Genomic DNA, 281,300 nt, shown 5'->3' on the forward strand with positions numbered 1-281,300 from the left:
CAAAGCTGTCGTTTGATGCAATTACTACACTACATACTTAGCAATATTTCATGCAATTATTAGTTGGTGCTTAAGCTGAGAGGCTGTTCCAGTTTAAGAGAAATGTGAATTCAATATTACAAGATAATTCAGTATTAGGGACGCCTGAAGCCCTCAAAAGACATCAATCATGCACCGTAAATGCTCATGGGATGAACTTGGTGCATTCCTGGAAGAGCCACATATTGGGCTTGGGCCAGCCTATGAGAAAGGGCGCCGGCCCAACAAGTGAAAAAGGGGGAGGGAGACTCCCGATTGTAGCCTTTTTCCCTCCCCTGTTTCAAACTCTCCTTCCCTCTCCCGAATCCACCGGAAGGAAAGATTTAGGGTGATCAAATCCTACTATATTTGGGCCAATCCTCTTCCAAGACCACCTCCCTCTCTTCCTAGGGCACCAACCGAGAGATCCTTTCAAAAGAAAAAAAAAAAAAAAGGGGAGAGAGAGATTTGGAGTTCTAGGCGATCCGTGAGAGGCTTGGGTTATTCGCCGTCGGGCTTGCCGGAGAAGCTCACCGGAGACGAGGTAAGGTCCTTCTCCTTCTTCTCCTTTGTCTAAGGGCCATTGTTCCTTTGGGAATACGACCGGTAAGCCGCCGGATTGATGGAGAGGCCGAGCCTCTGTTCGACCTTCTCCTCTTCCATTCTGGCAAGCCGTCGCCGGCCGTGGCGCACCGCCGGCACCGCCGAGGCCGTCAGTCATGGGGTGGTGCCGACCATGGGCCGCCGTCGTCAAAGTTTTCCCTCCAATCGGGAGGAAGGAAGGAAGAAAGAGAGAGAGAGAGAGAGAGAGCAACCCGCTTCCATCTTCCTTGTTCTTCTCCCTCTCCAGTTGATCCTTTTTTTTTTTTCATTTTATTGCTATGTTTTCTCTCTAGTTTAATATAGGAAAATCATGGACTGTTGGTTAGTCCTAGGATGCTAGATACTGGTGGACTCTTAAAAGGATCCATAGAGAGTTTTGAGTTTATATATATATATATCTTGGATAATTTTTAATGATGACTTGGTTCTGTAGGGAAACAATCTGTTGGACGAGAGGACGCTGAGCAGGGTTCTGCGCATCCTGGTTCATAGATCGCCGTGAAGACGGATGTTTAGTCTGTCTGAGTTTTTCAACAGGGTAAGAATCCTTGTATGCCAATCCTACATGATATAAAAATTTTGCACCTATCTATGTATGATGTTTTATGATTCAGATAAGTAAGAAGTAAAAATGATGTTATATTAAATTGTATTTTGATCGTATTCGCTTGAGGTTGGTATCATGATAGATGCATGCATGCGCATAACCTACACTTGCATAATTGGATTTATGGATGTGGTGCTATAGACTAACCTTGATATTATTGGTTGCCCATCATAGGCTGGAAACATGGCCGGGTTAGTCTAAAGCTGGAAATTAATAAAATGGATTGATGTGTGGATGTGAAATTGATTAAATGAACATTGACTTTGGGCCGTCTTATTATTATTGGTTTGCCCGTCACAGGCTCTAAGTGTGACAATGTTGGTTTGCCCGTCACAGGCTCTAAGTGTGACAATATTGGTTTGCCTGTCATAGGCTCTAAGTGTGACATTATTGGTTTGCCCTGTCACGGGCTAGAAACGTGACCGGAATGTGGCCCAAAGTCGGAAAGATAATTGATCCGGATCAAGTTAATATAGAATGGAAAGAAAAAGTATTGAACATAGTAATGAAGATTTATGAGCTATCATATGCTATATCATTCTTGTGTGGCTGGACTTTCACTGATGTTTGACGTACATACTTATATTGATTATTTGAGCCTTTTGATAACCGGTTTATGATTTTATGAAATGTGCATCGATTTGTCGTGGTTTTCAAATTCATATTACTATTGTGTTGGTATGGATGTGCAGGGGTTCTTACTGGGCTGTAAAGCTCACCTCCTTCTTCTTTCTCTTTTCAGAGTTGCAGGACGCATACATGGATGGGTTGGGTGCAGAGCGCGAGTTTCAGAGTTATTAGCTAGCTAGTTAGTTTATCTTTCTTTGATGATGATGAGCATTTGAAGATTTTGTAATTGAACCAATTTGATTATCTGGACATGTTGGATTTATCTATTTAAATAAATTAATTAATTGTGGATTTATTAGATTTTTGTTCATCTTAGGCCTTGCATGATCTTTAGGGCATTGCTCTAAGGCTCATGCGGCCGGTCACGTACCGGACCCGGGTACTGGGTTCGGGGCGTGACAAAGTGGTATCAGAGCGGACCTGGCCCATAACCTATGTGGACTAGGAGACACTGCAACACGAATCCATTGGGGCTGACCACGGGCCAATCGTGGTGTTTGTGATTAGATTTGAATAGATTTGAACCCTTATCCTGACGAGGACGTCAAGGCTTGAACAGGGGGAGTATATGAGGATTCGTGCGGACGTATGTTTAGTCCCACATCAATTATTCGCTGAATAGATCTTGGGTACTTATATAGAATCAAGAAACCCAAATAATACCTTCTGGCTAGCCATTTTGAATGAGGTCTTGGGTTGTTACAATTTCATCCTCACAACCTGCATAATTTCATAAAAGTTCTGCTCAAAACATATGTCATAAAACTATCTTTCTGTGGTTTGACAGCTCTCCCTTTCGATGCCCAGCAATTCTCTTTATCTGTCCTGAAAAATTAATGCGAGATGCACCGACATAATTTCATAAGCCTTCCTATCATCTACTGTGATAAAAAAAAAATCGATGGATACACCATGACAAATGTATCAGGCCCCTTGTTTCCTAAAGTATTGATCTTCTGAATCCAAAGTTCTCTCCTATCTAAATGACAGAGTAGGGTCTTTCCTGTTATCCTGAACTTTTGCTGCTTTCGTCTCAAGGGCAGGACAGTTCCCTGACAGCAATTAGTTTGGATGTTTGTCGTCTTGAGCTCAATGCCCTCTTTGGACACATATCAAGTTCAAAATTCCCAGATCTCCAAAAGATACCAAAATTTCCATCTTACAATTTAATTTGGGCCTATCTGAACATCACAAAACAAGCAATAATTATCAATAGACATTCTGATTATGCTGTCAATTTATTTTGTTGGTGATTGAAAAATAGAATACAGGAATGCAAAATATATCACAGGACAATTCAGAAAATAACCTTCGCTATTCCTCAAACAAAGACTCTGGCCTTGCTAAATATTCATGCTCCAATTCTCGCCGGATCATCAACCATATCATTTACCTTCTAATATATTCAGATCCTGTCTACAAACAAATTTAACATAGGGGGGAAATGCTCCCTCCATACATTTTACTAGTCTTGGGCACCCACTGGCCACTGGAATGTGTTTAGGAAATCATGTCGCATCGATTTCAAAATCTGCTAGAGTTGAGTTACCCCTGCAGTCTTCACAATCATAAATGCTGCGACTTCCGCTGCTGTGTGCGCAAGAATCTAACACAAAGTCTCAGTAATTTTTAAGTAACAGCAAATACAACATACATATTAGAGTCAAAAAATTAATGCACTAGACTCCCTTCTCATCATTCATATGCTAGAAGACACCTGCATGGATGCATACCTAATTAATTAATTAAGTACGCATGCATGCATTGTATACTGGGGGAAGATATGACATCATTTTACATGCTTACAGAGGCAGAGGCAACTGTAATGCCAAAATTATAGGGTGCAGTTAATATACTGGTCTAACAGAGGACTCAAATAGCTCTTGCATGCAGTTTGCAAGGATAATAAAGGCCATGCTCTGTCGATGTATTATCCACAGAGCAAATTCACTGCAATGGTTCTAACTTAAATTGCCTTTGGCTTCCCAGAGTCCATCTTGAGATGCAATGCCTAATTTTAATCTCACAAATATCATGGCTAGCACATAGAATTAGACGAACCTCATCATATCTGAGTTGCCAAATAAGTTATTAAACAAATAATGAAAAAACATGATTTCCACAAAACAAAGATTCATTACTGCATTTCTGTGATTCACAATGCAAGAGAGTTTGCCAATAAAGCATACAACATCGCTACCATGTTAAAGTAATATCCAAGTCTCTAAGAACAGGCAACTAAGCTACATACTTCCCTGCCTCACCTGTCCAACCCTTCACAAACCACTCAGTGATCCCCTTCTCTTTGAAATTCAAAATTGTAGGATAACATTGATATGTATGAAAAGGTTCATCATGAGGATAGCAATCTGTTATTCCATATCTCACACGCGAGTTTCTATATTGTCATAAAATATAAGAAAAGCCCAATCTATAGATTCCACTTCAAAGTTTTTCTTCAGAAACAAATGGTTCAGACCACTTGACGCATAGGAAAAGAACAGCTATGTAACTCTTATATAAGAAAATCATATATGAGAACCCTAACACAGTCTTCTATATGAAAATTACATTAATAACATATATATAAAAGGGGGAAAAGAGTTACTCCTTTTAGAAACATATCCTTTGGGGGAAACATTGAGTCCATATCTTTGGAGGAAAGAAACAGGAAACTGTTTAAGAAAGGGGACATCGTTCTTCATCCCCATGAAAATTATCCTGGGTTTTAGTTTCATTCACACCAGAAACAAGCTCTGCTTCAAATGACATTGAGGGTAGCCTCTCATAGACGCTGGACCCTAGAGGGAGAAGTATTTTCTGCGATCTCAGAGTTTGACTAAGTTTCTCATAATTCCATTTCTGCTGAATAAACACGACAATTGCAAGCACAGCAGCAGTCACTGGAATTGCCACATCCCCAAACCTGGAATAGAAATCTAAGCTCGGGTTCACAAATTCATATTCCTCTGCGAAGTAGGGATTGAAAACTGGAGCTCTGATGTAATCATAAACATGTGGAAGTAGCCGAACCGCTGTTATTCCAATGTAGTAGGCTTTCCTCAAAGGTTTGCAATTAATCTGCCACAAAATGTTGCCAATCATCTGAGGAAGCAGGAAAAAATCTTGAACAAGACCTAGATACTCCTCCAGCTGAATCCCCCATTCACGCAGTTTATGGCTATTCCCTCTTGAATCAATGTATGTGTCTTGGTGAATCGGTCTCCTAGAGGCATTAATATAGTGCACAACAAGAATTACCAGAAAACCAACCACATGTACGCCAGAGGTAAAGAGAAGAACCCGTTTATCATTTGGGACTCTTCGTGGCTCAAGTGGAGTGCGACTCAGTAATCTGATTCGGGATTTCCATACCTTCTGACCAAGCCTTAGGGTGAGAAGAAATGCAGCCAGCACAAGGATCTTGACTAGATAGTCCATAATTTGGAACCACTGATTCTTCTCAAACTCGTAGGATGGGGACTCATATTCAGCTGCCAGTCTGGCAAACAGTGCCTCAGCTCCTGTGATGAGTGGAATGCTATAGCCAAGAGCCTGAACACCCAGCATGACAAGAGAAATGAAGGGACTAGAACTCGCATTATCTCTGATGTAAAACAGCTGGCTAAGTATGCAAATGATTGCTACTGACAATGTAAGGATTCGAAGAATCCCCTCCACACCTCTCCGGGAGAGTATGTCTTGACGTTGTTCCCGGTACAAGATTGGAAGTGTCTGGAGATTGATCTGGTTGAAATGGAGTGGGTCATCATCATTCCTTTGACTAGCAATGGAGATCTTTGCTGTCGGATTTATGAGCCACCGTGCAGTCGTTGGTGGATACTCCACTTTTACTTCAATCAAACAATCTAGTCCATCTTCAAGATCCATGCTCTCGAACAAGATTTTCCATGAAGCCCGGACATCTCTGCAGCCTATCAGATACATCTTTCCATCTACTGGGTTATAAAGGCCCTCCAAGTATAGCATAGAAACATTGGCATATGGCTTTCCAGAGAGAGTGAGTTCCGCCGCCACGTTCAAAAGTAGCTCCTTCTCAGTGGATACAGCTTTTGGAGTGGCTGGAGTCCAACCTTTTGCAACTGTTATATTTTGATATGCCCAAGAGCGCCCAAACAATGATCCAAGCGAGAGTATCTCCATTTGAAGAAAAGGCCTCTGTGTACGAATTTTGGGTAGCGGATCCGGCAGCACATATGTATGGAGTGTCAGATCATCTGCGAGATTGGAAAGATTGACCAGATCATCAGTATCATCCCCCTTCCTTGGATAGCTAAGGAGCGATTTCTTGATAAGAGTACCAAAATCAAAAGGTTCGCTTCTCTCGAGAAAAGCACCAGCTAACTTGATCTTTGAATACTTGTAAGTACCGCCGCCATAAGGGTAGTTGCTGAGCTTAGTCCATAGTTGCATAGGATGTACAGGCTTTTCAAATGACAATGGGTAGTGCAAGATGTGAGCACCATCATTGATACTGGAAATTCTTCCAAAAATGATACTCCGCTGGTCGATGGAGAAAGAGGTTGGAATATATAAACAAATGCGAGAGTGGCATCCTCCATTACCGAACTTAAGACATCCAACCATGCAGAGCTGTCCAACTGATGAGTTCCAAATCCCCTCGGCTGAAAGAGTCATGTTATTAAGGCCTGTCCTCTGTGCCACCGCCATGCTGTACCGATTCTCCCATGGAGGAATAGCTCTGAACACCGCTGATACCTTCGCCAAGCTCACATTATCGCGACCAGTTCTCGGGTCGCACCTGATATCTTGCATCATAATACCGACATTGGCGAAACCCCCATCCGTGGCCTTGATCTCCCTTTCTGATGCAAAAGGGCCCAACTTGCTGCAGTATTCATCCGTGGAATTACAGTTCCAGTTGGGTACAACATCGAGAACCTCTCCGGTGATGAACTGATCAAGAACTCCACAGAAGCCAGTTCCTTTATAGACCTCGAAGCGGCCACCCACCACATCGTCTTGATAAGGGTAAGGGCTGCAGGCCTTCGACACGAGCTCCTCTGACCCGAACTGATAGTTTGAATAAGCACCCAACTGGGAAGATAACTGGACCTTATCAAAGTACCTGTGGCTAGACCGTGGATTTAGGCTCCGCAATTCCCCACGCACGGCTCTACTAGTCAGTGTGAAGGCCTTAGGATAGTGAAGCACCAGCAAGATCCGCTCGTCTTGCAAAAGGGGCCACTGGAAATTGTTCGAACCGATATCCTTCACCCATTCCCATGGGTCGGTGGAATCGGGCTGACGAGACGGAAGCATAGCATTCCCCAACAAGCACAAGACCCTCTCTCCACCATTCTTGTTGCCGGATTCAGCGTAGATCCCTTCAAAAAGAATCCTGAGCTCGGAGCTCCCTGGCCAAATCAGGAATTCTGGATACAAACGCTGGCGCATCTCCGGGGCGGTGCCATTCCTCGATATGCCAATACCCAGAACTCCACTGACATTCACCATGGTAAGGTGAGAGCGATGGGCGAGATCGACATGGGTCAGGATGAAGGTTGCCAGGCGAAGGGGATCGGGCAAGCTGGAATGGCCGTCCGAAGCATCGCTTCCATCGAACGGCATCAGAGGGGCGTCGCCGGAGTCCTGCCCCCAGTCTCCCCGGACGAAGGACATCTCCGCCTCGATGGCGTGGACCCTGTTCGCATCCAATTCCCGCCTGGAAGCCGATCTGAGGACCGACCGGCATTCTCTCTCCACCTCGGGGAAGCGGCCATAGTTGTGGCTAGCAGAAGGGTCTTCTTCAGGTCGGTAAAGTGGGTTTGAGGAGGCGATGGTCAACGACATCAACATGCCAAGAATCCAAAGATTTTGGATCCAAATTGTGGTTTCCATAGCCAGATAAAACTAATAATAACGGTAATAATAACCACTCCTAAACACACACTCTATTCCAGAAAAAAAAAAAAAAAAAAAGAGGCAAAACTAAGCTCTCTATCCCTGAAATTGCAAGAAAGCTGCGACCCCGATAATAGGAAATCCAGCCACGCACGGTTAGAGGTTGAGGACAAAAATTAGATCAAAAGGACAACAATGTCTGTCTGCGCTTTGTGTGTGTATGCGTCTGTGGGTGTTTTAAGAGTATCTATAGAGGACTTGGAGGGGCGAAGGCCGAAGAGGGCTTACCTGGGCGTGAAGGTTTGTATTCGTCCGAGACATGAGCTGCTGTGAGAACTGAGATCCGTTTCCACTCCTCCTCTTTTGTGGCGTTTAGTAAGTCTTTGAGGTGAGAGAATATGAGAAGAAAATTGCGGAGAAATGGGAACCTACGGATGCTTCTGGGTTGACTTCGTGGGGGGAGGACGGGAGGAGAAAGAGGAAAGTGGAGAGGAAAGCAGCTGAGAAAGCCATTGAATTTTTGGAAAATTACCAAGGTGCCGCTCCTGCTCAAGAAACTTGGGCGTTCGGGTTGGAAGGTGGAGGGGCAATTTCGGTATTGAAAGAAACTTCCGTTCCATTTGCTACGTGCGGGCTGTGGGAGTCGGTGGAACTGGCTTCCTGACGCCGGGTTTCGCGCGGTCGGGGCGAGGATGGCACGTGCGCACACGTGAATCAGGGGAGGGAATCTTTTATCGGTGTGGGCTCCGGCTTTCTGAGAGGGAGACGGTGTCCAGTCTTATTGTCCTCGGCCCAGCCGGCAGCCACATGGATGGGTCCAAAATTCCTGGCCCAAGATATTAGCATGGGCCAGGCCAGGGATAGAGGCCGAAATCCAACTTTGGGTTGGAATTGGGCAGGTAGGTCCAAGAGCTCCAATTAATAGAAAAGGGAAAGTACTGTTGGCTATTAACTGATCAGTGATCACTCGACCTCAAATGCTTCAGCTATTAGGAACTGTTGGACTCCAAAAACTTACAGCTGTTGTAAAATGAATCAAGCTCGACATGTACCAGGGACAAAAAGATGATGTGTTTGGGTAAAGTAGATTCAAAATTTTAGATGACCTGGCTGAAAGATGATACATTTCAATGGAGGTTGTGAGATTGACACATAGGATCAATGCGAGCATTAGAAGTATTGGGTAATTATGAATAAACTCAATTAGTGAGTGATTGCAAAACTTTCCGGCAATCCCAATGTTTAGGTACAGGTAGTTTATGCTTTCCAATGAAAGCATAAAGCAACCCAAAATAACAGAAGTTGAAGCAACAATGTAGGGGGTCATGGTGAGGTCAAATATGGTTGAGAATTGAAACATTTGAGTCATGGTGAGGTTTCCATCCGACACCATGTTCACTATTGGGTTCTAAATCTGTAGGTAATGCCATAATTGAACCTAATCCAGTTAAAATCAAACCAAGTTGCGCAGGAAATCTTATTGGCGCAGCACACGACGCATCACTGAAGCTGAACGAAAAGGAGGGATTAAAAAAAAGGCTGAGAAGCTAGCAAAATCTATATATATGTATAGAAATAAAATATTTTAAATACATAGATAGGAGAATCCAATTCACAGCTCGTCGTTTTCCCAAGTTCCAAACAGAACAACGACAATCCCATCATTTTTATGAAATCTAACTCGCAAAAGGATGGCGAGCTCAGTACGACAAACAGCCCCTACTGTACGTCTCACGCGTTTTCTAGTTCCCGCAAACGGAAAACAAGCGCCTCCGAAACCCTAAACCTCGACTGCCCCGGAAGAGGAAAACAAATTAAGGCCGACGTACGGAGTCCTAGATCTTGAGGGCGACCTCGCCGCCGCGGCCGCCGCCCTCCTCTGCCTTCACAGCCAGCGGCACCAACGCCTTCTCCTCTGCCTTCCCGTCCGTCGCCGGCTCCACGTCCTCCTCTTCCTCCTCTTCCTCTTCCTCCTCCTCCTCCTCCCGCTCCTCCCCTTCCTCTTCCTCCTCGATGCTCTCCGACCGCTCGCCGCCGCTCCTCATCTCCGACTCTGGAGATCCCAGCCTGTTCTTGTAGGCAGAGGCCGAGGTGGCAGCTGCGGTGCTCCTGTGGAGAGCGGGGTGGAGGTGGTGGTGGTGGTGCGGCGGTGGCGGTGCCGGGTACAGCTCCTGGGGTATGGGCTGCTGGCAGTAGTGGGCCGGGGCCGCGTGGGCCCCGTAGATGGCCTGGCCGGCCGCGGCGGCCGACGTAGCGTACTCGGGTGGGACCCAGATGCTGCCGAGCACCACCAGCTGTGGCGCCGCCGCCACCGATGCCTGCGGTGCTGGGATCGGTCTCCGCGTGTGTAGTCGATATTTCTGACCAAAAAACAGAATTAAAGGAATTAAAAATTGAAATATAAGTCAAAGTTAAGTCAAAGAACATGAAAGCGGTCCGATCAATAAGGTTTGATGGGTCGTGGTCACCAATGGTGAGCTCAAGAATACGCAGGACCCTTTTTTTTTTTTTCTCTTTTGCCCTTTAAACTCGATCTCTTTACATTCACATACCACACACAAAGAATGGGGGGAGAGGGAGGGAGAGAGAGAGAGACCTGCAGATGGCTTTTAACCTCATCGTTGGTCAGTCCATCAACCTTCATCAGCTCTCTTATCTGCTTGGGGGTGGCAACTGTTTCAAGTGTTCAAAAACAACGACTAGATTTAAGAGACTATTGTGAAAGTCTAAGAAAATAGAGAAACATAACTGAAGTTTTTATTTTTCTCATATGAAGACAAATATGTACAGGAAATCAGGAATGAAAACAACAACAATGCTGTCTTTACCCTAAAAGAGCAAAAATAAAAATAAAAATGTAATAGCAATACTAGTCTAACGGAATTAGAAGTAGTAAGCTAATAGAATATAATTGTTCTAAACAACAATTAAACTACTGTGTGTTATTAACAAATAGTTTACTACCTTGAGATCCTCCTAATATTTGAAGAGCATTGACGAAGCGGCGGTGCAAGTCCGGCGACCAGCATCTCCTGGCCTTCCGATGAGTTTGGGGCGCCGGCTGCCCCTCAGTGGGATTGCTTCCTCCTTTCCCTTGTTCTGCTGCTCCACCTTTACCACCATTATCTCTCCTCGCGCCAATACTTCCACCATCCATCTCCACACATGACTGCTTCTCCTCGACTGCTTTCTCCGAGGAAGCGAGTGCCAGCTCTGGGAGGCCCCGCGAAGCTGAACCCATGCCTTTGTTCTTCTCTTTAGAGAAAGGCAGGAAAGCGCCGCCGTTCCTTTGCTTGGTATCCAGTGCCAGCTTGGGGCTCACGTCGAATGCATGCTCGGTCTCTTTTAGCGGGGGTGCAGCCATTGGCTGGTTCCTGGTTGCATCGTTGGCCGCGCTCCAGAGCTGCGCGGAGACCATCCAGCTTGCCTTCTCCGAAGGTGCATTCGGTGCCTTCTCGGAGCCATCGATGCTCGCGTGCTTCAGGGGAATGAACTCTTCGAGCACCGGTCTCGGCGCTTGGTTCGTTTGGTATGTTTCTAACTGCTGCCTGTAAGTTTCCACGGCTGGAGACAAGAAAAATTTAGAAAAGATAGAAGCGTTGATTAGTCTCAGGCACTGAAAAGTATGAAGGAATTCTATGGAAATCAAACCACGCGTTCTATAAGAAAGCAGTTGCATTCGCGCTATTCTGGTCGACATGCGTTTAATTTACATCTATACACATGAAGTTAACGTACGTTGTAGGCTCATAGGAATTAAGCACGAGATTTGTCTTTTTCTGCTTCGTGCTTAGAGATCTTGGCATGATGATTATGTTCTTAAGAAAGCCAATAATTATGTTCGAGGTGCTCCGATATATATAGTCGACGATGAAGACAGATAGAGATCTACTGAACAATACGCTCTTTCTAGTTGAATGGCTTAACTAAGTGGATATCTTCTCCAAGAAAAAAAGAAGAAGAAAGAGAGAGAAAAAAAGGCCGTAAGTTATGCCATATCAAGAGATCATTATAGATGATCACCATTGTTGAGAAGTTGCATGCAAAGAGGCAGCTCACGCTTGAATGCTTCGATCTTAAGCCGTTCCTCTTCGAGGCGAGCTAGGAACTCTTGGATCTTTTGGGTCTGGTCTGGTTGTTCTCCAAGAGGCTTTTGGATCATTGGATAGCTATTTGGTTTGTAATCCAGGCTAAGGTCAGATGGCGAGCCCATTTCAAACGGTACCTGCTAGCGTTCTCCTTCAACCAGTTCTCACATGAGAAAATAAGAGACGGGGGAGAGGATGTTGTGAGCACAACGGGGATCGAGGGGGGATCACCTTCTTTTTAGGGGGAGAGTTTGGAGGGGGGAGAGAATAAAGTGGGGTTTGAAGGGAGGAAAAGGAAAAGCAGGAGATAAAGCAAAGAGGCATGGTAACTTCTTGCAAAGAACAAAGGCAAAAGCTTGCAGGGGTTCATGAGAAGGGAATCAAGGTGGCCAGGCGGTCATGTGCTTAGGCCCTGGTTTTGGTACCTTTGGACTCCTTGTACCAATTCAAATCAACAGACCTAAAAAGATTCTTCTTCCTCTCCACAATTTCCATCTCTTTTTTGTCCCTTTGACATGTCCCATTCAAAAAACACATACACCTTTCATCAGAAAAACAAAACACCACATACACCCATGTAACCCTCTTTTTTTTTTATTTTTTGAGAAGAGAAGAAAAAAAATTATAAGGTTACATAGGTGTATGTGGTGTTCTTTCTAGCTAGGACATTTTGTGTCGGTTATTGCTTGTACGTAGTGCATTGTATGTTTCCCATTTTACTTTCTTTGCAGCCACCCACTTCAATTCATCCCTATTCCTCCATGACACTTTATATACCAGATATCCCTATGTAAGAAACACACAAGATCCTTCTCCCTGAAAGGAGTATAGTAGTAGAAAAGACTAGATATACTAATAAAAATATGCCCACAGATGTCAAAGTAATATTTTTGTGAGGACCATGATTCTTATATGATTAATCAAAGCAAATGATAAAGCTCTAAAAGCATATACCACACATAATTCAAACAAGATATGCATTGATTCTCTCTCTCTCCCCCCCTCTCTCCCACCCACACACGCACAAAGAGTCCATTTGAAAGGAAAGGGAGGGCCTTTCCTTGTTTTCAAAAGGTACACGCTGCAAGTCTTCACACACACAATTGCACCCTTGCATTCATGAGGATGGCAAGATGGGATATCTAGTGCGACCCTAAAGAATATTATTGTATTAGAGCTACACCCTAAGCAAGGAATATCTTAATAGTGAGCAACACACACACAACTCCATGCCTTTAATTCGCCCAACCCTTAATCCCCTAGCCCAAAAGAATATAAAAAGAGGAAAGAGGAGAGATGGGAATCTCCCCTGCTGCTACTACTGCTAGCTTTCGAGGAAGTGGGCTGGAAGGTAAGAAGATTCCTCTAACATAAGAGGGAAGTGTTTTAGAAAGAGAAAGAGAGGGAGGGGAGGGGAATAGGCTGCATCGAATTCGCTGTGCAATAATGAGGGTTGGTCGCTTTCCAAATCAGTCTTGAGGTACAAGGCTCCAACCCACGCCTTTTGTGTGGATTCTCTCCCTCTTTCTCCCTCTAGCCCCTCTCCCTCTCAGCTTTTGAGAGGATTCGCCTCGTGACACGTGTCGGTTTTATTCGCCCATATCGTCCTGTTGAATATCCCTTTTGTCTGGTGCGAGGAGGGGAATATTCTCGTTGGGCCATGGCGGAGGAGATCGTGTCGCCTTCCATTTGTTTAATTACTTTCTTTTTCATGCATTGGAGATGGGCTGAGTTATCTACCGAACCAGGGATAATTCGGTGCCTTTGAAAAAGGGAAAAAAAAAGAACGGCAGCGGCTTTGCGAGGAATCAGAGAGATGCTAGATTGCTAATTAAGGTTACCGGAAATGGGACCACCTTATTGCATGTGGTTTTAGCCATTAGTTTGATCTAGATCCAGTGTTGACAAGTGATGGAGAGAATATTATATTGGCAATCCCGATCTCTGAGTTAATCCGACTATCTTGACCTCAGTCTTGGCCAAGGCAAATGACTTCGGTATGGGCCAATGTGCTATTCTGGTAGGTCTGGTACAACAGTTAACACACGATCTGCATGAAGCAGTTACTATGCGATTAATGCACGATTAGTTATTATCATGCATGCAGTTATGGTATGCTATTGCCCGATAAATCAAGTAGCGGACCCTACACACATCCTATATATAAGGATGATAAGAGAATCCTCAAGTAAGCAATCTTACACTTCTATATACTATTATCTCTCTTCCACTGTTGATCTAGATCTCTAATTTAAGCATCGAAAGATCTTTCGTTAGAAGCCTTCCGAAGTTGACGATATTGGTTAAGATGCGTGCAATGCAAGCACAAGGTAAGTTTAAGAAAAATCAAAGGATATTGAAGTATTTGAGAATGGAGCTGTCAAAAGAAAGCTTAAACAAACATTATTTTAGAATATAATTTCCTCAGTTCATGGCTCCAAATTGTTTGGATTTTTTTTTGGAGAAAATAAAAGTTTCTTGTTGTTAACATGAGAATTGTTTATGGTGTTGCTCGCCATAAACGAGGCACGACTAAATTGTTAATTTAGAATTGGACTGAATCAGATTCATCTTAAGTGATGAACCTCATTAACGAGAGATTCCAACGGCCAGCAAGTTTATAGTTGAGTCCAGAGGGAAGCTGACTACATTAGCTAACTTTCTAGATTCCATTACACCTGGATCTCTCATATTTGGCAACTAGCTAATGCGCCAATAAACTTGGCTCACTTCAAACTTGGCAGTGTTGGTCCAAGCTAGAGAACCTGGGGTCAAGGTTCATGGGATAACCTAAACAATCAGGCTCAGAAAACTGAAGAAAAAGGAAAGGGATGAAAAAAAAGAGAGAAAAAGTTGGGTGGAAGTCAAGTTGTCGTACCTTGGGCACATTGATGTGTCACATTTCTTGCGATCTAGGAGCTAGCAATTGCATGAAATGATGAAAAAGTTGAGTGATTTGATTCTAGATTGGCCTTTTGCTTCTAGAATAGGGGATGGCTAATGCTAATGGAGTGAAATTTTTAAACCGAAGGAAAGACAATGGTTTATATTCTGGATTACCTGTCCTTCCATCATTAAGCTCCACACATGGCACATCAACACGACACACCTTAGTGATGAACTTAAGGGGGTTTTCTTGACAGCTACATGCAAAAATGTCAAAAAGATGGAATTTAACCGGCTTCGGTGGATCGTGGAATTCAAAGCTAAAACAGGATGATGAGATATAGTTTCATATTTAGTATAGATGGTGATAAAGTTACAACCACCACACCCTTTAAGACTTGAATGGATTCCTAAGCATGGCAAAGAGCCTTGGATGATCTACTAATCTTTAATGATAATGACACAATAAACCCGGCAAATTTTGGGATTTCTCTTCTGCTTTTTTTTTTTGTTGGAGAAAAAAAATCTAGGTTTGTCAATGACCATATCCTGACAAATTGTGGCTTCGATTAACTTTTTGACATGTAATTCTCCACTTTAAGATATTCCTCGCAACTTTTTAACTTGAAGATCGTTGCTAATGACCATTTAGCTGGGAAATCTGTTGCTGCTAAATTCTAAGCCGAGGTTGATTGTCGCTCGGTATGCTATGAGGTCGGTGAGAATCGAAGAGAAGTATGGTCGAGCGAGACCGAGGTGAATAGGAACTAATCGCAACCGAGCCCAATCTACAAAAATCCACTTGCCGAAAAAATTTTGGCAGAGGATCCTCCGATGTTTAAGTAAGAATGATAGAACAACAGTGTGCAATGAAGAAAATTTATAGAGAGGAGTCTCTAAATAAACTTGCCTGAGAATTGTTGGACTCCTTTTTTATATAAGGTAGAACACATATCCGTTATCCGGTTTGGCGCACGTTAACGATGTAATAACCGTTCTGCGCGAGCAGCATGCGGCGACAATCACGCCGATCATGTATTAACTACAGTGTCGTCATAACTGCGAGTCTTTATTGCTTCAAGCAAAATGGCACCTCGGTTTACTCCGAAGTTATTCACCTCAATTATGGCTGAAGCCAACAAGGTCGGTTCAAGCCAAGGTTAAGACCTCTAATACTTTCCTCATCAAAACCTGTGTACCTAAGTACCAAGTTTATGACTACCTTTTCTTAAGATTCGAGCGTGCGGCTTTGCATTTGTAAGCCGGGAAGGTGGAGAAGTAATTGCCAATCTTAATCAAATGGGTCCGGAAGCTATGCCAATCACTCTTGTGATCAATAGCAGATGGCAACACTATCACCTAGAAGTTCCAGATTCTTGTTCTCATTCCATGTTCACCCTAAGAATGAACTCATGGAGTTTTCCCTGTCCACCTTCCCACCACCCCCACCCCAGAAAACAAAAGACAGAAAAAGGAAGTGGCATCACCATTCTGGATGAGGTTTGTGGCAATTTAGAAGGTATCTGGCTCATTAATTTCCTTGCAAACTTAAAGGACAAGGAGTTTAATTCGATGCTGAACAGAGCCTAAAGCAATCATTTGATGAGTGACGAAGCTGTAATTGCTGGACCCTGCACCTGGTGTCCACCTGTTTGTTTACGGCGAGCAGCAATTTAGAAGGTATCCTTCCCCTCTGTTTGTGGGTAACAAGCTTGTTTTGCACTGCCGATAGGCCCCGGAGAAAATTTCAAGCAGTCATTTACAAGACTCAAAAGCTGGGGATCCATTATATGGATAAGTTTAGCTGTCATTTTAGATGGGATCTATGCCCATTTCCTTTCCAAGTTTTGGGACAAGGAAGGGTTCTTCAAGCAAGCGTGCATGGATAGGATGGAAGGAATCACTTTTCTTCTGACCTTTCGTAGATTGTTGACAAATTTAGTAGATGGTCGACAGACGAGAGTATTGATAAAACCCCATTCTCCTAACCCAGTGTATACTGTACCATCCCTATTCAGAAGAAAGGAGTATATCTACATGCTTTGTTCCAGCTGCCTACCTGTGATAAGAAGCTGCACTTCTAGGCTGGATACCTCTCGTTAGGGTATAAAGCAGGCATAAGGTCTGGAATAAGGTTTATGCAAGACAAGCAATCTTTAAAAGCTTAGTATACATAGAGAATAGTTATGCCGATTAAAGATTCTCATGACATTTTGAAGGAAAAAAAATGTACAAGAAGCATAACTATTCCAAGAAAACCCCATCATAAGCTATTCCTATCATAAATGTTTTAATTTATGCTGGTCTAGTTTTAAGCAATGGACAAAATCACCTTCAGTGCAACATTTTATCCTAGCTCATTCTTTCTTGACAGCCTCTTCACTCTCCATTGTAGTTGTAATGCATCCTCTTTTTTTTCCTAAATTATAGTATAGGTGCTCTTTACATCTAGTTGGACTAGTGTCACTTGTTAGAAAACGTAGAAGATAATTACTGCTTCTAGTTGGATTGTAAGTATTGAGTACTTTTTCTTACGACGAAGGTGAAATTGATTGAGCCTCCTAATCAGTTCTTATATTTAAAAAAAAAATGACAAATGACAACAACAAGCATGTCATTTACCGATTTTATTGTCAAAGGGCAATTCACTGGATATATTAGGAATTGCAGTAGGATAAATGTTATTTCTAAAGAGTTATCATTTCTAGTTGGATTACGAACATTAGATAAGTTTGCATACTTCTAAAAGCGTTCTATATTGATTGCTTGGAGTGATGGACGATAGGATAGACATGTTATTTAGCCATCTTATTCTGAAAAACAAACTTATTCTAAAAATTACAACCAGGCAGCACTTTTAATTATGCCAAACAGAAGTAACAAGTTGTAAAAAATGAATAGAAGCAAGTTGTAAAAAAATTATGCCAAAGATATATATCTCACTATTCCCATTTTTCTTATTCCGGAGTCAAATGCAGTCTTAAGTCTTTAACCTCTTTTATACAATAAACAAAAAATATTCCTACATCCATATTCTACGAGGGCCATTTATGCACCTCTTGGCATAAAACTAACTAATAAATCATATGCTGCACAAGAACCCTTAAATTTTAGTTTATTTATTTATAGGACATTTGCATGGAGCCGCATCAACTTCAGAATTGAATTGAGTACATGGAAAATCAAAGATGGCTTCGTGGCAACCCAAGACCTCCCAAAGACCACACAGCAGTTGACAGCCACAAGGCATGATGGGCCTAGCAACAGGCTTGATCATTTCCTTGCTGTTGTGCAACCACTCGATCAAAGCCATCACCTCCTCCTAGCCAATATTTCTCACTGCATTTTTTTTTTTAATAAAGAGGGAGACAAATCCACCCGGCCTTTATTAGAAAAGTGGAGTTTACAAAAACTATTTATAAAGAATTTACAAGAAAGAAAAACTATAAAAGAGCAAACCAACCTTGCCCGCCAACCCTAAAATCTCTATTTCCAATCTGATGCCGTAGGAAAACCAATCTTGCCCTGGGCCCAACTTGATTCCGCAATTTCTAGCAAAGTCCTATAATTTTTAGCATAGAGTTAGATCTCGAGGTCACGGGGATAGAAAGTGAAGAGACCCAAGAAAAGGAACCACGGAAAGATATTGTTGATCTCTTGAAGCATCACGAAAAGATGAAAGTTGCCGAGAAACTCAATCTTGGAACTGCAGAAGAACCCAAGGAAATCAAGGTTGGAAGCTTGTAATTATCAGGATTGTGAATTCAATCCTTCATGCAGGGGTTGCCCAATTCTTGAACTTAAATTTAATTAATCGACCTTAAAACAAGTTAATGCCTAGGAACCCCAAACTCAAATCGACCCATCCCAAATGTTTTTGAAGGGGCCCATGTCATCCGAAGCCATGCCCGATTTATAATAGGTCCGGCCCGACGGCAAATGACGTGAACTGGCCCCAGGTAGTGACCTTTGGGCCGTCCACTAAGCTGGGTTGGGTCCAATCTGGACTATTATGAGGCGGATCGAGTCTGTCTAGTAGTGTCTGTGTTGTGGCGATAGATGTGCACCTCATGTCTTTTGTTCTTTGATTCTTTGTTGTTTTTTTTTTGATACATCGGCGGCTCATACATGATGGGTGTGAATGCGGTCAATAAAATCAAAAAACAAAATACTATGTAAAGGCATTGGCACAGCTCTGTGGTCCGTTCATATGAAACCTCTAGAGTTGTGAGCCGCGCAGGAAGCAACCCAGTCTGCAGCACTGTTCGCCTTTCGAAATACGTATGTGGCCTAATGAAAGTCGTATTTCCTTGGTAATCTGCGAATATCGTGGAGCAGCGGTCGATCCTCGATTGAGCACCCCAATTCTAGATCCACTCAATTATTGTGGATGAATCTCTCTTGAGAAAAGACGACCCCACTATCTGCCTCACGTAAGAGACACCCTGTGCCTTTTGTAAGTGACGCGTGCACGTTATAACACCATCCTTTGCCATCTCTCCATGGAAGCTTGTAGTAGAAGTCGGGAGACGGACCTGCCCAGGCTCCAAGGCTCTTGTACTGACCACAGTTCGCTTGCACCGGAAGGTGTCCTCACCAGCCATCTTCACAACACTCGAGCCACCTACTCCACTGCTCAAGTCTATAGAACAACCAGCTCTCCACTGCTCAAGTCTATAGAACAACCAGCTCTTCATTTAGTAATAGAGTAGAGCAGGCTGCGAGAAGCGTTCCTGTCGTGACCCGAAATGAAGGGGAGTTGGTCACAAAATGTTTCATACTTCTTGCTTTAGTGTCGTGACCAAGATGCCTCTAATGCTAGCTGCAATTTTCCACCACCGTCCCTAGTTCCTATCTAGGCCGAGACCTCGAAGTTCTAGAAAAAAAATATAGGCTAATGCGGGCTCTCATTAACAAGAAATTATATTCTACACCTCATGCATCATGTAGCCAGCCATGCACTGTTTATGATTGGCATGATGTACAGTCACCAACTCACCCCTTCCTCTTCGCTTGTTGGTATCATATGGGTGAGATAGTAATTGTCACTCTTTTCTGCCAATTCTCGCTGAAATGCATGTGTAACGTGTGAAGAACCTCGCCGTCTTATTCCAATTTTTTGTTCTGCTCACAAATTAAACATGATTGGCGATGCAAGGAGGAAGGGGTATATTTTTAAAAGGCGAACAATAGTAAATGCCTATGAGATTTAATTTGTGGAGCATAGCTATGATCAGGACAATCTTGAGACAGATTTCATAAATTTAGAATGGGCCTATAGAGAATAGTACGGCACCTTCATAAGTGCAGGAATATCTGCAATATTTTTTTTGGCAAATAAAGCTCCAGTTTGTGCCACAAAATTCAATAAAAGAGTTGATGACTAGTTTTTAAGGGGGAAGAAGAAGGAGGAAGAGAAAATACCAACACTCAGTAGATAAGAAAAAAATAGGATATGTTGCTACAAGAATTTAGGTTGTGACCGGTCTCTGCCTGAAGTATGCCGAGGTTAGCTAGAATAGAGGTACGCTGAGGTCAGTTGGAATCGAGAAGGAAAGCAGAATTGACATGTAAAGAATTCTACTTGCCAGAAGGTTTCCAACAGAGAACCCTCCGATGATTAAGTCGGACATTAAGAGCAATAGTGGGATAGAGAGAGAATAAATGAAGAAAAGCGTAGTATTGCTTACTTAAGGGTCCCCTTGTCAGCCCTATATATAGGATGAGAGTAGTGCCCATTATCTAATTTATCGGGTAGTGCCATAACCATACGGTAACGAATAATCGTGCATTAACCGCATGGCAATAACTATCCATGATTCGCAGATAGCGATGATCATATTAATCATATCCTTACTACTACTGTAACTATTATCAAGATCATGATCGGAGCCCATTCAATGCCTCTTAGCGTTACTTCTTAAGAAGATCGGCCTGTTGGCCAATACCAGCAGGCCAACATGGTTGGTAATTCAATGCATCTCTCGTACCAGCACCAACTTCACACGCTACTGTATCCAAAAGGATCTGCAAGGAGAAAGTGAGTTCACATAAAACTCATCAACTACAGTTCACATTATGGACACATTAAGAAAAGAAAAGGACAGAAATTTTATGATCACAGTGCATTGGTCAGATTCCTACAGCATGCACAACATAACAGTTTGGAATGGCACTAAAATATTCACCATATCCTGGGGAAAATAGCAAGTGAAGAATACGTGCTAGGTGAACTCCATTTAGGTCTACATTTCACGAGTTGTACTGCGATCACTATGCAGACAATGTTCAAGCGACATGATTTGAAATCTCAAGTGAAGGATCCAAACGAACCATTGCCAGAAGCCTCAATAGTATACTTGCTATGCATTCAAACTCAGCTTGCATCCAAAATCCCTGCATAGGAGAAAGCCGGCCAGCAAGCCTCTCCTGCCCATTGATTTGCTTTCTGTGGACAGGTAAGCACAGGATCGAATACGTACGTAACTTGCTACCGCACACGAGTCTCTCGAGCCGTGCCATATGTTTTCAGACACAAGTCTTTCTCCTCCTTGAGACATGCTAGTGACCTCATACGATATAAAACCAATGCTGTGGTCGTCATTGATCAAGAAGGAAATCCAAAAAAAACTCGAGTTTTTGGTGCAATCGCTCGGGAATTGAGATGGTTGAATTTGATTAAAATTTGTTAAGCATACCAATGATCGTGTCAGGACCTTCAAAGATCCTGTGCCATGAAGGCGTCACCAGGCGCAGCAGAAATTTTTGAATATCGGGATTGGCGATACTTCCTCGGAGGACTTTTTGAAGTACCTATTGGAAAGAATAGAAGAGCTCCAAAAGGAGCACTTCAACTGGGGTCAGCATAGAAACATCTTCTATTCGAAAAAATTCAATTCTCATGAGATCTTCTGGTAAGTCCATGGATCCAAAAATGGAATATAAAGCCAAGCTTGTAGCAGACGAGCAAGCAAAGCAGAGGCCAGCTATTCTTCCCCTGTAGCTTTTGCACGACACCATCAAACATATGAGTATCCAAGAGAGGAAAGAGATGAAGTGCAACCTGGCTTGGGTTGGACGGTCTGAAAAAAGCCTCCCAGGGGAGACGAACATTCTCCCGTTGCCCGTTGGTGGAGAATATGGGGATGGAGGGGTGGCCGGGGATCAGGGATCACATGGAGGGCCGAGTTAGAGCTGAGCGTGACCTGACGCCAGGCCATATGTGGGACTCGGGGCGTGTTTTAGTATTGCAGAGCCTATGTTCTTCTCGGCTTTTGGCAAGGGAAAGTAAAGGAAAAAAACAAAAAAAAGTAGAGGCCGACGTGAGATGGGTGCAATGAAGCCCAGCCTCCGATAAAAGAAACCGTACCGGCCGATTCGTTTTAATCAGTGGTTCTACCGCCAGTCATTTGGAGTACTTGTATCCTCTTTCTGTCCCGGGACGGGAGTGCTTTATTCTTTAGTGCACGAATGCCAAAAAAAATACGTATATATACATGCATATATAATATATTATATATATTATATATATTATATATATTATATATGCCCCTCTCTTTCTTCTAATTTTTTTTAAGCTGATGTAGCTGAATGGCCAGCATTTCTATTTCGTTCGTTTTTTTTTTTTAAGTGTGCCATGGGGATGTCCCCTCAAAACACATGGCGTCCAAATTTAGTCAATGCTTGCTCTTTATCTTATCCATGCAGTGCATCACGCTTGAATTTAATGGTTGTTTCATGCAGAAAACCTGAAGTATCTATTATTAATCGGGACACCTTGAACCTTTAGAATGTGTACATGGAAATGGATATCTTTTGAGCATGCAAGAGATTAAATGATCCCGACGCATACATTAGCTAGGAGAGCCATGCAATTAGCAAGGATATTTTGAAGTGTGCTAGAAACTGAGCTAAAAGAGGCAAAAGAAACCAGTCAAAACCCAAGTTCTTTTCGGACTTAAAAGAGTATGGTCCGGGGACTTGAGTATTTATCTCCGGACCCATGAAGCTGATGGGAGTCAGCATCCCCAATTATAGGGGAAGGGAAGCGATTCTAATAAAGAATGGGTGGGGTCACTTAATTGGAAAATAATAAACCTTAGTTGCTTCGTACTAGCTCCAATGTCAAGCAGTTGAGCTCACTTGCAGAGCTCTTTTGAGACATGGTGGCCGGTGACGTGGACACTGTCACTGTGGCAAGCATTATCTGGTTGAGTGGGGACTGCGTCCGTATCTGGTTGAGTTCGAATGATGTTTTCCATAGAAGAGAAAGGAAATTCAATGGCTATTTGAAGCAATAAGGTGGTGTAATTCAAGGATATGCGTCAGTTGCTCATCCCACTTCCATGGGTATGGTTGAGCATCATGCATGCGATGCAAGACAAGAATCTCATACATTTGTGACACAGGGAGTTGGCATCTTGGTTGCAAACATTGTATAACTCATGAGTATATCATCAGTATTTTAAACCCGAATATTAATAAATATTATAGATTTTCTTAGCTAATCTTTCTAGTCATTTCTTTAATATTTTATTTTTTATTTTTCATGATTTTATCTATTCTCGATAAATTTAAATCAACCAATTTATCAAAAAAAAATATTTTGCATATTATGCGTAATATTGTGACGTCTTTTTTTTAATTTTTTTTGTGGTATATCAGCTGCTCGTACTAATTTCGTATGAGCATAGCCAACTGAGTCCGTGAGAATAAGACTAAATAGCAGAGGAGGAATAGAAGCAAGTAGATGCAGCTTATGTTCTCGAACTATGATGTTGGTAGCACGGCTGCATCGAGACCAGATACCTTAAATGCTGTGATTGATGCATCACTAGGTTTGCAAAGAGGAGACCATAGTGCAGCATTACTAGGAAATCACACAACACGACCATGGTGCAGAATGGTTTTCTTAGCCTTGAGTGTTATAATGCTGTCGATTGAATCTTAAAAGCATGTGCTGTATGGCACAAGTAAAGAGGATAATGTACGCGGTGCTCCATATATGCACTCAGTGATCACAACCCATCATTCACACGAATTTCCGACCGTTTTTTAAAATTTGAACTGTACCACCGCCCATCCGTCCGTCCATCCATCCATCCGATCGATCCGTTCATCAAGCTCAGATATACGGTGTACCTGTACCCCAAAAGAGAGCCACGCCTTGGCATCGGGCATCAGCACGCGAAGCATGAGAGAAGGTGGCCCTCGAGAACCGTGCGCTGCTCACCCCTCAACGCCTCGCATCCCCGGGTCGGGGGGTGCATCTCTCGCGCGAAAGAAGGATCCGGCTTCCTTCGCGCGAATCCACCGTGGGATCATCCACCGGTCGCTTTGAGATTTATGCAGACGGATGATTAAAGCGCTTCGAGATTTGTGTGGCGGGTGATCCAACGGTGGATTCGCGCGAAAGAGAGGCTAGTCCTTCTTTCTCCACAAATCCACGCTCCTTTCATTTTCACAGACGAGTCTTGGGTCCATATTGATTTTTTTTCTTCTTCTTTATATTTGCTTCTCCGCTTGCGCGTGCTTTGGTTTGGAGTTGGAGGCCTCTCACCCTCCCCGAGTCCACAGACATTCTCTGTTCTCCTGCTCCCTCGATCTCCCCGCCCACCACCTCTCTTCTTTATCCTCCCTTTCTTTAGAAAGAAAGAGAGAAGGAAAGAAAAGAGCTGCTGCGAGAGCATTAGAGAGAGAGAGAGAGAGAGAGAGAGAGCGCACTGAAAGCGTTGCTTTAACCGTGGATGGGATCCCTTTTTTTTAAAAAAAAAAGAACATAAGGGAGAGAGCTATGGAGAGGAAGACATAGGCAGTGGTTATTGATGTCTAAGAGCATGCACGCTCTTTCCTCGAAAGAACCCTATCTTCGAATGTAGAAGTGGCTAGGGTTCTTGTTCTTGCTGGTTCTCGCTGGGGATCACCGCCGATCGGATCGTTCTGCCGCTTCTCTCTCTTCGCGGCTATCGACACGACATCAGGTACGTACGCTTCTCTTCTCTCTTCGATTCGTTTTTTCGTTTAGTTTTTTTAATTGAAAAAAAATTTCTACATGCTTGCGTGATTTGGAGCGGCTTTTTCGCTTGCTTCCCCGAAATTGTGCGGCTTAGGGTTCTTGGGGCAGGATCCGACCAGTTTCCTAGCCGTCTTTTCTCTCGTTTTCGAATTTCCGTTTCTTTTTTAGCCATTTGTTCCTGTTCTGTTTGAATATAGATGGACCGTGATGCATGGAAAGAAGAAAACCGAAACCGCCGACTTCATTCATCTTTTTTTTTTCTTTCTTTTCTTTCCGTCGAGACCATCTTCCCAATGCCATATCCTTGGATCTTTTAGCGTTGCGATCTTATAGAATCTCTGGTTTAAATGTGAATATATCAGATTTTTTTCACCTCGTCTTTGAACTGATCTCCTCTCTTCTATTATCTTTGTCGTCGTCGGAGAGAGATCTTTTCCTTGATCACGTATTCTGCGAGCTGTTGCCCTATAAATATCATATCGTAAAAGGGGGAATTCGCAGAGGAAGAATATCCGCTATTCCCTTGTTTTCTCTTTTCTGCCGCTAGCGGCAACGGCAGAAAAGCTGTAATTTAAGGGCAATCAAACCACATTACGCGACTCAGGACCAGCTTAGCCACTAGCAAGCAAGCATTAATGGCCGAGACTCTCTCTCCTTTCTTTTCTTGAATCTTTCGAGAAAGGTGGAGGGAAAATAGGCTTTTTCTCCAACGCTTGGAAGGCAGGGCCTGCAACCAAAGCGTGAAGCAAAAGGTTTCTTCAGAGCCCTCATAACTGTCGAGATCTTAGCGCGACCTTTCTCTCTCCTATTCATTTAAAAATCAAAGGATCCAAATCATAAGAAAAATTCACGCTACCTTCCACCTCCACGACCGCAAGCCATCTGATGATTGCCCTTCCTGTCTCGTAGCTCTCGTCGTTTTCCCACCCCCTCCTCCTCTCTCGACGCGAAGCCTTCCCCTCATTGCCTGCCAGCCTTTCGACACCACCGGTACAATCACCCAACCGCCTCATCCGTGCGAGCTTTAGGATTCGTGAAACGCGGCGTTCCGGCCGAGCGCCAATTGTCAAGATTCGCGCAACCGGCTCGGCTCTCGATCTGATCTTGAATGCCTGCCCGCCTGCCCGCCCGCCGAATTGGGCTGGAGATGCGCGTCATGGATCGCTTAGTCTCACCGTAGGTGAACCGAGACTGGCGCGGGACGTTGACGCCGCTGATGAGTGATGACCGGGAGCGGGGATGATGAATTGAGGTCATGCAGGCAGTGGGCCTCACGTGACAGGCCGTTGGAACGCGTGCTTGCGGAGGCGTGCATGCTTGCGTGTAAGGCGTGCCGTGGGTGGGTCATCGATCGTCCTCCTCCACGGACGGGTGTGGTTCTGAGGGTTTTATTTCCTGCTCTCGCTTTCTCTCGCCCCACCCCCCACCGTCGTTTTCTTTTCTCTACCATCGTCTTTAGGGAAAATAAGTTCGTAGGGTATGGGTTGGGGGATCTCTTTTGCGCCTTTTAGTGGCTCCATCCCTCCCCACGATCTGACGTTCGACAGCTGTTCGTTTTAGAACTTTATTATTATTGTTGTTAGGAGGAGCCTGGCCTTTAATGGCCGCGCCCAGGCGCGCACGCCGGCTGGCCTCCCCGGCCGGGGTCAGAGCCTATTTACAACCTTTCTTTATTGCGCCGTATCACGTTCTCCGCATCAACACCACATCATGTATATTCTCTTTTTTTCTTAGAAAACAATTCATGAGCATTAGTTTAGACCTGCCACAGTGCTTTTCACTGTCTCTACTTAGCTAGAGTGGACTGGGATTCTAAGGTTGAAGTACTAACTCGGATCTATGTTTATCTCATCCTAACTTCGAGGGAGGAGTTGTTTGTCAACCTATTATTAGGCAGTAGCAGCTTCTTTGATCCACGTCAAGAAGTGCACTAGTGCAAAATAAAATAAAATATTAGGGGCTCCCTGCAGGTTACGCCGGCAAGATAATCAAAAGAGATGCTGGGAACAATAGACATCTTATGGCTAGAGTGGCTCGTAGGGAAGGCTTAGGGATGTGGGTTCTTTTTTGGGGGAAAGGATATGATTGAGAAAAAAGGCCTCTCGAGTTTCCTTCTCTGTTTTCTTTTTTATTTTTCTAGAGATTTTGTTTTTAGACCGCTATATATGCCTTTGCCCTCGCGCTATCGATAGCCGAAATTATTCAAAACAAATCATACAATAAACATCAGTATATTTTTATTTACGTTTGGAGTAAAGTTTGGAGCAGGGTTTCAGATAATGGTGTTATAACCGTTATAATGCTTTTTTTTTTGTTTTTCGGTAGCAGGAGAGAAACAATAATGACCGTTATAATTAACATGTCATTTGCGATTATAATGAGCTATTATATAATTAATAATGGCTGTTGCTTTCGATTGTGCCTTTCTTCACGTAAAATATTATCATTTCAAGATTTAATTTTTTAAATCAAAATTGGTTCCAAAAATGAGTGTACTGTCCAAAAGATAATATTTTTTATTCGAAAAAAGTGAAGGGAAAGAGAGCAATTCATTTTTTCCATCATTGCCTGTTATTTTTCTTATAAAACCATGTTAAAAACCATTATAATCTATAATATTTTTATTTGATTATTGAAAAATTGAAAGTCCTAAGTTTTGAGGCAGATATAACCACTATATTGGTCTCTGAAATAGTATAACATGTTCTAGAAAATCGAGGTTGAGGGAAAGAAAAAGGACCTTTTGTCATCCAAGGATTCTGTTAACAGATGTCTCCAGGCCATTTGTTAAGAACAATATCCTAATTATTTTGAATGATGTGTTAAAATTTAATTGGATACAAACAACTTATATTTTCTAATATAAATTGCATGCAGTTCTGAACCAAACAATTTTACAGTATGTGCTTCAAAAAATAAAACTTAAGCACTCTTGTAGTGACAGAAAATAAATAAGTACAGTACATGGGTAGATTGGTGATTGACATGTGGAGATTTTGAAAAATTTTAAAGAAAAATTTGGAAAAAAAATTAATAAAGAGAAAAATACCATATTTAACTGTTGCTAATTAATCAATGAAATATGCCATCACCGATTAAGAGAGGAATCACCTTAATGGATGCCATTTATTGACATTTCTCTTTTACCAATCAAGTTTGTTTTGCACTATGTTGGGCAACATGAGTATGGATATACCTTTTAGCCTTTAGGTGGTGCAAGCTGTCGTCTGCACAATCTGCATCTGATCTCATAATATTTTGCAAAAATTGGCATGATTTTTGCTTTCTCTGCAAGATCTTTTTATAATACCATTAGAATTTAGTAGGATGTGTTGCTAAATTCTAACGCATAGCTCTCTCGTGTTTTATCGATAAATGGTTCATGTTTTCCACAAGGTTTCTTTTTGTTTAGCAGAATCCTATAATCAATACGACAATGAGAAAGTTCAAGTACTAATTCCGACATTATCCAAAACGACAATAGATTCTCCTCCAACAAATTGGTTGTGTCATACTTGGTATTTTTCAAGCCAATCCTACATCATTTTGAATTCTTTAATATCATCTTAAATCATTCATTCCATTTAATACAAACCAACACTACAATAGTGCATTCCGCAGAGGATCTGAACTTTCCTATAAGTCCTTATCTCTAGTCTGAAAATCCTGTCGAGACATTCTTTACCTTCACATTAGACCCTGCGTCTGATAGACTGGTTTGGGCTCATACCCTTGGTTGGGTTCGCACACAAGGGAAGGAATTGTGTGGTACGTGACTTGGTGAGTCATCATAGCTTGAGCAGGTAAAACCATATGATTATTAAAATGACCGCACCGGTTAACTGATTTACTGTCCGCATTCACCATGTGGAGCTCACGTTTATCCTTCCGAAAGTGCTCGACACCATCCAACCCCTCTGCCTGCTCGCATCCAAGCCCGTCGTCTGCTGCGCTACAGGAGTCAAACAGGTGGTGGGCAGACGAAATTTAATTTGCGCCTGTACCGGCTCCTGCCAGGCTACAGTATGTATGTATATGTATGTACCGATTCGAGTGGGCAGCGGCCAGCGCACCTCGTGTCCTGCTCACGGGCGGCGTCGCAGTCGCGGCAGCGCACCCCTTCAGGCGCTCGCACTCCCACTATTAATACAACAACGTCTTCCCACCCAACCCAGTCATCTTCTCTCTCTGTATCTCTCTCTCTCTCCCTCTCTGTAGAGGCGGCAGCAGCAGCAGCAGCGGCAGGAGGAGAGTAATAGCCTTCGTCGTGTAGCCTAGTGCTGCTTCTGCTGGTGCTGAATGCTCCTCTTTGTCCCTTGGCTTTTAGGAAAGAGAGTCCTTGTCCTTGTTATCCGCCGCTGCCCCGCTAGCACTGTTGCCAACATCCGGCCCACCTCTCGCCACTCTCGCATAACGACACTTCCACGGTATTATCCCCCTTCTCTCCCATCCCTATCAGATCTCACATAGCATTTCTTAATTCTCGCCTGTCGGAACATGCCACCAGGACCGGACCACTCGTTCCCAGAGTGGCTCCTCAATATTTCTATAACCCTCTTTAGCTCATCTTCAGCATGCATCCGTCTCGGGATGGTTTTCGCTTAATTCCACTTGCTTACTAGATTATTCCTTTTTGATGTTTTTTAAATGCCTGGTGTTTATCTGGGGGTTAGAAAACAAACGAGGAAAAGGAGCAGAAAGGATGAGGGCTTTGGACTTTAACAAACGGAGGAGAACGAGACCAAAGAAGGTAATCATGGCCGTCTGTTTTCTTCTGTAGCTCGTGGCAGCCGTTACCAGCGGCGTATCTGCTCGCTTCATACTCTCTTACTCTCAGAATCTCAAGAATCTCCTCTGCTTTCTACTACTAGTACCGCTCGCAGCTCCTTTGAACGGAGAAAAAGACGACCGCAGAAGAACCCTCAACCCACTCTTATCTTTCGGTTTGCCTATGCTAGACTCCTACTCCTTCCTTTCTTCCTTCTGGCCGTTGATAAGGCTCTTTAAATAACCGTCTGGGAAGTCAAAAAAAGAAAAGAACCGAAGGGTATAGGTCTTCCATACCTCTGGAGTAGGTATCATCAATGGGGACATTACGGTTTCTGTTGCTTTAATTTATAGTTACATCCCCGTTGTTCTGCTTATCGCCTGCAAGGGCCGTTGATGTACCGCCTTCTTTAAACCCTTTGCTAATCCTGTCTTCCTCCTCTTCGTGCTGTGCCACCCGGACCCAGGATAAATGCCTACAAGGTGGTGATGGTTCTGGGAGTGGTAGGTAAACAGGCAGCCTCGCCGCCATGCTCGCAGTGGTAGAGAGAGACAGCAGCTTCCGCGCCTTGCCTTCGCCTTCGCCTTCCCCTTCCCCTTCGCCCTCCTGCGAGATGCCCCTCCGCCACCTGGCCAAGGACCCCGCCAGGGGGGAGAAGCACGTCGTCTCCAAGAAGCCCTTCCAGAACTCCATCAACCACCACCAGCAGCAGCAGCAGCTCGAAAGCCACACCTCGTTGCCGGTCGCTACCAAGAAAAGCGCCGGGAGGCGGCGGGGAAGAGGGAGAGCCAAGGTCGCGGCGGAGAGTCCCCTGGCGAAGCCGGAGATGGAGACTGGCGTTAATGCCGGACCGCCTGTTTCCAGCAGAGGCATCGGGTTCCACCGCCGGCCTGGGTTCTGCCAGGTGGGCACCAAGTGCATTGTTAAGGCCAACCACTTCCTCGCAGAGCTGCCGGACAAGGACCTTATCCAGTATGATGTAAGCTGATCTCTCTCTCTCTCAAAATGAAGTACGCGCCATCTAGACTCCACTATGGTCTTCTGATAATTCTTCTCCGAGCATCTCTTTGCAGGTTACGATCGCGCCGGAGGTGGCCTCCCGAAGTATGAACAGAGCTATCATGGCAGAGTTGGTCAGACTCTATAGAGAGACGGAGTTGGGGATGCGGCTTCCGGCTTACGATGGCAGGAAGAGCCTTTACACGGCCGGATTTCTGCCCTTTAATTCCAAGGAGTTTACTGTGAAGATCGCGGAGGAGGATGATGGAATAGGAGTTACGAGGTCGGGGTGGCTTCATGCTCATCATCTCTTTTCACGTTTTTGCTTGCATTTTATTTCATACTGGAAGCTGTTACTGACATTGTTTTTTAACCTGAAGGGAAAAAGAATATAAGGTGGCGATCAGGTTTGTAGCTCGAGCGGACCTTCACCATCTGCGTCAGTTCATAGCTGGAAAGCAGGCTGATGCTCCTCAGGAAGCTCTTCAGGTTCTTGATATTGTCCTAAGGGAATTATCGAGTCAAAGGTGCCCCATCTTTTCCCTTATCTAGTTACTACTTACTGCCTGTTTACTTCTCCGTGAAGACTCTTTGAATCCTTAGTAATTGCTCGGGATGCATTCTTTTATGAACTGGTTACTAGGTACATATCTATTGGGAGATCCTTCTATTCTCCTGATATCAGAAAACCACATAGGCTCGGTGATGGATTACAGTCATGGTGTGGCTTCTACCAGAGTATCAGGCCAACTCAGATGGGCCTCTCTCTGAATATTGGTAGGAGTCTGTCTCTTCTTTGCCCTTCCATTCGCTGCAACGTGGAGCTTTATGGCATTGCACCTTATATATTTCATGAGTGCTTGTGGCTGAGTTTATGCTTTCATATCTCACCTCCAGATATGTCCTCCACTGCTTTTATCGAGCCACTCCCTGTGATTGAGTTTGTCGCTCAGATCTTGGGCAAAGATGTGCTATCACGACCATTGTCAGACGCTGATCGTATCAAGGTATACTGCACTCGGTACTAGAACTACATTAATTCTTGCTTTTATTTTATTTTTTAAACACATTTGGCACTTTCACTGTATCAATGCAATTTGTGGCTTTCTCTTGGCACACATAGACAAGTTTCTCAAAACACGGAACAGGTTGCACACTGTCTAAGAAATTTTTGACAAAAGAACAATTAGATGCAATCTGCTGATGTATGAATTTCAAGATCCTGGATGTGGAATGTGATATTTTTTTATTGATTTTCCATTTAAACTCCAATACTTCATGCTCAATCAAATATTCATGTATGACCACTGTTGTCATTCAGATCAAAAAGGCGCTTAGAGGTGTGAAAGTTGAAGTCACTCACAGAGGAAATGTGCGGCGGAAATATCGAATTTCAGGGCTGACATCACAACCGACTCGCGAGTTAATGTATGATATGATACCTGCCTACTCTTGTTTATGCCTTTTCCACATTATAAGATACCTGCCTATTCTTGTCTATTCCTTTCCCACATTCCTTTGCCAGCTATTACATTCTAAGGTGGCTATATACAATGACTGTGGATCACATAGTATGATGGTTGAGGCAAATGGTGCAAGGAGATGGAATACCCAAGTATATAACATAAACAACTAACCTTTAGATACTGCACGTCATCATGGGGCGCGATGCACAAGAGCATATAAATGTGACTTTGAAAGACAACATTATATTTCCCTTCATCTGTATACCCATAATCACAGCACAACATCCTCAGAATACGCAGCCTCACAGTTTTATGCAAACTGTCTATTGTAAACGAAATAGATAATATGCTCCCATAATCCTTTTATGTTGGTTCAGAGTTTGATATCAGTGACGCTGCAATGAATAGAACTTGTGCTTAGAAATGAATTCTTCCATTGACCTATCTTATTCTGAATCTTTTATTTTCAACAGTTTTCCTGTTGATGATCAAATGAACATGAAATCTGTTGTTGAATACTTCAAAGAGATGTACGGATTTACGATTCAGTACTCGCATCTTCCTTGTCTTCAAGTAGGAAATCAGAAGAAAGCAAATTATCTGCCAATGGAAGTGAGTTTGATGCCTTACAACATCTTATATTGACCTAGCTATTTCAGGTTTAATTGGACATCTACTTTTCAGGCTTGCAAGATAGTTGAGGGTCAGAGATACACAAAGAGGTTGAATGAAAAGCAGATTACTTCCCTGCTGAAGGTTACTTGCCAGAGGCCCAGAGAGCAGGAATTGGATATCTTGCAGGTCAAAAGTCTAAACTGCCTCATCAATGGATTGAGACCTATGTACTAATACAAGTTTGGCGTGAACTGTTGGGTATTGAGTATTGACAGTAGCTTGTTTATAGCACAAATTGAGGGGATTGGCCCATCTCATAGTTTCTCATGATATTATTATGGACCAATGCCTATATTTTGTTTGGCAATGCTTGCCCCGTAGACTGACCCAAAATACTTATGTTTGACTAATATGATGCGCAGACTTCCTAGTAACTGCTTTACTTGTGTAGGGACACTTGGAGCGTTACACACATATATGGGCATATTTTTTATGTACACATAGGAAGGATGGAGGAGGTTTAGACACATTGTCCAAATTACCAAAATACAACCTAAATTCTCATACACATGAAAGGGAAGGATGTTATTGTAAATATATTGGGCATCATGAACTTATGTGATCAAATTTTTTGGATGTATTCGAACCATTTTTTGTACGTTTCTGTGTACTAATAATTACTTTATCCAAAATGGCCATATGAAGTGCTTGTGTCCGTAATTATTTTGGATGCCATTAATGCCCATGTGTGGTGCTTGTGTCGGTAATTATTTGATCTGAAATGATAGTACACAAACTTATGACCCTCAACATTCATGTCTCTAGGTCTGAAGTTGAATTTGGTTGAAATTCTGATACAGAAATTAAAATGTATTGATCTTAGATTTGTGTGGTTTTGGAGTTTTGAACAAAGCAAGCTGAAAAACCAAATTAATTATCTATATATAGATGTGGCCAAATCGATTATGAGGGTTTTTTTTAAGCTAATTTTTACTTAAATATATAGCCTAAACTGGGTTCATAGTTCTTAACTGGGATTACATTAATACGAGACAAATAGGCTATCCTCGTTTAAGATCTTAATGAGCTTACTTAATACAAATATGCAGCTATAGTTATGTATTTATAAATCTAGCATAGATATTGATTCCTACCTACCAATGCAATAGCTCTAAGCATACAGGATTTATTTTATAAATATTTCCAACTTGTAATATGTATATGTTTTGGACTCTTGGATGTCATTAGACCATTTTAAGAATGACATTTGTAAGTCGTTAAATTGTTGGATGGAAGATGGTGTTGCTAGTCATGAAATTTGTTTCTTATTTGCAACAAGAATAGAATGACATATGGGTTACTAAGTAATTTTTATGTAAATATTGGATTTGGTTGTTTTTTTATCGAGCAAGTTCTTGGAGATTTTATGCTATGTGCCCTTGTGGCAACCTAGGTAGTCACAGGTATTGTACCTAGGACTATCTATGCTATTGCATTTATTTCGTCAAAGAACCCTGTTCGTGCTATATTAAACCACTTTGATCTTTTATTTGTGTTAATGTGACTTTATGTGTTTCTGCCATCTTGTAAACTTCCATCTTTGCTCTCAGAATGTTGGGCTCACTGTCAGCAGCTTTTGCAAGATTTTTTGGTCCTCTGGTTGATGGGCCTACTCTATCACCACCCTATCTTAATGAGGCTTTAACATTGAGGCTTTAACTTGCTACAGCTTGTCTGTTATTATCTGATGGCCTTACTGAAATCTTTGTTTTCTTATTTTGACTATCACTGTATTATATTTTCGTTGATTAGGCTCACAGAATTTCATTATATATCCCCCATTTTCAGACAGTTCATCAGAATGGGTATGAACAAGATCCCTATGCAAAGGAATTTGGTATCAACATCAGTGACAGACTCACCTCAGTGGAAGCTCGAGTTCTTCCTGCTCCATGGGTAATGCGTAGTTCTTGTTGGTAGTGGATTTGTAAGTTACAATAAAATGGTTTCACCAGATGTACAGACAACTCTCTTATGCTGATGAATATTTGTTTATCTAATGTGTTTTGTAAAGCTAAAATATCACGACACTGGCAAAGAGAAGGAATGTTTGCCACAGATTGGCCAATGGAATATGATGAACAAGGTGCAGATCATTGAAAAATTGTACCACAAATTTTCAGATTTTACCAACTGAACTATTGATGCACTGTAGAGTGCATGTGTTCAGCCTTACATTTATTAAAACACATCTCCACAATGCAGAAAGTGATAAATGGAGGCACAGTAAACCACTGGGCCTGTATTAACTTTTCACGAGGTGTTCAAGAAAGCACTGCTCGTGGATTTTGTCAGGAGCTAGCACAGATGTGCCAAATATCTGGCATGGTAAACTCTTGCAACCCGGTAGCCTTGATCTTAAGCAAGTTTTAATTGCTTCATTTTTCCTTTTGAGGATGATCTTCTCTCACCCGTCCATATCTCTGGGAACAAGCATTGTAGATCTTTGTAATTCATGACTATGCCTAAATCTGTAGATCCAACACTGCAGGAATTCAACCATGAGCCAGTAATTCCGATCTATTCTGCAAGGCCAGAGCAAGTGGAGAAGGCTCTTAAACATGTATATAATGCAGCAATGAACAAACTCAAGGGGAAAGAACTAGAGCTTCTTTTAGCCATCCTTCCTGACAATAATGGTTCTTTATATGGTCTGTTTGCATTTCTCACATTCCATCACTACGCTGCTACTATTCTTTCTATGTATTTTTTGTCTACTAATGTGTCCATGCACATTTTGCAAAAGTAGTCTTTTTACCATGATCCTTCACATTGTGCGAAAGTGGTCTTTTATCATGATCCTTATATGTATACAGGAGATCTGAAGCGAATATGTGAAACTGATTTGGGATTAATATCCCAGTGCTGCCTGACAAAGCATGTTTTTAAAGTTAGCAAGCAATACCTGGCAAATGTGTCACTTAAAATTAATGTGAAGGTAATTTTGAACTCTTTGTTCAGTTTCCTGATAAAGAACTAGCAAGGGATACTTATCCATTTTAACCCATGTGGTTCATGCAGATGGGAGGAAGAAATACTGTACTTCTAGATGCTATAAGTTGGAGAATTCCCTTGGTCAGTGATACACCAACGATAATATTTGGAGCAGATGTAACACATCCTGAAACTGGAGAGGACTCCAGTCCATCAATTGCTGCTGTAATGATAAATCACTTCTTCAGTTCTTTAGAATTTGCATTTATAAGAGCGCTGACGGTGATACCCCTTGGTATATTTTCTCTATCGACATGTGTTTACAGGTTGTTGCTTCCCAAGACTGGCCTGAAGTTACAAAATATGCTGGACTTGTGTGTGCTCAAGCTCATCGGCAAGAACTCATTCAGGACCTGTACAAGACATGGCATGATCCTCAGCGGGGCACAGTTACAGGAGGCATGATCAGGTTTGTGTTTCTTTTCCTTACTGGTGAGTAGTCAGGTATCTCCCTGGAAGCATTGTGTGGCTGTTGATAGGTTGGATGACCGTAATTTGTTGAATGCTGAGTCTGTGGTTATTAAAGTTTTGCAACTAATATTTGCACCTTGCTATTAACCACTGAAGCATTTATGGTAAATTTTTCCAATGGAATCACCTTTATATAACTTGCATGAAAAAATCTTTACTGAAAAATCATGTTTTTTGTATTTAAATTTTTTATGCATCTTTCTAATGCTTGCAGGTACAGGAAGAAAGTCAGAAGATACAATTATATGTTCTGTATAGAATTTGTGTGTCTGATTCCGATTTGCCAAAATTATCAACTTCATATAACTAAACTGCTTTCTTTAACACTTGTCAAGCTTTGTCAAGATACTTGGTGGAAGTTCTGGATTTGTTCATCTTTTCAATTCTGGTGTAAAATGGAACTCATTATATTTTATTCGTATCACTGTTGCAGAGAGCTTCTGATTTCCTTCAGGAAGGCCACAGGACAAAAAGCCGCTAAGGATAATCTTTTATAGGTAATAGGTCTGATTAGCCATTTCCTTATTTCTGATGCTTGTCATTATACCCCCCTTTAAGTGAGGGATCATATAGTTTTGCTTCATTTTACCACATTATGGGTTTGGTTTTACTCATCACTTTTCCATTCAAGCTTCTTGCAGGGATGGTGTCAGTGAAGGGCAGTTCTATCAAGTCTTACTATATGAATTAGATGCTATTCGTAAGGTTAGCATGCACCTAACTTTGGTCCTAATTTTTTTTAGCCATTTATCTGACTAAATGCACTAATTACCTCGCATCTATAGGCATGTGCGTCCTTAGAACCAAATTACCAGCCACCTGTTACCTTTGTGGTGGTCCAAAAGCGCCACCACACAAGATTATTTGCAAACAATCACAAGGACAGAAGTAGCACAGACAGGAGTGGGAACATCCTACCTGGTATCAATGGTGTTCCAATTCTTAAGTTTTATGTGTTATTTCTCCAAGTAGGAATTGCGCATTTCTTTGTCAATTCTTGGGTCCAGCAGTACTCCTTAGCTGTTGTTGAGACCACATTGTTTTTCTATAAAATTCTAGATGATCATTTATCTTGCTAAATTAATAATAGTGTTGCTTATGCACTGAAAATTTTTGATGTGGCAGGTACAGTAGTTGATTCTAAGATTTGTCATCCTAATGAGTTTGACTTCTACCTTTGCAGTCATGCTGGCATACAGGTATACTCATGGTGTTCTTTGTCACCCTCCATACTTATAAATTAGTGTTTTCATGGATGTGCTATGTACATGAAAGCATGGTGAGTTCTAGAGCTAATTGTTGGATGTGAACAAGCAATTATTGGTTTACTTGAGCAAAGAAAAATGTCTGGGTGCACAAAAAGCCTCTTTCTCTTCTAGGACCTTTTTTGATGTGTCTAATAACATATTTGGAATATTGAATTCATAAAAGAACCGCATGTCTAGTTAAATACATGAAGTGGCACACCCTTCAAGAAGATCTGTTTAAACCCTATCAGTAGTGTTGTCCAGGGAAACAAATATACTAAAACTTGGAGAGTGGAGTAGAAATCAAATATCTCATGTGGAAAATATCCAGATGTCTGCAGCAGTAGCTTGTCTTTCTGCGAGGTTCCTATGCTTTGAGAAGAGTTGATTTTGTTTATAAAAATACCGTTTTTCAATATATTAAAAAAAACATTTCTACATTTTAGTTTCTCAGTTATATGAAGTAGGCTAGTGACGGTAAAGGAAAAGAATTAACACTTTGATCTATATTAATAAATTATATTGGGCTTTGTAAAATGATAAGATTAGAAGGCCTGATATGATCTCATGCAATAATCATTCATGATTGGGCTTTCTAATATTTATTACTACATTAGATTATGATTGTTCACCACAACTAAGTTGATTGGTGCAGGGGACTAGTAGGCCAGCGCATTACCATGTTCTATGGGACGAGAACAACTTCACAGCTGATGAAATGCAGACGCTGACAAATAATCTATGCTACACGTGAGGCCCCTTTAAATGAATTTTCATTCCATGCGTGTAAGTGGGACAGTTAACTTATTTTTATTTAAATTGATGTATAACTGCAGGTATGCTCGGTGCACTCGATCTGTTTCTGTTGGTATGATTTCTATGCCACTGGAAGCTGTTTAACAATGCATTTTTCTTGGTGCCTGATAGAAATGTTTTCTTCTGTACAGTTTTACTGATCTATGTTTCCCTTTTTTTCCCCCTTATAAATATACGAGCAGTACCACCAGCATATTATGCTCATCTGGCTGCATTCCGAGCCCGGTTCTACATGGAACCAGAGATATCTGAGAGCTCTGCATCCCGGAGCACACGCACAGCAAATGGGTCCTCTGTGAGGCCCCTCCCTGCCTTGAAAGAGAAGGTGAAGAGGGTGATGTTCTACTGTTGAGAGGGAAGGCAAGAATAAGTTGCATCCTGTACATTAGTGCTGTATTTATATTGTAGAGTGGGCAATGTATTACAGTTTTTCAAAATCATGCAGTTCCTGAGCTGAGCGATGGAGCTTGTCAAGGGACTGCCATCTTGATGTTGGTATACCACTTTAGGTCCGGAATGTATCCCATTTTCCATGTCTCATATGGCAGGCTGAGGCTATGGTTCCATCTCTTGGGTGATGATGACTACTGTTTGGATTACTTCCTTGGTTTGCTATATCTATGTTGCCCTTACTACTATGTACGCATGGCATGATATATTTCATTCTCTTGAGTGCGTATAAATAGCCTAGGTCCATTGTGATCTCAATGAAGAAGGTTCCATGAGATGGGAAGGCCCTTCAATGGACTTCAAACCTCTGACCATGTCGTTTGCTGGGAACAATTAAAGGGATACCGAGCCTGTTCCCTTGAGAATTTATTGAAATCTAGGCTTAGAAGCAGCAAGGTGATTTGGCCGCAAATATGTTGGGTCAGATCTTGGGAAGTGCTACTCGAATGGTAGAACTGTACGAGATTGACCTGAAATTCGAAAATGATCAGAAAGCTTATGATTTTTCTTTTTAAAATAATTGGTATTCATATAACCAGTATCAATCTGCCTAATATTTATATAATAAAGTGTTACCACTTTGTTCATTAAACAAGGTGCATGAGTGAATGAGACCTCAGGCATGACCCGTAACGTGTAGGTTCATGCAACCAATCAATTTTCTTTTGCCTGGAATTTAAGGCCTATTATATCCTCTTAGAAGGGATAAAAAAAATAGGAACAAAGAAGGGATAAAGTTGCACAATTAGATATACTCAAGATCATTCTAGAATCCTAGATAATATACAAGCAAACTCAAGTTGAAGACTTAGTCCTCAAAGTACCAAACAGATCCAACGGTGTTTTCGTGGAAAAATCCAATATAACATACTGAGTTCCATACGTTTAATTAAAATTAGCACCACTTTGTATTGAGTAGAGGTGCAACAAATATCTCGAACTGCTGCCAATCATATATTGTTAAGGACCCAAGATTTTGTAGGGCGGAGTGTTGATTGAAAGCCCCTTCCAACAACATTTCCTTTATGATCATTTTCTCGCACTGTTTCAGTACATGTCTACCAACATCATCTGTGTCCTCTTCTAGCTTCTTATTTTTTCTTGTTCGCCTCAAAGAACACCTATGATCCACATGCTTCCATGACTCATCGTATCACATCAAGAATACCACACTGTTTGTCTTGTCAATACCATGATTAAATAAGTATTAGATGAATGAATTAATGCTACTATGATACAATAGCGTTTGTGTAATTGACAGTACTATAGATATCTCGCAACAATATAGCAAGACTTTGTGGGGTTTTTTCATGTTGTTGAAGTCCTGATCCGAATACAAGTTTTCACATCTTGGCACTATTATGAGATTCAATGATTGGGAGGCGCTAGAAAGACCAAATCTTTCAGTGATCGAGGCGGAGGCCAGAGCGGCATGGGAGGACGTCTCCTACGCGAGGCGTGTGTTGGGGACGGATCGCATTATCCTTGAGAGGCAGTGACGCCGTTAGGTTGCGATTGATTCATGATATCCACCGACTTTTAGGCAAGTGTTCCTTCCATCGGGCCACTCACGTCTACAAGAAGGCTAACAGTGCGGCCCACTGGATGACATATTTCGCAGCTCATCACTTCGGAAGTTCACTTGGGACAACCTATCCTTGGTTCCATCATTTTTATATTTTTTTATCTTTTTTGATCTTATGGGCTGCATCCACAACCGTTGTGTGTGAGCCGCTGTGGTACCAAAAAAAAAATTTATCTTTCTTCGCATGAATCCACCATTAGATCATCCACCTGCACAGCTCTCAAAGCGAGGGTGGTTGATCCAACGGTGGACTCGGGAGAAGGAAGGTGAATCCTTCTTTCGCCGGAAGATAGAACCCGAATCCGTAGTTTAACACCCACAAAAACCCTCGGCATTCAAAAGATTCCAACGGCAATGCGCCGGCATCCGGTGATTTCGCGAGCATGGTCGACTTAGGTGGTCGCTTAAACGGGTCTCCTTTGTCGCCGCGCATGTTACGTGGCAACTCAATTTGAAAACCAACGGCTCTCTTCCACCCAGTCGACCGTTGCCCCACACACAGGAACAAGACGCGCCTCCCCTCCCGTTCTCCTTTCCACCTAATCTTTGCCAGACGCTCTTACATGCCTTTGTATTGAGCTCTCTTCGGTGGACGTCAGATCGCATCACAGAAGCGATGGCCGCCATGGAAGACCCAAAAGCCTGCGCCGGGCTTTGTAGAAGCCCCACTGTGCTCAATGCCTGCATCCAGGGACCCCCCCTTTGCTTTTCCTTCCCTATGTCTCGCAGCCTCAGCAGGTAGGACCCTTTCACGCCTTTTTCTTCTCTGCTCTGGGTTTTTATTGGATTGAGTGGAGGATTTGTTGATTCTTGGCTCTTTTCGGGTGTTTCTAGGATCCCATGATGCATGTTCTTCTTCTTCTCCTTCTAATCTTTGGGTGCATTTCTTTGTCACCGTTCTGGTATTCATGTTTTTATCATTATCTGGATTCTTGCTGTATTTGCGCGATTCAGCTGGATCAATCTTTCAGTTCATGGGTTGATAAAATACGTAAACTGGGATCAAAGGGAAAAATGTGCGTACAAAAAAGCCAGAATACCTGGGGATTGTATGGAGGCATGATTGTCTGTCTGGTTCCTTTTCTTGGGTCCGTTTTCTTCCCCCAAAAGTACCTTTCAGCTTAAAAAAAAAAAAAAAAAAAGCATAACATGTATTGCACATATTTTTTTTTCAAAAAAATAGATGCCCGATCAAAAATAAGCAACTCTAAAATGTGCCCTTTTTTTTATGATCAACCAGACATATAAAAATAACTTTTCCAAATATTATATATCCAAACATCAGCTTTCCAAAAAAAAATTTCACCAATTCTTCTCGTGAACCAAATGAATTCTAAGAGTGTTGTAGGTGCCTTATAATGTCGAACACTTGCTTGTGTGTTAGAGGCCGCTAGTTTGGATGATCCTCCACATCCACCTCCATGGATATGTGACTTTGGATGCCACATAGGATAGCCTAATAGTTCAAAACAATTGTTGCGCGAAATTATCCCCTATGTGGTGCACCAAGATGAGCATTTGAATCAAGTTGATAGAAACAAGCAGGTGTGATTGGTGTGTTGCACCACCACTTGGTGCAAGATATACTTTCTCCAGAAGCTGCTAATGTGGCAACATTGCTAGTTGTAACATTGACGATTTAGAGACTTCTGTCTTTCTTCTTGGTAAACAAAAGCATAAACCTTATTTATATTTGATAGTGGCTTCATAGTGAGAACTTGAATCCACAAGAAACTGATACACGCATTAATATTGAACATGTTTTTTCTAATCTTTCTTATTTGTCCTTTATTTTTTGATCGAAAATTAAATGGTTATTAGCCATGCCCGGCAATGCGCAATTTCTGCTCCTTTCAAAAACTATATGCCATTTGGGGACCACTAGGAGGGCTAGGGTTCGATCAACTGATGTACATGCGGCGATGGGTGGTGAGAGCTCGAGGCGACATGACAGTGGCTTAATTTGGAGGATGTGGATCCACCCCCAAATTGCTCTATTCATCTTTAAGGTGGCCTGGAGATACCTACCGACTAGGAGTGTGTTGGTGAAGAGAAGGATGGGGATCTCCCCGTCATGTGTGGACTGCCCAAAGGTGGAGGAGACGGTCGGCCATGTCCTGTTACAGTGCCCATGGGCCGTTCAAATTTGGAGGCAGACATCTTTTCTCCTGCCGAGGTCCATTGAGTCTGCAGAGGTTTTACTTCGACACATGAGGTCTGCCATGCGGGCTCTGAGTTCTGCTGCCTGGGGTGTTGTTGGTGCTTATCTAGCTTATCACATTTGGTTGGATAGGAACGACAGAGTCTTCAAGGACAGGAGGGTCTTCCTGAAGGTTATGGTGGATAGAGCTATCCGTTAGGCCGCTAAAGTCACTGGGGCTACTATGACTGTTTCATTTGGGCTGGCTAGGAACATTTGGGTCTTCCCCTCTGCTGCTATAGTGCCTAGGTATGTCTTCACATCCTGGAAGCCCCCACCCCTTAGCCACCTAAAGGTGAACTTTGATAGTAGCTTGCCAGCTGGCGAAGGCTACACCGGTGTTGCCTTTGTGATTAGAGATTATGAGTCTAGGCTGATTGCGGCGGAAGGGCAGCACACCTTCGAGACATCAGTTCTGGAGGCGGAACTCAGGGTTGCCCATTAGGGAGTCTCTTATGTGAGGCGAGTACTAGAGGCTCAGAGCATCATCTTAGAGGGGGACTCAACGGAGGTGATTGAGCGGATTCTAGGAGGAGCAGAGGGTGTCCAACCACCAGTTTCTAGATGACATCCGAAGGCCACTGAAGCAGTGTGATGCTTTCCACGTTATGCATGTGTTCCGGAAGGTAAATAGAGCTACTGATTGGATCGCCTCCTTTACTGCTCACCATTCTAGACAGATTCTCTGAACCCATTTTGTATCTGTCCCTCCACTTCTTTGGAATAGATGGCAATGCTCACACGAGACTAGTGTGACCTGCCAATGTACCAAAAAAAAAAATTATCTGCCATTATTTATCTGTTTCAACCTCAAGGCTAACCAAGAAGAGATGCATTTTTCTGCTCAAGAATGACGAGTCCATGAGGCAGCTGAAGCAAATCCGCCGCCAAATCCCCATCTCATCCCTCATGGTCTTTTGCACCGACCCTGTGTCTCGAGACACTAAACTATGCATGGAAGTTGTTTGAAAATTGGAAGGGAGAAAGAACCGTGCGCTAATCGTTAAAACTGGGTTCGAGTTTGATCCTTCTGTGAGGAACTCACTGGGGGAGCATGCATGCTGAATGGGTAGCATTGGAATTTCACAGTAGTTGTTCGATGAAATGTCAAAAAGGGACACCGTTTCTTGGAATGTTCTAATTGCAGGTTATCTAAAATGTGGGGAGCTTGAGGATGCCATCTCTGATTACTAGAAGATGGATCAAGAGGACGTGAAGCCTGATGAAGCTACTTTGGTTAGGTCACACTTTCTACTTGTGTTTCAAAAAAAAAAAAAAAAAAAAAAGAGTTGTGAAAGAGAATTTATCATTATATGAATGAAGAATTTAGATTCAGCATTCATCTTGGCTATGCTTTGTAAATGTGGCTGTGTACATATGGCTCGTACATTCTTCGATGGCAAAAAAATTGATCTTTTGGACAAGCATTATCTCACTAAATGTGATTCTGGGCCGATTGGATGAAGCAAGATAGCTGTTGGACCAAAGTCCTGCAAGAGATGTAATTCTTTGGACTGCAGTGACTAATGGATAGGTGCAATATAATTTACCTTGGAGGAGCTATGGGGGAGACGCAGCTCAAAAGAATCAAACCTGATAAGTATTCGGTCGTGCTTCTTCTTACAGTTTGTACTAGTTGGGGAGCAATGGAACAAGGGAAATGGATTCATGATACATTGAGGACAATACAATAAAAATTGATGCTGAAACAAAGGGAAATGTATTCTTGTCTAGGGCAAACTCATTTTCAATGACGTCGAATCAAAAACAAGAACAGACAATAATTGACCAAAATTACTTTATGTAAGTATTTGTCCTTGAAATATAAGTCAAATAACAATAATAACAAAAAGATATTGTTTGGACATAAGGCTTTCAAATTTCACCACATAAGATGGTACGTGATCATGCACATGTGCAGCCCCCAGAAACAAGATGGTTTCTTTACAGCCTTGTTTGCTGCAGCTTTCTGCAGATTGAATCAGCGGCTTCAACATGTCTTCTCTTCCCCCACTTGTCGAAGTGATGCAAAAGATTTGCAAGAAAACAATATCATGCATTATAGAGGTGATGCCCCATTCGAAGAATTGACCGCTAAAAATGTCGAGCTCTTATAATGGTCTGTTTCATCGTTCAATCTGGCTGCATCTGAGCAGTCTTCTGCTACCTTTGACATGCACTTGAAGACAGGTTTCAAATGCCACATGAGATAGCATTTCCTGTTCATCAGAATTATGGAATATCTCCATTGAGCTGATCGGCTGGGCTGCATCGACGTCCAAGGCACCGTCCCTTTGTTAGCATCGACATTTGCACTTCTGCTATCTTTGAGTAGATGCTAAGGTCATGCCCAAGGGATATGTGCAAACAAGAATTCAGCATTATAAGATATCCCCAGCTGTGAACAAATGTTGAGCTCCATCCACTTCAATCCAACTTTTGGCAACCTCTTTTGATATGTTCCGATCCTTCATTTTCCTCCTAATCCCTTTTGCTTCATTCCATTGCCCAGATTCTGCATAGAGGTTTGACATAAGAACATGAGCTCCATCATGCAAAGGATCCAACTCGAGTATCTTCTCATATGCAATTTTGCCCAATTCCACATTTCCATGGATTCTACAAGCGCCTAACAGAGCTCCCCACACATTTGCATCAGCTTCATATCCCAAGCTTACGATAAAATCTGCAGCTTCTTTTAAGAGCCCTGCCCGTCCAAAGAGGTCGACCATGCATCCTATGTGCACCATCTCCGGCTCAACCTCATAATCCGGCATGCTATAATAAATTCTCTGCCCTTCATCAATCAATCCAGCATGCACGCATGCAGATAAAACACTGAGAAACGTGATGGAGTTGGGCTTTACAAAGTTTCCGCCAATGGTTTGCATCTGTTTGAAGACCTGGACAGCCTCCTTACCACGGCCGTGCGTGGCCAGACCTGAAATCATTGCAGTCCAAGCAAACACGTCCCTCTCCTGCATACCCTCAAAAACTTCTACAGCATGTACCAGACAACCGCATTTTGAGTACATGTCCACCAGGGCAGTGCCCAAAGTTGTATCAACTTGCACTTGGTTAATCTTCAAATAGAGGTGTGCTGCTTTTCCTTCTTCCAGTGCACCCAGATGTGAGCATGCAGTCAGTACGCCGAGCATGGTGATCTTATCTGGTTTGATACGGCCTTCCATCAGAAGATCTTTGTATACTCTGATTGCTTCCTCCGGCTGGTTATTTCTGACATATCCAAGAATCACTGTGCTCCAAGAGAAATTGTCCTTCATGGGCATCTGTTCAAAGAGCGAATGAGCTACTGTCATGGACCCACATCGAGCATAGCCGGCGATCATGGAATTCCAAGAGATAATGTCTCGTTCCGGCATTTCATCAAATACTCTTCTCCCAAGATCAACATTTCCAATTCTTGAATACATATCGATGAGAGCATTGCAGATGGCAACATTCAGGTCGAGACCCATCTCCCGTATGCGACCATGAATCTCGAGTGCTAACTCGAGCCGCTCGCAAGCAGACACTATGCTAAGAAATGTCGCTTCGTTGGCCCTTATATTCCTCTCCTTCATTTTTGATAGCAGCTGCAGACCCTCTTCCAGGTGCCCATTCTCCGCGCACCCGGAAATCATAATATTCCAAGAAATCAAGTCCTTCTCAGGCATACCATAAAACAGCAAGCGAGCAACATCTATCTGCCCGCACTTCGCATACATATTCATCAGAGAATTACTCAATATCAGGCTCAATTCGAGACCCTTTTCTTGTATGTAACCGTGTATATCCTTCCCCAACTGCAAATCTCGAAGCTTTAAGCATGCTGAAAGAACGATAGCCAACGTAACCTGATCGGCATCAATATTTCTCCAATCCTTGGAGCGAAAGAGAGCCACCGCCTCCTCCGGGCGATCATTATCAGCAAACCCCGCAATCATGGCAGCCCAAGAGACCTCACTCCGCTCGGCCTCCGGCATCCTCTCGAACACAAGCATGGCGAGCTCCAGGCACCCAATCTCCGCGTACATGTGAATCAAGGAGTTGGAAACGAAAGGATCGCCCCAAAGTCCAAATTTGATGGCATGGGCGTGGATCTGCTGCCCTTCCGAGAAGGCCGAGAGGTGGGTGCAGGATTTGAGTAAGAAAGGGAAGGTGTAGCTATCCGGAAGGACTAGGCCGGATTGGAGCATGTCGACGTAGAAACGGAGGGAGAGCTCGGGGCGGTTGCTCCGAGCGAAGGCCCGGATGATGGCGTTCCAAGAGAAGAGGTTGGGGGTGGGAGTCTGGCGGAAGAGGGCGAGGGCGTAGCGGAGGTCGCCGTGGAGGGAGAGCGCGCAGAAGGCAAGGAGGCGGCTGGCGGCGAAGGGGTCGCGGGCGAGGCCGGTGGTGATCATGTGGGCGTGCAGTTGGCGAAGCTCGCGCATGGAGGAGCAGCGCTCCAGGCGGGCGAGGATCGGGTGAGCGAGAGCGAGGGTGAAGTTGGGTTTGGCGTTGGGGTCTCTCTCGGAAGCTGAGAGGTGTTGAGGGAGGAGAGCGACGGAGCCTGGTAAGAGGGTGGCCATGCCGTTGGAAAACTTTCAGGCTCCGGTTTGGTTGCCGGTTTTTTGGCATGAAAAAGTAAATTTTATATCAGATTGTCGTAGCACGAATAAAAGTGATGGTAAAATGAGTTGTGGATTCTATATCCTCCTTAAAATAAATACCATCATGTTTATGTGGATAGAATCTCATGAGAGAAATGCTGGACATATTGACTTGAGAGAAATGCTGGACATATTGACTTCAGACTAGACCAACCTTCTTTAGCTTGGTATTAAACCGAGGAGTCACTCTGCACGCGCTAATAAAGATTAGCAGTTATGGCAACACCATTATTAATACATCATCATATAATTATGACCGCATGTTACTCATATGAAATAGTTTTCACATTATAAATGTGCAGCTAACTGTTATCTTGCAATTACTGCACGTCGCGCAAAATTAGGTAACGGATCGACATATTACACTATATAAAGAGGTGACCCGGAGGTTCTCAAGTAAGCTCATTTAGAGACTCGACTCTGCAAAAAATTCTTTCTTATACAATGTTGCCTCACCATTCTGACTCAGGCTTCGTAGGATCTCCATTGGAAACTTTTTGGTAAGTATATTTTTTGCAGGTCATCTTCAGATGAGACCAATTCTTCCACAGCTCGATTGTCTTATTCACTTCGATTCACGCCGACCTCAGACCAAGCCAAGTAGCGCTCTGAACTCAGCTCAGAATTCTACAGCAACAGAATCTACTATCTAGTGACATACTTATGAAAGATGATACAGACACGATGCTTCGGACTTACCAAAGATGTGCAAAAAAATTAATAGTGCAGCTGATTAGATTGCTTTTATATTCCTACCCCTAGAATACTATCGTGTCGGACTCCATGTCTGTAACTTCTACGATACTCCGGATATCATTTATGCTGATGGCTGTCCTCGTATTTATTACTCAGCTGTTCTAATATAGAAAAGGAACTCTCTTATCATCATAAGTTATTGGCGCTGTTCTATACGTGAGCCCCATGGCATCTGTCATGTTGTGTTGCAAGGCCAAAATCTTTCGAGTGGCCAAACCACCCTTCAATATTTCCGCTGTTGGTCCGTCAAGGCCCTTCAGCTAGAGTCCCCAACTTTAGCAGCAATGTCCTCTCCCCTTTCCCTCCCTACTTCCCCTGTTCCAAGCCAAGCTCCCGTTATAGACCCCAAGACCCCTGCATCCACCAACAAGAATACCCCATTCAGCCCCCAGCCTCTCCAGCTCCTGCTCGAAAGAAGCACCAGCTTCGCCGAACTCAAACAAATACATGCCCAAATGATCCGTACCGGCCTCGCCTTCGAGCCCCTCCCCGCAAGCCATCTCGTCTCCATCTGCGCCACCAAAGACTTCGGATCGCTCAACCATGCCCGCCTCGCCTTCTCCCAGATCCCCAACCCCACCACCTTCACCTCCAATTCCATAATTCGGGCCTACACCAACAACCACCTCCATTACGAGGCCCTCTGCTTCTACATCGAACTGCTTCGAGCGAATCTCCCTCCTGATAAGTTTACATTTCCTTCGCTGTTCAAGTCCTGCCGGGATCTGAACGGGGGGAAGCAACTCCATTGCCATGCCGTCAAGTTTGGCTGCGGCTCGGACGCCTACGTCCAGAACACTCTGATAAGCATGTACTCTGCTTGTGAGTGCCTGAGCTGTGCGTGCCGGGTGTTCGACAAAATGGAGGCGAAGACCGTGGTTTCTTGGGCCACCATGATCGCGGCTTATACCGAGTGGGACCGGCCGGCGGAAGCATTGAATCTTTACAGCCGGATGGAGTCCGAGAATGTGGAACCCAACGAGATCGCTCTGGTGAACGTTCTGACGGCCTGCGCGAGGGCCAGGGACTTGAAGACCGGGAGACGGGTCCATAGATACGTGGAGGCGAACCGCATCAGGTTTGATTTGGTCCTCTGGGCCGCTCTCCTGGACGTGTATTGCAAGTGCGGCTGCGTTTCGATTGCTCGCCAACTCTTCGACGGGATGCCCGGGAGGAACTTGTTTTGTTGGAATATCATGATCAAAGGCCATGTCGAGAATAGCGACTACAAGGAAGCACTGCATCTGTTCCGGGAGATGCAGCTCGGTGGTATCAAAGCCGATAAAGTGACCATGGCGAGCTTGGTGCTTGCATGCTCTCAACTGGGGGCCCTCGAGCTCGGAAAATGGTTCCATGCGCACATCAATCGGGAGAACATCGAGGTGGACGTCGTTCTGGGTACTGCACTCGTTGACATGTATGCCAAATGCGGGTGCATGGAGACGGCGATGAGGGTGTTCCATGAGATGCCTCGAAGAGATGTCATGACTTGGACAGCCCTTATTGGAGGCCTTGCGATGTGTGGGCACGGGGAGAGAGTCTTGGAGGTTTTCTATGAGATGCAGAGGAGTGGGGTGAAGCCCGATGCTGTTACTTTTGTTGGTGTCTTGACTGCTTGCAGCCATGCCGGCCTTGTCGATGAGGGCTGCTCGCTTTTCGATTCCATGTCGAGTGTTTACAGCATCGAGCCCAGCGTCGAACACTATGGATGTATGGTCGACTTGCTCGGCAGAGCCGGCCACATTGACAGGGCTGAGGAGTTGATAAGAAGCATGCCCATGGCACCGGATTATTTTGTGTTAGGAGGCCTCCTGGGGGCTTGCAGAATACACGGCAACCTCGAGGCTGCCGAGAGAGCTGCACGGCAGCTTTTGGAGCTCGACCCCAGGCATGGCGGCACGTATGTGCTCCTATCGAACATATATGGTTCATTGGAGAAGTGGAATGAAGTTGATAGAATAAGAGACCTCATGTTGGAGAGGAAAGTGAAGAAGCCTCCAGGGTGCAGTATGATAGAGGTGGATGGAGAGGTTCATGAGTTTGCCATGGGGGACGAATCGCATCCTCAATCTGAGGAGATATATGCGATGGTAGAGGAAATGATGTGCAGAGTGAAAGAATGTGGTTATGTGCCGAACAAATCGGAAGTGCTATTTGACATGGACGAAGAAGAGAAGGAGAGTGCTCTGTGCCGGCACAGCGAGAAGCTAGCTATTGCTTTTGGGCTCATCGGGACGAGCCCGGGGACGCCAATTCGCATTATGAAGAACCTTCGTGTTTGCAGTGACTGCCATGCTGCAACAAAGCTCATCTCCAAGATTTATGGAAGGGAGATCATTGTGCGGGATAGATGCCGTTTCCATCATTTCAATGATGGAGTCTGTTCGTGTAAGGACTTCTGGTGATTGTAAGTAATATATATGTACCACATCCAATGGAAGAAGGACTGGTTTTTGTTTTCAGAATGTTGTTGATCAGCTTACCCGCACCGCATATGGATCACTATTCAAGCAAATGATGACAACAATTATCTTCAAATATCTCCTACTGATCATACTTGTACAACCATCAACAGCTTATTTGGATAGGCAACCAGCCTATCATCCACGCCAATGAGAAGTCGCGAAGAGAAGCAGAAAGATGCTGCCATCTTTTTATTGCAAATTACATGGCTTCATTCTTGATTTGCCATTTAATTACCAGAATTACTTGTGTAAAATTATGCGCTTCCCCGGATTCGATTCTCCATTCAACTGAATCAATTTTTTTTTTCTTCTCAGCATGGTTCTCATCGGAGCCTGATTTCTTCATCGGCTTAAATGTCAAGATCTCTATCTCTACTGATCCAATTCCAAAACGAGTTTGATCTGGTGTTATGGCATATTATTGAAGGGTAACATTGCATTCTCGCTTACTTTGGGCTGTAGACATATCATTCGAACACGATGCAAGATATTAGACTATAAAGGTTACAATAGCAGAAGATTAATCACAAGATCACTCGGTTGCAATTCTTCTTCAAGACATGGAGTTGCGCCACTTGGGTGGTGTGCCCTTTTCTTGAGCCAGCCTTCCCTTCTTGGCATCCATCGGTGTCCGGCGCTCCGCCCCGACCTCATAGTCCTCAACCTTCTCCACCACATCAGCGCTTCTGAACAGCAAAGAACTCCACCTGAAGAACCCCTTCTTCCTCTTCTCCAAACTAAGCCTGTCTACTTGAGCCTGCAACGCATGGCACTGGACCTGGAGCCTGGCCACGTCCTCCCTGAGTTTACGCACCTCATGCTGCTGGGCCAAGACCTCTCTTTTGGAGGGGACACGAAGTGGAGGTTCGAGGGCCGGATTCGGGCTCCGTAACCCAGCAAACGACCAACTCCCCTCGGAGATCCGGTTGAGCTTCGAGTGCTCCGAGAAGAGGACTTGGATCACGGATCGGACGGGGAGGCGCTCGTTCTGGGCTGCATGGACGGAGGCCTCCGAAGACAGCTTCCGAGCGTCGATGAGCCTGCATAGGGCCTTCCTCTCTTGCTTGCCTGCGTTCGGATGGGCCTGGAAAAGGAAGACACGACATGGTTAACAACAACCAAATGATTCCCTTCTTCCCTCCTGGCATACAGGAAACAGAATAATAAAGTCCTTAATGGACACTTGTCTTCCAGAATATTTATTTCAAATTTCAACGGCAGTGGAATCTTGGAAACATCCAAATCTTACAGACATGCCGGGCCTTAATTTCTAGACAAGGCAAGACCGACCTTAGCTGGGAAACTTTGGCGAGCTGCAACTGTTAGGGCACATGGAAGATCCACCTACCATTTTCTGTACCTAACTCTGCCAACTGGAGTCATTCCGTATCATTTGAGAAGATAAAGCCATTTCATATATATTGAACGCCAGACAACCAGTCACATGCATGACATTGGTGTCATGGAGGTTAATTAATAGGTTACGCAAAGAATCTTATCTATGGAGTGAGAAAGAGCAAAGAACGCCATTTGTTTCCATTTTTCCGAATATGTTAGTCGAAATTCATTTCCGTCTTCTGGCTGTGGCTGTGGGCACCGAGTCCCGTGTCCATTTCCGTCTTCTTGCTGTGGGCACATGGTCACACGTGAGTGTGCATGCAGAGCCTCAAAATTCGTGCACCCCCCTCTCCCTGTCCTCTCTTCTCTCTCCCCCTCGACGGTAGCAGACAAATCGACAGGACACTAGTTACACGACGACGGATTGAGGCGAGACCGACAGTATTTTTGTCTACGTCCGTTATAGGCGCGGGAGAATCTAGAACCGGGTGTCATATGCTAATGACGTCCGCGATACCCTACTCCAATAATTGACGTACTAGGTACACGGATATCTAATTTGCACAGGCTGTCCGTTCCATAAACCTGGCGTGGACTAATAATGGTGAGAAAAGAAGATCTATTTGCAGAGAAAGGGCGGAAAGTCTTTCAACACGAGCAGTCCTCAATCACATTATTCCAGGGGAAAAAAAAGGAAATGAATAGGAACAGGGATGCTGGATTCCATTGAAAAGGCGATTTCCGGCATCCTATTTTCCGAGAATCGCATGTTCAGAGTGTCCTTCTCATACCCAGCTTTTTGTTGGCCCATGTTGTGTCGATCTAGTGGCTAAACCTATGGGAACAACGAAACAGGCCGAGAATGGCTCGTTATCGTGACTTCTTGGCTTAAACCTTGTAGTGCCTAAACAGCGTGGCAATACATGGACGCCATTTTTCTGGCCTCCTATTGCAATATTCACTTCTTAATTACCATGCTGTTTTGATGCTCGGGCTATTATATGAATGATTAATATAAAGCCTTCTACATTTTCTTGAAACCAGTTCTCATCCATTGATTCAGAACCATTGGAGAATAGCTTCTACTCTATATTCTTTTGCTAGATATCTCCAGGTAGCCAAAGGATAGAATTGACATTGGAGTATGCTTTAGAAACAAGAAAAGAAAAGATGTATACGAGTATGCACGGAAGGAGACATCTGACAAAAGGTTCGAACCAGGAATACATGGTGGCAGCTTGGGAACATGAATAAAGTGAAGAATAGCATTTGGTCGCAAAGACACCGTACCGTTGCACGAACCAACCTCTAAAGATCGTACTAAAGTGAAAAAGGCCAACTAATATGCCCTTACAACAACATAATTTTTTTTTTGCTAATGTAAGTGATTTTTGGTCTTTTCGACAATTTATCACAGGAGCCCTCTACCAAGGCTATCCAACAAATTATCCCAAACAAGGAGAGGAAGCCAAGAGGAACCTAATAATAAAGTGCTCAGACTTGATCTGTTATATAAAATGGGTATTTGAACTCATACCAAGCTCGATACTACATGTTGAGGCTTGGTTTGTTTGTTCACGAAAGAGTTTATTGAACGAACAAGGTGAGTTTCTTTTGGTTTTTCCTGCGAGTTCGCCTTAAGTATTGAGCTTATGTTTAAACAATATTTAAGACAGGTTTGCTTCAAAGTTAAATGAACTCAAACGAGTCCACTGGGCCGAGCTTGGGCACTTAATCTACATCTCAAATTAGTCTGCAGAGCTATGGATAAGTGTGAGATGAGTGGAGTGAGAAGATGTCAACCTTTTGTCCCCTGTTTCCAGTCCTGCCTCTGGGAATTTGGGAGATTAGTGGGTAGGTGCTCCTAGCGTGCTGCTTGATTAAAATGCTCATCCAAATCTTTCTTTGTTAATCGCGGTCTCGGTCCCTTTGCCTCTATACTATATATGTAGTCTACTTGGCATTGATTACTGAACGAGAAGAACATGGTCAGCAGGTCAGGGCCTGAGACAATGTGCAGCCCGTGACGCTTGAGCGAATGAGTGAATCCACGTACCTTGATATACGTGTCGATGGCCCGGTACAGGCCGTCGTCGGTGGCCCGCGCGTAGCCCGGCACCGCCCGAGCCAGCTCCTCGAACTCCGCCACCGTCAGCCCGGCGTCCAGCGCCGCCTCCGCCAGGTACGCATCCGCCAGCTTCGCCACCTTGGCCAGCCCCGCCGCGCCGCTCCTCGCCACAACCGCAGGGCCCTCCTCCGCCCCGAGGAACCGCTTAACCAGCCTCAGCATCAGCCCCACGTCCAGCAGCGTCCCGCACGTGTGGGTGAATGCCGGTATCATCACTTCCCGCAGCGTCGCCTGGTCCAGCTGACGCCCCGCACGCGCCTCCAGCTCGCTGATACAGCCGGCCTCAGCCCCGGCCATGCTCGCCGTCCTCAAGAGCCTCAGCAAGAAGTCGCAGGGAACGGCGTCCCTCTCCGGGGGGAGGACAGAGACGAGAGTCTCCACGAGGAAGCGCTTCTGGAGCCAGGCGGCGGTGGGGCTCTCGGTTGCCGGGGAGGGATCCGCGGCGCGGCCGGTGGCCAGCTCGGGGAGCCACCGGGAGGCGTAGCGGGAGATGATGGAGCCGAGGAGGTCGGGGCGGAGGCCCTTGGCCTTGATGCCGGCGAGGGTTCGGGCCAGCTGGTCCGCGTCGAAGGTGCCGACGTCGTCAAGCCAGGGCTCGGCCGGGGAGAGGTCGGAGGCCGGCAATGGGAGTCTGCCCTTGTGGTGGAAGGAGGAGTTGGGGCTGCGGCTGCGGGACGGAGGAGACCTCATGGTTTCCCCGTTCGGGTTGAGGAGGGTGCTGGTTTTCCTTGGTGCGCCGCCCGAGGATGGGATGGGATGGGATGCAGCAGAGGAGGCGGAGGAGAGAGGACTCGTTAACGCTGCTCTAATGTCAGCATCATTCACGAGCGGGTATGTAAAGGCAATCATGTCCACAAGCGTGGGGTGACGCAAATCAGCAAATGGCAATCATGTCCTTTCCAAAACTTTTCTTCCGTAAACTTGCAAAAAAAGTGAAGCTGTTACTTTTATTGACATGGTACTCCTTATTTTTTAGTTTCGAGTTAGGTAGGCCCAAAGATTATGTGGCATAAATTTTGAAGCAAAAAAAAATAAAGAATAATAAGTTGCTAAAACCAAACTATTCGTACCTTTTATAATTGAACACAAAGATTATGCATGCTAATCAATACGATTCTTCGTACCCGAATCTGACGCTGAATCACGGTCCTACGCATGGCACATGGTAAAACTAATTTTAAACGGATTAGAATTTCTGCGTTAATTCAGATAAGGAAGGCTAAAGCCAGCTCTCCTTTTGATCTGGGATTTTCAGAGTCAAAACCCTAGTGGGACTCCGATTCCTCCACTATAAATACATAGCCAGAGGGCCCAAGTACACATTATCTTCACCTCAGATATCCTATTCTATTATTCTACTCTTTAGACCTTCTTCTATTCAGAGGACTCCGGTTGATCAACTCCAATAATCTTTGACCTCTTTAATTTGCTCCTTTTCGTACGTAGATCGGAGCCCTTCTTTTCAAAGCTGACCAACCGATGAGACTGCTCACTAGGTTTATATAGCTCCCAGCAACCTCAAACACCTTCTCAACCTATTCGGCCTACTTCCGAAGTTGCCAGCATCGAGCAGTTCATTCTGCTCATCCAACAAGTGCAAGCCCTTACAATTATGGTACAAAACCTGCAACAACAAGTGACCAACTCTTTAGTTGGTAAGCTAGACCACCCAAATCATCCGATCCACAACAACAATTGCCGTCGTCCTAAGAACTCTAGGTAAGGCCGATGACACAGCCACACCAGTATCCATCTCAAGTTAGGATCCGGTCCTGGTTAGTCCTCCCCACATCGACCTGAAGGAACTTGAGGAGATAAATAACAAAATCAATGTGCTAAGAAGAAGGAATGCTGAATTATGGGACAACTTGGATGTTGCCAGCGAGCCTCCTTTCACTAAAAAAATTTAGGAGTGCAAATATGTTAAGTCGGATAGGATCATTAGTGACCCCGATCCGACTCGGTTTCTTGTTGGGTCCTAATGTTGGACCTAGACCCAATCCAATGGAAAATCGGATGGCGTCAGGTCGAGTTGGGTCTACGGCTAAAATTTTTGATCCAACGGATCATTTGGATTGGATTGGGTTTATGTATTACCTGATCCTAACTTGAAAAATTTAGGTCCGAATTAGGTTGGGGTTTTGGCGGCGATCGCCCGACCTTCACCAGCCTTAGAGGCAATAATAACCAAATGATACATTAAAGAACTACACTTTTCCATGCAACTGAAATATTACAAAAATTAGGACTCACCACATCAATGAAGTGAGCAGCTTATTTTTTTCCCAACTCCGGGAGAAATGCCCAGATTTATTTCATATAAAGGTCAAATATTCATTAAGATGTAAAGGGTGTAATGAAGCTCGATCCAGCCCCTCCATGCTGTGCCAGGGAATAAATTCTGCATTTCTGCTGGAGAATCGAAGCAATCAGAGGTCAGGTCTTTCCTAAAATACTACACCACTAGCTATGTAGCACAGCTAATATCCGAGGGAACAGGGTAGATTGGATAGAGGAAAATGAGAGCGTTTCAGCGTTTCTGTAACCGTGGAGAAGATAAAATGAACAAAACGATGAACCAAGAGCGGACAGGAGATGGAAAGCAAGTTGTTTGGAGGTTAAGGCAGGGGACAGAGGAAGAAGAAGCAAGCTCAATTAATGTATTGTTCCTTCCATGCATTCTCCAGTGTAATCGAAGAGAGCCAACTGAATGGGCCCTTAATTTTCTACTACTAGTAAAATATAATCGAAGATTCACTGCTCTACTAATTAGGATTTACATTGTGACGCCCGCGACACATGCCGGCCTCGCCATGAACCTGTCGAGGCCAGTGGCCCGGAAATAACAAGTGCGACGTGACTTCGTACCCCGGAGTAGCTGAGATAAAAGATTCGCGTCGTAAAGAGAACGCCGTCGTATCTGTTTGTACTTTGTACTGCTTGGGGGAAAACTTCCATCGGCGTGCGTTTGGCTGGTGCAACCGGGACAACAGAGACAGGCTTGGCCTGAATCAGCTTTTAACTTCATGAGCTGGACCCGGACCCAACCCATTTACTCAAACTTATTTATGGCCAAGCAAGCTATAAACCAGGTCACAAATTACCAAGACCAGCCATATCCATCCCTTCAAACAGAGTATTGGATAGGCTTTAGTTGGACCAGCGACGGTTTTGATGGCAATCGATGAGCACTCACGCAAGGAAGGCCCGGAATGGTTGCAATGCCATGCATAAACTTGTCAAACAGTGGCATGGTGTGACCTAGATAATAATTGTATTGAGATATTGGCTACCTCTGGGGGCTGCTGTGACTTATGTAACACTGGCTTGCAAGAATTAACTAAGTGTAAATAAGTTTATTTAGATCTCATCCAAAGTTTAAGAGTTAAAGAAAAAAAAACTAAGGTGTCATTTGGCATCACATTTATTTATTTTTTAACTTTATAAAATAAAAAGATAAAAAATATCTTTCTTTTTTTAAAATTTTACAAATATAGCCATGTTTGATATAATTAATTAATTTTTGAAGATATAAAGAATGATGGTGGCAGTGCCACTAAAGTGGCGGTTATGACGACGATGGCTACGATGGTGGCACAGATGACAATGATGGTATGGTAGTAGTAACAGTGCAACAATCATAGTAGCGACGAAGTGCCTGAATCCATTGTATTGGTTGCCTTTTGTAAAAGCAATGGTGAAGTGGCTTTCCCTGTGTGCTCATGCATAAAATGTCATGCGGATAGAACAAATTCTTCGACGCAGTAATAAATAATGTCATCCTTACAGCATTTCTCCATCCATACTTTAAAGAAAAATAACAACAGAAGTCATTACGTATACTTACATACTCCTTTCATCAATTCGACAGTTCTAATTTTTTTGATTGGAGGAAGTTCTATATTTACCATCAGCCTAATATACTTCACCAGAGAATCCAAAGCTAATCCACCTGCTATCATATCATCATGAACCGGTCCTACGCTCAGAAGAGTCACGGCCTTGGATCAGAGTCATTATTTTTGTTGTATCCCCCAAACTTTAAATGTAAGCTCCACAGAGGGCACTTTTCCTCTGCATCCACAAGGCTTGACATGAAATCATAGAGGGTGGGAGGAAACAAAAAGCCCGTACATTCCAGGACCGCAGGGACATCTGTGCCATCTAAATGATCTGGCTTCAAGGACCACAAGGACCACACGGAGAAGCTCGTATAAGAGGTAAACATAAGAATTGTCACAATTCATCACTCGTTCGGGGAGGACAATGGTAGGCCAAGAAGAACAGATTCCTCATGGCCCCAGGAAATGTAACAATAAGCTGCCAGTTTTGGAGAATAAAAGAGGATGTGATGTGTCTCCCAGACACAAAATCAGAATAAACTTTTGCACCCCCTGGGAAAGGAGGTTTATTACAATCAAACTGCCAGTTGTAAAGAGTAAGGAACCTACTGCACTGTACAGCACTAGAATGCACTCTAGTAACCCACAGACGAAGAAATCTCATCTTCTGAATCTTCTTTGATTCTAAAGGAATGCTAATCAATCACTCAAGCTATAGTCCTTTTGAAAAAGATGAGTCTCTGGACCCGTGTTGCAACAATGTTATGTGAGAATTGTTTAATGCTGTAAAATGAAAATTATCTATTCTTTTGTTTTGTTTCCACTTGCAGGACTTATTGGCTTGTTAAGAACGGATGGTTAATAATCTCAGAACAATTTTCACTCAAAAACTCTCATATTGAAGCCGCAATATCTGATGAAACGATAGAGGGACAATATATGGTTGCTAGGCAGACTGAAAGGAAGCCAGAGAAGTTAGGGATGCCTCTTCATTAAACATTAGATAGCTAAAAATAAGCTCAAGGGTACAGCAACAAAAAAGACCATTGCATCTCTACTGAAAGAGAGAGAAAAAAAAGGCTACATATACTTTGATAAGCTAACCTCGGAAACAAGGAAGCGGTAGCAGTACAGCAACAGCATACAGTATACCTGTTTCTGTCATGTTATTTCTATCTAGAGAGTAATACATTGATCTGCTACTAAGTGTTTCTTACCAACACTAACATCTTCCTGTTTATGTTGCCTGATTAAGTTTAATGATCATGTGGGGTGGGGTTTTCTGATGAACTCTTGGATTCAGGTGCTAACATCTCTTTCAAAGCTGACTCGTTTGTTGAGTTTTCACTCGCTGAGGATCCAAGAAGAGAACCATTTTCTTTTGTTGCTACCTCCTCTTCAACCAGGCCCTCATTGTTCTCTTGGGATGGTTTGACCACTGGCTCTTTTACCTTCTCTTTCAGCAATTTCTCCTTCGCAAGCTCTTGTTTGGCCAAAGGAGAAAATTGGGAATCCAAAGACCTCGCAGCACCTATCCATGAAAGAACAATCACCAGCAGTATTCCTCCAAGGTAGGGTGTTGAGTTTGCTAGGGACCCAAATGTTAAAATCATGAACTGTTGGATCAAGGCTCCTCCTGATTTTCCCAAGGGGTTGCAGACAACATCAATGGCTGCCTTACTTTTAACCTATACTCAGGTAAAATGAACAACATGAGCAGCAGAAATAATAATAAAAAATGGTATTCTTCGACAATTATGAAAAATTATTGTTGTTTAGCTTACTGCTTGCAAGAGTAAATGGCTACAGACAAAGCAATTCAACCTCCTCTAATTTCCAAAACAAAATATCATAAAAAATAAATTTTAAATGAAATATAACTTCAGATTCCTGGAAAACTAAGTAAAATGCAACGACATGTTAATCATTGAGATTTCTTTTAATTTTTTTTATTAAAACACTTTAAGTGAGAACAAAAAAGTTCGACCATAAGACCATATTCCTTAATAAAATGCAGAAGACATCTTTTCCAAGCAAAATGAAGTCAAACCAAATTGTTAGTCTACGATCAAATTATCATGTTGTAACTTAGCTGCAACTATGGCAAATAACCAACACTCAACCTCTCATTTTTTGTTCTGAAAAAAGGAAAAACTGAGATTAGAAAGATTTTAACCAGGTCCCATCATGGTTGCAATTATGCCTACCTATGCATTAAAAACGCCCATGAAACCGCAGGAGCACACAAGTATTCAGTTTCAGAAAGGGACATGCAAGCACTTGGCACATCATCAAATGTGCTAAGCTAATGAAGTGCATGGATGGTCAAGATAAAATGAAGCAACAACTTATCGGCTTCACTGCTCAGCCACAAAGATGGCCAGTTTATTAACAGTTTTTGTTTCCAGATTCCTTGCACGTACATTTAGATATAACTGGGGGAATCATAAATACACTCCCCTTCCTTGACAGGCACACTCCTTCATATCACACTCCCTTCATTTCCTCTTTCGAGATGATAATTTAGACATACAGATGAAGTCCATTACAAAAGAGGATTGCATTCATAATGCGAAATAAACAGACGCTAAGATGAGCAGATACTAGGAATATAGCTTTAGTTTTTTTTTGAAGTGGGGTCATTAGATAGCAGATACTAGGAATATAGCTTTAGTTTTTAAAAGTGGGATCATTAGATGAGAAGATACTAGGAAATAGATTTTGTTTTTTAAAAGTGGGATCATGGGACCCACAAACAGTTCATTACAGAATACGATATGGATCAGTTTGTGTTTAACTTTTTCCAATAAAATAACAAGCCTTGAATCATTCAACACCAAAAATGCATAAACACAGAATGCCTGCACACATGCGGATGCCCATAGAGAGGTGGCAGTGCATCTGAGCTTCATGAATGCATAGGCATGAATGTAGATGCTCATACACACAGATAAACAAAGGGACGGAAAATAAACCTTCATGTCTTCATCCAAAGGAATATAAGCCATTTCCTTGCAAGGATCAAATAAGCTGTACTTTGAACTCTTACTGAAAATGTTCTGCAATGCACCCACATAAACAGCTGCAAGCAGAGGAGTCATTCCAAGTTTTCCCAGCAAGGGAGCCAATGGTTCTCCAAATAAAATCAGTGAGAAGAACCCAACTCCTGTGAAAAGTAATACAGTGGGTGTGACCATGGCTGCTACTCCCCACCCGAACTTTCTGAGTATCACTCGGCCCAGCAGCATCATTGTGAAAGTTGCAATACCCGTAGCAGTTGAGAAATCACCCATGAAAGATGAGTATTCATTTGGGCTTGGAAACTACGAAAGAAATAAAGACCCATTAGGAATAAAGTTAAAAGGATTAGATTCATATTCACTGTAAGGCAGATAGAGAGGAGATAACAACTAAAAAAAAACAAAAAAAACAAAAAATACCTGTGCCTTGAGCTTTGATTTCCATGTAACTTCAACAAGGTTAATGCTTATACCATAAGCAACCACCAAGGTGGCAAGATCTCTCACATATCTAGAAGATAGCAAAAGTTTCAAGCTCTCTTTCATGCTTAATTTGGGCTTTTCCTGCATAGGTGTTTGAGTAGTTAGTCTTGGAAAGGAAGGTCTAAACAGGAAACAGCACAGGAGTAGCGGTTAAGGTCAACCTTCTTTTTGCGTTGAGATCTTGGAAGAGAGGGGTCATTCAGAACAAAGGTATTTACTCCCCAATAGAGTGCACAAATTACAAGACCCAGAAGCACCACAATGCTCATCATTCCTTTCAGAGATATTGCCCAACCATCAACTCCTGGGCCCAAATACTTACGCAGGTTAGAAAAATACTTTACCGTCCGCCCTGAGAAAATTAGGGCAACATTAGCTCCAAGGCCAAATAGTGGGTAGAATTCTTTGGCTTCCTCAACAGTGGTAATCTGCGAAATCAAGAATTAATATTATGCCCTACCATGACTTGCAAAAATAAATAATTTTCACTCTTCCTTTCAAAAAGAAAAGCTATATTCCAGCATATGTCAAAAAGAGGCCTGAAAATAAAAGTAAAGATCTGTCACTAGTGAGAAACGGCAGCACGCACCCACAATATCTTATACTCAATTTATGGGTCTGGCCCGAGTTAACAGAAGGAAAAACATCTATCAGCAAAATCAGTAATAAAACTTCTCATCTAGGAACGAAGTGCTGTTATCTGGACTCAAATAGTGCAGCCGATAATGTTAACAATGGTTAACATGTCTTCATTATAGGAGAGAGTTCAAAATCATTGTCATTATCACAGTAATTGTGGTGCAGAGAAGAGTTTCCATCAGCAACCAGAGTGCTCGTTTTAAATAACATACACCATGGTACAAGAATGATGGTACCAGCATTCTGACCCCTGATGTGAAATAGCTTGGGTCAAGAACCTGTAGGCGACCTCAAAACAGATTTCATCAATTTCTTTTGGCAGTTTGGCTTCCAGAAGCTGAATTTCATGTTGATTCCAATAAAGCTTATCTTGATCCTATTTCTGTCATAATTGAGAATCATCACTTCTTCTATACCTAACAGCTTGGGAAAAAGATGCAAAATCCTGCAACTATATCTGAAAATAAATATGAGTAACCCTTAACAAAAGAATGTCCCCCCCCCCCCCCCCCCAAAAAAAAAAAAACACTGCCTTTTCCAGGTACATTCCTACATCAGCCACATCTGTTGCACAAGAATCACTCATGAGTTTAATATGTATATGTACAGCAAGTACTCCTCTCTAAAAAATGTCTATAACATGTTTTTAGCAATACCTAATAACTGTCCAAGTAAGACAGGAAAATTTTTCAACAACAACAAAAGGAGAAAAAGGAACTAATATGAGTACTGAACTAGCATGAAGTATGTCAATTTGTCCATGATGTTAAAATAAATAACCTGGGGATTCGTAACATTTTTAGCATCACTAATGCACGGCGTACAGAGCAAAAGGAGTTCCAATTGGATCCCTAACCATCCTATTTTCCTCATGGACAGGAATGTGTACTTTTCTACATGTTCATAAAATGGAGTATTAAAAAATGCCATATGAAATGAAGTCAAAAGGTGGCTGGATGTCAAGATTGATTGCAGGCTATCAAAATTATTACAATATCACTCAAGATGTAGTCAGAATTCTAGACTAATTATAGACTGTGCTTAGAACCTAAGTAAAATAGCCTGCAAATTGACATTCAAGTACAGAGAATCAAACAACATCCAGTGATTTCAGCAATGTTGGAGCACAGATATCATTTCATAACAAAGGCTTCCTTTCATAATTCCAAATCATCAAGGGCTCGTTTGGTTCGCGGGAAAAGAAGGGGAGAAAGTGTGGTCAACGGGGAAGGTAATGAGATGCCTCTTGTTTGATTGAAGTTTTTAAAGGAGAAAGATGGAAAAGTTGTATTTTCATGGGAATATGATTTCCACGTTTCATGTAAAAGCAACTTTCCCATAAGGCGGGAATCACTTTATTTTTATTTTTTTCCAAAAAGGCCCTTCAGCATTAAAGAAGCATTAAAGAGGCATTAAAGACCTAATTTTTATTAAGGGCATAATAGGAATTATACATAACCTTCCTAGGAAAGTGGATGGCCAACCAAACATAAGCACTTTGAAAATTTGTCACTTTCCCATAGTCAACCAAACATGCCAAAAGTACTTTCCTATGCATCCTCTTCATAGGAATTTGTTTCTCAGAAATCATATTCCTAGGAAGGCAAATGTTTCCCGCGAACCAAATGAGCCCCAAAGGATATTGAAAAAGAAAAACAATAGAATCAAAATGATAGTGAGCAGCAACCAAGTAAAAATAGCAACACAAACCACAGAAAACCATCCAATAAACAAAAAGTGAATACGCATCAAACAGTATGAACTCAAAAACTCATCCAATATGCCATAGAAAACCATTAGGAAATCGAATACATCCAAACAAAACATAATAGAACGTCTTCAGATGGACGACTTCAGATAGCATAAATCCGGGCTTATTAAGCGCAAAAAAAAAAACTAAAAATAAACAGATGGACATCCAAAGGTTAATTAGAGAATAGAAATCCTAACAGAAACCATTCTGATGAACACGCATAGCAACTTTGTCAAGAACGGCAAAGATCACCTGATTTGCAAAACCCCAGAAGAGAACCGAGATCACCACACTCCCCCAGAGCTCGGCCATGACATAGAACAAACAGAAGCTCCAAATCCTCAAGATCGCGACTGGGCCAAGGAAGCTCGGACCGAGGGCGGCCAGGAGCTTGTCGGCAAGCCCCGTGGGGTGGATGGCGTCGCGAAGGGGATACATCACGAAGGCAAAAGCCCCGAAGAAAGCGATAAAAGGGAAGATCACCGTGTAGAAAAGAGCCTCCTTGGAAAGCACATTCGAGAGCTTGGTGTACAACAGCATGAACCCCACCGCCATTGGCAAGTTCACCCACGTCTTCAAGAATGGAATGATCTCGGCGCTGCTTCCTTTGGTCGTCACCACCAACACATCCTTTGTATCCCTGAGGATCGTATAATTGAAAAGGATACAGAAGAACATGAGCCCCAGCGGGATAATCTTCTTCAAGGTTTTAACCTCGATGCCCAAGAACTTGGGCTTCGGCTTCTCCTCGACGAAACCGCCTCCATCCGCCGTAATCGCGGAAGCTCCGGCGCCGCAGACCGGAAAGCTCTCGCCTTTCCTCCAAGAACCGCGAGAAAGATTGTAAAGGAGCGATCTTTGGGCGTCTAGGGGGGTTCTCGGCTGGGAGAACGACGGATTCCGCTCTCTCCAACGGAGTCCATCGGAACTCGGAGCCGAGGTATGGGCTCGGATGGACGCCGAGGGGAAGCAGGTCCTGGGGTTGGAGATGGTGCGGAAGGCTCGGGTTTGGGGGTTGGAAGGGAGGGAGAGAAGACCGGTGGCCGGGATGACAGCCTCCATGTCTCCCGAATAGCCTCCTCCCGAGAAATTCCGAGGGAAGGGGTGGGAATGTAGAAGATCCTTTTTCTCTTTATGTTTGGATTTTTTCGGAGCGGGGTGTATTTGGCTTGTGATACCGCGCGGTGTTGGTTTTGTTTTGGCTTGCATGGGCATTGATGCAGTTCCCAGGTGTAACGCGACTGGGAAAACAAATATCAGATCTTCCCTTCCCTTGAGAAAAACAAATACCTAATTTCAGCTTTTTAAATAAATTACAAAAATCTTCTTCAGATTAAAAATAAATTATTATATTTTTTATAAAATTTATTTTTATTCAATATTTTAACTGATATTTTAACAAAATATTAGCCAAATAGCTAACTTTAAATAAAGCCAAAATACCACTTCAGAAAAAAATTTAAAAATAAGTAAAATAAATTTAAGAACATATCCATCATTTTCTCCATTCAAAAGTAATTTTAATTTTTTATATTAAATATATAATTTTACTAATATCGTTAATTTAACTAGATGTACGATTTTACAACTATTGAATATAAATATAATAAATATAGATATTTTGTAGATTTTTATAATTTATTTTTTTTGTTTTTATTTAGAATTTTCGTGTCATTGACATTTTGAGTAGTGGGTATTCTAATTATGAATTTATTTATTGTGTATAATCAAATATTCAATGGCACCCTCACCCTGTAGCTATAATTAAACTTGAGCTTCCATCTTTTTCTTCTTTTTTTTTTCACTGACCACATCACTAAAGTAATCCTTCTAGAGGAAGTACATTGCTTGATCGTAAATATTCTAAATTGAGTTTTTTCTATCGGAACAATCTTTCCAAAAAAAAAAAAAGAAAAGAAATATGAAGCATGACTTATTCAAGGGAACATGATGTTTAGAGACATCAGCATGGTTTTTCTGCTGATCTTAGTAGTTTAGCGACTGCATGATTGGAGTTGTACCTTTCAAGGAATGGGATGGGTCAGCCCTTGCCCTCCTTTTAGAAAACGAAAATGTGATAGATATATTTTGTACCCCTATTATTTTTTTTATTTTTTATTTTTGAAAGTAGGAGAGTTAATCTTCATCTCAAACCTACTCCATTTCTCAAGGGACGGTATTAATCAGAATCGAAAGTCCGCATTTTTTTTTTTTTTGTCAAGGCAGATGATTCATACAGCCCTAATAAAGATACATTCAAAAAATATCGAAGAATAACAGATTCTGGAACGTACTATACAGCTCCCTCTCTCCGATCCATAGAGTATTTTTTGAAATGGTTGGCTACGTACGAGATCACCCAATCAACAACCACATTGATCTTTCTGTATACATGCAGAGTCTGAAAAACTACTTTGCAGCGAACTATAGTCCGAAGGTGGCACTCGTCCACACCGCCCGTGCTTCACTGAATTCTGCCAATGACCGTGGTCAAATTATCTTTGAGTAGTACAGCTCTAAACTGTAGCGCCTATTGAGAGTTGAGACCAGCCTAAGTTGCCCTCAGCTCAGCTCAGAATGTCCGCTCCGTGCTTGATGCAGGTGAACCTAAAAAGGCACCATGGGGCGTTTAACAGGGGATTGGTCTTTTTTATTTGTTTTCTTTGTCGCGGATGGTCACGGAATCACCGTGGGCCATGGGCCCTGGAGAAGCATAAAATACTCCACATTTGCCTACGCTTCCGACGGACGGAGAAGAGGGAGACACGTAATCTGAAGAAGATTACATTCAGACGAGCGGTCGGTGTTCCGCCCTCGCCGCGACGCGACAAGAAGGAATTATTGCTGAGCCAGATCAATCACCGAGCTGGCAAACATGCACAAAAATAGATTGAAAAAAAAACGCAATATATACCCGTTCACGGTCCGCGGTTAGACTGAGCCATCAGCTTAGTGATGGATCTAATCATACTAAAAATTTCACTCCCGAGAGAGTTCCAAATCAGATTGTTGAGACAACTAGGACCACTATAGCTCAAAAAATCTTAGTCTACATTGTACGCACTAACATGGCCGATCATTATGATAAGCACTCATGAAGAGAATATTGGACATCTTGACCACAGCTTAAACCAACTTCTTTAACTTTCGACTATAACCGAGGTGAATGACTTTGGGGTAGACTAAGGTGCTATCTTGTTCAAAGTAATAAAGACTAACAATTATGTCAGAGCTGCAATTAATGTACGATCGCCGCATACTACTCGTGTGGACTGGTTAATGTGCAGCTAACCGTCGTGCCAAATTAGGTAACATATATTTATCTTAAACCCCATATAAAAAAATAACCCAATATCCTCAAGTAAGCTCATACAGAGACTCTTCTTAATATATTTTCTTTCTCCACGGTTGCTCTAGTGTTCTAACTTAAACATCGAAGGATTCTCCGTCGGAAACCTTCCTATAAATAAATTTCTTGCAGGTTGGCTCCGATTACAACTAGTTCTCTTTGGTCTCGCCCGACCATAGTTCTCCTCGGTTCTTACCAACCTTAATGCGTATCGTGCAAAAACCGACCACAGCCCAGAATCTAGTGGTAACAAGCACATCCTGAATGTGGTATATAGAAAATAGATGAGATGATTGGTGCAACGCAAAATCATATAGAGCATATAATTTCTCCCATAGCTCCCAAACAAACAATTGTTGCGACTACGAGCAGGAGAATTATTGTCCATGCATCATGTGGCTGTGCAGCCAGTAACGATTATTGATTTCCATGGGCACCATTTATCATCTCAATACACCATCATGGAAACCGACGGTTGTGAATGGCTGCGTGCACAGTCATGCGGTGCACCCAGTGTGGACAATAATTTCTTCGGGCACAAATGAGCTGGGCTGAGTTGGCCTCTCACGGTCCATCATCGCTAATGACGATGACCAGTTGCAGCGTGCTATGCTTCAGACAAAACCAAACTCGACCATCACTGTCTAGAGGCCCAGCAGACCCACCAAACTCGTCCATCAACGCTCTATTAGTTAAAGCAATCACTGCTTGTTAAGAATTATTGCAATATAATTTGGATACAGAACCAATATTAATTATAATAATCATTTCTTACCATCATAGAAAAAAATAATTAAAAAATATTATTATAGTTATTAAAATCATGCACAATCTCGCCTATTATAATATATACGATATTGGATAACACAGCTGCCACATATTGCATATATTGCATACACAATTTTGGTATACTAGCTCTGATCAATTTTTAAAAAATTATGACATCTAATTGTCATATTGAAATTTAGTATTCGTACCAAATTATATAATTTTGTTATTGCATTATACTATATTTGGTTCCTGAAGTTTTATTATTATACCTATTGTATCCAAAGGCTCAACTTATATAAAAAGCAAATAAGAAGAGACCTGCTTGTAGTCTGATAGCTAGAAATGAGTATAGGTCTCACCCAAAGTCCAACGAAATTTGCACCAAATTGGAAGAGATGAGCAAGGAGTTGAAATGTTTCTGGACGTAGAAGGGGAGAAAGGGAATGCTATTTACTGGCATGCCGAGAAGTTGGCATGCAGAGCACTTGGACTGATTAGTCCACAGCCAGATGTTATAGAATTGTGAAAATATTGATAACGGGTTTTGATTGTCACAGTGCAATAAAGTTTGCGTCCCAAGTATACAGAAGAGAAGCTATCGTAGAGAAATCGTCCACGCTTCCACCATTTCAAGGGTGGATTGTGTTCTTGCAGCAATTATTGGTGTTCAATTTTGCATCATGAGTAAACAAAGCAGCTCTAGGTTTTTTTTTTTTTTTTTTTTTTTTTTTTTTTTTTTTTTTTTTTTTTTTTTTTTTTGCTAATGCGGGTGGATCAGACCTGACGGGACCGGATACACCCAATAAAGTCAAAAAATAGAATACCTCGGAGTGCCAAGGGCAACTCCCCATGGCCAATCCATAAGGTGCCTCCGGAGTGACAAGCTACATACGCAGCTACCCAATCCGCAGCACCATTACCTTCACGGTAAATATGCTTGGCCTGAAAGGCCCATCCATCCCTTGCCATAACCCAAATGTCACGGAGCAAGAGATGGTCACAACCGCCACGCCTTGGACCCCCTGGATCCAACTGACAACGGTGGCTGAGTCACCCTCCAGGATAATGGACCTAGCCCGTAAGACCCACCGGGCATGGCGAAGGCCTGCCCAAGCTGCTGTCAGCTCCGCACTCGGAACTGAAGTGTCAAATAACTGACTGCCACCGGCAGCCACAACCCTGGCACACGGGTCCCGGATAACAAAACCCGCGCCTCCCCACATACCACCATCCAAAACAGACCCATCAAAGTTGATCTTGAGGAAACTCGGGGGTGGGGGCTCCCAGGTGAAAAACACCGTACGAGAGACTGCCGAAGCAGAGTGGGAACCCCAGGTGTCCCGAGCTATCAAGGTCCCTCCAACAGGGATAGTGTAACACAGCTCTGCCGCCTGAACGCGGGCACTCTCGACAACAAATCGCGGCGACATACGTCGTTCGCTGAAGGTGCGAGCATTCCTGGCCAACCAGATCTGGTAGGCAATGCAGGTAGCTCGGACAACCTCCTGACGAAGCACCAGGGACTCCGATCCCTGACGCATGGCCTGTAAGAACAGGTCCCTACATCGCCATACCACCGGTGGGACCCCTGCCAGCCGCCAAGTGCCCCTAGCCCATGTGCACCGAAACAGGGCATGGTCCACCGTCTCGGCCACACCACAAGCCCCACACACCAATGGGATCCTCACACCTCGACCTGCGAGTACAGCTCTCGTAGGGAGACAGTCCCAGGCCACCTTCCAGAGGAACAACGCAACCCTCGGGTGGAGCCCCAATCGCCAGATCCAGACAAAATCCGGGCCAGGCTCGTAATCCTGCCGAAGGATATGGGAGAGATCGCCTATCCTGACCCTGGATCTGGTCGAGGAACCCCACACACGTACATCTGGTCCGCCACTCCGTGGTAACGGTAGTGAGCGGACCCGCTCCGCCAAATGCTGCCCGAACAAATGGGCCAACTGAATCTCATCCCAGCCAGCCACCCCGGGGGTCATGAGATTACAAACCTGTAGACCCTCCCCAGCCTCGACACTAACCATAGTCGGCCAAAGCCGCAGCGGGAGGCCGTCGACCCATGGGTCTCCAGCTACATCGATGCTACGTCCGTCACCTATCAGCCATCGGGTGTGACTCGACACCAGGGCAGCTCTAGGGTTTTCAAACTTGGCATCCTCCTATGGAAATTAGAGCATCAAACGTCTCGTTCCATCAATCTGTGGTCAGCTTCATGGGTTTTGCTACTTTGTTGAGGTCCAACACCAGGTTCCTTGATGGAAATCCAAACATGGAATCCTCTTCTCGTTCCTACTCTTCTTCTAGTTCTATGCTAAGTTCTTTGGGACTTCTGTTCAATCTTTCAGTCTAGCTGCACTTGTCTAAATCATCTAAACCTGTTAAACTTATAAGAGTTAAAACCATCCTCTAATTTCACTCATTGTTGAATCTATATTTAACCTCACCATACATCACCTCAATGCCATTGATTAGAAGCATGCACGCTCATGATCCTTGTCATTTTAATTATGTACTACTATATGTCCAGTTACTCTTGCCCCATCGAATGCAATGCTCAGTATTACTGCATGCCATGCACTCCAAAATTCAGGGCCAATATAGAGCATCAAATGAGCTTAATTATTAGTACTAGACAAACACTGCATCTCATTAAAAATAGAAGCTTTTGATTATGAGAGTTCGACAAATAATGCATATCACTATGCATCGGCAGTCCTATCATTGCGAGTGCTTGTCCCAGCCACCACCTGATAAACAGAAATCTCCATCGATGACAGGAGGAGGATACAGATCATATCCGACACATGCTGTCAACTGTTCGGTAATTTGGATCATCAGAAACAAACTATACAAGCAACAGAAGGATTCTTGTAGGCAGATTGATATCTAAAGTTTGCCCTAGAAAACATGGTCTGGTATAAGAAGAACACTTCCAAGCTGAATTATAGGTAGAACATGCAAACACCCAGAGACAAACTAATGACATCCTCACCCTTCACATCAATAAAATGAATGAATCAATTAGGGTGGAAAATGCAGATAATAGTTTGCCAAAGGGAAAGAGTAAATATGTATTTCTTTTTTCGGCAGAAATCCTCGACCTAATGCCAAGACTTCTTGAAGCTTTTGGCGTGAAGGGCTGCAGTCCTCTGAATCCATGGTGGTGGATCAGCAGCACCAGAAAAAAACGGAATATCTTCATCAGCAAATCTGCAAGAACACCGACCCTAAATCCGACGAATAGTCTCCCCGGGGGAAGACCAAAAGAAGGATTGATGTTGCAAGCAGTGATTGCTTTGAAGCTCATCCTTTTTTTTTTTTCTGAGGAAAACTTTGGAACTCATCCATGAAGGTGTATTTTATAACAGTGTTGATAAAGCTTGATGCTGATGTTAATGCTAGTTCCCCAGACTGAGTAGTTTCCCCACCTTCCACATCTCAGAGATTAAAGCCCTCGCTCTAACACGATCAGGGCAGCCAAGTGTCCAAACATTCCCCATTTGATTTTCCCCTCAATCATGCAAGCAACAAAGCCTTTGAAGCCTCTCTGCCAGAATGGAGAAAAATATCCTCCCCACTGGAATTAATGGACTCTGATAATTCCTTAAGTTTATCACCATAACATAATGTATTAATACAGTCTAGGAGCTCATGGCAGTGCTTTTGGCTCCAATTTCATTAATAATGAATATTTATCTTTGAAGCTCCCAGCAATCCCAGCCTTCCCTTCAAAATTGATGTCTAACCTTTGTAACCTTATCCAGTTACAGTTGAGAACCAGACATTGGTGGAAAGTACCACCTATGGCGTGTCAAATACAAAGACAACAGCCCATTTGCTCATAAAAATTGAGAAAAAAAAAGGTATTAATCTAAGAAAAGGATAGAAACTAAAAATTTAATTTTATCCATACTCAATTTGAGTGTTTCCTCATCTGATGGCATGTGCTCTTTGAGCTGCAACCGACTCCAAATACACTTCTTTTACAACAGCAAAAACATAACCATCAAACCTACTTTCTAGTGCTAGCAGAAAATGCATTTTGACAAGATTTTTAATCCTTAAGATTCCACCGGTGCCTGTCAGATAAAGATATTCTAAATTTCTAAAAGAGCATCATGACATGTGTATTAACTTTGGGTAGATCCATAGATGAGATCCAAAAGTTGGCTGTTTGTGTAGCTGGTCAATATATCAAAGCAGCTCTTCAATCTCTTACAAAGCTAGTGCTTTATTGACCCAAATAATTAACAAGTAGCATCTTCTCACACTCCACAGTCGTAATTATTTCCCCAAGTCATCATAGAACTCAGAGGCAAAAGCCTTTCAACTTGTAGTCTAAAGAATTAACAAGTAGCATCTTCTCAAACTCCACACTCATAATTATTTCCCCAAGTCATCATAGAACTCAAAGGCAAAAGCCTTTCAACTTGTAGTCTAAATAATTAACAAGTAGCATCTTCTCAAACTCCACAGTCGTAATTATTTCCCCAAGTCATCATAGAACTCAAAGGCAAAAGCCTTTCAACTTGTAGTCTAAATAATTAACAAATAGCATCTTCTCAAACTCCACAGTCGTAATTATTTCCCCAAGTCATCATAGAACTCAAAGGCAAAAGCCTTTCAACTTGTAGTCTAAAGAAAGCCCTCCATTTCCCACATCAAAACTCCTATGCTGATATTTCAAACAGCCATTGACAAATAAGTCAAAAATGAAAACTCATTTGAAGTGTAGAAACACCTTAAAAAATTCAGAATGATAAAAGATACACCAACAAACATTCCTCCAAACTATCTTAAGAAAGTTTATGGAATACTATAAGGGATCTAGTGGCAAAACACGGCGTGCTAAAGCTCATTAGTTGTGCTCTAACAAGCACATTAGAAAGCTCATTAGTTGCGTGTACCTTGTATCTATATATTGCTTATACATGCTGTGCCTACTAAAAATATGAATGGCAACCTCTTTCTGCAGAAGGTACCCGGTTTGCACGAAACAAACTTCTGATGTGTCGACACATCTACAATATGAACAAATAGTGATAATATCATACTGGTTCGCACATATATGAAATAAAGCATGTCATATACACATATCAAGATTCTTTTTCTTGTTTAGAAAAAAGGCGAATAGACTGTATTAAGAAATTGCAAAACCAGAGAAGTTTCACAATAAAAGCAACACTAGCTTAGATTGTCTGATCCAACAGCAATATCAAAAGGTTGTGCCCAATGATGTATAACCTTTCTACATCATAAATTTGCCTCTCCGGCAGCAAGAATAAATATTTACTTGGAATTCATACTTTGGAATCCTTACCAGATACAACTAAGCTTTGGTTCTCATCCTCAGAACCACTGCCCTCAACCCCACTATTTATCTGCCTAGAAGCAGTAGAGTCATGCTGTGATGAAGGGCTTCTTCCCCTGCTGGTAACTGATTGTTGATAAAGAACTCCCCCCACAAGGGTAAAAAGCAGGCAAATCAAACCAACTGGACTTGCATGTTTATCCCAGATCAACACATTAATAGCAACTGTGAGAAACTTATTGACAACACCAGTCACCGTAAATGCTGTAGCTGAGATCGCCTTCCTTGCCGCAAACCCAAAGAAACTGATGAGCAATCCAAAAACACAAGACACGGACACAGCAACGGATGCAGTAAAACCAAACAAAGTCTCAGAACTTGACCCGACAGCTCTGAAAACATCAGCATATTCCCCTGTCAGAAACCAAAACACCGGAGCCATCATCAAGGACAGGAGATTATTGTAGAGCACAAAACCCCAGGTGTTCAGCCCCATATTCGTCACCATGTGCTTAATGTAAACCATCTCAGTGGTGATCGTCACCAGATAAGCAACAGCCCAAGAGTACGCGGTGAGGGTGAATGCTGAATCGGTCATCACATACCCAACCGCACCCCCCAATATAATTACAAGAGATAAGAATGTGAGCTTTGTAGGGCATGGCTGCTTTCTAAAGAAAGTGTCGGCAATGGCGACCAGGAGGGGAGTCAGGGATCGAAACATGATGAAAGTATCGACATTGGCATGGCGGAGGAGATTGGTGTTGGTGAATATGGCAAGGTAGAAGATGGTGGCCGCAGGAAAGAATTTCTTGGCAGTCTCAAAGGTGAAGGGGTCGTGGTAAAGAAGCCCTAATTTTCCGAGAACCCAAACACCAAGAGAAGAGGTCAAGTACTGCAATGCAGTTAAAAGGCCAGGGTAATTGAACTTTGTGATGGCAAACTTGTTTATGATGGACAGCAAGCTAGAACAGAGAGCATATCCTACAACAAGGCTACTGGTCGCATAGTATTGCGCTTCCAATCTGATGGCCGCCATGATCGTGGACTCTGCGACGGCAAGAATTAGAAACTGTTTGAGTTGAAATCTTGAGTTTCCGTCCACATACCTGCAATAAAAGCAGAAAAAACAGAAACTTATAAACCCTAATAGACACTTCGACCGAATCCAGATCAACCCTACCCGATCCACACGAGAAAAAGATTTTAAACAACGACCTTTTCCCTCCAAAATTCACAAGAAAGTATGGAGCGATCACAAAAATCGAAACTCGAAATCCAATTTTTGCTCATTGTAATATTCGAAGTGCGGCAGATTCGAAAGATTAGGATCTCCGACCTCGGATTCAAGATTTCAAACTGATGGATTCGATAAAACTGCCGATCCCAACGAAAGTGAGCAGAATCCAGGACAATTTCGCCGGCTCGGAGACTCTCCTCCCGATCCGCTAGATTTGGCGGGAATGCGAGCTCGAACAGCTGGAAATCACCAAAATTTCTCGATTCTAGATCTGAAGAAAAAGGAATGGAAACCTACCGCGGCTGCAGAGTAAGGGAAAGCGCATCAAGATCCGAGGGTCGAGCGCAAGGAATCCGAGCCGCTCTTGCCTTCGGGAGCTCCGCAAGCGGTCAATGGCGAGCTTCAAAACCTTAACCCTCGCTCGTTCGATGTTGTCGGCCCCTGGGCGGTCGACCCTCCCATATCGAAAAATCCCGCTCCGATCGCAAAACCCCTCGAGGGACTTTCACCGTTAAATAACGATCGGGCGGTTGTCATGCCTTTCTGGTTGGATAGTGATCAGATGGTAAAGAGTCGGTGGCCCAAGGCCAGGAAACATTTATTGGACGGTGCATGATGCCGGGACAGTGATCCAACGGAGCCCAGGCGCAATAATAAACACCAGCGCTCCACCGACACGGGAGTCATTTATTGCATATTTCCACCCTGCACGTCCGGTCACAGGGAAAAGCACCACCTTTTCATAATGGAGCCACATGTGTGTGGCTCCCACTTTCTGGAGTCTGGATGGCTGGTGCTTGATATAAGATCACAATTGCAAGAACATTTGATTCAATTTGCAGCGCATCTGATCCTCGAAATGTTGGCTAATGACACGTTTTAATTGATCTGTACCTCGTGTGAAGTATGTCTCTTTTTGATGGGTTCGTGGTCTTCATCTCCGTCCATGCGTGTCGCCTCCGACAATCGACGATCCAGATGTAACACAGCAGCGACCCACATCAATCTTCCATCCATTTTTGTTATAAACTTCTCTCCCTCTCTTCCTCTGTTGGAAAACTATTATTTTTGCCTAAAAACTACTATAACTTTATTTTATAATAGTATTATAAAAAATAATCTACTAAAAAAATTAAAAAAAGTTTGGCTGAATCGAGACATGCCATATTCACTGCTCTAAAAATATGATTCGCTCCCTACGTGCAGATTTGCAGCGATCTCGTCGTTAGAGTACAATAATCTGGTTTAGTCGAATACTTCTCTAACGAGCACGATCGTTGAAAAAGCTAGCTCGATCCTCTTCTAACGAGCATGATCGTTGGAGAGGCTTGATCCAATTGAAAATATCACATTTCGACCGAAAAAATATGATGTTTTTAAAGATGCGTAATATTTTGGAAATGCCGTACCTTTTCAAAAGCTAACATTTACTTCCAAAAATTAGAGATAAAAAAAATAATTATTTTTAGTTAAAACTTCAATATTTTTCTCATATAAATATATTTCCTTGATTACCCTCGTTGAGCTACTTGGACCTTAGAGGGCACCCTTTGAGAGCTTTCATATTAGCAGGGAATATGACTAGAAAGTTCTGACATTGCTTACAGTCCAAGTGATAGGCACGCAATCCGTTTGCCTTTTTCTTTATCACTAAATTATTATTTTTTTCCTTTTCTCTATATTTGAATGATAAAAATGCATTTTGGGTGATTTCAATATTCAAGAATTAGTTTCAATCGCTCTCTATTTCATAGTTGATAATAATAAATAGACTAAATTACAAAACCTTCCTAAAGTTTATATTTATTACACTTTCATCTAATAATTTGTAAAACTTACATTTGCTCCAAGCTAAATTAACGTCGTTAATAAATTCATTTATTTTATATAAAAAATCAAAACAGCTTCTGAGTGAGGATGAAGATACATGCAATTTCTTGTATCCCTATGTGGTGGTTATGTGGCATAAGGTTATTTTGATCATTTTTTTAAAAAAAAATTGATGTAGTGTTTGGATCCCATTAAAAGTTAACAGTTTGACTAATATTTTTTAAAGTTATGGATTAAAGTTTAGAATGAAGATAAACCTCAAGAGGGTAAACATAAATATTTTATACTATCAAGTGTAAATATAAGTTATCTCTGATTTCTGAGATATTTTTATAATTTTAATAAATATACAACAAGCAATTTGTTCAAAAAGTATTAGATATAAAATTTTGATAGAAACAAGATTTGATACACGGGTTCGTAATTATCATAGTTGTCCACCTTGAGCAAAGCATGGCTTTGCCATTGGCTCGAGAACATGTGCAATAAGCCTAACAGTGAGCTATGAAATTGATCTGATAGTGTCTTGGAGTTATTTAAAAATACACAATTCTACATGATTGCTTATCTCATAGCATGATCGGATAGTCATTTGCACATGATCGCAATGGTCTTATGCTTTAAAGATCTATCGCTGTCTCGTGTTATATATCACATTTTGTTGGATATGAAGTTAACTTGGATCTTATTAGAAAATTTTATGACCTTAAATATCCTGATATGCCCATGCATATAAGAGACGTTTGTTTACAATGAATCCTTAAAGGAGGAGTTATGCACAAAAATATAGAACTTAGCCATATAAGAGACGTTTTTTATTTAATATGAGAACTTAGCCTAATGAGAAAGAAATTACAGCTGAGCTTTGTGAAAACTTGGTGACTGGGGATTTTGGTAAACAGTTAATTTTTTTTCTCTTTTCCCATATTTTTATTTGAGAAGGCTAGAGGAGAACTGCTATACATAGGCCTGGCTTATTCAAATCTACTTTTCAAACAAAGCACATGAATTGCATGAATTCTATTGGCCGTACTGGCTCAACCCATAAATTATATAAAATTTTTAGCCTCTTTCTGTAGAAAAATTTAAACAAGCTCTTGCCAATATTGAATCCACGATCTGCTGCTGCACAATTTCGCATTCAAACTGCCCCAATAGAAACGCAAAATTATTGACATGCACTCCTTTTCTTTAACAAGAAAAGGGTAATCTTATCATGTCGCGCCGTGTGATAACCCCGGCTTATTCTCTCCGTCCCGTTCACGGAAAACCCCTCCCCTCCCCCGCGGCACACGAAGGAACCCTAACCTCGTCCTTCCATTCGATCGACGGGAACACCAATTTCTTCTTTGATCTTTTCTTGATCAAGATCCGATCCCCGCCTGAAGGAGTTACTTTGCTTGCAATTCTTTTTCTTTAAATTTAAAGAAAGGGAAGGAACGGATCGGTAGGCGATGGCGGGGTCAAGCTCATGGTCTCGGGCTTTGATGCAGATATCGCCCTACACGTTCGCGTCCATCGGAATCGCGATCTCCATCGGCGTTTCGGTCCTCGGGGCCGCTTGGTGATCATCCGAGTCCTGTTCATCTTTCTTCTTCCTGCTTCTTTCTTCCGCTCTGTTTTATCTTTCTTTTATAATTATTTTTCTGCCTTTTAATTCCTTCAGGGGAATTTATATAACGGGGAGCAGCTTGATTGGCGCGGCGATCAAAGCTCCAAGAATCACCTCAAAGAATCTCATTAGGTATGCTGTTCCCCTTCAATAACCTAAGAATTTTCTCATAGAGGAGAAATAGTTATTGGATGCAATGTTCTTGTGGAATTTGTCGTGCTTTCCATTCAGCACAAAATTACTTCAATATCTAGCCGATACTTCTCGTCAATTTTTTTTTTAAAATAAATAGAAATGGAAACATTTTTTGTTAGATATCTATGCAATCGAATTTGGTTGTTGGTGCAAGTTTTGGACAGGAAATGGTTTGTCCGAAACTAACTTGGAATATGGATTGCCTTAGAACCACTGTTTTCAGGAGCTTGTTTAGGGTATGAAAGCATTTTTTTTTTGTTAATATGTGATCTAATGAAGTCCTCTTCTCTTAGGCTTGTTATGTTATTCAGGTTTTGTTGAAAACCAATTTCGAAGATGGAAACAATTTCACTCTGTGGCTAATCCTGCTTATGGAGTATATTATTTGAAGATATAAGAACTTAGATCATCATAATCATTTAGATGAGTGCATCTGGCAGCGTTTCCCTAGCAACTGGAATCCTTTTTTAAGACAGAATACAGAAAAAAACAATTAGCACAGATGGACCAAAATGTTGGGTTCAAGAAGTACTCTTCTCTCCTTCACATGTTAGGCATCTACGAAATAGCTCTCAAGAAGAGTCATGTCGGAAGGCATTAACCTTGAAGAACCATCATTGTTCTTATGCATGGTTAACATGCTTAGGTAGGAAGCTATTGACTTGTGGTGTCTAATATACTTGCTGGAATATTTGTTTTTGCATTTTACACTACCAACTTAAGTAATAACACATAATTAAAAATCACTGATTTCTTTTGCTGGAAAGCAAAGGAGAACATTCCCTTTGGTATCAGCCTGAACAGGTGATGAAATGATGGGTAACAACCGACAGAGCTTGATCATGAACAAAAAACCATAACATAAACTTGCATACTGATGACATCCTTCGCTGCCTTATGACTGTAAAGGGTTTGAAGATTGCTGTATGCAAAAAAAAAAAAAAAAAATATAGGGATGGTTTTAGCAAGCAAAGAAGAATAGAATTAAAGTGCATTGCGACTAGGATTCCTGAGGTAGTAACCCCTGCATATGGGTTTTAACATGCCAGCCAAAATAAAATACCTAAAAAAATCAGTAAAAAATGATGAGGATAAGAGCATTTAAACTCATGAAATGTTGGTGATGGGATATCTGGATCGAAGCCATGGTCTATGGCTAGCATGATAAACCTCGCATACTGGTCAAAATCCATGGTAAAAAGTTGCCCAAAATCCATAGGAAGAAGGCCAAATATATAGGGACACTATGTCAAATAAGGGAATTCACAAGCTATTGGTTTGGATTCTTTTAGGATGTTGGACGATATTTGTCACTGTTAGACGACCTTTATCCGTGCATGGTGTGTGAGAAATGTTTATAATCAGTCTTTTGCTTGACTGGCTGTGTTATTAGGAAAAGGTGGTAACAAGCATTCACATGCCAAGTTGATCAATATGATGACTGTTGCAATGACATATGCCAAAACTAGGAAAGTAGACTTTGAATATGAATATTCATTCGGAGGCATTGGAATAATCCTAAGAGGGAACAAGACCATGGAATATCTATGGAGATAATTGGTTCATGTGCATGAGGCAAAATTAATTGTACTTTGATATTTAGGTAACTTCCATGGTGGAAGACAGGAGATGGGTATGCCCTTAGCAAACAAAGAAGGCTTGGAGCCAGGGTTAACAGATTTGAGTATAGGAGATGACCTTAACAGAGCTAGATGAAACTATAAAGAAGAATTCCAAGGTGCTTTGTGATACCAGGCATGCTCTCTAGTTTTGATATTGGGAAGCCTGATATAGAACAGAGAGAACTTACTGGGGGCTAACTGTCTCATGATTCTATGGTCAAGACAAGGTCTACTTTAATTGATAAAAATACATTAACATACATTATAGTTCGTCATATCCGAAATCATACTCTCTCATGCAGATGATTTTAGATATAAACATGGTACATTTTAAGCTCAAACATGGATCTTGAATTATAGGTAGCGTTAAATGGTTCTCTAATACTAAATCTATGGTATTTAGGTCAATATCTTGATGACTAAAAGGACAATGCAACAAGGAGTACCCTTTTATATCTAGAGTATTATGTTAACTTCAGTATCTAGGCATATGGTACACCGCTTTATATTTGTGAGTCAAGTAACATGCTAAGACAACTCAAGTTTACAATTTCCAACTTGCCAACTGCCATTAGTCTCTAGTAATTGTATTTTACATAAACATTTCCTTAGGGATTTGATATCGTAATTGATGGGCTCGATCTAGTTAATAAACTGCAAGCAAGAAATTACTGCCAAACTAGTGCATTAGGATATTCCTTTTTATGTTGGACAATCTATCATTATGAGGAATTGCTAAAAAGATTATATGTTTAGGTTATTTAAACCATATAATAAGTGAACTTGACTGATATTTAGGAACCATTTATTCATTTAAACATTTTATTGCAATTCTTTATATGTATCATTATACGTTATCAACTTACCACAACCAGGAAGACTTTTCTTGTGAACCTGATGCATGTTTATGTTCTTGGAAAGGTGACTATTTTATTACATAAAATGAATATTGAATGAACCATCGACCATATGTTACTTATTTCACTAAATTGTCCTATTTTAAAGAAAAGAACTAATATAATATAAGACAACTCAGTACTAGATAACAGTGCCAATACTAAAATCACTGTCCTATATGAAATCTAGACCTTCATCATCATGGGTATGGATGGAAGATGATAAAGTGATCCTTGCATTTGACCTTGACCTTCCATGCCATCTTATTATTCATCAACTGTCCCATATGCTCATTTTTTATAAAAAATGCCAGAACTGCTATCACAATAAGTGCGCCTTGTTTCAGCTTTTGGGAGGTTGAGCTTTAAACTGTATTGCTAAAATCAGAGTACGGCAAATATATTTGAAAGATAAAACTCCGCCTATATGAAGATACTATGTGGAGAGGGCCAGAAAGGTAGGAAAACAATCTTTGTTCCACGAAGAATCATGAACCTGAAGTTTCAATAATTATATATTCATGACATCACCAAACCAAAGACTTCCCTCCAAATTGGCGTGACGTCAAAAAGATTCTCCAGCTGCTTCCTCTGTGCATATTGTATATTTTTTATGTCCTTTAATTCTGAAGTTCTCTTTTAAGCATTGGATCATGGATAATCCTAATAAAGAACTCCAATTAAGGGACTGTTCAGATACCTGTTGGTGGTGCAGGGGCTCCAACAGCCTGTTTGGTTGTGCTGCGGTTGGAGTTGTGGGTGGAGGCAAAGGGAGGAGGGCTGGGGTGGGAAAGCAGCAATGATGGTGAGGAAGTAGGCAGGAGGCAGGGGAGAAGGGGTTAGTGACAAGTAAGGGGTGGCAATAGGGCGAAGACTGTGGGAGGGGGGCCGCTGCAAGAAGCGGAGGGGAGGAAAAGAGGGCAGTGACGACAACATCACAATGATCTAGAGGGGGGACGGGAGAGGGCAGCGTCATTGCCGATCTTTCGGTCATGGAGTATGCCAATGATGCTGCTCTCCTCCATGGAGGGGGACTAGGGGACAGCGGTGGAGGCCTCCTCCTTGCCCTAGGGCTTCTTCTCCTCCACCATAGATGTTGGAGGTGCTTCTTTCATTGGCTTCTTGGGGCCTTCCACCACCTCAGAAGCAGGTGGTGGGGGTGCTTCAAAGAGAGAGATAAAGAGAGAAGTTGCACTTGGAGGAGGGTTGATCATGGGGAAGAGCCCTCTTCTTTGGCGATGGTTCAATGAGGAGATCAAGGTCGAGGGTTTCAATTCGAGGGTGTGGCTATCGTTCAGACCCATCGCTGTTGCATCGAATTGCTCAAAGATCAAGGAGTTGGGATGTTAGGTGAGGAAAGGAATGTGAGCATGAGACCTGCAGCTCGTCCCTTGATCGAGTTCGGCGCGGGATCAGTTGCAGCATTTTAGCCTTGAGCTGCATGGATCCTGCAGCCTCCGCTCCAGTTATGGGCTGCCAAACAGGTCCGGTGGTTTGCCCCTGCTGGAGCTGCAGTGCGGATTGAAATACATGCAAGTGAAACTGCAGGGAACATGCAGCTGTGTCCCTCCAAGGAGCCCCTAAAAGTGTTTGAGTTTTGGAGTAACACTCAAGCGGCAAAATATGCGCAACGGAATTTTACTTGTGAAACTGCATTTATATTGGTGCCATTAGTGATCTTCTGCTTGGAAGTGGAGGTTGCTCCAGCCATTCAGATTCGTGCATCTGTCTAGGAAGTATGATCGTTTAGGATATTCCTTGATAAAGTTCTGTCTCGTTCTAATAGACATGCATGCACAGATGAACCCACACACATGAACAGATCCACACACTTACATGCGTAGATGTAAATACAATGATGTATATAAGATATATGTATTAGCTACATATGTATGTACGTATAAGGCTGCTGGAAGCACTAGTTGCATTTTCCTTTGGGTACATTGTCATACTCGTGAATTTCTATGCTGCATGTTATGCATGCACATGCCCACATGAAAGGAGTAGGCACAAAAATATGCTGGCAAAAAAAAAAACTATGCGGACATGCCTTGAGAACTCTGACATATACATTAAGAGAGGTTACTATGTGGAAGTTTTTATGCCTGCAAGCTCAAATATAACTTAATTTTGAATTATATTTATAGCATTGCTATTAAATTGTGGGCATACAGCATCCAAGCCATATCTATGAATACAATATCCTTTTCTCCTTTGTTCTGAAATTGGGGTCTTCATATTCTGCTTTATTCAGTAAATTAGCTGTACTTGCAGAATGCATCTTGGAAAATCTGAACAAAACTATCTATTTCTCAATATCACCTGGAGGATGCATAAGTCATGGCTCTTTGTAACCATATAAACAAAATAGTTACTTTTGTTTGCTGAGCAAAATGTTTTTACTAGCTTATAAGACACTGGAAAGGTTTTCTTTTTTCTTGACAAATGAGATTGAACACAATTTTCAAATTTTCTTAGACAATTATAAAAAATTATTGGTGTGAATGCTGCCCTCAATTTTATGACTTCCTAGTGCCAAAAGACAGTGCATTGCGCCGGGGTGGGGTGGGGGGGTTGGTGATGTAATCAGCGGTGGTGTGGGGGTCCCGCCTGGGGGAGGAGAGGTGGGTTTGGGAATCTCACTTCTGTGAATCCCTTGTGTGCTGAGAACAGCCCCCTTAAATTTGTGCCTATACGTGCTGCCAGCTACCCCTCCTTCCAATTTTGTGCCAAAATCTTACTTTAATAAGCACAGGCCCTCTAGAATATTTTCCCAATAAGTATGGGTCTTCTCCAGACAATTTTGGTTAAGATAAATAAGATAATAGATTTTCAGAGGCTGATCCCAACCCTTTCCAACCTATAGCGTTCTCACCACCTTAACTGCATGCCCCCACCCTGTGCATGCATGCACACACCAAACAAAAGAATGTCAAGGCAGGACTGTATCTGAATCATTTTTTAAAAAAAAATATACAGAAAGAATTGGGATAATTGTTAACAGGCCTGTTTGGAAAGGAGAAAATCTAGATGATCATGTGTTAATGTGAATCATTATCTTCAGTTTTGTTTTAGGTTCCCCACATGACCATGTTTCTCTTTATTTCTTTCTCTACGAAATAAAATAAAAAATTTATGGTATTGCACCATTCATTTGACTCTCCTTAGCTTTTCTCCTCACTTTTAAGAAAATAAACTCTTTTCAAATTCTTTAGTCTCTCATTACAAGGATTCAATTGTAAGAAGGTAACCCTTTTATTTATCCCTCTATGGCTATCAAAATGCCACATTATATAAAATTGTTTGTTCTTGTTTAGATGATGTCGTGGGGTTACAAGATATTTTATTTTATTTTCTTCATCCAAGTTGTATTATTTTATAACTGTAACATGTTTCATTATGATCTCATGCACTGGTGGTGTTTACATTATTTCTCTACCTGGATGAATCGCGTATGGTATTTTAATCATTTGACTTTTGGAAGACGAGCCAAAATTTACATGCTTTAGAACCTTTGACAACAAAACATGTATGATTGGTGTATAACAAGACTCCATTAACATGACAAAGTAATCAGTATTCTTTCACTATCTATCATTTCTAATATCAATATCTCGTATATAATAAGTTATCAGCATTCAATTATCCTACACTTCAAAAGACATATAATTTATTTCTTATTATGTGAAGTACGGAACATTGAATACAGCTTGTAGGGTAAGTATATATTGTCTTTCCTATTGAATAATAAAATCTGGCTCCACCCTTATGGATGATCATACTTCTGTTTTATTTTTCACCGAAAGATTGATAAGACCCCATGAAAGACCTAGATTCAGCTGCTAGATTGTACAAAGAATTCTTTTTTGCATACTTTTTCTTTTTCGCAATCTTTGATACGCACTGTGGTTTACGTAAATTTGAAATAATAAACCCTTGTTCAACAATTGACTGCCTTTTGAATAGCTTGTGCTGTTTGAAATTGTCGATTCCCAATTCTTTATCCTTCTGATACGAAACAATGTCTGAATCCAGTTTGTATTGTGATTCTGTTTACTCTTCAAACCCTTGTCAAGGGGCTTGAAAATCTTCTGCAGCCACCCTGGATTCATGCCATATTTTTCAAAACCAGCCATACCACGGTAAGAGACTCCCTGTACCAAAGGCATATCAAAGTGGTACCGAGACTCTAATTGTACCACATATGAGATATATTGATAAACCATGAGTAGATATAGGGAGACAACCTGTACAATCCCTGTACCATGGAGCTTTAGACCTTGGTGAAAACTAGAAGCACAACCTTAAGATACTTTCTTGATACCTACCAGTCTATTTGTTTCCTTTGGAATCTGTAATATTTGACAGAATCCTGAGGAATTGTAGCATCTCAAATTAACATGGAAACTCTAGTCTCTAATTTGATATGCTCAAAAGCTTCTGTCTCTTTCTTCGCATGATTATTAAAAAGAATTAACAAAGATAAAGCAACTTAGAATATTTATCTAATCAAGCAATAACATGTCAAGCAATAAAATGTCTGAAGTTGCAAAACCACCGAAACAATTATTTTATTTGAAAATTATAGTGATCTTGTTCCAGAAAATACGAACTCTCAGAAGTAACAGCTTGAGACAATTGCTTTGAAATTTCATTTTCTGAAAATGGGCACCTCAAAAGCTGCCATATCTGTTTGACGTTTGTCATGTGCTTACAGAAGAAATCTGTCAGGTACCCTGTTTCTTAGGATGCTGTTTGAACCTTTTGCTAGTTTTAAGGAAATCAGAGTCAGCTGTTAAGGTGGCAGCAGGGTTAGAGGTGGGGGACAGGTTCGTATTGCAGTAGGGGGCAAATGAAGTTGGTGGTGGAGAGGCCTGCTCCTAGAGGGCAGGAGAAGTGAACGAGGGAGAAACAGTAGGTTCAGGGAGGTGGGAAGAGGACCAGGGAGGGGGAGGAAACCTGCCAATTTGTATAGATTACAGGAGTCAGACTCGAACATCTTTCTTCATTGAAACGTGGCTTGGGATAATATTTAAATGTTTCTTTTATGTTTTATATCTAATCTGGATGTATGTAGGACATTGTTTTCAACTTGTTTCCACTCTTTGTGAGAAGTAAGATATGCTAGGTAATAATGTGCAGGAAATCATGTGTATTGCAGGTCTGAGCTATTCTGGTAGAATGAATGTTTGCATCTAAAAACAACCACATACCACTTTAGACTAGGTCTCAGTCTAGAGGCTGATTTCAACAAGAAAATTTCTACATTCACCATACAAGAGCGTGCAACTCATCAATAAAAACACTGATTTGCAAGCACTCAGCTAGGATTCTCCCAGCTGAACCACTTATCTCAAGTCCTGTCAGATGCGATTATTATTTTCATGTATATGCTGCATTGTGCTTAAAGCTTGCATGCTTTATGTATGGGGTGCCTTTGATGACATTATTCTGATTGTAATTTTATGTTATCGGTTTTTTTAATTTTTAATTGAAAAAACCACACATTTCTTCAGCGTTATCTTCTGTGAGGCTGTTGCTATATATGGCGTAATTGTTGCAATCATTCTACAAACAAAGTTGGAAAGTGTACCAGAATCACAGGTATATGCTGCAGAGTCTCTAAGAGCTGGATATGCAATTTTTGCCTCTGGAATCATTGTGGGTTTTGCAAATCTCTTCTGTGGGTATGTTCTCATCCTTCACCTCTGTAATTTCTAGAGGCTGTCTTTACTGATGGAGGGAGAATGCAGAGAATTGCATCACAGTTCATGGAGTTAACTGAAAATTGTTTTCTGTGAACAGGCTTTGTGTGGGAATAATTGGAAGCAGCTGTGCGCTGTCTGATGCTCAGAACTCCACGCTCTTTGTAAAGATACTGGTGATTGAAATCTTTGGTAGTGCACTTGGATTATTTGGTGTGATCGTTGGCATAATTATGTCATCTCAAGCATCGTGGCCAGCAAAGACAGCATGAGCTGTTTGTCTTCAGAACCAAACAGGGCCGGTTGCTTGTTACTCAGCGAGGTGGAAGTTTGTGCAGTGTATCGTAACTCTTGACCAGTATGGCTTTGATATAAATATAGTGCCTGTGGAAGATTTCATGTAACCGTTCCATAGAGTAACTTCAGATTATTATATTTGCTTTCTTTTTGATGATTTTAAGATCCTGCCTCTTTGCAAGGGCATCTGTTGTTGCAGAGAAAATTTTTGTATGTCAAATAAATAGGTTTCTTATTACTTGATTCCTGCTGGCACTCACTCAAAGGTGGGGAGCTCCTTCATTATTTCGTCATCGATGTTTTGGTATTTAATCAGCATAGCAGTCTTATGTTTTGGGTCTCTTTTCTGTTCAAGTTACTTTTCCTTTTATCTCCCCTTTTGTTGCAGTGCCAGTGCCCTAATCTAAACAATAAGTACTCTTTCAAAAGCCGGAGCAGCACTGGATTAGATCCTGGTATGATGGTTTACGTGGAAAAGGAAGGGTGACTGACTGACAGGGTAGCTAAACAAGGAAGTGCATTGCTGATGGAAATGGCATTGCCATGTTAAACTGATGTAAGCCAGTCCCAAAACGGATCAACTGTTGCTGCTGATATTTGATACTTGTTTATAACTAGTTATATTGGAAAGTTTTCCTCCACCTACTTATAATTATTTTGCACACTGTCAAACCCCATATTTTGCACATAGGTCATACGATATCATGTTCACAGCAATCCTAATTGCACGATGCCCTTATTACTTGGTGCATTCTTGTTAGAGAATGTTTTGGTTCAATTTTGTTTCTTTTTTAAATAATAAAAACCACTTCATAACATTTTTCACATTTTTTTTTAATTTTACTTTTTTTTACTGTTTTAGCATTTCGATGTAAGAATATATTGTAGTATTAGAAGGAAAATGATCCCATGTTTTCTACCCCTCCTCGTTCTCTCTCTCTCTGCCTTTCTCTTTCCTCCTCGCTCCCTCTCCTTACCCTCACCCGCTGTTCTCCTCTATCTCCGTCCTTTCCTCCCTTCTCTCCGCCCCAATGTGTTCTTAGACCTTTTTGACCACCCTCCTGTGTGGGTGTCAGTCCCAATCTACCTACTTCGTTTTTGGCAGGACCCAGTCTACCTCCTTCGATCTCCCCTTCTTGGCGTATGTGATGATAATGGTAGATTCTAACATGGCTGTTTGTTTATGCTTTATAGCGGGGTGTGTTAATGGTGGTTCCCTCGTTAGCAGTGTTGCCTCCGCCCTGTCTCTCTTTGACCCCACGACTTGTGGTGATGGAGAAATTTCTGATAGTGAAACCTTGGAAACCTTAGACTTGTCGATTAGAGACCTTTCTTGGTTGCCACATTGTCGATTAGGGGAAAAAGGTATGCGACCAAGAAGCTTAAGCATTGCAAGTGTTGATAAATTTGATTTGTTTTGGAGTTTATTTTGGGTGCCTGCAGAATTGCTCGTTGATAATTGACATAATAGTTGAAAATGGAACACCAAAGGGCTTGGGATTAAAAAGAGGAAGTTGAGATGATGCAGATGATCTTAATAGAAGGCTTACAAATAGCATAGAAACATAATAAAAGAAAACATGCTAATTATTATGAAAGTCAAGAACAAAAATATCTCAAGTTAGCCCGCACATTAGTATAATAATAGAGTGATACCAATAACGCCACATGTCTCATTTAATCCTAAAAAACAGTATAGTTTGCAAAAGATGTTTTAGACAATATCTCGAAGAATTTAGCTTCAGCGGATCCCATCAAAGATGGAGTAATGGCTCAAAATTGGTCTGCTTGGTTTCTATTATTACTTTCCTGGCCTTTTACTTGTGAGGTACATTTGGATAGATTTATTTATAATTCTTTTTTCAGAAATACATGAAAAAAACATAAAAAACCTACATGCATGTTCAACTTCACTTAATCATAGGCTAACATAATTTATATTGAAAAGAAACTCCTACACAAGGCATCGCCCCCCTCCTCTCTCGAAATAATGCAACAACATTGAAAGACATACAAGATAAGCTGTTTTAAGTAAAAAATACGTAGAGGGTAAAACACTTGAGGCTTATAGGCACGTTATAATAAACAAATAAAACTCAAAATAAATCATTTTCTTCAAGAACTTAAAAAATCAGTATGTAGATAAATATAAGAACATAGTTGATTTATTTTTTAAAAAATTGTTGAACGTGCTACCCTAGTAAGCTATTAAAATTTTGAAAAAAATATAGATACATTTCTCCAAATTTTGGCCTTTTATGCTTAGACATTAAAAATTTTAAAAGTTTCAATTACCTACCAAAATTTATTTTTATTGCAATTTTGTCCAATCATCTATTTGGATCCTAACATTGTTAATAAAGTGAAAAAAAAAAACCCTTAATCCACATAGATCGGATCATGACTTTCACGTGATCTCAAAATACTCCATCCTCTATCATTCATCTGTTTTGCATAGATCTCAAAGCACCACATCCTTTGTTATTTATCTGCTTGTGTGGGTCTCAAAGCGCTTCATCCTCTATTATTTATCTGTGTGCACAATTTTAAAACATTTCATCCTTTGTCATATATTCACCTGCATAGATTTTAAAGTGCTTCATCTTCAATCATCCATCTATCGCATAAGTCTCAACATACTCTATCCTTTATGATCCATCCATCTGCACATATCTCAAAGTGTTCCATTTTCTATCATCATCCATTTGTATAATCTCAAAATGCTCCATTCTCTGTCATCCATTTGCTCACATAGATCGCAAAGCATTTCCATCTTATGCCATCCATCCGTCTGCATAAATCTCAAAGCGCTACATTCCGTCATCCAATTATAGGTATAGATCACAAAACACTCCGTCCTTTATTGTTCATCTGCTTGCATAGATCTTAAAGTGCTCCATCGATATGACTCTCCTTCACCTTCCTTTCAATTTGTATCAAAAGAAAAGTCTTCTGCTGAGTTAGTGGGATAGATAGTTTGGAAAATTTATAATAGTTTAGTTATTAAGTAACCCTCGCGTGATAACATTATGCAATGAACATAAATGGATAGGCCATATGGCAAAATATTTAGAGTTTTGGTGGCTAATTAAATTTTTTTAAATTTTGAAATCTAGATATAAATTGCCTAACTTAACTTTAGAGGAATGTCTTTATAATTTTTGCTAAAATTTTTGGTAGCTGCATCAAAAGACAGAAATCCTCATTAAAAAAAAAATCTCTTAAGGGTTTAAATGGTATAGAAGAAACTAGTCCACATGTAGGCGAACTTGGTCCTGGACCAAGGTTAGCAGGTTGGAGGCGTTACATTGCACGACCGGTGACCCCTCAAGCCTCAGCTTAGTCTCGAGGAGTCGACACCCTACGAAGCTTCCTGCGGCGTTCGGTGTGTGAACTCCGGTCACATTTCTTCTCCCCTCGCCGCCGGCTTCGCCTCTCCTCTCTCCCTCGGAAACCCTAACACTAGCGCAAATTATCCGGTAGGTTGTTCTTCCCAATCTCGCCCGAATATTAGGGTTTTTCTGTTTGCCTCTTTTCTGTATCCGAAACCCTAATCCCCAAATTTCAATCCTCTCGTACCTTAACTCTCACGGAAGAATAGATCAACTTTTGGTTTGAAGATGATTTTTCGCTTGTTGTCCTTAAAGATTGCATCTTGAAGTGGGGAAGGAGGGCTTTTTCTTAAAGTTTGTATCTTGAAGTAGGGAAGCTTTGGGAACCCGGACTGCGAGGTGGGCTGGCTTCTTTGTGATCCTGACCCTTCTATATCTCGTGCTCGAAATTTAGAAATTCTTCCGGGATATAAAGATTGGTAGGAAAAATTGCGTCGTTTGTTGTGTCTAATGTGTTCGGCGATTGGCTGTTTTGGTTTTCTCCGAATAATCTCTTTTATTTGTTCTCCAAAACTGATGTTTTAGATCTATGGAGTACTCTTCGAGCGAAGATGATGAGCTGGTGGAAGATTGCATGGATCTTGAAGAAGATATTGGGGCATCAGATGTTGATCAGCGCACCGGTGAAGTTACTGACTCGCTTCATTTTGGAGACCAGCTCTGCAATTCTGTGGTAACGGTCGAGCATTCAGTCGGAAATGTGCTACTCACAACCGATGGAGAAGTCAAAAACGAGGAACCTTACATGGGAATGGTGTTTGATTCTGACTTGTCCGCGAGGGCTTTCTATAATGCTTATGCTCTCCGCATTGGGTTTGGCATTCGGGTTGCCAGGTCTCGGAGTGAGAAGCGGAAGGGTGTTGAGGTGTTGGTCATGAAGAGATTTGTCTGCCTGAAGGAGGGTCACCACAAGAAGAAGGTCACTGAGTACGCCAGCAAGAAAAAAAGGAAGCGCTTGTCGATTAGGGATGGATGCCCAGCAATGATGGAGGTGGTTCGAAGAGGACCCGACAAATGGGTGGTCACCAAGTTGGTATTGGAGCATACACATGTTGTAGTTAGTCCAGATAAGGTCCGCGAGATCCAGCTTAATCACCTTTCTGGAAAGGACCGGGAGCATGAGAACTACTTGAGAGAGGTGAGGCAGAAAATCTTTGGAGAAGGTGATGCTCAAGGCCTCCTCGAATATTTTAAGAGGATGCAGGCTGAGAATTCTGGGTTCTTCTATGCTGTGCAGGTTGACTACAGGAATTGTATGACCAATGTCTTTTGGGCTGATGCCAAAGCTAGAATGGCTTATACTTATTTTGGGGATGCCATCACTTTTGACACGACATATAAGAAGAATGAGAACATGATGCCATTTGCTGCATTCATGGGTGTGAATCATCATGGACAGCCCGTGGTTTTTGGATGTGCCTTGGTTGTAGACAAGACAGAGTCCTCATTTGCTTGGTTGTTTGAAACATGGCTTACAGCAATGTTTGGACGTCGCCCTTTATCATTTACTACTGACCAGGGCAAGGCTATGGAAGTAGCTGTTGCGAAGGTGTTTCCCAATACGCGCCATCGTTTATGCAGGTGGCATATCTTATCTAGGTGCAAGAAGAAGCTGTCTGATGTATGTACTAGTTATCCTTCTTTTTATGTTGAATTAAAGAAATGCGTCAATGAGTCTGACACTGTTGACGTCTTTGAAGTGTACTGGAGGTCGATTCTTGATAAGTATGGTTTGAGGGAGAACGTGTGGTTGCAATTACTGTATAATGTTCGCCATAAATGGATTCCGGCATACCTAAAGGGCTCTTTCTATGCAGAATTGTCTACAACTCAAAAATTAGAAAGCTTGAACAGGTTTTATAGAAACAACTTTGATAAGAAGCTCTCTTTGCATGCATTTATTGCAAAATTTGATCAAGCAATGGATTGTCGATTTGAAAAGGAAGCCCAAGAAGATCTAGCTGTACTCCATGACCAAAGGATTTTGAAGACAGATGCACCTTTGGAGAAACAAGCAGCCAATATATACACAAGAGCAGTATTTGAGAAGTTTCAAGTGGAATTGATCGAAGCCTTAGACCACTATTCAGTGAAAATTCAGGATGGGGCTATCAGCAAGTTCTCTGTCGAAAGAGATGGAGATGCTCGTAACAGGCACATTGTTTTTCTGAATGCATCAGAAAAGAAAGCATGTTGTAGTTGCTCCAAATTTGAATTTGCAGGAATACTATGTAGACATGTTTTGGCAGTGTTCTTGGTAACCGGTGTGATTCTGCTTCCAGAACATTATATTTTGAAAAGATGGACGAGGAAGGCAAAGAGTGGTCTGATATTGGAGGATGACCGTGGTGTTGAATTTCAAAATTACTGTCAGAGTTCTCCAATTTTACGATACAATGATCTTGTTCATGATGCCATGAAGTGTGCAGAGAAGGGAGCAACTTCTGCAGAGAATTACAAGATTGTAAAGGATATTCTACAAAAAGCTTTTGCAGAAATTGTTGCTCTTGAAGAAAATGTGGCTAAAGCTGGGCCACATCATGCAGAAAACATGTAAGAAGATTAAAATTGGCAACATGATGAATTAACTGCCACTGCTTTCAAAGCATAGAGGTAATTTTGAAAAGCAGATGTACTAGCTTTTACTAGTTTCATATTATCATTTTGAAAGTAGATGGTACTGATTTATTTTGTTTAATGCAGGCTGAAGCATGCTTGGAAAGTGGACACCAGGGGTCTAGAGATAATGACATCACTGAGCAAATTTCAAGTCTAGAGTTTTCAACTTTGCTTGGCCGTGTGCCTAGCCAGGTCCATGTAGATATTCATATTGTCAAGATTGCACCTTCATATTCCATGTGCGGATTTCATTCCTAGATGTTGATATATTAGGAAAATTTTTACATTAATGGTCATAGATAGATCTGGTTCTGGTTGCTTTTCTACTTTTTGGAATTTAACCTCCTGTTGTTTTATATAGTACTTTCATGTTTAATTTGGTATGAAAAGCTTACTTGATCTGTAGATTTTGGTCAGTCAACTCATTGCTCTCACCCTATATCTGGCTTATAGGTTGTGGATGTTGCTTGTTATGTTGTTTATTATGTTAGCTGGATTTTTATACATTTCTACGTGTTATATGCTCAAGGATATGATGTTTGAGCATCAAGATGCGCACTTGTAATAAATCAATTTCTGCAAGTGTCTTCATTCAGTGCCATATGTTGTTCTGTCTGCTTGCACGTGCACACACGCACACACACACACATGGGTAGGGAGGGAAGGGGAAGCTAAGGGTGCAATCGAGTGCATTTTGCCCGAGATATACGGAAATCAGTGCCGAATCCTTTAAAATGAAAATTGATATCACTGAACATAATCTATGGTACATAAAATAACTAGAAACAAAAAAATCATACAGTTTCAAGTTCTTTTACCCATGCATCAAATTGTTGAAAAATGAACAATTTTAACAGTTGGATGCTATGTCTTCATTTGATCTATAGTCTAGAAGCATCCAAATCAGCTGAAATTTGACCTATATATATTTTAAAGTATTTAGATTGAGATTAATGGTTGAGATTTGTAAATTATTTAATGTATAATATGTTTTAGCTCACTAGGGTATTGCTACTGTTTTTTTTGTACTTAATGCATATGTAAGAGATTTCTAAAATAAATGTTTTTTAGTCTCTAGTCACTTTATACACCATAGATCATGATCAACTGTGTCCATTTTCAATTTATGATGTGCATCATCGCTTTTCAGTAGGAAGTATACATATACATATACATATACAGATACAGATACACATACACATACATTCATATATACACATACGCATACATACATATATACATATATATATATATATATGTATATATATATACATATATATATATATATGTATATATATATACATATATATATATATGTATATATATGTATATATATAAAGGTGTTATACACTGTAATCTTGATCCAGATAACATGCACTGGAAGGGGCATAGATATGCAGAATCATGGTTCCTTCTATATGCAAAATCAGCAATTCTTAGCCTTGCGGCAGCAGCAGTCAGTCACGGTCGGTTCTGTCCATAAATGTGAGGCCATTGAAATTGTCACACTCATCAAATTCCATTTCATCTCAGTACTCAAGGGCAATTGTGACACGTTTGTCATAGATGGTGAAACCCATAATGGACTCAGTCCAGTTAAATGCTGTGGAGATGCCAGATGTTAGAAGTTACACATGTTCAGGACTGAACAGAGCAGCCAAACTAATTAGCTCATAAGCAAAGCATACTACATTGATGTTTTAGATGCTACCTCCCTCATTTTATTCAATATTATAGCACAGTGAAGTTTTTTGGCTCCCTGGAGCTGTTAAAATAATGGAAAACTCAGAATTTAGGTGCCGTTATTTGCTGAATCTAGCAATTCTTTGCCATGGTGCCACCAGGTGTCCCAGTTGTGCCAAGAAAGTATAGCAGATTAGATTGGATGGGCATCCAATTAACTGCTCTTGAATGAATCACTATTAGCAAGTGCAAGTCAGGCTGCTTGCGAATGAACCGAGCAGGTCGGGCTTGGCTCTCTAAGAACTTATTTGAACTCGGTTCGACTAGGAAACAAGCTGGGCTTGAACACATTTTAGAGCTTGGTTCATAAACAAGCTGAGACTGAGGAACAATTAATTCTGTTCATTTATAGTGAGGAAGCTCGGCAGCCTCGGCTCGGCTCAGCTAAAGCTTGACTCATATCTTAGCCGAGGCAAGCTCGAGCAGCTTGGTTAGAAAGTGAGCTGCGCCCAAGCATTCTGGTACTTGGCTCGGCTTGGCTTGCTTGCATCCCTAGTCAGTGTGATGTTGGTCCGGCTACATCCTCAGGCTGTTGAGATGAATGCTTTGTAGGAGTCAATTATATTGTCTGCTACTATCCATCCTGAATAGGTTTATAGGCCAGATTTCTGTTTGGAGGGGGAGGCAGTTAGTGATAGGCATCTGTTTGAATTCAAATGTAAACTGAATATTGTGGTAGCTGCCGCTGACTCTGCTTTTATTTGGTTTGCAGGAGTAGAGATAGAGAATGGGCATAAACTTCCCCGTCCAGCTCATTCATGCTCGTTGATTCATTTAGACACAAGAATACTTTTCCATACTAGGGAAAGAGCATGTATAATAATAATAAAAAAAGGTGGATACACTTATTCATATATATTATAATAACATTCATATTTTATGGTAATATATTAAACATCAATTAACTATTATAATATGCATTTTATTATTCTAGATTTTTGTTTTATAATATATTATATTATAATTCCTATTAATAAAATAAGTCAGTACTATTATGAAAATTCTAACACAATTTTTTGTTCTAATATTATCACACGTTTGTAGCAAATAATTGGTCTAATATAATAGTAATAGTTTTTATTATTTTATAATTATGCAACATAGAAATGTATTATATGGTTACTCTAATATCATGTTATAGTTTTTATTATGCAATGTAGATTTTCTTATTTGCCATATATAATCTCTATTATTTTGTTCATATGAGTATTTATAATATTTTATAATAAAAAGTCTCATTTATTATAAAATAATATAATGTTGTATTATGAATGATACCATTAGAATGCCTTAAATTGTTACTAAACTACTCCTAGTCCATTCTATAATTATTATAATATTGAAATACATTATATTTTATGTAGCTATGAAATATAATAATTAAATGTAAAATGCTAATAATTATTTAGTGATGTGTTAATATCATGTTAATTATATAAATTATTCCTTTAAAAATCTAGTTATGTTAATATATTTAATACTATGCCAATATTATATTATATAATTATTATATTATTAGCATTAGTAATTATATTTATTATATTATGTTATTATAAATTTGACATGTTATGGTATTGGAGAAATTATTTGTAACAAATTCAAATAGTGGATCAGAATCATTCATTCCTGATTATTTCAGGAAACAGATATCCTGGAATTAGAAAGCCATTCTGATTTTCATTCTTGACAACCAAACATGGGGTAGGAGCATAAATAGAGGTATCTTTATTCATTGCAGACCTTTCCATGCTGTATAGTACGGAACCATGTTTAGACTATGCACTCATCCAATTCCTTAATTTTTATAAATTGCCAAAATTTTATGCTTGAAGACATGCAGTTAGTTTGTGTGAGTAGTGATTCTATTTTGATAAATGACAGCAAGTTATTGAGGCTAGAAAGATGGTGAACTAAACAATTGGAGCTGCACTTTTAACATAACGAAGTAAATTTTGCTTTGGCATTAACTTGCTGGGACACCAGGGCAGCATCCTACAGGTTTAACAAAAAACTCAGAGATCATCGCAGGCAAATCCACAGTTCAATAACGAGCATATAACATTGAGTTTTTCTGCCACACCTGAACAATTGAAAGGCAAGGCAGGATGTATCCGACTTCAACTGACCCCAGGCTATGAGCTTTATGGAACTGAAAGAACTACTGCATGTTTGTAGGAAAACCGTTCAGGTGCTGTTCGCCGCAAAAGATTAAATTAATATCTTACAAAAGCAATAGCCGGATCAGCTGTGTGAGATGAGGAATCACTTTTTATTCAATTGTGACAATGTTGTGCTCTTCAAAATCAGCCCATGTATACATATATTTATATATATGAGGCAACAAAATTTGATGCATCAAAGATGAGCACTCTCTCTCTATATATATATGAAACTATAAAGGAGTCGTCAAGATCAGCTGCTAATTTATTCTGGTTTTGTTTTTTTCCCTTTTGTTATTATGTAAAAATAATGGCTTGAGAGTATAGGAAAAATAATGCTGCTCCTGCGGATGTATGAAAGGATGCAGCCTTGCAACTTAAAATATACTGAACACACCTTCAACAAAAAGGTTTATGATTATGGAAGTACCAATATCTTGCTGAGAAAGTGGGGCTCTGGTTTTCCAAAAAGACTCGTCCGTAGGACCGTAAAGCTGGATCAATCGACCTTATTTGCACGGGCCACACTGCTTGCACCATTCATTTATAAACAAAGGCAGAAGAATTTATGATTATAAGCTACCAAACATGTAACGTCCTCATTAGACGAAATAGTTGCGTCAATCCGGTTAAGGTAATCCAAATTCTGGCATGATTACTAGAACCTGATCTCAAAGCCAGATGTTTGTGTCAGCTGTAATGGCCTGCTCCAATAAGACGTGGCTTGAGGTGTGAGTACCGCCAAAAAGCTCCCAGAATCAAACAATAGTTTGCATCAAGATTCTTACTATCAAAGACAATTTGCAGCATTAGGACATCAGAACTCACCTCTTCAATAAGTGTGATGGCTGAAAATGTCAAAATGACAAAACATGCTTCATGGAGCACCTAGAAATAAGATCTGAATTTATTTTTCCAACTCCAGGTTCCCTGGTGAAACACAAGCAGAAAGTGTGATTAAAAGTGGCTCCATCATGCTTCACACTCTTGATTCATCTTGTAGTAAATAGACATAGCATACTCAAACATCTCACATTTAACATAAGCAGCTATCACAACAATCAAGGAAAGCATGTCCCTATTTGGTATTCCATTAAATGACTGCGAAATCTTTATACTACCCAAGCCTGAATACATGCCCGTCATCAAGTTCTTCACATAAGGATCAAACTGAATCACCATTTCAAGGATGAATGTGTGGTTCTTTCTCCCCTGTAAGACCATGCGAAGGCTGCCTAGTGCTTTTGAAACATAGACTACGTACAATCAATGGGTGACAAACACCCCTGGATACCAAGGCACATTTGTCAAACAAGATGAAAATAAATTGCAATGCTAAACCTTTCATAATGCAAAAAATATGGTCCAATTTGGCTATTCCTACTATGTTATCTTCAGCAACAATATCTTCCACCATAATTTTCACATTTGGGATTTCTTTTATTAAATTGCCACTCCCAAAAGGAAAACATATAGTTCTTGCTATTGTTTGTAAGTATTAGATTTTCGATATTATTAGACTAATCTTGCCATTTTGAGTAGGCGTGGACAAGCCTCGGGAACAAAGTTCACCAGATTCAAAACTCAATTGAGTATAAATCTCCGGGAAGCCATAGTTTCTAATCTTAGAAGAATTTGGTTGATTAAAGACAATGTTGATGCTGGAGTCAAGATTTAGCTTTCATCCAAATCTATTTTTTTAAAAAAATATTTTATCATTTTACAATTTATATCCTTTCATTAAGAGAGGAACCCAATCCGATTTGAACTGAAATTTACTAGACTAAAAAGATAAAAGTTTGCATCCTCTTCTTGATCTTTTTTCCTTTTTTTCTGAAGAACCTACGCCTGGATTGTCCGTGATTACCGTATACCATGTTTCATCATCGCACCAAAAATGAACATTCTGATGGACCTTCTAAGTGCCCCATCCTGTCCTCAGGAAAAAAGAAAGGGAGGGAGAAAAAGAAAAGAAAAGAAAAGAAAAATAAGAAACCTTAGATATACGCATAGATGCCCTCTGTAGACTGTCTGTAGACTGGAAGCGAAAATGAGCGAAAGGGACTGACCTTCTCGACGGAAGGGAGACAGCGAGGAGAAGACGGCGAAGGCGAGGGCTCGGGGAGGACGACGGCGAGGGCGGCGTGGGCACAATGGAGGCGAGGGCTTCTCCCGCCCGACCGCCCTCTTCGTCCTCTGGGATCGGACGTGACCAAAAAAATTAGAAACAATGAAATGGAGACGTCCGAGCTCCGTCCGTCTCCGTTCCGTTATCCCGCTGCACGGATCTGAAAGCGAAATGGATGATCCGACGGTAGACGGTGCGAAACAACACCGACCCTTCCTTCGCGCGAAGGATACACCCGGGACGCCTTTTATCGCGCGTCCGAGGGGAGGAGGGAGGAATCCAGACAGCGGGAGCGATGGAGCCGAAGAAGATGAAGAGGGCTCCGAAAGCCGTGGTGGTGGGAGGGAGCATCGCGGGGCTATCGTGTGCCCACGCCCTGATCTCCGCCGGGTGGCAAGTGACGGTGATCGAGAAGTCCGGAGCAGCGCCGTCCGGCAGCCCCACGGGGGCCGGCCTCGGGCTCGATCCCCAGTCCCTGGAAATCGTCGGCCGTTGGATCTCCAACCCGGATCTTCTTCGCCATATTACCTTATCCCTCTCCATCGACCTGGTATTACGTGGTTCCCCAACTACGTTCCACTTTAGTTTTTTTTCTTCTTTTTTTTAAAGAAAAAATATTCGAAGCTAACATTTCCATAAGATTTACTCGATTTTCTTTTTCTACATTTCTATGGCACTATATATAAAGAAAATTTACAAGAATAATTTCATTATGGTCATTTTAACTAATAACTTTAAAATGTTATTGTAAGATTTTTGCTAGTTTCCATAAATTCTTCATTGTAGACAATATTGCATTTTACTCATATATCTGCATTTGTAGTAGAGTAATTATAGCATGCTTCTTATTGTTGTCGAATTTAATTCCCAAATTAGGTTTAAAGAATCATATCCTATATATGCATCTAATACATTGTATAGGGTATCCTTTTTGGACATTATATTATGTATCCAATACATTGTATGTAGTAGCCTATTGATATTATATATGCATCCAACATATTGTATGGAGTAGCCTTTTGACATACTAGTAAAATGTTTTCGAGAAAAGAATTTCTTTCACCAAGTGAAAGGTTCTTCAATCCAGTTAGCTTCTGTTTGAGTGTTAATCTTGAAAGTGTGTCCAAGGTAATGGGGTAGCTCTTTCGCGTGCCATGTACGTTTGATGTCATATATATGTATAGAAAATCTGTGGTTGTGTGATGCTATAAGGTATTATTTTTGTAATTACAAAGAAAGAAGTGGAGTTTTCTTGTAATTAGCTGTGTAGCTTAATCTAACTTTAAGTATCGTATGTGAGAGGGAAATCGAAATTGAGTGTTAGAGAGATAGCTGGAGCAATCAATGGAGCTTCCAAAGAATAAGGGAGCACTGAAAGCTGTGGTGGTGGGAGGGAGCATAGCAGGTCTATCATGTGCCCATGCCTTAGTTACTGCAGGGTGGCAAGTTACAGTTATTGAGAAGTCCCGAGTCGCACCATCTGGAAGTCCCACAGGTGCTGGGCTAGCGCTCGATCCTCAATCTCGAGAGCTCCTTGGCCATTGGATCTCCGACCCAAGTTTCCTTGATGATGCTACTTTCCCCCTTCCAATTGACGTGGTACGCTCCCCTTGATAATATTGCTCCTCTTCTCTTCTTTCTCGCAATCATTAGGAAATTTTGGTTCTCTAGGGTCGTGGTTGTGAATAAGATTATCTTGACCATCTATTCGTTAAGATGGAGATGATTGATCTGATGATTCTCGTTGAGTCCGTTTCTCAGCTACAATGGTAAACTAATCTGCATAAGTTACATCAATTTGCGAAAAACCAGTGTTTTCAATCCGGGGGCATCTAGCCATCCAGTTCAATTACAATAAGAGAGAACTGGAACTAGATGGAACAGGACTCCGAAACCCATTCATGCCAGGAAAGAAGAAAGAGGAAGAGGAAAGAAAGAAAATGAGAAGAAAAGGAATAAAGAAAGAAAGGAAAGGAGAAGGAATAAACAAAGAAAGGAAAGAAGAGAAAGGAAAAAAAAAAGGAAAGGAAGGAAGGAAGTGAGAAAAAAAAGAAATGAAAGAAAGAAGAAAGAAAAAAAATAAAAAGAAAAAAAAAATCAAGAAAGAGAAAAAGAGAAAGAAAGGAAGGAAGGAGTGAGTAAAAGCAAGAGGAAAAAAGAAAAAAAGAAACGAAGGAAAAAAAGTAAAAAAGTCAAGAGAAACAAATAAAGAAAAAAAAAAGAAGGAAAGAAGAGGAGGGAGATGAGGGGACCTACTAGAAAATAGTGGCACCCTGTTCCACAGGATTTAAATCCTTGTATCAAATTACTGCTGTAGGAGGATCATCAAATTGTTTCGTCCATACAGTACAATTTTTATTCTCTAGCACTACTATGGCGATGATTTTAACATTCTTCTCATTGAGGGGAAAAATAAAATTATATCTTCATCACTTGTGGTCTTAACACTCTTTACTTCTATATGCAGAACCGAGCAACAGATAGTGAGAAGAAGATAAGCTGGATGCTGACAAGAGACGAGAATTTCAACTTCAGAGCGGCCCACTGGGCCGATCTCCACTCAATTTTACACAAGGCTTTGCCAGCCGGAATAATTCTCTGGGGTCATCAGCTCTTCTCTTTTCAAATTTCTCCTGACAAGTCTTCTGTTAAAGCTAAAGCTAGAGTAATCCAAACAAATGATGTTGTGGAAATTGTTGGGGATTTGCTTGTCGCAGCTGATGGGTGCCTGTCAAGTATCCGCCAGCATTTCCTTCCAGATTTCAAGCTGAGGTTTGTGAATCAAAAGATGTTATTGTATTTCTAGCATGACTACAAGTCCATTTCTGCTGAACAATTTATTTGCAGGTATTAGACTTAATTGGCAAAGAGTGTGAAATGTGTGTGGTAGAGGGAACAGCAATAAATCCAAGCTCGTGTTTGTTCATCATCAATATGACTGACCTCAAATCTTGTGGGCATGGGGTTGCTGTTTGTTTCTTTTTTTCATTTATTTTGTGCAGGGCTTCTTTTGAAGTCAGCATCTTTGCTTTCTTGGGGGAACAGCAATCGAGTGCGCCTATGATGCTGACAAAAACACCACTAAGGACTAATAAGATGTGGAGGCTGCAAAGCACTTAGCCAAGTTCAAATGAGAATATGGTCCATCTGTTCTGTTATAACAGCAATAATATTGGATGCCTAACTCTTAGTCCACATCTACAATCAGAAAATAAAAATTTATTAAATGCTTCTGCAATTGAATTACTTCAATATGGAGGGGCCTCGGCTTACCATATGCTGTCTGCTTATCTAGTTACAATGGCTATGCAATTCAGAATCATTTATGATGTTTTTTTTTTCCCTCTAATTAATGCAGGTATTCAGGCTACTGTGCATGGAGAGGAGTGTTAGATTTCTCAGGAAAAGAGAGTTCAGATACCATAGCTGGAATTCACAGGGTTTATCCAGAACTTGGGAATTGCTTGTACTTTGATTTGGCTCGTGGAACACATTGTGTTCTCTATGAGCTGAAAAACAAGAGGCTGAATTGGCTTTGGTACATCAATGGACCTGAACCAGAACTAAAGGTGAGAAAACTGGAAGTTTGTGTGGTGGTAGGGATTACATGTTTATGTGTTCTGATTAATCTAACTATGGAGATACACTCTATAGGCAAACTCACTGACTACGAAAGTAAGCGACGAGATGACTAAAAAGATGCATGTAGAGGCGGAGAAGGTCTGGCTACCTGAATTGGCTAAGGTCATGAAAGAAACAAAGGAACCTTTCATCAATGTAATATATGATAGTGAGCCTCTTCCGCAGCTCTTTTGGGACAATGTAGTATTAGTTGGAGACGCAGCTCACCCGACAACTCCTCATGGCTTGAGAAGCACCAACATGTCAATCCTAGATGCTGAAATTTTGGGCCAGTGCCTTGAGAAGTGGGGATTGGAGAATCTAGGTTTAGCTCTGAAGGAATACCAGATGATCCGGCTTCCAGTGATCTCGATGCAAGTGCTCCATGCACGGAAGTTAGGACGTGTGAAACAAGGTCTAGTTCTTGATGATCAGAAGACTTTTGATCCGACGATGGCCGCTCCAGAGGAATGCCTGCAACTTCAGCAGAGAAGCATGCCTTACTTTGAAAGTGCTCCTCTATTACCACTCCCAGCTAGTTCTATGCTTCTATTGAATACAACGCTGTAAGTTACTGCGAAAGAAAAGAGTTTTTATTTGTTGAGCTTGAGCAGTGATGCTTCATAAATTCTGAAAATGGAGGAGTGGTAATGGATTAAATCAGGTCTTTTTTTTTTTTTTAGAAGAGAAATTAGGTCGAGTTGGGAAGAGAGAGGTATCAGAGAAAACTGTCAATCCAAATCCCATCTATTTGTTAAATAGAGCAGAGAATGAAACTTGAGTCCAACAAATATAGTAAATACCTTTCATAACTTGTCTAGTGTAAGTTGTTTAAGACTTTAAATCAGGTCAACTCAAGTCAAGTTTGCAGTTACCTACTAATCTAACTAGACACGAATACCTAAACCATAAATAAGTTAATCTGATTTGATTACTAAATGAGTTATAAGCAAATTATACAGGTCAGACATCTATATTTAAAGCTGACCTGACCTATCTAATAAATGGGTGTGGTCAAGCCGACCTGTTAACAACTTGGTCCTATTTAGGTATTGTCAATGCTGTTAGATCACAGTATCGTTGGGCCAGCCAAACTAGTGGCTCCAAAAGTTCAAATTTCTTTCTTGAATCACAAGAAATTGATCCGTGAACCAGAAACATTGTCCAGATAGCAAGGAGATACTTATTTTGAGGAAAAGATTAAGAAAACAATGGGCGCCAACCGGACAAACCTCTTTGTTTCTTACATTCAAGACTGGTTTGGTTTATGAGAAGAGAAATAGAGTAATATTATATTTGGTTAGAGTTTTCGAAAAAGAACGATGAAAAAAGTAGGTTTTCTATGAAAATAAAATTTTATATTTTATAGAAAAGAAAAACTTATATAATATATGAGAAAGTCCAATTCCATGAGAATTGGTTCCAATTGCCGGACTGAAAACCCCAAATTTGAATTCCCTATTGGTTTCGCCGTGCTTGACCTGGATTTCAGGGGCTAGATCAGGCTGAAATCCAGCTCGGGCCGGTTTGCTTGCCAAATCCAACATGGATAAAATGATGACAAACAAGCCCGTGCTTCTATTTTTTTAGTTTTATTTTTTTAAAAAAAAGAAAAGAAAAAAAAATATATGATGTAGACATGCAAAGAACAATGAAACCAGGCCACCATCAAAGAAGATGAACCGATCAGCATAGACCAATCCATTTATACACTTGTTTCTGTTTTTCTTCGAATTAGAAATGATGGTGAGAAATGCTCAGTTCAAAGATCAAGAACTTGGGACACATGTACCAAGGTTCGAACCCAAAATCTCCTCCGATACAACTAGGCATTGGAATCCTAGTGGACTACCAGTCTGATTACAGCTACTGTGTCAGCAAGAGGGGAAACTTTGGGGCTGTTTTAAATCTCAAGATCATCATCTTGTGTCTTAGAGACTGTATTGGCTTTCCTATCTCCCCGTGCATCTCTGGTTTTTCCTGCTAGATAGATCCCTTATTGGATTTTTTTGATGGTAGGCTGTTAAAGTTATCATAATTCTATATATATAGGAATACTCATCCATAGCGATAACATTAAGGAATCATGTCTATCGTATTGGACAAGTATAACTTAGAATCAGCGAATGATACACCGACATCTCCATTTTCTGTGAAGGGATAGATGGAAAAGCGAGAACAAAATCTGATCAAAAAGAACACTCGTTGCTGAATGCTGGTCGAGAATTAAGGATACTCGTCGCCGGATACTGATTGGAAAGAAAGCTTGTTGTTGATCGAAGCCACTCAATCTTGAAGAGAAGAATACTCTTAAGAGACAGAAGACTTCCGGAAGTGAAAGAATACTATGCTATGAATTTAATTCGGTGTAACTGTAGATTTTACAAAATATTAGATATAAGTATAAACGTAAACTTTTGGAGGGTTTTGTAAGATTATTGTGGTCATTTAATAAAAAAAATAAATGGCACTCAAATGCTATTAAAAGTTAATGGTTTGACTAATATTTTGTTAAATTATTGGTTGGAAGTATTGGATAAAAATAAACATCAAGGATATAAGCGCAGTTTTTTCTACTATTAAATATAAATATAATTTATTTCTAATATTAGAAAAATTTTTGTAATTTATTCTATATACTATTATAAAAGTTTCCTCCCTTTTCCACCCTTCCCTCTCCCAACCGGCTCACCACCCTCAAGCTCGCAAGCACCAACCGTCCGAAGCTCCTCTCCGAGGTCTCTGACGGCCTCATCGCCTCGAGCTCACAGGCACCGACCACCCAAGCGGCCAAGCCTCCTCTCTGAGGTCTTTATCTGCACGGGCTTCGGTGGCACCACTGGGATCGAGGAGGTCAGGGAAGGTGGAGTAGTTCACTAGTCGGGCAATTAAGTTTGGGACAAAAATTAAAAAAATAAAAAAACAAAAGCTTCCACTAATATTTTTCTTTAATTCTCTTAATAGTTAAGGCAGCAGGAGCTAGAATGCACAGATGTGGCCAGTTTTGATTGACTTAGTCTACGACTGAGGTAGCAGACTAAGTCTATCCAATAATTTGTCCAGCCATGCTCAAAAACAACAGGTGGGAAATCCTTTCGAGCTTTGCTTCATCTCCACTTAATTTTCATATGTATCCAGATGGCCACTAAGCTTAAATATGCTCGAACCTAAATGTCACTCACAACCTTCCCTTCACTTTGAAGCCTAAGGCGACCTGCACAAGTTTATATCTATCTTGAGTCCTTTAATATTAAGCATATGGACTTGTTAATTCCATTCAAGCTTAATAAGGTGACAACTGCGAAGCAATCTACAGTATGGTCCAGAAATATAATAGTGCTCCTTGTATTATCCATATTAAAATCGAAAAAAAAGTCTATATCCTGGAGATCTAAGTATTGTTACTGTGGCTGAAAAATAGGTCTGAGGGTGACCGCAAACCGAGGAGGAGGAGCTTTTGTTACAGTGCGGTAACGGACGACTGTCTTCGGCGGACCTGCAAAAAGCCTTGAGCCGAGGTATCTGGAAAGGTTCTCCGATGCTTAAATCAGAGAGGGATCTGGAGATATTTTAATGGAGAGATGTTTTCTAATGAGGGAAGAAGATGCCCCTCTCCCCAGAGTCCCCTCCTTTTTATAGGAGGGGGTGTAGCGGTTACACGCAATCGGATGTAATTGCGTAAATCTTGGGTTAAATGAATTACCTTAGATGGCATGAGATTTCAGGCTAGCTGGCAATCAGTTGAGATTGCGAGGATTCAAATATTGACAACCGTTGTAGCGGAGACTGTGAGATTTGATCCCGGATATGGAGAATTTGGTGATTCTTTCTTTAGGCGGATCGGCTTGACTATTGGTGAAGTCGGGGTCGATCTCAACTTCTGACTAGGTCTTTCTTGACCTCAAGGTCAATCGGACTTTACTCTGCTGAGGTCATGCCTGTCGAGGTCGTGCCTGCCGAAGTCATGCCTGCCGAGGTCATACTTATCGAGATTATGCCTGCCGTCGGATTTAGGTATTTTAATCGTATATGTGGGGCGGTCCACTTTTCTCCCCATCTGTTACAATGATTGCTCATCCGGTCATCATGACTTGTTAAAATCACAACTTTTCCCAAAAGCTTAAACTAATAGGAATGAGATAAATTTATTTATATATTTTATATTTTCTTACACTTCTTCTTACATATAATAGAATAAAATAGATTTATTTATCTAATTTATATTTTCTTGCATGACTCAACTAACCACCATTCAGTGTTAGGTGGGTGACAATTAAGATTTTCAGCATCATTTGGTTGAGTGCCGCTATCAATCATCAATTCATTCATCTGTTTTTTTAATCAAAAAAAAGTCATTCGTTTGTGTATTATCACTACATCGTTTTGATATGATGATGAGAGGTTGGTGCGATGCTATATCTTTCTGGTAACCACATACTACGCCGAGCTGGGGCGTGGGATCACGTGATCGATATGTTCTCATCTCTTCTTGGCAGGCAGGCAAAGTGCGTTAATTTCTGACCTTTGGGCGATGCCAAAATTGATGTCTCGGGCCATGATGAAAGCTACTGCTTGGCCAAAATATTGGATGACCAGTTGGATTAGGAACCGAATGACGTGGACCAGATCAGGAAGTCCCTTGTGTGAGCTGGGTGCTGGCCTGGGTCCTTCAATTTTGTGGCGAGTCATGCTTTTGGGACAAAATCACAAAATAGGAAAAAAAGTACTGATATTTGTACCGCAGTTCCACATTGCACCACACTAATGTATACCGTATATTGCACCACTGATGTACCAATCACGAGCTAACATATGGCACGCAGAAAATTCTATTCCAGTTGGACTCGAATTGTTAGGCTCATCTAAAAAAATTGACGACTTTGCTCTTCGTCTGGTTCTGAGCTCTAGACTCAACTCTATGGGACAAAAAACTCTTCTTTTATAAAAAAAAAGCCCAAGGTACCAAGTATGCATAGTATAATAATTCTATACTGCAAATTTTACTATATTCAAGGTCGCCTTCTTCTTCTCAATTGCTCCTCTGTCTTGTCGCCGGTTTAGGCATCGAAGAACTTCAAGTCGCATCGAAGAAGCTTCGTCTGGTGCAAGCAAAGCGACAAATTACAGTGCCGTTTTCTTCTCTAGTAGACGAAGCGGACACCTCGATGCGACTGAGAGATAGCCCTACACTGGTAGGGTCATCGTGTCTTCGAGTAATCTTTAGTTTTTACTCAAAATATCGTCATCCTTTCTTTATATAAAGACGACCGCCACCCGGTCCGCCTCACCAAACCCTCACCCAACTCCGCACACCACAAGCCGGGGTCGGTAAAAACCGAGCTCGTATATATGGACCACCAGATGGCCTTTTCCCCCACATTCCGCAAGCATCGCGATGGGGTCGGAGGCGACGGTGCCGCGCTTCTTCTGGGGCGATAGCCCCGGCGAGGAGGAGTACTACGCATCGCAGGGGGTGCGCAACGCCCAGTCCTACTTCGCCACCCCGCACGGCCGCCTCTACACCCAGTCCTTCCACCCTATTGACCGCGCCACCGGCGAGCTCCTCCCCGTGAAGGCGCTCGTCTTCATGACCCACGGCTACGGCTCCGACGCCGGCTGGCTCTTCCAGAAGATCGCCATCGCCTACGCCACCTGGGGCTACAAAGTCTACTGCGCCGACCTCCTCGGCCACGGCCGCTCCGACGGCATCCGCTGCTACCTCGGCGACATGGAGTCCGTCGCCACGGCTTCCCTCGCCTTCTGCCTCTCCGTCCGCCGTGAGCATCCGTCCCTGCCGGCCTTCCTCTTCGGCGAGTCCATGGGCGCCGCCGCCACCCTCCTTATGTACCTCCGCACCCCGGAACCGGGCGTCTGGACGGGGCTCATCTTCTCCGCGCCGCTCTTCGTCATCCCGGACGACATGAAGCCCTCCCGCGTCCGCCTCTTCCTCTACGGCCTCCTCTTCGGCCTGGCCGAGACGTGGCAGGCGATGCCGGACAACAAGATGGTGGGAAAGGCCATCAAGGACCCGGAGCGCCTCCGGATCATCGCTTCCAACCCGCGGCGCTACACAGGACGGCCCCGGGTGGGCACCATGCGCGAGCTCGCCCGAATCTGCGACTACTTCCAGGCCAACTTCGACAAGGTGACCGCCCCCTTCCTCACCGTCCACGGCACCGACGACGGCGTCACCTCCCCCGCCGGGTCCCGGTTGCTGTACGACAAGGCCTCGAGCGAGGACAAGACCCTCATCCTGTACGAGGGGATGTACCACTCCCTCATCCAAGGGGAGCCCGAGGAGAACAGCCAGCGCGTCCTCGCCGACATGCGCGCCTGGATCCACGAGCGCGTCCGCCGCTACGCCATCGCCGACGGCGACAATAGCAATAAAGTTCAGCTACTCTACAGGTCAACTCATTAGAGCATCCAACTCTCCACGGTTGGATCTGGTGCTCCAACGAGACTTTGTCCCAATTAATTAATTAATTAATCGACTCTTTGGATAAAAGTTGCAGTACTTGCTATTCAATTTAATAATACAATATATGTGTTGCCGATGGTTTCACCTGTTCTTTTATAAATGGAGGCATTGATGGATCCATCGTTCTCACGAATTATGTTATATACTTATATTTTAGATCCGAGCAGTTGGTTGGTTGGTGAGTGTGCACTATTACATGGAAGTTTTCCTTGGCCCGGGGTTGACCGCCCACTGCCAACTCTCGACGTAGTATTCTTCCGCATATTAGTTACTTTCTGTTCTTTTAAGTAACAGCAAGCATCGTAACATTGACGGTCTCCACCAACTCGTCTTAGGAGTTAGGATTCCTTTCCTATGCTTTCCTTCTTTCGGTTGACTTTTTTTTTTTTTTTTTGCTGGCGGATCTTGGATCCCTTTCCTATGCTTTTCTATTTTCGGTTGACATATATTTTTTTTGGCGAGTCTTAGATTCCTTTCCCATGCTTTTTTATGCTCTTTTTTTCGTTGACATTTTTCTTTTTTTCTGGCGAGTCTTGGATTTCTTTCCTATGGTTTTTTTTTTTGGTTGACATTTTTTATTTTTCTGACGAATCTTGGATTCTTTTCTTATGTTTTTTTTTTCAGTTGACATTTTTATTTTTTCTAGTGAGTCACCTGGGCTGGTGCCTGGTAGGAAAGTGTCACCACATCTGGCATTATATAATTATTTATGATCAACCACCACTCTTTGATCACTCATTTGATTTGCAAAAAAAAAAAAAAAAATTCAACAAAAAATAAAAGAATGCTTCTAATTTCATTAGAATTTTTAAAATAGAAAAGTAAAAAAAAAGTAGCATTTCTATGAAAATAAAATCCTCATATTTTATAGGAAAGAAAAATTATAGAGGACATGAAAAATCTATTTTCTCACCGGTTATGAATTGTTTGTTTTTCTAAAAATTCTTTTAAGTTATCAAAATTCCTGCATAAATTTTTTTTATATCAAAAGTATACTACATATTTCATACAATTTTTCTAAAAAAATGTAAATACTCAACCAAACATAACCTATTTTTCACAATCAACCAAATATGTTAAAATTATTATTTCAGACATTATATTTTTAAAAATTATTTTCTTAATTTTTTTTCGGAACTTAATGAGTCATGGATGACATCACGCCCACGTCTCATGAGATGTTGAGCCACCAACTCCGCAAACCGTCCGCTGTCTGCTCCCAACAGCACACAGCGAACCAATCATCTCTTACATGGCAAGCCCGGCCCCAACTCCTGGTCGGAAGCCGAAGGGACAAACCGTTCGGTAAAACGAACAGTATCCTAGGCCAACCCAACCGATTGGGTCCACTGCCACAAAGTGATGTTAGATTCTAACTGTTAACACGTCACAAAATGTTCTGCTTCCGATCACACCCTTTATATTAAGAAACAGTTATACCAATGATTATACTACATGTACTTACAAACTAATTAAATAAATAATTACGCTACTCTCTCAGGATGAAGGCATTTAATCTTGCAACCACAACGTAATCCATGTACTCTGCAATAATCAGTGTCCTGCAGAACTGTACCGCATCTGATGATGATTGAGATTCTTCTCAGTGAAGGCCCCAATATCAAAAGAAGAACAAATCTATAACCGGATAGATGACCAGGCGAGCATACCATTTTTGTTGGAGGGACAAGTTGGTGGATTCAATTACCTCCAACTTTAAGACCCTGAACCATCTGAAATGCTACCTAGACTCACAAAAGGATAAATCTAAGTTGGTTCTTCATTCTTGTTTCGAACTTTATTTTTTTGCTGCAATTTCATATTTTATACATCTCTTCTGACCGCAATTCTTTTGGTAACCGCATGGATATGTGCCGCTTATCCTTAGTTACTAATAATAACTTCAAAATTTGATTTTTTTTCTTCAAATTATTTATGTAGGCCAAAAAAACCAACCTAATAGGGCAAGACGAATTATTGGATCCTATACCCACATCTGGGATTCCAATCCTGATCGAAATAAGAGCTGCGGGGCTTCTAACTTTCTTAGTGCAAGCAAACAGGATGGCAGCTAAGCTTCCTTGCCTTTTCGGTTTACATATAATTTTTTAATCTTGAGTATTTTAAATAATATATTAAAACTAATTCTTTCAAATAATAGTCAATATCGAGCTTTGTGCCGGTCTATACTCTTCTATTTTAAATTTTTTTTTGTATGAATACCCTCATAAATATTGAATTTTGCTTGAATACCCTCTCAAAATTAATATTTATATATATACCATTGTAAAATATTTATTTTATTATTATCTTTTTTTATCTTAATTTTTGAATATATACCCACGTCATCTAATGCCGTTAACGATTTCAAATTAAAATAATTAAAATACTCTTATTTTTTTCAAATAATAGCTAATACTGTATTGGCCTGCACTGTTTTGTTTTTTTTGTTTTCTTTTTTTTATCTGCGGTCGTTGGCCGGTCTTTCCGATGTTTGGCAGCCTTCCCGGCGGGCCGTCTCACGCTCGGCGCGACCTCATTCTGGAAGTCGGCCCAAATCCTGTTTGAGTTCTGGCCGAAGCCCAAGTTCTTCGAGATGATGGAATTGGGCTCTGGCCTTGCGAGCGGAGCAGTTGCGCCTCGTAGATTGCGGCGAAGTCCTTCAATCTCTGTTGCCGGGAAAAAGAAAAAAAAACCCCAACCCTACCCGATGAGAAACCGGTTAATCTCAGACGGCCAATCCCCATGCCCCCTCCATCCAAGTTTCCGGCGACCCACCGCCTGGACCCTCCTCGACGCCCTATATTGACCTTCCAGAAAAGGAAGGTGGGCGGCGGCCGGCGGCCGTATTTCGATGCGGAGGGTGGGCTAGTGGAGTTGCAACTGGAGGAGGACCTGCCCCACCTGTTCGACGAGCAAGAAATCGACCGGTCGATGTACGGCGAGCGCCTCTGGTTCCGGGATCCCATCGCCAAGCACGACACCATCGACGGCTATCTCTTCAACATTCGCCTCCTCGAGCTCCTCTTCAGGCGCGACTTCTACGTCCATCACGTGAGGCAGGTCTGCTTGAAGCCTGGGATCCTTTTTTATTTTTCGTATTGTTTGTTTTTAGATGGTAGGGTAAGTGATCCGTTCAATTATCCTTTTTTTCTGTCCAAGACCTTGGGTTATTTCTTTAATTTCTAGGCTTAATTTCATTGGAGAGTCATTTATTTGTTTGTTTATTTTCAACGGTGAGAACCCTTGAAGATATCAAGATCATCATGACGCCACTGTAAAGCAAAGTAGTTCTAAGAATAGTTGACAACATTTCTACATGAAACTGTAGGATTTAGGTTTGATTCTTCTTTTAGTTTCATCCTATTGATGATAGTTGTGGATCTTGATGTAAATAATTTGGACATGGTGATCTTGATAAGTATATAACAGTATATAACAAGTTTTACTTTTGCTGCTTAAATAATTAGTCATCGGTTGCAGATGAAAAAAAGGAGGAGGATTAATAGTTTACACTTAGACTGCACGAGTATTCCAATCTTAGTATCTATCTGCTCCCCATGGTTTTTGCCAAACCAAAAAAGATTCAAAAGCTCTTTGGGTTGTCTCAATGATAATCTGAGTCTCTTGCGGCATGCAGTGCCCCTGTAGGCAAATTTTTATGCTAAACGGAGATTCGAGATAAATTTCTATTTCGTCCTTAATTGTCTGCACTGCTGTCTATGTATTTTGTCCTGGGAGATCATGTCGAACCCATATCTCAATCTAATCAACATGGTAAATGACGATTTGCACTTATTTGAAAGACAAGGGAAAAAGTTGGAAGAACTATTGCAATCAAGGTTTGCCATCTCGGTATCGGATCTGTACCGGTGCCACACTAGCACAGTGTCGGCACGGTACAAAATTTTTTTGGCATACCGAGTTGGTATGCCACCCGTACTAGATATCGATACCGAATTAGTATGGTACGATACGTTCCGTAGCATCCTGTTTGGGCCGGTACGGCATACCATGATTGGAATCATAGGCTCATCTGCATGTCAAAATAGAGATAACAAGATAGCATCCCTTTCTTCTTTTCTAGATCATAATTTTCTACTTCTTGTCAGAATTTAGAAGCTTAGCTTGAGGGCTTCCTATGCACCTGCAACTGGTTTTCTCGTTCTTTGAAATGACAATGATTGTATTTTTCCTAAATGCATTGTCGCATACTATTTTACAAGGAGAACCCTGGAAATTAGTTATAACAATATTGAAATCAGCTTTCCTTGGCATTGAGTTTTTAAAATAGTGTAACATTAGTTAGAACTCAGATATATGTGGCCCGCTTGTATACTCGGCAGCATTCATTGCACCAGTTCACCCCATCGAGGGCCCACTTACTCTTTGAGACTGTGACCCGCAGAGGATCACCACTTCAGGTAGGTCTATGCCGTCTAGCACAAGTCATATTTTCGTGAATCCATTTTACATTGTTGTTTTCTTAATTAGATGGAGTGGACCCTAAAAAATGACCAATCAATGCTTTGTTGTCAGTCTTACTTTGTTTCTTTTTTAGGTGTAGGAAGGATTTTACTATATTTTTTTTGTTCCTTTTTAATGTGCAATTACCAACATAAATATTTTGCTGTTTGTTAATTTTTTTAAAATTGAATGATTTGTATTTAGACAGGAATTGATGAGATCACAACAAGATGGACTGTGGTGATGAGATTTGTTCTTCTACCATGGAAACCAGAGTTGGTCTTCCCAGGAATCTCGATCATGGGTGGCAATCCCCAGAACCAGAAGTTCTGTAGCCATGCGATTAGCCTTATTTATAGCTGTAATTAAATACCGTCATTATTCAGAACTGAAATGATATCTTCCAAAATCGCATAGAATCTTTTTCTTTATATTTAGTGTTTACTTTTATTTTCCGCCTATAGAATGTTTGGGATTTCATAATGAAAATTATTTTTCATTTGAAGGTCTGTGGGATGTTTTAGAACAGGCATTAGCCTATTTATTATAAATTTGTCGTCCCAATTCGTCGACCTTGTTTGAAGCATATGAATATGGTCTTTCAATTCTTATGCATAATAGCTGCGGTTCTACAAGGCTTGGAAACACCGAAGTACCAGATACTGAAAAGAACTGCTACTTATGAGGTGTGGATGTTTTCTCAGTGAATATGCTACACATAGTTCATTGTAAATTGTATCATTGGTTAAACATGCTACTAGCATTCTTCGTGTACCATGTCTCTGGAGCAGAACCACATTATTTCAACCCTTTAATTTGTGAAATGTTATTCATGTTATATTTTTATACACCTTAATTTGTGAACATAATTCATGTTGTTTGTTTGTATCAATTTCAAACTTCCAGAAGTTATTTTGAATATCATTGTTATTAGAAACTATTGAGACCTTTAGCTCCTTTCTTCAACATCTATGTCCAACTCATCTGATATGAGGAGGGGTTTCGGCTCCGGTCCCCTGTTTCATTCAAAACATGGAACCCGGAGGGGGGGCTTTTTTAAAATTTGCAATTTTTAAGGAAGTCGGCAAATGGACCGTAGGTAGTGCCTTTCCTTCGCGGCCCTCCGCGTGCTCATCGGCCTCTACCGCCCTCTTTCTGTCTCCCTCCCTCTCTCCCCCTTCTTTCTCTCTCATTTTCTCTCTTCCATTCTCCCTCTTCCCTGCCTCCTTTACTGTCTCGGTACGGGCCCGACAGAACGGTTCCGGGGCGTACCGACCCGTGCCACCGGGCAACCGGTTTGGGTTCCGGTTCCGGCACAGCAAACCATGCCTATGACTATCCCTATCTTTACTCAGGCTCGTGATGACAAATTATCATAAGTATCCATCCAGATTGTTCTACCAATGGACATAGAGTGTAGCAAGTAAGAAATTCGCAACACAATCACTAACATTTCTTGAACTTGAAAACCGCCATGTTTATTTTGCAAAGTGATGGAGAAATTCTGAACTGTGTTTGGAACAAGAAGACGTTTTACATAGAGATGTCTTGTTTACTGGATCTAAAGAGATGCATAATGTGATCTGGTAACGTGAAGATGCTTCAAATCAAGAAAACTTGTCTGTGAACTTTAAATCATTGGTCTTAAGAAACTAAGAAATGGTTTGAAGAATTTGTGCTCCTTTAGGAATTTTCTTATTTGATAATAATTTTGATTCAATCAGTTTACCAGCCCCTGGCGTGGAAGCAGTTAGCTTGCGAAAGCTAGAAGGAGGCATAGCGGCAGCAACAAAATTTAGTGGAGGAACTTGTCCACAAAAAGGAGAAAGAACTGCAGTGTGCTCTACTCAAAGATGGTTTTAAACCTCAACAAGGTTACTTGCTTGCCGGTTATAATGATCATGGGCAGACATGGAGCTTTATAATGGTATGATTTCTCTTTTCACCAGTAAAATACTTATCATGCCTTGAATAAAAACTAAATTGGACTCTGCAGGGGTTTGTAGATATATGATCTGTTTTACGACCAAAGAGTACTATTTCAAATATCACCTTTCTGGAATGCTGAATTTGCTTCTGCTACTCCACAGACCTTTTTTCGTTACCCTCTCTATCTGGTGTATGATGTGTACCAAAAGTTGTATATTTGGTATTTTGTACATGTATCCGGGTGTTTGTGATGCATGTTGTTTATTCTGCAGATTGCAAAATTTTCCTGGAAGGAGAAGTTTACATTCTTTGGATGCTCAGATCTATAAACATCCAACTCTTTATGTCAACTTTTTTTTTTTTTTTGGGAAAATTCTAGTGCTGTGATTGTAGTTCCATGCTTCAGCATAGGGTTAGAGATTAGCATTTGTTGTCAATTTTGTTTTTTGTATTTTGTGCTTTTCACTCAGCCCATCCTCTTAACATTTGTCGTTTTTCTTTTGTTGAAAATGCTCTCTTCTTTTCCTCAAATAAAAAAGAAAAAAAGAAAATGCTGTCTCTTCTTCTTCACGGCTCCAAAGAGGAAGAAGATGCTGATATGGCTTTGTGAGTGCACTCTAGAATAGTTTATAAATATGTTGCAGACTGATGGATGGAAGATATATGCTCCAAGCTAAGGGTCATCCTTGTTGTAAGTGAATAAGCTACCCCAAGAACTGTGAATTTTGGATCAATGCTTACAACCACTTTCAATGGAAAAACTTCATTCTTCTTAAGCCATGGTTTGTTGTTAGCTGTACAGGGTACCAAAAGATGGAAGCAGCAGTTAGGAACCATGTAACCTCTTGATTTGCATCCATCTTGTAAGTGTGACAATCATGTTTTATCCTAACCCTGTTTTAGGTCAGAAAAGTGCCACCTAAAGTAGGATGCACAGTGATGGTTGCCAACAAATTGATCTCTTGCAAGTTGAGCTAACTGGCTGATAAATAACTTTATCTGCCTATCCTTGAGCCACCTATCCATGAGTTTTATGAGTATAAACATTCCCCATTATTTCATGATATTGTGAGCTGGGAGTCTACTCTTCAAACTTTCAAAGTCTTAGATATTTGCTGGGAAGGAAATCTCATGCGGCTGATTGGGCAGACGCTAAATCATTTGAAGGTGATTATTTACTTCAGAAAGTTGAGTTGCTGCATCCAGATTTTGCTGGGATTTTGGCTGCTGATACAGCTGCTACGACCTTCATCAGGCCTGCTTAACGGGTTGCTGTCACAATTGAAGTGCAGGTACTATTGTGGCCTTTAACTTCTATCTTCTTCTATCTATTGTATGTGTTCTTTAGTCGCAGGCTGTTGTCGTGCATCCTTCTGTTGGATGTACCAAAAAAAAGCCCAAAGTAGATGTGATGTGGCCATCCATTGTTCTTGCTGGGTGGATCACAAGTGCTTAACACAATTGTCATGCTTTAAACATAACATGTGGATCTCTGGTGCTACCATGGCTTTAAACATGAGGATCTCTGGTGTCATTAGCTGTACAGGGAGTGCTGGGAACCGTTGCTGCGGGCTTTAGGCTCCAAAACTAAATGGTGGATGGAGTCGAACGAAGCATTGGTGAAGAGGGATGGTAAAGGGAAGGTGGTGTTTGAGAGTGTGAATGAAGGGGAGGAATGAGATGAGAGAAGAAAGCGGGCTGACAAATTAAGGAAGAAAGCACAAAGAGGCTATGGAAGTCGAATGGGCGAGAGTAGTACTAGGATGGTTACTCCGTGGGAAGTCCAAACCTTCTTGCCTGTAGCCTTTTGGCAGCACTCAATGTACAAAGCCTCCAAGTCATCAAAACTGGTTACTTGCCACCACTCCGCCTGATCTCGACTCCCGCATCTTCTGCTCTGGAAATTTCAACAGGTCTGATCCACCAAAGTTCCTAGTAATTGGTCCTTACTTATTTCAAGCCAATGGGGAAATTCAGGCATGACAGAGCTCTTTCATGCCATCGGTTATGGTCTCGATTGATTCGAGAAGCATTGAGGGGTGTGGTAGGAAGCTAACAACAGCATCATGGTTTGCCAAGGGACACGCCATGCCTATCATAGGGATTATGTGGCCTTGGGCCATTAGCGGAAGGAGGTATTGGACCCTTCGTGTCGTTATTGGGTGCTTGAATGGTCGAGTGGAGATGGGATTGGCTGTTTGATTCCTAGTGAAATCTCTGCTGCAGGCACTTGCGCCTAGTGAAATCTCTGCTGCAGGCACTTGCGGATGGTTACAGGTGTTTGGAAAAATTTAGAATTGGAATTCGACTCAGTGGTTCCTGGTTTGATTCAGAAGCGCCATGTTCTATGTTGTGTTTCTTTCGAAAAATGGACTGCAAGCAAAATAGAGGAGTGCTGCTCGGCTCAATGCAAAAAAGTAAAGGGTGCTCCTCTATTTCAGCTTGGAGAATGGGATTTTAATGGAAGGTACAAGTTTTGTTGGCCAGCTGAAATCCAAATTCAAAGCTGATGGCAAGTGTTCTGTTTAAAATTGGTTTCTTCTCAACTTGCTGTCTCGATGTTTTCTGGATTAGCCTGCTTTCACCATAGCTGGGTGCTGAGATTTTGTTCTCTTCTCTTCAATTTTGTTGTCTCATCATACTTTGTATTTGTATCACATTGTAAATAGTTACAATTCACTTGCATAAAAGCTAGGTGACTCTTCCCAGCCTCCCTTTTCATCAAAAAAAAAAGAAAAAAAAGAGTGGAGATGTGAATGAATAAATGAAGCAGAAGAATAAGTAACTCCAAGGAGAGATGACACACAAAGAGAAGAACATTGGATTGAGAGCAAGGAATTCGGAAAAGGCTCATGCAAGTCACAGAAAAATCTCACTTCCACTTATTATGCGACTCTAAAAATTAGTCCATCTATCTGCATATATGTATGTGCCTGTCTATGTGTATATGCATGATGTATATAAAGATATATGTATGTGTGGATGGATTGGGTGATTGTCTTTAGAAAACCTGCTAAACGTCAGCCCCCTAATCTTGACTATAGATAATGTTTTGCTGTGGCAATCGGTGATTGGTAGAGCAGTTCCCTTTGCAACAATCCCTGACTTCCATGATTAAGTCTGACCAGGGATGCGAGAGGTGATTAGAGCGGTGATACTTTTGTCGTTAGGAAATGAAGGCATACGTATGGCGTGACGAAGGCAGCTAGGCGGCGATCGTTATCCCAGTGAATTTGACATTCAATTCCGTCCATGTCGACGGCTCTCGGCGTTTGGTCAGGTTCGGTGGCGGAGTGGGTGCATGATTCTTACCGCCACACAATTCGCATGCAATTTTGTACCAAAAAACAATCGCATGAAATTACGTTAAAAAAAAAAACTTTTCTATTTTAAAGGTTGAGATTCGACCATCGAGGTAGATAATGATGCAAGTATTGTTCTCATCGAGTCTAAAAAAAAAGATTCTATTTGATCCATGCGGCGACGAGTCAACTATCTAGATTCACAAGCTGGAAAAACAAATCATTTATGTGAATGATCCAAATGATCGGTTCATGTAGTTTCTCTCATGACGTGCTATGCTGTTGGGAAGAGAGACGAGAGAACGAGGGGGTTGGATTTGCATCTGTCCCATGTTGGCCATTTCAAGCTCAGCACAAATGATGAAATGAAGATATTGCATTATTTTCAGAGATGTGCAAGTTGCAATCCAACAGTTCACATTAAAAAAGAAGCATGGAATCATTCTTTCATTGGAAAGATGGTATTCAGTTTAGATAGAAAAACCAAAATGGAAAAACTAAAAGACAAAACGTCAAAAAATGGTACAAAATCACAGCTCCCAGATCTGAACAAATATAAAACTAATCCTCTCCTGAGCCCTCTCTTTCTATGCTGGTGCGAGCATGTCAGCCTTGACCTGTTTGATGAGGAGAGTCAGGTTCTCGTAAGATGAGCCTCCTTCTTCCATCGCCTTCCTAGCCTTCTCCCCCATTTCCCTAACCCTCTTCCTTCTCTCCAACCCATCCTCCCCTTCATCCATCAATGCACTCACTGCCTTCTGTACATCGTCCCTCTTTACTAATACTTCATTGTTCTCGACCCCCCATCTTGTCATCTTCTTAACCCCTACTGCAACTCCAATTTTCAGCACCTCCACCATCAGTTTCTCATTTAGAAACTGCTCTGCAAAGTGGGGCCATGTTATCATTGGCACACCTGCCGTCACCCCCTCCAGCGTTGAGTTCCATCCGCAGTGCGTCATGAACCCTCCGATCGCCGGATGTGAAAGGATCATCACCTGCGGTGCCCAGCCTCTAATGATAAGACCCCTCGATCTCACCCGCTCCTCAAACCCCTCCGATAGCCATTTCTCCACCTCCGGAGACTTATCTCCAGCTTTTATCACCCAAATAAAAGGACGGTTCGAGGCCTCCAAGCCCAATCCGATCTCAACAAGCTGTGGAGGAATAGGGCTGGCAATGCTTCCAAAACTCACATAGATCACAGAGTTTGGCTTCATGGAATCAAGCCAGCGCAAACAATGGTTACCATCGATCGAGGCTAGGTTCCCCCTTGCAGACATATCCGCAGCATCTTTATTGCAGAGCGACATCGGTCCAATCGTCCAAACCTTCTTCCCTATGGCCTTTTGGTAGCTCTCGCTGTACAAAGCTTCCAAGTCATCGAAGGTGTTCAATATCGTGCCATCGAACCTTCGCAGGTCCTCCTTCAGCTCCTCCAAAAATTTGTCCATGCCTCGCCCGCCCATGTTTCCGGGTAATTGGCCCCTTGTTAACTCTAGATGATGGGGAAATCCAGGCACGACGACGACTTCCACCTCATCGGATATGTTTTTGTGCAATTCATTGGTGAGGATGATGTGCCTGCAGAGGAGAGAGAAGCCACCGAAGCCATTGAATGCGAATCTTGGGATGCGAAACTCTCGAGCGACATCTCCGGTCCAAGTGTGCCAGACATCAGAGATGATGCAGCTTGGGCGCAGCTTTTGCTCTTTGAGGTGCAATATTAGCGGCTCTCGGAGCAAAGCACATGCATCCAAGAAGCTCCTGAGATGACCGTTGGAAGGCAAGGTGTCGATGTTCTCGCACCCCTCGGGCAAGCCTACTGCACTGCACGGGAATGGGAGAGATACAAATTGTATCGGAAGTTGCGATGCCTTCACACGGTCGATGACGGTCTTGATTCGAGCAGCATTGAGGGGCGTGGTGATGACACTGACATGGATACCTCGATTGGCAAGCAGGCGAGCCATGTCGACCATGGGGATCGTGTGGCCTTGGGCCATCAGCGGAACCAGCACGAAGTGAAGCTTTGGGTCATCTCGACTGTTTATCACAATTTGGTTGGTCATGCTGGGATTTTGGTGACCCAATGAATTGAATCAGAAACAGGAGAATAGGTCCGTCACAGGTTAGCAGGGGAGAAACACAAACGAGGAGGAGGTCACGGTGGAATTGTGGGCAGGGAATGGGTAAAAGGATCTCAATGCAGAACGTTCCAAGTTCCAGTGGTTATGTAAATCTGTGGATCCGACCATCTCCATATTTATACTCGTAGCCGGGAGCGAGAATAACTTGACAATGCACATAATGGATGACATAAGTCCCGACATCATCTCATTCAACCCTTTGGAAAAAATAAAAAAACATCATCACATTGAAGCTTCGTATGTCAACATAATGGATGACATATGACCGCTCATCATGTCCCAACATAATGGATGACGTGATGTCATGCATGGCGGGATGCATGTGGCGGCTGGCGTGTTTCTTCAGCAGACTCCGATTGTATCTTTCGGACAAAATGATAATTAATCTTCTTTTCACAATATCCCTCGTTGGTTTGCGTCTCGCATTTAATTATTCAAGACACTCCTAAACCTTCATTCATCTATCAGGATAGATCTCGCAGCTGCAACTATTCAATAGCAGATTCAGAAAAATGAATTGATCGGATCTTTCACATAAAAAATAAAAGAGTTAGATCTTTTGTATGAAAGAAAGATTCATTTTTCTTTGCACGTATACTATTAGAGATGTGCAAGCAAATGAATGAATGCAGTTCAGTTTATTTTGAGATCTATGTGAAGCATGATCCAATAATTAACATCGCAAGAGAACGTCAACCATTGTTTGGCGCCAAAGATACAACCCAAGCCCGCCTTTCTTGACCATAAAAAGTTCTAGCTAAAGCTAGCTAATTGGTTTTGTTGACTGCTCGGCTGTCTCTCGGCGTTGAACCATCCCGGCCGGCAGTGGGTGCTTTTTATTTTTGCTCTATTTTCTTGGCTGCCAAGGCAAGCACAAGTACATGATCTGCATGTGAATGGTCCATGCGGGCCTTACACATAGCCAGTTGAGAGATCCTCACCAGGTTAGCTTTATTGTTGTCCCATAATTAAGATGTCTTGGAAATGAGTGCATGGCTATTTCGATGGACAACATCTTGCATGGAAAAGATGTCTTAGCAGCACAAATTGCTGTCATATTCTCGTTGCTACTTTCTATTTCCTCCAAACGAAAGTTCCATTCACAGGTGCATTTATTGCCAAGTTTCAGACTAATAAACCTACGTGGCATTCTTTTTATTAGTTAATATAAAACTGTAGCAGTCTCTTCCATCCAATTTCGTGATATATTTGTGATAGATGACACTTACTTGAGAGATCCAAGTTGATCCTGCTACTTTTCAGACTGAGCGGCTCATATGACTCACAAAGATTGTAATGCTTGTCAGGGACTCACAGCCTAAAATGCTCTGAGTTATTGGGAGAACAAAACTTGGCTTATGTCACGCCCCGAACCCGAGGCCTGGGGCGCGAGCAGACGCCGCGCACCTGCAGGGCGGACCCCGCAGGCATGCAAGGCAGATAATTTAGATCCAACATCAATAGCTAAATAAAGATAAATTCCAACTTTCAATTCAAATGTCCATATATACATAAGTCAAAGGAAAGTCCATATCTACTAGCTAATTACATCATGATCACTCTATCCCGTAATCCCCATAATCATATGTCATCACCTGCAAAAATGTAAATAGTAGGAGTGAGCTAACAGCTCAGTAGGCAACATCATGCAATAAAGTCGTCATATAACATGTCGTGATGCATATAAAAAGCAACTAAACTCATGAATCCAAAATCCACATGATAATCCGTAAACCCGATCTGAGACTCAAAATAACTCAACCGCATGACTACAGCCACATCACCCAGTGGCATGGTTACACCGAAGTGCCAATACAACTCTCCGAAAAGCCGCTCCACTGAGCCAACGCACCACTGTGCCGCACCCCCTGGTGCCAAACTCACGCTCCACCGAGCCGCTCCGAAGAGCAAAACATACCCCTGTGCCGCCACTATTCTATCACCGGTGGTTGCGGTGTCGGAACTAGTTCCTCAGTACAAGTCGACTGGGCCAACGTATCATCCCATTGGCGGGGCCTAGACTATAGTCACGCGGATTTTAAAAATCTATAAATCAACTTTCTATATCAAAGTCATAATCATACTCCCAACAGTAAAGCACATAACAATTTATGAAATTAAATATTTAATTCTAAATCTAACACATAATGCCAATAATAAATCATAGCATCGACATGTGCAAGATACATGTTAAAATTCTACTTTAAAGTAATAGGTCACCTACCTGGGTTCGCTTAAAAATTCCTGCCACAGATATCACGAACCCCTGATTAAAACATAAACATTAATTATTTAATTAACTAAGAAACATAATTTAAACAATTTTTCAAACCCTTAAACTCCTAAGTTCATAGATCCAAGAATGGGCCCTTAAGATCAAACATAGACCCTAAGATCAGAATCCTTTAAACCCAAGTCAATTGTGACCCAAAACAGATTAGACCCAATTGAACCAAATCGGATAACAGGTCCAGATCAGATTTCGGGCCCAACCCAAACCAGCCCACAGATCCAATCAGGCCCAACTCAACCCAAAAACAGGTCCCTAGCCCAACCTAAACCAGGTCTGATTAGACCATAACAAAACCCATTCATGGAATAGGTGGAACCAGTTCACAATTTAAACCCGGTTCAAAGTCTGGTTCACCCTTAAGGCACGGATTTCAAAGCAAGGAAAAACTCAGACCGAATAAAGAAGAAAAAGAAAGAGAAGAAGAAGAAGGAAGAGAAGAAGAAGAAGAAGAAGAAGAAGAAGGAAGAGAAGAAGAAGAAGAAGAAGAAGAGGGAAAGGAAGAAGGGGGGGTGGCTGGTGGTTCCGGTCGGCCTTCGGCGGCCGACCGTGGCCCTCGGCGGCGGCGCTCAGTCAACCGCCGCCGGCCACTCCACTGTCACGGCGACGGAAGGGAAGAAGAAGAGAAGAAGAGAAGAAGAGAAGAAGGAGAGAGAGAGAGAGAGAGAGGAAGAAAAGGGAGGAAAGAGAGGGAGACCGGGGCTGGAAGCCCGGCCCCCGTTCACCCACCTCCGGCCGAACCCGTTTCGGCCGGATTGACCCCGGCCGGCCACTGTCGGCCGGCCGAATCCCACAAAAAAAAATAAACTTCCCCGAAACAGGGGAAGTGAAACCGAATAATTTCCCCTCATTTCTCTCTCCTCAAATCCAAAAATAATAGTAACTATGTTGTCTTGCTCACCTCCGGTCGTCGACGAGTGGTTCCCTGGCGGCGATGGCGGCTCCGGCGATGACTACGGCTCCGGCGATCGTCTCAAGAAAAGGGAAAATGAGAGGAGGAAAGGATTCAACTCTCAAAGGGATGAGGGCTCCTCTGAGAGTTCACGAAGAGAGAGGGGGAGAGAGAGAGAGAGAGAGAGAGAGAGGGAGGGGGATTTGCGGGGGATCCGCTGGCCGTTCGGCCGGCGTGGTCATCGTGGTCACCCCCACGATGACCACGACTTCAGTTTGTTGGGCCCTAGGACGGGCCCAATTCAGGTCTTCATAGCTTATAAATCTATGCGGCATATGCAGAAGTTTTATTTGAATGAAAAGCTATACTGAAGCCGAGACAAAACCCAAAGCGGAGATTTAAGCCTGCCATCAATTACTGCCCACATCTCTAGATGCAAGCCCATCAACAGACACTTGTGCATCTCAGAATGCACATGTGAATCTCAAAGGTGGGTGGACATGCATGTGTACAGAAGTCACCAATATATCTCGCGAAAAATGATACTATAAGGAAATTCTTCTTTTTTTGAGATGGAATACTTTATAGAAATTCTAAGACATGGCGAATCCTGATTTCATAGGATAATGAACTCTAGCGTCCATCCGGCGAAGTTGGTATTATTTAGACAGGAATTTATAAGATCACAACAAGATGGACAGTGGTGATGAGAATTTATCTTCTACCATGGAAATCAGAGTTGGTCTTCCCAGGAATCTCGATCATGGGCGGCAATCCCCAAAATCAGATGTTCTGTAGCCATGTGGTCAGCCTTATTTATAGCTGTAATTAAATACTATCATTATTCAGAACTAAAATGATAAGTTCCAAGATTGTATAGAATCTTTTTCTTTATTTTTAGGGTTTACTTTTTATTTTCTACCTATAGGATGTTTGGGATTCCATAATGAAAATTATTATGCGACTCTAAAATTTAGTCCATCTATCTGCATATATGTATGTGCCTGGCTATGTATATATGCATGATGTATATTAAGATACATGTAGGTAATCCCTGACTTCCATGAAAAAGTCTGACCAGAGATGTGAGAGGTGATTGGAGCGGTGATACTTTTCTCTTTGAGAAATGAAGGCAAACGCATGGCGTGACGAAGGCAGACGTATAGCTTGACGAAGGGAGCAAGGTGGCGATCGTTATCCAATTGAATATGACATTGAATTCCGTCTACGGCGACGACTCTCGGTGTTTGGTCAGCTTCGGTGGCAGAGTGGGTGCATGATTCTTACCACCACCCAATTCGCATGCAATTTTGTACCAAAAAAAAAAAAAAACGCATAAAATTACGTTAAAAAAAAACTTTTTCTATTTTAATGGTTGAGATTCGACCATCGAAGGTGGAAAATGATGCAAGTATTGTTATTATCGAGTCTAAGAGTAACACTGTGACAGGAAAAGAATATTTAAAAAAAGATTCTATTTGATCCAGGTGCCGACTAGTCAACTATCTAGATCAACATAGCTGGAAAGACAAATCATTCACGTGAAACGAAAATATTGCATTGATTTGAGAGTTGTGCAAGCTGCGACCCAACGGTCGCGTCAAAAAAAAATATCGAATCAATTCTTTCATAAGAGAGATCCAACCAGAATCTGAACGGTGGGAGTTGAAAAGTGAGCTAAAAGACCAAAAGATCCAGCACGCCATCCTCTTGTGAAAGCGGACGGCTCTGAACAAGTTTGGAGACACTCAATCCATGGCCTAAACCATCTTGTACCGTAGAACTATACTGCCTATTAGATTTTTTTAACGTAAAAAGAAATTCCTTTGTGTTTTTCACTAGCCGCCGGAGCAAAACGGACTACATCCATCCATGAATCACGTATGTAAGAAACTTGGTGAGACGTATTTAGAGATACCCGAAGTACTACTCGATATAAAAAAAACTATTTTCTGGAAATCGACATAGACGGCGAGAGAGAAAAACTTCTATGGATATAAGACTTGGATCCCATCTTTTGCAGAATGAAGGACATCGAGGCCAGGTTCATCAACTGCACAGATATCAAAGCACCGAATACAGATTCGTAGGCTGATAAAAATGGAGGAAGTAAATTCTTCTTTCGTATGAAAAATACAGTCTATGTCCGATATTGCTAGCTTTTATACCAATATTTTTTGTTTATTATTAAATATAATAACAAAAAAGAAGTCAGATATATATTTTCCACAAGGCAGCTTGACATAGGCTATTTTGTATATTGAATCTTATTTGGGGATCTAATTCCAAACTAGGTTAATTGAATGTTTTTGATGATTGTTACACATGAAAATAAATGAGACTATATATTATTTTGAGAAGCCCTTCAAAAGTGAGATGGAATGGAGTTGGAAACTCCATCTAAATTGGTTGCAGTGGAGTTGAGAGTGCCCAATCACAAGGGTTTGGGGCAATATCCTCTCTCTCTCTCTCTCTCTCTCTCTCTCTCTCTCTCTCTATATATATATATATATATATATACATATACACACACATATATATACATATACATACGCGCGTATACAAGTGCATGTATTTATCCATGCATGCACCATGATGCTCTCATTATATTAATAAAACCAATATTAATGCGTGAGGAATATCCGCTCATCATTCTTTGTTGTAACAATGATGGTATTCAGTTTAGATAGAAAAATCAAAATAGAAAAATTAAAAGACAAAACGTCAAAAAATGGTACAAAATCACAGCTCCCAGATCTGAACAAACATAAAAGTAATCCTCTCCTGAGTCCTCTCTTTCTATGCCGGTGCGAGCATGTTAGTCTGGAGTCTCTGGACGTGTTTGGCGAGGAGAGTCATGTTCCCGTAAGACGAGCCTCCTTCTTCCATCGCCTTCCTAGCCTTCTCCCCCATTTTCCTAACTCTCTTTTTTCTCTCCACCCCATCCTCCCCTTCATCCATCAATGCACTCACTGCCTTCTGTACATCTTTCCTCTTTACTAGTACTTCACTGTTCTTAATCCCCCATCTTGTCATCTTCTTAACCCCAACTGCAACTCCAATTTTCAACACCTCCACCATCAGTTTCTCGTTTAGAAACTGCTCTCCAAAGTGGGGCCATGTTATCATTGGCACGCCTGTCGCCACCCCCTCCAGCGTCGAGTTCCATCCGCAGTGTGTCATGAACCCTCCGATTGCCGGGTGTGAAAGGATCATCACCTGCGGTGCCCACCCTCTAATGATAAGACCCCTCGACCTCACTCGCTCCTCGAACCCCTCCGATAGCCATTTCTCCACCTCCGGAGACTTATCTCCAGCTTTTATCACCCAAATAAAAGGACGGTTCGAGGCCTCCAAGCCCAGTCCGATCTCAACAAGCTGTGGAGGAATAGGGCTAGCAATGCTTCCAAAACTCACATAGATCACAGAGCTTGGCTTCATAGAATCAAGCCAGCGCAAACAACGGTTACCATCGATCGAGGCTAGGTTCCCCCTTGCAGCCATATCCGCAGCATCTTTATTGTAGAGCGACATCGGTCCAATCGTCCAAACCTTCTTCGCTATGGCCTTTTGGTAGCTCTCGATGTACAAAGCCTCCAAGTCATCGAAGGTGTTTATTATTATGCCATCAAGCCTTGGCTGGTCCTCCTTCAACTCCTCGAAAAATTTGTCCATGCCTCGCCCGCCCACGTTCGAGGGTAATTGGCCCTTTGGTAACTCAAGATGATGGGGAAATCCAGGCACGACGACGACCTCCATCTCATCTGATATGTTTTTGTACAATTCATTGGTAAGGACGATGTGCCTGCAGAGAGTAGAGAAGCCACCGAAGCCATTGAATGCGAACCTTGGGATGCGAAACTCTCGAGCGACATCTCCAGTCCAAATGTGACAGAAATAAGAGATGATGCAGCTCGGGGGCAGCTTTTGCTCTTTGAGGTGCAATATTAACGGCTCTCCGAGCAAAGCACATGCATCCAAGAAGCTCTTGAGATGATCGTTGGAAGGCAAGGTGTCGATGTTCTCGCACCCCTCGGGCAGACCTACAATGCTGCAGGGGAATGAGAGAGATACAAATTGGATCGGAAGTTGCGATGCCTTCACACGGTCGATGACGGTCTTGATTCGAGCAGCGTTGAGGGACGTGGTGATGACACTGACATGGACACCTCGACTCGCAAGCAGACGAGCCATGTCGATCATAGGGATCGTGTGGCCTTGGGCCATTGGCGGAACCAGAACGAAGTGAAGCTTTGGGCTATCTCGACCGTTTATCGCATTTTGGGTGGCCATGTTGGGATTTTGGTGACAATGAATTGAATCAGAAACAGGAGAGTAGGTCCGTCACTGGTTATTAGGGAAGAAACACAGAAGAGGAGAGAAGGAGGTCACCATGGAATTGTGGGCAGGGAAAGGGTAAAAGGATCTCAATGCAGAACGTTCCAAGTTTCAGTGGTTATCTTAATCCGAGGATCCGACCATCCCTATATTTATACCCGTAGCCGGGAGCAACAATAACTTGACTGTGCACGTAATGGATCACATATGTCCCGTCATCATCTCATCCAACCCTTTGGAAAAAATAAAAAAAGTATGAATTAAGCTTCGTATGTGAACATAATGTATGGCATATGCCCGCTCATCGTGTCCCAACATAATGGATGACGTGATGTCATGCATGGCGGGATGCATGTGTAAAGAAGTCACCAACATATCTCCCGATAAATAATACTACAAAGGAAATTCTTCTTTTTTTTGAGATGGAATACTATATAGAAATTCTAAGACATGGCCAATGCCAGATTTCATAGGATAATGAACTCTAGTGTGCTCCATTTGATCCGGCGAAGTTGGTATTAGTTTAGTGTGCTCCATTTGATCTGGCGAAGTTGGTATTATTTAGACAGGAATTTATGAGATCACGACAAGATGGACGGTGGTGATGAGATTTTATCTTCTACCATGGAAACCAGAGTTGGTCTTCCCAATCATGGGTGGCAATCCAAAGAATCAGAAGTTCTGTAGCCATGTGGTCAGCCTTATTTATAGCTGTAATTAAATACTAAAATGATATGTTCCAAAATTGCATAGAATCTCTCTCTTTATTTTTAGGGTTTACCTTCTATATTTTCTACCTATAGGATGTGTGGGATTCCATAAAGAAAATTATTTTTCATTGGAAGCTCTATGGGATGTTTTAGAACAGCCATTAGCCTATTTATTATATATTTGTCATCCAGTTTCGTCGACCTTTTTTGACGCATATGAATATGGTCTTTCAGTTCTCCTTATGCACAATGGCCGCGGGTCTACAATACTTCAGGCTTGGAAACACCGAAGTACCAGATACTGAAAAGAGCTGTTGCTTATGAGGTGTACGTGGATGTTTACTTAGGGAATACGCTAATGCTATACATAGTTCCTTGTAAATTGTATCATTCGTTAAATATGCCACAAGCATTCTCCGTGTGCCATGTCTCTCGAGGAGAACCGGATTATTTCAACCCTTTAATTTGTGATGTGAGAGGGGATTGGTGCGGTGATACTTTTGTCTTTAAGAAATGAAGGCAGGCGTATGGCGTGACGAAGGCAGCTAAGTGGTGATCGTTATCCCAGTGAATTTGACATCGAGTTCCCTCCACGTGGACAACTCTCGGTGTTTGGTCAGCTTTGGTGGCAGAGTGGGTGCATGATTTTTTTTTTCAAAGGCTGCGCACGCTGTTCTGACATCGATGTAGCCAGCGGAACCAAGAAAAAAAAAAAAAAAAAAAAAAAAAACCGAAGTAATAGAGAAGCGGCCTCGTGGTCTATCAAGAAAATCTCTTCGAAATATTGGGCAGCATAGATAGCGATTCAGTCGGCAATTCTGTTCGCCTTTTGGTATACATACACAGTTTGAAAGGCATTTCAGCTCTTCACCATCTAACGGATATCGCAGAGCAGGAGATTCCTATCCCCTCTCCGCCTCTCCTCTTGAATCCAATCGATCATCATCGCTGAATCCTCCTCAAGGAGGATACGGTCTACCCTCATGATTTGTTGCCCTAAGCTCTGCCTTTATAGCTGTCAAACCAGTGGTGCTTCGCCCCCGATCAGCCTAGAGTCTTGGCTCCTAATCACAAAACAAATATCTGCTCTCTTTTCATCACCGGATACGCTACCATCAAAGTTCATATTAAGATGGCCTAAAGGTAGATGTATGATTCTTACCCTCACATAATTCACATGCAATTTTGTATTAAAAAAAATCCATAAAACACTACAACAAAAATAGATTTTTCCAACCCTTTATTACCGACGCAAGAAAGAAGCATCGGCAATTTTGTCACTACGCCAATATTTACCCATGCTTTTTGGTAAAGTTAGAAAAAATCAGAATTAGACGACACTAATAAGTGTCGAGAGTTAGCTTTGGCCATAAACGTCGTTGGAGGCCAAAAATTTAAAATCTGGCTCACAACGCTTCATATAAAGCGTTGTCGGAGGCCAAAATTTCGCCCACCCCACCCTCCAAACCCACGAGCGGCCAAAATCCTCTCCCCAAAACCCGCGGGCGGCCAAAATCCCTAACCTCCACTTTTTTTTTTTTGATACAAATCCCTAACCCCCGTCTTCATCCCAACCCCCAGCAAAACCTCTTTTCCCATTCCCCCAGCCGCCTTCATCCTCTTGGGCTCCATCAACATGAGGGATCTCCTCTCGGTCCAGGACCTTGACGACTCCTCCCCTCTCTCCGCTCCCGACCTCCGCCTCTGCATTGACCATCTCCAGATCCGATCGCTCCACATCAAGGATAAGGTGCACGACTACGTCTTCGCCCACCGCCAAGACTTCGCCGACATCTTCTCCTGTTGCTCCCAGGCCGTCTCTGGCACTGATGCCGCCGCTGCCACCCTCTCCGACGCCCTCTGTCTTCTCTCTGACCTCCCCCTCGACCGCGAGATCCGAGAGATCACCGAGGAGATCTGGAGCAAGTGGCGGGAGTTGGAGGAGCGGCGGGAGGCGTTGTGCATGGTGCAGACTATATCCCTGCTGTGGGAGAGGCTGCGGTCTTCGAGGGAGGATCTCAGGGTCGGGAGGTTGGTGGAGGCTTCCGTAGCCGTGAGGGATTTGAAGGCGGGTTTCTGAGATGGAGGAGGTCAGTAGAGAGCAAGAACTGGCGCAGTGATCTCTAACCCCTTTTTTCATTCTCTTTTTCTTTCTTTTCTTGATTTTTTTCTAATTTCTTTTTTCCTTTTTTGGTGGATAAATTTTTCAAGATCGAGAAGAGATTGCAGCAATGGGAGCCGGTGGCACCAACAATTCTTTCCTTGTTTTCTATGATCGTCTGAAGGAGGTGAAAATTTTCTTGAGGTGAAGAATTTGTAAATATGCTTCTCGTAAAAGATCAATAAATGGGGCATATGCTTCTTGTAAAAAATTATCAATAATGGAGGCATTTATTGTTCTTTTCTGTTATTTTTTTAATCTATCTTGTGCATTTGTTGTTCTAATTTTAGAAGAAGTAGAATATGAAGAATGGAATTGAGTTTTTTTTAAGCCGGATACAGGTTAACTTTTTTCCAAAAAAATAGAAAACAAAAGCTCCCGTTGAAGCGCCATTACAATTTTATAACTGAGCCTTTTATTTTTTTTAGAAAAATAACGCGTTGGCAAAACTTTCATTATTTCCAACGTTTTTCAAAAGCGTCGGTAAAAAAAATTCCACTGACATAGACGAAAAGCGTTGGAGTCAAAATTGTCGATGTTTATAAGCGAAAAACGTCGTAAAAGATTCATTTTGTAGTAGTGAAATTATGTTCAAAAAAAAACATTTTTCTATTTTAATGGTTGAGATACTGATGCAAGTAATGTTATTATTGAGTCTAGGAGTGACACTGTGACAAGAAAAGAATTTTGAAAAAAAGAATTCTATTTGATCCATGGGACGACGAGTCAAATATCTAGATCAACAAGTCGGAAGTTGTGATGCCTTCACACGGTCGATGACGGTCTTGATTCGAGCAGCGTTGAGGGGCGCGGTGATGACACTGACATGGACACCTCGACTGGCAAGCAGACGAGCCATGTCGATCATGGGGATCGTGTGGCCTTGGACCATTAGTGGAACAAGAACGAAGTGAAGCTTTGGGTCATCTCGACTGTTAATTTATCACAACTTGGGGGGTCATGTTGGGATTCTGGTGAGACAATGAATTGAATCAGAAACAGGAAAAGAGGTCCGTTACAGGTTAGCAGGGAAGAAACACAGAAGAGGAGGAGGTCACCGTGGAATTGTGGGCAGGGAAAGGGTAAAAGGATCTCAATGCAGAACGTTCCAAGTTTCAGTGGTTTTCTTAATCCGACCATCTCCGTATTTATACTCGAAGCCGGGAGCGACAGTAACTTGACGATGCACGTAATGGATGACGTATGTCCCGTTATCATCTCAACCAACCCTTTTTTTTTTTTTTGGTCAAAATCAACCAGCCCTTTGGAAAAAATAGAAAAAGTATGAATTAAGCTTCGTATGCGAACATAATGCATGGCATAGGTCCGCTCATCGTGTCCCAACATAATGGATGACGTGATGTCATGCATGGCGGGATGCATGTGTAAAGAAGTCGCCGATATATCTCCCGATAAATAATACCACAAGGAAATTCTTCTTTTTTCGAGATGGAATACTATATAAAAATTCTAAGACATGGCGATTGCCAGATTTCATAGGATAATGAACTCTAGTGTCCGTTTGATCCGGCGAAGTTGGTATTATTTAGATAGGAATTTACGAGATACCCGACAAGATGGACGGTGGTAATGAGATTTTATCTTCTACCATGGAAACCAGAGTTGGTTTTTCCAGAAATCTCGATCATGGATGGCAATCCCCAGAATCAGAAGTTTTGTAGCCATGTGGTCAGCCATATTTATAGCTGTAATTAAATACCATCATTATTCAGAATTAAAATGATGTGTTTCAAAATTGCATAGAATCTTTTCACCGCCATTATTCACCGCCACCAGATTCAGCTTCAAAACAAGTTAGGTCATGTAGGGGCTCACGTCATGATTTGAGGCTTGATCTAGAAGCCTGGCCCACAATTCATGGGACTTCCCGGTCATTTTTGCTTTCGAGCAGTACCAAAAATAATAAATAATAGCAACCGCAAGGTGTCCAAGGTTCCAGATAAATGCTGGCTCCTCTTCCTCTGCTTTCTAATCTGTGGCTTCTCCATCAGAGTCGCTTCCTTGATAGCTTCCACAGCTACACCTCTGCGCTTTCTTTGGAGACTCGCATCCGTTCCTCCGTTTAGGATGACCAACCAAGCTTCCACGAATGGTCTCAGCAGTCGCAAGCCTCACTTCATCTTGGTCCCACTGATAGCCCAAGGGCACATGATCCCCATGGTCGACTTGGCTCGTTTACTCGCGGAACAAGGTGCCCGGGTCAGCCTCATCACCACCCCGGTGAACGCCGCACGAATCAAGGCCATCGTCGACCGAGTGAAGGAATCCGGTCTCCCGATACACTTTGTCGAGCTCCAGTTCCCTTGTGCCGAAGCTGGCCTACCGGATGGTTGCGAGAATGTGGATCTCCTCCCTTCAAACGACTACTTCAGAACAATTTTCGATGCCATCCCCCGGCTCCGAGAACCTCTAGCCCGGTACCTACGAGCACAACGGCCTCGTCCAACATGCATGATCGCCGACATGTGCAACCCATGGACGGCGGATGTCGCTCGCGAGCTTGGGATGCCACGGCTCATCTTTCATGGGCCCTCTTGCTTCTTCATTCTAGGCGTCCATCTCATGGAGCAGCACGGGATCTACGACCGCATAACCGATGATTTCGAGCCCGTCCTCCTACCTGAGCTGCCGCAACCTGTCGAGGTCACCAAAGCCCAGTTACCGGGCTTCTTCTGGTCAAAAGGGTGGGAAAAGCTTCGATCTGAGGCTTTAGAAGCGGAGTCGACGGCGGACGGGGTGGTGATGAACACTTTTGATGATATGGAGCATTCATATATCGAGCTCTACAAGAAGGTTGCAGGAAAGGAGGTATGGACTATCGGACCCTTATGTCTCTACAATAAGGATCTTGACAACAAGGCTGCCAGAGGGAACAAGCCTGTCATCGACCACCACCGAGTTCTATGTTGGCTCGACTCGAGGAAGCCCAAGTCCGTGCTCTACGCTAGCTTTGGCAGCCTTCTGCGGATGCGCCCTTGGGAGCTCATTGAAGTAGGGTACGGTTTGGAGGCATCCAACCAGCCCTTCATCTGGGTGATCAAGGATGTGGAGAGGACGTCGGAGGTGGACAAATGGCTGTCGGAGGGATTCGAGGAGAGGGTAAGCACCAGGGGTCTTGTAATTAAGGGGTGGGCGCCGCAGGTGGTCATCCTGTCTCACCCTGCCATCGGAGGATTTATGACACACTGCGGATGGAACTCGGTGATGGAGGCCGTGTCCGCGGGCGTGCCAATGATAACATGGCCTTGTTTTTCGGACCAATTCGTCAACGAGAAGCTGGTTGTGGATGTGCTGGGCGTTGGCGTGGCAATTGGGGTGAAAGTTCCCTTCTACTATATCAATGAAGATAGTCCGTCGGCAGCGAAGAGGAACGACATAGGAAAGGCAGTCTCTAGGCTTATGGACGAAGGGGAGGAGGGGGAAGAGAGAAGAAAGAGGGCCAGGAAGCTGGCTGAAAAGGCTGTGAGCGCAATGGAAGGAGGAGGGTCGTCCTTAGAGAACATAGCATGCCTGATTCAGTATGCCTTGAAGCATGGACACGACGATTCTGATCAAGAAGAGGAACACAGTGCGTAGATTTGCTCGTCAAAGGGGAACGTTGAATGTATCGAAAATATGTAATGGTAATTTATTTTGCATAACCTGACCTTGTCCTGAACAGATCATTGCTTGCAATTTGCCCATTTCCTCATTGTATTGAAATTTTTACTTCCAGGTGCGCTGATCACCGTACATCTCGCTTCTAATTTCTCAGCTGGATTGATATCATTTTTAAGTCGGATTGATGTCACTACAACAAAAGAGATGTTTGCCGACTCTAAATTGCCGACGCTAGATAAAAGCGTCGGCAATTTTTTTCTTGCAACAGTAAATGCCGACGCTTTGAGAGAGCGTTGGTAAAAAATCTTTCGCCGACGCTTTGGATGGATTCACCGACGCTAATAAGCGTCGGCATATAAACGTCCTCGACCCTCTCCCTCCGCAGCCTTAAATCCCTTATAGCTCACGCCGACCGACTCTCCCCTCCCTCCGCCGATCTCAGCCATTCCCCTCCTTCGAGCGACCCCAAATCGCGTTCCTCCGCCGCATCTCCTTCCCCTCCTCCCCCTCTCCGTTGGCCTCCTCTCTGTGGATATCTCCCGCCTCCTCCGCCGCAGATAAGCCCAAATCCCCTTCCTCCTCCTCCTCAATGCCCCCTTCAAAGCCCTCTCCCTCTCCCCCGCCGCCGCCCCAGACGCCCACTGCCTCTTCTCCCTCTTTCTTTCTCCCGATTCTTCACTCTGTAATAATTATTAAATTAAGAAAGGAATTAAATTAAAAGAAGGAATGGAGAAGGGGGAAAGAAATGGGGCTCCCGAACCGACTCCACGACGCCTCCAGCGACTCCATCCCGATCCTTCTCGTCGTGGCGGCCGCCGGGTGGGTCTCCTACCTCCGCTCCCTCCTCCTCTGCCTCCTCCACTCCCTCGGCCTCCAACGCCTCCACCCCTCCTCCGCCGCGGCCGACGATCCCCTCTTCTCCGCTGCCGGGTCCGGCCTCGCCGGACTCGTCGTCGTGGCCTCCTCCGGACGCCCCTTCGCCTACGAGGCCTTGCCGTCGGCGGCCGCGGAGGGGGAACGAGATGAGCCGGGCTACGTGGTGTGCCTCTTCGAGCTCGCCGACGGCGACCGGCTTCGGCGGCTGGATTTGGTGAGGGAGTTATTTGATCTAATGGCAGAAAGAGGTGTGGTTTCTTGGAGCTGCATGATTTCGGGCTATGCAGAGTAACAGGTTCATGAAGGCACTGCACCTCTTTAAAGTGATGCAACTGGAGAAGAGTGCAAAGCCCATTGGGTTGGTGGATGAAGGGTGCAGGTACTTTGTGAATATGTCAAAAGTTTATGGGGTTCAGCCTGAGATGAAGCATTATGGTTGCATGGTTGATTTGTTGATTCGAGCAGGGTTGTTGGAAGAGGCAGAAGGGATCGTCAGAAGCATGACAATGAAGCCAGATGTGATGGTATTAAACAATGCTGCTATAGTTTTTGTTAGCTGATGGTGCTTTAATATTAAAGTTTTACTACATTTAAATGCCCTAGTGGTTGCAATTAGATTTATTGTTTGGTGATTGAGTGATTCTATGCCAAATTAATGTCATTCGCTTGAACCTTGGCTGATGGTTTCAGCACAGTCTTTTAATAAATCAAACATGCCACTGATATGCAACCTGGCCTATCTGCTTGGAACTTGCTGGTTTGATCTGTTCATATGGATTACTAGAAGAACCAACCTTGCCAAACAATGTTCTGGTGGTTCCAATCAGACCTGATTTAATCAGCTGGTCTGCCAGCTCCTAAACTATTGATGCTCAGAGAATGTCGTTACACATTCAGTGAGTAGACAGACACAATTTATGTTATGTCAGTGGTTCCATGTTTAAATGATAATTTTACAAGGTTTGCTGCTAATGCTTGTGCCGAACTTTTGATTGCTTATTACCACCAATCAGATATTCTTAGAGTTCTACACTTCTAAACATCGGTGTGGCAATGACTATTCTCATAGGCTGCATTTCACACTCTCATAGCTCCAACGATGGATATTTTTCTCTGTGTTCACCATTTTCATTTAGTAAAATGATTTCCTACTCAAAAGAAAGCAGCACAATTACAAGAACAAAATATCAAAAACATATCATTGTCATAGGCTATACTTTTTTTATTGATGGAAATCTTTTGCTTTCACCTTTTGCACTTTGTGGTGAAGGGCATATTCTAAGATAAAATACCTGGTTTAGCTGGCACTGATGGCACTTTCAAAGTACTTTTCCATCATTTTGAAGGATAAGCCGGCCATTATTGAGACTTCCATTGGATCTAGGTGTCACATTATATGTAGCCTCCCCCATGAGCCTCAAGGCATTTTCAAAGAACTTTGCCTCAAGGCATGAGGCAAGATGAGCTTCCAGCCTACCAAAAAAATGTCTTGACCATGTTATCGTTACAGAATTTAGGATTTATGGTATGGATACCATAAGGAAGCCATGAATTTTGAAGGCTTAATTATATTCCAACGATTACCTTAAATAGGGATTAGTACTATGGATCTATTACCGATCACATTATTGCTCCCAAATTAAAATATGCTGATACATTTTGTTTATCCTTTTTCAGCAGAAGACATTAGAGAATTTCAAGAACATTATCCTATTATCTTCGCCACAGGTATCGTTTCTTTCTCCATTAATAATAATGGCTTCTTCTTTCTCAGATAGTTTTAGTTTGCAGTGAGAGATATGGGATGATTATGCTGTTAACGTACTCTTGAAGGCATGCCATAATACACAGAAATATTGATGCAGACCTGGAAATCTTGTTCTTCTTTCCTTCACCTTTCTAATTATATTTCCTTTCCCCACCGGGATTCTTCAGTTACTTTTTGTAATCAAGGATAAACAAATTTGGATGAGACCTACATGATTTTTCTTTAATTCCTTATTTCCTTTTGAACTGTCTTATAATCTTTTAGTCCTCTGTTGCAAATAATCTAAATTGAATTACATATTAACAAATGCATATGATCAGGCAATGGGGCATTAGCTTCTGTAAAAAATTGTATGTCTTTTACTTTCAAGGCTGATCACACTCTCACATGTTCGTATTCTAATTAAAATTTCTGCTGTTATTTGATAGTTACTTCTTCTATAGAGATGGCTATGTCAACAAAAAACAATTGAATGCCTAGATATTGTGATGTTCTAGAACAACTCAAATAGATAAACTTGGAAACTTCTGCTAGAGAAAATGTTTTGATCCATATGAATTTAATGCAGTTCTTAAGTATATCTTTATTTTTACCCATACTTACTGAATTTAATGTTAGCTTGAAGAGTGGGATTTATGCCCAAGTTTCATTCCTCATCATCCACAAATATTCCCAAGATCTCATCAGCACAGCAAGAGGCTAAGATGGCTGCAAGTATGATTCAGATGGTTGTGAAATGGGTCCAACTTTGGTACCATTCTGTTTAGTTCATGTGTAAATCCCTTACTGCATTCTATCCAATATAAATGTCCGGTATTTACACTTGACCTGGTACAAATAATTGAGATGCTTGTTTTTGGTAATTTGGAAATTGTTCCATGCTTGGACTGGTTAATTCTTATGCAGCCTCTGACAGTACACTTACAGGAAAGCACAAGGCACCGTAAGCCTGACTTTCCCACCTCTGAGGCTATTGAGCATCAGTATTTGGCTGCAGAATAAATTTTAAGGGGATAAGAAGAACTCATCCAGATATTGTTGAAATGATGCGACTTATTTAATAGGACAGAATTTTTTTGGCATTGGGTTAGAGGGATAAATACAAGAAATAAAGTATATTTAATGCTGCATAGGATGATGATTTGGATTTCTATTACAAGGTTGAATTTATCCTCTCATTCTTTTTGTTGTGTTTAGAGAGTGGTTAAGAATAAAAAAAGTAACTGGAGGGATAACTTTCCCTTTTCTATGTTGTAAGAATAAATTCCCATATGAGGAATTTAATGCAGTTCTTAAGTATGGGTTTGTGATTCATCCACTGTTTTTAATATTTTATGATTTATACATTAGTTACACTTGCATTTTTAACATTTGGGGATTCTACAGTTATTAATACTTCTTCTAAATTCTCTTTTCTTTCAGAGAATTTGTTATGGCTTTGGCATGTGGTGCATGGGAGAGCATGTCATGCATTATTGTTGTTTGCATCAAGTTTTTGTCGAAAAAAACTTCATTGATCTGGCTCAGTCCCATGGACAGAAATTAGTGTTTAAAAAGAAAATCCTTTCAGACGAACGTATTGCATACTTAACATTGCTTGGGTTGAGTTAAGAAAGTTTGAATGTGTTGTTGTGTTTCAGGTTTAAGACTTGGAGGATGGATACTTGCCGATGAAACTGGGACAGAGTTAGTATTGAAAGAGAGACCTGGATTTTGACTTCAATCCATTTACAGAAAATAGAATTTTCTTCAGCCATCTTGCTTTCTCTTAGTGCTGGTTATTTTATCCTCCCTTCTTGATCTGGCCATAGCTGTGGACATGTTGTACTCCTAATGTTTATAGTCATCATCTGACCAAAGATATTTATATACTACAAACAAGAGAAGTTCATGGTTCTGTTGGTTCTTCTGGTGGTCCTGATGTGGTGCTGACGGTCCTACTATAGTTCTCAAAAAGTAATTGATCCTTAGGTCTACCTAAACCATCTTTTTAGCTTTATAATTAGCATCTAATTTTGCAATTATCATCTGACACAGGACATTTGTACTAATGCACTATAAAGTAATGTATGAGAGAACTCTCATGTAGCAATGAGTTGTTGATGCTCTGCACATTGCTATTGATGCTTGCAGTGATTGCTGGATTTTTATTACCTGTATGATTCAACAACTGTTTCTGGATCTCTTTATTACCGCTGCTTGCCTCGGCTTTGTTGTTGTTAAGCCTGCGGCCTCTGCGAGTGTGGAGGATGCCTTGCATGTTTGCGGTCTCATGTCCTATTAACATGGTAGCCCCTTTGTTCTCACCTGCTAAGGTTATGATTCTTGTTGTGCCCTCGCTTTCCCAGCTGCTGCAACTTCCCAAGATTCAGCTTTTGGACCAATTTGGGCTCCTGAGTTGTTGCTTCTTGTTGTGGCTCGGAGGTTTCTTGGGGTGGTGAGGGAGATCTTGACCTTGTTGGAGTTGGAGATGGCTCTGAAGATCTTCTAGAAGATGGTGATGGTTGCTGTAGCTATGTTTGTTCTGCTGGCTGCTTCTGAGATGATTTCTGTGACAGCGACGGTGAGGGCGATGGTGGTGGAGCTCGAATCCTCCTGATCGGTATTTCTGTTGGAGTGGCTGATGGGGATCGGGATGGTGATGGACGCCTTGATTGAGGTGGGGATGGGGGCTGAGGCTGGGTTGCGGTGGAGCATAAGCAGCTGGCCATAGCGTAGCCACTGGTGGACGTAGAGGTGGTGTGGGATTCTTCAGGGACTCGTGGTAGTTTGATTTCTAGGCAAGAATTAATATTAAAAGCCTTTTATTTTTTAAAAAAAATTAATATTCTAACGACGCTTAAAGCGTCGTTAAAATTTCGACCAGAAATCAATTAGCGACGCTTTAAAGCGTCGCTAAAATGTCGACCAATTAGCGACGCTTTAAAGCGTCGCTAAAATGTCGACCAGAAATCAATTAGCGACGCTTTAAAGCGTCGTTAGCTACCGACGCTTTAAAGCGTCGTTACATTACAGCTAGCGACGCCTTAAAGCGTCGCTAAGTTTGCAATTGCCGACGCTAAAAAGCGTCGGGAAAGCCTCGACGCTTTTCAATGCGTCGGAAAAAAATTTCTCCACTGTAGCATAGCCGACGCTTTTAACAGCGTCGTTAAAGGCCAAAAAAAAGCGTCGCTAATGACCATTATTCTTGTAGTGTGTGTACACCAAGAGGAACAATTAGGCTTCATTTTCAGATCTTAACTTTGGCATTTTTACAGGTTCGCACAGCAAACTGATGCTGGGCAGCTGACAAGAACCCTCCTCTTGGCACCTCGAGCGACTGCCAATGTAAAACCTAATCTACAAATCATTGCTGATGATGTCAAATGTTCACATGGAGCTGCTATCAGTGACCTTGAAGAAGACCAACTCTTCTATTTCCGGGCAAGGGGTGTGGATCTACAAACAGCAAGAGATGCTCTGGTCTTCTCCTTTGGAGCCGAGGTGGTGGCTCGCATTCCATCTGCACCCATTCGGAAAAGTGTAACCAGTCAACTTAAAGAATTCCTAGCAAATCAATGAATAAAATATCGAACCAGCGATTGCTGATGATGTCAAATGCGATGAAGCATTGTGGATCAATTGTTTTGATTAATAGAAAAAGATGTGCTTGGTCCAAATATGGGTCTGTTTGTATTACATCTGCCACTTGATATCAAGATTTTTCTCTACTCCAAAACATTAGTTTCTTCTTTGGGACATAGGTTTTGGTAATGACAAGGTTAAACTCATACCTAACCTTTGTACATCCTTCATCGGATAGTAATCCTATTGCATGCCACTCTAATCTCTGCTTAGTTTCGGTTTGACATGGCAGGAGGCTATTGAAGCAATTCAGGCAGTTGATCCGTTCATAAGGGTTGATGGGAATTTTGTTGTTTTTTAATATAGAACTGTAGCAATTTTTCCCATCCAATCCCGTGATATATTTGTGATAGATGACCCTTACTCGAGAGATCCAACTTGATCCTCTGCTATTTTTCAGACTGAGCGGTTCATATAACTCATAAAGGGTGTAATGCTTGTCACGGACTCCCGCCTAAATGCTTGAGCTATTGGGAGAACAAAACTTGGCTTATAAATCTATGCAGCATATTTTTTTATTAGTAAACATTGGATTGTGATAGGGGGCTTCGCGGAAGATTTATTTGAAAAGTCATACTAAAGCAGAGTTCAGGAAACTAAAGACAAAACCCGAAGCGAAGATCTAAGCCTGCCATCAATCACGGCCCACATCTCTAGATGCAAGGCCATCAACAGACACTCGTGCATCTCAAAATGCCTATGTGAATCTCAAAGGGTGGGTGGACATGCATGTGTAAAGTAGTCACCAGTATATCTCGTGACAAATAATACTATAGGGAAATTCTTCTTTTTTTTGAGGTGGAATACTATATAGAAATTCTAAAACTTGGCGAATGCCAGTTTTCATAGGATAATGAACTCTAGTCTCCATTTGAGTTGTGAAATATTACCATGACATGATCAAAATCAGTCATGGATCAACTTGTGAAATATTACCACAACGTGAGCATAAGTGGAATAGACCAATCAATACTATAATATAATTTAACCATCACCTGACATTTCTTTTTTCACATTTTTCATCTTTAAATTTTGCTAGAACTAATCAGATCTTCCATCTTTCCAAATAGACCATTCTCCGCTATATAAATGATTCAGATATGGACGTCTTAGCCCTTAGGGTGAGTTACAGATCCGGAGAAGCAACAAAAAGTTTCTCAAATGGTTGTGTACGTCATCCATCCAACTACCAATAAAATCGAAGCATGGGAACGGGCAATCTCGGATTACATCGACCTTGACGTATAACAAAACTTGTTCTTTTAGTTTTTATTGAACCAAAAATAGAAGATAACATCTACCAGACTACTTACAGAGTTGCAGCAAGTATAAACCACTAGAACTTCTTGAAACGACATTGAAAGGACTCATATAGAATAGTGTATTTAGAATTTATATTTATTCTCTCAAAAAAAAGATAATTTATGTTTACGTTTTCCCTCTGCAGTCCGATCATGCACCTTTGGATTGGAATGGCTGTCCATAGGCTTACAGTCATGCATCAAGTCCACTTACAAGTCATCGGATTGGATTGGATTGGTTCTGACCTTTCCAATCATGCACCGCGTTATTGTTCGAAATTTCGCTTTCAGCTGTCTCTCAAGAGGCCTTCTCTAGATTTTATCGGCATCTTCGTCAATGCGGCTTTAGGCCATGTTTGGGGTGCTTTCTGGCCCTCCAAAAGTATTTTTAGATGAAAAACTGTGTTTGGTAAATTTTTCAAAAAGCTGTTTCAACTTTTGCGGAAAACTGAAAATAGCTTTTGGAAGAAAGCTCCAATTTGAAGCTTTTGGAAGGAAGCTGTTTCAGCTTTTTCGAAAATCTGTATTTTTGACAAAAATGTCCATATTAAAATAACATAATTACATAGTTTGTCCCTTTATAAACCTAAAAATCTGCTGGAGCCAAGAACCCTAGCCATCAGACTCCCTTCCATAAGAAAATATATTTTTCTTTTCAATTTTTGTATGCATCTCTTGAACCACATTTTAGAAAAAAAAATTTTAATCCTTTTCCATACCTTCCAAAATCAATATGTTGTTTTTTTTTTATCATCAACCTCGCGGCCCACGTTGAGGTCCTCCTCGAGCGTGGACCACGAAGAAGAGCCCCTGGACCGCGGAAAATTATTTTATGAGAAATTATGAAAAATTATTTTATACTAGTAATTATAATATTTTATACCTTTATTTTTATGTTATACTATAAATATAATATCATATTATATTATATCATAATACATTAATATGTTATGTTAAATAATTTAATATTATGTTATATTATGGAAAATTAATTTATACTAATAATTATAATATTTTATACATTTATTTTTGTATTATACTATAAATATAATATCATAATATATTATATCATAATACATTAATATGTTATGTTAAATAATTTAATATCATGTTATATTATGGAAAATTAATTTATACTAATAATTATAATATTTTATAACTTTATTATTGTATTATACTATAAATATTATATTATATTACATTACATTATAATACATTAATATGTCATTTTAAATAATTTAATATTATGTTATATTATGAAAAATTAATTTATAATAATAATAATAATATTTTATACCTTTATTATTGTATTATACTATAAATATTGTATTATATTACATTGCATTATAATACATTAATATGTTATTTTAAATAATTTAATATTATGTTATATTATGAGAAATTAATTTATGCTAATAATTATAATAGTTTATACTTTTATTATTGTATTATACTATAAATATAATATATATTACATTATATCATAATACATTAATATGTTATGTTAAATAATTTAATATTATGTTATATTACCAAATATTAATTTACTCTAATAATTATATCACTATAATCCTATATCAACATAATATTATTTCATATTACAATAATATTATATTATATCGTATATTTATGTATTAATTTATGTTATGTTTTATTATGTTCTGTTGTATAATACTATGCAATGTCCTTTATGGTAATTTTGTCATACAAAAGTATTTTCTCAGTTTGTTTACCAAACACAAAACAAAGTATCACAGCACTTTACGAATGTAGTTACCAAACAGCAAACAGCTTTTTATAACAGCTCTACTTCAGACAGCTCTACTTCCAACAGCTCTACTTCTAACAGCTCTATTGCCAACAGCTCCCCCAAACAGGGCCTTAATGATGTCCGTGTGACGCAGATCTTCCATTGACCAGATAATTTTATCTTATGTCGCCAGTTAGCTTTTTTTATTATTTTATTTCTTACATGGTAGCTCTTTCCTAGCATAAACACAGCCAGCTACATCACAAGCAAAAGGACTACACAAAGCAAAAAAAAATGAGGACTGCTGAGTTCAGAAAAACTCTTCCGAATGGCGAGTAATAGAGGAAAAAATGGATCATTCAGCCTACAACTAAAAGGCCGCTCAGTTTCGGCCCAGTAAACACCAATGATGAATGACTGAATCTTCACTTCGGCCCAGAGCCAGCTCGTCCTCGGAACTACGCCTAAAGCTCCACCAACTCCGGACATTCGCCGACCCCCCCGATCAAGTTCGGGGTGCCTCCAGACAAACTTAGATCCATCCCGACCAAGTTCGAGACGCCAACCGCAGCGATACACAACATATGCTCTGACCCTCGAGCTCGGAGCGCTCCCTCGAGTACACCTCGGAACCCGAAAAACTGAGCCACTCCCAGTCTCCACCAAGCCGACCTCACCAAACGCATGATGTGATTACTTAACGAGCTCGGCCTCGCCAACAACCACATCCACGTGTGGGCCTACGCCCCCCTATGTGGCCGTACTCCATCACACTGTAGTATCATGTCTTTATAACCGGCCAACAGCAGTCAGACGGTACCTTGACTACTCCGGCCATACTCTGCTGTAATTGTCAACGCCCTACCGTTCTTAAGAACGGGTTGTAGCGCATATCACCTGCTTACCTGAGCTGCACGCCATCCGGCTCAGAGCCATACCACCTCATGATAGGGACTGATAGTACCTCCGTCGCCTGGGCCACTCCACCGAGGCTATAAATAGCTCGGTCAAGTAATTCCTAAGGGACCTTTAGCTGGACTAAATTTACTCACTCTAACTTAATCGTCGGAGGGCCCTCACTGGGAACACCGGTGAGGCTTTGTGCAGGTTCGCGGCCGTCGCGCAGGAGGCGGCTCTTGTCTTCCCCTTTCGAGCATCGGCGACTCCCTCGGCTCCACCGGCGTGGTCATCCTCAGGCCAGATTTGAACCACAACAGTGAGCAGCAAATGAGGCGACCCAATTAGCAGCTTGGTTCACCTCTCAAAGGATATGCCTAACCTAGATAGCCCGGCACATTCGTAACTTTCGTCGCATATCGTCTAGAAGCGGATGCTCCATCTTCTCCCACCCCTCCTTCCGAAGATATGCGATTAACGAGACTGAGTCCCCCTCTAGAATGATGCAACCAGTTTGCAGAACATGTCTCGCATAGAAAAAGCCTCCCATGTTGCCCTGAGCTTCGTCCCAAAAGCCAATACTTCGAAGGAACGACACCCTCCACCGCGATCAGCCTAGCACCATGGTCTCTAATAACAAAAGTCGCTCCCACGCGATTTAAAACATAATTGGTATCTTACTGTCTAATGAATAGTTTTTTTAAAATCCCACGATTTAAAATATAGATATTATTTTTAAAAAATAAATATAAATAAATAAATAAATAAACATAATTGGTATACGATGGGATTGGTGATGTTAGACGTGCTTGGCTTGCCAGCCCTGAGCTCAGCTCCTCACCCGTTTTTGTATTTTCCAAAGAACCGAACGGTGGTCAGCAACGGGCGATTTGTAGGTTTTTCCATCACGAACAATGTCGCAACCAAAAAAGAGCAACGCCCAAGCACGTATTTCCTGTCCCCCTCTCTCTGCTGGTGCTGTGACATCGCGGAGCAACGTAAGAACCGCGCTAGGCCATACAAGTGGTCCTGCATTACAAAATGAATTAGATATTCATATTTCTATATTTAAATTGCTGTCTATTTTTGTTATGCGAATATTCAGATCTAGATTCAAATCCTAAAAAAATTAGATATATCTACATTCCTATTTTTATTCGAACAATTTTTGAATTGACAATTTAAATTTGCATCCGAATTTGATCCGACAAAAAAAATAGTATCTAAATTCAATCCAAATAGGATACGAAAAAGGAACCAATCAAATATAGTTGGACTTGTTTTCGGCCGGTAGGCTGTAGCCTTATAAATTTTATTTTTTTTAAAAAAATTATTGCGAGTCATCCAAGATGTAGGATTCGTCTCTCTCGCCACGGTTTTCTGCGATCGCTACTGCCATATTCGTTTTTTTTTTTTTTTTTGGTTGGGGGGGGGGGGAGCCGAGATCACCGCCACCAGATTCAGCTGGCCCATAATTCAGGGGATTTCCCGGTCAATTGCTTTCGAACCAACCGCAAGGAGTCCAAGGTTCCAGAAAAATGCTGGCTCCTCTTCCTCTGCTTTCTAATCTGTGGCTTATCCGTCAGAGTCGCTTCCTTGATAGCTTCCACAGCTACACCTCTGCGCTTTCTTTGGAGACTCGCATCCGTTCCTCCATTTAGGATGACCAACCAAGCTTCCATGAATGGTCTCAGCAGTCGCAAGCCTCACTTCATCTTGGTCCCACTGATAGCCCAAGGGCACATGATCCCCATGGTCGACTTGGCTCGTTTACTCGCGGAACAAGGTGCCCGGGTCAGCCTCATCACCAACCCCAGTGAACGCCGCACGAATCAAGGCCATCGTCGACCGAGTGAAGGAATCCGGTCTCCCGATACACTTTGTCGAGCTCCAGTTCCCTTGCGCCGAAGCTGGCCTACCGGACGGTTGCGAGAATGTGGATCTCGTCCCTTCAAACGACTACTTCAGAACAATTGTCGATGCCATCCCCCGGCTTCGAGAACCTCTAGCCCGGTACCTGCGAGCACAACGGCCTCGTCCAACATGCATGATCGCCGACATGTGCAACCCATGGACGGCGGATGTCGCTCGCGAGCTTGGGATGCCACGGCTCATCTTTCATGGGCCCTCTTGCTTCTTCATTCTATGCGCCCATCTCATGCAGCAGCACGGGATCTACGACCGCATAACCGATGATTTCAAGCCCGTCCTCCTACCTGAGCTGCCGCAACCTGTCGAGGTCACCAAAGCCCAGTTACCGGGCTTCTTCGGGTCAAAAGGGTGGGAAAAGCTTCGATCTGAGGCTTTAGAAGCGTAGTCGACGGCGGACGGGGTGGTGATGAACACTTTTGATGATATGGAGCATTCATATATCGAGCTCTACAAGAAGGTTACAGGAAAGGAGGTATGGACCATCGGGCCCTTGCGTCTCTACAATAAGGATCTTGACAACAAGGCTGCCAGAGGGAACAAGCCTGTTATCGACCACCACCGAGTTCTATGTTGGCTCGATTCGAGGAAGCCCAAGTCCGTGCTCTACGCTAGCTTTGGCAGCCTTGTGCGGATGCGCCCTTGGGAGCTCATTGAAGTAGGGTACGGTTTGGAGGCATCCAACCAGCCCTTCATCTGGGTGATCAAGGACGTCGAGAGGACCCCGGAGGTGGACAAATGGCCGTCGGAGGGATTCGAGGAGAGGGTAAGCACCAGGGGTCTTGTAATTAAGGGGTGGGCGCCGCAGGTGGTCATCCTGTCTCACCCTGCCATCGGAGGATTTATGACACTGCGGATGGAACTCGGTGATGGAGGCCGTGTCCGCGGGCGTGCCAATGATAACATGGCCTTGTTTTTCGGACCAATTCGTCAACGAGAAGCTGGTTGTGGATGTGCTGGGCGTTGGCGTGGCAATTGGGGTGAAAGTTCCCTTCTACCATATCAATGAAGATAGTCCGTCGGCAGCGAAGAGGAACGACATAGGGAAGGCAGTCTCTAGGCTTATGGACGAAGGGGAGGAGGGGGAAGAGAGAAGAATGAGGGCCAGGAAGCTGGCTGAAAAGGCTGTGAGCGCAATGGAAGGAGGAGGGTCGTCCTTAGAGAACATAGCATGCCTGATTCAGTATGCCTTGAAGCATGGACACGACGATTCTGATCAAGAAGAGGAACACAGTGCGTAGGTTTGTTCGTCAAAGGGGAACGCTAAATATATCGAAAATATATAATAGTAATTTATTTTGCATAACCTTACCTGGTCTTGATTTTGGTACGGTTTAGGCTAGGCGGTGTCGGAACGGATCATAGCTTGCAATTTGACCATTCCTCATTGTAATGAAATTTTTACTTCCAGCCTTCCAGGTGCGTTGATCACCGTACATCTGGCTTCTAATTTCTCAGCTGGATTGATATCATTTTTAAGTCGGATTGATGTGTCCATCAGAGCCTATTGAAATCTTTTAAGAGGACGGATCAGCCATCATCAAACTTTGGAGCTAAAAAAGCAAGCAACAGTATTCCTAAAACAATCAAACAAATCAGAGAAATCAAGTCTCACGTCCGGCCTAATCTTCGCACCCAATAAAAATTGGTCACATAGATAAAAAATTATTACTTGTACTGCATGCACCACATGGTTGCAAATGCAGTTAATTGCGATGGCTAATTTTTATAAGCTTTATTCATCAAGTACCCATCTTAATTCATCGTAATTGACTACGGGCATGATGTATGCAGTGTAGCCAATAATTTCTCGGACAGGGGTCCATCGGTAGAGTTTGTTGCCAAGTTTTTTTACCTATAATGATGGTAATAGTTCTAAGAGCATCTTATGAACAATCTGGAAAAGGTGTGGAATTTGAAGACACGCAAACTTTTTATGTCCACAGAGTTCATGGCGCTACCGACAAAACCCTCGCATGCAGATCTGTAACTTCCAATTCGTCCCGGTCCACATTTCAATCACAGCCAATGTGCTACGTCCACATCAGAGCGACCCAATTGGGCACCATCTTTTATGAGTTTAACAGCAATGGAATCAACGCATTATGCATTTCAGGACAAGCTAAACTTAATATAAATATCTATACATGTGTGTGTCTATATATATATATATACATACACACACATACATATATATATATATATATATATATACACACACACACATACATATACACACACACCTATATATATATATATATATATATATATATATATATATATATATATATATATAGAGAGAGAGAGAGAGAGAGAGAGAGAGAGAGAGAGAGAGAGAGAGAGAGCATCATGGTTTGTCAAAATTTGGTGACTGTTATTAAATAATCAGGATTGGTTGTCTTGATTGTTCTTTGAAATATAACATTGATTTTGATTAAAACCTCCACGAGTATTGCCACGATCTTACAAAGAATCAGAAAGATTACGTCGGGCACCAAAGACTGTAAGGAATGTTGTTGAGGGTAGGTTTTAGGCTTTTAGCATAAAATTGCAGCATGAGTTCCAAAGAGAGAAGCTGTCCAAAAAGTTAATCAAAAAAAAAAAAAAAAACACGCACGCACACACCCAACACAGGAAAAATAGAACAGAAAATGTAAAATCTAAAATTTAGAAAAATTAGAAAGAAATTCATCGAAGAAATTGATATCTTTGAAAGTTATTTTCAAAAGTAATTTTTAGAATTTTCCATCCCATGCACAATGCAAGGAAAATATTAGTGTTTTAACTCTCAAATAAATAAAATTAATAACAACACCATAACTGAAGCAAAAGATGCAATCCACTTTAAAAGTATATTTCCTTTTAAAACAAAGATAAATAATCAAATAAATACCAATAATAATCTAGGGACTAGTTCAAGCAGAACTAGATTTGAAGAGGAAGAAGAAAAAGAAACTGAATCTAGAAGAAGTAAAAGAACTAGAGTTGAAGAAGACTACTACACATTCCTAATAGAAGACTCTCCTACTTCTTTAGAGAATGCCTTGAAATCTTTAGATGTCCCCTTTTGAAGAAAAAAAAAGATAATGAAATGCAATCCATAGTGCAAAACTACACTTAAGAATTGGCAAACTTACTCCCCGAAAGTAAACCAATTGGGTGTAAATGGATCTTTAAGAAGAAACTTATGCCAGATGGAACTGTAGACAAATACAAGGCTAGGTTAGTAGCCAAAAATTTTACTCAAAAATCTGGGATTTACTTCTTTGATGTTTATGCCCCTATAGCAAGAATCACTATCGTTAGGATCCTTGTTGCCTTAAATTCTATTCATAAGCTGGTTATACATCAAATGGATGTTAAAACCGCTTTCTTGAATGAAGACCTAGATGAAGAGATCTACATGGACCAACCCGAAGGTTTCATTGTACCAGGTCAAGAGAAAAAGCTATGTAGGTTGATTAGATTTCTTTATGGTTTAAAACAAGCCCCCAAAAAATGACACCTTAAATTTGATGAAATAATCCTAACTAATGAATTTAAATTAATAACACAGATGAATGTATATATTATAAAAAGAAGAATAACAAAATTATAATCTTATGTCATATGTAGATGATATCCTAATTTTTAGAACATATTTAGAAATAATTAATAAAGTAAAACAGTTTTTATCTCTAAAATTTGACATGAAAGATTTAGGAGAAGTAGACCTAATCCTAAATAATAAAATCATAAGGAATGAAGATGGAATAACTTTGTCCCAAAGCTACTATATGGAGAAGATTCCTAAAAAGTTTTACTACCCTGATTGTCATCCTGTATCTACTTTCCATAATCCATCTCTTCATCTAAAGAAGAACTTAGGTGATCCAGTCAATCAAAGCTTGTATGCCCAGATAATTGGTTCTCTAGGGTTTCTTATAAATTATACCAGGCTTGATATTGCATACTCTATGAACCGACTGAGTAGATATACTCACAATCCTAATAATGATCATTGAACTTCTCTAGAAAGAATTCTCCGGTACCTTAAGGGTACCATATTTTTGTGATTATACTATTGTGGTTATCCTGCTGTTCTAAAAGGCTATAGTGATGCCAATTGGACCAGTGATAAAGTTGGCACCAAAACCACCACTAGTTTTGTCTCTCTTTTAGGAGGTGCAACTGTATGGAAGTTTATCAAATAAACTGTAGTGGCTAGGAGCACCATGGAATCTGAAATGATTGCCCTAGATACCACTAGCATTAGAGATCTACTGGTAGATTTACCTCTCGTGACTTCACCATTACCTTCTATATCTGTTCATTGTGACTGCAGATCTACTATAGATAAATGCAATCAAGAAAATACAAATATAAAAATGAATAGATACTTGAAAGTGCGCCATAAATTATTGAGATACAAATTAAAGAATAACTTGATTGTACTAAATTTTGTAAGATCCGAAAGAAATCTAACTGATTAGCTTACCCAAAAATTATCTAGAACAGTGGTTCTAGAGTTGTCAAGGGAGTTGGGGCTAAGCCCATAAGTAAAGTCACCACGGTGGTAATCCAACCTGAAAAGGTTCAATGGGTAGACACAAGCTAGATAGGTGACTAATGAAGAGCACTATTTGGTTTTTTCCATTCCTAGGGCAACAATGCTCATAAAAAGCAAGAGTTAGGTTGAGTTTTTACTCTTAATGAATCTGAAACCCATGAGGCAGAGTATCTACTTGCTCGTACCCTTTTCACCTATATATGTGTAATCGTGAGGCCACGACTGTAGAAAGTGGGTTGTTTCCTAATAACACATAAAGAGATACCTGCGTATAGCCGTAAAGTGCAAACCCGCTTTGAACATTGTTCACGCTATATTATGTGTGCTGTTGATGAAATCTGAGTCATGGACCAAAGTTCAAGGCATAGTCTATCTTGGCTCCACAGAGGTAATCAATTATCACTAAGTAAAAGTTCAAACCGAAAGGTACCTACATCTATTACATAATATAAGATACTCAATATTTTACTTCGATTTTTTAAATTTATTTTAATTTTTAATTTTTTAAATATTTAATTTATGTAGGGGATTGTTGAATTAAATTAAATATTTTAAAATTTGAAAACCGCATGCTAAACAAAGCAAGCCGCGGCCAACCATTTGACTTGGTCAACGGTCAAGTGGCAAGCATCCGCGCACAAACAAGAGAGCAAACATGGAAAGATCTCCAAAGAAAGCAGGCCAAGACAAGTGTCATGCATTCACGCACAAGAGCAAGCATGGAAGACCTCCTGAAAAAGGAAGGAAGCATGGGCGGCCAAGATGCAATATGCCTCACGATCAAAGGAGCACAAAAAGACACGTCATCAATCCGTGGAAAGAGAGTCTGCTTCTTTTGACGCGCCTCAGCCTATATAAAGGGCTCTAGGGATTATTTCAAATACAATGAAAAATTTCTCTTCCTCCTATTTTAAAGGCCTATATAAAAAGGGCTCTAGGGATCATTGGGAAGAAAATAAATAAAGAAAATTTTTCTTCTTCTCATAATTTCAATAATTTTTTTGAGTTTCTTTTGAGCTATCTGCAAGCGTGAACGTGTTCTTCTTTCTTCTCTGGAAACGCACTGACGAAAAAGATGTGGTTCTATATTGGTCGTCGTATTACTAGGAGATCTGTGCCAGCGGATCTGTACATGGGGGGCATAAACTTTTCTGAGACAATGCGTCAGCATGCTTCAATCCACAGGCCATTTTCTTTCATTTCTTCATTTCATTATTCTATTATCAAGTTAATTATTTGCTGATTTATTCTTCTTATATACTGTTTTTGAATATTAGAAATATTTAATTATTGATTTATCAATTATATTTGTGCATCTAGGCTAACAAAAATATCATAAGAAGAAATAGAGATTTGTGTGGTTTAATCTTGGTGTGGTAATGAGCGTTAGAGCCACTCTGCTAATATATCAATTATCAATGGTGTCTAGGCACATGCTGCTGCTAAAATCACCTAAATCCTACCAAAATTGCTAAAGAAAAACTCTAAGATAATCATAGAGTCTAGAGAAAGAAATTGCCAAGATAACAAAGGCTGCAAAAGAAATTTTAAAGTATTTTACACTTATTAAAATTTTTCATCATTTAAATAAAAAAAAAGCTTCCTTCAGTAAGTTCACCTTAGGCCTCCAAGTGTATTGGGCCGCTTCTGACCACAACGTTAGCATAAGTAGGATAGACCAATCAATACTATAATATAATTTAACCATCACCTGGCATTTCTTTTATCACATTTTTCATCTTTTCAATTTTGCTAGAACTAATCAGATCTTCCATCTTTCCAAATGGACCATTCTCCGCTTTATAAATGACTCAGATATGGATGTCTTAGCCCTTCGGGTGAGTTACAGATCCGGAGAAGCAACGAAAAGAGGGTTTCTCAAATGGTTGTGCCATCCATCCAACTACCAATTAAGTCGAAGCATGGGAACGAGCAATCTCGGATTACATCGACCTTGACAAATAACAGAACTTGTTCTTTTAGTTTTTATTGAACCGAAAATAGTAGATAACATCTACCACAAAGAGTTGCAGCAAGTATAAACCACTGGAACTTCTTGAAACGACATTGAAAGGACTCATATAGAATAGTGTATTTAGAATTTATATTTATTCCCTCAAAAAAGAGATAATTTATGTTTACGTTTTCCATCTGCAGTCCAATCATGCACCTTTGGCTTGGAATGGATGTCCATAGGCTTACAGTCATGCATCAAGTCCACTTGCAAGTCATTGGATTGGATTGGATTAGATTAGATTAGATGGTTCTTACCTTTCCAATCATCCACTACATTATTGTTCGAAATTTCGCTTTCAGCTCAGCTCTCTCAAGAGGCCGTCTCTAGATTTTGTACGCATCATTGCTGTGGGTATATAACGACTTCGTCAATGCGGCGGGTATATCTCGACTTCGTCAATGCGGCTTTAATGATGTCCGTGTCACGTGGACCCTCCATTGACAAGATAATTTTATCTTATATTGCCAGCATTTTTTATTTTTTATTTTTTATTTTTGTTTTTTTTTGGTGCATTAGCTGCGCTGTATGCTCTAAGATGAGTACAACCAACTATATCAGAAGCAAAAAGACTACACAAAGCAAAAAAAAAATGAGAACTGCTGAGTCCAGAAAAATTCTCTCAAATGGTGAGCAGCAAATGAGACGACTCAGTCAGCAACTTTGTTCGTCTTTCGAAGGATATGTCTGACTTGGATAGTCCGGCACTTCCATAACATGCATAGCATATCGTCTAGAAGCGGGTGCTCCACCTCCTCCCACCTTTTTTTCCAAATATGCATGATCAACAAGGCTGAGTCCTTCTTCAGAATGATGCAACTAGCCTGCAAAACATGTCTCGCATAGGAAAGCCCCTTCCATGCTATCCTGAGCTCCTTTTCAAAAGCCGAGACCTCAAAGGAACGACACCCCACTGCCGCAATCAACCTAGCACCATGGTCTCTGATAGCAAAAGTTGCTCCGTCCTGTTTTAAAACATAGTTGGTATCTTATTATCCAAGGAATAGTTTTTTGAAACCCCAAGATTTAAAACATTGACATTATTTTTTTAAAATATATATTAATAAATAAATAAATAATAGTTGCTATTGGTGGCCATTGCTCACTTCAAGATATGAGGGACAAGAATTTTGGCTTGAAGCCGTATACGATGGGATTGGTGATGTTAGATGTGCTTGCCCACCGGCCCTAAGCTCAGCTCCTCACCCGTTTCCGTATTTCCCAAAGAACCGAACGGTGGTCAGCAACGGGTGATTTGTAGCTTTTTCCATCACGAACAATGGTGCAGCCAAAAAGGAGCAGCGCCCGTGCACGCATTTCCTGTCCCCCTCTCTCTGCTGGTGTCGTGACCTCGCGGAGCAACGTAAGAACTGCGCCAGGCGATACAAGTGGTCCCGCATTACAGTAGCCAACCCGAAGAATGGATTGGATATTAATATTTCTATATTTGAATTACTGTCTTAAGTGATGGTCGCCTGATATCTATATTCATTTAGTTTAGATTTGGTTAATCATCTATTTAGTTCCCTCATTTAACTTAATCTATTTTTTTCACTTATTTTTGTTATGCGGATATTCGGATCCAGATTCGAATTTAAAAAAAAAAAGTATCGCCATCCGTATTCTTATTCAGATAATTTTTAAATTGACTATTTGAATTCGTATTCGAATTCGATTGGACCAAAAAAAATAGTATCTAAATCCAATCCGATACGAAAATAGATACTTCGACTCGTTTCCAGTAAGTAGGCCGCAGCTTTATAATTTTTTTTTAAAATAAAATTATTGGGAGCCATGTAAGATGTAGGATTTGTCTGTCGCCACGATTGTTTGCCAATCACCACTGCCATATTCTTTTTTTTTTCAGGGGGAGATCACCGCCACCAGATTCAGCTTCAAAACAAGTTAGCTCATGTAGGGGCTCACGTCATGAGTTGAGGCTTGATCTAGAAGCCTGGCCCACAATTCATGGGATTTCCCGGTCAATTTTACTTTCGAGCAATACCAAAAATAATAAATAATACCAACTGCAAGGAATCCAAGGTTCCAGATAAATGCTGGCTCCTCTTCCGCTGCTTTCTAATCTGTGGCTTCTCCTTCAGAGTCGCTTCCTTGATAGCTTCCACAGCTACACCTCTGCGCTTTCTTTGGAGACTCGCATCCGTTCCTCCATGTAGGATGACCAACCAAGCTTCCATGAATGGTCTCAGCAGTCGCAAGCCTCACTTCATCTTGGTCCCACTGATAGCCCAAGGGCACATGATCCCCATGGTCGACTTGGCTCGTTTACTCGCGGAACAAGGTGCCCGGGTCAGCTTCATCACCACCCCAGTGAACGCCGCACGAATCAAGGCCATCGTCGACCGAGTGAAGGAATCCGGTCTCCCGATACATTTTGCCGAGCTCCAGTTCCCTTGTGCCGAAGCTGGCCTACCGGATGGTTGCGAGAATGTGGATCTCCTCCCTTCAAACGACTACTTCAGAACAATTTTCGATGCCATCCCCCGGCTCCGAGAACCTCTAGCCCGGTACCTGCGAGCACAACGGCCTCGTCCAACATGCATGATCGCCGACATGTGCAACCCATGGACGGCGGATGTCGCTCGAGAGCTGGGGATGCCACGGCTCATCTTTCATGGGCCCTCTTGCTTCTTCATTCTATGCGCCCATCTCATGCAGCAGCACGGGATCTACGACCGCATAACCGATGATTTCGAGCCCGTTCTCCTACCTGAGCTGCCGCAACCTGTCGAGGTCACCAAAGCCCAGTTACCGGGCTTCTTCGGGTCAAAAGGGTGGGAAAAGCTTCGATCTGAGGTTTTAGAAGCGGAGTCGACGGCGGACGGGGTGGTGATGAACACTTTTGATGATATGGAGCATTCATATATCGAGCTCTACAAGAAGGTTACAGGAAAGGAGGTATGGACCATCGGGCCCTTGTGTCTCTACAATAAGGATCTTGACAACAAGGCTGCCAGAGGGAACAAGCCTGTTATCGACCACCACCGAGTTCTATGTTGGCTCGATTCGAGGAAGCCCAAGTCCGTGCTCTACGCTAGCTTTGGCAGCCTTGTGCGGATGCGCCCTTGGGAGCTCTTTGAAGTGGGGTACGGTTTGGAGGCATCCAACCAGCCCTTCATCTGGGTGATCAAGGACGTCGAGAGGACCCCGGAGGTGGACAAATGGCTGTCGGAGGGATTCGAGGAGAGGGTAAGCACCAGGGGTCTTGTAATTAAGGGGTGGGCGCCGCAGGTGGTCATCCTGTCTCACCCTGCCATCGGAGGATTTATGACACACTGCGGATGGAACTCGATACTGGAGGCCGTGTCCGCGGGCGTGCCAATGATGACATGGCCTTGTTTTGCGGACCAATTCGTCAACGAGAAGCTGGTTGTGGATGTGCTGGGCGTTGGCGTGGCAATTGGGGTGAAAGTTCCCATCTACTATATCAATGAAGATAGTCCGCCGGCAGCGAAGAGGGACGACATAGAGAAGGCAGTCTCTAGGCTTATGGACAAGGGGGAGGAGGGGGAAGATAGAAGAAAGAGGGCCAGGAGGCTGGCTGAAAAGGCTGTGAGCGCAATGGAAGGAGGAGGGTCGTCCCTAGAGAACATAGCATGCCTGATTCAGTATGCCTTGAAACATGGAAACGACGATTCTGATCAAGAAGAGGAACACAGTGCGTAGATTTGTTCGTCCAAGGGGAACGTTGAATGTATCGAAAATATGTAATAGTAATTTATTTTGCACAACCAGACCTGGTCTTGAACAGATCATAGCTTGCACTTTGACCATTTCCTCATTGTAATTAAATTTTTATTTCTGCGCTGATCATTCTAATTTCTCAGCTGGATTGATATCAGTTTTAAGTCGGATTGATGCGTACATCAGAACCTATCGAAATCTTTTAAGAGGACGGATCAGTCATCATCAAACTATGGAGCTAAAAGCAAGCAACAGTTTTCCTAAAACAATCAAACAAATCAGAGAAGTCTCACGTCTGGCCTAAGGCTGCAAATGGGTTGGGTCGATCCGAGACCCGACCCGCATAGACCCGTATAGATCCGACCCGACCCGAATTTTAGGATCCGCAGGTCCGGATCGGGTCCTAAAATTGGATCCGATTCATTTTCTGGGTCAAGTTTGGGTACAATCCGACCCGACCTGAATAGATCCGAAGAGAGAAAGAAAGAGAGGGAAAAAGTTAAAGACAGTTTTATTTTTCTTTTTTTCATGTGGGTCGTGGCACTATTGGTCCGTGAGAATTCTCTCTCGGTCTATTACACTGTTGATACCTTTGGTGTCTTGGTATCAGGCTTTTTTTTTCTTTTTTTCCTTCTGTTTTTCGGTTTCTGTTTTTTTTAAACTTTTGCAGGGAGGAAGTGAGGGAACACCGAACTGAATATGGGTCATGTGCCAGTTTCTGCAATGGAATTGGATTTTGGAAGAAGGTCTGGGATTTTTTTTGTCCTCGTGAGGGGGGAGCCGGGAGACACCAAGTTCCGTCCAATCATTCATATGGACAAAAAATAGTGTGATATGAAATTTGGCTTGTAGACCGACTTAGTCAGGGGTCATTTGTTCTGACTGGAGGTCAATTGCAAGTCTTTCAAGTCATGGGTCACCCAGCAACTCATAATTATGATATGACCAAATTAGATTTGCCCAAATTTTTTCCCAAAAGCACAAAAAAAATTGGACCCAATTTGGACCCGAACTCGACCCGACTCCGAAACCGACTCGGATTCGACCCGACCCGACTCAACCCATTTGCACCCCTAGTCTGGCCTCGTCTTGTCACCCTATAAAACTAGGTCATGTAGATGAGAAATTATTGTTTGTACTGTGTATGTAGCTAATTATGACAGCTGGTTTTTATAGACTTCATTCATTAAGCACTCATCTCGACACATCATAAAAAAATCCAGCAGTCATAATCGACTGTAGGCATGGTGCATGCAGTGTAGCCAATAGTTTCTCGAACAGAGGTCCATCGGTAGAGTTTGTTGCCAAGTTGTTCTACCTATAATGACAGTAATAGTTCTAAGAGCATCTTTTGGGCTACCTGGAAAAGGTGTGGAATTTAAGGACTGTTATTAAACAATCAGGATTGATTGTTCTTTGAAATATAACATTGATTTTGATTAAAACCTCCACGAGTATTGCCACAATCTTACAAAGAATCAGAAAGATTTTGTCGGGCAACAAAGACTGTAAGGGATGTTGTTGAGGGTAGGTTTTAGGCTTTTAGCATAAGATTGCAGCATGAGTTCAAAAGAGAGAAGCTGTCCAAAAAGTTAGTCAAAAGTGATGAATGTGTTAGACATGGAAGTCGTGTTAAGACGTGATTTTTGAAATTTTCAATCCCAATCTCACCAAAAAAAAAAAAAACACACACGCACGCACACACCCAGCACAGGAAAAATAGAACATAAAATGTAAAATCTAAAATTCAGAAAAATTAGAAAGAAATTCATAGAAGAAATTGATATCTTTGGAAGTTATTTTCAAAAGTCATTTTGGAATTTTGCATCCCATGCACAATGCAAGGAAAATAGAATATAAAAGGAAATATTCAATCGTTTCCATGCACAAAAGCATACATAAAGGAAAACATTTTCTATTAACGTAGAAATCCACGCACACGTATATATGAATATCAATGGTAACTAGAAAACAATTAGTTTTTTAACATTAAAGAAAAATTAACTTTTTCCTCTTATATTGCCCACATGAATAAGGTTTTTTTTTTGACTCAAATACACAAAAAAATGACACACAAAAGGAAAATTAGTTTTTTTTAATTAATTTTGTATTCGCAAATCTACTCAAAAAAAAAAATCGTTCAAAACCATAAAAGCATATATTCAATCTTTCCCATGCATAAAAACATAAAAGAAAAATCACGCACATAAGAAATTCAACCCTATGAAAAACTTGTTTTTTTAACATAAAAAGAAAGTTTTTTTTACTTTTATGTCACTCATATATATGACTATTATAAGATTTAGTAGGAGATCGAAAAAATATCCCATCTCTTTCTTCCTGTGTGTTAGATCGTAGCAATCGAAGCTATTATTCTATTATTCCTTCTATTATCTATTATTCCTTTCTTTATTTGTTCCAAAAATTCTATGCCAAAAAAAGGAACAGATAATCTGTTCATGATATTTTCTAAAGAATGTCGATATTTTTGGAAGTCGTGTTAAAAAGGAATTTATGAAATTTTGCATCCCGGGCACATAAAAAGAAAGGCACGTATAACGCAGAGAAAATAGAACATAAAAGGAAAAATTAAATCATTCCCATGCACAAAAATAAAAAAAGAAAATTTCCATTAATATAGAAATCCACACTACAGGAAATTCAATTGTCGAAAAACTAGTTTTCCTAACATAAAGCGAATTCATACGCACAAAAGAATCACATAAAAAGAAAATTAATTTTCTAGTAATTTGTATGCACAAAAAGGTTCCACCGAAAAGAAATTGTAATGCACGTACCTAAAATAAAATTTAAGAACATAAAAGAAAAAAAATCAATTATTTCCATGCACAAAAACATAAAAGGAATTTTTTTATTAATATGGAAATCCGTGCATGCATAGAAGAAATTTAATGGTGGGAAGAATTAGTTTTTGAACGTAAAAAATTAGTTTTTTTACTTTTATGTTACCCACACATAAATATTATATGTTTAGTAGGAGACCAAAAAAAAATTGGAGCATCTCTTTCTTCCTGCAATTGTATTGCATTTTGCGTGCTATTATTCATTTCCTTCGTCATAAAGAGATATATACCGTGACCTGTTTCATTGTGTGCCATTATTTCTTTTATTCTTCATAAAGAAGAAATATGTCATGATTAGTTTCTTTGGATGCTATTTCTTGTTTTCTTAACCATAAGGAGATGGATCTCCTAATTTATGTTCTTCTACGCTGCTATTTATTTCCTTTGGAATAGGAGTAAAGCTCATGGATTCAGTATGTATAATTGGTAAAGCAGATTTGCTGGCAAGGATGATGCGCTCTCACATATAAATACTGGCTTTTCTCTCCCTTTTTTTTCTCATCTGTAGCTTGACCAACCAAGCTTTCGTAAGAGATTTGCGTCAGTTCCTCCATTTAGGATGACCAACCAAGCTACCATGAATGACAAGCCTCACTTCATCCTGGTCCCACTGATAGCCCAAGGGCACATGATCCCCATGGTCGACATGGCTCGTTTACTTGCGGAACAAGGTGCCCGGGTCAGCCTCATCACCACCCCAGTGAACGCTGCACGAATCAAGGACATCATCGACCGAGCGAAGGAATCTGGGCTTCCGATCGACTTTGTCGAGCTCCAATTTCCTTGCACCGAAGCTGGTCTTCCGGAGGGTTGCGAGAATATGGATCTCCTCCCTTCAAACGACTATTTAAAGACATTTTTGGAAGCCACAAGCCGGCTTAGAGAACCCCTGGCCCGGTACGTGCAAGCGCAATGGCCCCGTCCCGCGTGCATGATCACCGACTCGTGCAACCCATGGACGGCAGATGTCGCTCGTGAGTTCCGGATGCCACGGTTCATCTTTCACGGGCCTTCTTGCTTCGTCCTTCTATGCTTCATTCTCATGTTACAACACGGGATCTACGACCGCATAACCGATGATTTCGAGCCCATCCTCGTACCTGGGATGCCGCAACCTGTCGAGGTCACCAAAGCCCAGGCACCAGGATTCTTCAATATGCCAGGGTGGGAAAAGCTTCGATCGGAGGTTTTCGAAGCAGAGTCGACGGCGGATGGGGTGGTGATGAACACTTTTGATGATCTGGAGCATTCATTTATTGAGCTTTACAGGAAGGTGACGGGAAAGAATGTCTGCACTATCGGGCCATTATCTCTCTGCAACAAGGATCTTGACGACAAGGCTGCGAGAGGGAACAAGTCTTCTATCGACCACCACCGAGTTCAAAGTTGGCTCGACTCGAGGGAGCCAAAGTCCGTACTCTACGTTAACTTTGGTAGCATTGCGCGGACGCGCCGTTCCCAACTCATTGAAATGGGGTGCGGTTTGGAGGAATCCAACCAGCCCTTCATCTGGGTGATCAAGGATGTGGAGAGGACGCCGGAGGTGGACAAATGGTTGTCGGAGGGATTCGAGGAGAGGGTAAGCACCAGGGGTCTTGTAATTAAGGGGTGGGCGCCGCAGGTGGTCATCTTGTCTCACCCTGCTATAGGAGGATTTATGACGCACTGTGGATGGAACTCGGTGCTGGAGGCCGTGTCCGCGGGCGTGCCAATGATAACATGGCCTTATTTTGCAGACCAATTTATCAACGAGAAGCTGGTTGTGAATGTGTTGGGCATTGGCGTGGCAATTGGGGTGAAAGTGCCCATCTTCTATTTCAGTGACGATGGTCCACCGGCAGTGAAGAGGGATGACATAGGGAAAGCAGTCTCTAGGTTGATGGACAAAGGGGAGGAGGGTGAAGAGAGAAGAAAGATGGCCAAGGAGCTGGCTGGAAAGGCTGTGAGGGCAGTGGAAGATGGAGGGTCATCCACGGAGAACATAGCACGCTTGTTTCAGTACGTCCTCGAGCATGGAAACAACGATTCTGAAGATAAAAAACACAATATTTGAATTTGTTCGCTAAAGGGCAACCCTTTGGCGTATCGAATATATGTTATGGTTATTTATTTAGTATAACATAACCCGGTCTTCATTTTGGTACTGCTGTGTGTGTGTGTATATGCGTATATGTACACATATATGCAGGAACGTACTATATATATATACACACACACACATAAATATATGTGTATGTATGTATGCATATATGTTCAGAAAAAAGGTTGCTACTCTGTGAGTGCCGAGTACTGCACGTGCCAAGATGGGAGCTTGCCACTATCCTTAGTTAGCAGCAATAACCTGGAGCTTTTGAAGGGGTTGTTTTCCCTCAAATGACATTCAACCAGTGAAGGCAACCATGGGCTGTGTGATTTGCCCTGTTGCAAATTTGATAGACAACCATATTTTGATGAGAAAATTGATCAGAACCCTGAGCATCGCCCTTGATGAAATTTGCTGATTGTTATTAAATGATCAGGGTTAATTATGTTGATTGTTCTTTTTAAGATTAACGTTGACTTTTTTGGAACCTCCATGAGCATTGCCATGATTAATTTGACAAAGAACTAGAAAGTTTATGTCGTGCAGGGATGTTGTTGAATGTAGATCGATCTTAGCGTAAGATTGCAACCTGAGTTCCAAAAAGAGAAGCTCCCCAAAAAGGTTCGTCAAAATGATGGGTGTATCCCTATTAGAGATGGTAGGTGACAGCCGGACCATACTTTTACCCCAAGCCTGGAAGAATAAGTGAACATAAATCAAGCTTTGAAACGGGTTGACTGATAGCTTCATGTGCATCAGTTGTAGCCTTCATCCCGTTTAAGTAGTCAGTTATGCTTAAGTCATCCTTGCAAATGTTATGAAGATTATGTTGGAAATATTTTGCCTAGATATTGTTATAGCTTTATTTTATAGAACTATTATAAAGAAATAATCTACTAAAAAAATCCGAAGATTGAAAAAAGCTTCTCTGGATCGAGGCGTGTGATATACACTGCCCTAAGAACGTGATTCACCCCCTACGTGCAGGTTTGCGGCAATCTCGTCCTCAAAGTACAACAACCCAACTCAGCTTGATCCTTCCCTAATGAGCATGATTGCTGGGGAGGCTTGACCCGTTCAACTCCTTCAGTTGCCAAGATGAAAAAAAACTTGAATTTTTTTTGAAAAAAGAGAAAAAGAAAAAGGAAAGAGGAATCCTCTATTGCATCTCAAGAAGGATAGAAGTAATATGGATTGAGTTATCCAAAATACTGGACCCACAACCTATTTAAAAACTCTTTCCAATGACCGAAACGGTGCAGCATTTCCGAAGATGTAATATTTCAGAAATATCACATACTTACGGAAACTAGAAGCAACGTTCTTTTTAGAAAAGTCACAACTCTTTTAAAAGAAGCGTCCGAAAAAAAAGATAAGAGTCTTAAAACTTTTAAACCATCTAAAATTTAGGAGATAAAGTTGTTATAAAAATTATTTTTTTATTTTTTTTCAAGTTAAAACTCCAACAGAGTATGCTGAAGGTTCATTACCTGGGTGTGAGACTATATGGTGTGAAGCCTTTCAAGGCATTGTCATGCTTCACAAGAAGTTGTTTCTCCAAGCACACGGGTGAGCAAAGTTTCTATGAGAGTAACATAGATCGAACTTAGAATATGACAATCTAGTGTAAATCAGGCCGTGCATTTGGGATTGATTGTGCTAGTGGGATGCTTTTCTGCATCCAAAATAAATTTGGTTGGATGGAACCATCAATATAACCAAGCAATTGCTTGCAAGCAAGAAAAATTCAATCGATCAAAACATAAAAGAAAAAATTTCTATTAATATCATAATCCACACAAACCCATAACAAATTCAATCATAAGAAAAATTAGTTTTTGAATATAAAGAAAATCAAAATTTTCCATTTATATTGCCCGCATGAATAAGGGTTTCTAAAAGAAGCACTTAAAAGCAAAATTAGTTCTTCTTAGTAATTCCTATAAAAGGTTTCACTCAAAAAAAAAAAAAAAAAATCGAATGCATGCACTAAAGACGAAATTCAAGAACATAAAAGAAAAAATTCAATCATTCCCATGCACAAAAGTATAAAAGGAAAAAAAATTCTATTAATATAGAACTCCATGGATGAACCTAAGAAATTCAATTGTAGGAAGAATTAGTTTTTTTTAATACAAATAGAAAATTAGTTTTTTCCTTTTATGTTGCATGCGTCGAATATTCTAAGGTTTGGTAGAAGATTGGAAAAAATCCCTTTTCTATTTGTTATCAGTCCGTGGCAATCCAAGCTATTGGGAAGATTATTATTGCATTTTATTCTACTATTCCTTCAATTATTCTTATTCCTTTGTTTATTCTTTCAAAAAGATTCTTTGAAAAAAGAGAGGAAATATCATGAATTATTTTCTTACATGCTTTCTTTTTTTTGGCTAAGGAGATGCATCTTGTGATTTATTGTTTTGGATAAGTACGCGTAATTGGTACGCTATCACATATAAATACTAGCTCCTCTTTCTCCCTTTTTTTCCCCGTTTGTGGCTTGTCAGCGAGCGTTGATTCCTTTGAGACTTGCGTCCTCCGCGTTTTTCATTAGAGACTTGCGTCTGTTCCTCCGATGACCAACCAAGGCACCATGGATGGTCTGAGAAGCCGCAAGCTTCACTTCATCTTGATCCCTATGATAGCCCAAGGGCACATAATCCCCATGGTGGACACGGCTCGTTCACTTGCGGAACGAGGTGCCCGTGTCAGCCTCGTCACCACCCCAGTGAACGCTGCACGACTCAAGGCCGTCATCGACCGAATGAAGGAATCCGGGCTTCCGATCCACTTTGTCGAGCTCCAATTTCCCTGTGCCGAAGCTGGTCTTCCGGAGGGTTGCGAGAATATCGATCTCCTTCCTTCAAAAGAGTATGCCAGGACCTTGTTCGAAGCCACACGCCTGCTCCGAGAACCCTTGACCCAGTACCTGCAAGCACAGCGGCCCCGCCCAACATGCATGATCGCCGACTTGTGCTGCCCATGGACGGCGGATGTCGCTCGCGAGCTTCAGATGCCACGGCTCATCTTTCACGGGCCCTCTTGCTTCTACATTCTATGTACCCATCTCATGGAGCAACACGGGATCTACGACCGCATAACCGATGATTTCGAGCCCATCCTCGTACCTGAGCTGCCACAACCATTCGAGTTCACGAAAGCCCAGTTACCAGGCTGCTTCCTTGCACCAGGGTGGGAAAAGCTTCGATCGGAGGTTTTAGAAGCGGAGTCGACGGCGGAAGGGGTGGTGATGAACACTTTTGATGATCTGGAGCCTTCATATATCGAGCTTTACAGGAAGCTGACTGGAAAGAAGATCTGGGCTGTCGGGCCATTGTGTCTGTACGACAAGGATCTTGACAGCAAGGCTGCCAGAGGCAACAAGTCTGCTATTGACTACCACCGAGTTCTGGGATGGCTCGAGTCGAGGAAGCCCAAGTCCGTGCTCTACGCTAGCTTCGGTAGCCTTGTGCGGACGCACCCTCGGCAACTTATTGAAATAGGGTGCGGTTTGGAGGCATCCAACCAGCCCTTCATCTGGGTGATCAAGGATGCGGAGAGGACGCCGGAGGTGGACAGATGGTTGTCGGAGGGATTCGAGGAGAGGGTAAGCGCCAGGGGTCTTGTAATTAAGGGGTGGGCGCCGCAGGTGGTCATCCTGTCTCACCCTGCCATCGGAGGATTTATGACACACTGCGGATGGAACTCGCTGATGGAGGCCGTGTCCGCGGGCGTGCCAATGATAACATGGCCTTATTTTGGGGACCAATTCGTCAACGAGAAGCTGGTTGTGGATGTGTTGGGCATTGGCGTGGCAATTGGGGTTAAAGTGCCCTTCCCCTATCTCAAGGAAGATAGTCCACCGGCAGCGAACAGGGATGACATAGAGAAGGCAGTCTCTAGGTTGATGGACGAAGGGGAGGAAGGGGACGAGAGAAGAAAGAGGGCCAAGGAGCTGGCTGGAAAGGCTGTGAGGGCAATGGAAGGAGGAGGGTCATCCACGGAGAACATAGCACGCTTGATACAGTACACCTTGGAGCATGGAAACAGCGATACTCAAGAAAAGGAACCTTAAATGTATCGAGAATATATCTCACGGTTCATCTAGTCCCGGAATCCAACAAAACTGGGTCATGTAGACACATAATCGAAAAGCGTCCAACAAAAGAGCTCGGTGCCAAATAATGATAATAATAGTTCTAATACGAAAGAACCCCATGAGACTGACAAGGGCATGTTTTGAACTAGCTGGAAAAGCATTTCGATCACCACCAAGAAGACGCCCAAACTTTGGGTCCGCATTTCGATCACAGCCCACCATGCAACCATATTTTAGGAGTTTACTCCAAAAGCATCAATATAGGTTTTTTTAAGTTTAGGTTTAGTTAATCACATAATTGGTTCTCTTATTAAACTTAACTTAAACTTTATTTTTTATGTACCTTTGTATCCATATCTATATTCTTTTGCAGAAGATTTTTCAACTAACTATCCGTATCTATATTTGTATCCAATCATCGAGGCTGAGCCACCTTGATGGTTGTCACCCTATTTTGAGAAGAAGAGGGAGAGATCGACTCTCCCCTATTTTGGGGAAGAAGAGAGCCACTCTATTCTTTCATTCTCCTCTCTCTCTCTCTCTCTCTCTCTCTCTCTTTCTCTTTGCTCTCTCACTCTCTCCTTGTTTTCTCTTCCTCTGTTTCTCTCTCTTCACATGGTTCCATAGACCCAGTAGGAGGATCCCAGATGTTCTCTTTATGGACCCAAGTTGACCCCAATAGAAGGTCCTGGTCTAGTGTTGCTGCGACCACCCATCGTGCTAGCCTTCACTATGGAATTCGTCAGCAATCTTTGGACCCCAACCATCAACAACCCAATATGTTACCCTTGTTGTGTTTGATACCTATTTCTTGATCTGATAATTTTGAAAATACTATTTTAACTATTTCGTACGATCGGGCACCACTAGACTCTATCATCTTTAGTTCCTATTATGTTATTTGTACCATAGTCTAATTATTATTTCATAAGTTGAGTGGTTTGATTGGCTAGAGCAGATCGATCTGGATCGTCGAATGCTGCTATTTAATCGACTCTGTCCTTTCTTTACCCTCACTATTATCAAAAAAGTAATAGGCATTATCATCTATCTAGCCTCGTGTATCTTTCTATACAAAACTATTTTCATAGTCAGCCCTGGTTTTGTATGGAGCTGCAGTCATCCGGACATGAAGAAGCCCGACAAGATCTCACACTTTAGTTCAAAATTGAGGTAAGACCCTGGCCCATTATTTAATTTTTAATTCAATGAGAATAGAAAATATGGATAATTCAAATATTAAAACTCTTAAATTAGGTAATTGCTGAATAATTGATTCATTAATATGGTGAGTGATTGATGAAAGATAAGTTGATGTTATTTTGATATTAAATTGATTGGACATGTTAGGTGTGGATTGGTACCATGGTAGCTGCATTGGATTGCAATAGAGGTAACAATTTCTATACTTGGTCACCAAATATATACATATATGTGTGTGTGTTTATTGGTTTGTACCACTGGATTTGCATCGATAGATTTGGTTTGGCATGTGAGAATATGTTCTATATAATTTCCAGTACAAATATACTTGTATAAATATTATATGTATCATTTATTGAAAACATGATTATGTGAATAAGATAATTTGATTTGGAGACAAATGCACTATGTAAGTGGAAACTAATTTGATAAGAGAAATATGTAAATCAAATGAACAAGATATGGTTTGGACTAAGCTCGTAATGGGATATATAGCCCCTAAGTGCTTATGCATGGGATAGCATTGACGAGCTTATGCGTGGCATAGCGTCCATAGGCTTACGCATGGGATAGCCTCCACGAGCTAATTGTAGGATAGCGTCCATGGGCATATGCATAGGATAACCTCGACGAGCTTATGCGTGGGAAAGCGTTCATAGGCTTAGTCTTGGATTGGGTTGTGATCTTGGTTAGTCCAAATTCGGAAGATAATTGATATGAAATCTGAAAATCAACTTAATAAGAAATAGATGACATAACATAAAAAATTATTGTTGAACAATTGGTTACATTTGATATATATATATACACACACGCGCGCGCTTCTTTGAAAATATGATAATGAGAACTTATGTGTATATTATTTTTATGATCTTTTCGAGTATTGATATGATATTATTTTTATCTTGTATTGCTAATTGATTATTTTTTTATTACTTATGGAGTAGGTCGTGTAGCAGTATGAGATTCTTACTAGGCTATAAAGCTCACAACCTTTTTTTTTTTTTTTTTAAGAGTTGTAGGCTGCAAGTGGCTTAATATTTGGCTATAGTTGCTTGGCTATGGTTGAGATTGCATAAAAATGAATAAATAGATAGAGTATCATTGTTTATAAATTAAGATCATTTTTGATCGGGGAACCAAGCTGAGGGCATTGCCAGTTTCATCAAGCATGACGATTGGCTCACAAACTTTAGGACCCCATTGAGATTCGAGGCAACAAATGAGTTTCAAGACCTATGCATACACACTAAGGCAAGTTCAACTCACGACCGAGAAAGATAAAAGAGAATGGAAGTGGTCTCTTACAAAACGATTTTCGGTCAACGGTTGCTACAGCTTCCTGATTCACGGAGGTGTCGTGTCATTCTTCGGTGGGATTATATGGAAATTGGCCATTCCGGAAAAGATAAAAACTTTCAAGTGGCTATGTTATACCAACAAAATACTCACCGCAAATAACCTAGCTGGACGGGGCTTTGTAGTTTGTAACTGTTGCCCCCTCTGCGAAGATCATGAGGAGACAGTGGACCACCTGATGTTGGACTGCCACTATGCTTGAGCCTTCTGGAAGCATCTTCTTGAAGGAATGCAGACATAATCCCTCCCAAACATCCTTTTTTTTTTTCCTTGATTTTTTTTTTGATATAAAGGGAGGCAAAAGGAGCCACCTTGAAAATTAATCGTATTTACAACAGAGATGAGGGGCAAAGATGAGTTACATTATCAAGGGAGGAGTGAAACAGATGCGACAAAAAAAAGCTAATTAACTCCAAACCAAATGTCTGATAGCCAGGACAGAGAATGTTGATGCTCGAGCCACTAGAACAATCTTTTTGACCTCTAGCATAAATGTCGAAAAACTCTGAAGTCTAAAGAAATGAGAACTACAATGGATGCTCTGCTCGCAGTGGGATTCTGGTGCATATAGAAGGAAAGAAATGGAAGAATTTTCAGATACAAGGCTTACTCGCACATGGAGGTGGTCAGGCAAATGATTCACCTGTTCAAATATTGGACGTCAGAAGCGCGGGAACACTCCTTCCTCCAAGCTGCTGGGAGTGCTCACCAAGAGATAAGGAAACAATATAGCAAAGCTTCTGAAAATCGAAGAAGCTCACAAAGGGTGACGACGATTCCGGTTACCATGCAAACATGCATGGGGTGGAACGAAGGGAATAGCTTTAAACATGCATGGCACTGTTATGTTAACTGAAACGTAAAGGGAAACCCAGCTTTAAACCAGCTGGTACCTAGCTCACAAAGGGAATAATTGCTTCCAAGTCATTGATATATCATGTTAAGTTATTGATATGTCATGTTAAGAGAAAACCCTAGCTGGACATTTATTAGTCCCTATTATCATTTTGTTAAAAAAAGATATATCAACAGTGTTGGGATAAAATTAGTCATGACACTAGATAAGTTCAATTACAATCAAATTATTGACAAAATATTATAGTGAATATAAACAGAAGTCATGCTTATAAAGAAGATAAAAGTTCATCAAATTCATTAAATAAAATAAAACAAAATAAAAAATATGACTGCAAAAACCGAAGTCCCCCTTCCTAGATCTATATTAGCTATTGATTTATAGATTTGACATATCTTGAACCATCATTGGACTTCAAATTTGAGCCAATCATCAATGCTACTTTGGCTACGGGCCAAGCCCTGTGAGGAGACTCCAAAGTATACATATAGACCATAAATATCCCTTTTTAATAAATATCATCAACTTATAACTAACGAAAAAAAAATCTCAATACAAAGACTCAAGGGTAACAGTGATGATAATACCATAAATACAAAGAAGAAGAATGAGAGTATAACCATCTAGTTAAATAATAAACAATGAGTTATTTGTAGATAATAATAGGAAACCCAAAATCTTGGACGAACAAGCTTATAAAGAAAGAAGTCGACGCCTCATAAAAACAGTAGCACTACGATGATACAGACCATCCATCTCACGATTACTCATTAATCTCTAAACAATCAAGAGAGAGTAGATCCTTATCATCACCATACCGTAGAAAATCAAAATTTTTAATTGCATGGTTTTTAATAAGATTATGAATAGCCACAATTATAGTGATATGGCAAAGATATGCCATAATTACAAAAATTGGCCAGCTATACAATATCATAAGGAAATACATGCCATGATTTGTTTTCTTGTATAATATTATTTATTTCATAAAAATATATGATGTTGCCGCTCAAAATCCAACCTGACAAGTGGACAGACTGATAGATGAGTTGCCCTACTCAGTGGAGTTGGTCAAGCGCAGCATAGCGCTAGAGCTGTTATGCAACCACAGAAATTAATCAAAGGGTCATTAGAATGTAGCAAGCTAGAGACTCTCCGATGCTTAAGTCAAACAGAGTTTTGAAAGAAAATAGGAGAGATAAAGAGAGGTAGAAGTTTTAAATGTGGCGATAGAAGTTTTCTTCATTATACTTGGGGGCATGCCTGGTATTTATAGAGGAAAGGATGCGAATATATGTAATTAGATTTTCAAGATTTGCCGACGAGCAGTTAATCTCTTTCTATATCCGCCGATCAGGGCAACGAAGATATTTCTTTTCAAATGCACTGTAATTGAGTGCTTTTCTTATCTGCTGGTTAATTATGATATTTCTTTTTGGGCAAATAAAGATCGTGCCAAGCTATAATTGATCGTAGATCTAATTGGTCATTGATTTGTTTGATTCGGTGGGCTGAGTTGTCTTATGAAATTTTAGGAATGGCCGACGTGAGCCGTACCATATATCATAATATATTGGCTTATATATTATGATTTGCTTTTTATTTTTTAGAATAGGAGTAAATCTTATAGGCACAGTAATTAGTAAAGTAGATTTGCTGGCGTTAATGCATGATACGCTGCCGCTTATAAACATTGGCCCCTCTCTCTCTCTCTCTTTTTCTCATCTATGGCATGTCAGTCGGCGTTGATTCCTTGATAGTGTCCACAAATAAACCTCTGCGCTTTAGCTAGAGACTTGCGTCCGTTCCTCCGATGGCCAACCAAGGTACCATGAATGGTCTAAGCAGTCGCAAGCTTCACTTCATTTTGGTCCCTCTGATAGCCCAAGGGCACATGATCCCCATGGTCGACTTGGCTCGCTTACTCGCGGAACGAGGTACCCGTGTCAGCCTCATCACCACCCCAGTGAACGCCGCACGAATCAAGACCATCGTCAACCGAGTGGAGGAATCTGGTCTTCCGATCGACTTTGTCGAGCTCCAATTTCCTTGCACCGAAGCTGGGCTTCCGGAGGGTTGCGAGAATATGGATCTCCTCCCTTCAGAGGACTATTTAAGGACATTTTTCGAAGCCATGCACTTGCTCCGAGAACCCCTGGCTCGGTACCTGCATGCACAACGGCCCCGTCCAACATGCATGATCACCGACATGTGCAACCCATGGACGGCGGATCTCGCTCGCGAGCTTCGGATGCCACGGCTCATCTTTCACGGGCCCTCTTGCTTCTCCCTAACGTGCTTCGCTCTCATGCAGCAACACGGGATCTACGACCGCATAACCGATGATTTCGAGCCCATCCTCGTACCTGAGATGCCACAACCATTTGAGGTCACGAAAGCCATTGCCCCAGGCTTCTTCAATGTGCCAGGGTGGGAAAAGATTCGATCGGGGATTCAAGAAGCGGAGTCGACGGCAGACGGGGTGGTGATGAACACTTTTGATGATCTGGAGCATTCATATATCGAGCTCTACAAGAAGGTGACAGGAAAGAAGGTCTGGACCATCGGGCCATTGTCTCTCTACAACAAGGACCTTGACGACAAGGCTGCGAGAGGGAACAACTCTGCTATTGACCGCCACCGAGTTATGGACTGGCTCGAGTCGAGGAAGCCGAAGTCCGTGCTCTATGTTAGCTTTGGTAGCATTGCGCAGACGCGCCCTTGCCAACTCATTGAAATAGGGTGCGGTTTGGAGGCATCCAACCAGCCCTTCATCTGGGTGATCAAGGATGTGGAGAGGACGCCGGAGGTGGACAAATGGCTGTCGGAGGGATTCGAGGAGAGGGTAAGCACCAGGGGTCTTGTAATTACGGGGTGGGCGCCGCAGGTGGTCATCCTGTCGCACCCTGCCATCGGAGGATTTATGACACACTGCGGATGGAACTCGATCTTGGAGGCCATGTCCGCGGGCATGCCAATGATAACATGGCCTTTCTTTGGGGACCAATTCCTCAACGAGAAGTTGCTTGTGGATGTGTTGGGCATTGGCGTGGCAGTCGGGGTGAAAGTGCCCTTCCACTATGTCCCGAAAGACAGTCCGCCGGCAGCGAAGAGGGATGACATACAGAAGGCAGTCTCTAGGTTGATGGATGAAGGGGAGGAGGGGGAAGAGAGAAGAAAGAGGGCCAAGGAGCTGGCTGGAAAAGCGGTGAGAGCAATGGAGGAAGGAGGGTCATCCTTTGAGAACATAGCACTAATGATTCAGTACGCCTTGGAGCATGGAAACGATGATCCTGAGGAAGAGGAACATAATGTTTAGAGATTTGTATGTTAAGCGCCCTTCTTTGGAGGGTAAACATTTTATCTTAAAATCCGTATTTTTCCGTGTAAGTATGTTTTAACCAACAGTTAGACGGAAAAATAATTTATCCATATCTTTTTTTGCATTGAAAAATCGCTCCGAAATTTATTATTCATGTTTTTTCACATGACTACTTTTTCAAGTAAGTTGCTAAGATTTATCTATATTTCTCAACATATCTTTTATTATATAATATTTATTTATTATATTATATATAATATATATAATTATGTTATTGTATATTTTAATATATTAGTATAATATAATATATGATATGACATTCAAATATAATATATTATAACCATAAGTTATATTTTATAATAGTAACATTATTATATGAGAATTATATTTATATTATTTTTATATTATATTGTATTTTATAGTATATTATATCATATTATATTATATAATATATAATATGATATAGAGAATGTATTATATTATATTACAACATTATATATTATATAATTATATATTACATATTATATATTCTATATTATTACTATTATTATTATTATGATAGGGTTAGGGGTATTTTAGGAACAAATTAAAAAATTATTATTCAAGCTAATGGAAGAATGATTTACCCATCTTCTAGGAGGGTAAGACTTTTTCTTCATTTCATGAGTAAAAATGCTACCCATGGAAATATAACTTGCCTATCTAGAGAAGCATAAGAATATAGGTAAGTTGGTCAACGAATAAGTTGACAATTTTTTCATAATATTTACCCACCATATAACATGTCCTAAAGGGGAACCCTTAAATGTGTCGAATGTTATTGTTATTTATAGTTTGTATAACCTCATATGGTCTTCGTTGAGAAGTTCAATTCGACAGCTTCCTCATTGTAATAGTATTTAAGTTGCTCCTAGGTGCACTAATCACCGGATATGTGGCTTCTCATATTTAAGTTGGATTGATATGTACGCTAGAACCCATTGAAATCTTTGAAAAGGACGGATCAGCCATCAAACTTTGGAACTAAATTAAGCGACAGTTTTTCTCAAAAAAAAAAAAAAATCAGAGAGACCAAGTCTCATATTTGACCTAGTCTCGGCCTCCAACAAAACTGGGTCATGTCGATACGTACTCGACAAGCGTCCCACAGTAGAGTTTCCTGCCAAACTCTTCCGCACGCTAAAAGCTGGAGACTGATGGGGACTCGAGGAAAGCATGAAAGCTGGAGAGATCGTCGACGTCGGAATAGAGAAAAGCTGTGATTCTTCTCCAGTGGAGGAGAACCCTCAAGCTTCACCGCCGGATCCTGGAGGGAGAACGTCGTCTCGATGCCTTGCGGGATGTAAACTAGAGAGAAGCTAACTCGGAGCAGCAGCAAGGTTCTCAAGGTAGAACCTGGGCTGGAGTGTTACCTGGGGAAGAGACGTTATCGATGCAAGACTCAACCTATCTCGGAGGAGGAAATCAATCGTCTGCAGGAAAAGTTCGCAGACTCTACTGTTTTCACGGACGACAGGATTGAAGGTGTGAGTAGGAAGTGGACGAATTCCCTGATTGGGAAGTTACTGGGTAAGGGTCCTCCCCCCTCTGATTTCCTCTGTAAAGAACTAAAGAAGGGATGGTAGGCGGCTGGGAACTTTAGGATCGTTCCTTTGTCTGCGGGACATCTGGTCTTTCAGCTTCAGAAGGAAGAGGAAAGGTTGTGGGTCATGGCGAATGGGCCATGAATTGTTGCTGGACAGCTCCTCGCTCTTGAGCCTTGGCATCCCAACTTCACTGCAGGAATGGATTCCGTCACCAGTGCTACTCTTTGGCTTCGTTTCCCTGATCTTCCTATACAACAGTGGGAATGGAATATGCTCCTGAGATAATTGCATCTACCGCTGGGGTTCCTAAATTCTTTGATGGTCATCAAAGCTGTCATGAAAAAGGCCTACAATAAAAATGTCGTGGGCGTATCTGGATGCCGTCCTCAACCACAATGGTATTCATCAGAATTTTATTAAACGGATTATGTGATGCATCCGCAGTCCATCTTTCTTCATCCTCATGGTTAATTAATGGCTGTCCGTCAAGATGGTTCTTCTCTTCGTGGGGATTAAGGCAAGGGTGTCGATCCTTAATTTGTCCCCCCCACATTTTTATTCTTTTGCTCTGGCATGCTCTCGAAGTCATTGCAAGAATTAGCTCAAACTAATGCTCTTAAGGAATGTCAACCAAAACCAGCAGGCCCTTGTTTCCCACATCTTATGTTTGTAAAAGATAAACAGCACAAAGAACTGATCAAGAATGGTGTATTCTTGATGAAGAACAATGGAGAAATGAGGCTAGGATGTTACTATTTGAAAATAGACTCAAATTTCATTGATTCAAGTGTATGTTCCAAAGTTACAAAGCTGGAAAATTTATAGGCAAATTTCCATACGAATTTACACTAATTAATGACACAACTTTCTAAGAGACAAGAACCAAGTTTCTAAAACATATTCAAAGTAATAATAAATTCTTCTCAAGAAATGAAGTTTATGAAAGAAAATTCATGAACCACAGAAACCAAAGTGACAACATAAATTCTTCCCAACCAACGAAGTTCATGAATCAGAAAATTCATGAACCACAGAAACCAAAGAGACAACATTAACTAACCTTGGAAACCAAAAAGACAAAAGCCATAAGTCAAAGAGACAAAACATATGTCTAGCTTATAATTTCTAACAATGTTTGCTGATGATTGATTGCTGCTTGCTCGGGCCAATATTAATAGAGCTAATGATTTGGTGCTTAGAGAGGCTATTATGAATTATTGCAGTCAATCTGGTCAGAGAGTTAATATCCTTAAATCTTATATGCAATTCAGCCGAAAAGACCTCGCCTAGAGTGAAACAGCAGATTCTTAATATAATGAACATCTCTTTGAAAGATGGTTTGCGGAATTACCTTGGAGTGCCGTTATTTACATCTATCTTCTTTCAAATGTTTCCGTCCCAAGGTATGTTCTTAACGATTTGGAGAAGATTTTTTAAGGCTTTTATATGGTGTCATCAAGTCCGCACAAGGAAATTGCATTTGACTTCATGGGACAAAGTCTGTGTGGAAAAGAAAAGTGGGCTTGGTTTACAATGAATAAATTTACGTAGAGAGGCGGCGATGGGTAAAGCTGCTGGAAACCTCGTTATCCAAAACATTTCCTTGTGGACCAAGTTGGTTGAATCAAAGTTACAACTTCAGGACATGAAAGCTCTCATTTGTTACACAACATTGTCAGTATGGAATAACGGAAACAGATTTTTATTCGAACGAAAACAATGCAACCCAGCAAATGTTCTCTTCTCTGCTCACCGTTTAGCCGAAGAATTCATCCATACCTCAAAAGGAGTTAAATGAAGCCAGTCAGCTACGGCCCTGGGGTACCGGTAGCTTAGTGAGCTCTTCTCAGTCCCATCTTAGACTAGTTTCTTGGGTACGGCCTGGATAAAATCAATTTTGATGCCTCATAGTCTGAAAATGAAGCAGATTTGGGTTATATTATAAGAGATCATCATGGATTATTACTTCGAGATCATTTGCTTTTTCAGTTCCAGAAGCTGAGTTACAAGCAGCCTGGAAAGAGTTATTAGTGGCAATTTTGTAACTTGGTGTTAAGAAAATCTGAATTGAGGGAGACTCTCTGTCATGCCCTGACCCCAAAATCGCTATTTGAAGGCATGAACAGCCGCTGCATACTTTCAAATTAAGACTAACCCTATAAGCATATAAGGCATTTGTCCTGTCAGTGAACCCAATATAATTTGGAATTTATACAGTTCATATATAGGACAAAATAACTAAGCTATTGACCCAAAATATCTCACTCTCTCACAGTCATTAGTTGGATTTCTGATTTTTAGACAAAAAGAGATTCTTTGGGTTCGACCTCTTGACTTCTTTATGGTCTCACATGCTTTCAGAGAGTCAAACAAGCCGGCAGATAGCTATCAACATTGCTTGACTTTCATGAGTATTAGCGTAATTTTAAGGATCATGTAATAACTTGTATCAGCCTATAATAAAATTACTTTTCTCAATCTCTTGTTTTTTTATAAATATTTTAACAATGAATTCCACTCGTTCTCCAACCTTCCTCACCACATTAAACATTTGGTTTTGGCGGATTCATGTGGTGTTCAGGTTTCTTTGCTTGTAATTTTTCAGTTTTTTGTTTCTTTTGGGGCTTTGGCCCCCTTTTGTTACCAAAATGGAAAAGAAAAAACATAGTTGCACCACCAAAGAACCCCATAGGACGGTCAAGGCCATCTTTTGAACTAGCTGGAAAAGGTGTGGAGTTGAAGGACCACCAGGACCACGCCCAAACTTTAGGTCCACAGAGTTCGTGGTGCTGCAGACAAAGCCCTCATACGGATATCTTACCTCGCAATTCGTCACGGTCCACATTTCAATCCCCACCGTGCGTCACGTTCGCACTACAATGACAGGATTGGGTACCCATCTTTCATGAGTTACTTCACAAGCACTGGAATGAATGCACCATGCATCCCAGATCAAGCTAAGTTTAATATATCCAGAAAACTTACATTAATATATGTATGAATGGATGTATATATACATGCATGTCCGTATGTATGTACAGAAACAGATTTCTGCATGCTGTGAAAATGCTTGGAACTGCGCATGCCAAGACTGCATGCAGCTTTCTACCATGCCATCAATCAAGCATTCTTTTCTTCTTTTTTTTTTTGACATCTGGTTGGAGAGAAGGAAGGTTTATATGGATCAATATGTCTTCCTGCAAATTGTCTAGCTAATTATGTGAAAATAACGCATGATGCAGGGTAAAGGAGATAATCAGTCATGGAAGCCCCACGCGGAAGAGGAAGAATCCCTGCTCTGGGCCATGAAAGCTAGCACAGTGAAAAATGGTTGGTTCATTGGTTGCGAGTAAATAACACATCAAATTCCATTTTGTACCCTTGCTCATTATGCTTTAGAACGAGGATTACATGCATCCAGGATATCAGCAGAATAACCCCTCTATATATACCATGCATATAGATGGCATACATTGGTTGCATCGATTTAAGACGGAAATGCAATCTCAAATTCGATGAACATAGGTATCGGCGAGGAAATTAGCACAAGGCCGCATGGGTGCGATTCATATGGTATGCTACGATGTATAGCGATCTCAGTGCAGTTATATCTCACCACAGGCTCGATTTGTTTGCGGGAAGAGGAGAAGAAAAAATATGGTCAACGAAAAAATGAAGAAATATTTTATGTTTGGTTGAAGTTTTCAAATAAGAGAAATAGAAAAGTAATTTTTTTTAGAAATAAGATTTTCATGTTTTAAGAGAGAAAAATTCATGTGAAATACGAAAAAGCCCAATTTCCTCCGGTTCCAAGACGAGGGGAAGGTCACCATTGAGTTGGATCTGGGTTTGGTCAGCCGTTCGTTGATTGTTAGAGGTGTTGTCCCGAGTCTATTTCGAACAATATCTTTTTCTTTATAAAAGTCATTCTTTTTTGAAAGAAAGGTAAATCAAGCCGTTTTTATTAATAAATAAAAATTACTCAACTGAAGATTTAATTTTTTCTTTTCAAAAGTATTATTAAGCTTTTAGATAGGATAAATAAGGTCTTCTTTTTATTAAGAATAAAACATGTGCTTTATCCAATTTCTTTTAGAAAAGTAATGGTGAATCAAATATAAGCTATTTTAAAATATACCATTTTTTATAATCAACTAAATATATATAATATTTTTTAAAAAATATTATATATTTAATTTTTATTTTTTTAAAAAAATATTTTGATGAGAAAAAAAATAAGGAACCAAGCAAGTTTTCTATAGTTTTCTGCTGAGTCCTGTGTTTTTTTTTTTTTTTTTTTTGCCTTTTTGCTAAGGCAGGTGGATCTGACGAGTACGGATGCACTCAATAAAATCAAAAAACAAAATATCTCAAAGTACCAGGAACAACTCTCCATCACCAATCCACAAGATAGTACCGAAAGGACTGGCTACATAAGCAGTTACCCAATTCGTAGCTCTATTAGCTTCACGGAATACATGCTCGGTCTGAAAGGCCCTTCTATTTCTTATCATTGTCTAGGTGCATTCCCGAGGAGCATTGGTGCAGTGCTTCAACTCGCAAAGGATGCAGCATCTGCTCACTGTGCAGAAAAAGAGAGAATTATGAATGGTATTCACTTGGACCATGATGCAGGATGGTTCCTACAGGGAGCCAAGATGCCCCTAGAAAAAGCTCGCGGGGGGGCAGAAAGAAAGAAGTGCAACCAGACAAAGAAATCCAGGATCTCTTACGGCCATGTGGGCTGTCACGAGGTGGGGCCCGTGGACAAGACTCACATGGGTCGTGCGGTTGAGCCAGTTCACGCTTAGAGGGATCCATCCAAACCACATTTATAAGGCGGGGGGACATTTACAGGAGGAATCGCACACGTCCTCACGAGTTCCGACCCACAACAGCTCACGAGGAAAAATATGCCATTCCTCCCCACAGAAAGGTCTCCCAAAAGGCTGTAAACTATTCGCCAAAAACAAAACACACAAAAAAAAAAGGCTGTAAACCATTACAAAATTGGCATTTTATAGCATTTTGGCACCAGGTTAACAGCTTAGTCCACAGTATCCTGAATCGGATATCAGGTTTGAAACCATTTCCATTGATAAATGTAGCAGCAAATCTTTTAATGGGGACTCCACTCTTCTAATTGAAGTAGACCGGACGGCCTCAACTCCAAATGACAAGTAACCTTAGTTACAATACAAGTTCCCTCTCGTCCGTTTCAAAAGCCATCCTAGTTTCTATCTTTGAAAATAATTCAAATACTAGAAAGGTTAATAGGACTGCAGATTAGATGGTTGCCTACGTGGCTAGCCATTTCGGAGGCACCATGTGGGCCAGAGGAGAGAAGTTACCTTGGGCACCCCGTGATCTTTTGTTTTCTGACTTCATTGGATATATTCGTACTCATAATATATGAAATACCTATTTTAGTAATAATAATAATAATAATTTAAATGCAAGTGACACTAATGAAATGACGATCAAGCAACTTTATTCAATCTCTAGTATATTTTTTTCATTTGGTTTTAACATATTTGTCATTCGGCATCTAGGGTAAACCATGACGTCACTTGCTTGCTTAGAAGTTATACCTATGGTTAGCTCTGAGGCTATATACTCAATAGTTCAAATATTCTCTCTTCTCTAATTAGAGATTGAACGAGGGAGATTCAATTTTCCACCTCCATGCATTTATCAATCATTATATTTTACAATATATATAGATGACTAGCAATGTAGATTGGACCTCTCCTTTCAATTCAAATTCAACCAAAAAACTTCCTAATCACATATCTATGAGCCAATGCATGAATAGACATGGTACATGAATGTTGCATACAAGTCCTACTTGCAACCAATTGCATGGTGCCATGTTAAATGCATGAGTCAACATGTCTATATGAGCATACAGATTTCTTTTGACGCCTAGCTTCTATTGATACGATGTTATCGTGCAGGGTCTTAATATCCACCAATGTAATTAATGTCTACAATACCAAGGATGGATTTATTATTGAACTACTCTTAAGTAATTTTCTAACTACTAAATTTTAATATCAATATTTATAAAATATGTGTAATATTTTTATTATCGAACTATGTTATTTCATCCAACAAGAAGAAAAAGGTTGGACTTCTCCTTATCATTGATTGGCTACAATTTGCTAGGAAGAGAATAAAGTTTAGATTTTTTTTCTTGTCAAATAGGACAATATACTTAGTTATTATTATGAGAAAAGTCAATAACTTAGATACGTAGTCATCAAGTCTCAATTCTTATAAAATTTCTCTAGCCTCCCATCTCAACCAAGAGAAACCATTATTTCAACTCATCTCTTTATCCGTCAATTCAAGAATCACAATCCAATCTAACATCATGACGAAATGCAAAACACCTTCGGAAGTCATCGTGGACACACTTAACAAAGACAGACAATTAAACTAACTAATTATTAAACGAGGAAACAGATGGCAAATGGGGCAATAGAATCCAGCGATAATGAATTTGACTGCGAGACATCAGCCCGTTGCCATCTAGCGAAGCATCCAGGCCTATTTCGTTTGGTTGGCGGAGACGTCGAGAATTTAGTCAAAGCCGGCCGCGCCGCCGTCACGTCACCGCGCTTTTTTTTCCGACCATCCGCGACTCAAAAAAAAAAAAAAAAAAGAACCCATAACGGAACGTGGCCACGTGCTTCGCACACGTGGATACCCATCTAACCGTCCATCAACGCCCAACACCCTTTCCGAATCCGAAGGTAATTAGGGGAACATAGGGGGGGCAATTGGCCAAATAGAGCTCTTCTTGGTTATTTATGTGGTTATCGGACCCCTCGTTATGTGCCCCTCTGTTCCATATCTTCGGACCCTTGCTCTCTTCTTCCCCAAGGAGGCGGTTTCTCGGCCGATCTCCGACCGAGATCGGGGTTCGAGGTCAGTAGATCATCGATCGCTTCCAGGATTTTTCTTCTTGGTGGAATGTTGATTTCTTTTTGCGCCCTCCGTCTCTTTTTCTGTTGTTGTTGTTTCAAACGGATAAAAATGAGAGAGAGAGAGATTGCTTTGGTTTTTTGTTCAAAATCCAATTTTTGTTCCGGATTCGAGGTCGGTACATCGATCTGGGCTTCGTCAAAATCTGATTGTGTTCTCAGAATGCATGAAGATTTCTCGTTGGATTTGTTTCCCTCCGTCTCTTTTTTTCCTGTTTCTTTTTTCTTGAAAGATTCGCTACTCGTTGTAGATGCTGTCTAGAATTCGTGTACTCTGTGGCGTGGTCCTCGGACAAGCTAAGCTTTTTTTCTGGATGCTACATTTGTAGATCTTTTGCCTGTCTGGTTCACCTTATTCGTTTATTATATATTATTTGAATGTCTCCTTTAGGTTTTTTCTCGCGGATTTTGGATTTTGAGTCTGTTTAGGAAACCTCGGATTTCGACTTGGATTCGTGTTGGACGTTTAGTTTCACTGTTTGTAAGATTTCGTCTTCAAAAATCAAATTTGTTCTTTTTAGATGGGTTGTAGCGCTCGGAAATTTTCCTCCTTCTGTTTTAGCATTCTTTTTTTCCATCCTTTTAGATTCGCTTGATCTACCTCATCTGGCTTTGTGTTTTGCTTTTTTTTAAATGAAGATAACAAAGATCTTGAGATGTGGATAGCTCGGTGTTGATTTTTTTTTCTTTTTTGATTCATACCGGGGCAAAAACAGGGATTTTTGTGGGTTGTTATCTCTCGAATCATTGTTTTAAATTATAATTTCTCCTTTTTAACATTTCCTGCAGGGTTTTGTGCTTCACTCTAATTCGTTGCAGCGCGGAGAAGGGGCCATCTTTTTAGCAAAAGGATCACCTTTCCATCTCTCTCTGAAACTAGTCTTCTTTAGGTTAGTAGCAGAGAAGAAGAGCCATTCCCTTTGGACTCTTGTTATTCGTGTTTCCTCTCTTCATCTCAGGCAAAAAGAAGCATCCTTTCTCCCTCCCAAGTTTCCCCCCATTTTCCCATAATCCGATCATGGCCGAACCATTGCTCAATAAATCATCCTCGAGCCGTCTCCCCAGCTTCACGCAATCGGTGAAGCTCAAGTATGTCAAGCTCGGTTACCACTACCTCATCACCCATGGCATGTACCTCTTCCTCACACCCCTCGTCGTCCTCGTCGCCGCCCAACTCTCCACCTTCTCTGTCCAAGACCTCCACGACCTCTGGGATCATCTCCGGTTTAATCTCATCTCCGTGATCCTCTGCTCCACGCTCCTCGTCTTCCTCTCCACCCTCTACTTCCTCACCCGTCCTCGGCCTGTCTATCTCGTCGACTTTGCATGCTACAAGCCGGAGGAGGCCCGGAAGTGCACCAGGCAAATCTTCATGGAGCGGTCCAAGCTGACGGGCTCGTTCACGGAAGAGAACCTCGAATTCCAGCGTAAGATCCTCGAAAGGTCGGGCCTTGGCGAGAACACTTACCTCCCTGAGGCTGTCCTCAATGTTCCTCCTAATCCCTCGATGGCCGAGGCCAGGAAGGAAGCCAGAGCTGTTATGTTCGGCGCCATCGATGAACTCTTCGCCAAGTCTGATGTGAAGCCCAAGGACATTGGGATCTTGATTGTGAATTGTAGCTTGTTCAATCCGACCCCATCTCTTTCTGCCATGGTCGTGAACCATTACAAGCTTCGAGGAAACATAGTAAGCTATAACTTAGGTGGGATGGGCTGCAGCGCAGGGCTGATCTCTATCGATCTTGCCAAGGATCTTCTTCAGGTTCACCCCAGTACCTATGCCTTGGTCATCAGCATGGAGAACATCACCTTGAACTGGTACTTCGGCAACAATCGTTCCATGCTCGTTTCCAACTGCTTGTTCCGAATGGGCGGGGCTGCAATCCTTCTCTCCAACAAGAACTCCGACCGCCGCCGCTCCAAGTACCAATTGGTTCACACGGTTCGAACCCACAAAGGTGCTGATGACAAGTGCTTCAGCTGTGTCACCCAAGAAGAGGACGCCAATGGGAAAATCGGTGTCTCGCTTTCGAAAGATCTGATGGGAGTTGCCGGCGATGCCTTGAAGACCAACATCACGACGTTGGGTCCTCTCGTCCTGCCCATGTCCGAGCAGTTGCTCTTCTTTGCTACATTGGTGGGGAGGAAGATCCTCAAGATGAAGATTAGGCCTTACATTCCTGATTTCAAGTTGGCCTTCGAGCATTTCTGCATTCATGCCGGCGGAAGGGCTGTCTTGGATGAATTGGAGAAGAACCTGCAGCTCTCGGGGTGGCACATGGAGCCTTCGAGGATGACGCTCTTCAGATTTGGAAACACTTCGAGCAGTTCCCTCTGGTATGAACTGGCGTACACGGAAGGGAAGGGAAGGATCAGGAGGAGGGACAGAATTTGGCAGATAGCATTCGGATCAGGATTCAAGTGTAACAGTGCAGTGTGGAAGGCTTTGAAGACGATCGATCCTGCAAAGGAAAAGAACCCCTGGATGGACGAGATCCACAGCTTCCCAGTCGACGTTCCAAGGGTGTCAGCAATCTGAATCATGGTCCCGCTGGGGATGCGAGTTGCAAGACCTTGCTGTTGTTGGGTGGTGAAATTGGTATTTGATCTGGTTTCATGGCTTGCAATAATTTTACATTCAGTTGTAGGTTCATTCTTATGATGGGTGGGTGGAGAATTTGTTAGGAAAGGTGTTTTTTTTTCTAGCTTTCTTGGTGTAGTCATGTAGAGGTCTGATCATTGGTTCGAAGGAAGGATGGGCTGGATTGCTAGACTAGGAAGAGGTCAGGGATGAATTGTTGTGTGTTATCATGTGGTTTAGTTTATGCAACTTAAACCATTGACTCTGCTTAAATCTCATCTATTTGGTCTACAGTTTCTATGCTTGGTAAAAACTAGACGCTCCGAGCAAGCTCTCTAATTGCTTAGAAGTTCTTTATCAGCAGACAGTTCTAAATGTTTTCTTGTTGATGATTGAGCTTTTTATCCCGACAATATGAGGTCCATGACAAGTCATTTATATGAAAAACTAGGTACCATGACAACGCATTTTCTTTATGACAATGTCATGATCTGGTCCCTTTTGTGTTGTTGTTTTTCTATTCAGTATTACAGCTCAAACAATATTGAGGGATAGCCAAGCAGTCATACATGGGAAGTAGGAGTTTCTGCTTTTAGCCCTCGAGATTGATCATATGAAGCAGCCTTCCTGAAGACAGCATCGAAGCTGTACAGATTTTGAAGCTATTGGATCATGCCAAGTTAAAATCTTGGCACTCACAAACCCAGTTATTAAGTCAGCAGTCAATTTTATAACTACACAAAAGCCAACATGATGGGACCAGCAAAGCGCAGCAAAATATAGTCCTCCAGGCATTAGAGCTCCAAAGTTACCTTCAGGCCAAGGGGGTCGGTAAAATATAAGCAAAGTCCCAAGAAACTGAACAACCCTGGGCTTTTAGCATGATTCTATAACTTCATGTGGGTAGCTATTAGCAAAAAGAGTAATCCAATCCAAAATAAAAAGGTGGAGCTTTGGCGATTCGAACTAATCCTTGGAGGACTTGTTGATGAGAGATTTGTGGATGTGAGGGATCACACCTCCTCCAGCTATGGTTCCCTTGATGAGGGTATCCAGCTCTTCATCACCCCGGATCGCAAGCTGCAGGTGCCTTGGAGTAATACGCTTCACTTTCAGATCCTTGCTTGCATTTCCAGCCAGCTCCAATACCTCCGCGGTCAGGTATTCCAAAATAGCAGCAGTGTACACAGCAGCTGTACCCCCCACTCTCCCATTTGCTGCAATTCTGGACTTTAGCAGACGGTGGATACGGCCAACTGGAAACTGCAGAGAAGCATTAATTAAAAAAGGAGAAATTGTGTTAATACATGAGCATATGATACTGGAGGGTCACTCTTTTTTTTTCATACAATCAATACAATGGTAACATACTAAATGAAAAGAATCGACCACATCCTAGACACTAGTGCCAACCAACTACTTATATAACTCTCCTTCGGCCTTCTACTGCTGTGATATTGAAGTTTCAGCTAACTAGTTTCATTTCAAGGATGCTAATTAAATACTGTATAACAATTGTCAAACAATAATAATCATCTGCATTGTGCATTATGCTTGACGGATGATTTCACAAAGTTTTGGAAGTATGGCAAAAAAAGCTAGGCAGAATCCCTTGATGACATTACTTTAAAGCTTGCTACATCTCTTCCTTGCCAAATTAGGGAAAAACTGGAAAGTAGATTGCTGGGATCCTTCGGTCAGGTTTTGCTATCAGATTTTTCATCATATCAGATACTGCAGACTAGCTATGTCATTTTCTTTCCTCCCTGGGGGTGTTCGAGCACCAGGTTCTGTGGTTGGTTTAAATCGTCGATTCATAGATATTCTTCTATGTTTCAGGCACGGGGGTGTGTGGTTGGCTTAAAGCCTTGAAAGATAATTATTTTCTTGATTGAGGTGGCTATGGCAATGGCTGTGTGCCCTGTGACCAACTGTATGATGACAACAATGCAAATGCAATGAGACAAGAAGATATGCATCTGCTAAAAAGAGTATGATTGACAGATATCCGACATACGGTTGGTTTGAATTTCAGACAAACAAATAGGGAAACAGGCCAGATGGATGCACAATGAAAACTTGAATAAAAAGGCAAATGTTTCGCCACCTAGTTTAACACCAGAGTAAGTTAAGTCTTCAGTCTATATAGCAAGCCAGAATGGACAGGTTGATTTCAACGACATGAACAGAGAGACCTGTCTGACTAGTTCAAAACCAAGAACTCAGACCAACATAGCAGTCCAGGCCTGATCTTGTATGCATAACGATCGACAACCAAAAACTTGGTGCTTATTCAAAAGTAATAACTAAGCTCAAGAGATTAATAACTCGGTCGACTCTTACTTGATGCAACAAAACCCTGACCATACGGGTCATATGTACATAGCGATCAAGTGCTGTCTTTTGAACATTGAGCAAAACGAGAAAGAAATTATAACATATGTGGCTGATCTATAACTTAACTAAGGAAGTGAAAAGGCCATATTAGGTATGAAGAATGGATATGTCGTCAGCTAATGCAGAAGTTCACTGGTCAATATGTAGCAATAATGAGAAAATTAAAGGATCTGTCTCATCTATCAGGCTGTGCACCATCTAATAAATGGCAAGATATCCAGTAGCAACATTTTGCTGCCACTAGATCCATCTTGTTCGCCAGGCCCACTTTATTGGCCAATGACAAGTCGTGAAGGCATAGCTTGGTTGTATAATGTCCTACAAGCCCCACTTCATCCACTCAACTACAACTGGACGGATTATCTCTTCATCAATTTACATTTTTCCTAAAATGATGCAAGATAGGAGCTCCTGCAGGCCACGTCTTATGGAGCAAAGATGAACAAAGAAGCTAGTCGGATAATGAAAAGGAATTGCTTGTCAGATGCTAACTTACAAAAATCGCATCAATACTCAGTGCAGATCAGCTAGATAAACTTGCACTGCATGATTCACTTTAGGCCTGAGTAAATGCTCATCAACAACAAACCTAATGCATAAACTTGCACTGCATGATTCACTTTAGGCCTGAGTAGATGCTCATCAACAACAAACTTAATGTATAAACTTGCACTGCATGATTCACTTTAGGCCTGAGTAAATGCTCATCAACAACAAACCTAATGTAGAAAGAAAGAAAGAAAGAAAGAAAGAAGAAAAGGCATTGTTGATGATTTTTCTAAGAAATATGGTAGGAGTGCCCACCAACAGGGTTCAAACCCTTGTCCTCGCCTCCTGAGAGAGGGAAGCCGGCTGGAAGCACCGGTGATTATGAGGTATCAGCAAAGAGACTTGGCATACTTATGGTAATGATTTGTATCATTTTGATGGAAGCAATTTTGCATGTGATTACTCAAGCCGACAAAATATATTCATTAAACTGTCGACTACTCTGAACATTGAGTTATGGTCCTGCTCTACGTCTATCTGTTTGCAGCATGCTCGAAGCCAAAAGAGATGCGGTGCATGCTAGAATTCATCCGCACATCTATCAATTTCAGAAGAGAACATATAAATTTTCATCGTCAAATCATTGACTCATGCAATCATTGCGCCAAATTCTGAATCTAGAACCCAAAACATAAGAAAAGGTTTCTTGGACCGCCGCTTATTTACATGAAACCGCAGAGACTCCAAACACAAAGTCAAAGCCCACCATGGCATGCATCATCTTTTGATGAGTTTATGAGAAATTCCCTTCTTGTCTTCTACTCCTTTTTTGTAATTTTCTTTTGAGATCACATGCATACTCTGTAGTAAATCAGGGGTTTGTACTCGTTGTTTCTTCCTGATCCATATCGGATCCTCGAAATGTTTTAACATTGATGAAAACCTAACGAGATCGATGGGAAAAATCCTAACAATACTGAATGGATTCATTGAGAAAGTTAAAAAGTGGACAGGATTCAATGGATCGGATCGAGGGGGGGAGAGAGGGAGGGAGGGAGGAGAGGAGAGAGACCTGGAGGCCAGCTCGAGAAGAGCGGGAGACGGGCTTCTTCTTGTCCTTGTCTTTGTTCACCGTCGGTCGCCCGATGATGAGGCCCTTCGCGCCTTTGCCCGACATATTCCCGCCTAGATTCCGACCGGAGAAGTGAACGGGGACACGATCGGAGAGAGGAGAGAGAGAGAGATCGGGGTATCGGGAAACGATCGAGGAGGAACGAGAGGTGGCGGCTTTGTATACTCCAATGCGTACCTTTCGGACCTAGAACTATATGTATAAGTTAATCACGAATGTTACGAGCAGGATAAACTGAGATCCCGACCGTTTGATCGAGCAACAGTTCATCGGAAGTTATGTCACGACCGTTTGATAAAGACGTGCTCGACCGGCTTAACTCGTTCAGCTTCAAAATATCCTCGGATGGGTGAGATTTCAACTTGATCTTTGCCCAAAAAAAAGGAAAAAAGAAAGAAAGAATCCTCGGTGGTATGGTCAAGTTCCTTGCCGGTCCATCAAACCTAAACGTACCAGCTTACATGGCACAATTCTTCTCATTATCTTGGCTGGCATTTTAAACTCATGAAACTGGATGAACTATCTTTTGATGCATCTCACCGCCAATATGTCAACTTGGTTCAAGAATCATCAATTAGCATATACATTCAAATTGCTCCACCTGTTAATTAAATATGACAAATAAACATGCCAACCCACTATTTTTAAGTGTGTCGGTTATGGCATGTTCCTGAAACTTGAAAAAGGATTTCAAGTCGCGCAGCATATCTCATGATTTGCATCGTGCCTGGGGGAATACTTAGCAGACACTTGAACTAATTCGGGTACAATTCATATACCACTGCAGTAAATGTAATCTATCATCATCCTTGGCCTTGGCCTAGGAAGGATCTAAACAGAAGCTGTTCAAGATACTCTTGGCCAAATGGCCACCCAGGTCCGGTTCCACATTCAAGGAACTCAGCTACTTTCTGACCGCATCACATGGCGGGTTCAGAGCACAAACTCCGGCCCAAACGCGAGACCAACACCACCACAGCAGGGTCCTGGATTCTGTGATTTTTTTGTGAGCGTCACAGGGCTACAGACACTCAATTGTCATCAACAGCAAGGATCACCAGTCAACCTATCTTATTGTTTGTGATCTTATGCAATGAATCCGATCTTCCAGTACCCGCTGAAAGGCAGCCATTGGAGCGAGATGCCATGCATGGCAGGCTTTTAGATTCATTTTCAACGGATGATGCACTTCCCACCAAAAGCGTTGCTTGCCTTGCACCAATTGATTGTTGGGTCGATCAATCAATCAAGAAAAAATAAACACCTGAAACATCGGACGGGCGCTAGTCTCTAGATCCGCATTGACAAAGGAGAACTCCTAGATTTCTCCCCTTTTTTAACCCCTCTGGTTTTACAATGTAAGCTTCTTGACGGCATAGAAGACAGCCTTTTATATAGCACCACCACACTAATACAACTCCACGAGGATCAGAACATCGAAATTATACAGCACAAGGTTTTTTTTAAGTTTCTTTATAAAGGATGATTCAACAAAGCACATGAAAGATGGAAGGTTGTAACCAGGCATATTAGAAGAGGTGAGAAATGAGCAACAAGGAATAAACCTTCTCATACCCAGTTGGGCACAGCATCGTTCAGGAATCTACTAGAGCAGCATTCTACCCCTCGCTGGGTCCATCCTTGGTGATGTGAAAACCCTCAATTTTCCGAGCAACTTCATTTGCAACAACCTTCACTTTTCCACCAGGACCATTTGCCCCAATTCCCTCATGCTCATCAGCGGTGGCAGGACTCATCTGCCATATCCTTATTGTCCCATCTTCTGAACCTGAAGCATAGGATTCGCCTATGGGAGAGAACCGTACACAATGGACAGGTCCATGATGACCTTTATTGCAAGCTGAACCCAGGCAAAAGAACATCCATATTATTGCATTGGTGTAAAGTGCTATCAGGATCCAGTGAACCAAACAAATCATAAAAATGAAATCATCCACAATCAAGTAATTCAAGTATAAATGATAGTTCAGACTTACTGATCTGTTCACCAGTATGAAAATCAAAAACATGAATCCACATATCTTCACCTCCAGCAATGAATCTGTTGCCAAACTTTGGCTCGAGCGAAGCTGATTCCACAGTACATGGCATATTGTAGCTTTTAACAAGTCCAAAACTGATGACCAACAATCAAGGAATTTAAATTTAGAAGAGAATACCTGTGCAAAAACAAGCGAGCAAGCAAGAGAGAGAGAGAGAGAGGCATGAAAATGTATGTGCTCAGAAAGCTTACTGGTTTGCATCCCAAAACTTGACAGTTGAGCCATCGGCAGTAGTGATATACCTGCCATCTTGGCTAACTTCAGCACTCGTAACAGGTGACTTGGTCTCAAGAGTTTGGACAATCTTCCCGCTTCTTACATCCCATAACCTGTGCAGTAGTTGAGTAACACGATAAGGGGGAAAGAGTGAAAGAAGATCGCATACCAATGAGTTTATTTAATGGTCAAGACATGTTATTGCAGAGTCCAAGAAATAATGAAAACAACCACACTAGCAAAAATGAATAGAGTACTTTAGCAACTTTGTAAATGTTTGACATTTGCTACTAGGTGTCGGATTATACTACATAATTCCTGATCTTTTATATGATCAACCTAAAATAGCATGACATCATCAATTCTACATTAACAAAGTCTGTTAACAAATACCGTGCACTACCACAACAAACATGTGAAGAGAAAAGTAGGTCAACAATAATGTAAAAAAAAAGATTAGATTAAAATATCCGAGGAAGAAATAAACACACCTCACACCCCCAATATCAGTGCAAGAGCTTAATATTGTCTGGTCACTATGAAGCCAAGCAACAGTTCTGATTGAACCAGGTGACTTATCAACTTCTCTTGGAGGTGCATCTGGACGATTCAAATCAAATATCCGCAACATTTTCTCAACTCCTCCAGTGAGCAAAAGGTGTGTATCCTGCAGGTAGTCTTTAATGAGTGGGAAAAAAAACTAATGCCAGATGGTTGAGATGCACCAACATACAAACATGAAGTCCTCTTAGGAAAAGTTCCAAAGGGTCAAAATTACTATGACACAAGTAAAGTGTGATAATTCCACAGCCAGACAGACACAAACCAAAAATCAGCAATGAATCTCTATGATTAGAGCTTCCAGTCCCCATCTAACAAAGAAATTCACCAGCTGCTTACAAAAGCAAATCTGAACTGTTGTCTTGGTAATACAGCCGCAGTGGCCAAATTTTTAATCAATATTCACCAGTAGGTGTTGAATTGCAGTATGATTGCATGTGTGTATCATTGTAGCTCCAACTCATCGCAAGAATTTAAGAGACGCTTGCAAATACAGCAACTTGGATTGAACATCAACCACAAATTACAATAGCAATTAAAAGCAATAATATCAAGATAAGCTGTGCTGACAAAGGAATCATAAGCATCGCAACTTGCAGCATAACTCATAATACAAGACAGTGGATTTCGGAATCTAACAATAAACCACTTCATACAGAACATAAAAGTCAACTTTTATAGCCCCCCAAAAATAAATAAATAATAACCAATGAAAAAAACACCAAGACCAACTACTACCACCACAACAATAGAACGATAGGGGGAAAGAGGAGGAGGAGAAGAGACAAATAAAAAGAAGATAAAGGAGCACATTCCTCACATATGGTGTCTAGGTACCACAAAATATCTACCAGACAACTGGAGGAGGAAAAATGAAAACCAATAGAATGCCAATAAAAAAAAAAGTTTTTAAGATCCAAAATTGAACTGTATGAATCAATTAGCAAAGAAGGCCTCATTTACCTCCGAAAAGGCACATGCCCGAACAATGTGCTTGTGTTCAAACGAGTGCAATTCATCTCCAGTCAACGCATCCCATATTTTCCTGCACAAAAGTAAAGGTGAAAGAATCTTAGTTAATTGTCAATAAATATAAAAATATACTATATCCAACTGATTGAATAACATAATAGTTCAATTAACATTATGCAGGGAACTGTATTATTAGCATAAACAACAAAACCAACCATCCATGTGTTTATTCAACTATTGTAGATATCAAAATACAATATAATATTGCTAATCTCCTGATTATCAAGGGCCAATCGGCATTTCTCATTAAATATTGATTCTCACAAGATGTTATACAGGAAAAAACCAAACATTTATGGATATTATTCTGACACCTAATATGTAGTGATTTCATCAACAACATATTATTACACATATATGCTAAAGGACATCCCTAAGTAGTTAATGTCAAGGCCCCTGATGGTTAATATCTTCTTACCTAAAGATAAAAAAAATATCCTAATCAACACAGCTTTGATTTCTCTACCCAGCTGCCCCATGTCGCCACTTTAATGGCTATTCAAATCAGAAAAACACATGATCAAACACCAGAGAAGCACCAAATCACACAAGCACTCCTTCCCTCAAAAATTGCTACTTCTCAAGATTAAGCTCTACACTTAACAACAGTATTGAAAGTTGTCTTGGTTTCACTTGGGCTCCTCCAAATAAAATCTAATAGATAGGAAATCAAGTAGCATGAATCACACCACAACTCCTACTACTACTACTACCACCCTAAATAGGATACTTAATAAAATCACCTGACTACTGTGTCAGGCCTTCTTAGGTCATGACATTCACAGAGGGCAAAGGAAATGCTTGGTCAAGGCATCCAAACAACATTGGACCAACCATGCCAAAACGTCAGGCCTTGATTTGCATTCAAGGCATGCAGTTCATGCTACAAGAAAAATCAAAATACACAATCACCAATGGAGATGGCTTAAAAACATAAGCTTATCTACCAATAGGACATAATACGAAACCAATACATCAACACAGAGACAGATTCATGATCTCAAATTTCACTCATCCACATGAAGTCCACAACCACATGTTGAAGAAGATTATGAAGAGTTAGAAAAATGACAAGTAGTTCTGACATTTAGCAATCAAGTGATGCAGAGGAATAAAAGTAAAATAAATCACTAATAGTTGTACTTGATATAGTAAAAAACAAGAGAAGGAAAACTCATAAATCTCGAGGGGTTACTTCCTGAACTACAAAACAATAAAAACAAATAAATAACATACTTGGAATGAATTCCCAGAAAAATCACAACAATCAATTGGATTCTTCCATTCTTTTTGGCAACTTAATGAAGCTCATGTTGGAATTTCCTCAAGTTGGAAAACATCAAGATTGCAACAAGTAAAAAGAAACTAAATTATCAATGACAATGTGTGCTTGCCATTAAAGCAGAGTTAATTGATTAATTATGTGAAACATTTGTCCACTCTGTTTTTCAAGCATCTTTCAGCATTGATATAATTAGCTTATCGGATTGATGTCTTTTACAAAAGATGAGCCATCTATAGACTTAGTGAAGGCTTATTCTATAAATCAATTCAATGAAATCAAGAGTGGCATGAGAGTCCATATATCTTCACTGTTATCTTTCTAATTAATGCATGCATACCATAAAATGCTACAAAATTTTTCAAAGTGAACATGTTGTCAATAGAATAGTAGCACAGCCTTCTCCTACAGGGGTATTCAAGCTCTTACTTCGCAGCATATAAATTCACTTCTTTCTTCACATCCTAACATAATATGTAAGCATATGTCATAGTGATGGGAATCTTAACATGGTCAAATAACCATGCTCTCCAAATAATGTAAATATACATCATAGAAACTGCACTGCAAAAAGATTCATCAACAAAATTAACAAACCAAGACTGGAAGATCATTAACTTTTCCAAATTGTGCAGCTTTTTGAGGGGTTTAAATGCCCCTACACCAAGCTCTCACTTCCACCATAAAAATTATGGTATATGGCTGTCTGCCATGAATTACCGGAGAACAAAAAAATACTGCTTGTTCCCGGATTTTCGCTCTCTTGAATTGTCTGAGAAATTAGAATGGTTAGAAGACTCACCAGCATTGGCAACATGTTAATTGATCTTCCTCATCACACAAAGTTATCGGGCTTTAAGTTGTTGCTCCACATCATGATATACTTCTACATATTTCACCATCTTGCAGAACATAGTCATCAGACGTGCTCATACATTATACAAGAAGCATCACAAGCATGAGTTCTTGTTTATAAGCAAGACCAACTAAAGTATAACTCTTATTTTAAGGATATTAAAAGAAATAAACTGATCCTAAGTAGAACAACATGATAATACTTATAACATCCAGTGCTCTATGCCTCTATGCAGCCTACATGAGTGGCTGCCCAACTTTAGAGAATTTCCGAAAGAAAAAAACATGAAAGAATCCAGACTCAATTCCCAAAACTTTCTTCTATTGCAAGACAACTTTTTATGAGAAAAGTTTGTGCCCACAGCTTTCCTGATGCCCACTAATACTAGCAAAATCACCTGATCTACCTGATTATTTAACTAAAAATATAATCTTCAACTGACCCCTAAGTAAATTGTATGATTCACATTGTTTTTTTCTAAATAAGAATTAATCTAATGTTGACATAAATATCACTCTACTTTGGATAACCATGAGTATTAGATACTGTAACCTGTCAATCAGAAAGTACCCATAGAATGAGTCCAAATATTTAGATATAAAATTTGACTTAAATCCAAGCAGCTCACATGAAACAGATCTTTGCCCAGGTTACCAGCCATTAATCTAAAAAATCCTCCTAGCAAGGAAGGTGGTGGTTTGTATGTAAAGAAAAGGGCAAGATGAGGTTGCTTGCTCTTCCACCAGCACACCTACATCTACCTCCCCTACCAAATAGATAAATAAACTCAATAACCTTAAATCGTGCTTAAGTTAGCTGTCCACAAACTGACAATTGCTGAACATTTCTATGGCATAACTAAGTATAATGTTTTAATGTCAACTCGTACTTTCTCATGGAATTAGCAAGGATAGCAAATATAAGGCCCATAGTTGTCACTCAATAATGTAAGGATCCCACATTTCAAAATTTAGATCATTAATTTGGATCTCATCCTTGCACCAAGGCAAAAGTGCCATATGTTAATAGCCATGCCAGTCACATGCTGTCATGAAATTGTACGATACTGGGCAATGCTACACATCCACATTCCCAAGCAGGTATCCATGTCATGGATGAAAAATTGACTAGCATGCATGATATCATTTATGTACCCAGCATTTTAAGCATCAAGCTGTACCATGCAGTACAAGGCATACAATATTGATCCATATAGTACCGACACAGTATGGGTGCTCGACACATTGTACCGACACAGTACGAATGTTGTGCCAACTCAAACAGTGTACCATTTGTTGGTATGGGGTGTACCACACCACACTAGTAAGGTAGCAGCAGAGTCTGTACTGACTTGAAATATTGCCTACACATGTCGAGCATGTATTTGGTACAATCTTCATCGCTAATATGGACTGGCGTACTTTGCTTTACTGAGAACATCTAGTTATTTTTACTTGCTCTTCTAAGAATATAAAGTTATGATGATCATAAGGTTCAACAATATGGCAAGGAAGAAATCTTGTATATTCCTTCTAAAGGCAATAGAGCAAAGGTGGTTCTACATATTAATTCCAATGATACCACTAGTGATAATTATATTGTTTGTCATTTGTATTTGTTCCATCAACCTATCTCCTCACATTTGTTTTGGTCAATAATATGGACTAATATGACAGTATATAAAATATTAAAATAACTAGACATAATGTTTGCATCATTAGACATCTATGAATGGCCTTATGATGGTGAAAATTAGACTTGATCATCTACTTTTATTTATAGAAATTTCTAAATTGTCCAAAAAAATCATAATGAATCTTATCAAAGATCCCATACAAGTTAACCCCTTATGATTTATGACTTGATCCTGATTATAGCAACATTGCTATGATTCTCATTAGTAATAGCCTAAATGCACATCAAAATGAAATCATATTTCAAAGACAGAAGATGCTCATGAATACCCACAACTTTTTCAAAAGCAGTACATTAAGCTTTAAAAACATGTTTTCTGAAAGATACATCTCTTAAATTTCTAGTCATCAGTACTGGACAAATATCAAATACGGGGAAAATATGATTCATGCAATTATGTTAAAAATTCACAATAGTAGACAGATTTTATAAACAAGTACGAAGTTATTGCATTAAAATTGTTTGTATAACAATCATAATAACAATTATGCTTTCCTTGACATTGTAATCCCCAATGCCAAAATGGAGCTCTTGAGAGCACTAGAAGTGCTCTCTCCCAATCTAATTTGCTCCTTTCAATTTTCTTTGAGCTAATCCACCCTCCCTCTATTATAAAGAGCTTCCACTGCTACATAACCAGTCCAAGAAACATGTTGATATCAGAACGCTGATCATCCAAGTAGCTTCCAATAATTCCAAACCACTATCTATTCTCACTTAATGATGTTATTACCAAAAAAATGGTTTGTGTTTTTTAGATAGTAATCTGGCCACAAGTCTGTATACTGCAGCTTTACAAGTGGTGTGTTACCCAAAAAATTGATACACTGTAGAAGCAAGCTTAGACAGAGAGCTTAATAGGTGGCACTTTATAAAATGAGAAGAAATAGGATCGTGAGTATATCTTAAACCCTTGAAAGGATAATGTAGTGCCTGGCTATGAGAAAGCAGGTGAAGAGTATTATCTAGCTCCTAAGGCCATATTCCCTGTGGGGTTAGAGTTGAATATGACCACTTAAACCCACCAAACACTGTTTGCAAGCAGCTTCATTCCAACCCTCAAATAGGCATATAAAATGTTAAAAAGAATTACTTTGTAGGAATAAGCTGAAGGTAAACTATTCCAGCTATAAGGTAGAGTTGTTGACTCCCCAGTAAAGAGATTTAAGAATAAGTTAACCCATTTACCCTGGGCTAACATATTCCACAACCAAATGTGGCCTACGGTAATAATGCTGCATATTGAGAGTTTGAACATCCTCATAGCTTTCAAAAGATGCAGTTTTACAGGATGATACATCAATTTTAACAAACCAAATAGATCTTCTTTCAGATCTCCCTTGTCATATAGCTGATGTTCAGAAGCAAAAAACTCAACCAGAAACATCCTTGCATGGTTCTCAAACTAAATAATAAATTAAACAAAAAGATCCTATCCGGGACAAATTTAAACATCCCTGGATGCAGAAATAGAAAAAGAACCTAGAGCATATCATGGATGGAATTAGACATTAGACTAGTAAAGCAAGAGAAATTTGCAAGCCCTTAGGCAAGAAGCATGAATCAACCAGAACAAACTATCGTCATTTAGGAAAAAAAAGCCCTAGAACTTGCAGATTCTGAAAGCAATTTTTCTGTAGAGATACATCATTACTGGACAAGCATTCATAAACATCATCATTGTAAAAAAAATGAAAAGCATGATTCGATTCACATTTTGAACTGCTTGTTTCTTTCATCAGCTTTAACAGCAGTCACTAAAATAAGTAAGATGGCATACGCTGTGAAATCAGCTGAACCAGATGCAGCACGTAGAGCATTGGTATCGAGGCAGCAACTCCAGACTGCACCCTTATGCCCTTCAAAAGTTCCAATCCAGTCTCCTGTCTCACCATTTCTCAGCATGGGACTGGCATCTGAAGAGTTAAAAATTACTTTTATTATTTAAGTAACCTAACACATCCGACTAATCACTTCAATGCATTTGAAAAAAAAAATTAACACAGTTTTGAACACCCTATCTTTCAATCATGTGTAGATGTATATTCATATTCATCAATTACTAGCTGTTGAAAATATGACAGGAGGAAAAGAGACGGACAAATACTTCTCTAATCAAGGATGAGAATGAATTTCAAAATGAAAAAATAAACACCTCAAGTAGAAACAATCTACTGACCTGTACTCCCACACATGCAAAGCAACAGAATAAGCATTTCTGGAAAAAAATCAAAACTACAAACCATCCCTTGAATATAGAACACGGACAGTAAATCCAAGATAGAATCGTAACAGCCTTCATCGACGAAGAATAAGGAGTCTGTTTTTGCTAGTCAAAGATCGGTTATTCAATTCTGGCTGAAAAATAAACACTACCCACCAATATGCATGAACCATATGCAACGTCTACTTCACAGCCTATATATCACATTAAAGATCACAAATTCTGGAGATTGGGTACTGTGAGGCTAACGGGGCAGCAGATTGGGTAGCCTTTTACGTGGCTAACCATTCTAGAGAGACCCTCTCGCTGGGCGAGGAGGACTTACCCAGAGCGCTCCAGGAACTGTTATCTTTTGACCTCTTTGGGTGTATTTGTACCGCCAAAAACAAAAAAAAGAAAAAAGAAAGAAAGAAAGATCACTATCCATCTACCCATTCTACATTCTCTCGAAGACTTACGCTTGCTCATACAAAAAAAATACTAAACACTCGATCAGACGCTTTTAGTGGTACCTTTTTATTTGTGGGGAAAAAAATCTAAGTATATATTGGCAAAAGACTGCTCCTCTAGGATTCATCAGTAAACAGAAAAGACGGCAAATTAGGAGGGCAAGAGAAGAAATCCTAACCTTTGCTTGCGCTGATGAGAAAGAATCCATCCGGAGTAACGGGGCTGTAGAACAAATCCACCACCGGCCGCGAATGACCATGGCAGACGAGAGGAACGGCCACCTTTTTCTTCTCCATTCCTGCCGCTGGACCAAGAATCTAAAAGCAAAACCCTCGACCCTAAAGAATCCCTTCGGCAAAAATCGAAGTGAAGGAGATCGAATACAACAACAAAGAAACAAACTCCCGCTATCCAGAAACCCTAACCCTAGACCCAAAGAAAACCACTAATCAATCATACGGTGCTCGAGATCTAACCCAGTCCTCTCCAGTCCAAAAATGAATCGAAGACGATCGAAACCCTCTACAAAGATCAAGAACACCGGGATGGAAGATTGAAATCTATATTTTTCACACCTTTTTCCTAAAATTTTAAATACACGAGAAGGAGAAAGAAATACATAAGCAGAAAACTAGGGAGCGGGGCGAGGTCGGAGACGGAGGAGCAGACGAACCGGTCCCCTATAAAGGAGAGGGAGGAACGTTGCCCAGGCGGAGATTAGCATGTTCGTCTTCCACATGTACATCGCTTCTTTCTGATGAAGAATCCTGGCCGTTGGACATAGTTTTCGCGGTGATGATTTGGTCTTCGGCTTTTTTTCTCGCTGTCTCGAGTGGGGGGTAAAATTGGGCCGGTTAGGCCCATCGGACCGACGGGCGGATCCAGTGAGACTTTTTTCTTATCCCCGGAAGAATTTTATCTCACTGAAACCTTTTTCTTATAAGAGTTTTTTTCTTTTAATTCTCAAGTTTTCTATTTATGTGTTTTCTAAGAAAAAAATATAGGAAAATTCCATATATTGACCTTCTACCTGTTTAATTGGGAAATAAGACAAAGTCAACTGCAATTTCTCATCACATAAACACATCGTTATAGAGGATATGGCTGGCAAGATTTGACCCTCAAAGCCAATCTAGCCAACCATGAGAGTCTAAGTGACCTCAATTTATCATAAATATAAAGAATTAAAAAATATCTACATGTTTTGGAAGGAAAAATAAGAACAATATCTAACATGAATTGGCCCGGCATTCAGGAGAAGTGATTTGGATTAGGATCGGAGATAGACCTTACTCTCTGTATCACTTTTTTTCTGTTGATTTGGCAGGTTGTACTCATGTGAGAATCATATGAATGCCGTTTTTAGCCAAAAAAAAATATAAATATATAACTTGAGAATGGATAGGAAGTTTAGTTCTTCAAAAAGCTTTCCAAAGAGAAAAGATCTTCACCTAAAAAATGTGAAGCTAGCCAAGTTATTTAGAAAGTTGATAATTATTTATATTTTTTCTGAAAATTTAAGTTATATATTTAAAAATAGATTTGCAATTGAATTGATGGAAAAAGTAATATAAGAGTAAACTTCTCTCAGTATTAGATTGAGCTACCCTTAAGTGGGTCTGGAGTTAAGAGTCCCATCGAGAGCTCAGAATACAAGTCATACTCATTCTAGGACATGAAGGTTTTTCTTGATGACTAAGAAAAACAAGTAACAACAATATGCGATAAGATTTGGTTTTTAGTGAATTTTTCCATCGAGTTTCAAGCTTCTTATCTTAACAAAGCCTGAATCTTCTGGGCTCCCAGTTGCGAGAAATTTTGATTGTGTGATGGTATGGATTCATGCGAGCACACTTTAACACTGGCATTCATTGTTTGTCATGACAATGTATAAATGAGACCTGCTAGACTCGTGAAATAATTCTAGACTATACTTGTGTTGGTCTTCTCCGTTCTTCTCCTCCCTCCCATGCATAGGCCTGTTAACAAGCCGAGCTGCTCGGACTTGGCTTGGGCTCAGCCTGGTAAAAGCTCGGCTTGAGCTCGGCTCATTAATCAAACGAGCTCTAGCCTGAGCCTAAAATGAGGCTCGTTTAAATCCGAGCCTGAGCTTGAGCCCGAGCAGCTCACGCGCCCGAACGGAGCTTGTGACTTAACACTGCCCACCGACGACCAAATGAGGAGGCGGCTTGGGGATCCGACGGTCGAGATCACGCCATCGACGGAACCATGGGCGGTCAGATCTAGATCTCACTTAGAAACCCTGCATCCAACCCAAGGGCCAAGGCCCTCCTCTCCAACCATCCTCCTCCTCCGACTTGCTGCCCACCTTCGAATATCTTTCTTCCCCACCTCCTTCTTCGTCTGCCCTAGCTTTCTATCTCCCCTTCCTTTCCTCGGTTCCTCCGTCCTCCCTGTCGCCGACGTCGAGTTCCAACTTCCGAGTTCTTTCCTTTCCCTTTGTTCTTCCGAGTTCTGACTTCCATCCTTTGCTCGTTCGCCACTGGCCCACTCGCCGTCCTCCCCATTGGGCCGGCACTCTGCACTCGGCTGAAGAGAGCGACGAGGGATTAGGGAGGTGGCGGCGGCGGCGGCATGACGGCATCTCTTCTCCAGTTCTCCTTCTCGGCGACTCGGTCCTCCGCCCTCTCAAGTGAGCTTCCCACTTTCGGACCTCCGATTTTCTTTTTTTTCTTTTGACTTCAGTCTTCCAACCAAGGGGCAACTGGGCAAGGGGCTGGGTCCCTGGGGACTCCACAGACCGGGATCTAGCCATTTTATTTTTTTGTTTTTTTGCTGCCGAGCTTTATGAGCTCAAATCCGAACCTTTGCTTTGCCAGATAAACTCGAGCTCGAACCCAATACAGAGCTCAGTACTGAGCCTGAGCCCGAAATTTTAAGAAACGAGCCGAGTCTGAGCCTCCTTGACTCAGGCTCGGCTCTTTAACAGGCCTACCCATATACTACCCGGCCCCATCCTTCTCTCGAGTGCAACATCCTATCCCAACCAAGCCAGCCCTCCCTGAGGTAGGAACAAGATACTATTGGCATTCCCTTTGGATATCAATTCGGAGAGCACCACCCTTAGCCACTTAAACCAACAGGTACAAGTATGATGCCGAAGGGCATCCAACCTTCCTTCTCGATATCCTGATTTTGCAGGCATGATGGCCGGGGGCTCAAGTTTCAACTCGGGTGGAGAGAAGGTTCAAGTATAGAGTTTGAAACGATCACAATTTCCCTCATCAGGGATCCATGGGGAAGAAGTTTGAGCATAAGAAAATGATTCAGTTCTAGAGCCAAAAATCATAGCTTTCGAATGATTAATCGAAAAGATTCTAAAGCATTCTTGGGGTTAGGTATGATTTCTCCAATAATCATAGCATCAAATATGTCTTAACGAACTCTAATACAAAAAGATTTATAAGTAGGCATCTTTTGTAAAATGAGCAAGACTACATTTCTTCAGAGCCCAAACTTTCATTTCTCTTGGTCGTCATTCCTTTTACATGGCCCTTCCTCTAAAGGATCATTGCATAACAAGTGCGTAATGTCTACCAGAACGTTCATGAATTTTACAACTTAAATTAATTCAAGAATATAGAATTTTTCTATTAAAACAGGTTATTTGAAAGGATCTCCTGCCCTTTCATCAATTTTTTTGCTTTTTTTTCAGATTCTTGGATCCAAATACATATGATATTAGGTTATTTGAAAGGATCTTGCATGAGATATTTTTCTTTAGTACTCTCTGCTTTTGATGGCGCCACCTTCACCCTCTCAACTCTGCATCCTCCATCCAATGCAATTCCAAGGGGAGACTGAGCTGGAGCACACTTAATTCGACGAAGCTTTTAAGGCCTCAGGTAGATCGAAGCCCGATGGTTTGGGTCACTCCTAGGCTCATATTTCTCATCTACACTTTCGTTTGTGACGCACAAGAAGATATCCGCATCTGTGCTCCTGAAAATTAAGATGCTTCTCTCCTTCCTCTTTGTTCGATTCTTTTACAATTTCAATCTTTTTTGGCTTGCTATATTTTCCCCTTGTGAGTTCTTTCCTCTGTTTCCAAGTAACGTAAGCTTGATAGCCAGCTCAGGCCAATGCACTTTATGCTAATATTTCAGCCACATCAGTGGTTAAAATAACATTAAATGCCACCAGAATATCCGACTGGCATAGAGTTGGCTAGCTTCATAAGATTTTTATAAAGGAAGCATACATAGGAAAACAACTATAGCGCACTCAAGCAATCAAATTTCGGAAATTACATGAAATACCAGTTCTATGGTTCTTTAATATTTCCAAACTAACTGAATAATTAAATAAATAAAAACCAAGACACACAACTCAATAGTTTAAGCTAACATGGCAGGTGTTGTGCGAACATAAGCCTAACATCATGCAAGATATTTGACATTGGTATTCGAACCAAGAATGATAGAATTGGTACCGGATGCCGTACCGATTGTTCGGCAAGACGAACTGATATAGATCCGAATCATACCGTGCCAAACCTGTACTAATACAGTAGAGGAGGCGAGGAGACAGAAAAAAAGAAAAATAATAGAGAAAAAAGCTAGCAGAGGATGGCAGAGGCCAGTAAAGACCGATGGAGAGTCGCCAAAGACTGACAACCTAAGTAGGAGACGAAGAAAACCCGTGGCTAGAAAATAGGGCGGGTCTCCTATTTTAAACGTAGAGCTCGGAGGAGCATCCTTTGCGCAGCTCGCCGAGCCTCCGTCAGCTGGCCTCCACTTCTCTCTCTCCTTTCCTTCCCTGCTCGTTCTATCTTTTTCTTTCTTTTCTTCTCCTTCATCCTCTTCGGTAATAAATTTTTTTTCATTGCCAGAACCGTGCGAGTCAATCGCCGAAATGACTTGGAATGGCCGAAACTGCTCGGTTCGGGACCACTCCGCCGATCCTGGTTTGAATTCTTAGTTTCAATTTGGCAAACATTTAGTTGCGTAATTTGTAACTGTGCCTCATTTGAGGGTATCAATATCAAGTTTGATTATGTTTAGAGATGTTGCCTAGTTTTTTTTCTTTGAAAAACCGAGATATATTTCTGGTTGGGCCAGCAAAGCACATCCTACAGGGGCATTATCGTAATTGTGTCCTGTTCTCGGAGCCAACCGACTTACGTTATCTTGGGATCTACTGTAAAATGCTCAGGGCGGGCTTGCATCGCTGGGTAGAGAAGAAAAAGAAGGGGAAAAAAGAAGATGGCGACAGCGGCGGTCGAGAAGCAGGTGGCGGCAGCGGCGGGGGACAAGCGGGCGGAGGCGGAGGGCGAGATGTTCTCGCCGCCGGCGAAGGTAAGGGGAGGAGGAGGAGAAGGGCTGCGGCAGTACTACCTGCAGCACATCCACGACCTTCAGCTCCATCTCCGCCAGAAGACTCACAACCTCAACCGCCTCGAGGCCCAGCGCAACGAACTCAACTCCCGAGGTTAGTGCCCCCATCTTCTTGAAACCCTAACCCTAACGCCAAATATTGCCTCGATGGAGGTTTCTTGTTGTTATCGTCGTCGAAACCCTAAATCTGATGCCAGCCCTAATTCTGATTTCAATTTACGTTCATGTGGTTTCTTGGGATTCTTGTTTTGATCGTTTATGGAATGGGAGAGAGACGGGAGAAAATTTCTATGAATTTATTCGATTGCTTGTTATTTGATCTGGGCATGTTTGAAAACCTGAGGTTTTTCTGATGGGTATTGTTACGAGGAAAGCTATCATCGTTTTTTGTGGCAGTTCATGAAGAACTCTTCTTTTCGAAGTTGTTTTTATATTCTTTAAAAAGATTTGGATGGTGGGTTTTCTGATCATGCTTTATGTCTGTATTTGGTGTCGGAAAGATATGAGATTAAAATTTGAAGTTTCAAAAATAAACAACTAATGAGACCTTTTTGAATCTTTGTATGATAATTTACTTTGGTGTTATGATGTTGTCATCTTTTTCTCCGTAAAAGTAGTATGTGCAGCATCTAGTTGTCTGGAATGTTGTATGTTATGATACATTCCGTCTGTCGTATCTCTAAGGCATTTTTGGTTTAGTGTGATCTATATGCGCAAAATTTTTGAAACGTGGTTTTGCTTCAATTCACCATTTAGGGTTCCAAGATTGCTCTGGATCTGGCCTTTTTTTTTTTTTTTGAAATATGAAATGCTAACAGTGTTCGATATGTATGCTGATTGATCACTTGGTTATGAAGAAAACTCTGTTGCTTCCTTTTGACCCATATCATTGACGTTGTAATGGTTATTGCAATTGCAGTAAGAATGCTTCGAGAGGAACTACAACTACTTCAAGAGCCTGGGTCATACGTTGGTGAAGTGGTGAAAGTTATGGGGAAGTCAAAAGTCTTAGTTAAAGTAAGTCATGGAGTTTGGCTGCATGTATTCTCCTCATCGAGCTGGTATTCATTTTATGATTATCTTCTTCTTTAGCTAATGCAATCTCATCTATCCTGGAATGTCAGATGTCTTAGCTTATATTCTTAAGTTCTGTATGACAATTCGAACCTGTTTTTGAGGCTTATTTCTATATTTTTTGTGCCGAATGAGTCTTTACAAGTCAATCATGAAAAATGTTGCAGAAACTTCTCACTTAGCATGAGCCACTTAACTATCTTAAGAATCTAAATTAACTCAATTATGTGCTTACCTAAGAAGCTGCTACCAAAAGAAGCCTCTAACTGTTGGATACTTGAAAAACATGCACACGCATGTGAGTCTGTGTTTATGTTATATGTGCATGTATCACAATCGCAATTATGTAGCCATTTCTCAACTATTTGAGATCAACTTTATGATCCTCATTTGCGAACTATTCCTGTCTAGGGCCATCACTGATATTGTTTCAAGTGTCTCCATATGTGTCCTCACAACCTCCATCAATGTTAAAGCAGGTCTTCCTATTCTTTTCTTACAACTTTCAACACAAACTAAAGTACCTCTTTTTCTTGAAGGCTCCTCAAATCTTCGTTATACATGTTTATACTATCTAAATTGATTTTCCATGTCCTCGATTTGTACAACTTCTAGGCTTCTTTTATGTATTATTTCTTAGTTTATTTTTTTGTAGCGTTACTATGCATCCATCATAACATTCTCATTGCTGTTATGCTTAATTTATTTTCATGCACTTCCTTTTGTTGCTCGGCATTCGGAGCTATGCAATATTGTAGGACTCACTATTGTTCTAAAAAATTTTCTCTCAAGTCTCGAAGGTATTTACTTGGCACATAATATTCCAGATGCAACTCTTCACTCCATCCAACTAGCTCTAATTCTATTACATATATCTTCATCTATATTCTCATTATTTTGTATAATAGATTCTAAATAATAAAATCAGTCAGTCTGTTGTATCTCTTGTCCATTGTATATTTGTATGTATGTATATGTATATGAGATCCTAAATCTAAAATGTTCCGATATATCTTCATAACCAGCATTGAAGGTTCTAGGGCATTTTCTTATATCAAGAAGCATAAGATGATTGGATACTTAAATCTTAAACTTGAGTCTAGCATATTCAGGATAACATAATGTTCCCTTGAGTTGTCTAATTGTTGTTGATCTAACTAATCACTGGAGTTATCCAACTCAGTCCAAAATTTTCAAGTCACTTCTGTATATTCTTCTTTCATAAGCGCATTCAAGCAGCTTGGTAGATATGTCTTTGGAGAAGGCATGCATTTCTTGCATAGAGAATATGATTTGCTTCAGAATGATCTGCCCATAATAAAATTTATGCTGAAATAACTAGTGTACTAGCAATATCTGATATCCACTCTTCTAGTTGATATAGGTTGGCTCAATTACTAAGAATTTGTTTGTTCGACAGTTCACATCTTATACATGAGTCACCTGTTTCCTTCATTTGATGCAATTCGATAGATTATCTGCAGTTTGTGGGAGTTAAATTTTTGACACAATGTCTGTATATTAATTGAATACAATCATGACAATTATTATTGTGAGATTATAGAAATTGGCTGGAAACATCACATCTTTGTAGGTTATTTTGGCTTGTTCTATTTATTTATTTGTTTATTTACTTATGTCTTACATATTTGCTTATTTAAGTTATCCAGTTTTCATTTTAAGTTATTTTATTACTATTTCTTGTGATATGAGTTATGAACTGCTGACTTCATCTCTTACTGCTACTGGGTAACACCTATCTAGTTCGTTGTGTTCATTTTGTGAAGTTATTATGTGTGAATTTAATTCCAAAACTAAGTGAGATTCAAAGAGTGAACCTTAATTTTCTGAATCTGAAGCAAACAGTTGTGGATTTGGGTCTTAGTTACCAGAAGTGGAACTCGGTGAGAGAGTGGGTTCTGATGCAGGTATAGAGAAGTTGGTCTCTTAAGAAAACTCAAATAGGGAATGCTTAGGAATTGGGTTTATTGGCAAGTTTTCAGAGCCCCTAAAGTGGAAGCTTCCTGCTACTGACATGTCTTGGGTTTTGAGCAAGAAAGCAGAGTTATGAAGATAATTAGGTTATGAAGGTGCATCAAAATATTTTTGAGTAGAATGTTATTGAATAACATGGTGATAAAATTAATTACTCAGTAAATTATTGTACGTGCAGAATGAAGAAAAATGGCAAAAATAATGAGCAGTGCATTATATAATTGAGGTAAGCTGGATTTTTTTGATAAAATGCTACTGGTGATATATGGCAATTGATTTAGGATTTAGGAGAAGGTGGAAGCTTTAGGAAGCTGGTCCAACAATAACAAGGCAAGTGAGATTTTGAAGTGGGTTTGATGCCTCGGTAAAAAGATCCCAGCTACAATTGGGGTTTGTGTGGTAGAAATAAGTGTTTGAAAGTGAAGGCACCCACCTTCTTGAAGTGATTACAGGTTCAATCTACTGAATCAGACATGCAGAAGTTGCTCACTTCTGCTGGAACCCACTTCAGGCCTGCCACTTCCCCCAATCTGCACACCCTTTACGGAACAACCATGCGATACACAGATTAAGTAGGATGCTTGTGGTGTACCTTCTGGATCTATTTTTATTTTATATTTTCTTCTATCAAGTTATGTTAGCTCCATGTCTTTGGATTTCAGGGAGTGGTTTTTGAACATAAGTATGAACTAAGTTGCTGGCTTTCTTTCTGGAAGCTCATTTTTTTAAGTGGATTCTGTATTTTATGCTAGGCAACTCGTGAAGAATAATGTTGGGCTGTAGATTATTCTGTTTACACAAACTTATTTGCATAGTATTCTGCTGATATAAAGTCTTTATAGTTGATGCTTGCTTTTGCTTGCTGTAGAGCAGTTGTTGTAACACGAGTATCTAGGATTCAAACACTTGGATATTTCTTTCAGGTTCATCCAGAAGGGAAATACGTTGTGGATATTGATAAGAACATTGACATAACAAAGATCACACCATCAACCAGAGTTGCTCTTCGCAATGATAGTTATGTGCTTCACTTAATCTTGCCCAGCAAAGTGGATCCTTTAGTTAATCTTATGAAAGTTGAAAAGGTTCCTGATTCTACTTATGACATGATTGGCGGTCTTGACCAGCAAATCAAGGAGATAAAGGAGGTCAGTGAAGTGGCAACCTTAGCTTTTATATACATTTAAGCATATGCTAATGTATAATTGTTTCTACATCGGGCTTTTGCACTAAATTCTGCTTAATTTCAGGTCATTGAGCTTCCAATCAAACATCCTGAATTATTTGAAAGCCTTGGAATAGCTCAACCAAAGGTATATGTCATGACAGCATATCGGTTTCTTCTTGTTCATCTCATATGAAGTACATGGTTTTTTTTGTTTTGCAATTAAATCTGTATTCAAGAAGAAGATTTTGATGTTGGATTTTCCCAGGGAGTGTTGCTTTATGGGCCTCCAGGTACAGGGAAAACTCTGCTAGCAAGAGCAGTTGCTCATCATACTGATTGTACCTTCATTCGGGTTTCTGGATCTGAGTTGGTTCAGAAATACATTGGGGAGGGCTCCAGAATGGTTCGAGAACTCTTTGTTATGGCTAGGTGTGTAGAATTATTGTCGCTATCAGCTTCTTAACATCTTTATATTGTAAATATCATTGTACAGCTAGTATGTCATGGTCCTAAACATGACAATCGGCAGAGTAAATTAGTAATGAAATTGAAGACCTACTTTTACATTCTGTCTATCGAAGATGGCATAGAACTGAGCACCTTACTTGACTACCTCTAAGAATCTATGTTTGTGTCACCTGCTATTGGAAAGTTATGAGAAATCATGATACAATCTTCATTTATCTCTAATAATGCTAATAATTATGTACTTGTCCAATACTTTCCATTGCAGGGAACATGCTCCGTCAATCATTTTCATGGATGAAATCGACAGCATTGGATCTGCAAGAATGGAGTCAGGCACTGGCAATGGCGATAGTGAAGTTCAACGTACCATGCTTGAGCTTCTCAACCAGCTTGATGGATTTGAAGCATCAAACAAGATCAAAGTACATTGCACCTTGTTTATAAAGTTATTTTAATTGGTTCTTGTTACATATTATTATCCGTGAAATGCAGTTCTTCAAAAACAATGTTCTATACAGGTTCTGATGGCCACAAACCGGATAGACATCTTGGATCAAGCCCTCCTCAGGCCTGGTCGGATTGATAGAAAAATTGAGTTTCCTAACCCTAACGAAGAGGTATGTGATACAGTGACCAGAATATGATACTCTATATTGTCTTTTTGAGTTTCTTTCAAGTGATTGCTTACACTAAATACTATGCCTTCCAATTATTTCTCAGTCTCGTTTGGATATCTTGAAAATTCACTCAAGAAAGATGAACTTGATGCGGGGCATTGATCTTAAAAAGATTGCAGAAAAGATGAATGGGGCATCTGGAGCAGAACTCAAGGTAATTCTCTGCTCTGTTATATTAATAATGCTATCTTGTCTTCGTTGTTTTTACAAGTAAAACTGTATCTGATAATCCATTCAAAACAATCATGACTTGCTCAAACTTAGGCATGTAGTACCATCTAGCTTGCCTTTTCTGTTCATTCTTTTTGCTTAATGAGTTGTTATTTAGTAGCAGCTTCTGAACAAGTTTAGGGAATTATATCTTCCCCCCCCCCCTCCAAAAAAAAAAAAACGAGAGAGAGAGAGAGAGATGATTGCTGTAGAATTTCAATTGAGCACTATATCCCCTCCAAAGGTTTGCTGGATACGTTAGAATTTGCATGAGCACTGAACTTACACTATTTTTTGTGTAGGTTCTTTTTGTTTATATTTATAGGTGATGGAACATTGCCATTGGTTGATGGCATCATAATCCTGCCACCTGTAATTTGGCACTTTAGTTGGACATGTAACCTAATGTCGGTGAGACATTTTTGCTGACTTTTCCTGTTTCTTCTATCAACTTTCTTGGCAAAACATGTGCTGTTCAGAGGTGGAAAGAACATTTGGTAATATCTCCTGTTGTTGTGCCTGGTTTTTTGCTATGGACTTCTTATTGGTAGTCAACATACATCTAATATGCTGTGAGTTAAGATCTTAAGTAAATACATATGAATTCATCTTTTGTGATGCACCATTACATGCTCCAGCTAAAACTCGCCTATTGCAATGGCATCATATCAGCATATGATATTGAAAACCATATTCCTGGAAATTGAACTTATAAGTTGTCTTGTGAAGCATGCATGTTGAACAAATTATGATTCCTGATCTGCCATTATCAGTTTGAAGTCCACCATATAGCTTGATGCTCTTTTTTGCAGGCGGTGTGCACCGAAGCAGGCATGTTTGCCCTCAGGGAGAGGAGAGTTCATGTAACACAGGAGGATTTTGAGATGGCAGTGGCTAAGGTCATGAAGAAAGAGACTGAGAAGAACATGTCCCTCAGGAAGCTGTGGAAGTAGATCTTTTCTATTTTCTTGCTTTTCTTACTGATGTGTTCTGAAGGACATAAATTATTGTACGTGATCCTAACACCTTTTTGAACTTGAAACTGTTGCATTTTAAGTCGTGATTCGGTAAGGTTCAGGCAAATGCTGTAAGAGTATACCATGATGGAGAACGTCTAATAATGATGGGCTAGCTTGGTCCTTGGTTGTGTTGTGAAATGAAATGAAAGCTGGGCTGATAAATATACCATGATACGGGATTCTTTTTTCTTTTTGTGCCAAATTTTGGTTATAAAATTTGGATGGTTGGTAATCAAACTTGAACGTGGAAGGGGAGGTTCTGGTGATAATTTGCCCTACATTCCCATTATTTCTTAATTATCAGTCACTACAGATTCATCATACAAAAAACCGTTCTGGTTAATGGGTCTGGTACAAGGGTAAGAAGCAGTATTGACATTGCTTACTGTTGACACAACAACGGACAAGAAAGCAAAAGCATAAAAACAATTCTTTACGTGGACCTGTATGAATATATCCTGTGGTTGTTTCGAAACATAGAGTGGACGTGGAAATCAGTGCTAAAGGAGCTTGGGCAGGCGCCCATGCTTTTGTCCCTGTAGGTAGCTTTGGTGGTATAAGAAACCGACGCGGGTCCTCCATCACATTCTGCTGCAGGAGAGCAAAATGAGGGACCCAAACAAAACGGGACAAGGTAGAGAAGGGATCCAGCAGAGCATACTGGATTCATAGGCAATCTCCATGACGCCCAAGGCAGCACAAAAGCAACCAAGCGAACAAGGTAAGCCTCAATGGAAGCAAGGATGCAGCTCAGGATGCCCGATCCGTAGCAGATGTTGCGGCACCTGGCCAGGCATGGATCATTGTTACTGGAGTGCAAGGGAGTGCAGCATCAGCCCAAGGAGCCCCAGCATTTGCGGCCACCTCTTTTTTCATGGATGAACCCATTTGTTATTAAACAGGTATCTTCACTTGGGCTCACATCACCATGCTGACTGATTTTCGGTTAAGAGACGACAACACACAGGATGTTTTAAGCAGCAGTTTTGGTGCCTACATAACCTTTCGTCCGATAATCATCCATTTGGTCACAGCTTAGATCTCTGCTACTTTCATGTGTCATGCTTGTTGTCGTGGCTTGCTGATGTATTTGGAGAGAACGTAATATGAGAAATCTTATTCGGCATAAGTACGACCAGAAACGTGTCTTTAAAGATGATCTTTTATTTTATATTTTAAAGGTATTCTTTAGTTTTCTATTTTCTGGAAATGTATTGTCCCTACCAAAGAGTGAGGACTCTAAACTTGTAACTATCGGAGGAACATAGCCTACCAAAGAACAAATTTGCCTTTTCTATTTTCTCCAGTTTTTCCTCCCAAGATCCCACTTTATTGTTGAACCACTTTGTTTTGTATGTTTCCACATTTTGTAGAAACAATAATGCTGCAATAATTCAAATATAAAAAAAATCAGATTAGCTAGATTAGGTATAATTCATTGGACAAACCAAGTGCTCAATACATGTTCAGTGCCAGAAGCAGAACTTCAAGTAGCATGGTTAAGAATGTGCACTGCTGTGCTTAGTTGTAAAGCTATATAGGTAGGGATAGAAGGAGATTCGAGTACAATTGTTCGATGGATCAATAGGCCTTGACAAGCTACATCAAGCCATCATCCATTTTTCGGAGATCTATGGCAGTTTCGCAGAGCCCTCCAAGCATTTAAAGTTACTCAAAAGTGTTTCAAGAAGGTGAGTGATCAGCTGATAGGTTTGCCAATCATGATGTAGAGCAGGATATGGAGTTCCCAGAGCATGACCATCTTCCTTCAAGTTTTTCTCTCTAATAAAAAGGGTCATCAGGTATCTACGTCTGCTTGACCACCTTCACGACTTCAGTTTGGAGCCAAACCGAAGAAAAAAGGGTCCACCCATCGTACCTGACTTGCAGAAACTGTGATGCATTCTATATACAACTTGATGAACCATAAACCTTGAATGCCTATGAAAACTATGATCATTTGCATGGTCAGCATCCATTGCATTTAGATCAGGAAGCCACTTTGGGATTTTAAAGTGGTGACGGCCTGCCTTACATTGGTAACATTCAATGAGGCAAAACATGATGAATTGGTGTTCATACAAATATTCTAAGAACAAGTTATATCGGTCTGCATTTAACAATGCTATCATCACAATTTTGATACAGTCTCGTGTTTTGCTAACCAAGTTGTCGTGTTATTGGAAATTATCTACAGTGTCGCCCGAATAGCCGGCTTTGGTTTGCCAATGGAACCAGATATTCCCTGTAACAGATTCATGTGCTGTTCTCTGGCAATCTGCTGAGACAGTAATGGACAGGTCATCGGATACACATAACAAATGCTGAAGTGTTACAAATAATTTAAGAACTGGAGGAGAAGGGAACTGCAAAATGCTTCAGACTGGCGACCACGAGGAACCAAGTAACTGGCCAAGTAAACCAGTCACCTGTCAAAGGTATCAGACAAATACGTTAATTTACATAATCAGCATTGTATATATAGTAAAGAAACAAAATAGTCCCATTCAACTTGGGCATTAGAAATTAGAAAGAAATATAATAACTAATGGAGCACACCACATAAGCAATATTAATAAAACAAAAATGCACTTGCACCATTCTTCTTTAAGTGCATCAATACGACAGGGCATCAACTAAGGCACATATGGTTTTATGAATGGTGTATCAATACTGTCAGTAGAAATGGGCAAAAGCTATCACAGCAGTTAAAGAGCGTGTCAAAAAGGAAGCAGGTTCACCTATATTTTTATCTACATAAAAATACAGCATGGTGAAGAAGAGGATGCCGTGATGATGGGATGACATGGTACTTCACAAAGCTAGCAGAATAATTGAGATGCTTTTGGAACCATTTCATCTTACAGCAGACAAGCTCACAATGACTTAAGAGTCAAGAGAGGTAAAACAGTGATAACTAACATGTTGGCAATAAATCAGCCACTAATGCCTGTCATTCAATACGAGACTGATCAGACCCTTCTAAATGCCTCCTCTCCTTTTCACCCAAAAAAATACCATCTTGCTGGCATGTTGCAATTTTGCATCCCATTTACTCTGAAGACAGCTTTAATACACTAGCTGATGAAAGTTCAATGTGCATTTTGCAAAACTTGACATGGTATTGGATAACAAGCATTGCATTATAACAGAAACAAATGAAGAATAAGCCTGATTAGTCTTCTGAAGACATGGCATTTACTTCTAATGCTGGTTGTGACATGTATTTTTGCCATCGTTATATTACATGCTCCTGTAGATTACAATCTTGAATCTCTTCTGGTAGACAATTCCACTGTCAAGATTCATTCGTGAACAAAATGTTGCCAAAAAAAGGAGAAAAATAAGCAAAATTTGACACTAGAAACACAAGAACAGTAATACAGGCTCTGAAGATAACGTACAAAAAGAACACAGTAGCATATGCAATAAGAGAGAACATAACGCTACCTTAAGTTGCCTTTTGAAAGTAAACTAGCTATCAGAATACCTAATAAATAGTATGCATCTTCAAAGGATCAAAGGAATTATAAACCGACATTAGGTAAAATATATATGACCACAGAACAAAAGCATGCAAACTCATTGGGTGCTCTAGGTTCATACCTTTCTTTCAGGATCTTGTAGGGCTTGGCCGTTCATTGCATCATCTATTGCAATTTCCTCATTAATATTGATCGCATCTCGCTGCGCACCTCTACCAGCATTTTTTTCAAAAGCAATGATATCGGTGAAAGCCTTCTGGAACACATCCTTTGCTGCTTTATATATCTCAATAGATGTTGCTCCTTTCTCTGCGCATTTTATGGCATCACGACAAAGATCATTATATCGTGATGTAATAGATTCTTGACTACTGCTCTGAAGCTCAACACTGTGTTCGTCCAATATAGCACAACTTTTGGCATGTCTTGTCCATCGTTTCAAAAAGTACTCTTCCGGAAGCATATGCAAATCGACCATTAGGAAGACTCCCAGAATATGTTGACATAGAATGCCTGAAAACTCAAAGTTTCTGCAGGTACAAGTTGCTGTCTTTTTCGTGGAATTATAAGTGACGATGAATGTCTCAAGAGAATCCTCGTCTCTAGCCACGCTAAATTTGCTAACTGTGCCATCCTTTATTTTATAAACATTATAACCTAAAGATTCAACAAATTCCTGCTGAAATTTATTAAACACCACCCTTGTGTAAATAGTTGCTGCTTGTTTTTCAATTGGTGATGCAGTCTTCAGCACTGGTTTAGTACACATTGTATCAGCATCTGCTTGGGCTTCATCCTCGTATCGGCTTGCCATGGCTAATTCAAACTGTGTGAGGAACACTTTTAATGCGGTCTTGGTATTAAAGTATTTCTTATAAAAATCATTCGTAGTCTCTAACTTTTGTGTTGGAGACAGTTCTGCAAAGAATGTGTCCTTTAGATACAAAGGAATCCATCTATGGCGGATATTAAATAATGCTTGAAGCCATGTATTCTTCCTCAGATCATATTTATCAATGATGGATGCCCAAGCCATTTCAAAAGCTTGAACAGTTTCAGATTCAATGACACATTTTTCCAGCTCCCCTCTCAAAGTAGGATGTGCTGAGTATACATGAGCTAACTTCTGTTTGCTTCTACTCAAGATGAGCCACTTGCAAAATCGATGACGTGTGTTTGGAAACACCTTTGCAATTGCTGCTGTCATGGCCCTATTCTGATCAGTAACTAAGGAAACTGGAGGGCGCCCACCCATAGCCGCAAGCCACGTTTCAAATAACCAAATGAATGAGTATTCAGTCTCATCGATGAGCAAAGCACACCCAAAGATAACAGGTTGCAGGTGATGGTTGACTCCCGAGAAAGTTACAAAGGGCATCATGTACTTATTCTTCTTGTACGTTGTGTCAAATGTAACAGCATCACCAAAATAATTGTATGCACTTCTAGCCTTAGCATCTGCCCAGAAGGAATTGGTCACGCAGCTATTGCTGTCAACTTGTATGGCATAAAAGAATGCTGGGTTTTCGGCTTGCATCCTCTTAAAATAATCTACGAGACCTTGAGCATCTCCTCGTTCCCCAAAGGCATTCTGTCGTAGCAGCGTCATTGCATCTGATGCCACTATTCTTGCCTTGTCGCATGTGTCGATAAAGCCTCTCGCTCGAAGATAGCCCACTCTACTAGAAGTCCCGAGATGATGATTGTGAGCCGTCTCAAGTTTAGAAACCACCCATCTGTCTGAATCTCTAATGACCTCCATCATCGCCTTGCAACCTTCCCTCATTGATATGCGCTCACGCTTCCTTGTGCCCTCACCGGAAGGCTTCTTCCTGTATATTCCCTCTTTTGAGCACACAAATCTCTTCATAATCAACACCTCCTCCACACCTTTAGAACGCCGTGACCTGCCAACTCGGAAAGGGAAACCCAGACGCCTCGCATAATCATTGTAGAATGCCTTTGCAGCTTCATCAGATTCAAACTCCATACCCAAGGTCGGTTCTTTAGGCTCCTCTGTGCCGACTGGAGCTATTTTTTTTGTTGGAGGTTGCTCTGTTATTCCAACAGGAATGCTTGTGGGTTCCTCAGCAGGAACTGGAAGTATTGTGTTATCATTCTCACCTGGGCGAGTATTGGTATCCAATGACATGAGGCATTCCACATAGTCTTCCATCAAATCATCGCCTTCTGCCCGAGTGTTTTCCATCAATCTGGAGATCAATAACTGTCGATGTCCAGCCTCGCTTAGCCATAAGCAAACAAGTTAAGAAACACTTTAGGCTGTAAGCAGTGAATGTAATGAGTTACCTATACGTTTGAACTTGACGAAAACTGAACAACATATTTCTGGTGAAATCTGGTCTCAGCAGAAGGCACCTCTTCTTGTTCAGGAGCAAGAAATTGATCCACCTGAAAAGAAGAGTAAAAAATGAAAACAAAAAATCTACAATCAATTAATTAACTGCATTCATACTAAATCGATGTATAAGCTTATATATGAAATGTAGATGTAGTTCATACGAGGGCGGTGAAAGATTTACAACATTGAATTTATTAACAGAAGCATCACAGAGAACTAAAGCTGCTTAAAGAAACAAGATCACACAAGCACCAGGGCATTACAATAAAAGTTTAACATCCAAAACCCAGATATCACAAAGAAGAGCTTCTAAAAATCAGAAAAGAAATCAGCATGTGCCATGTAGCACAAACATAAACTCTAACTAGCACAAATAAAACATTAATTCCGCAGGAAAGAAGAGATTTTGCAATCAGATGCTGAAATCAACTAAGCCAATGGCAGAAGCCTCTGATATCTTAAGACAAAAGAACAAAAGAAGCCTTTGTATTGCAATTAATTCATGGTCCTTCTTGGACCAGTACTTCAATTCTAGACTCTTTTCTCGGATGGATAAATTCTTGCCCCTACAAGAGAGAAGATGCATTTCTTATGCTGGGGTCAAACTTCACCAGAAATACCATGTTTGATTTTGGCTTTTTGTTTCTGCTGCGACCAGACTTCACTATACTACTGCGTCATGTCTTCTTTCTCTCCAATGAACGGATGACAATTGGCACTTCTTCATGGTGGAGGCACTTCCTCTTCCGTGTGCCGCCAATTATTACCGGTTTCGCTTCAAATTATAACAAAAAACCATAAACTTGGGCAACTTCAAGAGAAGTTGACATCATTATTTATAAACATGGCTTGAAGAAAGAAGATATTTTGATCCAAGCAAGAATTTAAATTCGATTTCGTGCTTTTTTGAATTATATATTATGGATAAGTTGAGAGGATAACGAATAAATGCCACGGGAATTCAAAAACTCGAAAACCAGGAAGCAAAAGAAGCTACTAGTTTTATAAAAATAAAAATCAAATCTTTTACACGCCAAGTGAACACTATCCTCCACATCCCTTCCCCTTTCTTAACCTCAGAAGTCCGCAGCCCACGTTCAAGTGAGGCATCTAAGAAACGAGAAGAGAGACAGAGGCCTTCCCGAAATCCATTCCGCTTCTTCTTGCCCCAGATCTCCACAGAACAGAGATGTAAATGATCAGGGAGGGAGGAGAACTTACCAGGTTCGTGGGGCCTTGGAGAGGAGCGGAGGTGGTGGTGTGGCCGGCGGGCGGCGGGGGCGCAGACGCGCGGCGGCCGAGGCGGACGTGGGAGGAGATCCCGTGCCCTAGAGTTGGGAGGAAGGAACGGTAACGGGCCTGGAGGGATGCAAATGGGTCGGGTTTCGAATTTGGTCCAAGAAAAACCCTAATCCAAAGTCAATGAGTTTAATCAACCAAGTTCGGACCCAAACGCAAATCGGGTTGTTAGTATTAATTTGAGCTCCGATCCGTAACCGGATATATGGATTAATGAAATTTATTGAATGTATAATGTATATGAATACCAAATGCATATATTGGCATGCATAAAATTGTTATGATGCCGAAAAAAAAAAATTTGCCAGCTTATTTAGGCTAGCCATACCTGAACTCAAGCCGGTGGATTCATTTTTTTTGGTTTTTGGATCTGAAATGGGATTTTGCTTGCAATAATATAAATTTATCAAATTATATAGCACCATCTATAGTTATAATTAGAACAAAAATGACCTCATTTGATATTAACTGAGGAAACAAAGATGATATCTATGTTTAAAAAAATATATTCCAGTTTGAATCATAATCCGTAATAATCATTCTAAATCATAGGGACCAACTGCCTTGAACCATCGTACATCAATTACTATGTAATTAGAGAGGTAACGATTTTAATCATAGATGATTTGCTAATACCAATCAAGCAACTTACGTATGTAAGATTGAAATCCCGCAAGCCTTAGATCGATCATGTAATCTATTTATATTTCAAAAATCTAAAAGAAGAAAGATAAAAAAAATATAATTTTTTTTTCTATTGTCAAAGGAGATTTTTTTTTCTTATTTAAAAGTAAATAAGGAACCAAGCGACTTGTTAAAAATAAATATAGAAAAAAAGCAAGGGATACGTAGTGCGCTTTGGCCAACTTCATGAAATGATAGATAGATTAGTTGCAACTTCCACATTTTGCTAGAATGGGAGGCACATGTGGCTTTGTTGGGACATAGAATTAGAGGTGACCGTTTTTGAGTTGCCGAGTCCAAAAAACATAGAATTAATTATGTTGCTGCTTTTGATTCCTCCTCACTCTCCTCGCCATGGAGGCATCCCTCGTCTCACTTTCCGCTCTAATCTCCACCCTCCTCCGTTGCTCTGAAGACAAAAAAGCCCTTCGAGCCCAGCACCAAAGCCGTCGATGGCTCCTTCGCAAGGCCGTGTTCCCCAATTCCAAGATCCTCCATGCCCTCCGCAAGGAGAAACAAAAGGCCGCAAAAAAGAAGCTGTCAAGAATGAATCTCTGCCTCTCTTTGCGTCACAAAGGCAGGCCCTAGAGAAGAAGGCCCACTTCCACACCATGTTCGTCGAGTACTGCGCCGCACGGGAGGAGCTCCGGTGGAGGAGCAAGAAGGCGCTAGCGCTCGTTAGAAAGCTGTGAGAGAGGTCAAATAAGGTTGATTTGAGGGAGTTTATGAGCACGAAGGAAAAGTGTGGTAAGGGGAGGCTAAAAGATGAGCATTTTGGAGGAGCCGAGGGTGATCCTCGCTGAGAGGAATGGAGAGATTTCGGTGGCTTCTAAATGACGATGTGGAAGAGGGGCTTCGGCGGCTTAAGATTTGCTATTCAAAGTTGGTCAAACTGCTAGTTGGATTGGTCGGACCGGTCGACCCGGGAACCGGATAGCTTACCAATTTGCCGTCCAGTCCATTTAAAAATATTGGGAACTATAAACTCCAAGAGAAATAAAGAGACATTAGTTATATGGAGGAGGGTTTTGATTCTTAAAGCATCTAGTTGAAACATCCAAAAATTTGGTAAATTTGACTTACTTTTGTTGCATGTTGAAATATTTATTTTTCGGCCAATGCTTGACCTGCAGATTCAAGGTCAGAGTGAGCGATGTCTACAACATTTTCCAAAGCGTACAATGCCCGAGGGTGGACTGTGTCTAGATTTAGCACTTTGACCTGCACCCGAGGGTGGCCTTATTTTTCTGTAAGGTTGCTTGGGGCCGGCTCCCGACGAGACTCGTCCTGAGTGGTAGGAGTTTGGATATTCACCCCCAATGCCCTTTGTGCTAGGTGATGGAGTCAATGGACCACGCCTTGTTCTAGTGCTAGCATGCAAGAGGAATTTGGGAGCTGACCATAATCCCACAGAAGGTTTGGTGTCACTCGACATCCTTTCTGCAGATGATCAAATGGTTGGCTATCACCCCGCGATCCCGACAAACGATTCTTGTAGTGATCTATATGGCTTATCAAATCTGGCTGTCCAAGAATACCTGGACGTCCGGCGAGAAGTGTCCCCCACCGAGGTTTATTGTTAAACGGGCTCGGATCTAAGCGGCAGAGATTTCGCAGTCGCAGTTGTTAGATAGACCTTTGATAGCTCAGGACACCTGGGGTTCTATTTCTGTGTTTAGAGCGTCTTGTATGGTGTTTTTACCTGGGAATCCCTACCCCTGAGTTTGCTTAAGGTAAATTTCGACGGATGCATATTGGATGGCAGGGGAAGGGGAGGTGTCAGCTTTATCATCCGAGGTTCGGAGTCCATGGTGATTGCGGCTGGTGGCTATCAGATCTTCGACACCTTAATCCTGAATGTTGAGCTGAAGGCGACTTGGGTTGGCGTGAGTTATGCTCGGCGGGCGCTATAGGTTGGAGCAGTACTGCTCGAGGGCGATCGGCGATAGTAATTGGCTGGATCCAGCAAAGCATTGTTGGGGTGGGCGACTACCACCCGCTGCTTAGGGATATCCAGACTATGGTCTGTGGTAGGATGGCTTTGCAGGATAAGCATGTGTATAGAGAAGCCAACGAGGCTGCGGATTGGGTGGCCTCATATGTGGGCCATGTGGCCAACCATTCTACAGATACTCTTTGGGTGGGGGAGAGAAATATCCGATGCACTCTGAGACCTGTTATTTTTTGACTTTTTTGAATGTATTCGTACTTATAATGCATGATGCATCCGTTTTAGCAAAAAAAAAAATCAAAGCACTCAAAGATAATCCATTTTCTATGCAAAGTTATTTTATTTATTTATTTTATTTTTAAGACGTCAATTTAAGGTACAAAAAATTAGATCATAAGATCATGCATAAGTTAAAAAAGAGAAAGTTGAACTCATAGTTTTGTCCATTTTTATCAAATAGATGCAAACTTTTAAGTCAAAACATCATGTAAAATTCAAAAGCGAACCCATGTAATTATTAAGAAAATCAATTACTTAGTTTTTTTTTGGATGTTTATCTTCAATTATTCTTATATATTTCAAACTCCAAAATCTAGCCCACCATGAACCATATCCATTACAGTGTAGGTAAATTTCCAATTTTCGGCGAATAAAACCGTGTCCTCCGCATTTTAATAGTCCATGGTCATCCACCACTCCCATCGAAGCTAGAGATTTGCGTTGGCTTTTACGTCTTTGAGGCCTGCGTTTATAACATGAGTGCCGAGATTCGTGCAGAACTAGAATTTCTTACCGTTCGATCGCTGGACATTTGCCGTCGCGGTCGCGACAGGGCCGCCGGCCGCACTTCCCACCCTTCCAAGTCCTCCTGTCGCGGACCTGTTGCCGTGTTCCGCACGACAGCCGGCAGCATCGAACTTTCTGCGCCAAAAAGAATCTAAGCCGTCCACCCTGTCAATCAAGAGCCGCCGACCGATCGACTCCGGAGATCACAAAAAAAAAAAAACAGTTTACGTTGCTCCGAGGAGCAGCACGACAACCGCATCCGACCTAGACGAAGCCAACCACGCCACAGGCCTAATTGATTACTGCCACGTGTCTTACTGTATCCATCCATCTGCCAAGTTTGCATGGATGACTGAAGTCCCAGATAAGTTTCTTCTGGATCTCGCTCGAAAATCTCATACTTCTTTACCGCGATCCGATTTCAGAGACTGAAATTTACGAGGTAAATGCTTTAATCGTTGCAAAATACTCTTCTCCTTTATCTAATAAATTCCAATTATTTTCTCTGTTTGGTGATTCTTCTGTTCTAATTTCTTATGCCCTTCCTGAAATTTAATGAGGCTAATTTCCGGTTTATGTGCTTCTGACGTCCTTTTTAGGTTTTCTTCCGCTACCGAGAAGTCTCTACTTTATTTCCCGTGATTTCTCGTTTTTTTCTAGGGGGTAGGGTTTTGGTTGGGGGGTGGAATTTATTAGATATCATGCGATTCCGCTTTTCAAACAATTACTCTTTTTTTTCTCCATCAACGGATTTGTTTAATGGTGGTTATGATGTTGGAATTTGGGTGAAAGAATAAATTTTGCTGTTAAATTTGACAATTGCCGCTATTCTCGCTGTGGAGGTCTTTTCTTAGCTTTGTGAACCTTATTGGTTGGTCGTTTGGATTTATTTTTTGTAATGTAGATTCTCCGTGTTGAAAAAAAAATATAGCTAAAAAAGTTGTCAGCGCGGCTTCATGTGGTTCCTTTCAACCTTATGAGGGTTTTATGTGTGAACCTGTGCTTGTCTTGGGGATTTTTATTTGTTAAAGAAATATTTGTTTCCCTTTTGGCATTGCTTGCAATATAATTGTTCGTGACTGAGTTTTTAGTGGATGCTGGCCTATGATATTCATTTTGTTTAGTTTTCTTTTGTAAACTCAAGACGGTTCTGTTTGTTCTTGAAGCTGAGTTGTCTGGTTTTATCCTTTCTTGCATTTACTTGAGTCGAAGCAATTGCAACTTTTCAGTTAATCAATTCTTGGTCTTTCATGTACTGGTCTGTTCCTGTATGTGATTATATACGCTAATTGTTGGAATAATTGCTTGAGACTCAAATGATGGACTTGCAAGCGTGATATACTGTTATGAAGGGTCAATTGATCAATTTTACATTTGATACAGTGGAATCTGATTAGTTTATACTGTTATAAAGGGTCAATTGATCAATTTTACATTTGATACAGTGGGGTCTGATTAGTTTTTGCTTAGTTTAATTGCATCAAATTTGCATTACATGCTACCCAACTTGCAGCTTAGGTGGCGCTGGAAGCTTGTGATACTCTTTTCTTTGATGTGAAGCTCAGGGGGCTCTTTTTTAGTGTTGTTTTCTGCTTTCAGCAGATTTTCCCAATAGTCGTTATAGTCGTAACAGATGGTTTCTCATTTCCAGGATGGCTTCTGCGTCTGCTCGGTGCTCATTTGATAGTACAGCTTTGCTTCACAGTGACTCTAGGTCCAAGTCTTTCAAAGCTGACTTCCTTGGGCTTCCCCACCATGTGAAGAGGGATTCTTTAAAATGTATTATATGCCCAAGTTCTATGTCTACCTATCCACCGAAGGTATTTGAAAACTTATACATATCAGTTTTTTTTTAAAAAAAATATATTTGTGCTACTGTTTTGCATAGTTCAGGTAGAAAAGGTGCATTACTAGATTCTTGAACCCCCAAATCAAGGAAATGATTTTTTTCTGAAAACTAAAAGTAGCAGACTGAGTTTTGAAAATACAGAGAGAGTACATGATATGCAAACTTTCAGAGAAAATAAAGACTTTTTCCTTGATATATGTTCGATATTGTTCAACAATTTCTAGAACTCAAACAAAGTTATCGGGGTAGGATATTTATAATTGGATATGTTTGTACAATTGTTCTGTCAATTAGTTTATCTTTTGGAATCAGTTTTTCATATCATATCAGGGAATCGAGTTGTTGTTAGTTAAAAAACTAATATCCTCAGAAGTGTCATTTATGGGCTGATATCATCTGCAATGTCATTATTGGACATCACAGCAGACAGCACTAGATTCTAGATCATATCCTCAACCAGCAAGCCTTCCACCATCTTTCTGAATATTAAAGCATAACCATCCGCCTATCAGATGTTATAATTGAACAAAGAGATATTTTCTTGTTCCAAAATGGAACTCCAAATATTTATCTTCTGCTATTATATCCAACAATTTGATGATTGTATAAATATAGAGAGCATGGTTCGCCACACTTAATATTGACAAATTACCTACAAAGGCCAGGCGATGGATCCCTTGTATCACTTAGGCGGGAACTTAGGGAGGAAAGCTCTTTAAACTTTTACTATTCATACTTTTAATCATATACATAAAGAAGCATGTCCATGTATTCTATGTACATTCTTTTTCCATGAAATGTGGGTTATGAACCTATTTTTCATACTTAAAAAGTCCAAAGATTAAAATTCACAAGGAAAGCAGTAATAGAATTACTGCCACCACAGCATCTATCAAGCTGCAAGACATAACCAGGTAGCTAGCACGTGGGAAGAAATGGAAGGAGGCAAGCATACTAGAGGCTAGCAAGTAGAATGAAAGGGAAAACTTAGGGGAAATAAGCGGAAAGATGGCGTGATGAGAAAAAAGTGTGCTGGTCATTATAGCCACCACTGCTCCTTTTCACTGTTGGTTGACGTATTAGCAGCTGTTGATTAGCCCACAAGCAATACTAGGGGGTGGTAGCCTTCGCTACGCTTCCATGTGTCCCATATGGGGTGGGGTTCAGGTAAACTTGGCCTAGGCAGCTCGGCCAAATTAAACACCTAGGGTGTATTGTACCATACTGATAGTGAATTGATATTCAGTATGGAGGTGTACGTTGTATCAATAGCATGAATTGGCCCATAGACATTGTACCAAATATGATACTGGTGCTGTTACTGGAACTGATACTGTGTACCATGATAGACAAGTTTTTGTGGCTATCATATACTATGGCTTAAAGCAATAATAGTGATAGACGACATGTGTCATGTGCTTCCACTATATGATAGTGATCAGCATTGATATAGCCACCCTTTTGGTATTGGAACATCAATGGGAGAGTTGGCTTTGGAGGTATGTTTAACCATCCCTTGTTTGTCTAGCAAGTTGATTAATTTAGAGATAAGAAGCTATCTTTTTTATCCTGATTCTCCTATCCTGAACCTATTTCCAACATGCTAGCCATTTTTCCTTATATTATTTCACTTCATTGTTTGAAAAATGTTCCAACAAAAGGTTTGAGAAATATCCGCAGGCTTACCCTCTCAACTTCTCGAATATGTGGCCGAGGCAACTAGTTAAGAGAGGGACCTGGCATATTGGAAGACATTGATAGAATGAAAACTTGCTTTATTTGTTACATGATTGAAGCTGATGCAACCAGGAAATGAGCATTGAATGTACTCCTGTTGAAGGGGATCTAGGCATATAGTGAAGATGCTGATGCTTGACTTAAGGAATTGTTCTCATCTATAATGTGCAATATTACCACTGATACCAAATTACGAGTTTAACAATTTACAGCAACATTCAAGTGGTCCTATTGCCAGTATTAGTAGATGCCTGTAAATGCCCTCTCCTTGTGTTGAGAGTTGAACTTTAGACTGCTAGGTAGCTTTCTTTTTCATATGGTATTCCCACTTATTACAGAAAATGGTTACATTGGGAATTTGGATGATTTTGGTTCTTCTTGTTGCAGGGATTTTGTAGGCAAGTAACTGCATTACCAGATGTTGGTGATTTCTTCTGGGAGAAGGCTCCTACACCCATACTGGACATGGTTGATTCACCAATTCATTTGAAGAATCTGTCTGTCGAGGTCTTTGGAATCACATGATTGCTTTCTTATACAATTTGGGTTTCAGCTGTTAAAATTCCTAATAGTAGGGTGACAACTTATGCAGGAACTAAAACTATTAGCTAACGAAATCCGCTCTGAGATATCTTTTATTATGTCAAGGAGACGCATACCTTTTAAAGCTAGTCTTGCAGTTGTTGAGCTAACAGTTGCTATCCATCACGTTTTTCATGCTCCGATGGATAAAATATTATGGGATATTGGTGAACAGGTATGCCATGTGTTTCTCTACCGCCAACAATTATGATTTGTTTCCCACATTGTTCTATTAATATTGTAAGGGTCCTTTGATGTTAAATAGTTTCATGCCTTCAATTGAACAGACATATGCACATAAGATTCTCACAGGAAGACGCTCTCTTATGCACACAGTCAAGCGAAAAGATGGTCTCTCAGGTTTCACATCTCGTGCAGAGAGCGAGTATGACGCATTTGGTGCTGGGCATGGATGCAATAGTGTCTCTGCGGGGCTTGGTATAAATCTAAACCCCTTATCATTTTGCCAATGTTAAATATTGACATGAACATTGCGGGATGCTTCACTTCTATCCCTTCTTTTAACTGTGAACCGTTGAAAACTTCATTCTCCTGTTACTGTTCCTAGCTTGTCATCAATCACTGTAAGCTCAGTTGCTGACATCTGGGAGAAGCATTAGTTGGAAGATAATACGAGTCCATCTTTATTGGCTTATTTAGAAACCTTCTTGGATTTTGGAATTACTGACTGTATCGCATAACTAATGTTAACTTTGTTCTCTGTATGTTATGTTTGGCACTTCTAGGGGGGCTTTAAAGAGGATAAATACACTTCCCTTGAGTTATTCCAGAGAGATACAGACATGCTTATCCATTCACATTGTTGGACTATGTAAGAGGCTTTTGGTATATAACATGTACAATCACATTGAATAAGTGAATAGATGTGTTATTATTTATTACCTGCTGTTGTTTTTGCTTTAAAGTCCTTTTTTTTAAAATAAAAGATTGCTCTTTTTTATTAGTAATTGATGAGCAATAATTTTTTCTTCTATTTGGGTTTTTGATTTATGATCCTGCTTTGTGAAGTGATGTTTGCTCTCAAGGTTTTTTGGTTAATGAGATTTTTATTAGTAATTAATGGGCAATAAATTTTCTGTCTATTTGGGCTTTTGGATTTATGATTCTGCTTTTTAAATTGCTGTTTGCTCTGAATGTTTTGTTGTTTTCTCATTCATATTAAAATATCTTTTGCTATTAGTTGGCAGATAGATTAATCCAGTGTCTTATTTTCAGGTATGGCGGTTTCACGAGATATCAATGGAAAGAAAAACTGTATAGTGACAGTTATAAGTAATTGGACAACAATGGCTGGTCAGGTGTATGAAGCAATGAGCAATGCTGGTTATCTTAATTCAAACATGGTCGTGATACTAAATGATAGCCGACACTCCTTACATCCTAAGCCAGATGAAGGACCAAAAATGACAATCAATGCCCTTTCCAGCACTCTAAGCAAGCTTCAATCCAGTAAATCTTTTCGGAAATTTAGAGAGGCTGCAAAGGTACATGTTTTCCCTTCAAACATTAACAGTACTAACACATGCAAATGGTTACATAAAGCTTCAAACAAAATGAATCTATCCTCCCTCTGCTAGTTGAATTTGAAAAGTTGTTTGTGATGCATCCCTAATGATATTTTCAAATAGAAACCTCTACTATTTGCATTTTGAGTTGCTTGAATGATAATATAAATCTAACTTTCAGCCAAAAAGTTTAGGCATGCAAACAATTTAAAGTTCTCATAGTTGCTCCACCTCCTCAATAATCTGTTGCTTTTCTGTTTAGTCTTGTATTTACGCATGGGTTGAAATGTTCAATTCTGGTTAGAAGTTGATGACCCCTCCAGTGCCATTTGCTGATCATGTGCATATGTTTTGCATTTTCTAGTTCATCAGCTCCTCCAGCTGTAGTTAGGGTTCAATTTCTTTTCTGTTTCTGTATTTAATATTAGTTCATCTTGTCAGACAGAAGCTAACTTTGTTATACTCATGGATACTGTTGTCAGGGTGTTACCAAAAGGATTGGTAAAGGGATGCATGAACTGGCAGCAAAAGTTGACGAGTATGCTCGTGGTATGATAGGTCCCCTTGGGGCAACTCTCTTTGAAGAACTTGGGCTTTATTACATTGGACCAGTTGATGGACACAATATTGATGATCTAATTTGTGTACTTAATGAAGTCACATCATTGGATTCAACTGGACCTGTATTGATTCATGTTATCACAGAGGATGAAAAGGAGTCAGAAGATATCTATACAAGCAAGAGAACTCTTGAAGAACAAGGTTTGTTTTATTCTTCATGTATCATTTTACTACAATTTCATATTGATCTTGTTGGAATGTCTGAAAACGTTTTGTTGTTAATTCATCTTGTTATAATATATCGGAATGGATCAATGGTTCTTATTTCAACAAAAAAATCGTTCTTGCCTAGATAACCTTTTTGCTGGTTGTATATCCTTTTGATTGGTGTTCACTTTGAGTCATGTGACATTTAGATCTTTGCATTAGATTAGCAAAGGAGATGCACCATTGGCATAAGACTTATTTAGTGATTGTAAGAAAGAAGTTACAAAAGCCAAAAGCCAAAAACCAAATCATTTAAAATGGACTTCCCTCATGGCCTGTTAATTTAGGAGAAGGTATAATATATGATATGATTCCTGTTCCTATTATCCTATCAAATCCCAATCCAAGGATGGGACCTAAATTGTTGAGGCCCAATTTCAAGATTGTGGATCATCAGATCTTGACAACAACAATAAATAAAACTATGACTGAACATGCTGAAAGATGAAGACCATAAATTTGGTAGATTAGAAGATATTATACAAAATGTGGTTCTTTTATCAGTTATAGAAGTTGAAAATGAAGCCCCAACCAAAAACTTATCACCAAGAGATATAATGAGTCAATCGTTTGCATTATGTTGGATAAGTTATACTGCTGATAGAGAAATAGTGAAGATATGTGCAACGAATTAGCATGGGGTGAGCGAAGATCCTAGTAGGCCTCCAACTTTTTTGGGGCTTGTTTTATGTAAAAGGGTTAGCGAAGGGGAGAATTTTGAAAACCTGTTAAGAAATTGTCAGAGGAACTGTAAAGGACTGCGCTAATGAATGATGCAGTCTTAATTGCAAAAAAATGGTCAAGAATGATTCATGAAGCCATCCCCATTTTGTTGGATAAAGTTTGTTTGCATGTGGTTGTCCTCATGGTCACAATTTTATAAGTAGCAATATTAGAAGATACGGACATGTGCCAAAGTCCAACTTCCTACCCTATTTGTGCAATGGTTGACTGAAGTGGCATTTTTCTTAGAGTGGCTTGTAGAAGCCTTATTTGATCAAATTGTTGTTGCAAAGAAGTGTTTGATGTAAGCCAAAGTTTTTGCTTGCTACTTGAATGAAGATATGGTCACTATCTTGATTTATTGCTGTTCTCATGTTGAGAATTATTTGAATCAGTATTTCAGGTAAGAGTGATGCAGGATAGGAATTCTATGTACTCCTTATTCTATAATTATTCTGGTATATCATATCCATTGTTTATGAATAAAAGTCGGTCCTTTCCTGATCTTTTTTTTTTCCACTTTATTTTTGTTTGCATATAACAGGGACCTTAAAGTCCAATTTGTCAACAACATATCCCAAATGTATAGGCAGCAGCTTCTCTAGAACATACAATGATTGCCTTGTTGAAGCTTTGGTAGCAGAAGCAGAGAAGGACAAGGAAATTGTGGTAGTCCATGCAGGCATGGGAACAGATCCATCACTTCAACATTTCCAGTCAATGTTTCCCGAAAGATTTTTTGATGTAGGCATGGCAGAGCAACATGCTGTTACTTTTGCTGCCGGTTTGGCCTGTGGTGGGTTAAAGCCATTTTGCGTAATTCCATCTACATTCCTACAAAGAGCATTCGATCAGGTGCTATTTGCTTGTTCCTTTATTCCTTTCCTGTGTTTCTCCATTATGCTTCATATGAGATTGGAAATTTATTTTGAAATTAGAATCTTTTTTTTTTCTTTTTTAAGAACTTGGCATGGCTATGATCATTTGGATGTTTCTGCTCCACCCACAATATATGCTCAGTAATGATTAACTCCCCTTTGATCATTTGATATACCATAGCAAGTACCTCAACCACAAATGACAAAGCCTTTGTGCAATCTGTTTCACCCTTCTGGATGAGCAAGTCTCAGATAACAGATCACTAATTTGACTCTTTCTTGTCTTTATGATGCCATTTTCATGCGCTGTTTCTTCCAATTTATATCCTATAATCGATTATGGGGTCTGATCATGTACAGATTTACTTTTCTATTGCTCATCTGAATGAGGTTACTACTTTAGCTGGTCAGGATCAAGTAGGTTTCCCTATACAACAGGCAAGGTTGAAGCATGGGACATTTTAATTGTTTATAATCAGTGGTGCTGGTGTTGAAGGGCATGCCACAAGAAGAAGGTATAAACGAGCAGTGGAGGTCAACTGAATTCATTTCTGCTGGTCAGGATGCCACCACCAGTTTTGATCACTGTATCCCTCCCAAGTGAAATTCCAGTCACTGTAAATTATGTTTATAAGAAACATGTTTATGTTGAATCCATTTCTGTTAAATATTACTGGAAGTGCCTAAAAACGTTTTAGATTATTGAAATTGTGAAAATATTTTTAATTGCAATCAATGAGATTTATGATGTCCAAAAGCCACTAATTAAATGTGCTGAAGGTCTATGCATAATGGGATTGCAACATGGACAATTCTGATGGCAAGATATGTTGAATATTATTGCATTGATAATTTAGTAGTATGCAAACCCACTAAATTCATCAATGAGATTTAAGATGCCGGAAAGCCACAAACTAAATGCGATAAAGGTGTAGGGTAATATGATCACAACATAGACAATTTTGATGGCAAGATATGTTGCGTATTATTACATCTATGACTTAGTAATATCCAAACCCACTAAATTCTGGACAATAAGTATGTTAATGTATATACAATGTGATCAATAGCAACCAGTTAAGCCATCTTCTTTCCACTTTAATGATGCGAATACTCATATGATTATCTGTTATTGCTTCACACTAAATATCTGTTATTACTTTGCACTAAATAATTCTGGGCTCAAATATTCCTAATAGGATTGTTGATCTACGCTACATGTCTGGAAGATATGGTGAATTGCTGATAATAGCATTTCTATCCTAGCAAGGACTCAGCCAGGTTGTTTCAGATTGGATTTCGGCATCCAAGTCTGATCCATATTTGGATGGGGTTAAAATATTGATTCCAAATATGATCTTGTATTCAGTTGGTTTTAGACTTTTTATTAATCCATTCTAGTTTTCCCAGTCAATAGGGTCCAAAGCTAACCAAGGTATGATCCACAAGAATGCATATAAATCAAAGTAGTTAATTAATTGTATTATTAACATATAAGAGAAGAAAACAAATGAATATTACATCCAGGTGGTACTATAGTCATAGTTATAGAACAATTAGGAGGTTATTTTTAGTTGTTGCACAAAGATTTAAGTAATGAGGTTTTCACTCTATATGACAATTGGCAAACATTTGACCAGGCCTTTTTGGATATAGGTTGCTTTTTGGCTGGAAAAAAAAAGAGGGATCAGAAGTCTACCTCCTGTGGAAGCTTTTTCTTTTTCAAAGTTGTTCAATGTATTACAAAATTTAGCTAAGACAAAGTCTGGGCTTTTTCTGAATACTCATAAATGGTTTAAAAAACTGTACAGATCTAATTACCGTGATCCCTCTTAATTGGCGGCCGATTCTAAAGGTCATATTTGTAGTTTCTGGTATAATTGGATTATGGCCAATATATCTTTTTGTGACTAGATCTGATAACCTGAATAGAAGATTATTTCTTTTGCTTCTGCATGTGCCTGCGCACATGTTTCTGTAAGTCATTTGTAATATATCATCAAAGCATAGAGTCTAAAATAAATTTCCCAATACATCTGTTGATAACATCTTTATCTATTTGTAGGTCATCCAAGATGTAGATCTGCAGAAAGTGCCAGTGCGCTTTGCAATCACAAGTGCAGGGTTGGTAGGATCTGATGGTCCAACTCAGTGTGGAGCATTTGATGTTACATTCATGGCGTGTTTGCCAAACATGATTGTCATGGCACCATCTAATGGAGATGAACTCGTTGACATGGTAGTGACTGCTGCACGTATTGAGGACAGACCTGTTTGTTTCCGATATCCCAGGGGAGCTGTTGTGGGGATCTGTCGTCCTCTATATCGTGCAACTCCTCTTGAGGTAAACTACTGGTCTTGTAGCCACACCCCCTCCCAACCTATTCTCTCTAATAATTTGTATTCTGATTTTTCACATTTTTTCCAAGTCATTTACATACTGGAAAGTCACGATACTGGAAGAGTTTATTCACCCCTGATGACCTTATTTTTATCTCCTTGCTGATAAGGAACCATACGAGTTCTGATTTGAGATTTGCCTGCTCATTATATAACTGACCGGAGTGCCTTACTTGTGCACGAGGCTCTGGGTTGTGAGGCTGTCCATATCCAGGCCACTGTAAGCACTCCCGTCTTGAATAAACTCCCATATAGTTCAGTTCTTACTCTTAAGAGGGAAAACAAAAGAAGTTGACCTTCTAAAACTGGGGGAGTATATATCGAATTACATGAACAATAAGAATAAAATCAACCAGGTGGGAGGATCACAACCGTCCATACTACATGTCACATGGAAAGCATCCTAGGAACAGTCACATGCATAGCATGCGTACATGTGAGTGCACGCGAGTGCGCATGCCTGCATGTCTAGTAATTTAGGAAAGCAACGTACATATTTTCAATATGTTATTTTTTTGCCCTTCCCTTGTAGATTCAGATATGTTTTGATTGACAAACCACTTGAGTATCTAGTGACAGATGTTTAACGTGTTAAGAAACAAATGAGCTGGTGGTTGGATGATGATCTCGTATGGCAGGAACAGGTTCTAGCAAACTTGGCAAAAATACCATAAACACTCAAATCATAGATCTTGCTGAAATTTCTTTCACAAGTTGCACACTCTCATGTTGTAGTCAGATTAATTGGTTGCAACTTTTGCAATATTATATGTGGTTAGTTTTGTTAGCTTTAATTCATTTTTGTTTTGATTCAGATTGGGAAGGGAGAAGTTCTTGTAGCGGGGAAAGATGTGGCTATACTTGGTTATGGATCAATGATCCCAAATTGCTTGAAGGCTCAGTTTTTGCTTGCTGGCATTGATGTCCACGTGACTGTTGCCAATGCTAGGTTCTGCAAACCACTTGACCTTGAACTTATTCGGAGGTTATGTAAAGAGCACAAGTTTCTTATCACTGTTGAGGAAGGAACCATTGGTGGGTTTGGTTCACATGTTTCACAGTTCATGGCACTTGATGGTTTGCTTGATGGAAGGACCAAGGTAAATCACATCCTTTTGTCAACTAGCTTTTCTTCAATTTTGTCCAAAATTAGTGGTTATATTTAATGATTACTCAGAATCAATGACCCTAATCAACAAACCATAAACATTTTGTTCTTTTAGTCCCAGCAGATAAGTCGATCCTCCACTTCAAGTGATTTTTGAATCCTTGTGCTTGTATCGTTCATGTTGGATCCATGTTAGGAGATCCCTCATATAATGAGTATCGGGCATTTGCCTCCATGAGAGGAGGCACTCTAGGAGAGTCTTTTCTGATTGAAAGTCTTCAGTTCATTGGTTTGTCCATCTTAACTATATATCGAAATGCTGAAGTTTCATTCCCAGCAATATTTCGGTTTGTCATTTTAGTCGAAAGATAAGGCCTGGTATGATAATGGATCTTCTTTTCAATGTAACTCTGCCCTTGTTGTATTTACAGTGGCGGCCTATTATATTACCAGACGAGCACATAGAGCATGCTTCCCCGAAAGAGCAGCTTGAAATTGCTGGCCTGACGGGTCATCATATAGCGGCCACAGCATTGAGCCTGCTGGGACGACACCGTGATGCCCTTCTGCTGATGAGATAGAGAGGTTTTAAATTGTGATGGAAGAGAAAGTGATGCCAAAGACTAGCTTCTACATGACAAGTTAGACTAGCTTCTATATGACAAGTTATGTTTTAGGCAGCTCGCAAGCTCTCATCTGGGCTGACTAATTTTGACCGGCATTCCGCCAGTTGGTATGACATTTATTAGGCGGCATTGGATATATACTTCGAGAACGGCATGGTTTAGCAATTAAGCCTGGCTTTGGTACGTTCCATTAAATATTTAGAGAGGGATGGAGATGGAGATTGCATTGTTGTACATTCTTTTTAGCTGATTCCAGTCTTGTAAATGCTGATCACATCAAATTGACTGTTTGAAACAGCTGTGTGCACCTCATATTTATTCAAACCAGAGACGCTGGTTCATCAGATCTTCCATTAAAATGTTCATTACTCAGTATTTTTTTTTTCTACAAAGGCCACGGTGCAGTAGTCTCAACTGCTCCATAGAAGTTGTGATTCTGAATAACTTGTAGAATTTGACAGTGCTCTTGTGCCGATGGTACTGAATCATGTTCTATTTGTTCTGGAACTGTCTACAGAAAAAACAAAAACAAAAAAAAACTCTCAATAATAAGGCAAGGTGAGTTACAGGCTTACAGCAACGAAGCAAACTCTCCGGAGTATATTTTCCAGTCCTGCGAGTTGGGAGAATATGGTGCACTCTGATGGGGTACTGCTGCTAAGTATCTTGTCTTGATCTAATTTGTATTTAAAATTGTTGTGTCAATTGGTTTTGGGTCCCGAAGAACAAAACTAAATACCTGAATGAGTTTGGCATAAACAATAGATATTAGGGATTTGGCACGGACAAAAACAAGTGACAGATACCAGGAAAATGGGCGATTAATTCCTCAAAGAATAAATGCGGGCATGACCCATGAGATTCATCTTGTCTTGGTATAAAGAAACAACCTCACAGGGAAAGTTCTGCATTTTCCTCTTGGTGGCCAAATGCACCCATCTGACATCTAGTGCATCGTGAATCTGAAAGAGCATGGATCCTCTGCCGTGCGTGGTATTTCTAAGTGCTGTGCAGCGGTGGATGGTCGCTATCAAAGAACTGGTGACCATCAAACAAGGCAGTTCACGAGCACATACTATGTCATACATGGCGCGTATTATTTGATGCTGCTGCGGTGGATGGCTGCTATCAAAGGACTGATGGCCATCAAACATGACAGTTCACGAGCACATGCCATGTCATATACGGTGTGTATTGTTTGATCCCATCCAACCCCTGATGGATGCCATCTCTAGATGTATAGAATTTTGTGGTGCACGAGCCACACTACAGAGGATCCTGGTTGAATCTGAACCAAATTTTGTCTGACATCCTTCCTCGTCTCTAAAACGTCCAACATCGATTGCCTGCATGAATCCAAAAGCAAACCGCGTCACCTGTCTCTCTGGCATTCAGAGCCATTGGTGATGCACGGTCAGTCATTGAACACACCATACGCATGAGCTCCAAGGTTTCTATTTTTCCTCCGCTGGGGACCAGAAGTCCCGAGATGAAGTTGAAGTTTTCAGTAAATGACAACTGTTTCGTTAAAAATTTAATGGCTCAAGATGGCACGCATAGACCTGACCAACAATATATAGATTTTTCTGGGCCACCCACTGGGCTCAGGTTTCTCTCTTTTTCCTGACAGAGATCCTAAGCTTCACTCCAAACAACAAGTGTGCGTCATGGCTGAGCTATCCGTGATTGCAATTGGGATCGGCAGCTCACACGAAAAGGCCCGCCCTACACTCATCACTGGATGTGCATGAATCAATGAGGCTGGTGGCTTCCTTTTATGGGAACGGGTGGTGGCTGGTGATCGGCTCGTTAGAAAATAGGTAAAGACGTCGCACCCTATACGTGTTGGGTCCTGACCACGAGCACGAAGTTTCAATCTGGATTATAAGTTAAGCACCAGCGTATCGATCTCCCGAGACGGACAATGGAGCGGAGAGGAGTCGGCATAGTGACGACTGCCGGTTCAGCTATCATATTCAATCAAAATAGCATGAGGTGCCGTATCCTGTTAGAAAATAGGTAAAGTCGTCGCATCCTATGCAAGCAGGTGATATGGGGCGACATTCAAAAAATTAATGGCTATCAACCATGATACAATACCGTAGCTATACATGGCATATTGTTGTTGATAACTGTTCATCTTCTGACGATGGCCATAATATAGTTGCGTGCACCGCAGAGGATCTTCGGTCATGCTGTGCCAACATAATATAGAAACTAGAAAGCTTGTCTGCCTTAGCGGCGAATTTCGCGGATCCCTCGAAATAATTGGATGGTCTAAACGTACAAACATTAACGGACACCGTAAAGCAATGTACTTGTAGCACAATATTTTTTTTCAATGCTGTTGTCCAGCCACACACCGTCAACTTGCAGGATGGCTTACATAGGATAAATAAGACGGGCACCAGGCATTTGGTGATCCCGAGAATCTCCCTGTTGGGCTCGTGTCTAGCCGATCACATTCACATGGCCCCTGCCACACGTATTGGTTGACATTTAGGTAGAGTCAGAGAGGTTGCATCTATGATTTCATAAAATAGGCACGAAGGTAATGGTGTGGGAAACAAGTATAATCTTATTAATTGCTATACATGTGGCAAATAACTATCCTCGGTCCTATTTTTAAGGACTCATTTGGTTCGCAAATTTTTTTTTTCCTTGCCAAAATATTTTTTATGAAAAGCTGATTCATAAAAATATAATATCTAAAAAAATAGTTTTTGGTATATTTGATTAATTACGAAAAGTGGTACATTATAAAGCATCTTATATTTGGTTAGACATCTATTTTTTTGAAAAAAAATGTAAAATATTTATTATATCCTTAAAAAAAGATTTTATTTATCGATCTAATTTTTCAAACAAAATGTCCGCATGTTGATGTTGGTGACAATCGCAGGCTTCAATCGATGAACAGTATGAAGAATTGAGAGAGAAGAAGAGGAAGACGAACCAAACAAAGGGATTTTACGTGATTTAGCAATATGCCTACGTCCACGAAAGCGAAATGGCTGTAATTTAACTATCTCAAAAATAACAAGAGTTACAAGATATTTATACTTAAACCCTAGCCTCGGACTTCCAGCCCTATCAGCGTCCCTGGTAAAATAAAGTACTAGATAATCGCCCCAAAGATAAGCAGATGTCGTTGCTTCACTCCGATCCGTTAGAATACTAATGTACCACTCATATATGAGCCACTTATTCTAACAATCTCTACATTGGTGATTACCCCTTAGGAGAAAAGATAACCTAGGACACCACCCGATGCCGATGGGTTCGAACAGCTCCTCTCTAGTATCTAGAGATGTTAACCAAGTTCAAGCAATGCTTGAACTTGTCTCCAGTAACAGGTTTTGCCAATATTTCTGCTGCATTTTCAGAAGTGTGAACTTTCTCAAGCAATATGTCACCGAAAGAAACCATGGAGAAAAGTTGTCTTTATATCTATCTTCTCCAACTTCATATCGTAATTTGCTACCAATGCTAACACTGCCCTGATGGAACTATGTCTGACCACTGGGGAGAAAATCTCATCATAATCAATTCTATCCCTCTGTGAGTATCTCTTTGCTACCAGACGTGCCTTGAACTTTTTTCATTTTTTTCTGATATTGCTTTCTTTTTCTTGAACACTTATTTGCATCCTATCGCTCTCTTCCCCTCCAGAAGCTCCACCAACTCCCATGTCTGATTTTTATTCAAATATTGCATCTTCTCCATCATAGCACCCATCCATCTGCTCTTCTCTTGGTTGTGAACCATTTTCTAAAAAGTAGTAAGATCTCCACTGCTAGTGATTAATGCATAGGAAACCAAATCTTCAAAACCATACCTAGTTGGTGGCTTGATAGTGCGTCTGGGTCTGCCTGTGGCTATATTGTGATGCTCTTGATCTACTGAGATAGAAGTCTCTGTACCCTAAATATTGCTCTCCCTGACAGAACTCTCTAACTCTACCTACTTATTGTTGCTGTAATTTTCTGGCACCTGCTTCTCTTCTTTCTAAGTACTCTTCAACATGGCTTTCTAATCAAAAATCACATCTCTGCTGATCACCACCTTGTTTGCCTTTGGATCTCAAAGCTTATACCCTTTCACTCCTTTCCGATACCTCAGAAAGATACACTGTCTAGACTTCAGGTCTAGCTCTGACCTCTTCTCACTAGAAATATGCATGTAGGCTCGACATCCAAACACTCTCAACCTAAGTAGTCTACCTCATTATCTGTCCACACCTCCTCTGCAACCTTACCATCTAGTGTTGCTCTTGGTGACTTGTTAATCAAAAAGCATGCCATACTCACTCCATCTTTCCAGAAGTTCTTTGTAAACCCTGCATTTAGCCTGAGACACCATGCTCTTTCTGCAATTATCCTGTTCATCTTTTCTGTCACACAGTTTTGCTGAGGTGTCTTGCATACTGTGAAGTGTCTCTTAATTCCATGATGCTCACAAAACTCCATAAACTTTGAATCTGCGTACTCAGTCCCATTATTTGATCGGAGACATTTGACCTTTCTTCCTGTTTGGTTTTCTACTATAGTTTTCCACAACTTGAACTTGGCAAACATTTCTGACTTTTGCTACATAAAGTACATACAAACTTTTCTTGAGAAATCATCAATAAAAGTTATGAAATACATATATCCACCCCGTGATGCTACTCTGACTGGTCCCCAAACATTTGTATGAACATAGTCAAGAATATCATCTGTTTTATGTATGGCAGTCCTGAATTGTACCATGTTCTGTTTTTCAAGAACACAATACTTGCAAAAATCTAATTTGCAAGTTTTAACACTCTTCAGAAAATTTTTTTTTTGCAGTTTCAGCATACCATGTTCACTCATATGACCCAAACACATATGCCACAAGATTGTATTATTAGACTCAGACTCTACAACAGCAACTCCACCTACAATAGTAGTCTCTATCAACCTGTAGATGTTCCCTTCTACTTTTTGCCCCTTCATCACTATCATAGCACATCTACTAACCTTCATTACTCCACCTTGAGACTTGTAACAAAAACTGTTAGTGTCTAAGGTACCTAATAAAATTAGATTCTTTCTTAAATCTGGAACATGTCTAACATCACACAATGTTCTAACCAAACCATCAAACATAGTAATTATGATATTTCCTATTCCAATGACTTTGCATTAAGCATCGTTACCTAATAAAATAGAACCAGAATTAGCTAACCCATAGGTGTCGAGCCAATTTTTGTTGAGTGTTATGTGATAGGAACATGCTGAATCCAAAATCCAAGAATTCGAGAGATGATATGAACTGGATAAAACTGAAAGTATATCACCGTTACTGCTATCAATGTCTTCTTTCACTATATTTGCAGACTTATAAGACTCTTTAGATATGTCACCATCTTTACCCTTCTTTCTCTCAAGATAATTCCGCTTTACATAACCCTGCTTCCTACACTTGTTGCATGCTATGCCCTTCTTTTTTCTGAATTTAGACCGAAATTTACTACGACTCGATCCATTCCTTATGTTGCTTCGTCCACGCTCTTGGTTACCCTTCGTCACTAGGCTTTCCACCTGAGAACTCTCATCACTGGCTTTCTTCTTCTAGTGAAAACCTAACAAGGCTCCAATGACGTCCTCTAACTTTAGGGTCTCATTTTTCTATGTTAGAGTTGTAACCAAGTTTTCATACGTAGGAGAAGCGGGTAAAGAATGCAATAAACATCAATGTCTTATCTTCGTCTTCAAACTTCACATCAATATGCTGCAGATCATTAACAATCTGATTGAACACATTGATATGTTGGCTTAAATTAGAACCTTCCGCCATTTTAACACTATACAGTTTCTGCTTAAGATAGAGCTTGTTCGTCAATGATTTGCACATATACCGACTCTCTGATTTTGATCAAATTGCTGCTGGAGATTTCTCGTCCATGATGGATGCATCAGGTCATCAGCTAGACAAAGTCGTATATTTGAAAAAACCTTCGCCTCCAATTTCTTCCATTCTGCATCATCCATATCATCTGGTTTCTTTCCGTACAGGGCCTTCACTATACCCTGCGACACTAACATATCCTTCACCCTCCTCTGTCATGGCCCAAAATTTTAAGTATATCAAACTTTATCACATCGATGATATCAAGTAAAGTAGTCGCACCCTCCGTGAGCATGTCATATGGGGTGTCGTGTCTTGTTGGAAAAGAGTTAAAGTCATCGCACCCTACGCGAGCAGGTGATATGGGTTGATACAAGGTGTCGCCATCAAGAAATCAACGGCTATCAACTATGGTACAATACCGTAGCTATACATTCTGATGATGGCTATGCAGTAGCGTGCACTGCAGAGGATTTTAGGTCATATTGTGTAAATATAATATAGAAACTAGAAAGCTTGTCTGCCCTAGCTGCGAATTTTGCCGATCTCTTGAAATAATTCGGTCTAAGCATACGTACATTGATGAAAGCGTAGAGCAATGTACCCGCAACACAATATTTTTTTCAATGCTCTTGACCAGCCATCCACCGTCAACTGGCTTACATAGGATAAATAAGACAGGCACTAGGCATTTGGTGATCCGAGAATCTCTCTGTTGGGCCCATGTCTAGCCCCCTACCACACGTATAGGTTGACATTTAGGTAGAGTCAGGGAGGGTGCATCTATGGTTTCATAAAATAGACACGAACGTAATGGTGTGGGAAACAAGTAATCTTATTAATTGCTATAAATGTGGCAAATAACCATCCTCAGTCCTATATTTTTTAGGACTTATTTGGGTTGAAATTTTTTTTATCAAAATATTTTTTTTAAAAAATAATTTATAAAAATATAATATCTAAAAAATAGTTTTGATATATTCGATTTGATTTAAAAAAAAGTATGTTATAGGGCAGCTTGTATTTGATTAAACATCTATTTTTAAAAAATATATAAAATATTTATTATTTTTTAATAAAAAAATTTTATTCATTGATCTATCCAGCAAAATGTCCGCTCGTTGACCAACTCTGCTCCCGACAGGTTTTTTTTTTTTATTTTGGGTAAATCCTCCAGGCAGTCTTTAAAAAAGAAGGAACCGCGATTACAGCTGTTTCGGAACCTTTTAGGGACATAAAGAATGATTTTTTTAAATTATACCGGTCAGGACCATGGATGGGAAAGCTCTTTTTTTCCGGTTGTATTCTACTGGAAGCCGTGTCTTGGATGGGAAAAAGAGAGCGGAACCTTGTTACGTCGAAGTGAGGAAGGAAGAAGCGATGCTCTTTAATGGTGATCGGCTCATATCAAGTCAGAAAATAGGTAGAGTCGTCGCACCCTACGCGAGCATGAGGTGCCGTATCCTGTTAGAAAAATAGGCAAAATCGTCGCACCCTATGCGAGCAGGTGATATGGGGTGACACACGGTGTCGCCGTCAAAAAGTCAACGGCTATCAACCATGATACAATACCGTAGCTATGCATGGCATCTTCTTGTTGATAACTGTTCATCTTCTGATGACAGCCATGAAATGCAGAGGATCTTGGGTCCAACACAATATAGATACTAGAAAGCTTGTCGGCCTTAGCGGTGAATTTCGCGGATCCCTCGAAATAATTGGATGGTGCAATAGTCTCAACTGCTCATAGAAGTTGTGATTCTGAATAACTTCAATGACTCACGATGGCACGCATAGACCTGACCAACAGTAGATGTTTCTCTCTTTTTCCTGACAGAGATCCTGAGCTTGACTCCAAATTACAAGTGTACGTGCGTCATGGCTGAGCTGTGCGTGATTGCAATTGGGATCGGCAGCTCACACGAAAAGCCCCGCCCTAGACTCATCACTGGATGTGCATGAATCGATGAGCTAGGCTGGTGGCTTCCTTTTATGGAAACGGGTGGTAGCTGATGATCGGCTCGTATCCTGTTAGAAAAGAGGTAATGGTGGGTAAGACACGAAGATGCAAGTTGTCGCACCCTCCGCGAGCACGTAATATGGGGTGACACACGTACAGTGTCGCCGTCAGAAAATGAATGGCTATCAACAGTGGTACAATACCGCAGCTATACATGGCATGTTGCTATTGACAATTGTCCATCTTCTGATGGCGGCCATCAAATGCAGTACGGCACTCTAGCAGTGTGCACTGCAGAAGATCTTAGGTCATTTTGTATCAACATAACATAAAAACTAAGCTGGTGGGTAAGATACTAAGATGGAGTTGCGGCACCCTCAGTATACAGATCGCACTATACATTGCTATACCATGTTTAATGGTCGCCATCAGAAAATGGACAGTTATCAACAGCAGTACAATACTATAACTATCTTTGTTGACAACTATTCATCTTCTGATGGCGGCCATCGAATGCAGTACAACACTTTAGGATCTTGGATCATACTGTCCGCCTTACGAAGTTTTGATGTTAGCATGTGGGGCAAGAGAGTTGCACGGCGAATTTTGCCCGATCCTCTTCAGATCTTGTTAGCATTTGAGGCAAGTATTGCAGCGGCGAATTTTGCCCGATCTTCTTCAGATCTTGTTAGCATTTGAGGCAAGTGTTGCAGCGGCGAATTTTGCCCGATCCTCTTCAGATCTTGTTAGCATTTGAGGCAAGAGTTGCAGCGGCGGGCAAACTTCAGATCTTGTTAGCATTTGAGGCAAGAGTTGCAGCGGCGAATTTCGCCCGATCCTCTTCAATTCTTGAAATAATTGGATGGTCTAAACATACATTCATTGACGAACACCCTAAAGCAATGTACTTGCAGCACAATATTTTTTTCAATGCTCTCGTTCGGCCATACACCGTCAACTTGTAGGATGGCTTACATAGGATAGGCCAGGCGCTACGCATTTGGTGATCCGGAGAATCTCTGTGTTGGGACCGCGTCTAGCCGATCACATGGCCCCTGCCACATATAGATTGGCATTTAGATGGAGACAGAGACGGAAAGACTCGCAGGTGCATCTATGATTTTAAAAAAATAGTCATGAAGGTAATCTGTGGGAAACAAGGAAATTTTATTAATTGGTATGAATATGACAAATACTATCTTCAGATTTATTTTTTTTTACAACTCATTTGGTTCGCAAAAAAAAAAAAATCTTATCAAAATATGTTTTTTAAGAAATTGATTTATGAAAATAAAATGCCTAGCAGAGTGATTTATATTTAATTGAGCACTCATTTTTTATTATATGAAAAAAATATGTAAAATATTTATTATATTTTTAATCTCATTTTTCAAGCAAAAGTCCGCATGTTGACCAACTTCGCTCCAGACAGTCTTTTTTTTTTTTTTGGGTAAATCCTCCTGACAGTCTTTAAACAAAAAGTAACGCGATTACAGCTGATTGGGAACCTTTTAGGGACATAGAGAATGATTTCTTATAATTATATTGGTCATGGCCATGGGTGGGAAAGCTCTTTTTTTCGGGTTGTATTCTACTGGAAGCCGTGTCTTGGATGGGAAAAAGAGAGTGGAACCTTGTTACGTAGAAGTGAGCTAGGAAGATGCCATGCTCTTACAAGACCTTGTGTCTTCTCTGACCAATGCTTGCAAGGAGCCGACCCTGTGCACAGAATGCCATTTTTCCACCTGCTGTAAAAGGGTTGGCATTACTCGTGAAAACTACTGAGATATAAGAGTGCTGTTAATGGCCCAAAATATTTTCCTTTTTCTCCCAAAAAAAAACTCTTTTTTCCTTTTTCTTGAGAGAAACCTTGGGAGGCGAGGTCCGCCAGCTAAAAAGCAAGCGATTTATGATTTCTTACCAAAAAGCATTCCTTCAGAGGAGGAGAGAGAGGAGGAGAACTATTCCTTATGTCATGCAAGAAAGAAGGAAATAGGAAGGGTCCTACTCAAACTCCTAGAAGTCTTAATACCATGCATTATATGCTATTATAACGTCTAATAAAAGCATCTAAGTTTTTGCCTTTTTGGTGGGGAAAGGATTGAAGTCTTTGATAGATGACTGAGATTCTGGAATGTCGATATTATTATTTACGGCTCCTAACAAAGTAAATATGGAAAAGCAATTAAAGCACATGAATGTCTGCATGAAAGATGACTATGAAGACCAAAGTCAAGTGGAGGTGAAAATGTCGAGGGTAGAGACGTGTAGACTCCGCTCCATGAGTTTGCCATTGTAGTAGTGAAGAAAGATTAATTTGAACAGACAATATTAAAAGGCACTGCGCTTTATACAAATTGAGATATATCAAAGAAGATATGTGATTGTCGGCATTCTTGCAGTAGTAGTAATCATATATTCTCAAAGAAATTCACTCAACAGAATATATATATATTTTTTAATATGTATCTTGGGGGGAGGTTGATTGGATTGTGATGAACTATGTAAGTTTTGCCCAGTGTGTTTTCCTCGACCAGCATCACTTTTGCATTGCATTTTGTAATAGCTGATAACTAGTATGATTTTTTTCATCTATTTGCAATTATTCTTTAAAAATAATATAGCAGCGTAATAAATTGAATTTGAAATATTATGTAAGTCTGTTAAAATCATCATGGTGCTATTACACTATTTGTAACAGCTGTTATTTGAAGCCATGGAGTCAATTACCTATGTGCAGATTAGAGTATAGATTATACTGAATTTGAAAGTTATAGTTGTATCGATTGGCTTGAGTTTGAATTAAAATTAAATTATAAACATATAGGTATTATATATGATCTTAAATATATATTTTAATAAATTAAATATACTAACATTATATACTTTTTTGTTATATATAATTGTTATATTATATTAGATAAATTATGAATGCTTGATATATTTATTTCAAGTGTTATACGTATTCTTTTGTAATTATTATAATGTGTATATAATAAATGAAAAAATATTATTATATAGTTTGTACTTCCTTAGTACATGATTTAATTAAGATATTGATTTAGTTAATACATTGCTTTCACCTTCTTAATGGTAATGTGGAATGCAGGAAGGATCTAAATTATATTATTAAGATACATTAATGTCCATATGACTAGTGGAGAGCTCAATGCTTGGGGTACAATTTTTTTTTTTTTAATCATACTTGAAATATAATATAGAAAAGATATAGTAGAATAGAAATCTCTACTAGAATAAATTTAATTATTAATACTACGCTATACTATCATTATACAAAATTATAACAGTATGTGTATATCTATCGATATAGTAACATAATATATTATAATAAAATAACAAAATATTGATCCATCCTGCATATAATAAGAAATAGAAAATTATTATATCTGAAAAATATGTAACTGCAATCTAATAGATACGTTAGTGGTTGTCCTTTCCCTTCTAAGCGAAACCATGACCATAAAAATATAATTAAAATTAATATAATCTAATAATCCAGGCAAGATTTGCATATGGTACAGCAATATCAACATATAGCAAGTAAATATAATTATTAGCTGTATCATTACTTTCTATATTATTTCAGTATTTCTAATAAAAAGTTATTTATTTAATAATGTTTAATAAGCTAATAAATTTTTATTAATAATATTATATTATAATTATATTTTGATAAAGAATCCTATTATTAATATAGATCTCTAGAATGCGTATATATTAGACATGCTAATATTTTAGTAAGGATATTAATCGCGTTATTATTGCCTTAAATCATCGTTGCCATTGCCTAATTAATCGCGTTATTATTTCAGCCCATCCACCCCATGTTAGCGTCTCCGACCCCCGACCCCGAGCATCGCGTGTGACCGGCCAGGCCTTTACGCGGCCCCACCACTGCAAGGGCGCTCCGCGGTTCACCCAAGCCCGCCGATCTCGTCCTTCGCAGACCGAAATCAGAACCGTTCTCTCCGTGTACATGTATAAGCAGGAGACCCGCCCGGCTCGGTCCATGCTTTGTAACTTCCTGTAAGCGAGGGTAGCAGCCCTCCCCCAACGGCCCCATTAAAAATAGGCCGTTCCTTGGGGCGTCTCCTCGGGAATAACCGGGTCCGATGGTTAGGTGTAAGGCGCACCTCCTCTTTTGACCGCCGCTGCTGAACAGTGGAACTTGGACCGGCGGCCCAGCTGGCGAAGACAGACACCGGTACGAATAAATGTGGGCCCCACACGCCAAAACCCAAGATGGACGGTGGTGATTTCATAGTGCTTTTAAGCAGAGCCAACAGTACAACTTTTTGTAAATAAATCAAATAAAATTCTCGCGGATCGGCGGGCCGCTGGGCCGCCGCCCCGACTTTTTCAGTTCAAAAGAGTCAAACGAGTTGGTCTGCACGGCGTTTCGGTGTATGAGGGAGCACACGGGATCTCCTTCGTCCGCGCCCGCATGCAAGGGAGGGAAAGCCGCGGGGGGTTGGGAATCACCAAGCGGTCCCGATCGCTCCGATCTGGACACGTGTCTGAAGGCCAATCGCGGGGTAGGTTCTTTTATGAACCACGAGGAGCGGGCGGAAACTAGAGCCCACCTCCTCCCTTCCCATCTTTGAATCTCCGCGTTCTGTGGAGCACTCCGGAGGGCTTCTCGACGGTCCTCTCGACGCCGCCTGTGTCCGTTGAGCGGCTCTATTTACCCGACTCCTTCCTCCGTTTGCTAGGCTTCTGGCCGGCATTCGTCTCTGAGGGGACGAGGAGCTTTTCTTGGAGCTCCTCCTCCTCTCTCTCCCTCTCTCGCAGAGCAGCGACGTTGCTGGTATCGGAGATCTTTTTCTTTTATCTTTCGTCTTATTCTCTTTCTTTTTATTTAAAAAAAGAATCTCTGTTCTTGTTTCGTTCTTGTTTCGTTCTTGTTTCCCTGAATCTTGTTTCGATTTTTTATATTATGTTGTCGCGTATTTTTTGATATCAAATCGAGTTGCCCGGATATCAAGAAGCCGGGAGGCGGTGTTTCGTGTACGGAAATAAAGGATGATAGTGTTTTCTGTGATTACAAATGGCTTCTCGAATTTTCTATTTCTTTTCTTGGATTTCTGCTATGATTATTTTCTTGGTGTTAAGTTTTACATCCGGGCGCTCTGGTGTCGAAAATATCGTGTTTAGATGTCTCTTTTTATAACGTTTTTTATTCTTTTGCAAAAATTCTGTATGTCCGTTCAATTGATTCTGTTCTTGAATCTGTACAATGGTATTCTCTCTGGTGAAACAGGGTGCGGTTTATGTTTACCGGTTATTTCAATGAAATTTTCTGTGATCGTTTTTGTTCTCTTTGTTCTCTCTCTTTTTTCCCACTTTTGTTGAACAAAGAATCTTGTACTAATTCTGAATATTAAGAGCTATGAATAAATATATTACTTTATGTTTGACGAGATTTTCACTGCTGTTCTCTGGAGCTGATTGATTTCTGTTTCTGAGATTTTATTTCATGAACTCAGTGTTGATTGCATGAATGTATCGAATGTTTTTTCTGGTGGTGTCTCTGATGTTCTTTGTCCTACATGGTTCTATTGTCACTGTTCTTGGATGGAGCAGATTCACGGTTGCTTGATTTCAGATCTATAAATAGATTAGTTTATACCCCGTGAGTTGGTTTTGTTGTTTTATTCCTCGATGATGGTTCGTAGATATCTCGATTTGCTAGCATAGGCATTACGGTTTTTTTTATTTGGTGTTTGATTTAATTTATTCTCCAAAAAATGATTTTCTGTTCTACGCGTTCCCATGTCCTGGTACCAGAAACATTTTTTTATAAATTTGAAAACTAAAGAAATCTTCAATCGGTTTCACAGTAGCAGAACATGGTTGCAGCAGCGAAACTTTTTTTGGTCCAGTTCTTTGCATAGTATTAAAATTACATCTGCGTCTTTTTTTTTAATCTTTTAAAATCAGATATTTAGTTATTTCATAAGTATCAATCTTCATTTTTTTCTCCAATATATTATTTTACACTGCTTGCTCTGACCTCCTTTTTTCGTGATGAACGGTTTTAACTAAGAGAACCCCGTAGTCACCGGGGCATTTTTGCAGCTGTTTTATCATTAGGCGAAGGGATTTTTTATTTACTGGTTGTTTTAAACTTATAGCTGTCTGCCATCTTCATAATTCTCTTTTCCACTGTAGCAGCTAAAATCAGTTAGCAGAAATCGTATTAGGGTTACAACAACCTTCATGCCGCTGTACTTTCTTAATTTACATGGATATTTTAGGATTTGTAGTCTTTCCTTTGTTTAAGAAAAACACTAAGATGTTACTGTCTCTTGAGTATATATATGTTTAGTTTCTTTGTGTATTATAGTGCTATTTCAAATGATTGAAGCTCTAATTTTGTGAAAATATTACAATTTTTTTGGTGTAATTTTTAAGTTATATGGCATCATTATTTTATTTAGAATACTAGACTTGAGCACTTTTTATCAGGTATACTGTGTAACATTTCTGAATATGCTTGTGTACCTTGTTTTCTTAAAAACATTATAAATGCAACCATGATCGAGAAGCTTGAAATGAAAATCACAAGTTTTTGTGACAGTGAAAAGCTTCCTGTTTTAAGGATTTGCCTTTTGAGGCTTCTTTTGAATTTTCATATGACCCCATCTTTGCCATACCTCATGTTTGTATGACTTTTATATCAGGAATGGATCACATTAGAGCTCCCTTCAGGGGGATCGCCAAGGATGTCAAAGGAAGAGCACAGTGCTATAGGCAAGACTGGATTAGTGGATTTACTTCAGGCATCAAGTACGGTCATGACTTCTTCTCTGCATGAAATAGGTACTAATTGGTTGTGATCCTGATATTTCTTGTATTTATCATTTGTCAGGATATTGGCCCCAACAATGTTTATCTTTTTCGCATCTGCGCTTCCAGTCATTGCATTCGGAGAGCAACTAAGTAGTGACACTGGTTGGTGCTCTTCTTACTGTTGATAAATTAATGATCCTCTCCAAAGTATATCTGTAACGAAGCTGTCAGCTTTAATCTTCCATCTTTCAGTTGCTTTAGAATGATGTCAAGAGTTCTGAGAATTAACCTATTAACCTGTTATAGATGGCAAACTAAGCACGGTGGAAGCCTTGGCTTCAACTGCTATCTGTGGCATCATACATTCAATACTTGGTGGGCAGCCCCTGTTGATTGTAGGTGTTGCAGAACCCACTGTGATAATGTACACATACTTATACAAATTTGCCAAAGGACGGGAAGATCTAGGCGAGCATCTATATTTGGCTTGGGCAGCATGGTACTGCATTCCAGACAGGAGCTTGTTCTGTTTGTTTCTTTTTGTCTTTTTTCTTAGACTGTTTGATCTAATTTCCTTTCCTTTACTTTGCACAGGGTTTGCATCTGGACTGCTTGTATGCTATTTCTTCTAGCAATTTTTAATGCTTCGGCTGTTATTACTAGATTTACAAGGGTTGCAGGAGAACTTTTTGGGATGTTGATCACGGTTCTCTTCGTTCAAGAAGCTATTAAGGTGCATTCTTGATATAATTTGATTTGTTATCCACATCCCCCAATGAAGACATTAATATTACATATTGAACTTGTTTGAACTTCACCTGCAGGGAATGGTAAATGAATTTAATATACCTGAAGGTGAAGATGGAGCTCTACCACGTTACCAGTTTCAGTGGCTTTATATAAATGGTCTGCTGGGGATTATATTTGCCATTGGCCTGTTGTATACTGCATTAAAGAGCAGAAGGGCAAGGGGATGGAGATATGGCACGGGTTTGTATAATATCTAGATTTCTTGATTTCCACTTAAGTTTTTCTCTATGTGAATACCGGGGATTTCATGCAGGGTGGTTTAGAAGTTTCATTGCTGACTACGGGGTTCCCCTGATGGTCCTGGTCTGGACAGCATTGTCATTTGCAGTCCCAAGCAAAGTCCCTTCTGGAGTTCCAAGAAGGCTTTTTAGTCCTCTTCCTTGGGAATCCAATTCCTTGCACCACTGGACTGTTGCTAAGGTAACAAAATTCTAGCTATGCTATCTTGTCATGAGGTGCCCTAGCTCTGTCAATTAAATTAGCAATTCTGGTTGTTCAAATGGTTTTACTTTTACAGTTTAGGTTATTTGATAATATGAATTTTGCTGTTTTTAGAGTTTGAGTTGTATCTCACAGACAAACTTATGATACCGTCTGAATGTAGGGATCATTGGATCAATAATGGGCTCGACCATCAGAATGAAACTATACCTAGACACCAATATCAGGTCTATTATATTGTTGGTACGGGGTAATGGCGACATACTAAGCAAATTGTTATTTGTCTAGCCATTTGTGAGAATTCATGTTCCACTTAAATTAGAGATTTCTGTTGATGCACCTAGATGAGAAATTAATTTATGAGATAGCTCTGAAAGAACTTATAATACATCACAAGCTCACGTCCATGCATACATATGTACATAGAAATTACTTATATAAAGGATAATTAATCTATGGAATGTTGCTGTATAGTTGGCCCCAGAGGCAGCTAGATGTTGGAGCAAGTATTATTGTACTTCGTGATTCTTGTGACAGAAAGCAATGCATGGGTAGAGGTTTTCAAATACCAAAGTTTGATATCCCAAAGGACAAATGTTACTAATCATGATAGTCTGTGTACTGTGGGAGTTTGAGGTTTGAAACACTTTTTTACCTGTAGTAAGGATTTTGAAGATTCGCGTAGTGCACTTCCAATGAAAAGTCATCTTGTTCTCTAAGCATGGCTGCATGGGTCTGTACTGTGGTTGTGCATCTTTTATAGTAATAGGATATGTGTATATTCCTTGATAAAGAACTTATCCGGTGATTGCGTTATTCTTTTTATGGAACATTAATCCTTTCATTAATTTGCTTGCTTGCTCTCTCTCTCTCTCTCTCTCTCACACACACACACACACACACATGCCAAACTCCCCAAATGATGTGCAAGGACAAGATCCTCCAAAATTCCCAATCTCCTGTTTTTTTACAATTGGAACTTGTGCTGACTAATTTTACAAACTTCGACTTACTGAGTTTTTGCTGGTTGTGATGCAGGATATGCTATCGGTTCCTGCAGTCTACATATTTGCTGCCATAATACCTGCTTTCATGGTTGCGGGCCTCTACTTTTTTGACCACAGTGTTGCTTCACAGATGGCACAGCAGAAGGAGTTTAATCTTAAAAACCCCTCTGCCTACCATTATGACATTTTTGTCCTTGGATTCATGGTATATGACCATTTAGCTTGGTTTCTTTATCCATATGAATAGACATGTGATGGTTTTTGTATTCTAAATTTACAAATTCAGGTTCTGATTTGTGGGTTGCTTGGAATTCCCCCTTCAAATGGTGTTCTTCCACAGTCACCTATGCATACCAAGAGTCTTGCCGTTCTCAAGAAGCAGGTTAGTGAAAGTGTTCTGGAGCTCTGGCTCCTGCAGTTTTGGTCCATACTCCATCTGAGTTTTTACACTTCATCTTTTCAGTTAATTCGCAAGAAGATGGTTCAAAGTGCAAAAGAGAGCATTAAACGGAGAGCTAGCAATTTGGAGATATATGGCAAAATGCAAGATGTTTTCATAGAAATGGACGATGGACATACTGTAAGTTCTCATACATGTGCAAGCTTTTCTTTATACCTGGTGGAAACAATAGTTTTATGCCTTTAACCAAAACATTCGGAAGCCATAAGTATGCTTCTGATTCGCGGACAGTCTTTTAAATGTATGACTGCTGTTAGGCCTATTCTTCTGTTGTCTGAACATAATTCTGTTCGAGAGGTGTCACTTAGCCAATATGACTCATACTATTACACATTTCCACATCTTCCCTTTGTTACATTGTTGCAGATTACAGAAACTTATATATGATTACTGGTAAACTTATATATTTTTGTGTAACTTAACAGAGCACCGTGCATGTGTTTCTCTATATATTTTCCTTAATGGATTGTCTCATTTGTCATCTTTTCCACTGGAGAGTCTGGTTTTATTTTTCTCTTTCATGGATCCCGAGTCTTGCTTTAGTTGATGGGCCCAATAGCAAGCATTCAAGCACTAATGGAGAAGTAGTGATCTTTTTCTCAATTTGGGCATTGTGGCTACCAGGTGTTTGTGAAGTTATTCTGAGGAAACCAGAACTGAGTTTTGTGCTTGACCATGAATCATTGCATTGCATCACTATTTGCTAAGCTAATTTATTAAGACCATGCTTCCTGCAGACAATCTCAGCAGCTAGAGAGCTGCAGGATTTAAAGGATGCTGTTATGAGAAATGAACCTGGTGAAGGAGAGTTGAAAGACAGATTTGATCCAGAAAGGCACATAGATGCCCACTTGCCGGTCCGGGTCAACGAGCAAAGGTTGAGCAATCTGTTGCAGTCCATTTTGGTGGGTGCTTGTCTTGGAGCTATGCCCATCATCAAGAAGATACCTACATCAGTTCTCTGGGGGTATTTTGCTTACATGGCCATTGACAGCCTTCCTGGGAACCAGTTCTGGGAAAGAATACTACTTCTGTTCATTACTCCCGGCCGGCGTTACAAGTAAGTTTATTTTAGCAGTTCTTTTGAGCAGGAAATAAATCTGTTCTTTCCGATGCATGGATGTGTAAAGCTCGAGTAGTTTATTATCTTCATCTAGCTTCTTTTTCCCTTGATAATTTACTCGGAACCCTAGGTGCAAAAATCTATTTAATTAGGACAATGATCAATAATGGGGTCTACACACTGCAGTTAGACAACGATGACTTGTAATTGCGGATGGAATCAATTGCTAATCCTGTGCGGCATGAGTTTGGATGATTAAATTTACTGGAAGTGCGAGTAAAAAACTTGAAAACATAAGACATACCCAAAGTGCGGAGTCTAGCAAAGATTCTGCCCAATATCACGTATTACATGTGTTGTTTGGTTATTGTAAATATATAGCCTAGAGGTTCTGTGTTCAAATCTTGGATGGTGCATCCCAAATATTAGGACCTAAGAAGTATTCATACAGCTGGCAGGTCTTCCTTTCTTTCTCTCAAAGGATGTGAACGGTAAATATGCATGAGAATTCTGGAAATAAGATGTAATTGTACTGCCTAGTTCTGAAAAATATTTTTCTCGCTCTCGTAATATATCGTGGAGTTCAGCATCGCTCATATAGTGACCTCTCAAACGATATTTAAAGCCATTAAGGTCTTTATTTTTCGTTCTCGTTCCCACTGTGTAGCTTCAGTTGATTGACTGCAATTATGATACTAACTGCGTTTCTTGGTTATCCCATAATGTTTTGGCAGGGTTCTGGAAGGTGTCCATGCATCCTTTGTGGAGTCGGTGCCCTTTAGACAAATAGCTATCTTCACGCTGCTCCAACTTGCGTATCTTCTACTGTGTTTTGGGGTGACGTGGATACCTATAGCAGGAATTCTATTCCCATTGCCATTCTTCCTCCTGATCATCATCAGACAGCATATCCTCCCCAAATTCTTTCACCCACTTCATCTCTGGGAATTGGACGCAGCCGAATACGAGGAAATTGCTGGAGTCCCTCATCGTCATCTCAGCCTCTCATTTACGGTGGGTATTGAACTATTCTAAGAATGTGAGATCTCTTTAGAGCAACAGGGATATAAGGTTTACGCGTGCACTTCCTATATGACAATTTACCTTATCTATAGGAATGTGAGACATCCCAACCGGGCAGTGATGATGGCAATGATGAAGTGTGCGATGCTGAAATATTGGATGAGCTCACCACCAGTAGAGGGGAATTTAAACTAAGATGCAGCTTCAGAGAAGACAGAAACATTCAGGTAATATTACTTTATCCAAAAGAATTTAAAAATAAAAGCTCTGGTCTGTCCAAAAAGCCCAAAGTGGTGTTATTAGTATTTCTCGTCATGAAATTCTTTCAAAATACATAGGTTTTCCGCCTGCCAACTGCCTTTTACTAGGTTCCATGGGAGGCCTCTTTCTTATCTTCTAAATTTACACTACGTAGGATGGAATAGATTTTAAAGCCTTGATGTCTAGGTAAGAAGAGACATGATAAACCATTCGGTACAAGGATGGAGCATATCTTCGTCCTTAAAGCCAAACCGATGTTTATTTTCTATCTCAATCCTGCTCCGTTCAGGATTTGTGGAACTGGAACAGGGGCATTTCTACAGGCTTGTTTTCCAAAAAAAAAAAAAAAGAGTTTATTTTCAAACTCGTTAATCTTCTTTATCAAATTCGATGGATGCACCATCTGAAGTTTCTCATTTGCCTTGTTATTGCTGGAGCGAATCTTTGCCTTGTATTTGATTTTGTTGGCTGACGTGCATTCTCATTGTTGCGTGCAGGTTCATCCTGAGTCGAGCCTGCAGGGTGAGTGAGGAGGGTAAGATTCTCCTCTTTTCACATGAATCAACATGAATTTTTGAGACTCCGATCATCTGGGCTTGCTACTAACATCTTCTGGGGAAATATATATATCTTTAAATAATGAGATAGGATGGGTGTTGAGGCATCTTGTCACAACAACCAATTTAGTAATCGACGAGAAAGCAGAGGACAGAGTAGTGCAACGTATGATGCATATTCTTCTGATTATTCTTCAGAGGAATTACAGGCTCCAATAAAGAATTTACAGAACTTCCCAGCCGAATCATGTATTCAGGTCCCCAAAGAAAAGAAAGAATATTGATACAAAAAATAGAATATACCAGAATATATTGCTTGTAGCTTTTGTTTCATACCGCTATCCAAGGAAAAGAGATGAATCAGATTTCTGTTTTATGTTTAATGAATAAATAGCAGTTTGCAATATTGCCTCGAGTTTATTAATTTGAGCTTTGAAGTCTGCCTTCTAGCAGCATCTAATTGCTTATTTTGTCGCCTATAACTAAAAAATTTCCAAGGAGAACGGATGTTGTAAATATCATTTTTGGGATTTAGCTGAAGCCGTTCCTAGCTTAGATGTCGGTGCTTTAATTTTCAGAAGCACCATTAATGGCTAATACCGGATAGGGCCAAATGAAACATGACCTCCGCCGCTCCGGCGTTCGAACTACGAAGATCTCTGTTTTAGAATCACAAATTTAAACCCCCGTATGAATCAGAAAGGAGAAGGCGAAAAGTAATCTTATTAATTGCTATAAATAGACAACAGAAGGCTGCCGAGCTTAAAAGGTTGCCGAGCTCATTTAGGCCGAGCTCATGCAGGCTGCCGAGCTCATTTAGGCCGAGCACAGAAGGCTGCCGAGCTCCGAAGGCCGAGCTCAAAAGGTCGAGCACAGAAAGCCAAGACTAGAAGGCCGAGCACAGAAAAATGTCGAGCTTAGAAGGCTGCCGACCTCAGAAGACCAAGCTCATGCAGGCTGCCGAGCTCAGAAGGCCGAGCACAGAAGGCCGACCTCGTCGTCCACATGCTGCGGCCATGCCCTGCAGCAGCCTCACCGCACCATGCTTTACTTGCCGGCCACGCCACGACATATCAACCAGGGACCATACCTTGCTATGATTGTCAACATCTCATCATTCCCAAAAATGGATTACACTGCGCGCCACAAGCAAACTCTGGCTGCACGCCATCTCCTCCCATGATGGGAACAGGCCATCCACGGCAACTCATTACTTCCATGCCCACGTCGAATCGTGACGGTAATCTATTAATTCGCCCAGTCACATCACAGGTAACCCTGGCACTCCCCCTATAAAAGGGGAGCTTCTCCCTCTAAAAAGGGGTTTCTTCCTTCCAATGGAGGGCTTCGGACTTCTACATACAGTCCATCTCCTTCTCCAAAATTAAGCCCCCCTCTGACTTAAGCATCAAAGGGCCGACGCCGGAAACCCCGGCCACCGGCATTTTGCAGGTCCTCCGGAGGACGCCGCCCGCCAACGGACCGCCACCCGCCATTCTCACGCCGGAGCTCCTCCTCCTCGGTCCGCGGCCACCCTCGGGCCCAATTTTCAGCAACAGTTAGCATTACAGAAAGGGCCCGAATTGCGGCCATGAACTAAGGAGCAGAGGAGTCTTTAATGCCTCTCGGCATCATGCTCCAAGTCCCGAACGCGCAGTCCAGAATTCACCACCAAGATCTCCGGTAGATCAAGTTCTACAAGTCCAACCTGAGTAGTTTGACGTGCTGATGCAACAAGTCCAAGCGCTAGCTATTGCAGTCCAAAGCCTACAACAAATGGAGACCCCTCCTGTGCCACCTCCACGGGTTTACGTCAAGCGGAGGAAGAAATTTTCACCCGAACAATCTCAAATCAGGCACGGCTCCTGCTGCAACGACGTGGAACGTGGGGGTAACTAGTAAGAAGTAGTAGCCTGAGTCTCACGCCAACGAGTTGGAGGGGAAGAAAAATAAAAGCTGAGGTATAGAGGAGGAGAGTTATGGAGCTTTAAAATAGGATTGTAAGCCTCTGTGGTAAAGGGTACAGCCCCATTAAATCTCATTGCCCTTCAAACTATTCTGTCTTCCGGCAGCATGTAAGAAACCAGTATGTACTCCCTCCTTACGGGTGTAAGTCCTCAGGATGGCACCCGCGATGTTGCTTTCCTTCAAAGCGTCGCCATCACCGAAGCCCCCGCCGAGCTCATGCAGGCCGAGCCGAGCTCAGAAGGCCGAGCTCATCATCCACATGCTACAGCCGGCCGAGCTCATGCAGGCTAAGCCAAGCTCAGAAGGCCGAGCTCGTCATCCATATGTTGCAGCCACGACTTGTAGCAGTCTTATCCATGCCGAGCTCTTGCAGGCCGAGCCGAGTTCAGAAGGCCAAGCTCATGCAGGCCTAGCTCGTCATCCACATGCTGCAGCCACGACCTGCAGCAGTCTCATCCAGGCCAAGCTCATGCAGGCCGAACCGAGTTCAAAAGGCCAAGCTCATGCAAGCCGAGCTCGTCATCCACATGCTGCAGCCACGACCTGCAGCAGTCTCATCCAGGCCGAGCTTATGCAGGTCGAGCCGAGCTCAGAAGGCCGAGCTCATGCAGACCGAGCTCATGCAGACCGAGCTCATGCAGGCCGAGCTCATACAGGCTGCCGAGCTCAGAAGGCTGCCGAGGTCAGAATGCCGAGCTCAGAAGGCTGCCGAGCTAAGAAGGTCGACGAGCACAGAAGACCGAGCTCCGCAGGCTGCCTAGCTCATAAGCCCGAGCTCAGAAGCTCGAGCGCAGAACACCTCTTCCAGAATATTGAGCCAAAGAAAGCTGGTGCTAAGCCAAGTCCTGAGGGAATTCGAAGTTCGGAAGCCGTCAAAATGTCTCCAAAAGGTACAGGATGCCACTTTGGCTTTAAATAATTTTAATATTTTACCTATCTCCAGGTCGGAGAATGGAAAAGACGACTTACGAGTATCTCTATCTCTAACGTCGTCCCACTCCAAGTGGGAATGCACGATCGCCAACGGACAAGGCCATCTCCGGTCTCCATCTCCATCTCCATCAAAGACCCCGACCAAGCTCGGGATGCCCCGTGTGTCGACAGTGCGCTCCCAGACCCCTCGACCTCGAAAAGCGTCGCAGGTCGACAGTGCGTTCCCAGACCCCTCGACCTTGCGCACGATTCCTCGACTAAGGCCGAGATGCCCCGATAAGTCGACCGCGAGCCCAAGCTCCCTCGATCTCGAGAAGACGGGATAGTACCTTCGCGGCCCTTCGTGGCGCTCGACATTGACAACGGGGTAGTACTTTTGCGGTCCCCCATAACGCCTCCTCGACTAAGGTCGAGATGCCCCGTGTGTCGACAGTGCGTTCCCAGATCCCTCGACCTCGGAAAGCGTCGCAGGTCGACAGTGCGTTCCTAGACCCCTCAACCTTGCGCATGATTCCTCGACTAAGGTCGAGATACCCCGATAAGTCGACAGCGAGCCCAAGCTCCCTCGACCTTGGAAAGACAAGGTAGTACCTTCGCGGCCCTCCGTGGCGCCCGACAACGACAATGGGGTAGTACCTACGCGGACCCCCGAGACATTCAATGCCTCCTACGACGACACGCCCCGATCTGAGTGGGGGCACCCTGCTGAGTCGACCACAAGCCAAAGAAGACTGCTGAGTCGACCTAAAGCACTTAACTCCAACTGCATGAGAGGTACACCCTACTTGGCACGCACATCTCCATATATATTTGGCTATATTACAGGATGATTGACGACTGGACTACTTCCTTCGCTCGAGCCAAAAAATGGCTCGAACTCGAAAGTCGGGGGTAATGTTGGGGAAAAAAATGGACCACCCCATAAATACAATTAAAGCACCCAAATCCGACAGCAAGGCCGAGCTCATTCAGACCGAGCTCATGCAGGCTGCCGAGCTCAGAAGGCCGAGCACAGAAAGCTCTCGAGCTCAGAAGGCCGAGCTTAGAAAGCCGAGACCAGAAGGCCGAGCACAGAAGACTGCCGAGCTCAGAAGGCTGTCGAGCTCAGAAGGCCGAGCACAGAAGGCTGCCGAGTATAGAAGGTTGCCGAGCTCATACAGGCTGCCGAGCTCATTCAGGCCGAGCTCATACAGGCTGCCGAGCTCAGAAGGCTGCCGAGCACAGAAGGCTGCCAAGCTCATTTAGGCCGAGCTCATGCAGGTTGCCGAGCACAGAAGGCTGCCAAGCTCATTCAGGCCGAGCTCATGCAGGCTGCCGAGCTCAGAAGGCTGTCGAGCTCAGAAGGCCGAGCTGACCTCAGAAGGCTAACCTCGTCGTCCACATGCTACGGCCATGCCCTGCAGCAGCCTCACCGCACCATGCTTTACTTGCTGGCCACGCCACGACATATCAACTAGAGACCATACCCTGCTACGACTGTCAACGTCTCACCATTCCGAAGAATGAATTGCACTGCACGCCACAAGCAAGCTCTAGCTGCACGCCATCTCCTCCCATGATGGGAACGGGCCATCCACGGCAACTCATTACTTCCACGCCCACGTCGAATCGTGACAGTAATCCATTAATTCGCTCAGTCACATCACAGGTAACCCTGACACTCCCCCTATAAAAGGAGAGCTTCTCCCTCTAAAAAGGGGCTTCTTCCTCCCAAGGGAGGACTTCGGACTTTTACATACAGTCCATCTCCTTCTCCAAAATTAGGCCCCCCTCTGACTTAAGTATCGGAGAGCCGACGCCGGAAACCCCGGCCACCGGCATATTGCAGATCCTCCGGAGGACGCCGCTCGCCGATGGACCGCTATTCTCGCGCCGGAGCTCCTTCTCCTCGGTCCGCGGCCGCCTCCGGGTCCAATTTCCAGCAACAGTAATGGTGCGGGAAACAAGTAATCTTATTAATTGCTATAAGTGTGCCAAATAACTATCATCAATCCTATATTTTTACGACTCATTTGATTTGAGAATTTTTTTTATCAAAATATTTTTTTTGAAAAACTAATTTATAAAAATACAGTATCTAGAAAAATAGTTTTGATATATTTGATTGATTATAAAAAATGGTACGAACGACTTATATTTAATTAGATATTTATTTAAAAAAATTATATAAAATATTTACTATTTTTAAATAAAAAAATTTTATTCATCCATCTATCCAGCAAAATGTCCGCTCGTTGACCAACTCTGCTCCCGACAGGTTTTTCTTTTTATTTTGGGTAAATCCTCCTGGCAGTATTTAAAAAAGAAGGAACCGCGATTACAGCTGTTTCGGAACCTTTTAGGGACATAAAGAATGATTTTTTAATTATACTGGTCATGGACCATGGATGGGAAAGCCCTTTTTTTCCGGTTGTATTCTACTGGAAGCCGTGTCTTGGATGGGAAAAAGAGAGCGGAACCTTGTTACGTAGAAGTGAGGAAGGAAGAAGCCATGCTCTTTAATGGTGATCGTCGCACCCTACGCGAGCATGAGGTGCCGTATCCTGTTAGAAAAATAGGTAAAATCGTCGCACCCTATGCAAGCAGGTCATGATATGGGGTGACACACAGTGTCGCTGTCAAAAAATCAACGGCTATCAACCATGATACAATACCGTAGCTATGCATGGCATCTTCTTGTTGATAACTGTTCATCTTCTGATGACAGCCATGAAATGCAGAGGATCTTGGGTCCAACATAATATAGATACTAGAAAGCTTGTCGGCCTTAGCGGTGAATTTCGCGGATCCCTTGAAATAATTGGATGGTGCAATAGTCTCAACCGCTCCATAGAAGTTGTGATTCTGAATAACTTGTAGAATTTGACAGTGCTCTTGTTGCTGGAATTTGGACCCGGGGGCGACCACTGGGCTAAGGAGGCGGAGCTCCGGCGAGAATCGGCGGGCTGCGGGTGGCAGCGGTCCGTCGGCGAGCGGCGTCCTCCGGGAGACCTACAAGAAATCGGTGGCCGGAATTTCTAGCACCGGCCCTCGGATGCTTAAGTCAGAGGGGAAATATGTGAAGAAGCAATATGTCCAGAGTTTCAGTGTCCAGCCCCTTTTATGGTAAAGGGGTTCCCCTTTTATAGTGGGGTGCTGGGTTACCTGTGATACGACGGGACCAGGCTGCCGTATGGCTGAGCACGTCGCATGAATTAGCACACGATCATGCAAATTAATGCCTTACCGTAGAGGATGAGGTCGGGGTCAGGGAGTTGTCGCGGCTGACTAAACGTGGAATTAGCACACAATCATGTGAATTAATGCCTTGCCGTAGAGGATGAGGTCGGGGTCAGGGAGTTGTCGCGGCTGACTAAACGCAGAATTAGCGCACGATCATGTGAATTAATGCCTTGCCGTAGAGGATAAGGTCGGGGTCAGGGAGTTGTCGCGGCAGACTAAACGCGAGATTAGCACACAATCATGTGAATTAATGCCTTGCCGTAGAGGATGAGGTCGGGGTCAGAAAGTTGTCGCGGCTGACTAAACGCTGCCGAGCTGACTTACCGTGGAGGATTGGAGATCCGCAGACAGCGGGAGCCATGCGCATTAATTGTTGAGTAAGCCGGAGGTCTGCAGAGACCGTGCGCATTAATTGTTAAGTAAGCTGGAGGTCTGCAGAAACCATGCGCATTAATTGTTGCGTAAGCCGCCCAAAGCGTGGTTCCGAACTGGGCCGTAGGAGGATGTGACAGTAGCCGGCAGTTGGTGAGGTCTGACTTCTAGGGATCGGATGCCTTCCGAGATCGGGCGCTTTCTAGGTCGGGCGTTCCGAGGTTGAGAGTCCAGGGTTGGGCGCCTGGTAGGGCGTCAGGTGGTCCGAGATCGGACGCTAGGTCGGTCGTCCGAGGTCGGGTGCTAGGCGGTCGTCCGAATTAGGGCGCTTCCGACACGTGCTAGCGACGCGCCCACGTACTTGGGGGGACTTGTATTTTCCCCAACAGCTCTTGGTCCCCATGGTACTGAATCATGTTCTATTTGTTCTCGAACTGTCTACAGAAAAAACAAAAACAAAAAAAAAAACTCACAATAATAAAGCAAGGTGAGTTACAGGCTTAGAGCAACGAAGCAAACTCTCCGGAGTATATGTTCCAGTCCTGCGAGTTGGGAGAATATGGTGCACTCTGATTGGGTACTGCTGCTAAGTATCTTGTCTTGATCTAATTTGTATTTAAAATTGTTCTGTGTCAATTGGTTTTGGGTCCCCAAGAACAAAACTAAATTCCTGAATGAGTTTGGCATAAACAATAGATATTAGGGATGTGGCACGGACAAAAACAAGTGACAGATACCAGGAAAATGGGCGATTAATCCCTCAAAGAATAGATGCGGGCATGACCCATGACATTCATCTTGTCTTGGCATAGAAAGACAACCTCACAGGGAAAGTTTTGCATTTTCCTCTTGGTGGTCAGACATCTGACATTGGCTTGTAACTCTGAGACCGTCCGGTTGTTATTACCAGCCAGGTGAAGGTAACTTAAATGCACCCATCTGACATCTAGTGCATCATTAATCTGAAAGGGCATGGATCCTCTGCCGTGCGTGGTATTTCTAAGTGCTGTGCAGCAGTAGATGGTCGCTATCAAAGGACTGATGACCATCAAACAAGACGGTTCAAGCACATACCATGTCATATATGGCGCGCATTGTTTGATGCAGCGGTGGATGCCCGCCATCAAAGGACTGATGGCCATCAAACAAGGCAGTTCACTAGCACATGCCATGTCATACACCGTGCATATTGTTTGATGCCCATCCATCCCCTGATGGATGCCATCCATAGATATTAGAATTCTGTGGTGCAGGAGCCACACTACAGAGGATCCTGGTTGAATCTGAAACAAATTTTTGTCTGACATCCTTCCTCGTCTCTATAACGTCCAAGTTCCAACATAGATTTGCCTTCATGAATCCACAAGCAAAACGCGTCACCTCTCTCTCTCTCTGGCATTCAGAGCCATTGGTGATGCACGGTCAGTCACTGAACACACCATCCGCATGGACCGCATGAGCTCCAAGGTTTCTATTTTTCCTCCCTCTTAATGCTGAGGACCAGAAATCCCCAGATGAAGTTGAAGTTTTCAGTAAATGACGACTGTTTCGTTAAAAATCAATGACTCACGATGGCACGCATAGACCTGACCAACAATAGATGTTTTTGGGCCACCCACTGGACTCAAGTTTCTCTATTTTTCCTGACAGAGATCCTGAGCTTTGCTCCAAACTACGAGCGTGCGTCATGGCCGAGCTGTCCGTGATTGCAATTGGGATCGGCAGCTCACACGAAAAGCCCTGTCCTAGACTCATCACTGGATGTGCATGAATCGATGAGGCTGGTGGCTTCCTTTTATGGAAACGGGTGGTAGCTGATGATCGGCTCGTACCCTGTTAGAAAAGAGGTAATGGTGGGTAAGACACGAAGATGCAAGTTGTCGCACCCTCCGCGTGCACATAATATGGGGTGACACAGAGTGTCGCTGTCAGAAAATGAATGGCTATCAACAGTGGTACAACACCGCAGCTATATATGGCATGTTGTTGTTGACAATTGTCCATTTTCTGATGGCGGCCATCAAATACAGTATGACACTCTAGCAGTGTGCATTGTGGAAGATCTTAGGTCATATTGTGTCAACATAACATAAATACTAAGGTGGTGGGTAAAAAAGCAGATAATGGTGGGTAAGATACTAAGCTAGAAGTCGTGGCACCCTCGGTGTACAGATTGCACCATACAGTGATATACCATGCTCAACGGTCGCCATCAAAAAATGGACAGCTATCAACAGTGGTACAATACTGCAGCTATACTAGCACATCTTTGTTGATAATTGTTCATCTTCTGATGGCGGCTATCAAATGCAGTATAACACTTTAGGATCTTGGATCATACTTTGTCAACATAACATAAAAACCAGAAAGCTTGTTTGCCTTACGAAGTTTTGATGTTAGCGTGTGGGGCAAGAGTTGCAGCAGCAGATTTCGCCTGATCCTCTTCAGTTCTTGAAATAATTGGATGGTCTAAACATACATACATTAACGAACACCCGTACTTGTAGCAACAATATTTTTTTCAATGCTCTTGTTCAGCCATACACCGTCAACTTGTAGGATGGCTTACATAGGATAAATAAGACAGGCCCTACGCATTTGGTGATCCGGAGAATTTCTCTATTGGGCCCGTGTCTAGCCGATCACATGGCCCCTACCACACATAGATTGGGATTTAGATAGAGACAGAGAGGGAGAGACTCGTAGGTGCACCTATGATTTTAAAAAAATAGTCATGAAAGTAATCTGTGGGAAACAATGAAATCTTATTAATTGCTATAAATAAGACAAATACTATCTTCAGATATATTTTTTTTAGAACTCATTTGGTTCGGAAAAAAAAAATTCTTACCAAAATATTTTTGTTAAGAAGTTGATTTTTGAAAATATAATGCCTAGAAAAATAGTTTGGTATATTTAATTGAATATAGAAAAGTGGTATATTGTAAAGTGGCTTATATTGCTTAAGCACTTATTTTGCCAAAAAAAGTTATGTAAAATATTTATTATATTTTTTTAAAAAAAATTATTCATGAATCCCATTTTTCAAGCAAAAGTCCGCATGTTGACCAAGCTCCGGGCGGTGTTTTTTTTTTTTGGGTAAATTCTCCTGACAGTCTTTTTAAAAAAAAGAAACGCCATTACGGCTGTTTGGGAACCTTTTAGGGACATAGAGAGTGATTTCTTTTAATTATATTGGTTATGGCCATCGGTGAAAAAGCTCTTTTTTTCCGGTTGTATTTAGGGGTGGCAAAATATGACTCGACCCGCCAACCCGACCCGTGTTCGACCCGCCATAAACAGGTTTGGGTTTGGCCTAAACAGGTTCGGGTCGTAAACAGGTCGACCCGTTTAACCTGTTTATTAATTGGGTCGGATACGGATTTTAGATGTCTGACCCGTTTAAACCATTTAACCCGTTTAACTGTTGGGCAGGTTAAACATGTCTAAACAGGTTAAACGGGTTAAACAGGTTAAACAAGTCTAAACAGGTTAAATTGGTCTAAACAGGTCGAGTTGGGCAGGTTAAACAGGTTGGGTTGGACAGATTAAACAGGTCTAAACAGGTTAAACGGGTCAGGTTGGGCAAACAGGTTAAACAGGTCGGGTCGGGTTGGGTAAACATGTTACCTGTTTATTAAACAGGTTAAACGGGTCGGATCGGGTTACCTGTTTAATAAACAGGTCAGGTTCAGGTTTGCAATTCCTGACCCGTTTAATAAACAGGTCGGGTTCAGATTTATAGTTTTCTGACCCGACCTGTGCCTGACCCGACCCGATTGCCACCCCTAGTTGTATTCTACTGGAAGCCGTGTCTTGGATGGGAAAAAGAGAGTGGAACCTTGTTACGTTACGTAGAAGGGAGGAAGGAAGATGCCATGCTCTTACAAGACCTTGTGTCTTCTCTGACCAACACTTGCAAGGAGCCGACCCTGTGCACGGAATGCCGTCTTGCCGCCTGCTGTAAAAGGGTTGGTATTACTCGTGAAAACTACTGAGATATAAGAGTGTTGGTTCGTTGTTAAGTTTCATATCTTAATGCCCCAAAATATTTTCCTTTTCCTCCCCAAAAAAAACTTTTTTCCCTTTTTCTTGAGAGAAACATTAAGAGGTGGCGACCGCCAGCTAAAAAGCAAGTGATTTATCTTTCAAGAACAGAGTTTTATTATTTCTTCCCAAAAAGCATTCCATCATAGCATTTTTCTTTAGGACTCGTTTGGTTCGTGGAAAAAGGAGGAAAAGCATGATCAACAGAAAAGTAAAGAGATGACTCTTGTTTGATTGGAGTTTTCAAAAAAGAGAGACGAGAAAGTTGTATTTCCATGGAAATATCCCACGTTTCATGAAAAAGTCTTTTCCATAAGAAACATAAAAAAGTTACTTTTTCATGAGCCGAAAATCGAAACATTTTTATTTTTTTCCAAAAAAAGCCCTTCAGCATTAAAAACCTAATTTTTATTAAGGTTATAATAGGAATTACACATAATTTTCTCAAAAAAAAGGATGGTCAACCAAACATAAGTCTTCTGGAATTCTGTCACTTTTTTTATGGTCAACCAATCATGCTAAAAGTACTTTCCCAGACATCTTTTTCTTGTTTTCCAGAAATCATATTCCTACGAGGAAAAATGCTTCCCGCGAACCAAACAAGCCTTTACAGGAAGAGAGGAGGAGAACCATTCCTTATGTCATGCAAGAAAGAAGAAAATAGGAAGGGTCCTACTCAAACTCCTATAAAAATATCATGCAGCGGATTAATAATAAATAAATAAATTTTTACTGACCTCCGGCCATCGTTGATTAAGCATCCATGAGATTAAGCACCAACCACCTTGATTAAGCACCCACATGAGAAGGAAGAGAAAGAGACCTACGGGAGGGAGAGAGAGAGAAGAGATCCGGAGCTTCTAACCGATGCAAGACTTGAGAGCCTTAGGTGATAGCACCACAGGCTTATTTATAATGCTAAGTTAGGGATCCGGATCCTTATCTTTAAGGTTTATCTCTAATTAGTTTCCATCCATCATGAAAACCACCTGATAAGATAAACTCTGAATAACTTCTAATCATATTGGATTAAGTTACCATTTAAACGAGGTTGTGTTTATCTTGATGTGGGTAAACTTGATCAAGTGGGCCACATTAAGTCTCCTAGAATTAGGAGACCTGCTAACATTCTTCCACTTGGCTTGCATAATCAGCGTTGGCCCGAGCCCTAGGCGACCGAGGCAGTCGCCTAAGGCCCCGGGCCAATGGAAGGCCCCCGGGAGGCTGACCAAAAGGAAGCAAAGGCCCCATGTAAAATGGGAACAGGAGCTGGCTACGAGTCTTCCCCAATCCCCCTTGATGGAAGGGAGGTGGAGAGTTTCCTGGCCTGCAGAGGGGCAATTTGGGAAGTTGGGGACAATAGTTTTGTTTTGGGTGGAGAGAAAGGGAGAGAAGGGATTTGGTTGGCTTCATACACGTCTGAAGCCACTCTTATCTTTCATCCCTTCTCTTTTTTGGTTTTGGTCTTGGTTTTCCTTCCCTCACATTACTCCTGAACCAGCTGGGCCATCAGCAAGAAAGGGGGATTGGAGATGGACTTCTTGGAGGGTAGAGAAAGAAAAGGAGGGGGGGGGGGGGGGGGGGTGTTGAATGGCTGTTGTGCCGTGATGGGGGGGGGTGTTGAATGGCTGTTGTGCCGTGATGTTGTAGTGGCTGCTTGGGTACTCACTTAAAGGGGAGATGGTGGGATGGGACTTTTATTAATTAGATAGAGTGAATTTTCCATAATGCCCCTACTTTATGATTCCTTTCTGGACAAATTTTTTTCTTTACCTGCACCATGAAGTGCCATGGGATAACCTTTTCCTACTCTGCTCTTTCTTGACATGGTAAACAGTACTGTCAAGCATTATCTTAGTTAGTTAATCAATTTTATGAGCCCTTTTTTAAGCATAATTACTTTTCCATGCTTCCATTCAAAAATTATATTAAGCTGAATTTTTTTTTATTTGTCTTTGTTACATACATGCATTTTTGTTGAAATAATGTACTTGATGGCTATCTATTTTCATATCTTTTTTTAAATATTTTATACTTATTAAATTTTTTTATTATTAAAAAAAGGGCCTCATTTACTGAATCCGTCTTAGGCCTCTAAATATATTGGGCCGCCCCTGCACGTAACATAAAGATGACAAAACTGTATTATGGCCATAAATTAAATTTATCCAATTTTGTATCCTCTATCAACAAATACCATTATACGAAACATAGCGGTTATATCTTATTATAAAGACATGTTCTTCCATGTATTACAATGTAAAATATTGATTTAGTTAATACATTGCTTTCAGCTTCTTAATGACAATGTGGAATGCAGAAGAATCTAAATTATATTATTAAAATACATTAGTGTCCATATGACTAGTAGAGAGCTGAACGCAAGCAAACTCTCCACCCGTACAAGCAATGCTTGGGGTACAATTTTTTCTCTTTTTTTAATCATATTTGAAATAAAATATAAAAAAATACAGTAGAATAGAAATATATACTAGAATAAATTTAATTATTAATACTACGCTATACTATCATTATACAAAATTATAACATCATATGTATATCTATTGATATAGTAACATAATATATTATAATAAAATTACAAAATCCCGATCCATCCTACAGATAATAAGAAATAGAAAAGTATTATATCTAGAAAATATTTAACTGGAACCTAATCGATACGTTACTGGCTGTGCTTTCACTTTTAAGCAAAACCATGATCATAAAAATATAATTAGAATTAATAAAATATTAATATAATCTAATAATCCATGCAGGATTTGCATATGGTACAGTGCTGACGAAAAATATTTTCCATCTATATCAACATATATCAAGTAAATATAATTATTCGCTGTGCCACTACTTTCCATATTAATTTGGCATTTTTAATAAAAAGTTATTTACTTAATATGGTTTAATAAGCTAATAAATTTTTATTAATAATATTATATTATTATTATATTTTGATAAAGAATCCTTTGTTAATATAGATTTTTCTTTTGATCGCCACTGCTGAACAGTGGAACTTGGAACGCCAGGCCAGCTGGCGAACACAGACACCGGTACGGACAAATGTGGGCCCGTCTGGCGAACAGAGACGCCGGTACGAACAAATGTGGGCCGCACACGGCAAACCCATGATGGACGGTAGTGATTTTATAAGCTTTTACGCAGAGCCCTCGTGTACAACATTTTGTAAATAAATAAAATAAAATTCTCGCGGATCGACGGGACGCTGGGCCGCCGCACCGAGATTTTTTAGTACAAAAGAGTCAAACGGGTTGGTCTGCACCTACACGGCGTTTCGGTGTATGAGCAGCACACGGGATCCCCTCGTATGCCGTATGCGCCCGCATGCAGGGGAGCGAAAGCCGCGGGCAGCGCAGCGAGGGGTTGGGAATCAGCAAGCGGTCCGAGCGAAAGCGCACGAGATTCCAAGAAGCCTGGAGGCGGTGTTTCGTGTACGGAAATTAAGGATGATAGTGTTTTCTGTGATTACAAATGGCTTCTCGGATTTTCTATTTCTTTTCTTGGATTTCAGGCATGATTATTTTCCTAGTGTTAAGTTTTACATCCGGGCGCTCTGGTGCCGAAAATATCGTGTTTAGATGTCTCCTTTTATAACGTTTTTTATTCTTTTGCAAAAATTCTGTATGTCCGTTCAACTGATTCTATTCTTGAATCTGTACAATGGTATTTTCTCTGGTGAAATGGGGTGCAGTTTATGTTTACTGGTTATTTTTTTAAAATTGTCTGTAATTGTTTTTCTTCTCTTTGTTTTTCTTTTTTTTTCTTTTTTAAACAAAAATTCTTGTACTAATTCTGAATATTAAGAGCTTTGAATAAATATATTATTTTATGTTTGATGAGACTTCCACTGCCGTTCTCTGGAGCTGATTGATTTCTGTTTCTGAGATTTTATTTCATGAACTCAGTGTTGATTGCATGAACGTATCCAACGTTTTTTCTGATGGTATCTCTGATGTTCTTTGTCCTACATGGTTCTATTGTCACTGTTCTTGGATGGAGTAGATTCACGGTTGCTTGATTTCAGATCTATAAATAGATTAGTTTATATACCTTAAAATTATCTATAATTGTTTTTCTTCTCTTTGTTTTCTTTCTCTCTTTTTTTTCTTTTTTGAACAAAAAATTTTGTACTAATTCTGAATATTAAGGGCTTTGAATAAATATATTACTTTATATTTGACGAGACTTTCACTGCTGTTCTCCGGAGCTGATTGATTTCTGTTTCTGAGATTTCATTTCATAAACTCAGTGTTGATTGCATGAACGTATCCAATATTTTTTTTATGGTGGTGTCTCTGATGTTCTTTGTCCTACATAGTTCCATTGTCACTATTCTTGGATGGAGCAGATTCACGGTTGCTTAATTTCAGATCCATAAATAGAATAGTTTATATACCGTGTGCGTTGGTTTTGTTGTTTTATTCCTCGATGATGGCTCGTAGATATCTTGATTTACTAGAATAAGCATTACGTGGTTTTTTTAATTTGGTGTTTGATTTAATTTATTCTCCAAATAATAATTTTCTGTTCTACACGTACCTATGTCCTGGTACCAGAAACATTTTTTTATAAATTTGAAAACTGATAGGGGGGAAATGGATCGTCTTGCTCGGGATAGGGGATCACCACATTCCAGCCAAACAAACCTCAGCGCCGAGCAAGCCAGACCTCGGTCATGCTGAGAGCCAGTTTGACCTCGGACCTCGGCCCCTTCTCACAAGCCAAGTCGTTGCCACGACCCGCAGCAACCTTCTAGGATGACATAATGACATCCCGGGTCTAACCTCAGGGCGCCCTGCAGTGCCGCCCAAGAGCCCTAGAGGCCTTGACGACGCACCCCGACCCCTAGCTCGAGACACCAAGTATCCTCGACGACGCGCCCCGACCTCAAGCTTGGCCCCCAAATTTCTACAACGGCACCATCGACCGCAGGCACCCCGATCTGAGTGGGAGCGACCTGCAGAGTCAACTAAGAAGCCGAGGAGGCTCGGCCAACCTTAACAAACATTTGTCGCGACCCCCAAGTCGGTCCGATCTCAGTGCTAACCAAGTTGGTTCCGTCAAGCATATGCTACTGCCTCCAGGAGAGCCCGACCTTACCCCTGACTACATCCACGCGCACACCCAAGCATGCCCATACCGGCCCGCACACGTGGCCGTATATTACAACCTCACCGCACCATACTTTGCTTGCTGGCCACTTCACGACATGTCGACCAGAAGGCCATACCCTGTTGACAAGGGCCATACCCTGCCATCTCTACCAACACATGCCACCCACAGGAACAGCCTACATCGTGTGCCACAAGCAAGCACTGGCTGCGCGCCACCTGGCTAAAGCCATCTCCTCCCATGATGAGAACAGATCATACCTCCACCACCTGGACACTTGATTTGTGGGGACTATAAATGGCCCTATTAAGTAATGCCTAAGGACCTTTTGGCCAACATAAAACTCCATACTAACTTAAGCATCGGAGAGCCCTTATCGGAAACATCAGTGAGTTTTTATTCATGTATACCGGTGCGCGGAAGGTGGCGTCCTTTCTCCATCCCAACCGGCAGCTCCTCTGACTCCTTCGGCGTGGTCACCCCCGGGCCAAATTTGAACCACAACATCTGGCGCTAGAGAAAGGGCCTGAGTTACGATCATGAGGCTAAGGAGCCACAGAGCTTCGAATGCATCGAGGCATCGGGTACCAACTCCTAGCAACTCGCCTCAAAGTCCATCCCTCACGGCACCTACATCGGCAGACCAAATTTCTCGGATCCAGCCAGAGTGGCTTAATCTGATCATTCAATAGATTCAGATACTTACTGCGGCCGTTCAAGATCTCCAACAGGCAATAGTCCAGCCTGCATTCCACTCTCGCAAGCGGAAGTCCTCACGATGGTGCTCGCAATGTCGCTACCCTACCGCGCGGCATATGATTGCCGACGAAAGGGAGTACGATTGGCCAAGGAGTAGATCGCCCTAGCTAGAGAGAAATCTTCCTCAGCCTAAGAGCTCGGCTTGCTCGAGGTCTCTCTCCCAAAGCTTGGAAATACACCCCCCTCACTTCCATCTGAGCCAAGATCCCCATGGAGATTGAGGGTCAGGCTTACCTCCAACCACCATGAAGGATGTGACCGTTAGAGTCGCGAAAGCGCTCGGATGAATACTGCCGCTTCCACAAAGATCACGGCCATGATACAGAGGACTGCAACCAGCTCCGTGATAAAATTGAGGCACTTATCCGTTGAGGTCTATTAGGTCGGTTTGTCTGTGCTCAAGCCGACCGGGGGGAGCCCGAGGAACATAGCCCAGAGCCGCACGAGGGGCAGAACGACAACCGCCCCATCGCGAGCACCATCAAAGCCGTTGCCATGTATCATACATGTTGGCGGCTCTTTAACCTGAGGGGCAGTGGCAAAGGCCTCATCCCTACTAGCCCGGGTCTAGCGGCCCGGGGCTCACAAGCTGACATCCCCGGACGGGACTTTAGCTCCTCCAAATTGGAACTCTGATTCCAAAAATAATCAATGAAAATTGTCTTTTGGGCCTTTTTTTTAAAAAAATATCTCTGAAATACCTCAATGGATTCGACATGATTCGGTTGTTTTCATGGCGTGAGCCCACAACTACGATATAACGGCGCCAAATAATATCGATGACTCGCCCCAACCTAGGCTCGGGGCACCAAATATTATCGATGACGCGCTCCGACCCGAGCTTGGGGTGCCCTGCATTGTGTCGGTCGCGAGCCAAAGAGCTCCCGCGACCGCAGAAGTATTCAATGATATTCAACACCATTTCGACAACATCCAACGCTATTTCGATGACATTCAACAATATACGATGACCGCAGACGCCCCGATCTGAGTGGGAGAACCCTTCAGTTTCAAATAAAAGTCGAAGAGGCTCATCAACCGCAGATGCCCCGATCTGAGTGGAGGCACCCTGCAAAGTCAACTAAGAGCTGAAGAGGCCCATCAACTGCAAATGCTCCGATCTGAGTGGAGGCGCCCTGCAAAGTCAACTAAGAGTCGAAGAGGCCTATCAACCGCAAACGCCCCAGTCTGAGTAGGGGCGCACTACATAGTCAACTAAGAGCCGAAGAGACCCATCAACCGCAGACGCCCCGATCTGAGTGGAGGCGCCCTGCAGTTTCAACTAAGAGCTAAAGAGGCCCATCAACCGCAGATGCCCCGATCTGAGTGGGGGTGACCTGCAAAGACAACTAAGATCTGAGCTCGGGGCGCCAAGTATTCTTCGACGATGTGCCCCGACTCGAGTTCGGGGTGCCCTGCGTTGTGTCGATCGTGAGCCAAAGAGCTCACGTGACTGCAGGTATTAAGATCTGAAGAGGCCCTCTACGACGACGAGCCTAGACCCCGAGCTCGAGGCGCCATGTATTCTTCGACGACGCGCCTCAACCCGAGTTTGGGGTGCCCTATGTTGTATCGATTGTGAGCCAAAGAGCTCCCATGACCGCAAGTATTAAGAGCCGAAGAGGCCCTCTACAACAATGTACCGAGACCCGAGTTCAAGATGCCAAGTATTCTTCGACGACGCGCCCTAACCTGAGTTTGGGGCGCCCTGCATTGTGTCGATCACGAGCCAAAAAGCTTCCGCAACTGCAAGTATTAAGAGCCGAAGAGACCCTCTACGATGACGTGCCCAGACCCGAGCTCGGGGCGCCAAGTATTCTTCGACGACGCGCCCCGACCCGAGTTTGGGGTGCCCTGCGTTATGTCGATCGCGAGCCAAAGAGCTCCCACGACCGCAGGTATTAAGAGCCGAAGAGGTCCTCTATGACGACGCGCCCAGACCCGAGCTCCAGGCACCAAGTATTCTTTGACGACGCACCCCGACCCGAGTTTGGGACGCCCTACGTTATGTCGATCCCAAGCCAAAGAGCTCTCACGACCGCAAGTATTAAGAGCCGAAGAGGCCCTCTACGACGACGCACCCAGACCCAAGCTTGGAACGCCAAGTATTCTTTGACGACGCTCCCCGACTACGTTTGGTGCGCCCTGCATTGTGTCAATCATGAGCCAAAGAGCTCTCATGACCGCAGGTATTAAAAGCTGAAGAGGCCCTCTACGACGATGCGCCCAGACCCGAGCCCGGGACACTAAGTATTCTTCGACGACATGCCCCGACCCAAGTTCGGGGTGCCCTGCGTTGTGTCGATCATGAGCCAAAGAGCTCCCACAATCGCAAGTATTTAAAGCCGAAGAGGTCCCATCAACCGCAGGGAAGGACGTCCCGATCCCAAACACGTGCGCCCTGGTACGACAACCGCAAGCTCGTTCGACCGCCAAAGGTTGCATCTCCAAGCTGGAGTCTACACTGGTCAGTCAAAGGCACGAGGTCGAGGTCTCGAGGCTGAAAGCTAAGCGACTCGGGAGGCTTGCTGAGGAGCAGGTCCAAGCGGTCATCCAAAACTTCCGCTAGTCCGGAGAACATATGGACGAGCTGGCAATGGGGGCGATTGATGCCATGATCTAGAGTTTCGAAAACTGCCGTGATCAGGCTCCGAGGCTTTGCCCCAGAGTTGACCTTAGCGACCTTCGCCCATGTCTGACTAGGGCCACCGAGGTGGTGGTTGTGGCCGAAGTAAACGAGCTTGCGGAGGTACGCGAGCTTGCTGTCGAAGTGGTAGACCTCACTGAAGTCGCCGCCGAGCCCAGGATAGAGGCCGCTCTCGAGGTCGAGACGGAGGCCGTTCCCAAGGTCGAGATGGAAGTCATTCCAGAGGTCGAGCCCGAGGTGGCTCAAGCCAACTGATCTCTCTTCAACTTATTTTCTCTTTTCTTTTATTTGTAAGGTCGGCCACTCGGGTCTCTTTATAGTTTACTTTTTGTCTTCATGCGGACTTCAAGGTCGGCTCTTTTTGTACTCGGCCTTTGGCCTTTAAACATCAATAAAATACACCTCTTCTGTAATTCATATTGTCGAAGTCTCACTAAGAATTTGAGCTTATCTTGCCTTGTCTTGTGATGGATCTTTGTGTTCGACTAACAAAATCCGAACTGTTTAGGTGCTGATTTAGCCTTTATATTGCCAAATAACCTTGGCCAAGTTACTGTGCTCGGCCTTTACTCCCAACTTAGACAACCTTATTACGTTAGTGAAGAGCTCACTGCTTCCGAGCTCATTGCTGGCGCTCTCGAAGCGCCTAAGTCGAGCGGCTGACCTGCTTCAGACCTTTGCACGAAGGCTGAGCTCAGGGCCACACTTTAGCTTTCGAACTGTAGCTCGCTTGGGCGTGTTTTAGATAGAAGGTCGTTGCAAGCTTCCTTGCTTTTTGGCTTCATAGATTTCTGTGAGCTTTAACTTAGGCACTCAATCCAAGGTTGGCTCACATTCAAATATTTTTTTCTAAGGTCGAGAGAGTCTTATTGACTCGTGGTCGTCGCAGCAGAGCGCTCGAGTTTGGGCTCGGGGCGCCCTTCCCTGCGATCGGTGGGGCCTCTTCGGCTCTTAATACCTGCGGTCGTGGGAGCTCTTTTTGGCTCGCAAACGACACAACACGGGCACCCTAAACTCAGGTCGGAGTGCGTCATCGGAGAATACTTGGTGCCTCGAGCTCGAGTCAAGGCGCATCATCGAGGATGGGCCTCTTCGGCTCTTAATTTCTGCGGACGCAGGAGCTCTTTGGCTCTCGATTGACACAACGCAGGGTGCCCCGAACTTAGGTCGGAGTGCATCGTCGAAGAATACTTGGCGCCTTGAGCTCGGGTCGGGGGGCGTCGTCGAGGATGGGCCTCTTCGGCTCTTAATTTCTACGGTCGCGGAAGCTCTTTGGCTCGCAATCGACACAACGCAGGGTGCCCTGAACTCATGTTGAGGCGCATCGTCGAAGAATACTTGGCGCCTCGAGCTCGGGTCAGGGCGCGCCGTCGGAGATGGGCCTCTTCGGCTCTTAGTTGATTTTGCAGGACACTCCCACTCAGATCGGGGCACCTGTGTTGGTGGACCTCTTCGGCTCTTAGTTGATTTTGTAGGACACCCCCACTCAGATCAAGACGCCTGTGTTGATGGGCCTCTTCAGCTCTTAATTAATTTTGCAGGACCCCACCACTCAGATCAGGGTGCCTATGTTGATAGGCTTCTTCGGCTCTTAATTGAGGTCGTCGTATGTCATTGAAATGGCATCGGATGTCGTTGAATGTCGTCGAATACTCCTGCGATCGTGGGGGCTCTTTGGCTCACGATCGACACAACGTAGGGCACCTCGAATCCAGTCGGGGCGTGTCGTCGATAATATTTGGCATTGTTATGCAGTAGTTGCGGGCTCGTGTCGTGGAAACAACCAGATCCTGTTGAATTTATTAGGGCATTTTAGAGACATTTAAAAAGGTTCTAAAAGATAATTTTCATGGATAATGTATTTTTGAGATCAGAGTTCCAACCTGTAGGAGCTAAAGTCCCGTCCAGGGATGACAACTGGTGAACCCCGGGCCGCTAGACCTGGGCTGGTGGGGATGAGGCCGTCGCCACTACCCTCCAAGGTCAAGGAGCCGCCAACATGTAGGATACATGGCTACGGTGTTGATGGTACCCGCAATGGGGGTTGTCGTTCTGCCCCTCACGCAGCTCTGGGCTCCGTACCTACACAAAGCCATACCAGTATTTCCAGTAAGGGCCTTCCGATGCTTAAATTAGCGTGGAGTTTTATGTTGGCCAAAAAGTCCTTAAGCGTTACCTGATGAGGCTATTTATAGTGCCCACAGAGGTGCCCAAGTGGCAGAGATGTGGCCCGTCCTCATCATGGGAGAAGATGGCTTTGGCCTGGTGGCATGCTACCAGGGCTCGCTTGAAGCACGCGGTGTAGGCCGTTCCTTTAAATGGCATGGCATTGACAGAGGTAGCAGGGTATGGCCCTTGCCAGCAGGGTATGGCTGGGGCAGCAAGGTGAAGCATGATGCGGTAAGGTTGCGATGTACGGCCGCGTATGCAGGCGTAGGCACGCACGTGGGTACGCATGTGGATGCGGTCGTGGGCGAGGTCAGGCTCGCTCAGAAGCCGCAGCATATACTTGGCGAAATCAACTCGGTGAGTACTGAGGTCGGACCGACTTGGGGGCTACGACATGCATTTGGTGGGGTCGGCTAGGCGGACTCTAAGGTCGACCTAGCCTCCTTGGTTTGGAGGTCAGCTCGATAAGGCACCTCGAGCTCGGGCCGGAGCATCATTGTAGATACCTGCGGTCGACGGAGCTTCTTCGACTCTTGGTCGATCCTGCAGGGCGCCCCAAGTCTGACTCGAGGGGCGTCATTGTGGATACTTGCAGTCGACGGAGCTTCTTCGGCTCTTGATCGATCCTGCAGAGCGCCCCCACTCAGATTGGGGCGTCTACGGTTGATAGTGCCATCGTAGAAATCTGGGGCCCGAACTTGAGGTTGGGGCGCGTCGTCAGAGATACTTGGCACCCCGTGCTCGAGGTCGGGGTGTGTCATCAAGGCCTCTTGGGCTCTTGGGTGGCACTGCATGGCACCCTGAGGTTAGGCCCAGGATGTCATTATGTCATCAGAAAAGGTTGCTGCGGGTCGTGACAGTGACTTGGCTTGTGAGAAGGGGCCGAGGTCTAGCCTGCTCAGCACTGAAGTCTGTTTGGCTGGAATGGGGTGATCCCCTATCCCGAGCAGGACGATCCATTTTCCCCCCTATCATTTAGTTATTTCATAAGTATCAATCTTCATTTTTTTTCTCCAATATTATTTTACACTGCTTGCTCTGACCTCCTTTTTTCGTGACAGAACAGTTTTAACTAAGAGAACCCCTCGGTCACCCCGGCATTTTTGCAGCCATTTTATCATTAGGCGAAGGGATTTTTTATTTACTGGCTGTTTTAAACTTATAGCTGTCTGCCATCTTCATAGTACTCTTTTCAACTGCAGCGGCTAAAATCAGTTAGCAAAAATCGTATTAGACTATTAGGGTTACATCAACCTTCGTGCCGCTGTTCTTTCTTAATTTACATAGATATTTTAGGATTTATAGTCTTACCTTTGTTTAAGAAAAACACTAAGATGTTACTGTCTCTTGAGCATATATATGTTTAGTTTCTTTGTGTATTATAGGGCTATTTCAAATGATTGAAGCTCTGATTTGTGAAAATATTATAATTTTTTTGTTGTAATTTTTAATTTATGTGGCATCATTATTTTATTTAGAGTACTAGACTTGAGCATTTTTTGTCAGGTATACTGTGTAACATTTCTGCATATGCTTGTGTACCTTGTTTTCTTAAAACATTATAAATGCAACCATGATCAAGAAGCTTGAAATGAAAATCACAAGTTTTTGTGACAGTGAAAAGCTTCCTGTTTTAAGGATTTGCCTTTTGAGGCTTCTTTCGAATTTTCATATGACCCCATCATTGCCATACCTCATGTTTGTATGACTTTTATATCAGGAATGGATCACATTAGAGCTCCCTTCAGGGGGATCGCCAAGGATGTCAAAGGAAGAGCACAGTGCTATAAGCAAGACTGGATGAGTGGATTTACTTCAGGCATCAAGTACGGTCATGACTTCTTCTCTGCATGAAATAGGTAGATAATATTAATTGGTTGTGATCCTGATATTTCTCATTTGTCAGGATATTGGCGCCAACAATGTTTATCTTTTTCGCATCTGCGCTTCCAGTCATTGCATTCGGAGAGCAACTAAGTAGTGACACTGGTTGGTGCTCTTCTAACTGTTGATAAATTAATGATCCTGTCCAAAGTATATCTGTGACTAAGCTGTCAGCTTTAATCTTCCATCTTTCAGTTGCTTTAGAATGATGTCAAGGGTTCTGAGAATTAACCTATTAACCTGTTATAGATGGCAAACTAAGCACAGTGGAAACCTTGGCTTCAACTGCTATCTGTGGCATCATACATTCAATACTTGGTGGGCAGCCCCTGTTGATTGTAGGTGTTGCAGAACCCACTGTGATAATGTACACATACTTATACAAATTTGCCAAAGGACAGGAAGATCTAGGCGAGCATCTATATTTGGCTTGGGCGGCATGGTACTGCATTCCAGACAGGAGCTTGTTCTGTTTGTTTCTTTTTGCCTTTTTTCTTAGACTATTTGATCTAATTTCCTTTCCTTTACTTTGCACAGGGTTTGCGTCTGGACTGCTTGCATGCTATTTCTTCTAGCAATTTTTAATGCTTCTGATGTTATTACTAGATTTACAAGGGTTGCAGGAGAACTTTTTGGGATGTTGATCACGGTTCTCTTCATTCAAGAAGCTATTAAGGTGCATTCTGTATGCAATTTGATTTGTTATCCACATCCCCCAATGAAGACATTAATATTACATATTGAACTTGTTTGAACTTCAAACTGCAGGGAATGGTAAAGGAATTTAATATACCTGAAGGTGAAGATGGAGCTCTACCACGTTACCAGTTTCAGTGGCTTTATATAAATGGTCTGCTGGGGATTATATTTGCCATTGGCCTGCTGTATACTGCATTAAAGAGCCGAAGGGCAAGGGGATGGAGATATGGCATGGGTTTGTATAATATCTAGATTTCTTGATTTCCACTTGAGGTTTTCTCTATGTGAATACCGGGGATTTCATGCAGGGTGGTTTAGAAGTTTCATTGCTGACTACGGGGTTCCCTTGATGGTCCTGGTCTGGACAGCATTGTCATTTGCAGTCCCAAGCAAAGTCCCTTCTGGAGTTCCAAGAAGGCTTTTTAGTCCTCTTCCTTGGGAATCCAATTCCTTGCACCACTGGACTGTTGCTAAGGTAACAAAATTCTAGCTATGCTATCTTGTCTGTCAATTAAATTAGCAATTCCGGTTGTTGAAATGGTTTTACTTTTACAGTTTAGGTTATTTGATAATATGAATTTTGCTGTTTTTAGAGTTTGAGTTGTATTTCACGGACAAACTTATGATACTGTCTGAATGTAGGGATCAATAAAGGGCTCGACCATCAGAATGAAACTATACCTAGAAACCAATATCAGGTCTATTAAATTGTTGGTACGGGGTAATGGCGACATACTAAGCAAATTGTTATTTGTCTAGCCATTTGTGAGAATTCAAGTTCTAGTTAAATTAGAGATTTCTGTTGATGCACCTAGATGAGAAATTAATTTATGAGATAGCTTTGTAAGAACTTATAATACATCACAAGCTCGCGTCCATGCATACATATGTACGTAGAAATTACTTATATAAAGGATAATTAATCTCTATGGAATGTTGCTGTATAGTTGGCCCCAGAGGCAGCTAGATAGATGTTGGAGCAAGTATTATTGTACTTCGTGATTCTTGTGACAGAAAGTAATGCATGGGTAGAGGTTTTCAAATACCGAAGCTTGATATCCCAAAGGACTGTTACTTATCATGATAGTCTGTGTACTGTGGGAGTTTGAGGTTTGAACCACTTTTTTACCTGTAATAAGGATTTTGAAGATTCGCGTAGTGCACTTCCAATGAAAAGTCATCTTGCTCTCTCTCTCTCTCTCTCACACACACACACACACACATGCCAAACTCCCCAAATGATGTGCAAGAACAAGATCCTCCAAAATTCCCAATCTCCTGTTTTTTAACATTTGGAACTTGTGCTGACTAATTTTACAAACTTCGACTTACTAAGTTTTTTGCTGGTTGTGATGCAGGATATGCTATCGGTTCCTGCAGTCTACATAGTTGCTGCCATAATACCTGCTCTCATGATTGCAGGCCTCTACTTTTTTGACCACAGTGTTGCTTCACAGATGGCACAGCAGAAGGAGTTTAATCTTAAAAATCCCTCTGCCTACCATTATGACATTTTAGTCCTTGGATTCATGGTATATGACCATTTAGCTTGGTTTCTTTATCCATATGAATAGACATGTGATGGTTTTTGTATTCTAAATTCACAATTTCAGGTTCTGATTTGTGGGTTGCTTGGAATTCCCCCTTCAAATGGTGTTCTTCCACAGTCACCTATGCATACCAAGAGTCTTGCCGTTCTCAAGAGGCAGGTTAGTGAAAAGTGTTCTGGAGCTCTGGCTCCTGCAGTTTTAGTCCGTACTCCATCTGAGTTTTTACACTTCATCTTTTCAGTTAATTCGCAAGAAGATGGTTCAGAGTGCAAAAGAGAGCATTAAACGGAGAGCTAGCAACTTGGAGATATATGGCAGAATGCAAGATGTTTTCATAGAAATGGACGAAGGACATACTGTAAGTTCTCATACATGTGCAAGCTTTTCTTTGTACCTGGTGGAAACAATAGTTTTATGCCTTTAACCAAAACATTCGGAAGCCATAAGTATGCTTCTGATTCGCGGACAGTCTTTTAAATGTATGACTGCTGTTAGGCCTATTCTTCTGTTGTCTGAACATATTTCTTTTCGAGAGGTGTCACTTGGCCAGTATAACTCACACTATTACACATTTCCACATCTTCCTTTTGTTACATTGTTTCAGATTATAGAAACTTATATATGATTACTGGTAAACTTAGTGTCATACAGAAACTTATATATGATTACTGTGTAACTTTGTGTCATACAGAAACTTATATATGATTACTGGGGAACTTATATATTTTGGGTGTAACTTAACAGAGCACTGTGCATGCGTTTCTCTATAATATTTTCCTTAATGGCTTGTCTCATTTGTCATCTTTTCCACTGGAGAGTCTGGTTTTATTTTTCTCTTTCATGGATCCCGAGTCTTGCTTTAGTTGATGGGCCCAATAGCAAGCATTCAAGCACTAATGGAGAAGTAGAAACCTTTTCTCAATTTGGGCATTGTGGCCACCAAGTGTGTGTGAAGTTATTCTGAGGAAACCAGAACTGAGTTTTGTGCTTGACCATGAATCATTGTATTGCATCACTAGCTATTTGCTGAGCTGATTTATTAAGACCATGCTTCCTGCAGACAATCTCAGTAGCTAGAGAGCTGAAGGATTTGAAGGATGCAGTTATGAGAAATGAACCTGGTGAAGGAGAGTTGAAAGGCAGATTTGATCCAAAAAAGCACATAGATGCCCACTTGCCGGTCCGGGGCAACGAGCAAAGGTTGAGCAATCTGTTGCAGTCCATTTTGGTGGGTGCTTGTCTTGGAGCTATGCCCATCATCAAGAAGATACCTACATCAGTTCTCTGGGGGTATTTTGCTTTCATGGCCATTGACAGCCTTCCTGGAAACCAGTTCTGGGAAAGAATACTACTTCTGTTCATTACTCCCGGCCGGCGTTACAAGTAAGTTTATTTAGCAGTTCTTTTGAGCAGGAAATAAATCTGTTCTTTCCGATGCATGGATGTGTAAAGATCGAGTAGTTTATTATCTTAATCTAGCTTCTTTTTTCCTTGATAATTTACTCGGAACCCTAGGTGCAAAAATCTATTTAATTAGGACAATGATCAATAATGGGGTCTACATTGCAGTTAGACAACGATGACTTGTAATTGCGGATGGAATCAATTGCTAATCCTGGGCGACATGAGTTTGGATGATTAAAATTACTGGAAGTGCGAGTAAAAAACTTGAAAACTTAAGACATACCCAAAGTGCGGAGGCTAGCATAGATTCTGCCCAATATCACGTATTACATGTGTTGTTTGGTTATTGTAAATACATAGCCTAGAGGTTCTGTGTTCAAATCTTGGATGGTGCATCCCAAATATCAGGACCTAAGAAGTTTTCATACAGCAGGCAGGTCTTCCTTTCTTTCTCTCAAAGGATGTGAATGGTAAATATGCAAGAGAATTCTGGAAACAAGAAGTAATTGTACTCCCTAGTTCTGAACAATACTTTTCTCGCTCTCGTAATATATCGTGGAGTTCAGTATCGCTCATATAGTGACCTCTCAAACGATATTTAAAGCCATTAAGGTCTTTATTTAATTTCCTTCTCGTTCCAACTGTGTAGCTTCGGCTGATTGACTGCAATTATGATACTAACTGCGTTTCTTGGTTATCCCATAATGTTTTGGCAGGGTTCTGGAAGGTGTCCATGCATCCTTTGTGGAGTCGGTGCCCTTTAGACAAATAGCTATCTTCACGCTGCTCCAACTTGCGTATCTTCTACTGTGTTTTGGCGTGACGTGGATACCTATAGCAGGAATTCTATTCCCATTGCCATTCTTCCTCCTGATTATCATCAGACAGCATGTCCTCCCCAAATTCTTTCACCCACTTCATCTCTGGGAATTGGACGCAGCCGAATACGAGGAAATTTCTGGAGTCCCTCATCGTCGTCTCAGCCTCTCATTTACGGTGGGTATTGAACTATTCTAAGAATGTGAGATCTCTTTAGAGCAACAGGGATATAAGGTTTACGCGTGCACTTCCTATATGACAATTTACCTTATCTATAGGAATGTGAGACATCCCAACCGGGCAGTGATGATGGCAATGATGAAGTGTGCGATGCTGAAATATTGGATGAGCTCACCACCAGTAGAGGGGAATTTAAACTAAGATGCAGCTTCAGAGAAGACAGAAACATTCAGGTAATATTACTTTATCCAAAAGAATTTAAAAATAAAAGCTCTGGTCTGTCCAAAAAGCCCAAAGTGGTGTTATTAGTATTTCTCGTCATGAAATTCTTTCAAAATACATAGGTTTTCCGCCTGCCAACTG

The 281,300-nt window shown here is 41.3% G+C and overlaps 30 protein-coding genes, 3 long non-coding RNA genes and 1 pseudogene across 59 annotated transcripts in view; 22 read left to right on the forward strand and 12 right to left on the reverse strand.

Annotated features, from left to right (window-relative positions):
* Positions 1-280: 280 nt before the first annotated feature.
* Positions 281-2,139, forward strand: LOC113462834. The gene is made up of 3 exons (XR_003386002.2): positions 281-562; positions 1,055-1,159; positions 1,971-2,139. It is a non-coding gene; the product is annotated as an uncharacterized LOC113462834 (long non-coding RNA).
* Positions 2,140-4,272: 2,133 nt separating this feature from the next.
* LOC103708819 lies at positions 4,273-8,235 on the reverse strand. Its single transcript, XM_008793912.4, has one exon. It carries the CDS (start codon positions 7,739-7,741, stop codon positions 4,538-4,540), a length of 3,204 nt encoding a protein of 1,067 aa, XP_008792134.2. The 5' UTR covers positions 7,742-8,235; the 3' UTR covers positions 4,273-4,537.
* A 1,038-nt stretch (positions 8,236-9,273) lies between these two features.
* On the reverse strand, positions 9,274-12,082 carry LOC103708818 (transcription factor NIGTH1). The gene is made up of 4 exons (XM_008793911.4): positions 11,768-12,082; positions 10,709-11,308; positions 10,341-10,417; positions 9,274-10,104 (listed from the first exon to the last, which is right to left on the reverse strand). Exons 1-4 carry the CDS (start codon positions 11,955-11,957, stop codon positions 9,580-9,582), a joined length of 1,392 nt encoding a protein of 463 aa, XP_008792133.1. The 5' UTR covers positions 11,958-12,082; the 3' UTR covers positions 9,274-9,579.
* Positions 12,083-24,268: 12,186 nt separating this feature from the next.
* Positions 24,269-38,768, forward strand: LOC103708817 (protein argonaute PNH1-like). The gene is given in 24 exon segments (XM_039128702.1): positions 24,269-24,698; positions 29,968-30,480; positions 30,575-30,783; positions 30,881-31,027; positions 31,144-31,277; positions 31,398-31,507; positions 31,822-31,928; positions 32,440-32,578; positions 32,651-32,767; positions 34,430-34,537; positions 34,656-34,727; positions 34,847-34,969; positions 35,133-35,292; positions 35,458-35,579; positions 35,663-35,800; positions 35,902-36,044; positions 36,540-36,576; positions 36,578-36,603; positions 36,748-36,811; positions 36,892-37,027; positions 37,232-37,305; positions 38,009-38,103; positions 38,190-38,221; positions 38,352-38,768. Coding segments are annotated over 23 exon segments (2,913 nt in total). The 5' UTR covers positions 24,269-24,698; positions 29,968-30,030; the 3' UTR covers positions 38,522-38,768.
* A 6,017-nt stretch (positions 38,769-44,785) lies between these two features.
* Positions 44,786-46,975, reverse strand: LOC103708839 (pentatricopeptide repeat-containing protein At3g22690-like). Its single transcript, XM_008793931.3, has one exon. It carries the CDS (start codon positions 46,973-46,975, stop codon positions 44,786-44,788), a length of 2,190 nt encoding a protein of 729 aa, XP_008792153.2.
* A 950-nt stretch (positions 46,976-47,925) lies between these two features.
* LOC103708838 (pentatricopeptide repeat-containing protein At2g29760, chloroplastic-like) lies at positions 47,926-50,350 on the forward strand. Its single transcript, XM_008793930.4, has one exon. The coding sequence runs from the start codon at positions 48,097-48,099 to the stop codon at positions 50,215-50,217; it is 2,121 nt and encodes a 706-aa protein (XP_008792152.1). The 5' UTR covers positions 47,926-48,096; the 3' UTR covers positions 50,218-50,350.
* Positions 50,351-50,693: 343 nt separating this feature from the next.
* Positions 50,694-55,022, reverse strand: LOC103708816 (root phototropism protein 3). Its single transcript, XM_008793909.4, has 3 exons — positions 54,814-55,022; positions 53,672-54,663; positions 50,694-51,361 (listed from the first exon to the last, which is right to left on the reverse strand). The coding sequence occupies exons 2-3, from the start codon at positions 54,590-54,592 to the stop codon at positions 50,831-50,833; spliced, it is 1,452 nt and encodes a 483-aa protein (XP_008792131.3). The 5' UTR covers positions 54,593-54,663; positions 54,814-55,022; the 3' UTR covers positions 50,694-50,830.
* A 3,538-nt stretch (positions 55,023-58,560) lies between these two features.
* LOC103708815 (plastidic ATP/ADP-transporter-like) lies at positions 58,561-64,653 on the reverse strand. Its single transcript, XM_008793908.4, has 5 exons — positions 63,733-64,653; positions 61,250-61,516; positions 61,026-61,169; positions 60,561-60,908; positions 58,561-59,273 (listed from the first exon to the last, which is right to left on the reverse strand). The coding sequence occupies exons 1-5, from the start codon at positions 64,540-64,542 to the stop codon at positions 58,842-58,844; spliced, it is 2,001 nt and encodes a 666-aa protein (XP_008792130.2). The 5' UTR covers positions 64,543-64,653; the 3' UTR covers positions 58,561-58,841.
* Positions 64,654-72,689: 8,036 nt separating this feature from the next.
* On the reverse strand, positions 72,690-74,675 carry LOC103708814 (GDP-fucose transporter 1-like). 2 transcript variants are annotated; one of them, XM_008793906.4, is made up of 2 exons: positions 74,464-74,675; positions 72,690-74,035 (listed from the first exon to the last, which is right to left on the reverse strand). In XM_008793906.4, the coding sequence occupies exon 2, from the start codon at positions 73,963-73,965 to the stop codon at positions 72,916-72,918; it is 1,050 nt and encodes a 349-aa protein (XP_008792128.2). In that variant the 5' UTR covers positions 73,966-74,035; positions 74,464-74,675; the 3' UTR covers positions 72,690-72,915. The 2 variants fall into 2 exon arrangements, with proteins under 2 accessions (XP_008792128.2, XP_008792127.2); XM_008793905.4 differs by having other exon boundaries at positions 74,266-74,662.
* Positions 74,676-77,122: 2,447 nt separating this feature from the next.
* LOC103708813 (V-type proton ATPase subunit c''2) lies at positions 77,123-86,657 on the forward strand. Its single transcript, XM_008793904.4, has 4 exons — positions 77,123-77,560; positions 77,663-77,740; positions 85,838-86,008; positions 86,127-86,657. Exons 1-4 carry the CDS (start codon positions 77,451-77,453, stop codon positions 86,296-86,298), a joined length of 531 nt encoding a protein of 176 aa, XP_008792126.1. The 5' UTR covers positions 77,123-77,450; the 3' UTR covers positions 86,299-86,657.
* Positions 86,658-89,600: 2,943 nt separating this feature from the next.
* Positions 89,601-92,755, forward strand: LOC103708812 (protein FAR1-RELATED SEQUENCE 5-like). Of its 6 annotated transcripts, none has more exons than XM_039128703.1 (4): positions 89,601-89,802; positions 89,971-90,054; positions 90,241-92,328; positions 92,419-92,755. In XM_039128703.1, exon 3 carries the CDS (start codon positions 90,245-90,247, stop codon positions 92,270-92,272), a length of 2,028 nt encoding a protein of 675 aa, XP_038984631.1. In that variant the 5' UTR covers positions 89,601-89,802; positions 89,971-90,054; positions 90,241-90,244; the 3' UTR covers positions 92,273-92,328; positions 92,419-92,755. The 6 variants fall into 6 exon arrangements, with proteins under 6 accessions (XP_038984631.1, XP_026661107.2, XP_026661108.2 ...); XM_026805306.2 differs by having other exon boundaries at positions 89,602-89,802; positions 89,971-90,134; XM_026805307.2 differs by having other exon boundaries at positions 89,602-89,802; positions 90,025-90,134.
* An 870-nt stretch (positions 92,756-93,625) lies between these two features.
* LOC103708810 lies at positions 93,626-98,486 on the reverse strand. Of its 5 annotated transcripts, none has more exons than XR_005512716.1 (5): positions 98,306-98,486; positions 97,271-98,168; positions 97,065-97,166; positions 96,158-96,985; positions 93,626-93,937 (listed from the first exon to the last, which is right to left on the reverse strand). It is a non-coding gene; the product is annotated as an uncharacterized LOC103708810 (long non-coding RNA). The 5 variants fall into 5 exon arrangements; XR_005512713.1 differs by lacking the exon at positions 93,626-93,937 and having other exon boundaries at positions 95,782-96,268; positions 96,667-96,985; XR_005512712.1 differs by lacking the exon at positions 93,626-93,937 and adding an exon at positions 95,782-96,069.
* LOC113462838 lies at positions 95,230-96,432 on the forward strand. The gene is made up of 2 exons (XR_003386022.2): positions 95,230-95,796; positions 95,959-96,432. It is a non-coding gene; the product is annotated as an uncharacterized LOC113462838 (long non-coding RNA).
* A 96-nt stretch (positions 98,487-98,582) lies between the features above and the next one.
* On the forward strand, positions 98,583-102,648 carry LOC103708811 (6-hydroxynicotinate 3-monooxygenase). Of its 2 annotated transcripts, XM_008793901.4 has the most exons (5): positions 98,796-98,914; positions 99,665-99,963; positions 100,832-101,136; positions 101,723-101,933; positions 102,019-102,648. In XM_008793901.4, exons 2-5 carry the CDS (start codon positions 99,709-99,711, stop codon positions 102,553-102,555), a joined length of 1,308 nt encoding a protein of 435 aa, XP_008792123.2. In that variant the 5' UTR covers positions 98,796-98,914; positions 99,665-99,708; the 3' UTR covers positions 102,556-102,648. The 2 variants fall into 2 exon arrangements, with proteins under 2 accessions (XP_026661105.2, XP_008792123.2); XM_026805304.2 differs by lacking the exon at positions 99,665-99,963 and having other exon boundaries at positions 98,583-98,914.
* Positions 102,649-107,270: 4,622 nt separating this feature from the next.
* LOC103708836 (caffeoylshikimate esterase) lies at positions 107,271-108,601 on the forward strand. The gene has a single exon (XM_008793929.4). The coding sequence runs from the start codon at positions 107,381-107,383 to the stop codon at positions 108,404-108,406; it is 1,026 nt and encodes a 341-aa protein (XP_008792151.2). The 5' UTR covers positions 107,271-107,380; the 3' UTR covers positions 108,407-108,601.
* A 2,227-nt stretch (positions 108,602-110,828) lies between these two features.
* LOC103708809 lies at positions 110,829-117,595 on the forward strand. Of its 7 annotated transcripts, none has more exons than XR_003386013.2 (3): positions 110,829-111,529; positions 113,138-116,154; positions 116,401-117,595. XR_003386013.2 is itself a non-coding variant. In XM_026805303.2 (2 exons), the coding sequence occupies exons 1-2, from the start codon at positions 111,212-111,214 to the stop codon at positions 113,300-113,302; spliced, it is 483 nt and encodes a 160-aa protein (XP_026661104.1). In that variant the 5' UTR covers positions 110,920-111,211; the 3' UTR covers positions 113,303-117,556. The 7 variants fall into 7 exon arrangements, 1 of the variants encoding a protein (XP_026661104.1); XR_003386014.2 differs by having other exon boundaries at positions 110,830-111,529; positions 113,138-115,553; positions 115,657-117,595; XR_003386016.2 differs by having other exon boundaries at positions 110,833-111,529; positions 113,138-114,860; positions 114,930-117,572.
* A 929-nt stretch (positions 117,596-118,524) lies between these two features.
* Positions 118,525-120,525, reverse strand: LOC103708808 (UDP-glycosyltransferase 73C6-like). Its single transcript, XM_008793899.4, has one exon. The coding sequence runs from the start codon at positions 120,234-120,236 to the stop codon at positions 118,752-118,754; it is 1,485 nt and encodes a 494-aa protein (XP_008792121.2). The 5' UTR covers positions 120,237-120,525; the 3' UTR covers positions 118,525-118,751.
* A 5,607-nt stretch (positions 120,526-126,132) lies between these two features.
* Positions 126,133-128,021, reverse strand: LOC103708835 (UDP-glycosyltransferase 73C3-like). Its single transcript, XM_017843238.2, has one exon. The coding sequence runs from the start codon at positions 127,787-127,789 to the stop codon at positions 126,296-126,298; it is 1,494 nt and encodes a 497-aa protein (XP_017698727.2). The 5' UTR covers positions 127,790-128,021; the 3' UTR covers positions 126,133-126,295.
* Positions 128,022-130,075: 2,054 nt separating this feature from the next.
* Positions 130,076-130,927, forward strand: LOC120111522 (centromere/kinetochore protein zw10 homolog). Its single transcript, XM_039128704.1, has 2 exons — positions 130,076-130,634; positions 130,756-130,927. The coding sequence occupies exon 1, from the start codon at positions 130,181-130,183 to the stop codon at positions 130,622-130,624; it is 444 nt and encodes a 147-aa protein (XP_038984632.1). The 5' UTR covers positions 130,076-130,180; the 3' UTR covers positions 130,625-130,634; positions 130,756-130,927.
* Positions 130,928-132,643: 1,716 nt separating this feature from the next.
* LOC103708807 (UDP-glycosyltransferase 73E1-like) lies at positions 132,644-140,628 on the forward strand. Its single transcript, XM_008793896.4, has 2 exons — positions 132,644-134,349; positions 140,228-140,628. The coding sequence occupies exon 1, from the start codon at positions 132,794-132,796 to the stop codon at positions 134,300-134,302; it is 1,509 nt and encodes a 502-aa protein (XP_008792118.2). The 5' UTR covers positions 132,644-132,793; the 3' UTR covers positions 134,303-134,349; positions 140,228-140,628.
* LOC120111523 (E3 ubiquitin-protein ligase RHA2A-like) lies at positions 134,724-139,098 on the forward strand. 4 transcript variants are annotated; one of them, XM_039128707.1, is made up of 5 exons: positions 134,724-135,416; positions 135,490-135,581; positions 135,668-135,726; positions 136,880-136,930; positions 138,611-139,098. In XM_039128707.1, the coding sequence occupies exons 1-5, from the start codon at positions 135,072-135,074 to the stop codon at positions 138,685-138,687; spliced, it is 624 nt and encodes a 207-aa protein (XP_038984635.1). In that variant the 5' UTR covers positions 134,724-135,071; the 3' UTR covers positions 138,688-139,098. The 4 variants fall into 4 exon arrangements, with proteins under 4 accessions (XP_038984635.1, XP_038984633.1, XP_038984636.1 ...); XM_039128708.1 differs by lacking the exon at positions 138,611-139,098 and adding an exon at positions 137,589-137,833 and having other exon boundaries at positions 134,726-135,416; XM_039128705.1 differs by lacking the exon at positions 138,611-139,098 and adding an exon at positions 137,589-137,833 and having other exon boundaries at positions 134,725-135,416; positions 135,490-135,726.
* A 5,426-nt stretch (positions 140,629-146,054) lies between the features above and the next one.
* LOC113462835 lies at positions 146,055-147,803 on the forward strand (annotated as a pseudogene).
* Positions 147,804-155,083: 7,280 nt separating this feature from the next.
* Positions 155,084-156,868, forward strand: LOC103708804 (UDP-glycosyltransferase 73E1-like). The gene has a single exon (XM_008793894.4). The coding sequence runs from the start codon at positions 155,213-155,215 to the stop codon at positions 156,719-156,721; it is 1,509 nt and encodes a 502-aa protein (XP_008792116.2). The 5' UTR covers positions 155,084-155,212; the 3' UTR covers positions 156,722-156,868.
* Positions 156,869-160,518: 3,650 nt separating this feature from the next.
* On the forward strand, positions 160,519-161,656 carry LOC103708834 (anthocyanidin 3-O-glucosyltransferase 4-like). The gene has a single exon (XM_008793927.2). It carries the CDS (start codon positions 160,535-160,537, stop codon positions 161,654-161,656), a length of 1,122 nt encoding a protein of 373 aa, XP_008792149.2. The 5' UTR covers positions 160,519-160,534.
* A 2,623-nt stretch (positions 161,657-164,279) lies between these two features.
* On the forward strand, positions 164,280-165,761 carry LOC103708833 (UDP-glycosyltransferase 73E1-like). Its single transcript, XM_008793926.3, has one exon. The coding sequence runs from the start codon at positions 164,280-164,282 to the stop codon at positions 165,759-165,761; it is 1,482 nt and encodes a 493-aa protein (XP_008792148.3).
* A 5,273-nt stretch (positions 165,762-171,034) lies between these two features.
* Positions 171,035-172,522, forward strand: LOC103708832 (UDP-glycosyltransferase 73C6-like). Its single transcript, XM_008793925.2, has one exon. It carries the CDS (start codon positions 171,035-171,037, stop codon positions 172,520-172,522), a length of 1,488 nt encoding a protein of 495 aa, XP_008792147.2.
* Positions 172,523-180,904: 8,382 nt separating this feature from the next.
* On the forward strand, positions 180,905-183,997 carry LOC103708803 (3-ketoacyl-CoA synthase 11-like). The gene is made up of 2 exons (XM_008793893.3): positions 180,905-181,044; positions 181,890-183,997. The coding sequence occupies exon 2, from the start codon at positions 182,119-182,121 to the stop codon at positions 183,637-183,639; it is 1,521 nt and encodes a 506-aa protein (XP_008792115.1). The 5' UTR covers positions 180,905-181,044; positions 181,890-182,118; the 3' UTR covers positions 183,640-183,997.
* On the reverse strand, positions 183,764-187,881 carry LOC103708802 (probable histone H2A variant 3). Its single transcript, XM_008793892.3, has 2 exons — positions 187,640-187,881; positions 183,764-184,944 (listed from the first exon to the last, which is right to left on the reverse strand). The coding sequence occupies exons 1-2, from the start codon at positions 187,742-187,744 to the stop codon at positions 184,648-184,650; spliced, it is 402 nt and encodes a 133-aa protein (XP_008792114.1). The 5' UTR covers positions 187,745-187,881; the 3' UTR covers positions 183,764-184,647.
* Positions 187,882-189,075: 1,194 nt separating this feature from the next.
* On the reverse strand, positions 189,076-198,803 carry LOC103708801 (serine-threonine kinase receptor-associated protein-like). Its single transcript, XM_008793891.3, has 7 exons — positions 198,257-198,803; positions 197,185-197,320; positions 191,503-191,584; positions 190,470-190,645; positions 189,954-190,091; positions 189,697-189,836; positions 189,076-189,560 (listed from the first exon to the last, which is right to left on the reverse strand). The coding sequence occupies exons 1-7, from the start codon at positions 198,372-198,374 to the stop codon at positions 189,319-189,321; spliced, it is 1,032 nt and encodes a 343-aa protein (XP_008792113.2). The 5' UTR covers positions 198,375-198,803; the 3' UTR covers positions 189,076-189,318.
* Positions 198,804-203,246: 4,443 nt separating this feature from the next.
* LOC103708800 (26S proteasome regulatory subunit 8 homolog A-like) lies at positions 203,247-210,232 on the forward strand. The gene is made up of 9 exons (XM_008793890.4): positions 203,247-203,529; positions 204,355-204,452; positions 207,428-207,652; positions 207,755-207,817; positions 207,938-208,101; positions 208,406-208,562; positions 208,659-208,757; positions 208,861-208,971; positions 209,840-210,232. Exons 1-9 carry the CDS (start codon positions 203,304-203,306, stop codon positions 209,978-209,980), a joined length of 1,284 nt encoding a protein of 427 aa, XP_008792112.1. The 5' UTR covers positions 203,247-203,303; the 3' UTR covers positions 209,981-210,232.
* A 1,815-nt stretch (positions 210,233-212,047) lies between these two features.
* LOC103708799 (protein FAR1-RELATED SEQUENCE 5-like) lies at positions 212,048-217,271 on the reverse strand. Of its 3 annotated transcripts, none has more exons than XM_008793889.4 (4): positions 217,115-217,270; positions 215,842-215,943; positions 213,653-215,744; positions 212,048-212,475 (listed from the first exon to the last, which is right to left on the reverse strand). In XM_008793889.4, exons 2-4 carry the CDS (start codon positions 215,874-215,876, stop codon positions 212,425-212,427), a joined length of 2,178 nt encoding a protein of 725 aa, XP_008792111.2. In that variant the 5' UTR covers positions 215,877-215,943; positions 217,115-217,270; the 3' UTR covers positions 212,048-212,424. The 3 variants fall into 3 exon arrangements, with proteins under 3 accessions (XP_008792111.2, XP_038984637.1, XP_038984638.1); XM_039128709.1 differs by lacking the exon at positions 212,048-212,475 and adding an exon at positions 213,244-213,341 and having other exon boundaries at positions 217,115-217,271; XM_039128710.1 differs by lacking the exons at positions 212,048-212,475; positions 217,115-217,270 and adding an exon at positions 213,244-213,341 and having other exon boundaries at positions 213,653-215,758; positions 215,842-215,935.
* A 3,544-nt stretch (positions 217,272-220,815) lies between these two features.
* LOC103708798 (probable 1-deoxy-D-xylulose-5-phosphate synthase, chloroplastic) lies at positions 220,816-233,255 on the forward strand. 4 transcript variants are annotated; one of them, XM_026805300.2, is made up of 12 exons: positions 220,816-221,055; positions 222,265-222,433; positions 224,587-224,706; positions 224,792-224,956; positions 225,069-225,219; positions 226,018-226,286; positions 226,790-226,856; positions 226,965-227,069; positions 228,403-228,713; positions 230,802-231,080; positions 231,952-232,236; positions 232,676-233,255. In XM_026805300.2, the coding sequence occupies exons 2-12, from the start codon at positions 222,266-222,268 to the stop codon at positions 232,823-232,825; spliced, it is 2,070 nt and encodes a 689-aa protein (XP_026661101.2). In that variant the 5' UTR covers positions 220,816-221,055; position 222,265; the 3' UTR covers positions 232,826-233,255. The 4 variants fall into 4 exon arrangements, with proteins under 4 accessions (XP_026661101.2, XP_008792106.2, XP_008792105.2 ...); XM_008793884.4 differs by having other exon boundaries at positions 220,817-221,055; positions 222,127-222,433; positions 226,790-227,069; XM_008793883.4 differs by having other exon boundaries at positions 220,817-221,055; positions 226,790-227,069.
* Positions 233,256-245,120: 11,865 nt separating this feature from the next.
* LOC103708796 (boron transporter 4-like) lies at positions 245,121-253,559 on the forward strand. Of its 2 annotated transcripts, XM_008793881.4 has the most exons (14): positions 245,121-245,532; positions 247,409-247,514; positions 247,597-247,679; positions 247,824-248,016; positions 248,112-248,250; positions 248,342-248,507; positions 248,581-248,747; positions 249,807-249,980; positions 250,062-250,157; positions 250,239-250,355; positions 250,973-251,295; positions 252,033-252,312; positions 252,414-252,548; positions 253,080-253,559. In XM_008793881.4, exons 2-14 carry the CDS (start codon positions 247,411-247,413, stop codon positions 253,110-253,112), a joined length of 2,010 nt encoding a protein of 669 aa, XP_008792103.2. In that variant the 5' UTR covers positions 245,121-245,532; positions 247,409-247,410; the 3' UTR covers positions 253,113-253,559. The 2 variants fall into 2 exon arrangements, with proteins under 2 accessions (XP_008792103.2, XP_008792104.2); XM_008793882.4 differs by lacking the exon at positions 247,597-247,679 and having other exon boundaries at positions 245,245-245,532; positions 247,409-247,547.
* A 22,508-nt stretch (positions 253,560-276,067) lies between these two features.
* The window catches only part of LOC103708831 (boron transporter 4-like), a 5,336-nt gene continuing 103 nt past the window's right edge, over positions 276,068-281,300 (forward strand). Inside the window, exons 1-12 of the mRNA XM_039128712.1 lie at positions 276,068-276,227; positions 276,308-276,390; positions 276,535-276,727; positions 276,823-276,961; positions 277,054-277,219; positions 277,293-277,459; positions 278,343-278,516; positions 278,598-278,693; positions 278,776-278,892; positions 279,595-279,917; positions 280,655-280,934; positions 281,036-281,300. The exon at positions 281,036-281,300 is cut by the window's right edge and continues 103 nt beyond it. Of these exons, the coding sequence (XP_038984640.1) occupies positions 276,106-276,227; positions 276,308-276,390; positions 276,535-276,727; positions 276,823-276,961; positions 277,054-277,219; positions 277,293-277,459; positions 278,343-278,516; positions 278,598-278,693; positions 278,776-278,892; positions 279,595-279,917; positions 280,655-280,934; positions 281,036-281,281 (2,106 nt within the window). The 5' untranslated portion in view covers positions 276,068-276,105 and the 3' untranslated portion in view covers positions 281,282-281,300. The remainder of the gene's footprint in view (positions 276,228-276,307; positions 276,391-276,534; positions 276,728-276,822; positions 276,962-277,053; positions 277,220-277,292; positions 277,460-278,342; positions 278,517-278,597; positions 278,694-278,775; positions 278,893-279,594; positions 279,918-280,654; positions 280,935-281,035) is intronic.

The sequence above is a fragment of the Phoenix dactylifera genome, chromosome 8 (genome assembly GCF_009389715.1).
Source record: "Phoenix dactylifera cultivar Barhee BC4 chromosome 8, palm_55x_up_171113_PBpolish2nd_filt_p, whole genome shotgun sequence".
Lineage (NCBI taxonomy): Eukaryota > Viridiplantae > Streptophyta > Magnoliopsida > Arecales > Arecaceae > Phoenix > Phoenix dactylifera.

What these genes read in the sequence shown, in the direction of transcription:
- LOC103708835 (XM_017843238.2), bottom strand. Translation starts at nt 127,789, where the DNA reads ATGGCCACCCAAAATGCGATAAACGGTCGAGATAGCCCAAAGCTTCAC.
- LOC103708839 (XM_008793931.3), bottom strand. Translation starts at nt 46,975, where the DNA reads ATGGCCACCCTCTTACCAGGCTCCGTCGCTCTCCTCCCTCAACACCTC.
- LOC103708836 (XM_008793929.4), top strand. Translation starts at nt 107,381, where the DNA reads ATGGGGTCGGAGGCGACGGTGCCGCGCTTCTTCTGGGGCGATAGCCCC.
- LOC103708798 (XM_008793884.4), top strand. Translation starts at nt 222,266, where the DNA reads ATGGCTTCTGCGTCTGCTCGGTGCTCATTTGATAGTACAGCTTTGCTT. An exon ending in AATTTAGAGAGGCTGCAAAG is followed by an intron (nt 226,287 to 226,789) that starts GTACATGTTTTC and finishes TACTGTTGTCAG; the next exon opens with GGTGTTACCAAAAGGATTGG. An exon ending in ATCGTGCAACTCCTCTTGAG is followed by an intron (nt 231,081 to 231,951) that starts GTAAACTACTGG and finishes GTTTTGATTCAG; the next exon opens with ATTGGGAAGGGAGAAGTTCT.
- LOC103708799 (XM_039128709.1), bottom strand. Translation starts at nt 215,876, where the DNA reads ATGTTGTTCAGTTTTCGTCAAGTTCAAACGTATAG. An exon ending in CGTCAAGTTCAAACGTATAG is followed by an intron (nt 215,745 to 215,841) that starts GTAACTCATTAC and finishes ATTGATCTCCAG; the next exon opens with ATTGATGGAAAACACTCGGG. An exon ending in TACAAGATCCTGAAAGAAAG is followed by an intron (nt 213,342 to 213,652) that starts GTATGAACCTAG and finishes GAATCTTGACAG; the next exon opens with TGGAATTGTCTACCAGAAGA.
- LOC103708819 (XM_008793912.4), bottom strand. Translation starts at nt 7,741, where the DNA reads ATGGAAACCACAATTTGGATCCAAAATCTTTGGATTCTTGGCATGTTG.
- LOC103708811 (XM_026805304.2), top strand. Translation starts at nt 98,660, where the DNA reads ATGGAGCCGAAGAAGATGAAGAGGGCTCCGAAAGCCGTGGTGGTGGGA. An exon ending in TATCCCTCTCCATCGACCTG is followed by an intron (nt 98,915 to 100,831) that starts GTATTACGTGGT and finishes TTCTATATGCAG; the next exon opens with AACCGAGCAACAGATAGTGA. An exon ending in CTTCCAGATTTCAAGCTGAG is followed by an intron (nt 101,137 to 101,722) that starts GTTTGTGAATCA and finishes TAATTAATGCAG; the next exon opens with GTATTCAGGCTACTGTGCAT.
- LOC103708833 (XM_008793926.3), top strand. Translation starts at nt 164,280, where the DNA reads ATGGATGGTCTGAGAAGCCGCAAGCTTCACTTCATCTTGATCCCTATG.
- LOC120111523 (XM_039128705.1), top strand. Translation starts at nt 135,072, where the DNA reads ATGGGGCTCCCGAACCGACTCCACGACGCCTCCAGCGACTCCATCCCG. An exon ending in CAATGAAGCCAGATGTGATG is followed by an intron (nt 135,727 to 136,879) that starts GTATTAAACAAT and finishes ATCCTTTTTCAG; the next exon opens with CAGAAGACATTAGAGAATTT. An exon ending in TCCTATTATCTTCGCCACAG is followed by an intron (nt 136,931 to 137,588) that starts GTATCGTTTCTT and finishes ATTTAATGTTAG; the next exon opens with CTTGAAGAGTGGGATTTATG.
- LOC103708814 (XM_008793906.4), bottom strand. Translation starts at nt 73,965, where the DNA reads ATGGCGGCCATCAGATTGGAAGCGCAATACTATGCGACCAGTAGCCTT.
- LOC103708815 (XM_008793908.4), bottom strand. Translation starts at nt 64,542, where the DNA reads ATGGAGGCTGTCATCCCGGCCACCGGTCTTCTCTCCCTCCCTTCCAAC. An exon ending in AATCAAAGCTCAAGGCACAG is followed by an intron (nt 60,909 to 61,025) that starts GTATTTTTTGTT and finishes TTTCTTTCGTAG; the next exon opens with TTTCCAAGCCCAAATGAATA. An exon ending in CTTTGGATGAAGACATGAAG is followed by an intron (nt 59,274 to 60,560) that starts GTTTATTTTCCG and finishes ACCTGAGTATAG; the next exon opens with GTTAAAAGTAAGGCAGCCAT.
- LOC103708832 (XM_008793925.2), top strand. Translation starts at nt 171,035, where the DNA reads ATGAATGGTCTAAGCAGTCGCAAGCTTCACTTCATTTTGGTCCCTCTG.
- LOC103708838 (XM_008793930.4), top strand. Translation starts at nt 48,097, where the DNA reads ATGTCCTCTCCCCTTTCCCTCCCTACTTCCCCTGTTCCAAGCCAAGCT.
- LOC103708809 (XM_026805303.2), top strand. Translation starts at nt 111,212, where the DNA reads ATGCCCCCTCCATCCAAGTTTCCGGCGACCCACCGCCTGGACCCTCCT. An exon ending in ACGTCCATCACGTGAGGCAG is followed by an intron (nt 111,530 to 113,137) that starts GTCTGCTTGAAG and finishes ATTTGTATTTAG; the next exon opens with ACAGGAATTGATGAGATCAC.
- LOC103708812 (XM_039128703.1), top strand. Translation starts at nt 90,245, where the DNA reads ATGGAGTACTCTTCGAGCGAAGATGATGAGCTGGTGGAAGATTGCATG.
- LOC103708802 (XM_008793892.3), bottom strand. Translation starts at nt 187,744, where the DNA reads ATGTCGGGCAAAGGCGCGAAGGGCCTCATCATCGGGCGACCGACGGTG. An exon ending in CTTCTCGAGCTGGCCTCCAG is followed by an intron (nt 184,945 to 187,639) that starts GTCTCTCTCCTC and finishes GCTTCTCTGCAG; the next exon opens with TTTCCAGTTGGCCGTATCCA.
- LOC103708816 (XM_008793909.4), bottom strand. Translation starts at nt 54,592, where the DNA reads ATGATTGCCTTTACATACCCGCTCGTGAATGATGCTGACATTAGAGCA. An exon ending in CCATCGACACGTATATCAAG is followed by an intron (nt 51,362 to 53,671) that starts GTACGTGGATTC and finishes TTCCTTTTCCAG; the next exon opens with GCCCATCCGAACGCAGGCAA.
- LOC103708834 (XM_008793927.2), top strand. Translation starts at nt 160,535, where the DNA reads ATGATCACCGACTCGTGCAACCCATGGACGGCAGATGTCGCTCGTGAG.
- LOC103708796 (XM_008793881.4), top strand. Translation starts at nt 247,411, where the DNA reads ATGGATCACATTAGAGCTCCCTTCAGGGGGATCGCCAAGGATGTCAAA. An exon ending in ACCACTGGACTGTTGCTAAG is followed by an intron (nt 248,748 to 249,806) that starts GTAACAAAATTC and finishes GTTGTGATGCAG; the next exon opens with GATATGCTATCGGTTCCTGC. An exon ending in GAGAAGACAGAAACATTCAG is followed by an intron (nt 252,549 to 253,079) that starts GTAATATTACTT and finishes TGTTGCGTGCAG; the next exon opens with GTTCATCCTGAGTCGAGCCT.
- LOC103708800 (XM_008793890.4), top strand. Translation starts at nt 203,304, where the DNA reads ATGGCGACAGCGGCGGTCGAGAAGCAGGTGGCGGCAGCGGCGGGGGAC. An exon ending in AGTCAAAAGTCTTAGTTAAA is followed by an intron (nt 204,453 to 207,427) that starts GTAAGTCATGGA and finishes TATTTCTTTCAG; the next exon opens with GTTCATCCAGAAGGGAAATA. An exon ending in TTCCTAACCCTAACGAAGAG is followed by an intron (nt 208,758 to 208,860) that starts GTATGTGATACA and finishes ATTATTTCTCAG; the next exon opens with TCTCGTTTGGATATCTTGAA.
- LOC103708804 (XM_008793894.4), top strand. Translation starts at nt 155,213, where the DNA reads ATGACCAACCAAGCTTCCATGAATGGTCTCAGCAGTCGCAAGCCTCAC.
- LOC103708807 (XM_008793896.4), top strand. Translation starts at nt 132,794, where the DNA reads ATGACCAACCAAGCTTCCACGAATGGTCTCAGCAGTCGCAAGCCTCAC.
- LOC103708813 (XM_008793904.4), top strand. Translation starts at nt 77,451, where the DNA reads ATGGCGGGGTCAAGCTCATGGTCTCGGGCTTTGATGCAGATATCGCCC. An exon ending in ACCTCAAAGAATCTCATTAG is followed by an intron (nt 77,741 to 85,837) that starts GTATGCTGTTCC and finishes ACATTTCTTCAG; the next exon opens with CGTTATCTTCTGTGAGGCTG. An exon ending in TTTGCAAATCTCTTCTGTGG is followed by an intron (nt 86,009 to 86,126) that starts GTATGTTCTCAT and finishes TTCTGTGAACAG; the next exon opens with GCTTTGTGTGGGAATAATTG.
- LOC103708808 (XM_008793899.4), bottom strand. Translation starts at nt 120,236, where the DNA reads ATGACCAACCAAATTGTGATAAACAGTCGAGATGACCCAAAGCTTCAC.
- LOC120111522 (XM_039128704.1), top strand. Translation starts at nt 130,181, where the DNA reads ATGAGGGATCTCCTCTCGGTCCAGGACCTTGACGACTCCTCCCCTCTC.
- LOC103708803 (XM_008793893.3), top strand. Translation starts at nt 182,119, where the DNA reads ATGGCCGAACCATTGCTCAATAAATCATCCTCGAGCCGTCTCCCCAGC.
- LOC103708801 (XM_008793891.3), bottom strand. Translation starts at nt 198,374, where the DNA reads ATGGAGAAGAAAAAGGTGGCCGTTCCTCTCGTCTGCCATGGTCATTCG. An exon ending in TCTCATCAGCGCAAGCAAAG is followed by an intron (nt 197,321 to 198,256) that starts GTTAGGATTTCT and finishes TTAACTCTTCAG; the next exon opens with ATGCCAGTCCCATGCTGAGA. An exon ending in GGGCATGTGCCTTTTCGGAG is followed by an intron (nt 190,646 to 191,502) that starts GTAAATGAGGCC and finishes GACTACCTGCAG; the next exon opens with GATACACACCTTTTGCTCAC.
- LOC103708818 (XM_008793911.4), bottom strand. Translation starts at nt 11,957, where the DNA reads ATGGGCTCGCCATCTGACCTTAGCCTGGATTACAAACCAAATAGCTAT. An exon ending in AATATTAGGAGGATCTCAAG is followed by an intron (nt 10,418 to 10,708) that starts GTAGTAAACTAT and finishes CACTTGAAACAG; the next exon opens with TTGCCACCCCCAAGCAGATA. An exon ending in AGGTTAAAAGCCATCTGCAG is followed by an intron (nt 10,105 to 10,340) that starts GTCTCTCTCTCT and finishes TTTTTTGGTCAG; the next exon opens with AAATATCGACTACACACGCG.